Here is a 288358-nt window from a genome sequence, read left to right as displayed (position 1 = left end):
CACTCTTCACACCCCAAGACTTCGTGCAGAGCCAAAAATGGTGATACAGGGGGTAAGGGAGGGGCCAAACAGGTCTAATGTCGACCACGGGGCTTCGCTACCTACCCCCGTAGATATCATGGCAATGATCCCCTGGCTAAATGAATACCCTGATCATGTCTCCGCCGGGGTGTTGCGGGACGGTTTCTCGTATGGTTTCCACATCCCGGTGGGGGATTTTCGGGGGGAAGCACTGTGTAAAAACCAACTGTCGGTTCAGCAGAATACGGCTGTGGTGGAAACTAAGATTGCAAAGGAGGTTGCCCGTGGCCGGGTGGCCGGCCCATATAGGCAACCGCCAGTTGCTAATTTTGTATGTTCACCGTTGGGAGTAGTCCCCAAGAAGGACCCGGGTGAGTTTAGGTTAACTCACAACTTGTCGGCTCCTAGGGGTCTTTCGGTGAACGATGCGATTGACCCAGGAGTTTGTTCGGTGCGGTACGCATCCTTTGATGAGGCCGTCGCCATGTTGAATCGCCTGGGGCCCGGAGCGCTGATGGCTAAATCAGATATCGAATCAGCGTTCCGGTTGCTCCCGGTACACCCTCAGGATCAGCGTCTGTTAGGTTTTATGTTCCAAGGACGCTACTATATGGATAGATGTATGCCAATGGGTTGCTCCATCTCTTGTGCATATTTTGAGAAATTCAGTTGTTTTCTGCAATGGGCGTTTACCAGAGCTACGGGCTATACACAGGTTATGCATTACCTAGATGATTTTTTGTTCTTGGGGCCAGCCGGTGACACGGAATGTGCACAGGCTTTGTTGGAATTTTGCAATCTCATGAAGCGGTTCGGCGTGCCATTGGCACCAGGGAAAACGGTGGGACCATCTACTTCACTCGAGTTTCTTGGAATTGAGCTCGATTCAGTGGAGGGATGCTTACGTTTGCCCAGGGACAAAGTAATGAAATTCAGGGCTTCTCTAGAATTGTGCATTAGCAAAGAAAAAGTAACTCTCCATCAGTTGCAACAAGCAGTGGGCCAGCTTAACTTTGCCCTTAGAGTAATACCAATGGCCCGTCCCTTTTCCTGCTCTATTGCCCAAGCCATGGTCGGTCTCAAAGAAGGACATCATCGCACGAGACTGTCTGCAGAGGTTCGCCAGGATATGCGCATATGGTTGGCATTTCTGGCGGATTTCAACGGTCGAGTGGTGTGGAGCAAGCCACCAGCATCCTCGGACGAGCTGGGTTTGTGGACCGATTCGGCAGGGAGCATTGGATTTGGCGCCATTTTTTGTAATCGATGGTCGGCTCAAACATGGCCGGCGTGGTGGCACACCAGTGGGCTCACAGGTAACCTTGGGTTTCTTGAGTTGTTCCCCATTTTTGTGGCTCTGAAGGCATGGCCGGATGAGTTTCGTGATCGCTCAGTGGTGTTTTGGTCCGACAACATGACCGTAGTTGAATGCATAAATAACCAGGCAGCACGCTGCAAGTGGATATTGAGATTATTGAAGGAAATTGTACTACTTTGCATGAGACTGAACGTGCAGTTTAGGGCGAGGCACGTGCCGGGTGTGCTGAACCATGCGGCTGATGCGCTCTCTCGTTCCCACATGCAGGCCTTCAGGGGTTATCTACCCTCCGCGGACCTAGTGGCAGCACCATTCCCCGAAGCTCTCTGGTTGCTCGGTGCCCCGGATTACAGGACCTCGTGGGAGCAAGCCTAGCCCCCAGGACAAGGAAAGCGTACGAAGGAGCGTTTCGTTCCTATTGTGCATTTTTGGGTCCAGCAGGAGGGGATAACTGGGGACAGGAGGAGTATGTCCTAAAGTTTTTAGTAGCACTCCACAAGGCAGGCCGATCAGCAGCAACGGGTCATACGCACCGGGCCGCCATTGCATTCATGGCGCAGGCGCATGGCATCAAGGATCCCACATCGTCCTTTTTAGTAAAGAAGGCACTGCGTGGGTGGCAATGCCTCGAGGGTCATAGAGTAGACAAAAGCCGCCCGATTGGGTTAAAAATGTTGTCCCTGTTGATGTCGGTACTCCCCGCGATATGTTCCTCCCAGTCTGAGGCAGTGCTATTTCGGGCCGCTTTCGCTTTAGCATTCCATGGGGCTATGCGGGTGAGCGAGCTGGTAGCAAAAAATAAGAAGGATATGGGGGGAGGTCTGTGTCGAGAACACATCCTGATCAAGGGTGATTCAATGGTGATCACGATAGCCAGGTCTAAAACCGATCAGGGTGCGATAGGGGACAGTATTGTTGTTCAGCGCATGCGAGGGTCCCCCATGTGCCCAGTACAATGCGTTGAGGAATATTTAGCGCAAAGGGCGGTAGCATGGGGGGGAAGCTTGCTGAGACACACTGACGCCACCCCACTGACAAGGTTTCAGTTTCAGCGGGTGTTAACAATGGCAATCGCGGCAGCGGGTTTGGACCCGGGCGATTTTGAGACCCATTCCTTTAGGATAGGGGCTGCTACAGAAGCTACAGCCAGGGGTCAGAGTGTGGAAATGGTGAAACAATTGGGACGATGGTCCTCGAACTGTTATAAAAGGTATGTGCGGTTGCACATGTTGTGAAGCCGATGTCATGCACTCACGCTTCTTGTTTTTGTTTGGTTTACAGTTTCGCGAGCATGCGATGCGGGGCGGACTGTGCAGCCGACCCGACACCTGGGGATCAGCGGTCAAAGACCAACGGCTGAGGAGAGAGTGGTGTGGGTCGTGGGCCACTCATACGTGAGGCGTGCCGGGGACGTATTCAAAGCAGGTGACATGATTCACGCAGCTGGGGAATACGGGTACAGGGTGACCTTCCACGGAAGGGGCGGGCTCTGTATTGACCAGTTTCAATGTTTTGTGGAGGGACTGTTAGGGCGGACAAGGTCACCGCCGTCTATAATCATAGTACACCTGGGAGGCAATGATTTGGTGACGCTCGGTCGGCGGGTACTCGAGCAGATTCTATCCACTGTTAGCTGGTTGGCGAGAAGGATCCCGGGGTGCACGATAGCATGGTCGCACATTATTCCCAGAATGGTGTGGCGGGGGGCCCTCTCTGTGTCAGCTTTGAATCATTCAGTAAAGAAAGTCAATAACAAGCTTGGTAGGTTGTTTCGTTCGGAACAGTTGCACAGTATTCCGCATGGATGTATTCGGGGGGATCACATGTATCTCGAAGATGGGGTCCATTTGTCCCGGGAGGGGAATGTCTTACTCATAGGAGACTTCATAGCATGGTTAAGGGGTTTGTAAAGCATGACCTTTAGTAGGAGTTTGTGGGGGGGCCGGATAGCCGGTCAACTATCCGGCCTGTGGCGGTAAGGTCATGATCGGTGAGCAGTAATTTCAAGGTCCCTAGAGGAGGGGCGCCACCCATTATGGATGGGAGCGCCCGGGGGGGAGGTGGCCATTGGCCCCTCACACGGGGAGGCGGCACCCACTAAGTATGGGGTCGCCAATGGGAAGGCGGTCATAGGCCCCTCCCAGGGGAGGAGGCGGCTCGATGCCCCTCCTAGGAATTTCCCAGGGCCAGGATATCCGCGACGGCGGATGTGATGAACAGTGTGGGGTGGGAGAGGGGTCCACGCTACCTTCTAGACACCTCACACGAGTCCTCGGACGACCACTAAGATGGCGTTGAGTTAAATAAAGGGCCCCCGCTAAGACAAGGGAAATTGGAAGTTGGCACAGAGGTACAGTCCTCTGTGCGCCCGCCCCTCACACCGTGAGGGGGGAGTTCTGGTAGTAGGGATCTGACACCGGTTAAGACCTTGCCGTTGGCCCGTAATGTTAGGAAGTACAATTTTTATTTAGAAAGTATGCATTTGCAGGATGTTTTGACTCTGTTAGGAGAACCTTTGTATTAGAGATTTGTTAAGGTTAGCCAATAAACGTGTCTGCATCGGAATGTTATAAATGAAAAATTGTACATGATATGAAACGTTTATTTTAATGTTTTAATTTTGTTTAATATTTTAATAAATACGGCCGGGAGGGTAACTCCCTCCCGCCTTCCAAAAGTTCAGAACTGCGTCCGTCTTCCTATCCTTGGGGATTGTGTTGGGAGGGGGTGACAGGCATCCCGGCCATATGTACCATGGCTCTTCCCAGATGGTCTTCAATTCAAGTAAAATTATAGAAAGGTGACTGAGATCAGTTATATAAGCACATATGATGATGGGCATGGACAACATGAACAGTCAAGCCACAGAAGAGGAAGTCATAGCAAACTGTATGCTAAGTGAAAATGCATGGTTCACTGACAGAATATCAATGAAAAAAAGATATAAGTAAAATATGTTGATAACAAAATATAGAATGCAAAAATATTGACTCCCTATACTTAAACAGGTTAGTACAAAAATATCTGAAAAAATATTGATGTTAAAAATATAGGGGGGTGATAACAATGGTGGTGAACCCGCCACCAGAAGGCTACCAGTGATGGGTTCACTGCCATTGTAAGGCCTTTTTCCACCTGACATATCAGGATGGCGGGCGGTGGGTCTGATGGACGAAAAGCCTGTCCGCCATGGATCCGACAGAGGCAATCATTACGATTACCTGTCGGACCCACCCTGCATCCACAAAATGGTGGCGTTGCCTAGCAGGCACCATCCGCCAGATTCGGATGCTGCAACTCTGCCAGCTTGTCAATGGTGGTTCAACCGACGTGTATTTAACAAGGACCCCCTGAAAGTGTGGATATGATGGTTCCTAGGTCAGGGAAAACAAAGCTTTCGACAAAAAACAACCTAGGCAACTAATGTTTTAAGACATACAACAATATAATATATAAGGACAATTGGCTACAGCTTATTACAAAAATACTTATTTTATTATTAGTTTTAGACATTTAGAAAAATCAATAACATAAATGCAATTAAAAATGACAAATGAACAAAATTAGAATCATATATCATACAATATCAATAGAAATCATACATTCAAAACATTTTATATGAACAAAGGTTTAAAAGATTAAAATTCTAAGTGGCAGAATGGGTCTCTACGCGCGTTTCGGCGAACCAGCGCCTCCTTCTGGAGTAGCCACATAAACTCTAAAAAATACATATAAAGAGAAATCAATAATTATACATTAATCAATTAAAAGTAACAACATAGTATCTTTAGTTCTAACTAAGTAGCCAATTTGTACCTTTTCTAATCAGAATATTCATACTTGACTTTTTTAGGATTATTTGTCTTTTTCATTTCCTTGCATTATCTGGGAAGTTATCATTAGGATAAGGGGTCAAAGGGGAACTGATAAACATGGATTCACTCTCTGTCAACGAGAATTTTATAAAAAACTAATGTGTAATGAATCAATGCATCAAAAGTTTCAAAAGTTTAAACAGTAACCTTCTGGGCATAATTGCCTGTAGTGTTTATATATTTGGATTAGAGAAACATTTTTGACTGATATTCACAACTCTAACTTTTATTGATTGTTAAAGTTCAATTTCTTATAAGCAGTTAATACTTACGAACAATAGAGACAATACAGCTAAGGTTGATAATGCTTCAATTTGTTGCCCGAATATTCCCTTTGTTGATTGAATGTTACAGGCGCTTTAGGGAAAAAAGATAGTACATCTCTTTTGTTTAATCTGTACAGTGCTTTTGCCTTTCTTTAATTATTGGTGTGTAGGACACTTTTCGATTTTACCTGATTAGATGAAGCCTATCGGTATAGTTCCCGCCAACCGGAGACTTGTAGCAAGCTGGTTCTATAGGCTTGGTCAATTGAGTCTTCTTTTTTATATTCGAAAATCCATATATCAGATTATCTATTTTAAGAGTAAAAGTCAAGACAGGGATATCTATTATTATTTGTTGTCTTTAAATTTAATGTGCTTGATTAAATAAAGGTACTCTCTTTGACTTGCTCTATAAGTACTCTTTTTAACTTGCTCGATAGGTAGGGATGTATTTTTTGGTATCAAAGATCTAATAAATAACTCGAAATTATTTTCATTCCCCTTATTAGTTTTATTATATTATTCAAATTTTCACTTATCGTCTTATTTAACTGGTTCTTAACTCCTAATTTCTATGGTAAAAAGCAGTGTAGGGCTTGTCTTTCTCTTAGGTTTGGATGCTGGAGATAAAAATCTGGTATGTTATCTCAGTTTACATGCAACAGGGGGAGGGCTAGCTATTCTGCCTGTTGGTATAGGGATAGGTAGTATATTTCAAAAGAGACTTATTATTTTAACTTAAGCATTTCTCTATCTGTAGTTCGCTTGGAATAGGCAAATCTAGACAACTAACATTCTTACCTTAGGTCATATATTGTTACTGCAGGATTAAGGAAGGTTCTCCAAGGATCATGGGTGGTAAATATAAGGCGATTGTTTTAAAAGATCTCCCTGCCTGTAGAGCATAACAAAAATAATTATAAGAATAATGGACAGGGAAGGGGAGAAGGAGTCTAGATCTAATCTATTTTTGGCGCGCAAAGTGCTTCTTACCCGAAAATATTCGGCAGAGCTCCGTATGTCGATTGTTTTAAAAGATCTCCCTGCCTGTAAAACATAACAATACTCGGTATAAGAATAATGAGTGAGGAAGGGAGGAAAGAATCTAAGTCTAATATATTTTTAGCGTGCAGGGTGCTTCTTACCAGAAGATATTCGGCAGAGCTCCATATGTCCGGCGGCGGGACGTCAGGGAAAGCGACTCAATCGTAGGCTTGATGAATTAAACTGTGTTGTTGCCGTCGCGTTTAAATATCGTAGCTAATTGGCCAAGAACGCCCTCACCTGTGTAAGTACGAGTCTTGGCGGTGTAGTCAAGATGGGACTGATTTTTCACCGCAGTAATTAACTAGAAAACGGACTTTAAGGCGAGCCGGCATAGATCCCTCAGTTCCCTTCGTATTGGATAAACAACAGCGAAGAGGGACCAATGTTGTTTATATTGGTCTAAGCTGTGTTTATAGATGTGTTTACAGAGCGGGGAAGGCTGTTGTTTTGTTTTCACAGTCGATAAGTGACCCATCTGACCCCCGGCTGTGTATAAGAAGGAAATGTTTATATTTCCTTAAATGTTAAATGTTAACTAACTAAAAAACGAACTCACTAGAAAACGGACTTTAAGGTGAGCCGGAATAGATCCTTCAGTTCCCTTCGTATCGGATAAACAAAAGCGAAGAGGGACCAGTTTTGTTTATGTTGGTCTAAGTTTTGTTTATAGATGTGTTTACGGAGCGGGGAAGGCTGTACTTTTGTTCTAGTAGTCGATAGGTGATCCGTCTGACCCCCGGCTGTGTATGAGAAGTAAATGTTTATATTATTTTAACTAGATTATTGATGCGCTTAAACGAGGTAACTAGGATAGAATTTTCCGTTTAGAACTGCGATTATGTTCTATATCAAATTGTTATATTCGGATAAATATAACTATTGTAGGGTATTTGATCGAGAATTAGAAATAAAGAGAGTATTTATTGCAGTCAATTTACTGATGCGCTAAAATAAGCTGCCTATGATCAATTTTTATGTTTAGGACAAAAACTTAATTTTGTGTCTACATGCTCTATGCAGATTAATATAACATTCATGAGGCTTTTACTTACAAGCCAAAGACAGTCAGATTCAGATTCAATATCTTTATTCGATTGTAGATTTTACAATCATAAAAGTTCATTTTTAAAATCACATAATTAAAACAATTACAATTCATTAACAAAGGCAATTAAAGACACAGTGAACAGTACAATATGACAGGCAATGAAGCAGGGAAGTATATAATTAAAAATATAAATAACTGTAAGTTTAAAAACCAACACGCATTTTCACATCATGATTAGCCGTCCATGCTTTTCCTAAAGCAGATGGCTTTTTTAAAAAAATTACAAAGGAACAGGGTACAGTCAATATTCAGTAGTTGTAGATAATAAAGTGCAGGTTTGATTTGTGTGAAGCTCAATTTTTTAAGGCATGGTTTAAGGTAAAGATTCCGTGGAGTATCATAGTATGGGCAGTTAAAAAGGAAGTGTGCCAGGTCTTGAGGAGACTTCCCGTCGCAGCCACAAGCTGGCAACACTTCGCCCCGCTGAGCACCACTTGGGAATGCCAGTAAGAGGTGATAAAGGTCAAAACGGAACCGTATTAAAAGGAACCGTTCATAACTGGACATAGGCCATGTCAGATAAGGTTCTATTTGCAAGCATGTTTTTAGCAATAGATGTTTCCTGACACTGACCTTCTGAGTCTCGACAGCTTCCCTATCAGTACATCTTAACAGGGTTATGGCATTCTTGACCAGGTTCACATCTTGTTTTCTGATTGTTATTGGGTCAAGAAACAAATCACACCGGCCTATAGCCGTTAAACTGTCCTTTATAAACTTTACCCACGGTACCTTGAATCTCCCGTCTAACTGTAAAATTTCTTTTAGTAGGGCATGTGTTAATGGAATTTCGCTGTTTAGCCAACATTTCAGCCAGCATAAAACTGGGCTTATTGCTATTCTGTCACCCAGAAAGGGGACCCCCAGCTCCTCATGTACTGAAAAATTCCCAATACCCCTGGGCAATCTTAAGATCTTTTTTAGGAAGTTGTTTTCTGCGACCTCTAGGTCATTAACCTTACGGTAGCCCCAGAGCTCGCTCCCATAACAGGCAATAGCAACGCTTTTTGCCTGGTACAGTTTAAGCAGCGCAGCCAGCGGGCAATTGCCAATCTTTTTGGAAAAACCTAGGATGGCCGCATTGACCCGGGTTATCTCACCCTTCTTTTTGGAGATTGCTGGCCCCCAAGATAACTTTTGATCTATCAGAACTCCGAGGTAAGAGAAGGAGTTGGTTGAAGGGATTTTTTCCCCATTTAAACTAAAGTGACCAGGCTTTAGGGTGCCCTTACCTGCTTTCATAACGAAAGACTTGGAGTTGTTAATACTTAAACCACGTAGCTCCATAAATTTGTGGAAAGAGTTTAAAAGTTTCTGGAGGCCGTTCGCTGTTCTCGAAATAAGAACAGCATCGTCGGCGTAAAGTAGGACAGGTACCCCTCTGCGCTCAACAAAGGGGTAATCTGCTTCTACCCCTAAGAGTGATTCCTCCAGTTCATTAATATATAAGTTAAATAAAAATGGGGCCAAGATACATCCCTGGCGGACACCCCGATTAATTTTAAATTCGTCCGTTACCTTAAGGTCTTGGGAGTAGCGGACATTCGCCCTAGTGTCTGTATGTAAATCAGCAAGGAAGTTAACAAGATCCCTCTCTACACCCATTCTCAGCAAGGTGGCCCATAGTAGGCTTCTGTCTACACAGTCAAACGCGGACGACAAGTCCATGAAGGCCATGTAGACAGTGCCTTGTCTTGCCAGTGTGTACTTGCTCAGAATAAGGTAAAGGTTCAGACACTGCGTGATGGTTGAGTGATCCGGTCTAAACCCATATTGAATGGGAGAAAGGATTTTATTTTCCTTGGCCCAAAAAGATAACCTATTGAGGATTACTCCCCCCACCACTTTGACTACTGAGTTCAATAAAGAAATTGGCCTGTAACACAACGGACTGCTGCGATCACCCTTCTTGAAAATGGGTACTATGGTCGAGAGACCCCAAGTTCTTGGGCAACCAGTTGTCACCGCTGCATTTATTACAGCCGTAAGAACTGGTGCCCAAAACGGGATACTGGACTTGAACAGATCCGGTGGTAAACCATCCGGTCCCGGGGCCTTGTTGGTGGTGAGGCCCTGTATACCCCTAACAATCTCTTCTACTGAGAAGCATAAAGGGGACGCAGTTGGAGTTAAAAAGTCAATAGCTTCCCATTGCTCATTGCTCCTAAAAATTGCACTAAAATGGGACACCCACTCCCCCTCGGGAATGTTTGTGCCAGTGGCTGTGTCATTTGGATTTTCAAACAAGGGTTTATTAATTAATTGCCAAAACTTGCTGCTATTCCCCACCACAGATGGATCCAGGAGGGATTCGATAACATTTGCTTTAATTTCCTTCTTTCTATTGGCTATTGTTTTCCTGTATACCATACGAAGATTTTTTATCAGTTCGTGATCTCTTGGTTTAGTTTTTAGTGCCGATTTCAAGTCCCTACTTGCCTTTGAGCAATTATGGTTAAACCATTTTGAGTTATTCTCCCTATGACCTTTTATTGGCGCTGTGAGCATGGAACCAATTTTGGACACCAACCCCTCGAACCTGAACAAAATGGTCGCAGGGATTGACTCAGATGATGTACACACAGACAGCTCCTCCTCACATGCGCTGGTTATGTTAGAATACAAGGTGTCTTGGTTTACCATTGTCCATTTGATGCGACGCCTGCCATTTACACACTTTAACCTACCATAATCGGGGCATGACTGGCGTTTGGCAAAAAGTGGGCCACTCAGGTTTACGACGAGAGGGTTATGATCACTGTACGTACTTGTGAGAATAGAGAAGTACAAAACCCATTGAGCAGCATCTGGGGATAATAGTATGTGGTCAATATAAGAGCCCTGCCCATGCCCTTTGAAGGTTGGGGTGTCAAAAATTTTTGTATCGGGGACAAGCGACATAGCTACAATCAAATTGTGCTCGTTCGTTAAATCATTTAAGTGCTTGCCACCCCTACTATGAGAAAAATGGAATCCTTCCTCGATGTGACACCCTAAAGACCCCATTGGCGTACTAGCTGGGTTACCACATGGTTGCACATTAAAGTCACCTGCTATCAACAGATGCCGTGATACATTATACACAGTATTGCTCAAGATGTCATTCAGAGAGGCAATATGGCACAGTTCATTATTACTATTGGCATTATAGAAATTAATCAGTGTCATCACAGACTTCCCGTTTTTTAAATCAATCTTCTGCAGGTTCAAATTTACACTGTGGAAATTTCTTACATTGCATTGCAATTCTTGGCTGATAAAGATTGCCAGACCACCCTTGGCTCTACCCCTGATCGAGGCAGCTGCTGGGGTGATAAAACTTAAGAAACCCTCTATATAGACATTATTTTCTTCTAACCAGGTCTCTTGGAGGCACACAATGCTGAATTTCTTAATAAACGATAGCCACGCTACATCTCGCAATTTATTTGCCAAACCGGCAATATTCCAGGAAATTAATTTTACACTGTCATCCAGTGCAGGACAAACAACAAGCTCTGTAGTTAGTTTTGATGTTATTAGAGAAGGCGACGATACAGTTGCCACCATCGGTCCCACATTACACACTGCAACCGGCTCCCCGTGTCCAGATACAACACTAGTGGCTACCTCTGTATCTGAGGGTGGAGCAGAGTGCACCACATTTTCCCCTACTAGCTCTGTGGGTGGTGTTATAGGGGGACTACTGTTTTTATCAGCGATGATTTGGGTGGTATATGTGTTTGTATTTGTAACATGACACCAATCCCCTGATTTCTCAGATGACCTTGAGTTACGTGAGGCACTTACCCCGCCCCCCATGGCTTCTGCATTCCTTAACCATCAATCACAGTCCTCTAGGCTATTAAAGACCGAGAACCTGTTGGTAATCTCTAACGGCGTGAAGGGTAACAGGCTTAACATGTTCCCATTAGAGCCAGTTGTGTGGTTAAAAGGTATAGAATTCCACCCAGGTATGGCTGATGGTGGTGCCAAGGGGTGCATATATGCAGGATTCAAAGCCGACTCGTTATTGGGAAGCTGAGAAAAAGAGAGGACATTACCATTGTAGTATTGTGGGGGAAAGACAGTGGTTCTGGGATAAAAATATGTTAGGGGGCGTGGTACTATACAATTCTTTTCATTTCCGTAGGGCCAATTTAAAATGTGTTGTACGGCTCTCCTATCTCTGAAATTTATTACCACAACATCACCACCAATGTCCTTTGCTCTGCCCCCCAGCCAGGACAAACGCCGAACGTGGACTATCTCACCATTCATCGCAATGGGTTTGGGTCTGTATAGAGAGAGCCAATGCGTTATTTTATTTTTTAACTGGGAATACCCCTCTCTTTTACCATTGGGCAGTTCAGGTACCCCAGTAAGTATAACCACATATGGTAATGCTTCTGGGGGGAGTTCTGTTGGTGGAATTCTAAACGGGCCCCCTCTTCCCCGATTATTCTCCTTTCCTTCGGGTCTGGGTTCTTTAGGTGGAATATTAGCAGGAATAGTTGGTAATATGATGGTTGGTTTACCCTGTGCATCAGAGGGAGTTGTTGTTGAAGGGTTTTTACTGATATTACCAACAATTGCTTTTGATACCGTGTTTAAGGAGTTGGGAGTGGCAGGAGTTACAGCAACAGCCTGGCTGTTACTTGTGCTAGGTTTAGGCAGAGTAGGACACGCAGTATTTTTTATGGGGGGTTGGGTTGTTTTAATACCTTGTTGGTGCTGTGCTTTAGATTTGCCTTGCAGGCGTACAAGGTTCCCTAACTCAGACAAGTCCCCCTCAATTTTTCCTAGACGAGCCTCCATCCCTTTAAATCTGTCTGACAAAGCAAGCATGTAACTACGTATAATCAGTTCAATATTGTCCAGAAGCGATTTAGGGGTGGCGGATTGCAAATCCTCCTCCATCTGGACAATAGTGGAGTCAGAGTCTGTAATTACTTGGGGTAGAGATGGCGGTAGGTTAAGGCTGACTGGTGTGGTTTGACTTGTATCAGATGATCCCATAGAAGATAAGGTAGCAATGTTCTTCTTTTTGCCGAAGTCAGTATGACTTGTTTTGGGCTTGTTAGCTGTTATAGTTTTCCTTCTTCTTTTGGGAGGAGGTGGGCCATGCATTTTAACAGGCACTGGCCTTGAACTTTTACCTCGTACGACTTTACCAGGCCTTATTGTGGGGGATATTAGAATCTTGGAAGTATTATTCTGATCAGTGACCACTATAGGGGCAATTTCTTGCGAGTGAGTAGGTGACAGAGCCGGGGCTAGGCATTCTTGAAGGAGCAAAGGAATGCTACAAGTCAATAGGGTGTTATCCGCTGGGGCGCTGCTTAAATCATCAAGTAGGGAAACAGACATTATTGGTTCAGAGAATGTTCTATTTTTTATACGCTCAATGGAGCGTCGGCGGTCTGCCCTCCTCTCGGCTAACGAAAGCTCCTTATTACCGTCGGTTGATGGCTTGAGGAAATAGTCATCTAATGTCCGACTGATGTTATTTTTGTCCGGCCCCACTAGTGCGGGGCTTATTGCCGCCGCGGCCATGCAATAATTGGAAATAATCACAAGCTGGGCACTCAGCAAAGCAGGTACTTACATATACCAAGATCTCTGGCCCAGCCCAGCCTCTTCTGGCCGATGAGGGCCCGCCCTTTGCCCGGGCTTCGCCTGGGCGCTCCCGCGCGCGACTCGCGGGGCGAGAGGCACTCCTCCCTCTTAAGGGTCGCTCCGGTGATGTCCCGTTGGTCGCGCCACAACCGCCGGGGCAGCTGGGGATTGTAGTCCCTGCGGCGGTAGTGGCTGGCTGCGACTTCGGTGGCCGTTCCCCTCACGGCGGCGTCGTTACCCCTGCTGCGGCACTCCCACAGGCAAAGCAAAAGCCGTTTCCCTCACGGCAGCGTTTGTGTCCAGCTCGGGTGGTTTGTTGCGCGTTCTCAGCGCTCGCTCGGCGCTCCTCCCTCTTAAGGGTCGCTCCGGTGATGTCCCGTTGGTCGCGCCACAACCGCCGGGGCAGCTGGGGATTGTAGTCCCTGCGGCGGTAGTGGCTGGCTGCGACTTCGGTGGCCGTTCCCCTCACGGCGGCGTCGTTACCCCTGCTGCGGCACTCCCACAGGCAAAGCAAAAGCCGTTTCCCTCACGGCAGCGTTTGTGTCCAGCTCGGGTGGTTTGTTGCGCGTTCTGACAGTCAGACAGTTGATATGTTGGCCATATATGTGACAGAAGAGATGAATAATATATGTCTATAGACATATATTTACCGGGGTGTTATTATCTTCTAAACAGGGGATATTCTGCATATTATCTATTGTTGTATTTCAGGCTTTTGCTATGACCAATGGTCATAGCATAAGGTTTTATTGGAATACAGAGAGAGGGCTAGTGTTGTATTTATTAGGTTCCTTTTAGACTATGGTATCTAGTTTATAGTCATAATTTATGTACATCTAAATGTCTATCTATTTGTTATTATTTGAAAAGGAGGAAGGATGGAGATGCACATACATATATCTGTGTATATTTTTTAACTTCGGAGGACATATTGAACATATATATCTTTCTTAATGTTGAATATATATATATTTATATTTTTCTGACTGTCAAGATTATCAACCAATAGCATGTTCCCAAGGAATTTCGCTATTCATGCCTTGGCGAAAGGTGTTGAAAACGAAAATCCAGAATACCTCCCTTTTCTTTCGTATGGCTGTTCCTCCTTTTGATTCAGGGGTATGAATTCTTTCCAGAATTCTCCATTTGAATTCTTCAGCATTATGTCCCTTCTCTAGGAAGTGCTTCACCATGGGGGAAGCTATCTTCTTGGTCCTTATAGCTGAGCGATGTTCGCTTAGACGTGTCTGGATCATGCGTGAGGTTTCTCCCACATATCCTAACAGACATGGGCATTGTATAAAGTAGATCACATTGGTTGATCTGCAGTTCCACATTTCTTTTGCCGTTGTTTTGTGGTCATTGTGAACAAATTCTTCACCTCTTATAATGTTATTGCATGAGATACATGAAGAGCAGGGAAATGTCCCTTTGACTGGGTTATTAGTTAGGATAGATCTCTGAATCAGGTTATCTTCATTTGCACTACTTTTGAATCTAGAGTGAACAATGTATTCTTTGATGTTTTTATTTCTTTTGTGTGCAAAGAGAGGCTTAATTAGTTTCTGTTCGGTAGAGCAGTTACTGTTTAAAATGTGCCAATTCGAGTTTATAACTTGTTTAACTTTTGCATTCATCGTTGAATGTTTCGTTATGCACACTAATTGGTCATTTGTTTTAGGAGATTTTGTTTTTAATAGACAATCTCGGTCATAGTAACGCGCTCGTTTGTAGGAGTTCCAAACTAGTCTATGGGGGTAGCCCCTTTCAATAAATTTCGATCTCATTATTAGGGCTTGTTTGTCGAAATCCGCTAAATCAGTACAGTTTCGTCTTACACGTAAGAACTGAGAGAAAGGAATACTGCCTTTTTGTGTTGTTGGATGGAAACTGCGGTAATGTAATAAAGTGTTTCTTGCCGTCGGTTTTATATGGAGATCAACTATCAAGATTCCAGAATTATTTATTATCTCAATATCAAGAAATTCTACTCTATCATTACTAATTTTGGAGGTGAAATGTAGATTGGGGTTAGCTGCAATTATCCATAGGATAAATTCGTCTAGAGTTTGTCTCCCATCGGTCCAGATAAAAAAGATGTCATCAATATATCTGGACCAATGGGAGACGGACTCAAAAAATGGAGCGATCTCATTGTGGATGAATTCGTTTTCAAAGGCTGCCATGAAAATATTGGCTATTGATGGAGCTACTGACGCGCCCATGCTTACGCCCTTGATTTGGCGATACAAGTTGTTACCAAATTCAAAAATATTTTCGGTTAAAACAATTTCTAAACATTTGAGTAGGAATGTTTTTGGGCAGGGGATATCATGTAAGTCAATGAACCACTCAGTGGTTCTCATGGCATCGATTAGGGGGATATTACTATATAAGGACTCTACGTCCATTGTGACTAGTAGATCTGTATTGGAGTTAAAGGCTAGTCCTTCTGTTTTCTGTATCATATCACCTGTGTCACGTATATATGAAACAATTTTTGGTACATACGGACGCAGGTAATTGTCAACAAACTTGGATAATGGTTCCGTAGCTGTGCCTATGGTGGAAACTATGGGACGGTATGGAGGGTTGTTAGGGTTTTTATGTATCTTAGGAAGACCGTATATGCAGGCAGTTTTCCCTTGGTTATGGTTCAAAAAGTCATGTTCTTTGATGCTGATAAAACCGTTTTCTAAAGCAGTTTTAGTAAGAGATGTAATTCTTTAGATAGATTTAATGTAGAGTAGGACTTGATGGGACTGTAGAACATCTGGTCATCTAACATGCTGAGCATGTTATTTTCATATTGTGATGTGTCGATAATTACTATGCCACCACCTTTGTCACATCCTTTGATTGTTAGATCTTTATTAGAGGGAAGAGACATTAGCGCTTGATGTTCTTCTCTTTCTAGATTATATATAGGTTTAGGGATGAATTTTAAGGCTTGGTCTAATTTCTTTAGAACTACTAGCTCAAAGGTGGCTAGTTCAGGCCCTAATTGTTCGAGAGATGGGCTGAAGGTAGAAGGTAGGCACAGGGGTTTTATCGAGGTATGTTCTTCATCTGGTATGGTATTTAATGCAAAAAACTTTTTTAACCGAATTTTGCGGAAAGAGGAAATTATATCACAATAGAGTTCAAATAGATTGGATGTAGAGTGTGGGACATATGATAGACCTTTGGAAAGCAGTTTAATACTATGTTCATCTAAATTATTTTTTGTGAGGTTAAAAATTGGAATCACATTCATGGTTTCAATACTGCCTGCTTCGCGTTTCGCGAATGAATTGTGGTTCTTCCTGGTGTTGATGGTGCTGGGGTTGATAGTTCCCTCTCGGTTGACCCTGAAAGTGGACCCGGGGGCGTCCCCGACTCCCCCCTCGGTTCCCTAAAAAATGCTGTCTTCGATTCCCTCTATTCTGTGCTTGATTATAGTTGGGGTCTGGTTCATAGTAACCATCAATATTTTCATTCTCAGAGTCAGATGTTTCTGAGAATGTATTCACACGTTGTTGTTGTGGTTGCTGATCTCTTGTCTCTGTGGTATAATGGTTTTGTTGATAGAAATCCGGTTTAAGGTAAGGATAAGTATTTTCGATCGTAGCAAACCGTTTATCTTTTAGTAACTTATCATTCTTTCTTTTTTCTAAGTAATTTGTAAATGATTCTAGTTCCTTGTTACATTCTTCAATCTTTTTTATAGCTTCTTCTACATTGCCCATTTTTTAAATTTTATTCTCTAGGTCTTCATCTTCAGATCTTACTTCTGCAGCTAATTCTTTGGCTGTTTCAACGATTAGCATCATTAAGTCTCTTGAACATCTGCTGGCAATTCTTCTCCATTTGTCTAAAAAGGCTTTGGAGTGGATAAAAAGGCCTGGGATATTTCTTACTCTGAGGCCCATTGGGATGATGCCCAATCTTAAGTAAGCCAGCATGAATTCCCCATGGGCTTCAATTCTTTTTAATTTCTTTTTCAGTTCTATTAATTTTTTTGTGTCGTCATTATGTCGATTGGAGTCCGCAGTGGCGGCACCAAAGGAAGTTGATGTTCCTACGAGTAATTCAAATTCCTCATCAGTAAATCCAAACGTTTTTTGAAGGGCCATGATGGTGATTAATAGGCAAGGTGGAAGTGAGTGAAATAGACCAAATGATAATTAAATAAGGCAAGGAAATGAAATATAGCAAGGTCTTAATGAACAGAATTTCTAAAAATACGAACAGCCCTGCACAGACAAGCTGTGGGAAAAATGACGTGTATTTAACAAGGACCCCCTGAAAGTGTGGATACGATGGTTCCTAGGTCAGGGAAAACAAAGCTTTCGACAAAAAACAACCTAGGCAACTAATGTTTTAAGACATACAACAATATAATATATAAGGACAATTGGCTACAGCTTATTACAAAAATACTTATTTTATTATTAGTTTTAGACATTTAGAAAAATCAATAACATAAATGCAATTAAAAATGACAAATGAACAACATTAGAATCATATATCATACAATATCAATAGAAATCATACATTCAAAACATTTTATATGAACAAAGGTTAAAAAGATTAAAATTCTAAGTGGCAGAATGGGTCTCTACGTGCATTTCGGCGAACCAGCGCCTTCTTCTGGAGTAGCCACATAAACTCTAAAAAATATAAACTCTAAAAAATACATATAAAGAGAAATCAATAATTATACATTAATCAATTAAAAGTAACAACATAGTATCTTTAGTTCTAACCAATTAGCCAATTTGTACCTTTTCTAATCAGAATATTCATACTTGACTTTGATAGGATTATTTGTCTTTTTCATTTCCTGGTTCAACCGCCATAGAAAAACTGGCAGGATGTACTTTGGGGGCCTGTTGCGGGTCCCCATTGTGCAGGGGCATGTGCATTTTGCACTTGGGGGGGCACAAGTTCTCTGCTCCAGGTGACAGGCACCTTGTGGTGCCTGTCATGTAGTGCAGGGAAATGCACTACTTGCATTATTAACATTGCAGCGGATGCTGCAGCCAGCAGCCAGCAGCACCCGTTACAATGTTATATGTTGTGTGGGACCGCTGCCATATAGGCGGGCAGTCCCATACCTCGGGATGATGGCGGACAGACTTAAGTCTGTCCGCCATTGTAATCACACCCATAGTTGCACAAAATATCGATTTTTTTATATACAAGATTAAATAATAAAAATTAAATAATAAAATAAAGCAGAAGTAATATGCAGGTTACAAAAAAGCAGTACACAGCCGCTGAACAAGATTAAGCTCTTCAATCCCTGTTGCTTTATAAAGTGAGTTTTCAGTGCATCAATTTCCAGCACTCACCATCGTTGAGTGCCACTGTCAGATTCTGTGGAATGGAAGGTACACCAAGAAATCATTCAAGAGAACAAACTGAGCCCATCAGTCTTCTTTTTTCAAAACATATTTTAGAACTGGCACACAGCCAACGTGATTCATTCCTTTGTGCAGAAGGAACTTCATCAGGGCTTACAATGCAATGTAGAGTATTCACTATGGGAACCAATAATGCATATCAGTGTAATCCGGATGTTCAAGTCACATGGAGGGGAAGTAGGATCAGATCCTGGCTTGGATTCCTAGTAAAATGAGGAGTGTTCATACATGCAGCTGCCGGTTACCATGCCATTACCCTAATCTTCTATTGCTCCCAAATTCTAAAGCTGGGATCGGATTATTCTTCCCCAAACTAGGGGCTTCATTAGGATGGCGGGCGGTGGCACCACCGCGGTGGTGGTGGGGCGGAAAAACAGCTTTTTCCACCCGCGAGCTGCGGAATTCACGTCCGCAACATTAGGATAGGTAAACACAGGTCATTTCCTGTCCGCCGCGGCGCGCCGTGCACCGCCATCAAACAGCGCCTGCCAGCGGGGCGGCGGGAGCCAATCGAAAGCCTCCGGCGTGCCCGATGACGTCCGGCAGAGACTATGCAGAGGTCATACATTAACAGGAACGGCAGAGTCCATGGCAGGGGAGACAGCAAGTACATAAGAGGCTGCAAAGGGGAGAGTACAGCACATCAGAGCAACAGGCCCAGAGTCCTTGGCAGGGGAGAGCACAGCACATCAGAGCAACAGGCCCAGAGTCCTTGGCAGGGGAGAGCACAGCACATCAGAGCAACAGGCCCAAAGTCCTTGGCAAGGGAGAATACAGCACATCAGAGCAACAGGCCCAGAGTCCTTGGCAGGGGAGACAGCAAGTACATGAGAGGCTGCACAGGGGAGAGTACAGCACATCAGAGCAACAGGCCCAGAGTCCTTGGCAGGGGAGAGCACAGCACATCAGTGCAACAGGCCCAGAGTTCTTGGCAGGGGTGACAGCAAGTACATGAGAGGCTGGACAGGGGAGAGTACAGCACATCAGAGCAACAGGCCCAGAGTCCTTGGCAGGTGGCAGGGGAGAGCACAGCACATCAGAGCAACAGGCCCTGAGTCCTTGGCAGGGGAGAGCACAGCACATCAGAGCAACAGGCCCAGAGTCCTTGGCAGGGGAGAGCACAGCACATCAGAGCAACAGGCCCAGAGTCCTTGGCAGGGGAGAGCACAGCACATCAGAGCAACAGGCCCAGAGTCCTGGGCAGGGGAGAGCACAGCACATCAGAGCAACAGGCCCAGAGTCCTTGGCAGGGGAGAGCACAGCACATCAGAGCAACAGGCCCTGAGTCCTTGGCAGGGGAGAGTACAGCACATCAGAGCAACAGGCCCTGAGTCCTTGGCAGGGGAGAGTACAGCACATCAGAGCAAGAGGCCCAGAGTCCTTGGCAGGGGAGAGTACAGCACATCAGAGCAACAGGCCCAGAGTCCTTGGCAGGAGAGAGCACAGCACATCAGAGCAACAGGGTTAGCAACACAGCCAGGTTGCAAACAATGGTCCTGACTAGCACACCTGTGTGTGGCACAAGCGTATGAGGGTGTTGTCAACTCACTCCAGGCTGTCATGCGGACTGTGACCTGGCTGCGTGTCATGGACAGCAGGACTACTTGACTGGTGTGACAGAGGGCCATGTGATGTGGCAATAACAGAGGGCCTGCAAGGTGGAGGGCTGTGTGGACCAGGTGCCACTGTGGCACATGCAGGTGGAGTCATGCACACCCTTGACACAGTGTGGTTGGGAGAGGTTGGAGGGGTGCCCTTCTACTTTTTTGGTACATGAAATGGCTTGCCTGTCTTGGGCTTGATGGGAAGTGGAGATGGCAGAATAGGCACACACACCAACTGTCCCACATCCGGGGCAGACACTGGCACTCCCTCAGTTGATGTGCTTGATCCTGCATCACGCTTTGGCTGGCTACGGCTCCGGACCACCCTACCCTCTCCAGAAGGTGTACCCCTCACAGTTACCACCTTACCACTACCCCCAGGGGTGGTTTCCACAGTGCCCTCCTGTCCCTCCTTGCCAGGGCTGGTCACAACACTGAGCTTCCCTGCCTTAACCATTGGGCTGGTCACAACAGGGCTCTCCTCTGCCCCAATGATTGGGCTGGTCCCAACAGGTCCCTCCTCCACCTGACTGGTGTCGATGTGTTGGGTGGTTGTGTCCCTGTGCTCTCCCCAGGTGTAGCCATGACATGCCACACATCCTCTGTGGTCATCGCTGAGTCATAATCTGGTGATCCCTCTGCAGCATGTGAGCCTGATGTTTTGGACAATGATCTTGTGCCTTACTTTTCTGTGACTTCACCTTGTCCGTGCATATTGGGGGGGCCCTGCTCTTCTTCGGGATGGAGACTGTGGGCGGGATTGTTTGCTTTGTGTCTGACCTGTGCTCCTAGTGTTGTACCGTTTAGTAGACATAGGTCCCAAGTGGACAATGTCATCTGATGTGTCCCCTGAATGTGTGTACGTCACTGGCACCTGAGCTGCAATGGGACCATGTGCCTGTTGGAGGCCTGTTGTGACTGTGGCTGACAATGACTGGACTGTGTGGTGTAGCCCACCCACGTCAGCGTGTATGCCCTCCATGAAAGCTAGAACCTGGCCTAATTTGTTATCGTGGGCACTGAAGGCATTGAGCGGACTGGCCCAGGCAAATTTGCTCTACGCACTCTGCACTGAGGGCATCAGGGGGGACAGGTGCAGGGGCAGCGGTGCCATGTGTGAATGTCACACGTCCCCTCTTAGTAACACGGATACGGGCAGCACCAGAGGAAGTGGATGGGAGGCTGGGTACTGGCCGCTGGGTGTCAGATGCCGTGGCACACTCCACATCCCCTGTGCCTGCAAACAGGGATGCATCCCCGCCGGCATCAGATGAAGTGGTACTTTGTGTCTCAGCTACAGATTCCTCATGCATACTCCTGTCACCCTCAGGAGCGCTGGTGTTCTCAGTGTCACTTGGCTCAGTCTCACTTGCCTCCGCTGCCGCTGTCGTGCTGGTCTCGCCAACGCTTGCCTCAGGATCATGTACCGCTGTGTTGTCTTGCGAATCTGCATTAGTGAGACAAACAGGTTTGTGTAAGTGTCATCATCTGTACACACCATAGCAGATCAATTCTGCACAGTAGAGGCCTACAGCTACACGAGAACCAACACACCCTGCAAACACTGTGCATCTTCACACGATATAGGCCACAACAGTGCCTGTCATGCAGACAAACTTCCTGGAGTGAGGCATGTCGATGCTACACAGCACCACACCCTGCCCATGGATGGTCTTCCCCCAGCCCACATTGACCATCCCCATGGACATGATGTAGCCACAACACACATCACCACTTACACCCCTACAGGGAATCAGAGGGGACCACACACACCTGTATTGACTACACATGCCACAATGCCAACTAGGCCATAGCAAACACCATGTGGCAATCAGGCTACACATTATCGTCGGATGAGTGGGCCTCAAACATCATGGATGCATGCAAAGTACACAGACATGGTGTGACACTCATCAAATGGACACTGCAGTTCGGCACAATATGGACTCCCCACACCATCACAGAGCAGAGAGACCATGTGGACACATAAAATCTGTCAAGGACTGAGAACTGCATGCATGGGCAGAACAGTAAGGCCATGGTGGCGCAATGCCTCATACAGGCACACATCACAGTCGCCACTCACATCACAATGCACAGCATGGCAACACACGAACATCACATGTGTCACCGATGGCACTGGCTAAGCATGGGCAAATTTTGCGAATCTCGCGTTCGCGAATTTTGCGGATTTGCGAATTCGCAAAATCCGCGAATTCTCGCGAATTTGCGGATCTTTTTTTTTTTGTGTTCGCAAGTGTTTCTGCCAGTTCGCGAGGATTTGGTACTAGTTCGCAATTGCGAACTTACTTGTCGGCTCGCAACGGTCGCGACTATGTTGTTTCTACGTCTGGTTCATCATCACAGCCTCCCAGCACCCTCTGTTTCACCACTGGCACCCTCTCTTTGACCCATGCCACCCTCTGTTACATCAATGCCACCCTCTGGTTCATCATCACTGTAGAAGATGGGGGGGAAAAGCAAGCCCACCTGCCCTGCTTGAACTGACATGAATTAATTTGGGGTTAGTTTATTAACAACACCTGCCCTGCCCCAACTGACAATAATGAAGTAGGGGCTAATTAATGTGTCACTGAAAGAATTTCAAGTTCCAGCCTGGCACCTGCTTGTCTGCTCCTTTAGCTGTAAATCAGGACCTTTGTGGCATACAGTTAAGGTCAGAGCAGGGTCACACAATAGTTGCAAGCAGGCAACCGAATTCTGGAGGGCCCCCTCAGGAAGCACTACAGAGAATTGTTACAAATCATGAGGTTGACCTTTTGCACCTGCTCATTGCTTTTGCTTTTGCTAAAATCGTTTTTCGGTTTTTTCGCGCTATTCGCGGGGCGCGGCGTCGTGCGAAACCGACCGCGGAAGCCGCCAATTCGTGCGAATGAGCATTTCATTTTTTTGCGGCTTGTTGTTTCGCGAGTTTTTTTGCAGTATTCGCGAGCCGCTTGCAGCGCAACACGCGAATGTACCCCAAGGTCGAGTACGGGCGCGGCCATTTTGTTTGCGTGACGCATTTCCGTTTCCGCCCGCTATGTATAATCTCGCGCAGTAAGCGCATTGTGAGTAGAGGTTCGCACGAGATGGCGCGGGAAATCTAGAGGTTCGCACGAGATCGCGAGGAAAATCTCGCGCGAACTTACTTTCGCGCTCGTGAACGGGCGCCGGCCATCTTGTTTTTCATTCATTTCCTGTATCTGGGCATGGTGTTTAATCCTCTTGGTATCTTTGCCATCCTTTGCTTGTTTTCAGTTTTTTTTTACGATTTTGCTTCTTATCTATCCCTCTCTTTTCCTAGCTGTATATTTTTGTCTTTTCTGCTATTTTTCTTTACTTTTAAACTACTTTTTTAAACTCTTTTCTTTTCTTCTTCCCTATCCTATTCTTTCTTAATTTTCTACTTCTTCCTACCTTACCTGCCCAGACCATGGTCAAGCCAGGCGCCGTGAAGCTGCCCAGGCACTTGAGGGCCGCAGCGGCGGCGGGGAGTAGTGCTGGACCCAGTGCCAGGACAGCATGCGGGAGATTGAGGGGGGAGCAGGGGACGCGACGGGAGATATTCAGCCCGGAGGAAGTGGGCGCGCTGGTCTACTTCGTCCAGCGCCGCCTGCCCAGGACCATCGCGGGAGGCGGCAGGATCGCGGCCGGCGGCTACAACATGCGGGAGCGCCGGAAGCGGTGGGAGAAGGGGTGCTGGGCCATATCCCACCTCTACGGGGTCCAGCGCACCTACAGCCAGGTCACCCATCGCTGGACGGACCTCCTGGACCGCGAGCGTGACCTGCTGGACCAGCTCGGCTTGGAGATCCCCGGGCTTGGTGAGTAGTAGTAGCCATTTAATCACTCACTACTATGATGTTTTCTCCTGCTCTGTGTTGTTGTATTGCAAATATTTGTTTTTTACATGGAGCAAGCCAATAATGCCGCTGATGACGATTACATTGTAGTTAAATTATATTTCAAAATCTTCTGTGCATTTCAGGTGCACTGCTCTCCTTCTCAGTGGCGTTGCTACTATGCTTATTTGTTTTCTATTTCGTGGTCTCATTGGCCTGAGTAACTATTATGTATGAGTGTACTTTACAGAACTGCGTAATGCTAGACACTAGGGGGCAGATTACATTTACAAGCCCCTTGCGCCACGTTTACGTTGCCTTGCGTGACGCAACAGCGGCGTAAACGTGCCGCATCCCTGCGAGTCATTTACAGCATGACGCATCTAGGGAGATGCGTCACGTTATAAAGCCATGGGCCTGCACCACAATGGGTGCGTTCCTAGTACGCAGGGTGGGCGGTCCGGCGGCTGTGCGCCTTGCAAAATTGCCTGCGTGAAATCTACAAGATTTAACGCAGGCACTTCTGCGACGCTGCTACGTCAATTCAATTCCTTATGTCTGCTCGAAGCAGGCGAAAGGACTGACACAGCATGTTAAGTATTGGGTGGCCCTGAGCATTACTGGAGTTGCATTGCGTTGGCGACGTGACTCCAGCAATGCGCCGCTCTTACGTGACGAGATGCGTCACGCAAGTGCCTACCCTTGCGCCAGGGCGCGCCACATTGTAAATGAGGCGCATCTGCCGTGTCGCAAGGGTAGTTTTGGGTGACGCATTTGATCTGGCGCATCTCTGGAGCTGCGCCAGAACGCGTAAGTAAGTATGCCCCTAAGGGGCAGAATTGCAATTACCGTCGCATCCATGCAAAGTAGCAGGGATGCGCCATTAATTGTGCGGCCCGCTACCACCACCAAACATGGTGCGCCGTATTTGCAATGCGGCGCACCATGGGCCCAAAACGTCACCGAAGCTTTACTGCTGGAGTTGCGTCGCAACGATGGCGCAGCTCCAGCAATGCTCTGGGGTACCGTATCTCCCCAATGCTGGGTCAAGCCGTACGTCTGCTTCAAGCAGGTGCAGGGTTTGTGTGACCCATCATTGTCATAAAGGTGACTGATTGAAATTTTGTAGATTTCCCTCAGCCACTTTTAGGATGTGTTCCAGCGCAGGAATGCCCTCCCTTGCGCCGGAACGCCCCCTGATGGCGCAGGGCTTTATAACGGGATGCATCTCCCAAACGCGTCACGTTGTTATAATATTATACGCCGCACCATGGCGCCCTTTTTTGTTTAGCTGCTGCGTCACAAAAGTCACGCAAGAACGGCGCAAAAGAGCCGCAAGGGGCTTAAATCTGCCCCTTCCTTTGTACCCCTGACAATAAGAAAAATAGTGGCGGTGGATTGATAGTTTGACTATTTAAATGACTGGTAATGTAGCAGGCAACTGTTAGTGTTGTCACTGATCTGACTGAAATCACAATGGAGTTTGTCTGTCACTTTGCGTCTTGCCTGCGGACTGCTGCCTGCCAGTCCTAGGTGAACGTTTCAGTACTTTATTTAGTGAGTTACGTGACTTTCGAAGTCACAGGTCCGCAAATAAATGAAAACTAACCCTAATCAATATAATTTCGCGGAAATATTTTGTTATTGTTCTTTTGAAATGTTTGATTTGGTTGACATTGACAAGCAACAATCATCCATGTTTTCTGTTCTTTCTTTCATGTTGTACGTCAGCTCCCCCCAGGGGCGAGAGGAGGACACAGGAGCAGCAGGCGGCGGATGCTGTTCAACAGGGCCAGGATCGGGCAGGCGAGGGCTCCTCTGCTGGCCCCAGTAAGTTTTCATTTTAGACTAGTACCTATTTTTCCTAGCGTTCCTCATTTGACTTTTTTCAAAATTGTCTTTGATCTTCTTGTAGACTGTATCTAAATTCTTATCCTGCCTCTACTATGACTCCCTGTGGTATTACTAGATTATTCTTATTAGTCTGTCTGTGTAGCTAACTAAGATTGCACGGTTGGCGAAACTCCCATGATTCTTGTCAGCAATAGCTCTATCAACTTAGTGCAGTCCTCTGGGATTGTCCATAATGTCTTTTGAAGTGTTCTATCTGGACTCATGCTTGCAAAAATTGCAAAACCTTTCGCTCAGTCACTCTAGTTTGGACCAAAAAACACAGATTGTATTTAAGTTTAAAAGCTTTATTAAAAGTAAACACATTTATTAAAATGAAGTCATAATAAAACTAAACGTTTAACTGATAATGGAAAAGTGGTTAGTGCTGACGATTAATTGAAGACATTTCTTGTGGTCGAGCCGAGCTCTCACCTGGTTTCAACTTGATCTTGTTGTTAGAAGTCCATCTTCTGTCTGTGTGGAGAAAAATGGTGCGTGTTAAAAAAACAACCTTCATCAGTTGTGCCAAAAAGTGCAGCAAGACAACCTTCCCTGGAAAAAGGGACATTTTTTTTAACTTTAACGTAGGCAGTCACAAATTACATTGTTTTCACATGTCTTCATTCCTAGACCAAAGTCTAGTGAGTGCTTTATTCTAACATTCTTAAATGTACTTTGTAGGTGGAACATCTGGTGGCGGGGCCAGTGTGGAGGTGGTGGTGCTCGACACGGAGGCGGAGGGCGATTCTTCAGGGGAGGAGGCGGCGGCTGTGAGAGTTGAGACGGTGGTGGTGGCGGCCAGAGGTAAGCTCTTATATATTCCTTACTTATTGAGATTGAAGACTAGCTGGGAAGGCAAGAATATGAGATGCATGGCTGGGTGAATGATGAAGCAATGATGGGTGGAAGGACAACAGCCTGGGTGGGTGACACAGAAACTGTATGTGTCCATATACCTGGATCATGCTACTATCTGACTCTTAGATAGCATATGTGTATCTAGAGCAGGGGTACTCATAGTACGGCCCGCGGGCCGGTGGTGGCCCGGCAAGCCTTCCTTGGCGGTGCGCAGACCTTGCAGACAATCACTGCTCCCCCGGCCCCCACAGAGCAGAGGCTTTTTTGTATTTCACCTGTTAGCGCCCCTGCATCTCCACTCTGACAATCACTGCTCCCCCGGCCCCCACAGAGCAGAGTGGAGATGCAAGGCCACAAAGAGGTGAAATAGAACAAAGCCTCTGCTCTGTGGGGCCGGGCAAGCAGTGATTGTCAGGGTGGAGAAGCAGGGGCGCTACAACAAACAAAGCCTCAATAATATGTTAATGGTCTTTTAAAGACCTGTTAAGTACTTTGGTGTTGTTGTCTGTGTGTGCGCGTTGAGGAAGCGGTCTCAACCCGGGCTGAAGGCTGACACAGATAGATACACACACAGTGAGATGACAGAGGGGGAGGGAGAGGGAGGGCAGGAGGGAGAGAGAGATGGAGAGGGAGGGCAGGAGGGAGAGCACGAGGGAGAGAGATGTATGTAAATGCTGGGTCTGGTGGCTCAGTGGATGAGGGCATCTGCTGCAGGGACCTGTGTGCAACCTCATAGTCACAAGTTATCGTTTTGCTTTAGCCCCGCCCCCTCTGACTCCGCCCCCACCAGTGCGGCCCTCGGCCCCAAACTACACTGTAAATGTAGCCCCTGAGAGAAAGTTTGTGAGTACCCATGATCTAGAGAGAGTAGACGGTCAGTGGATGAACTAAGTGTAACTTTGAAGAGCATGTAACACTGCACCCGCACGTCCGTTCCAGTGTAGGAAAGGCAAGGAAAAGAAGTTTTAATTTTATCCAAATACTACCATCAATAGTAGCAGTAGTTTGTATTGCAAGCACTGCATAGATCCGGTTATTACGGTGGCCACTCCCTACCTCTCTTAATAAGTTTAGTAGTACTCAGTCATTCATGTGTGGATGTATCACTGGTCACTCAATAAAAAGCAAAGCACCTAAAGTCATCCCATATATAAGCAAAAACATCCCATGTGAAGTGATAGATAATCAGATTATTTATCTTCAATTTTCCATTTCTAGTACTCATTTCCACTGTAGGGTGAAAGTTAAATTAATTAAGCAGTAGCCCTTGAGTTGTAACAGAGTATTCTCAGTGCCACCCGTAATAGAAAAGTAAGAGCTTCACCACCTGCATGTACTGGACGGGTACAGTAACGCAACGCAAGTCTAGGTCACTCCTCATGGCGTGCGTCTCTTTTTCTCGGGTGCAAGTTTACTGCGCTGGCATTATGCCGGCTTGCAGAAGATAACGTACCAATTTTCCTAAACAAGAGACAAGAAGAAGAATAAGACTGGTGTACTTTCATAGTCGACTCCAATGGAAGTCCATAGTGCTCGTAGAATTTGTTCCTTAAACTCCCACTAATGTTAGAGCAAGGATGAAGAAGTGTGAGGTTAGATAGATACTGGCCTCAATAGTTATGTAATGCGTTTGCAAGTTGCTAGTTGTAGTGCAACACAAATTTCTGCTGAATGATTGAGTTAATCGTAAAGAGCATTGGTTACAGACTATGTCTTTCTTTCTTCATATAGGTTCTCCTTCCAAACGAACAAGGAGGAAGGAGCTGGCTAGAGCGGCCCGGCAACGGAGGATCGATGCCACTGTGACCGAATATCGGCGGCTGGTGGCCCTGGAGGATGAAGAAAGTGTGGAGTCGACCACAACAACTACGTCGTCTGCATCGGCCTCCGTTCCCCCACGGGCTGCCAGTGCCACCCAGCACAGTGGTCCACCCAGACTGAGCCGGGCTGCCAAAGCCAAACGCCACCGCCGAGTAGCAAGGACAACAGCTTCCTCCTCTCACAGCCGTTGCACCTACAAGGCATTGAAGGCACGCCTGCGCCGCAGTACCCTGATGGTGTCCCGCCTCCAGCAGGAGCTCCACCACTTTTCAAAGGAGTTGGAGGGGCTCCGCATAGAGCACGCCTTGCTCCGCCAGGAGCATGATGCCCTGGCCCAAAAAGTTGACAGCATCCAACCATAGTGTCCCTTGCCCCTTTTTTAGAGACTTTTGGGGGGTGGGAATTGGGAGTTGGGTTTTTGGGGACTTTTGAAGGACAATCGTTGGGGTTAGGGAGGGTCTTGCAGGAGATTATTTTGTTAGGGATATAAATATACTTTTTCAAACTTTATCTGAGCATACCCGTTTCTTACTGCTTGCCTGGTGGGTGGGGGTTTAACAGTGACTTTGTTTTCCTGAAAGTTTAGTTCCATTTTCTTCCTTTAAGTGTAAATGCCCAAATGTTTTCAACACTAAGTGCCTCTCACAGACTAAGTGAAGTGAATCCAAGAGTCCTAGGACTTTAGTAGTACTACCTTCAGTCTCTCGTCTCTCCTACTAATACTCCATTATACCCCCAAACCACCAAACGCTTATCTTACCTGTAATTTGTGTTTGAAAGTAGGGCTAGACCCAGGGCTGGCTCCACGGGAAACAGCGAATAAGGTTGGCAATCTTGGTCGGATAAAATTTCCTCATAGCGGTGGTACTAGTGGTGTGACACAGTGGCAGTTGCATGCCTATGAAAAAAAAGAAAATTAAATCTGGTTTGTCCTCCTGAGCAATTCAACGGTACAACTGAGAATATAGCAGGTGACAGAAGTACAGTAGAACAGTGCCACATTGTAGCCTAACAAATGGTAAAGTATAACTACTAATTCGGTTGAAGTTCTTTCACATTAGCAATGGTTCTTTGTCAAGCAGAGTAAGAATATATCCTCGGATTCCTTCACCAGCCTGTTGCTATCACCTTATCCTCCCCAGCAAGTGTGTGGATTTATTGCTGTGATTTAGTCACACATCAATCAAAACCACACAGCCCGGGGGAAGAGGGTTAGGGTTTGAAAAATGGATAGGTACGGGGGTTTTTGGGAAAGGTTTTGGGAGACAAGAAAAAATAGCACAGCATAGACAAACAATTGTGAACATAAACAAATCTTTGGGTACAAACCTATCCATCAATCTTTGAAAGTGCATGCACTACTGCATGCATGTCAGTGAAAAGTAAGTAGTACATTCGACAACTGTGGAAGAAAGAATGCGACAGTACAGGGCCTGTGTGGAATTATTGATAACGATATTCAACATAAGGTCTCTGTAGCCAGATACCCGAGAGCCTTGCTGGTCACTATAAATCCATTCACAACAACACTCAATGGGGTTGGTCTGGAAGGTATAGTAGATAGAAAAGGAGAAATTGGTTTTTTTCTAGGTGTCCCCTCACTCACCAGGGTTGCCCCTTGGTGACATGCTTCATCATTGGGGCCATCCCAGTCCTCTACGGCCTGGGGTGTGCTGCGACTTGCGAATTACGTAGGAGCACTTACAAATGACTATGTGTGGTGCAGATGTGATAGTGGAGTGGACTAAGTGATGTGTTATGGGATCAATTTAGAAGCAGAGAGAGATCCAAGAAATGCAGTCACAGTCAGAGAAAAAGGCAAGGGATACTGTATCTATGTGGTTGTAGTGGTCCTGTTGGAAGTGGTAAGTAAGTTGCCTGCAGAAAAAAATCCTCCTATTAGCGGCACTCCTCCATTGCAGCCGACGCTTCGTCCATCGATGTTGGTCACCAGAAGACACCCTGTAAAAAAAAGCACAGCATAGACAAACAATTGAACATAAACAATTCTTTGGGTACAAACCTATCCATCAATCTTTGAAAGTGCATGCACTACTGCATGCATGTCAGTGAAAAGTAAGTAGTACATTCGACAACTGTGGAAGAAAGAATGCGACAGTACAGGGCCTGTGTGGAATTATTGATAACGATATTCAACATAAGGTCTCTGTAGCCAGATACCCGAGAGCCTTGCTGGTCACTATAAATCCATTCACAACAACACTCAATGGGGTTGGTCTGGAAGGTATAGTAGATAGAAAAGGAGAAATTGGTTTTTTTCTAGGTGTCCCCTCACTCACCAGGGTTGCCCCTTGGTGACATGCTTCATCATTGGGGCCATCCCAGTCCTCTGCGGCCTGGGGCGTGCTGCGACTTGCGAATTACGTAGGAGCACTTACAAATGACTATGTGTGGTGCAGATGTGATAGTGGAGTGGACTAAGTGATGTGTTATGGGATCAATTTAGAAGCAGAGAGAGATCCAAGAAATGCAGTCACAGTCAGAGAAAAAGGCAAGGGATACTGTATCTATGTGGTTGTAGTGGTCCTGTTGGAAGTGGTAAGTAAGTTGCCTGCAGAAAAAAAATCCTCCTATTAGCGGCACTCCTCCATTGCAGCCGACGCTTCGTCCATCGATGTTGGTCACCAGAAGACACCCTGTAAAAAAAAGCACAGCATAAACAAACAATTGAACATAAACAATTCTTTGGGTACAAACCTATCCATCAATCTTTGAAAGTGCATGCACTACTGCATGCATGTCAGTGAAAAGTAAGTAGTACATTCGACAACTGTGGAAGAAAGAATGCAACAGTACAGGGCCTGTGTGGAATTATTGATAACGATATTCAACATAAGGTCTCTGTAGCCAGATACCCGAGAGCCTTGCTGGTCACTATAAATCCATTCACAACAACACTCAGTGGGGTTGGTCTGGAAGGTATAGTAGATAGAAAAGGAGAAATTGTTTTTTTTCTAGGTGTCCCCGCACTCACCAGGGTTGCCCCTTGGTGACATGCTTCATCATTGGGGCCATCCCAGTCCTCTACGGCCTGGGGCGTGCTGCGACTTGCGAATTACGTAGGAGCACTTACAAATGACTATGTGTGGTGCAGATGTGATAGTGGAGTGGACTAAGTGATGTGTTAAGGGATCAATTTAGAAGCAGAGAGAGATCCAAGAAATGCAGTCACAGTCAGAGAAAAAGGCAAGGGATACTGTATCTATGTGGTTGTAGTGGTCCTGTTGGAAGTGGTAAGTAAGTTGCCTGCAGAAAAAAAATCCTCTTATTAGCGGCACTCCTCCATTGCAGCCGACGCTTCGTCCATCGATGTTGGTCACCAGAAGACACCCTGTCCACTGCCTGCCTGATGCTGAATTGTGGCTCGCTACTGTGAAGCCTGACTCCATCCTTTTTTCCCCATTGCAGAGACTGAAACCCGGCCTGTAATTATTCAACGAAAAACAGGAAGTGATATAATATTACAACACCACTGACAAATAAATATAAGGTATGTAGGCTGTGGAGTGCAAAAAGTCACAATTTGATTTTCCTAGTAGACAGTACAATATTTTTGAAAGTGCGTACTCTGTCTGAGTCACCTTTTGAAGGATAAATAAGTATGGGCAAATTAATGTAGCGGATCTTTCCCCTCAAGCTAGGTGTACTGTAAACTGTGTTTTAGAACAAAATTAGATCTTCCTAGCAGTGCTCCCACCCAGACCCTTACTAAAGCCAGTCGCAAAAATGTAGAAGACCCCCAATCAAATCTCAAAAAACAAGGCCTAGCAGAAAACTGGTGACAAAACTTACTTTGAAAGTAAAAGTAGGCCGAAGTACCCCCTTCCTAATTACCCCTTACCCACCGTGGATTGCATTCAAACCACTTGCAAGCAACCAAGCAAAAGTAGCCATAGCCAGCATCGCTCCAAGACTCGAAATCCCCCCCACTCAAACACATGCAATAGAAATACTGCTAACCCTAACGAACCCTAAGTTAAGAATAGTGGCAAAGGCTTTCTTTAACTATGCCAAATCCCCCCTTTCCCACCATGGATTTTCTTCAAATGACTTGCAACCAAAATTACACATTCTCACGAGTGCTCTAAGACCCCAGAACTCAGTTGCAAAAATCTAGAACACATGCAATCCTGCTGCTAGGGCTAAACCTAACGAACCCTAAGTTACAAAAAGTGCCAAAAGGTTTTTCCGCGAGGATTTTGTCCCAACCACTTCTACCCGGCGGTATTAGACCTTCCCAGGAATGCCCCAAGACCCGCCAACCCACCCGCCAAGAAGCATAACACCCCCAAACAGGCCAAAAGCAAAATCTCATACTTGCAATATTTCTCTGCCTTCGGTCCAAACGCGCTGCGTAGCTAGGCCATAAGTCGGGGTTGCCACGACGGATTTCCTGAAAAGCAAATGCAATCAAGATTAGAGTGTCCCAGCAGTGCTCCCAGACCACGAAACTCACCCACAAACACCAGGAAGCCCCCCAAACAGGCCCCCGAAAACGCTACATTGAGCAAAATGTCAGAAATAGCCAAAAAAAAATCGGCCTGGATTTTGTCCCAACCACTTCTACCCGGTATTAGACCTTCCCAGGAATGCCCCAAGACCCGCCAACCCACCCGCCAAGAAGCATAACACCCCCAAACAGGCCAAAAGCAAAATCACATACTTGCAATATTTCTCGGCCTTCGGTCCAAACGCGCTGCGTAGCTAGGCCATAAGTCGGGGTTGCCACGACGGATTTCCTGAAAAGCAAATGCAATCAAGATTAGAGTGTCCCAGCAGTGCTCCCAGACCACGAAACTCACCCACAATCAGACGGAACCCCCCCTAAGAGCACCTCAAAGGCAAGCAAGTCATCAAAAACACAAAAAAATTTCCGCCTGGGATTTGGTCCAAAACACTTTTATCCGGTATTAGAGCTTCCCAGCAATGGCCCCAGAGCTGTCAACCCAGGAGAAAACGAGTAGAAGACCCCCAAACAGCCAAAGAGCAAAAGTACAAAAATGGGGACGTAGTCAATTTTTCACAAATTTCCCAAATCACTCCGCGCGCGCTCTGCAGCTAGGCCCTAACTCCCCTCTGCCACCATGGATTTGCTTCAAACCTCTTGCAAAGTAAAGTATATGTAGCCAGCAGTGCGCCCAGACCCCGAACCCCACCCACAAACACCAGGAAGCCCCCCAAACAGGCCCCCGAAAATGCTACATTGAGCAAAATGTCAGAAATAGCCAAAACAAAATCGGCCTGGATTTTGTCCCAACCACTTCTACCCGGTATTAGACCTTCCCAGGAATGCCCCAAGACCCGCCAACCCACCTGCCAAGAAGCATAACACCGCCAAACAGGCCAAAAGCAAAATCTCATACTTGCAATATTTCTCGGCCTTCGGTCCAAACGCGCTGCGTAGCTAGGCCATAAGTCGGGGTTGCCACGACGGATTTCCTGAAAAGCAAATGCAATCAAGATTAGAGTGTCCCAGCAGTGCTCCCAGACCACGAAACTCACCCACAATCAGACGGAACCCCCCCTAAGAGCACCTCAAAGGCAAGCAAGTCATCAAAAACACAAAAAATTTTCCGCCTGGGATTTGGTCCAAAACACTTTTATCCGGTATTAGAGCTTCCCAGCAATGGCCCCAGAGCCGTCAACCCAGGAGAAAACGAGTAGAAGACCCCCAAACAGCCAAAGAGCAAAAGTACAAAAATGGGGACTTAGTCAATTTTTCACAAATTTCCCAAATCACTCCGCGCGCGCTCTGCAGCTAGGCCCTAACTCCCCTCTGCCACCATGGATTTGCTTCAAACCTCTTGCAAAGTAAAGTATATGTAGCCAGCAGTGCGCCCAGACCCCGAAACACACCCACAAACACCAGGAAGCCCCCCAAACAGGCCCCCGAAAACGCTACATTGAGCAAAATGTCAGAAATAGCCAAAAAAAAATCGGCCTGGATTTTGTCCCAACATCATCATCTCTTACGCGGATGACACTCAACTAATCCTTTCTCTCACCAATGACCCCAGCACCGCCAAAACTAACCTACACGAAGGAATGAAAGAGGTTGCCGAATGGATGAAACAAAGCCGTCTGAAACTGAACTCAGACAAAACAGAAGTCCTCATCTTAGGTACATCCCCCTCTGCATGGGACGACTCTTGGTGGCCGGAAGCCCTTGGTAAAGCACCCATCCCGACAGACCACGCACGGAACCTAGGCGTGATCCTGGATTCCTCACTTTCAATGAACAGACAAGTCAGCGCCGTATCCTCATCCTGCTTCAACATTCTCCGCATGCTCAGGAAAACATTTCGCTGGATCCCCACCGAAACAAGGAAAACAGTCACCCATGCTCTAGTCACGAGCCGACTGGACTACGGAAACACCCTCTACGCAGGTACTACCGCTAAACTCCAGAAGAAACTCCAACGAATCCAAAACGCCTCAGCCAGGATCATATTAGACATCCCGCGCAACGAACACATCTCTGGTCACCTGAAAGACCTCCACTGGCTACCCGTCAATAAGAGAATCACTTTCCGACTGCTAACCCACGCACACAAATCACTCTACGACATCGGACCAGAATGCCTCAACTCACGACTGTCCTTCTACACCCCCTCCCGCCAACTACGTTCTTCCAGCCACGCCCTCGCCACTGTACCTCGCATCAACTAGACCACCATGGGAGGCAGATCCTTCTCATACCTGGCTGCTAAAACATGGAACTCACTCCCCGCTTACCTTCGCCTCACCCAGAACCACCTAGCATTCAGAAAGCTACTTAAAACGTGGATATTTGACAAGTAATCCTCCTCCCCTTTCTAAGCGCCTTGAGACCCTCTGGGTAGGTAGTGCGCTATATAAATTCTCTGACTTGACTTGACTTGACTCTGCAGCTAGGCCCTAACTCCCCTCTGCCACCATGGATTTGCTTCAAACCTCTTGCAAAGTAAAGTATATGTAGCCAGCAGTGCGCCCAGACCCCGAAACCCACCCACAAACACCAGGAAGCCCCCCAAACAGGCCCCCGAAAACGCTACATTGAGCAAAATGTCAGAAATATCCAAAAAAAAATCGGCCTGGATTTTGTCCCAACCACTTCTACCCGGTATTAGACCTTCCCAGGAATGCCCCAAGACCCGCCAACCCACCCGCCAAGAAGCATAACACCCCCAAACAGGCCAAAAGCAAAATCTCATACTTGCAATATTTCTCGGCCTTCGGTCCAAACGCGCTGCATAGCTAGGCCATAAGTCGGGGTTGCCACGACGGATTTCCTGAAAAGCAAATGCAATCAAGATTAGTGTCCCAGCAGTGCTCCCAGACCACGAAACTCACCCAAAATCAGACGGAACCCCCCCTAAGAGCACCTCAAAGGCAAGCAAGTCATCAAAAACACAAAAAATGTTCCGCCTGGGATTTGGTCCAAAACACTTTTATCCGGTATTAGAGCTTCCCAGCAATGGCCCCAGAGCCGTCAACCCAGGAGAAAACGAGTAGAAGACCCCCAAACAGCCAAAGAGCAAAAGTACAAAAATGGGGACTTAGTCAATTTTTCACAAATTTCCCAAATCACTCCGCGCGCGCTCTGCAGCTAGGCCCTAACTCCCCTCTGCCACCATGGATTTGCTTCAAACCTCTTGCAAAGTAAAGTATATGTAGCCAGCAGTGCGCCCAGACCCCGAAACCCACCCACAAACACCAGGAAGCCCCCCAAACAGGCCCCCGAAAGCGCTACATTGAGCAAAATGTCAGAAATAGGCACAAAAAAATCGGCCTGGATTTTGTCCCAACCACTTCTACCCGGTATTAGACCTTCCCAGGAATGCCCCAAGACACGCCAACCCACCCGCCAAGAAGCATAACACCCCCAAACAGGCCAAAAGCAAAATCTCATACTTGCAATATTTCTCGGCCTTCGGTCCAAACGCCCTGCGTAGCTAGGCCATAAGTCGGGGTTGCCACAACGGATTTCCTGAAAAGCAAATGCAATCACGATTAGAGTGTCCCAGCAGTGCTCCCAGACCACGAAACTCACCCACAATCAGACGGAACCCCCCCTAAGAGCACCTCAAAGGCAAGCAAGTCATCAAAAACACAAAAAATTTTCCGCCTGGGATTTGGTCCAAAACACTTTTATCCGGTATTAGAGCTTCCCAGCAATGGCCCCAGAGCCGTCAACCCAGGAGAAAACGAGTAGAAGACCCCCAAACAGCCAAAGAGCAAAAGTACAAAAATGGGGACTTAGTCAATTTTTCACAGATTTCCCAAATCACTCCGCGCGCGCTCTGCAGCTAGGCCCTAACTCCCCTCTGCCACCATGGATTTGCTTCAAACCTCTTGCAAAGTAAAGTATATGTAGCCAGCAGTGCGCCCAGACCCCGAAACACACCCACAAACACCAGGAAGCCCCCCAAACAGGCCCCCGAAAACGCTACATTGAGCAAAATGTCAGAAATAGCCAAAAAAAAATCGGCCTGGATTTTGTCCCAACATCATCATCTCTTACGCGGATGACACTCAACTAATCCTTTCTCTCACCAATGACCCCAGCACCGCCAAAACTAACCTACACGAAGGAATGAAAGAGGTTGCCGAATGGATGAAACAAAGCCGTCTGAAACTGAACTCAGACAAAACAGAAGTCCTCATCTTAGGTACATCCCCCTCTGCATGGGATGACTCTTGGTGGCCGGAAGCCCTTGGTAAAGCACCCATCCCGACAGACCACGCACGGAACCTAGGCGTGATCCTGGATTCCTCACTTTCAATGAACAGACAAGTCAGCGCCGTATCCTCATCCTGCTTCAACATTCTCCGCATGCTCAGGAAAACATTTCGCTGGATCCCCACCGAAACAAGGAAAACAGTCACCCATGCTCTAGTCACGAGCCGACTGGACTACGGAAACACCCTCTACGCAGGTACTACCGCTAAACTCCAGAAGAAACTCCAACGAATCCAAAACACCTCAGCCAGGATCATATTAGACATCCCGCGCAACGAACACATCTCTGGTCACCTGAAAGACCTCCACTGGCTACCCGTCAATAAGAGAATCACTTTCCGACTGCTAACCCACGCACACAAATCACTCTACGACATCGGACCAGAATGCCTCAACTCACGACTGTCCTTCTACACCCCCTCCCGCCAACTACGTTCTTCCAGCCACGCCCTCGCCACTGTACCTCGCATCAACAAGACCACCATGGGAGGCAGATCCTTCTCATACCTGGCTGCTAAAACATGGAACTCACTCCCCGCTTACCTTCGCCTCACCCAGAACCACCTAGCATTCAGAAAGCTACTTAAAACGTGGATATTTGACAAGTAATCCTCCTCCCCTTTCTAAGCGCCTTGAGACCCTCTGGGTAGGTAGTGCGCTATATAAATTCTCTGACTTGACTTGACTTGACTCTGCAGCTAGGCCCTAACTCCCCTCTGCCACCATGGATTTGCTTCAAACCTCTTGCAAAGTAAAGTATATGTAGCCAGCAGTGCGCCCAGACCCCGAAACCCACCCACAAACACCAGGAAGCCCCCCAAACAGGCCCCCGAAAACGCTACATTGAGCAAAATGTCAGAAATAGCCAAAAAAAAATCGGCCTGGATTTTGTCCCAACCACTTCTACTCGGTATTAGACCTTCCCAGGAATGCCCCAAGACCCACCAACCCACCCGCCAAGAAGCATAACACCCCCAAACAGGCCAAAAGCAAAATCTCATACTTGCAATATTTCTCGGCCTTCGGTCCAAACGCGCTGCATAGCTAGGCCATAAGTCGGGGTTGCCACGACGGATTTCCTGAAAAGCAAATGCAATCAAGATTAGTGTCCCAGCAGTGCTCCCAGACCACGAAACTCACCCAAAATCAGACGGAACCCCCCCTAAGAGCACCTCAAAGGCAAGCAAGTCATCAAAAACACAAAAAATGTTCCGCCTGGGATTTGGTCCAAAACACTTGTATCCGGTATTAGAGCTTCCCAGCAATGGCCCCAGAGCCGTCAACCCAGGAGAAAACGAGTAGAAGACCCCCAAACAGCCAAAGAGCAAAAGTACAAAAATGGGGACTTAGTCAATTTTTCACAAATTTCCCAAATCACTCCGCGCGCGCTCTGCAGCTAGGCCCTAACTCCCCTCTGCCACCATGGATTTGCTTCAAACCTCTTGCAAAGTAAAGTATATGTAGCCAGCAGTGCGCCCAGACCCCGAAACCCACCCACAAACACCAGGAAGCCCCCCAAACAGGCCCCCGAAAGCGCTACATTGAGCAAAATGTCAGAAATAGGCACAAAAAAATCGGCCTGGATTTTGTCCCAACCACTTCTACCCGGTATTAGACCTTCCCAGGAATGCCCCAAGACACGCCAACCCACCCGCCAAGAAGCATAACACCCCCAAACAGGCCAAAAGCAAAATCTCATACTTGCAATATTTCTCTGCCTTCGGTCCAAACGCCCTGCGTAGCTAGGCCATAAGTCGGGGTTGCCACAACGGATTTCCTGAAAAGCTAATGCAATCACGATTAGAGTGTCCCAGCAGTGCTCCCAGACCACGAAACTCACCCACAATCAGACGGAACCCCCCCTAAGAGCACCTCAAAGGCAAGCAAGTCATCAAAAACACAAAAAATGTTCCGCCTGGGATTTGGTCCAAAACACTTTTATCCGGTATTAGAGCTTCCCAGCAATGGCCCCAGAGCCGTCAACCCAGGAGAAAACGAGTAGAAGACCTCCAAACAGCCAAAGAGCAAAAGTACAAAAATGGGGACTTGGTCAATTTTTCACAAATTTCCCAAATCACTCCGCGCGCGCTCTGCAGCTAGGCCCTAACTCCCCTCTGCCACCATGGATTTGCTTCAAACCTCTTGCAAAGTAAAGTATATGTAGCCAGCAGTGCGCCCAGACCCCGAAACCCACCCACAAACACCAGGAAGCCCCCCAAACAGGCCCCCGAAAACGCTACATTGAGCAAAATGTCAGAAATAGCCAAAAAAAAATCGGCCTGGATTTTGTCCCAACCACTTCTACCCGGTATTAGACCTTCCCAGGAATGCCCCAAGACCCGCCAACCCACCCGCCAAGAAGCATAACACCCCTAAACAGGCCAAAAGCAAAATCTCATACTTGCAATATTTCTCGGCCTTCAGTCCAAAAGCGCTGCGTGGCTAGGCCATAAGTCGGGGTTGCCACGACGGATTTCCTGAAAAGCAAATGCAATCAAGATTAGAGTGTCCCAGCAGTGCTCCCAGACCACGAAACTCACCCACAAACAGACGGAACCCCCTCCTAAGAGCACCTCAAAGGCAAGCAAGTCATCAAAAACACAAAAAAAATTCCGCCTGGGATTTGGTCCAAACCACTTTCATCCGGTATTAGAGCTTCCCAACAATGGTCCCAGAGCCGTCAACTCACCTGCAAAGAGGTACAACAACACCCCCACAAGTGCTGAGTCTTTCTTCATTGGGCGTAAACCAGCCCTCTGGTTTGATGGAAATAGGAGTCTGGAGGAGGAGGATAGAGGAGCATGTTCTTCTGAACTTGTGAACCTGAGGAATGCAGACTGCGGCAACTTCAAATCAATTAGCAAACCAGTGAAGACAGTTCTGCTGATGGGCTTGTTTTTGTGATTATCTGATTAAAGTTTGAAATATATTAACTGTGCACAACAAAGAAAGACAGACACACAGGAATAAAAGTGAATAAGGACGAAAAAGAAAGTTATTGATTCGTTGTCTCATTTTCAGGGCTCAGTATCACGTTCCAGGAATGAGAATAAGGCTTTGTCATCATACTCTGCGAATTCAGGCAAGGAGAGCTCAGTGTCACCTGACAGAGTAGAAATTCCCTCATCTATGTTGCTGGCCACCTCCTCTTCATCCGGCACGCTCTCTCGTACTCTGAAATCTGGTGGTATGAGGTGCTGATTCATCTTGATCATTGTTAACCTCTCCACATTTTTGGGCGAGAGGCGGCTCCGTTTGGGAGTTACAATGCCACCAGCCGCACTGAAAACCCGTTCAGAAGACACGCTTGCGAGTGGGCAAGACAAGTAGTTTAAAGCCAGGTTGGTGAGCTGTGGCCACAATTCTTTTTTCCCATGCCAATACGCCAATGGGTCAGAATTAACATAGACCTCTGTTGAGTCATTCAGATAGTCCTTCACCATCGACTCAAGGTCCTCATCCAAGGTTCCTCCACTTTGCTTAGCTCTTGCTGTGCCTCTGACCTTTTGAGAACCAAACCCACGCAGAGCTAGCCAATCCTCTTCAACCTCCAATGTTTCTGTTGTGTTTCGTGCAGATGATCCGGTTGCCGGTGTCTTTAACGGCTGAGAGGTCACTTGTGCCACAGCCACAGGTGCAGAAGTGGATTGTTTTGACTGGGGATGGCCTGCTGATGTACTGCCATTTCCTTCAATTTCCAGCCGTTCTGTTTCAAACCTCTTGGCTGACAAGGCTAGCCAACGTTTGTACTTTGGAACATGTTCATCATCAAAAGGAAAGAATGCTTGGCCTGCCAGCGCCTTTTTGTAGCATGGATCCAGAATAGTAGCACAAATGTAATGCTGTTCTGAGTGGATCTTTTTAAGACGTTCATCACCTTGTAGGAGCTCTAATAATTGCTCAGCCAGAAGCAAAGAGTCTTGGTTTTTGTCATCTTTTTCAAACACAGAACACACCTCCTTCAGTTGGTCCTCCAGCATGTACAACAATGGGATAGCTTTTCCCAAATTAGAGTCCTCCTTCCTGACTGCACGCGTGAAGAACTCAAAAGGACGAAGCATGCGTGTCAGGCTTTGAACTATGTTCCATTGCGGCCCACCTATCCTCAGCTCCTCTGTACCCTCTGTAAGGAAATATTGATCGAGTTCCGTATACTGCTCATACAGACGCTAAAGCATGTAGAAGGTTGTTCCAACGTGTTACCACTTCCTGGATGAGTGCTTTCACTGGCATTTTACGTTGATATAGCAGGCTCCTCAGCTGCTTCCGGGCCTTAAAAGAATGGCTGAAATGCTAGCACATTTTTCGGCAGGTGTCCAATACACTGTACGCTGCACTGGCTTTATTAGCCAAGAATTTTTGGACAACCAGGTTTATACAGTGCGCCAAACACGGCACTCTGAAATAGTAACCGTCCCTCATGGCCTTAACTATATTGGCGCCATTGTCCGTGGAAACATAACCAACCCAGCGTTTTAGTGGGGACAGCCAGTTAAGGACCTTTGTGTTAAAGACATCCAAAATGTTTTCTGCTGTGTGACGTTTCTCCAAACCAAACATGGCTAGTGTTGCATATTTCCGAGCAGCTTTAAAAACAATGTCCGTGTCAACACCTGTGTTTAGCTTTGCTTTAGCCCCTGAAAAAGAGACCCAGTGTGCAGTGATGCACATGTAATCAGCGCCTGCGCCACTGGTCCACATGTCTGTTGTCAGATGTATAGTGTGAACAGCACTCTTCTGCAAAACTGCCCCAATCACCTTCAGAACATCTTCATGTAGTGCTGGAACCGCAACTCGGGCAAAATAGAACCGGCTAGGAACCTTCCATTCAGGGCAGAGCGCTGCCACTAATTCTAGAAAACCAACCCCTTCTACAAAAGAAAAAGGGAGAATGTCCAGAGCTAGCATTTTAGCCAGCTTAGTGTTATACAGACGCGTCATTGGGTGGTTGCGTTCATATTGCGCTTCTGTAAACAACATCTTTTTAATGTTGCCCTGGACCAAGGATTTACGGGATGATGATGATATCTTCGACCCAGTTACGCTCGCTGATGAACTTTTCCGCATTGATGTCTCACTCTCTCCCACACTCTTAGTGTGGCTCACATGGGGTGTGCTGCTGACAGGGGTACTGGGTGTAAGTGAAGTGTTTGAATCGTCTTCTTCCTCCTCGTCATCATCAGATGAAACAGCATTACGTGCAATTCCGGCTTCCTCGATCGCCTGTAGGTGCGCAAACCATTTGACAGCGTGCTTTCTTTCAAGATGACCTCTCTGGCCTCCGGTACCATAGTTGGAACCCAACTTACCACGACTAACTCGAAGCTTACACATGCTACAAATGGCTACGGTTTCATTTTTTGGGCAAACACTAAAGAAGTCCCAAACTGCAGACTTGAAATGTCTTTGGGGGCCGGAGGAGGCGGCGATACTGGTGGTGGTGGTCCTGCTGCTAATGCCAGATGAAGTGGAGGATGTGGATTGCCGAACTTCAGTACGTTTTGCACTTTCACCACCACGAATTGAGGTCGAGGTGGATGTAGGTCCCTTCTTGCGAGTTAGAAATATGGAAGCGGTAGGTGTTGGAGTACTACTTAACTCCAAATCTAATGATTGTTCTGTTTCCATTTCCATTGCCTCCTCGTCGACATCATCATCACGCTCAGCAGCTTCTCGGGATAGGGTCAAAATGTCTCTTTGCTGCATGCCCGGTGGGGCTGCAGTGACCTTTGTGATGACTGGCTCGTCGTCATCGTGAGAGGCTTCATCACCAGCAGTATCTGTCACTTCTTGTTGAGCCTCATCACACTCCATAGGTATGAGTTTTTGGACGACCTTCCTTTTACGCTTAGGTACCTTTGTCAGATCATGGCGTGCCTCACTCTCAGACCGCAGTGGTGGTTTCCAAGCTGGATCCGTATCATCAGAAGGAGGTGGGCTTGAAGAAGATGTAGACACCCCCCTTGATCTTTTCCTTGCTAGGGATGTGGAAGACAATGAATGATCATCAGGAGGAGTGGCTTCCAATGATACCTCGGCTTCATTATCGATTTCCTGATGTGCCCCTACTTCGGGAGGAACAACTATTGTGGGCACTTGTGACCCTCCACGCACCTCTGCTTGCGCATCTCCTTTTGCTGCCTCTCCTTCCACATGTACTTGGGCGTGTACTTGCACATGGTGTTGTTGTTGCGGCTGTGGTTGTTCAACACTTGTCAGATGAGTTACAACAACCTGTGTTGATTCAGGGACATTGCTGCTACTTTCTTGCGATGAGCCAACATCACTGGTCGATGGTGATTGGAGAAGTACACTGACTGCCTCTGAAGCACTCAAGGGCTTTGACTTAAGTTGGCGTGGTGGTGGAGGCACTGAACCCAATGGAGCAGGGGTGCTGCTCCCAGCTTGGTCCCCAGCAGATCCTGCTGCTGCAGGCGTACTTTTTTTTTTGCTCCCAAAAAACGTGGCGGGTGGCACACCAGCCTCCTTGGTAACTTGCTTCTTCTGCTCCTTACTAGCAACTTTCTTGCTAGAGGAGCTACGGAGAAATTTTTTGGGGGCCATCTTCTTCAGAGCAGGTCAGACAGCAGGCCGCAGTTGCACGAATTGTAGAGTTGTCTGAGGCCAGACGTGACGTCGCGTGACGTTATGCTGCACACACACACCGCTGCAGGACTTCTTCCTGGCACTGGTGGTTCTCTTGAGTCTTGTGCACCTAAAAACAATGGAAGACAGAGGAACATCAGTTCAGTTATACACCACAAAAAAAATCGAAAAACACTGCAAAATCAGCACAATCCCATTCCATCCATGCCCTCCATGATGTTTAAATTCAAGACAACCCACAGAAAGACTAGGCCCATGCAAGACTCACTACCCCTGGGCATTAATAAAGGTTGAAAAGTAGGCAAAATGGTTGCAGCCTTGCAGGCCTAACAACAAAGCCTGCATTCAAAATGGCCACTTGCCTGCCAGCACATGGCCAGTGCCTGTAGCTGCACTCAAAATGGCCACCAGCCACATGGCCTGTCCCTCCCCATGAACACCCCCAAAAATCGAAAAACACTGCAAAATCAGCACAATCCCAATCCATCCATGCCCTCCATGATGTTTAAATTCAAGACAACCCACAGAAAGACTAGGCCTATGCAAGACTCACTACCCCTGGGCATAAATAAAGGTTGAAAAGTAGGCAAAATGGTTGCAGGCCTAACAACAAAGCCTGCATTCAAAATGGCCACTTGCCTGCCAGCACATGGCCAGTGCCTGTAGCTGCACTCAAAATGGCCACCAGCCACATGGCCTGTCCCTCCCCATGAACACCCCCAAAAATCGAAAAACACTGCAAAATCAGCACAATCCCATTCCATCCATGGCCTCCATGATGTTTAAGTTCAAGACAGCCCACAGAAAGACTAGGCCCATGCTAGACTCAAATACCCCTGGTGAAAAGGCCACAAGTACAGGCCCAAAAAACGAAAATCACTGAAAAATCAGCACAATCCCATTCCATCCATGGCCTCCATGATGTTTAAATTCAAGACAACCCACAGAAAGACTAGGCCCATGCAAGACTCACTACCCCTGGGCATAAATAAAGGTTGAAAAGTAGGCAAAATGGTTGCAGGCCTAACAACAAAGCCTGCATTCAAAATGGCCACTTGCCTGCCAGCACATGGCCAGTTCCTGTAGCTGCACTCAAAATGGCCACCAGCCACATGGCCTGTCCCTCCCCATGAACACCCCCAAAAATCGAAAAACACTGCAAAATCAGCACAATCCCATTCCATCCATGGCCTCCATGATGTTTAAGTTCAAGACAGCCCACAGAAAGACTAGGCCCATGCTAGACTCAAATACCCCTGGTGAAAAGGCCACAAGTACAGGCCCAAAAACGAAAATCACTGAAAAATCTGCACAATCCCATTCCATCCATGGCCTCCATGATGTTTAAATTCAAGACAACCCACAGAAAGACTAGGCCCATGCAAGACTCACTACCCCTGGGCATAAATAAAGGTTGAAAAGTAGGCAAAATGGTTGCAGGCCTAACAACAAAGCCTGCATTCAAAATGGCCACTTTCCTGCCAGCACATGGCCAGTGCCTGTAGCTGCACTCAAAATGGCCACCAGCCACATGGCCTGTCCCTCCCCATGAACACCCCCAAAAATCGAAAAACACTGCAAAATCAGCACAATCCCATTCCATCCATGGCCTCCATGATGTTTAAGTTCAAGACAGCCCACAGAAAGACTAGGCCCATGCTAGACTCAAATACCCCTGGTGAAAAGGCCACAAGTACAGGCCCAAAAAACGAAAATCACTGAAAAATCAGCACAATCCCATTCCATCCATGGCCTCCATGATGTTTAAATTCAAGACAACCCACAGAAAGACTAGGCCCATGCAAGACTCACTACCCCTGGGCATAAATAAAGGTTGAAAAGTAGGCAAAATGGTTGCAGGCCTAACAACAAAGCCTGCATTCAAAATGGCCACTTGCCTGCCAGCACATGGCCAGTGCCTGTAGCTGCACTCAAAATGGCCACCAGCCACATGGCCTGTCCCTCCCCATGAACACCCCCAAAAATCGAAAAACACTGCAAAATCAGCACAATCCCATTCCATCCATGGCCTCCATGATGTTTAAGTTCAAGACAGCCCACAGAAAGACTAGGCCCATGCTAGACTCAAATACCCCTGGTGAAAAGGCCACAAGTACAGGCCCAAAAAACAAAAATCACTTAAAAATCAGCACAATCCCATTCCATCCATGGCCTCCATGATGTTTAAATTCAAGACAACCCGCAGAAAGACTAGGCCCATGCAAGACTCACTACCCCTGGGCATAAATAAAGGTTGAAAAGTAGGCAAAATGGTTGCAGGCCTAACAACAAAGCCTGCATTCAAAATGGCCACTTGCCTGCCAGCACATGGCCAGTGCCTGTAGCTGCACTCAAAATGGCCACCAGCCACATGGCCTGTCCCTCCCCATGAACACCCCCAAAAATCGAAAAACACTGCAAAATCAGCACAATCCCATTCCATCCATGGCCTCCATGATGTTTAAGTTCAAGACAGCCCACAGAAAGACTAGGCCCATGCTAGACTCAAATACCCCTGGTGAAAAGGCCACAAGTACAGGCCCAAAAAACGAAAATCACTGAAAAATCAGCACAATCCCATTCCATCCAGGGCCTCCATGATGTTTAAATTCAAGACAACCCACAGAAAGACTAGGCCCATGCAAGACTCACTACCCCTGGGCATAAATAAAGGTTGAAAAGTAGGCAAAATGGTTGCAGGCCTAACAACAAAGCCTGCATTCAAAATGGCCACTTGCCTGCCAGCACATGGCCAGTGCCTGTAGCTGCACTCAAAATGGCCACCAGCCACATGGCCTGTCCCTCCCCATGAACACCCCCAAAAATCGAAAAACACTGCAAAATCAGCACAATCCCATTCCATTCATGCCATCCATGATGTTTAAGTTCAAACTAGCCCACAGAAAGACTAGGCCCATGCTAGACTCAAATACCCCTGGTGAAAAGGCCACAAGTACAGCCCCAAAAAACGAAAATGACTGAAAAATCAGCACAATCCCAATCCATCCATGCCCTCCATGATGTTTAAATTCAAGACAACCTACAGAAAGACTAGGCCCATGCTAGACTCAAATACCCCTGGTGAAAAGGCCACAAGTACAGCCCCAAAAAACGAAAATCACTGAAAAATCAGCACAATCCCAATCTATCCATGGCCTCCATGATGTTTAAGTTCAAGACAACCCACAGAAAGACTCAGTCCACCCACCACTGAGTACCCCTGGGCAAAAGGCCCCAAAACAGCCCAAAAATCGAAAATGCCAAAATTTTAGTTGCAGCAACTGTAATGCCCCAAACAAACTTACTTGTAAAATTTCTAATCCAACAGTGATCCAAAGAAAGTCAAAAAGGCCTCAAATCCAAATATCCAGCAGCATCCACAAAAAGTAATCTTTCCAGCTCCAGATCCAAATGAAAAGTGACCAGGAGATGGACAAAGCACTGGGAGGAGCCTGCTGAACAGGAACAGGAAGTTGAAGACTGTGGGGCACTTCCTTCCTCCCACCCCCCTCCCCCCTCCCCAAAATGGACTCCTCGCTAAAAAGGTGCAGGCAAATGTCAACCTAAGGAGTTATTCAGATAAAAATCATAATTTCTAGAAGGTTTATGCTGCTTGCTGGTGGATTTCTTGTGCAGAATTGCAAATTTTATATTTTCGCTCGCCGCATCTCAAATCTCGCAATTGCGAAGTACCGTGAGACGTGATCTCGCCGTACTCGCGTTGACAAACTCTCGCTGGCAATCCGCGATGACGTTGCGCGCTCGCCAATTCCCGCGGGATCACACAGCAAGATCCAAAATGGCGCAGCACTCGCAAACTATTGAGAAAAACAACCCGGCAAACGATGATAAACGCCGCGCGCCGCAAAAATTGTATCACCAACGCCGCGCGCCGCAAAAAAAATCCGCTGCGTGCGAATTTGCGGATTTTGCGGGAAATTCGCAAATCTCGCGGATTGCGAATTTCCCAAAAATCCGCAAAATCCGCGAGCGAAACGGATTTTCCGCCCATGCTTAGCACTGGCCCTGTACACATGCATCCACTCCCAGACAAACTCTCCCTCCCCAGATACTCACCTTCTCTGTCTTGCTGCTGATGCCCCTTCAGATGTGCATCCAGGTCTGGATTGGTCACTGCCAGTATGCGTGCCATCAGCGGAGTCATGGTGCGACGTTCCAAACGTCCTGAGCGTGGTACCATACCCAAGGTCATCTCTGCCACTTGCTTAGCCAGTCGGCTGATGTCGTCCCACCTCTTGTGACAGTGTATGTGTCGTCTGTTTGATACCCCCAGGGCTCGCACCTTTGCTGCAATGGCCCTCCACACGGCCTTACGTTGGTGTACCTTGAGCTGCAGGCATGAGAGTGAAGAAGGGCAAAACAACATTTACACAATGTAAGATGTCAGCATCTATCATTACAGCAGCCAGACACACACATGTTGGGTGGGGATGGACATTAAAATGGTGTTTGGGTATTGCAAGGAGGTAATTGTCATTGTGGTGTAGGACATGTGTCTGTACTTACCAGCCTCCGCTCCCCCGGCTACTCCTGTGAGACTCTCAGGTAGAAGGATGGTAAGCACCTTATCCTCCCATGGTGTGAATGTCTTTTGTGGGACGGGAGGGCCACTGCCAGTCACGTTTGCCAGCGTCCAGTTCTTGCTCCTCTTCTCCTTGACAACCCTCTTGAGATCATTCCACCGCTTCTGGATCTCCTTCTTGGATCTTGGGGCGGCCCCTACTGCATTCACCCTTTGGACTATCCTTTCCCACATTTTTGTCCTGGTGGCTAATGGTGTCTGTTGGACCAGGCTACCAAATAGTTGTGGCTCTACTCTTACAATCTCGTTGACCATGACTGTCAACTCACTCTCTGTGAATTTGGGTTGAGGTGTTTGTGGGTGCAGGGGTGTGTGGGTGCAGGGGTGTGGTGATGTGTGTGGGGTGTTGTGAGGTGGGGGTTTGTTTGTGATGGTGTGATGGTGGTGGTGGTGGTGGTTGGTGGATGGGTGTGCTGTGGTCTTTTGCCTCTCCTGTCAGATGTGGTGTACGGCCTTGTCTTCTGGAGTGATGCAAAGGATTGTGGTCATTGCAGGGGGTGGCTTTATACTCAGCTGTGTGGGTATGTCCAATAGGATTTAGGTGGTCAGGTGTGTTGTGGGAGTGGTTCTGTGTATTTTTTTGTTATTTATGTTTCTTTGTATGTGTGTTGTATGTTTTGGGTGCAGGGCTACTTTGTTTTTGCAGTGTTAGGCATCACTGCGGTCTTTTCACATCGTCCGCCATGTTTATCATGTTCGTCCGTAGCGGTGGCTTTGCTGCTGCTTGTCTGCCATTTCTCCGATTCACTCCTGGGTGCGTCCGCTGCGGTCGGTGTGGGCGGTTCCTCCCGCAACACCCTCGAAGTTATCATAATTTCCCGTGCGGTGTCTCCGATGGACCTGTGGACATTTTTGTGTTATCCGCTGCTTTTCCGGCCGCCGCGGTCGGAGTTTTGTCATCACAGTACGTGTCGGGCGGTTTTATTTAGGCAGCTACCGCCGCGGTCGGTTTTTCGTGGCGGGTGATCCTAATTCGCATGCCGGTTTTGCCGCGGTCATGGCGGGCGGTTGATTTCCGCCTCCATGGCGGTCGGGGTGGTTTTCCGCAAGCTATCCTAATGGGCCCCTAGGAGTGTAACTCCGGAACTATATTTTCTCTACCCAGCACATGGATCGTGTATGAACACTCCTCATTTTATTAAGAATCCAAGTCAGGATCTGATCCTACTTCCCCTCCATGTGACTTGAACACCTGCTGGATTTCATTGGGGGTAACATTTAATATTCTCACTCTAGTCAGTTCAAAAGTAAAAACAACCAAAATGTTAACAAGCAAAAAACAAAATAAATAAAAACATATTAATATATTAAACATTAAAATACAAATATAATTATTATTACAAATTAAAAAAATATTATAATGTTAAACGCAGATGACAAATAACTATAAATATTATATTAAATAAAATACAAAACAATTTTCAAACAAATAAATATTTTTAATTTGAAAATCTTTTGAACCAAAACATTAATTATTACATAAATGTACTTTTTTCTACCCTATAACACCACGCAATTCACAACCCTTATCTACATTTTATTAAAAAATGTACTTACATAATTAACAAGATTAAAGAAATATTATTAATTTAAAAAAGAAATTAAAACTCATGAAAATTAATACACTTCCCAGACTTTACCCCTATAGGCCCCACAAACCACTGGCAATATTAAACTGTAACAAAAATAATTACACAATTAAAATTATTTTCAATTAAAAAACTAATAATATATAAAAACTCATTATAAAGTAAGTAAAATTAACTTACTCCCAACCTTTTACCCCTAAAAAAGTAAAACCCACACGAAAAATATAAACAACTAGCCAAATTAAATATCAACTAAATATTTAATTAATATTAACGCTCAACCAATTATTAATAATAAAACATAAATTACTTCCCACACTTTACCGCTATAAACCCCATAACCCACAACTAAAATTGATTATGCAAATTCCATATTTCATTTTCAATTAATTAATCAATATTAATTAAAAATGTACTATTATTAATTTGTTAAACCCACACCTTGAACAATTTACACAATTACCATAATTAATTATCATTTACCACGTTAATTAAATTAACAACTAATTATGAATTAATTAAACATAAATTACTTTCCACCCTTTACCCTTATAAACCCCACAACCTGCACCTAACATTAATTACACAATTTCCATAATTAATTTTCAATCAATTAGAACTATGTATTAATTACTTAAAAAAATACTTTCAACTCTTTACCCCATAAACCCCACAACCCACAACAAAAAAATTTCACACAATTATCATAATTAATTATCAATCAATTAATTAATATAAATTAGCAACTAATAATTAATTAATCAAAAATAGATTACATCCCACCCTTTACCCCATAAACCCCACAACCCACACCTATTTTTTTACACAATTACCATTATTATCAGTTAATTAATTAATAATAATTATCAACCCATTATTAATTAATTACAAATAAATTACTTCACACAATTAACATTATAAAATCTAAATTAAATAAATAAAAAATAATCATTCATTTATTATAATTAAATTACTTCCCACCCTAATCCTAGAAGATGTAGCCCTACGGCTAAAGCAGTCAATCTTGAAGCTGGGGAACCAGGTTCAAGTCTCGGCAACAACACTCAACATCCTCTGATTCTGGGCAAATCACTTCATCTCCCTGTACCTGAAGAAAATGAATGTGTCAATCTGTAACAAAACTGGTGCTCATGTAAAATGCTCTGATGCATGATTTCTTGAGTGTAGTTTCCACTATATAAAACTAAAAAACATAAACATTACTGAACTAAAAAACACAATTTAATTAAAATAAAATGTATAGCTACTAAATATTTAACACATATATTAAAAAACATAAACAATACTGATACAAGAAAACATACATCACATACATTTAATAAATAAACTAAAATACATGAAACTAATTTAAAAATCGACATTTTAAATAACTATACTTTTACAAACAATATTAAAGACTTGTATATTTTTTAAAACAATATTTCTTACCTTAAATTCGATATTTTTGACCACAATATTCTTGCTGTCAATATTTCTGAATCACGATCTTTCCAACTCGATATTTGTTTAAGTCGACATTTAAACTAGATTTTCTGTCTCAACATCAAAAAGCATATGAAAGGTTGCACCTACATGTAGCTTCCTGTATCTTTTGAATGTGAGACACATGGTGGGATGTTCATTGCAGAGGTATCTGTTCCCGATAACATCCCTTCAACTCGTTGAGGTAGAGGAGGGATTACATTACGACATGTATCAGACTGTTTGGCCATCATTTAAGTTAAACTAGGATACTTTTCTGATGTTGTGTGAATAAAATTACCATTTGAGACCTATTTATCCACCTCACCTGTGGGGTTATATGTATTTCACTTCCAACTCTGGATTTATACGGATACCTTTTAATTTTGCCCACCTCCTTTCTGTGAATGAAGTACTCCATCGTGTAAACGCTTATCGACTCTGGTGTTCTACACCCCCTTACTAAGAGACTTTTGTTGTTTTAAATCTTGATGATGTAAGGCGCAGAAGCCTAAGAAGCACTCAGGATATAATTCATTCCTTGGATGGTTTTTCATCTTTTAGGTGTCTAGCCGATACAAACATTACTGAATGCTATTGACGAAGCCTCAACAATATTTCTTCAAAGAAATAAATGTACCAGGCTTTTTGAACATTGAATAGACCATCAGTGCCCTGATGAAGGATGGTGCATGGAATTCCGAAACACGCGTCAGCGCATTTGTGTTGTACAAAGTGTCCATGATGTTTATAATTGTTATGTATTGTCTTTGTGAAATTGTTTGTGTTTGATGATAATTTTTTCTGTGTGGTTGTTGCTTATGTATATATGTATATATATATGTAATTTTATTTTCTGTTGTTGAGGCATGTACCTTGATTAAGTAGACTGCTTCGTCTATGCCTGAGACTCCTCTGTATTTAATGAATGTTGGGGTCACATTGAATTACATGTTTGTGTATTTATTGAAATATTATCTAATATCAACTGAATGAAACAGATGAATATTTTTGGGGAAAGAAATGTTTTAGATATTTCTATAGTAGGGTGTTATTTTTTCTGTGGGACAGCTCTGATATCAATATGTTACAAGGGGTTTAGTGCTGTATATTTGGTTGCACCTACATGAGGTTCTGCATAGAAAGATCCTACACTAGAGGTAACACTTAACGTCAATCTGCTTAACAATCTGGATGCATTCACCAAGTAAGCTACAGAGGGTATGGCATTAAATAGGGTCCAGGAGGCAGATCTAATACAGTTGGAACAGTTAAAAAAGATGGATTGTCAAAGGGCAGGATGCATATTTAGTGTTAAAATGCATTCCCTTGGCACTATGCTGCAAGGAGAGAGGTTGTTGAGAGGAGAAGGTAGTTGCTGGCCATTTAGATATGTACCTAGTTGACCTAGTCGAGGCTTGCCACCGGGCTTGGTCAGAGAATGTCAAACCAATAATATTCCCTTTATGAGAAAGTCACCAAAAGAGAATTCCCACAATACTGATTTTTGTAACTTGATATTCTCTGTCTATATAGACATATGGCCAGGATTCCAGTGAATGGGAATATATTTTAGAAGTATTTAGTTGGTTAAGGAAAGTCGCCAGGCTGTCTGATGTCTCCATTGCAGTTTGTCTTATAAAAATAGCCATTTACAGCAACAGTCAGAGAGTCCCGAAGATTACAGGAACTCGCTTTGGCTTGGCGGGACAACAAATTATCCTCTTGGAAGATGATGTATTGTTGATTTTGGTCAACCCAGAAACATCACAAGGAAGCCAATCCTACAGTTAGATATCTTTGAGAAATGCATGGGATGTATAATTAAAAAGGATAAGCCTAAGATTAGGCCAGGGTGAAAATTACAGCATTTTGCTCGGTTGTTGTTGCTTCAAACTGCATTCCTCCTATGAATTCAGCTTTTCTAATCCTGTGAGCTGGGGTTACAACATACAAAGAAAAGACTCATGAGGAAATAAATGTCACACCTTTCTGTGACAGAAACACCCTAATCTATTTCCATGAATCAGCTTTCTTGCGCCCAGAGAAGGATAATTCAAGTCAATGTTTGTCTGAGCCTATCGGATAGCCCCAGTCTACCTGGTCAAATTCCTTTTCATCATCTAAGACAAACATCACTAGAGGTGTCTTCTGTTTTTGGTTGATGTCAAATATGTGTGTGACTCATCTTAAGGTATTTAATGGATCAGTCCAATAAGATATGTACAGCTTCAAGTTGTTGACCAAGGTTTTTGTACCTTGTTAAGTATGAATGTATTAGCAGTTTCTTCCGTAGTTGGTGTAACAGGATCCACTACCAGAAGATAATTATACATTTTAGCCAGCTGTGGGACGACTAAAGTTCTTTATTTCTTTCACTCTTATAGTACACTCCAGAAATTCTGTATTTTTGTTCTAAATCTAGTCAGGCAAAGACTTTCTAAAAAAAAAGCTTTGTGTTCAATATCATTAGTGGCTCCTCCAGAGTACAATTTCTGGAAGAAGTGTCCAAGGACCTGCTTCTTTTTTCCTTCTGAGGTTGTTAGCCCTCCATATTGTTCAAATGACATCAGGATTCACACTATCACCTTGTTGGACGTTTACCTGGCTGCTAACATCTTAACTGATTTTGTTCGCTCCTTCATGAAAGGTTTGTCACATTCCAGTAGAGGTCTTTCTGATAATAATATATTCAGTTAACCTCTAAGATTAGTCATAGCACATGACTCCAGCAGTGAGCCCCTCTATTTAAGTCCTGCCAGATGGATGTTGTTCTCTAATTTTATCTTCAGAAAATTCCAATTCCTTTTCTAGTCTATTATGCTCTGGCAAAATGATTCCTGACAATTGATTTATTTTAAAGGCATTCCCTAGTGTTCTTGTAGGGACAGGTGCATTATCATTCAGTTCAAACTATTCCTTTGTCTGTTGCCTGATATTGTCTTCATATACTTTTTTGTTTGGTAGAGGTATGTTTAATCACCATGTATCCCTGCATATGTCAGGTGTCCCCTGATCAAAATCAGAAGTCAATAATATGAGATGCAATGTCATTCAACAAAGAAAGTGGGCCTCTTTCTACTTTTTTTCAGTAACCCCCAAATATGTGCCAAGTCAATCCTAAAATATGTCCTGTGGAGATGAAAGAAGAAGGAATACCCCTTGTCATTTGAATGTAGCACTCAACACATGTCTCTGACTCCCAAATTTAAAATGACATCTTCAAAGACTTTGACATTCTCCCATTGACAAATGCATTCTGAGGATTTATATCAGCAAGTAGGTCCATAACTAGATTAACATGCCCTACTCAGATGATGTTCCCCTCTGTATTGTCTTGTATTATATGGAAAACTTGTAAACCCTTTCTCTCCAGTATTTAGAGCTTAGGAGAAAACCAATGTAACAACAGATGAACATCCTTACTCAATAAGTGTGTTTCTAGGAGACAGATTATGTCAGGCCTATGATTAAGTGAAGCTATCCAAACTTTATGGTGTTTCGTCTATAAGTTTAGACGGTTGTTTCTACCATATCATGGTTTCATCAGGAGGTCTCCTAATGTTAATTCCTCTTTTGTTTTTGCTCCAGTAGCGGAATACTTCCAGCCAGTGACTGGTCTTTCCACATTCAGTTGTACTCCCCTCTAACCTGTCAATTGCTCTCCCTTCCCTTCCAACAACTTACATGTTAAGTGAATAAAATAAATGTATACCTCAAAGGTGGAGCAAAGAAATACCACATGTGTGATGGTGAGTACCATACCTGTTTACAGCTTCTCCTTTTACCCACAATGCATGTCACATTTGTACAGTTTCATATTTTCATGCATCAGAACATTATTAGTGTTGCTACAAAGTACATCTCTGAAATGGGTGCAATCAATATTTGGCTGATCTCCTGTTCTCACTGTAGGAGGACTCTAATTCTTCCCAACAAACAGTTTGCCTCATCCTACATGGCCTCAAGTCTTTTATATTGTCTTCAGCACTAACATCTGAGAGTCCCAATATCTTCTTGCAATCCTCTAGAGATTTTATTATGTGAGACTTTGACCTTAGTTTAATTGTAGAACCAAAGGATACTTCCAGCAGTATTCTACTTGGTGTTCCTGGAGTTCAAGTTCAATTCTTCGTATTGCTCGCCTGTCTTGCTATATTTCATCCAGCAAGTTCTTCATTATTGAACTGTATTTTTCATTGGTGATGTCTCAGTTTCCAATTAAGTCAATATATTTAGTCGCATCTACTATTGATATCATTGGTGATGTCATTTGAGATGTCATCAGTGATGTCACTGACCATGTCATGAATAATGTAATATGTGATGTCATCAGCAGTGTATTGCGGGGGCGCGAGTTATAATTCCCTGAACTAACTATAACAACTGTATTTCTCTAGTTTTGTATGAGTAAAATGTCCAACTAACTACAACGTCCCTTAAACCAGTGAGTTTTTTCAGTGAATTTCTTCATTTTTTTAAATGCTAATTTATATAACGTCCCTGAAAACTGTGTTTTTTTCAATGAATTTCAAACGTTTTTTAAATGTTAATTTCTAACTATAACGTCTCTGAAACTTGTGTTTTTTTCAGTGAAGTTCAAATGTTTTTTACATGCTACTTTCTAACTATGCCTACAGAGGTAGGACGTGTGCAGAAAGACTAAGAAAGATGCAGAAAGAGGCAAGAGATGTGCAAAAAACAAAACAACAGAGGAGCAGAAAGAGGTCTTGTTGCAAAGTCTTCCTGTGCCCCCAACTTTTTGCTGGCGGGTACTGGTGGTAACTGACTCTGACTAACCAGGTCTAGAGCCAGTGCTATGCTAAGAGACACTTAGAATACAGAGAAAACACCTACATACATTAGGGAACACTATGCGTTGGGGTACCTCTGTGATTGGCATGACCTCCTCTGTAAGGCCCTAGTACATAATAGGCCAGGAGGATAAAAAACTACCTCTAAGTCAGAGGGGCAGAAAGATGCTTCTTTAAGTAGTAGTCATGTTTGCAGAGGGGTCAAGAAAGGGTGCTGGGGCTCCGACCAGCGCTCAGGAATTCTGTTGCATAGAACTTAGAGGAGGTACCAGGAGGGCTTCTTGGCCCCCAAAGTCCCTCAGAGTAAATTGGATATCATCCCCCATCCTGTAGTCTGCCAGGAGGCGCATTTGCAGAGTAGTGGAGAAAGGGGGGCATGTCCTCCAAAGACGTCTTCGCAATCCCACTGTATGTGACTTAATGGAGGTAATTAAGGATTCGACTACTTCCGCCAGATGAGTGAGATAGATATTAAAGAAAAGGGGGCTCAATGCTGAGCACTGTGGAACTCCAGAGAGAAGAGGTTTTTCTTCAGAGACAAAAGGCCGGAGAAAGACCTGCTGTGATCTGCCCGTCAGAAAAGATCTGCACCAAGCCAGAGGAGAACCCCGTATACCAAGATTGAACAATCTATCTAATAGAATATCATGAGAGACGGTATTGAAAGCCGCAGACGGGTCGAGGAGGACCAACATGTTATGTTATGTTATGTTTGAAACTCTTTTATAGCGCACGGCTACCCCAGGGGGCGTCCCGGCGCTTTGGCAAAGAGAGATGCAGAAAAGAAACACAACACAGCAGTTCACGTAGGTCCCGTCAGAGAAAAATCATGCTGCAAAGAGCCAAGTTTTCAGCTCCTTTCTGAAGGCAAGGAGACTGTTTAACTTTCTTAAGGAAAGAGGTAGCTCATTCCAGCAACGCGGAACCAAGTATCGGAAGGAACGCCCTCCGATACTGGCAAGTTTAATAGGGGGGACAACGGCTTTGGCCAACAAGGCCGACCGAAGCGACCTCCTCGGGACATAGAAAGCCAGATGCTTCTCCATATACTTTGGGCCAATTGAATGGAGGGCTTTAAATGCTAGGGTCAACACCTTAAAGATGATTCTTTTGGCAATGGGCAGCCAATGCAGTCTCCTTAGAAGTTCCGAGGCTTTCGCCCTGTGTGGGAGTCCAAAAATGGCTCTTGCGGCCGAGTTCTGCACAATCTGCAATCGGGCCAACAGGTATTTAGGCAGCCCAATATATAGGGCATTTGCGTAGTCTAAACGCGAGCCGATCAGAGACTGCACAATGATTTTTTTGTGCTGCAGAGATAGCAAAGGAAGAAACGTACGCAGCATTTTCAAAATGCCAAAGCATTTCCCAGATAGACCGATGATTTTGGGTCCGAAAGAAAGGCTGTCGTCACATTGTACCCCGAGGTTTTTAGCCTTCACAGAGGCCACATCGGGCGGAAACATGTCCTGGGGCCACCAGGTCTTCCAGTTGGGATCCGGCGGACAGCCAAAAAAAGCAGCTCCGACTTGTCGGAGTTGCATTTCAGACTGTGCCGCCTAAACCAGTCGAAGACCGCACCCAGGCATTTCTTGATCAGACCACCATCAAAAGCCTCTCCCTTTTTAGATGTAAACAGGAGCTGGGTGTCATCAGCGTAGGATATCACCTGGGCACCGAAGGACTCGGCTACCACCGCCAGAGGGGCCATATAGATATTGAAAAGGGTGGGGCTCAGGATAGACCCCCTGAGGAACCCCCACCTCGAGCGGCGGCATTTCTGCAGAGAACGGCGGTGCCCAGACCACTTGCCGACGGCCGGTCAGAAAGGATTTAAACCAGTTCCACACGTCTCACGAAAGCCGATCTCCCAGAGTCTAGAAAGGAGACCGGCGTGGGGGACGGTGTCAAATGCCGCCGACAAGTCCAGCATAACCAGAATTGCCTTCCCCCCCAGATCAAGCGCCTCCCTAATGGCATTGGTGATCTCAAGCAAGGCTGTCTCCGTGCTATAATTAGCACGGAAGCCCGATTGGGAGTCATGTAGGATGTTATTGCTCTCTATATAGTTGGAAACAGAGAGCTGTACATGTTTCTCGATCACCTTTGCCAGAGCAGGGAGAAGGGAGATTGGCCTGTACTTAGCATGGACAAGAGGATCCAGAGTGGGCTTTTTGAGTAGTGGCAAGATCAGCGCGTGCTTCCAGACCGGGCGGAACTTCGCCCGTAGTCAAGGAAAGGTTGAGCAGCGGATTAATCAAGCTGTTGAGTGCAGGCGCTCATTTTCCAAGACATTTCGCTGGGCAAAGATCCAGCGGCGATCCAGATTGAAGCCGCAAGAGAAGGTCAAGGGAAGAAGTTACAGATAGGGAAGGAAAGTCTGAAAGGACAGTACTCCTATCATCAGGTGACAAACAGACAGTGGCCCGATAAGTTGTGGAAGCGCCGAGGCTAGCGTCTGGGAAGGAGTCCTGAATGGACTTGATTTTGTTAATGAAAAAGTCCCCCAGCTGACTGATCCAGGCCTCAGAGTGAGAGTGGGAGGGTGAGCTCGCAAGAGGGGAAATGAACTCCTTTACAATCCTAAAGAGTTCTAAAGAGTTCTTTGCTCCTGTTTTCCGCCTCGTTGATTCTGCGCTCCAGGAAAACCTTTTTGCCCTCGAGAATATGCTTACGATAGCTCCTAACTACCTCCCGATATTTAGATTTGTCCTCCGGGTTGTACTTATGCCACCACATTCTCTCTGCTTTCTTACAGTCCTGGCGCATTTTTCCCATAGAAGGAGTAAACCACGGGGCCGAGAGAAATCTGGCCACTGATTTAGCAGGTTTGCTCGGGCCAGCTCATCAAATCTAGCTGCCAGCTACTTCTGGATGGCGTCTAAATCTTCCTCCTAGTTACCCGAGAGACAACATGGATGACAGCACAAAGCATTGGACAACATTTCCGCAGTGACTAGATGGAAAGGCCGCCCCGACCGTTTCCCCTCTTTCTGCGCTCTAGAGCCAGTAGAGGCGAAAGAGAGAATGCAAAAATCAATTAAGAAATGGTCTGTCCAAAGCACAGGACGCGGCACAAACACCTCCATCATCCTGGTCGAAAAAATCTGGTCAATGGTGTGGCCCTTGACATGCGTGGGGATGGTAATATAAGGAAACAGCCCCAAAGGAGCACTAATATCCTGCAGTTTGATGGAATCAGGATCAGCTACATTGTCCATATGGACATTCAGATCCCCCAGCAGGATATAGTGCTCGGATCTTAGGCAAGGCACCGACAGTGATACCTGGAGGTCATCCAGAAAAGAGCCCAGGGGCCCGGGGGCTCTGTAGACAAGGATCCCAGTACACGTTTGACTGGGAGAGAGCCTAAGGGTAAAACCTAAGGCTTCGCACCCGGTGATATTCTCAACGGAATAGATAGAGCAGGGGATACTCTTGTCCACAATCAGAGCCACACCCCCGCCTCTGCCTCCCACTCTATCCTTCCTATAGATATTATAATTTGAAGGAATGGCAGTCTCCAGGTCAGGCCCTGAGCACTCTCCTAGCCAGGTCTCCGTGAGGAACAGGCAAGTTGTTTCAGAGCCGACAACAAATTCCGTATGTCAACAGCATGTCTGCTGAGTGATCTGGTATTCAGGAGAGAGCAATGATGACGCATAGGAGGGGACAACGTGACAGAGACATTCAGAGTTGAGGCCCGCCAGCCACATGCTGTGCAGCCCTTTTGAAAAGAGCGACCACACGGCAGAACATAGTGGCAATAGGATGATTGTCTGCGCAGAGCAAAAAGCTCCGAGGATGAATACGTTAGCATGAATGAAGAAACCATACACCCAAACTAAGACACAACAGTCAGCAGATCCTACCTCGTCGGCCTCCGAGACGCTGACGAGCGCAGATGGGCAGGACTCTGGCACGACTCAGGCGCAGGGAAGGCGCTTCCGCTTCGCGCCACCGATGCGCGCTAAGAGGCGAGCTTTAAATAGCCAGCTCTCAGCGTGGCCGGACGCAGGGACGCTCCAAGATGGCGACCGCTACTCCCTGCCCAGCTCAAGATGTCACTCCCCACCACAAACCTCCCCAGAACCGGACCCGCAAAACTGCGGTGGGCATGCAACAGTTTTATAGTGCAAGTAAGGGGCCGGAGAGCATTTCTAAAAACAAGGTGAAGAAGAAAGAAATTAAAATTAAATGCAGAAAACGGGATGATTTAAAATAACGCGGAGCAGCGCTCTAGGCGCACAAAAACATGGCCTCCTCGCCTGCATCCACGCATTCCCGAATGGTCTCAGACACCTCAAGTAGTGCGGTCTCTGTGCTAAAACCCGGTGTAAATCCGGACTGAGTGTCATGGATTAGTTGTCTAGACTCAAGGTAATTGGCTAGTTGCTCTTGTACAACTTTTTCTAGGATTTTCGCTGGCTTAGGGAGGAGCGAAATGGGCCGATAGTTGCTGAACAATGAGGAGTCAGCGTCAACCTTCTTCAAGATTGGAATTAGCATGGCCTGCTTCCATGAGGTAGGGAACAGACCTGAGAGTAGGGATGTGTTCCAAATTGAAAGAAGCAGTCTTATAACAAGGGGAGCAAGCGTGCTTAACACCAGTGCAGGAGCAAGGTCAAGTGGAGAACCTGATTTACACCACTGCAGCAATATCAGAGCGGATTCCATAGATTGGCTTTTGAATTAGACAAACGCCTCATCTAGGGAGGCCTTGGCATCAAGTGAAGGGAGAGCACAATCCTGATTAAAAGTGGAAGAAATATTAGTGATTGTATCATGAAAAAAATTTGAAAGACCGTCACAGAGATTTTGACTAGGGGAGATCGGGCAGGCCAAGGCTGGAGGGTTAGGGAATTCCTTAATGATATTAAACAAAGTTTTTGATGAGTTTTCAGCAGCATTGATCTTATCGACAAAATTATCCCTCATAGTGGCACCCCAGGGATGAGCTCCCTGTCCCCCTCTCCATAAAAATAATATTCAGCCCAGCAGACCCCTCCCTATTATTAATAAGAATGGTTCGAGGGGTGGGCTCCCCCGGGCCTCTAAAAGTTTGAGGAGAAAGGCTTTGTGTCCCCCCTCCCCATAAAAATTGTTTTGCTTCTTGCCCCAGGGGTGGAGTCCCTGGTTGGCTCAAGAGGCTTGGTGGGGGGCATCTTGCCCCCTCTCCTTTAGAAGCACAGCCAAGGCTTATAATGTGGCCCGGCCAACATTTGAGGTTTTTTATTCGATCCTGTGAGACCATTGCCATCTTTTTTCTTATTTGGCACTGAGGGGTCCGTCAAGGTCTGGGGATCCCTTCCCTGCCCCCATATATATTTTTTTCTTTTATAACTTCTGAACAGAGGACTAAGGGCCACATGTATCAAAAAGACATTTTGCATTCCTTAAATAGCAATTTTTTGGTAATCACTATTTAACCCATTAGCTGCTGCCGTTGCCGTCGGCCCAGAAAAGGGGGTGGTGATGAACAGAGTGTCTGAATTAAGCAGACCACTCTTACCCAGTCCAAAGATCAGGGCTTGATCCATCACCGTTATTTATCTCACTGCACCATCCCAGCTCAGAACCTGGCTATATGCAAATCAGTCTGTCCCTGGCCCAGTGCATCATGGGAACAGGGCAGACTAAACTACCAAGCCAATTCTTCACCAGAAAGGAGACAAGCTACCGGGGACCGGTTTCTGGCATTTCAGCCTTCTTCAGCCCGGCTTGCTTGAATCCTGATGGTGCAGTGAGAAAGGGACTCATGTCTGAGTATACCCTGCCACACCTATAGTGGCCAAAAACGATTCAGAAAAGGGGGTGGTGATGAACAGAGTGTCTGAATTAAGCAGACCACTCTTAACCAGTCCAAAGATCAGGGCTTGATCCATCACCGTTATTTATCTCACTGCACCATCCCAGCTCAGAACCTGGCTATATGCAAATCAGTCTGTCCCTGGCCCAGTGCATCATGGGAACAGGGCAGACTAAACTACCAAGCCAATTCTTCACCAGAAAGGAGACAAGCTACCGGGGACCGGTTTCTGGCATTTCAGCCTTCTTCAGCCCGGCTTGCTTGAATCCTGATGGTGCAGTGAGAAAGGGACTCATGTCTGAGTATACCCTGCCACACCTATAGTGGCCAAAAACGATTCTGAAAAGGGGGTGGTGATGAACAGAGTGTCTGAATTAAGCAGACCACTCTTACCCAGTCCAAAGATCAGGGCTTGATCCATCACCGTTATTTATCTCACTGCACCATCCCAGCTCAGAACCTGGCTATATGCAAATCAGTCTGTCCCTGGCCCAGTGCGTCATGGGAACAGGGCAGACTAAACTACCAAGCCAATTCTTCACCAGAAAGGAGACAAGCTACCGGGGACCGGTTTCTGGCATTTCAGCCTTCTTCAGCCCGGCTTGCTTGAATCCTGATGGTGCAGTGAGAAAGGGACTCATGTCTGAGTATACCCTGCCACACCTATAGTGGCCAAAAACGATTCAGAAAAGGGGGTGGTGATGAACAGAGTGTCTGAATTAAGCAGACACTCCGTTGGCTGTCACGGCCCCACCCACGCAATAGAACACCCGCAGCATGGCAGATTTTGCGCCCCGCTAAACGGGTTAAGAAATGCAAAATGGTATGTATGAAGCTTGCAATTACCTAATCGAGACTCCTAAAGATTTGCAATTGCAATTAAAAAATCACTATTAGGTATTACTACTCATTCATTCATATTGGCCTGAATGCCAATAGGTGCGAATGATTTACATGAGCTAATTTGCAATTACCTAACAGGTAATCACACATTAGATAATACAAAACCAAGGGTGCCCATGGGCCCAGTGCCTTCCTGAAGCACCCCCTCAAAAAAGAGGAAATGTAAAGCACACACAATGCCCTAGGGGCATGTGAGCGATACATGGCACTTTGGGAAAATTACATTTATCTAAAATTGCACATGGGTACCATTGACTCAGAGTCAATGTTAATAACATTTCCTAAATGCACAGTTTGCATTTAGAAAACGCTTGGTACATGTGCTTACAGAATCACAAATTGAAATTCCCTATTTGATTTCGCAATTTTAAGAAATCGCAAAAAATTGTGATTACCTAAAATTATGACTACAAAGCCTTTAATACATCTTGAAATGATATTTTGCATTAGCAAATGGCTTAAATTACCGATTCGCACTGTTTGTGAATGAAAAATTGTGTGATACATGTGGCCCTAAGTTCCCAAGTCTAGTAATGCCTGTCAGCAGTATTTTCTCAAGTTGCTGGTAGTCAATCAGAGTGCTCGCTTGAGCAGGAGTCTGGCTCCTGCAGGAGGGAGGTGGTCCAAGGGAGATTAAACTCTCTGTACCAATCAGAATGCCCTATTTTCAAATTTTTGCTCCCTCAAGACTCTGGGAGACTCTCACAAGCCCAACAGTCCAAATATCTATATTTCTTTGACCCTTATTATCTCAAAAACTGCTGACAGATTTACACCAATTTCCTACTAAAAGTACAATCTAAGGACCAAGATCTGGCTTCCTGTTGAATTTAGTGTAATTCCATTAAGCAGTTTTTTCTGCAGCCCGTCATAAAGAAGTTTATGGAAAATGCATGGGGATTTTGTTCTTTAGGTCCCACTTTTTTCTCAGCCCCTGCTGGATGAATTATCATTATTATTATTTTTGTGTGGGATATTAGTGCACACATGAGTATCACATATATACATCAGATGAAATTTCAAGTTGATATTTTCTTCTCGTAATGTCTGCTATGATGCTGCTATTTTAAGAGACACAGTTGAAAGTAACTATATGAATTATATCAATATCGTCCCAGAATAGGTGTATGATTGCACCTATATAAGGGTCCATGTATTGCAGCATGAAATTACCAAGGTATTTATTTATTTATTTTTACATGTTTAGTTATTTATTTTGCCATATATTAATGTAAACAACATTATGTGTGAGGTATTTATGATAGCATACATATCATGTTGCTTTTTTAGTGTGCTTCAAGATAGCTGAAACACTTATTAGCCTCACTATTAACCCCTTCAATGCTCTCGTCTACCAACGGCTGACGAGAGCACTACCTTGTGGGTGCTGCGCACGACCGTTGGCCGATTCAGCCCCACCTGCTCAATAGTACGCCCGCATTAAACAACTAATACACTTACATAATTACAATTCAATAAAAAAATAATTACCAATTAATACATTTGTGTTAATCAATTATTAATTATTCAACTGTCCACCCTGTACCCCACTAACCTAGCAGCCTGCACCTAAAATATAACTATAAGACTAACTATTCCATAAATTACATATTTAAAAAAATTAAATAACTAATTAAAAATCAACAGTTCATTTTTAATTCATTATTGTAGTAGTAGTAGTAAAAGTATGTTTATTAGACCGTTGGTCTCCAAACAAAATACATATTACAATAAATACTTTAAACATGTATAAAAAATTCCACAGATACTTTAAAAAGAGACATATTTTCATACAGCACTACACCCAATATTGAAATCAGCAATACAGTCAAGCTTTAATTTAGGAATAGCGTTCCACCCTAGACACAATTTTCCAGAGCGTGACCTACTGTTACTTCGTGCCAATTTCTATCGAACCATATTTGATTCCAACAGAGTCCTTTTTACCGCCTTCATATATTTTGCCATAGCTATTGCTATATCAAGATTTGGCATGTCGGTAAGTAGGTTAATTGCTAAGAGGTGTCAGTTATACCATATTTTAAAAACAAGGGTCGCAAAAACAGTTTCCGCTGTGACACCCATTTTTGACAGTCTAGTAAGATGTAGATGTAGATTATCACACTTGGTACCTAATCCACAGCGGCATTTACAATCCGGCTGTACCAATTCTGCTTTTCTGTTTCTCTGAGATACCCAACAGTTAATCCCTATTCCCCATCGGAGCACCTCAGCTCTTAATCCAGCATTAGGTAGTGTATCCAAATAGGGATACCATGTATCATTCTCCCAACTATTTATCATATAATGGACTGACACTTTCTTTTTCTAATATATCATATCATTTTGCCTGGATATTTCTCTTCCTGTTGTTCTAAGCTCCGCATTTGAGGCTTCAACCGACAGTGTCGCCTGGTCAAATTTCACATTTAAATTTTTACACAGTGCGCACAATTTCATTCTGATCCTGCTGGGCCAATTTAAGTCGCAGTGCAAGATCTCCTCTTTACACCATTGTGACACTTTTGTGACTTCTCGGATCCCAATCTTTTCCAAAATCTTAAAAGGGCCACTTGTACCTGTATGTTCCATGAGGTCACGCCTAATTCCAAGCAGATTGCCTGAATCATGGAGGAGCCGGGCAGTGACATCAACGGTTTTACACATTTCCCCTCCTCAATGTCCCAAATATTCTTCCCGCTCAAATATAAAACTTCGGCTGCATACTGCACGTGTGGGGGTATCATTGCCTTATAGGCTTTCAGTAATGGTCTATTTGACATATCCCCGTAATTCATTATTACTTAATTGACTTACTACTCTAAACCCTATAAGGCTAGTATTTCCCAACTAAAATATAAGCAAAATAGTTTCATAGTCTACAGAATTATAAATGAATTAAATTATTAAATACAATTAATAATACATTGTTAATACATTTTTACCTAATGAACTTCCCACCCTACAACCCTACAAACCCAGCAGCCCACAACTAAAATATAAGTGAAATAAATAAGTATCCTATAAATTACATAATTAAAATGTTATTAAATAATTAGTTTGCAACTAATAGTAAATTGTCAATTTATTGCTGCTTAATAAGCTTCTCCACCTACACCCCTACAAACCTAACAGCCCACAAATAACATATAATGGAAATAAACCAGTATTACATAAATGACATATTAAATACCAATCTTGTGATTGTATAAAATACATAAATAATTCTTAAATATTTATTACCTAATTAACTTCCCACCCAATCCATATACAAATCCAACAAACTACCATCACAAGATACTTTTACTATTACAAAATAATAATACATTCTAAATCACTTAGAATTACAAGCTCAGCTATATTTTAAAAACTATTCATAACACTTTTATAAATTGTTCGATTGATCGATCAATCTAAAGGAAGCATTGATAAACTAACAAGATCAAAACTTTTAACACCCAGAGCCAAACCAGAACAAACACGGACAGTAGTGGTTTCGAAATTTTCAACAGCAAGCAGGAATAATAAAAACATCATCTTGAAACATTGGTCACTGCTAAACATTGAACCTGACTTCAAACAAACTTTCAACCTTCCCCCAATATTTGCATTCACACGAGCAAACAACCTGGGAGAAATCCTCCAGAACAAACCCCCAAAGACCACAGAATTCTCTGGAACCAAACCATGTCTGAACTGTGGCAACTGCAACAGTATAATCAAGGGAAACGTAATCAATCACCCAATGAAGGGCCATCCTATCAAACTTAGAGTTAATGCATCATGCGATACAAGCAATTTGATATATGCAATAAGATGTCCATGCGGAAAAATGTACGTGGGCAAGACGGAACGGCGCATCAAAGTTCGACTAACAGAACACAAATCTAACATCCGATTGAAAAACACCAAATCAGCTTTATCAGCACATTTCGTGGAAGAACAACACAACATTTCACAAATCAAGTTTGTCATTCTTGAAACAATACAGAAAATTGAGGGAAGAGACAATACAAAACATCTCTTAAGAAGAGAGAACTTTTGGATACAAAAACTTTCCACGCAAAAGCCAGCTGGCTTGAACGACAGGATTGAATTGTCATGTTATCTGTAATAATTGCTCCACTGACCATACCTTGTTAATTACTGTGACTGTTCGCATAGATACATCACAACCATCACAAGGCTGTGTACATCACACTACTCACAAAAACACCGCCACATAGACATATTTGAACACAGATAAACCCTTGAGCACTTGTATAGCTCAATACCATAGTACCATATCCAATGGCGCTCGAACCAGGGGTTCGTGCCTGCTATTGGGTACTCTAGTCCCCTCTCAGAGTTTTCCATTTTTTACTCCGTTTTTTACTCTACAACACCTTATTTTTCACAACATTACCTTCCCTGGCCCGACCCGTTTTTATCTCTATTTTTTCACCTTAGCATTTTCAATCCATAATAAGCCCGAATTATTCAGTAACTCCACACACAAGCGCGAAGCTTTTTTCTGGCAAGACATTTGATAGTCTTTCGTCTATCCACATGGTCACATGACCGGAACTTTTCTGTTTGAACACATTAAACGCGGCCAGATTGTTTCTGTACCGTCGTTCAGAAGGACACTAACTGCCCGAAGCACGACAACCAGATACCTACAGGTTAGTTTCTAAATCCGTCACAGACGGGTGAATTCTCACCCTTCAGCCCACCGTACACACAGCACCGCTGATCGCTCCTTTCACGTTTTTTTTCGCAGATTCGCTTCCATACCCCTGAGGAAAGGCTTGTAAGTGATACACCTATTTTTCTACCATCACTGACACACGTTAACATGGTAATCTCATGGGACTAGGAGTCAATCAGATTTTCATAATATCACGCATATATCACTGGCAAAGTGCATGTACCTTTTCATAATTGTTTTGTGTTATCTGCAATTAATGTTTTTTTTTTTGTCTAATCATAATCATCATTTGTAGAGTTTTGCATTATTACGTCTGTTTTGATTTTTGTAACTGTAATTTCATCTAAGTTAGTCTTTTTGATGTTTGTGCTGCAAGTTAAAATATTTTTTTGTTTTTTCATTTTAGGTAATTTTCTTATGAACGGGTCAGTCTTATTTCTAGGAGTGGTTTGCTTTCTTTATCAATCAATCAGTCAAAATCACTTTATTTGATTCAAAGAACCAATAAAGTTCAATAAAACGTATTGCTAAAATAAGTTTTCATATCATGATTACAGGGCGTACATAAAAACAGACAATAAAAATGTAAATAATAAAGCATACCCCAAACGTCCATCTCTAATGTCACCCATACGATTTCATCCATGTAATTGGTTTTTTATAAAAGGGTAACCCAGATATTATTAAGTTACTCTAGCTCATAGCGTTTTCTTATAGACATAGAAACTCTAATAAAATTCAAGGCAGCAATGCAGGTACTTGGGGTAGACAAAGACTGTAAGAAATTAAAACCACCAATATAAGTCCATGGCCGCATTTCCCTCAAAATTGGGGCTGAAAATTTCCCCCTCTACTCTTTATAAAGGGGACAGAATAAAATAAAGTGCAACGTGCTCCAAGCATCCAGATTATCACATGGACAAGGTGGTAAACTATGGACCTACCCTGATTGTTTATGGAATGCCACTAAAAAGTGCAATGTGCTTAAACAAAACTTAGTCAAGTAAAATCGTGTTTGATCATCAGTAGTAAAAGATAAGTACATTTTCTGTTCACCTAGGAATAAACATGAGGGGCCTGATGCTACGATTTGTGCATAGCGCAGATGTGCCCTACCATAAAATGCTTATTTTATAACATCTTTTGCATTTATATTAATACTTGTAGGTATGTCATAATAGTGCCCCAATCTTAACTTGTATAATTTTCCTTCACAAAATGGAGCCAAGGGATGGACAATGCACTATCTAAGTTAGTACAGTCTTTGATAACTTCTCTTGAAAACGTTAAATCCTCAGGTAACCAGATCCTAGCCCGTAAGAGAATTGGAGTGATATCAATTAAAAGATAGGCTAACCCAAGTTCCTGGTGATAAAAGAGTGTAGGGGCACTATTTAGGACCAGCAACAATATCTTATTAAATGTTTCCCAGAACCTGTATTTGCTGGGTTTTATGATAGCCCCAGACACCCGCTACATAGGATGCCACAGGGAGACATTTGGCTTTATAGAGGCTAACCAGTTCTGTCGCTGGTTTATGGCCTAGCTATCACCGACTCATGTGCTGTACCTTAGCTGTAATAAGCTGGTCCCAATTTAAAGTTTCATTAAAAATATTCCCTTGGTATGTAACATTTTTCAGCTTGTCAATGGTCTTGCCCCTAACTTCAAATGTCCTTGTTTTCATTACACAGCATGACGCAAGGTTTAATAACATTTACTTTTAGGTCTAATGCTGCCCTAAAATCAGTAAAAGCATTCAATGGCTTTGGAGGCTGTTGGTTGTCAGAACCATTAAACAGCATCATCCGCGCAAGATAACAACGGAATCGAGTTCCCTCCAATTTTTGGGAAATTAAGTTCCTTCTCTATTAAAAAAGCATTTAAACGATTTGTACATAATAAAAAGAGGAATGGAGCTAAATTGCAGCCCCGCCGACACCTTCTGTGGAGACAATGGGCCTGTCTTCTCACCACAAGAACCATATCGTTTGGCAACCATAGCAGAAGTCTACGTAGGAGGGATATAAGAGCTTCTTTAAAACACATTTGCTCCATTTTTCATCCCAGACTGCCCACCAGTCTGGGGTGGCATGGATTTATGGAAATGTCTGAGTTTGGTGAGTTTCTCTCTGTGCTGGTAGTCCATTGACCCAACAAGCGCTGTTAACTACATCCCTAGACAGATTGAAATTCAATGGAAAATTCTTGATGTTCCCGCATTGCATTTTCACCTACAATGTCCTAGACAAACAAATGCATGCAACTTGCTTGTTATGCTTACTTGGAGAAGTGTGCAAAAGCAGGGTAGTGATATGTTTTGTGATCCCCACAGAGTGCATAATTTTCTCTCATAGAAAGATGAAGAAAGCATGTTTTTAGTCAAGGTTTGACATTTGCACACATTGTGTAAATAATTGTGACATGATCCATTCAGCTACATGACCCTGGACTCCCCCCAAGGGACTATTTTTCTGAAACTCCTTGGGTTGTTAGATTTTCTTGAGGGTTGACCCAAGTAAAGTCTCAAATATAGTAGATACCCACAACCAAATAATTGATAGAATTTCGAATAACACAGCATTTTGGGTCCTTTCTAGTCATGAGTGAAAGCCCCACCCACATATCTGGGTTGGGGAAGAAGTGTGAGAATCTAGAAGAGGAGAACATTTGTTTTACACCATTTTTGGCTTCATCTTCAAACATAAGTAATACATTTCGTGGGGGGGCGGAGCTAGCCGGCAACCGAGATGGCCGCCTGAGTCCGGAGCTCATCCGTCCCATTAAATGATCCTTCAGATATCCTGCTGAGTTGCACTGATATCTCCTTGAACTGCGACAGCGGAGCGAGTGCTGTGGCTGGGGGCACGATTTCCTGATTTTTGGCTCAAGTTTGCTGCCCGACGAGACGAGATCGGAGGGTGTCGGCCGGAGCGAGAAGTGGGCCTGTGAAGCCGTGGCCTCAAGTTTGGCGATCCCCGTGGCGCAGGACGAGACCTCTGCCGCTGCATCCCCGCATGACACTGTGGGCGCTGAAATCGGAGCTGCGGAGTCTTGGAGGGATGGTGAGCTGGGACGGGTTGACCGAGGGGGGGAGAGAGCGGCTGCAATGGGGGCTCCGACCATCGGGTCTCTCGCCCCTTCCCCCCCACCAGGGCTGTGAACATTGCCACAAGGCCTGACCCACCACTACTGGTGCTACTGGGAGTGCTGACCGAGGAGGGGCCCGGCCATAGACTGGCGACCCGGGCTGGTAAGGGGCCCCCTCTGGTTTCCAGGTCTATTGTGTGGAGTCGCCTCCTGGCGTGGGCCGCACTGGGGATTGCGCCCGCCTGGACTGTTGTTACTCTCCCCCTCCACAGGCTGTTTGGACCGTTGATCCGCCCTACCTAGGGAATAATGACCGCCATCTTTATTCCCCACCGACATCATTTGGGGTGATCACTGGGCCTAGGCAAGGAGCAAACAGCGGCTAACTTTTGCCAGGTGTGTAGGGGACCACAATTGATCTGATCACAGTGGCTTCCCCTTTGATATTTGAGACGACGCCACATCTCTTGGAGCCGATTTAGGCGTAGATAAGCCCTGTCCATTGGCTGTTTGCTGCTAAAAGTTGGGCCCCTGCACTGGTTGCTTGGGATACCGGATACCCATACACTCTGCAGTATCTTTAAGACTTTGCTGGGCATATCGCTGACGCGTGGCCGCACGCTTTTCCTTGCTGTATGTTTGCGGTCTCAGGAGTTTCTTCATTCTGACTCCCCACACTTGGAATATTGCCCCCCTCGGGAACCGGTGCTGGGCCTGGTGGTGTGCCCTGTCGAGAGTATACTTGCAGTGGGGCTTGGGAGTGGTGGTCTACTTTGCAGTACTCAGTGCTAGAGGCCTTGCCCCTGTGCTAGGGGGAGCACTGACTGTTGATATGGGGCGCTCAGATAGAACGCAATCTAAGCTCTCCTTTGGCCCCAGAGGACCCAAGACGATGGAGGACGCAGGAGGCGGTGGAGCGGCGGACCGCGACATCAAAGACGAGACACAGCAGCAGGACCTGCGTGGGATACTCCTGGCCATGGAAAAGAACCTACAGGGAGGGATGACTACTCTGGGCACAAAAATTGATGCACTTACATATCGCATGGACCGTATGGCTGAATGGCTTGATAAACATTCGGAGCAGATAGATATGTTGGAGCGCCAACTTACTGAGGAAGAGGAAGCTCAGACTACGCTTGATTCAGAGACCAAGCAAATTGACAGAGCTGTGCAATCCCTTCTAGACAAAACCGAGGATTTGCAGGCCCGTTCACGTCGATGCAACCTGCGCGTCTCGGGCCTTCCGGAAACTACGCAGACTGGCAACATGGAGCTGTTCGCTGAGGGGCTACTGAAGAAACTGCTTGGCGACACTGCGTTTTCACCCATGTTTGTGGTGGAGAGAGCACACCGCTCGTTGGGCCCACGGCCTAAGCCAGGGGCTCCCCCCGCCCCATTATTGCCAAGCTGTTAAATTACCGAGACCGCGACGTGGCTTTGAAACTCACCAGAGACAAGCAACCGTTGGAGTATGAGGGCTCTGTGCTATCCTTATACCCAGATTTTACGGCTAGGGTGCAGGAGGCCAGAAAGCAGTTTGCTCCTATGAAGCGCCAACTACGAGAACTCGGAGCTGATTATGCCATGCTGTATCCAGCAAAGCTGCGCATCAACAGACAAGAGAGGTCCATGATCTTCACAGACCCCAAGGCATTGCAATAGGCTCTAAGAGACTGGCAGAAGGAGTAACGATCACCGAGGAACGACGACGACGCTTCGACGGGGGGGTCCTTGGAGGAGCAGGATTTAATTAATTGCCATATATAAGCTGTGTGACCCCTGATACATGCTGTTTCACCGTTTTTATGGAGAGGGGGGGATTGGGGGGAATGTTCATTACTCTTCTTTGCTTGTGTACTATTTGTTGGGGGACTCTGCTTGTGGCCTAGCAGCGATGGCTGGAGGTGACGACGATTTTTCTTCAGGTATCCTTTTCTAAATTATCACAAACTAATTGCTTTTTTGAACCCTGAAAGTGGGAGGTAAAATTCTGCTCACATGTTTTACTAGGTTCGTCTCTCTTTTCCTTATTGATGATTCTGCGTGAGAGACCTCGCTCATTATGAGGAACACGTTCTATTAGTACTGGGAGTGCTCTGTTTCTGAGTATTTTTGCAGTTTGAGACATTCTATTCTGATGATTAAGATTCTTTGCAACTCCTAATGGTGTAGTATTGACACCCTTTCTTCTTTGGTTACTGGGACGGGGGGGTGACGGTGGGCATTGTACATTGTATATTTTTTGAGTGGATTACGTATTGTATTTGCAGGCTACATCTGCCCCCGTGTGACAATCACTGCATTCCTATTTGCGTTCAGGGGGGAGGGGGAGGGGTTGTGCTGCTTGGGGTATTGGTTTTTGATTGTTCTCGTATCAGGGTATCGGTGGGGGGCTGGGAGGTGTCTTGTGGGGCGGAGGGATGTACGCGGCCTAGTTGGGGTCGGGCAGGCGTGGGTGGGGGTTTGGAAAGGGGATTTTAATGGAATTGTTTTATTCGATGTTTTGGACAGGCTATATTGCTTAAAGCAGAAAAGCGTGATATGCGAACTGGCAGGACTGTGGCGGCTGAGTTTATTATGTACAAAATTAACATATTTAGGGTGACCCTCACACGTTCACTATGGCAGATGCAATGACAGTTGGGGACTAATCTCCTGACACTTTACAGTTACTGACCTGGAATGTAAGGGTGCTGAATGACCACCGCAAAGTGCGGAAAATCCCGCAATATTTAGCCAGACATAGGATAGACATTGCGATCCTGCAAGAAACACACCTCCCTCTAGACAGTCCCATTCTTAGATATAGAGGGCTCGGGGCAACGTACATGCGGCAGGTTTCACCACACTTGCTAGGGGTGTCCTTACTTGGTTCAACCCGAAGTCCTCCCAAAGATGGACACCGTTAGTCACGGACAGTGCTGGGAGATATGCGATCACTGGCTGCTACGGCAAAGGTGTAGACATGCGCGTTGTAAACACATATGGCCCCAACTTTGACCTTCCTGACTTTTATATTGACCTAGCTGCAAAAATTACCACGCATTCTGACAGGCTGGTCTGCTGGGGTGGGGACTTCAATCTGACACGGCACCCTGGGTTAGACAGATCGGATGGCCCGACACATCTCCCTTCGGCCTCTGCGCGGACTCTCTCTACACAGCTCACCAATCTGGACTTAACCGATGTCTGGTGCCACAGACACCCGGCACTGGGTGGGTTCACTCACTACATATGAGGATAGACTATTCGTTTGTGTTGACTCATCTTCTCCCTAGTGTGCAATCCTGCGTAGTTCTGCCGCGCACCTATTCAGATCATTCGCAGATCTTGGTGACTTGCAACATGCCTGCACGACGGATCCCGCCATTTGCTTGGCGTTTTCCTCCATACTCCTTGCTGGATCCCCTCTTTAAGGAGGAATTGTTGACGGCGATGGAAGTCTTCTTTGAAACGAATGTAGGGTCGGTTAATTAATTTCAATCTGTCTGGGAGATGTTCAAACTATATGCTAGGGTAGTCACTATCTCTAAGCATGCAGGGGTGCTGAAATCAATTAGGGGCAGACTCAGAATATTGGAAAATAAACTCATGGATTTGGAGTCCCTGAGGATGCAGACTGGAGACGAGTCTATAAATCAGGCTATAGCGAGGGTCCTTCGAGAGTATAATGAGGAGGCTGACTCGGAGGTCAAGAATCTTGGGAAGTTTGCCACAGCCCGGAGCTATTGCGAGGGTGAACGCCCGGGCTCTGTTCTGGCTCACCTGGCTAAGCGCAGCAGGGATAGGGCCTCTATCCCGGTGCTGAGATCGGAGTCCACGGATGTACCACTCCTGAATGAGCTAGTTGCGGAACGCTTTCATGAATATTATGCGAAAGTCTACGCGTATCATTGATTATCTATCCCATATCGAGCTTCCATGGCTCTCTGACCTACATCGCAAATTCCTTGCTCACCCATTTGATAGGGAAGAGGTTGTTCTGGCTCTTACAGCAATGAAAGGTGAGAGTGCACCGGGCAGTGATGGCCTTACGGTGGCCTTCTATAAGACTTTTTCCGATCTCCTGATACCACACCTGCTTCCTTTGTTCGATGACATGGCCGATTTGGGTACAATGCCGCCTTCCATGAGAGAGGCTATTAGCGTTGCGATTCTTAAACCAGGCAAGGACCCTGGAGACTGCGCCTCGTACCGCCCACTCTCACTCATTAATGTTGACACAAATGTTTTTGCTAAGCTCCTTTCCAATCGCCTACAACCTTTGGTCACCTCTGTGGTGGCCCCAGAGCAGTTGGGTTTTGTTCCCTCTCGCAACCTCACGTGCAACATCAGCATGGTCCTCACCGCGTTTCAGCACACGCACCCGGAGGTATCGGCTGTGGCTGTCTTCTTAGATATGGAGAAGGCATTCAACTCGGTTGAATGGTCTTTCCTACATCAGGTCTTGAGTAGGATGGGCGTGGGGCAATTATTTTTACAACTCTTGGCAGTATTGTATGCTTTACCAATGGTGCGCATTTGTATTGGACCACTGGTTACGGAGCCCATCGTTATAGGTAGACGGACGAGACAGGGATGCCCCCTCTCCCCGAAACTCTAGGCTTTAGCAGCCAAGCCTCTTGCATGTGCCCTGCGAGAGTACCACAGTCACCGAGGCATCCGTTTCCCTACATACAACTTAATTGTATCTACCTACGCAGACGATACGCTACTCTATGTTAGGGACCCTGCGACCCACCTCCCTTCAGTCCTCCGTGAGGTGGTTCTGTTCGGCTTTCCCTCGGGCATACATGTTAACTGGACTAAATCTATCATGTTCCCCTTGACTCCCGCCACGGAGAAGTTTGAGCCGGAATTTCCACTGCAGTGGACTACGGACGCGGTTAGATATCTCGGGATATGCCTACATACGGACTCTGAGGTCGTTCTTAAGGAAAACTATGGCTGTGCTATATCTAAGCTGGAACATGACATAGAGAAATGGATTTCACTTCCGTTATTGTTACTAGGGCACCTTTCCCTAATGAAAATGGTCATCCTTCCTCGATTCCTCTTCTTATTCAGTAATGTACCCATGGTCTTATCTTCCCATTTCTTTCGGAGGATACAATCCTTAATGGTACACCTTGCAAGGGCGGGAAAGCAGCCTAGAGTCGCCTGGAACATTTTAACATGCTCGTACGTGGCGGAAGGCCTGAGCGCACTAGACATGGAGCTTTATTACCACACTGCGCAAAGTGCTTATGCCTATTCTTGGATACACGGTCCCAAGGATACTCCTTATTTTCGCATTGAAAGTAAAGTTGAGGACCTGACTCCTTTGCCAGTCTTTTTGTCGCAGCCTTGTGATCGCCGTACGGGGATTCTCGATTCTTTGAATTCAGTGACGCACGCTTGGCATTACATGATGGAGATTCAGGCATGCTCCTTACTGTTTGCTCCGAAGGCGGCGATTGAATGGTGTTATTGGCTAGCTCCGTGTAGGGAGAAGGGAGTGCTATTGGCATTACACCAGCTATGCATACACACTATGGGAGACTTATTTCAGCGAGACACAGCACGCACGTGGGACGGAATTATTAGCACGCTTTCAGTTTCATAGGGTGCGGCATGCCTTGAGGGAGCTCTTGGGGGATGACATGGAAGAACCAATGACGGTCACAGCATTTGACTATGTGGTGAATGGTAAGTCCCCGGTAAAAATAATAACTAATATCTATAGTATAGCCCTATCCGAAAGAACTGCGGAATACACGAAGCCGAGACTGGCTTGGCATAACGACTTGCGAATCGAACTAGGTGAGGAAATGTGGCAATACTGCTGCACTAGCACTAGGAAGATTTCATTAAATGGAAGCCACAGGCTCATACATTTTAAGTTCATGAATAGGACTTACTACACCCCAGAGAGACTTTACAGGTATCAGCTGCGCGAATCCTCAGAATGCGAAAGGTGTAGAGCCCCTCTAGCACACTTTTTACATGTAGCCTGGGATTGCCCTGTAGTTTTCTCCTTCTGGCGGGCGGTTTACAGGGAGATCAACAGAGTGATGCTTCTATCTTTGGTGCCAGACCCACTACTGGCCATTTTGAGCTGCTCGAATGACAGAGAGGCAACGGATGAGGGACCTCCACCAGACACGGCGCTTGCGCGATCACTTAAAGAAACCCTCTGTGAAGGCAATGACACAACTGTTGGGATGGTGTGTGTGTGATGCCGTGTGGCATCACGGAGGATATACTCTCTACCTTGAACATCTGTGATCTGGGGGACCGGGAGTTGCAGGCTGATTTGTCCAATTTTGACACACACTTCTGTTAGTTAGACTTATATATGCTGCTGACAGTCTTACAATGCCATCATTTTACTCTTTCTGCCGAATGTGACTACTACTGTGATTACGATGTATCATGCTTTGTGTTTGTCCTTTTTTGAAATCTCAATAAATAAATTGATTTAAAAAAAAAGTAATACATTTTGTGAAGCACTCTCAAAATCTTCAAATAATATGGGCAGGTCCACTGGAATTATGTGATTGTACAGCTGCAGCATTTTGTGCATAATTATGGTTTTGCCACATCTGCAAATTTTAACAAAAAAAATGGTTTCTAGCTCAAATAATTCAAAAGCTACTGAAAACGTAACAAGTGCTGCTGGGCAGTGGAAAGCCCTCTGCAAAGGCCGTTTTTTTATGTTTCTTATTGTTCTATTTGGGTGTTAAATTGGCACTAATGATGTGCAACCTATGCCCAGACAGTGTTAACAAGAGTTGAAATGATAATAAGTAATGTCAGTCAGTCAATCATCTTTATTCGGATACAATCGTAACCATAGAAGCACATGATATAGAACATTACAATGATTAAAAAGATAAAATTCCATGTAAATATATCCTAAATAGCCAGAGAAAAAGTAATATTTAGAAGATAAAATACCAATATACATATATCAAAAATGGCTAGTGTATGGGTGGTCGACATAACAGTAAATACGATTAATAAAATAGAACAGTTGTCAGATTTCATGGGGCTCAAAGACCCGACATTGACCTGCGCGCCCTTATAGCAGTTTAAAAAAAGTGCCTGTGCGAAAAATCTAATCGACATTGTCTAAATCTAACATATGACGATATGCTGGCTCCAGGCTAATTTGTCTCTGCTTATTAAAATATGGATAAATCAGCTGTTTGGAGTATATACGGTAATATTTGCAGAAAAATATAAAGTGCATGGTGGTTTGCAGACTCCTATCACCACACGAGCACAAAGTTTGATTGTCATTTTTGTTATAACCCAATGGGAAGCAGAGTGCAAATCTAATTGTGCCTGCTCTAAATTGTAACAGGATACTCCTTTCCCAGCGGCTCATTGGGAGGGTCAAATCCAAATGTAGTGGGTTTTCCTGGACTCCATCACTAGCCGCTCGTTGTTATATAGTTGATAAAGAGCGTCCCGAATTTCCTTTTTTGGGACTGATACAGCCAGAGTGGGATCCAGAAAAAGACTTTCTCTGTTTATGCTGCGCAAACTAGAAGTGACACCACTTAGCCATGGTATTTCGAGGCCTTTGTCGCACTGTAGACAATCCTTCATAATCTGTTGTGTCAAAAGTGCTGCCTCATTCTTCCACACTGATATCCACATAAGTGCGGGTCGAGCTTGAATAAAATCAATTATAAAATTAATGTTAAGCTCCTTGTGACATATATATTGGGGAGTAGAGATAGGGGTGCACAGTAATTTCCTGCAGAACCTACTCTCTTCTAACTGGATTGTTAAGCAATTGGCAGATCCCCAAATCTCTGCGCCGTATGTTGCCACCGGGGCACATTGTAATTTATATATTTTCTGAACTGCTGCGAGGGCACTCGTGGTCTTGGGATGGGGTAAACTTAAAATTGAGTTGGTGGCCTTTGAGAACTTGCTCCTGGCTATGGAGACTGGGCTACCTGGTTTAAAAATTGCGGTGCATGGGGGCAGGGGGTATAGATAACCGAAAAGTGCTCCACCCATGCCTCCCTGGCTATGTTACAACAAATAGGTGGTGAAGATTGACCAATAGAACGGACATCCCGGACCACTGCCCAAAAAATACTGCCCTTGTCCTGGGCAGCGGCCTCAGATAGTCCAACCCATTGATCGATAGGAAGCTCCTTCTTCCTATCGTTAATCACCTTTGTATAGTTTTTCCTGGCCAGTTTAACTTCTATTGGGCACCTTGGAGTGGCTGAGAGGGCACTAGGTAACTTCCTGTTAGCTGATGAACAGTCCTTGTTAAACCATCTAGGATTAGGTGCTGCTTCAAGTCGGGGTTTGGAAAGGAGAGTTTTAGTCATCTGACAGATTTTCCAAAGTCCCCGACTATCTGCCCCGGTGATTGATCAAGTGAGAGACAGGACTTGATCAATGGCATGTTGTTCCCTGCCATTTTACTAAAAGTTTCGGAATTATCGACCCCCCTCCAGCATAATCTTAAGTTGTCTGATGACACTGTTAAATTTGAGGCTCCACACTCAATTTGAAAATTTGGCATTTGGGCAGTGTATATCACTATCGTAATGGGGTTATGATCTCTGAAATCAGAAGGTACCACCTCAGCAGCTGCCAATTGATTTTCTATCAGTGGGCATACCAAGATGAAATCTATGGTGGTACTACAGCCCCTTCCCCTATAGGTCAGAAAGTTGTTCCTGTATGACCCCCTAACCAGGTCCATAACATTAGACAGATTGTATGATCTTAAGAACCTGAAAAATTCTCTGCCTCTACATAAAGATTGTCTATAATAGGCTGATTCGTTTTCAGAGTGTGTATCCGAAAGTTCGGCGTTTAAGTCCCCCCCATTATAATGCAAAGTGAATCCCCTTTATTAAAATGGTTATCCAGTTCCGATATAAAATCAAAGAGCTTTATGAAGCTCTTCTTTGGGACGGACTGAAAGTCTTTATTATAAAAATGTATCAAGTGGAATTGAATCCCTCTTTTTAACAAAACTACTTGGTAATCTAAACTATCCGATGGGATTACCTTAACTTCACCACCGGCGGCCACATTAATTCCCATGAAGAGACCTCCTAAGGGTCTCCCCATCCTGGGAACTCGGGACAGTACGCTGAAACAATGAAAACCCTCGATAAATAATTCTTCTGTGGCCCACATTTCTTGAAACATTACAATGTCATAGGACCTAATCATATTTACCCAATCTACGTTGTCTAGTTTTGAGCGTATGCCGGCCACGTTCCAGCTCAAGACACTCAGGCCAATATCTTTGTCACTTATTACTGGGTATGACCTCTTTTCGGGGCAATTGGCTCTGGTTGGGATATTTATGGGTGGCCTAACATTTACATCTGCATTGGGGACCATGTCTGGTAGTCAATCTTGTGTGTCCAGAGTGGACAGAGCGTAGTATCCATTAGAAAGGGGCGTGACTGTTTCATTTCTATTTCTATTTGGGGGTTTTGTAAAGCGCATGGTGACGCAACAACGGCGTGTCCCCGCGCTGAGGAGCTACTTTATTCCTGGACCATGCAAAACGGCACACCTACTAGGCGAATAGATCAGTTTTGAGCTTAGCTCTAAAAATTGACTCAGATGGCTCCAGTCGTAGCGCCATGGGCAGCTTGTTCCATCTGGCGGCTGCAAGGTATCTGAAAGATCTACCCCCCATCCGAGCTCTGGATACCTTAGGGACAGCCAGGAGTCCAGAGCCAGAAGATCTTAGAGAGCGAGGAGGCTCATAGGGTGTCAAGAGTCCTTGTAGAGGAAGAGGGGATTTCCCATGAATGATCCGATGGCACGTACAAAGTGCTTTAAATTCTACCCTGCTTCTGACCGGAAGCCAGTGCAAGGACCGGAGAGCCGCTACAGAAGCAGCTCTTCTGGGTAATCTAAGCACCAATCGTGCAGCAGCGTTCTGTAGGACCTGTAAGCGGCTGAGATTCTTCTCCAGGGTTCCTAAATAGAGAAGGTTGCCATAGTCCATCCTTGATGTGACTAGTGCATGTACCAAGGTCTGTCGGGCTCTCACAGGCAAGAACTTCAGCGTCTTCCTGAGGCTTTTGAGGGTCCCAAAGCATTGTCCTACCACCTGATTGATCTGAGGGCCAAAGGTGAGGGCGGCATCAAACCAAATGCCCAGATTCCTCGCTTTTTGGCAAGGAATGGGTGTAGGGCCCAGGGAAGATGGCCACCATGCCGACGTCCACGCAGACTGGCAGCCCCCCACGACCAGCACCTCGGTCTTGCCCCCATTAAGCTTGAGGCAATTGGCGGACATCCAGGCAGCCAGGTCTTGCATGCATATTCTGAAGATGTCCGCCGAAAGACCGGGTGCACGCGATAGGGAGATGACCAACTGCGTGTCGTCGGCATACGATACCAAGCTGAGGCCGTGACTCTCTACTAAGGTGGCAATCGGAGCGACATAAAGATTAAAAAGTGTTGGGCTCAGGGACGAGCCCTGCGGCACCCCCTGGTCCAACGGAATTCGCTCCGAGTAGTGTTCACCCTGCCTCACTTGGAAACCCCGGCCGGTGAGAAATGAGTAAATCCATTTCAACGCCGCCCCTTTCACCCCGACCTTGTCCAGACACTGTAGCAAGATGGAATGTGCCACAGTGTCGAACGCGGCGCTAAGGTCTAATAAAATTAGCGCCATTGTTTGTCCCTCGTCAGCACCCTGCCTGAAGGCTTCAGTAGCCCTCAGAAGGGCGGACTCCGTCGAATGACGGGGCCGAAACCCAAATTGGGTAGGATGAAGATGGTTGCCTTCCTCCACATATGTCATTAGCTGTTTATTTGCCACCTTCTCCGCTACCTTGGAGAGATAAGGCAGCAAGGAGATGGGGCGCAAATTGTCCAAATTCTCGAAGCTAATATTGGGCTTCTTGCGGAGGGGAAGCACCACAGCCTGTTTCCAATCCTCAGGTATTGAACTGGATCGGAAGGAGACATCTAGCACATGCCTGATGCAGGGTTCCAAGGTCTCCAAGCTGTCACTCAATCTTTTAGGGGGTGCGGGATCTCGAGGGGAGCCAGATTTAACAGACCTACAGATTTTAATTAGCTCTTCCGGTGAAGGGGTGATAAAGTTAAGTAACTGGTTACGATCGTCTTCCTCTGCTGCTAGGTCTATTGGCTCTTCCGCTGCATGAGGCATTTTGGGGAAAGCAGCATAGATTTTAGATACTTTATCTCCAAAATAAGTAGCGATGCGGTTGCATGCTGCTACTGAGAGATCTTTATATAGATTCGCAGTTTTAGGGGTGGCTAGAGACTTATATATACTAAACAGTTCCTTGGTGGAATTTTCTGCTCTCTGGATTCTGTCTGCGTAGTATGTAGCTTTCTCAATACGGATTCAGTGCTACTATTTGGAACTAAAAGTGGCTTATAAAAATAGTCCAGGAGAAATATGCTGATATTAGTAGGGGGTTTAAATGATTCATCTATGGTGGACAGTAGGCGACGGGCCAACTGAGGTCTTCTGAAATTTAAAATGATGCAGTCCCCTTCAATAGATTTATTTGAAGGTCCAACCCAACCTACTCGCCTGGCCATAAATATTTCGTCCATCCTGTGTGGGTCAAACTTTTTATGTTTATGAAGCCAGTCTACCGACTTATTTTGCAGATCGCACCAAGACTCTGTCTGTCCCTCCCTAAGTGCAGGGACACCCGTAAGAATGAGTACATATGGGGCAGAGGCTAGGAGGGGTATAGGACGTCTGGGTTAGGATTGGTGTGTGAGATGGGATGGAAGCCAGACTTTCTAGGGTCTCTGTTCCCAGTATTCATGGCATTGACTGGCCTTAGACCCTGCTTCAACTGCCTGCCCTGGCTGGTAACCCTATCACAAAATTACCTGCTTTTTGCCGCATTATTTTCCTTTTCATGCCATATATTTGCATTATGCCTTATGTGTGCATAAGTTGGCTCTCCAGAGCTGCATTATTCCAGTGGCCCTGAATATTTGGTGATAAAAAAAGGGAAATACAAATAGCCCTACTCCTAAACGTTCATTCTTGTATGTCCTTTCTTTATACCCATTTTGTGTTTGTTAAATAATACCTTAACAATTGATTCATGGTCAAACACAATGAAAAATAATTATAAACCAGAGATCAGTTGACGGCTCTGGGTACTGCATGTTTTTGGACAACTGGTAAATATTAACTATTTATCCAACCAGAAAAGAATCCTTTTTACTTTCACTGTTTTTTAAATGTATTTCAGTCATTGGTTGCTTTGGGACAATCAAGAGCAACCCAATTCCGAAATCAACAAACTACCCCTTGTTGAATTCAGAATTGTGTCTACTTTTCAGAAGCATATAGCTTTAAAGGGTCACTTAAGGGTTTCACGTCTTTTCAGCACAAACTACAGTTAGGTAGAAACAACAAAATAGGAAAATTGAACATTAATTACAAATGTACAAAAACTGTGCTGGAAAAAAATATTATTTCTCAACTCTTTCTGTCACTAAGCGCTTGAAGCAGGCCAATAATAGCACTACAAACCTTTTCAGTTTTGAAAAAAAAGCCACACAATCTTGTATAGCACTTTTTGGGGGTAAAAAGTTATGAAGGTTTAAGCTCAAATGCCCCAAATATTACAAAATAGGCTCAATACTTTTGGGAGGATCCATAGCACATGCAAGTTATGTAATCAAGTGCCAGAAAGAAGAAATATGCCACAGCAGTTCCATTATGTTTGAACAATCACCACCCAGAGGAAGAGAATTCTGCCGCTATTGATGATGTTCTTATGAATGAGCATTAAAATCTGAATGTGAATTTAAGATAAGTCAATTGGCAATAATGAGTCTGGTGCAATAAGCTAAATAAAAATAAGAACTAGGAAGTGTAAAAATATAAATAGCTAAACTATCTTACCCTCAGTGAAAGGCGAGACAAGGAGCATCCTATTATTTGGAGAGCTTTGTATATACTAACTCTAGACGTAAAAAGCTGTGAGATGTAATGAACATTTTCCATTGCTTAACGATTAGACAGGATGGCGCCTATCCTTTCTGTCAACTTCAGCCACAGCTGTAATTACCTCCTAGGGGCACAAACTCTTTTGATAGCTTTTAGCAAATTTAGCTTTCTGGGTTTTACCTTCATTTCCAGACTCTTTCCTTGTAGACTCTTTCCTTGTATCTAGCCTGTCCAAAAGTCATTCAACTCTATTCTGCTTCTTTCAAAATGTCCTGATTTAAAGCTGTTTTATGTTCCTTCCAGGGGATTTATCTTTTCACAATAGATATGTGTAGGATGTGTAGATGCAATTTACATACTCGAGAAGTCAGACACCTCCAGGCTCTCTGGTGTCACTTCAGATGTCACATATTTTGCCTGCATTTAACACCTAAACTGTAATTCCTATCTTTAAGCCTATACATGTCTTCCTTCATTTTTCTGAAAGTACCATAATTAGCCATCAGTTACGCTTCATAAAAGGAGATTCCTACTTCTAATACTGCCACTCAGGAGAAGTTTCTTTTGATAATTGAGGCAGGGATTTTTGTATCTCTCTGAAACCATACTTTGCTACAATGACATTTAAAATAAAAATTCTGCTCATTCGTATTGTGTTCACCTGTTTTAGATTTATATTGGTCAGGATCCTAGTTCTCATTAAACTGAAAGGACGTATTATTTTCTTTTATAAGGTCTTTCCAGTTTTATGTAATAAACAAATCATGACTAGGGGCCAGATGTAGGAGCCCTAATACCGGTCGGAAACGGCCGCTTTCGGCCGTTTCCGACCGGTATTAGGGTTTTCAGATGTAGGGGGCTGAAAAAAACAGAATCGGTATATTTACCGATTTGGTAAAATTACCGATTCGGTAAATATACCGATTCTGTAATTACAAATGAAGGTGGCACAGTTGACAGTGCTACAGGCCCTTAAGAGTCGGTATTTTACCACCCAATCCTATTGTGTGGTAAAATACCGAATTCAGGTGTGCATGCACATCTGTGCATGCACACCTGTGCAATGTTACACACAGACATGCCCTTAGGGCATGTATGTGTGCCACATTGCACACAAGCCTGTACTTGGGGTGCTAGAGGGTGTCAAAGTGACACCCCCTGCACCCTTGCAGGATTCCGTATTTACCGATTCTGTAAATACAGAATCAGTATTTCCCATTGATTCCTATGGGCTTCAAAACCCATAGGAATCAATGGGAAATACCGATTCTGTATTTACAGAATCGGTAAATACCGAATTTTACAGATTCGGTAATTCAGATTTTAAAATTACCTAAATCTGCCCCCTTCCCATTTACAGACTCTTAAATACTGAATCGGTAAAATTCGGTATTTAAGAGTCTGTAAATGGGAATTACCTACATCTAGCCCTAGATTACACATACATGTACACATACATAAAGAGCAATGTTTAAGTTGGTCCTTTTTATCCATTATTTTGTTCAACTCTCATCCACCTTTTGATTTCATCCACCACAGCACACAGCATCAGCCAACATTAGCTATTGGCTCTTTTACATTGCATCTTGAATGATCACAACAAGTGCATATTTGCCGAAGAATGAAGAATACTTCAGTGTCATAGCTAGTGGATGAAGAATTTGCTTTGTTAAAGCTTTTTTTATTCCGTTCTTTATACTTTTATTTTTTAGTCATCCTTGTGTTTTGTTTTTTTCAACTATGCCTTCAGATAACAGTAATTCAAGGCCAGTAGCTCTTTTTTTCTATACCATAAGAAACAAAGTTTCCTGTGAATTGAATTAACACTTGGGTTTTTGCACCTATTTTAAATGCATCTGCCTGCTAGAAAGCATCCCTATTGTTCTATAACAATATATATGCAATGGCTGCGGCTATACCAAGTGGCATATTTCCCTTTTTGCCTCTTGCTTTGTGACACGTGCCTACAACAAAAAAAATAACTATGGCACAAACTTGCCCAAAACAGGTAATTTGGCTTTGCCAGAGCCTGGGTTTTTCTTGGGCCTGGCAAAGCAATTTAAAGTTAGTGAGCTAGGTATTTCATCAAAATACTGTGCTATGATTTTGAGTGTAATGGCTCTCTTTTTCTCATTAAGGGCCTCAGGATAGGAGTTCAGGCCTTATTCTGACCTCTCTTTCTGTGGCATGCTGTGTTATAGGTTTTTGTAATCCTGCACCATGTTTCCTCAGCACACTGTGCCGCCTAAAGTTTGGTAGCCCACATGCTTGTACTGTATAATATTAATCAGTAACTAAGATCATCCATTGTTGTGCCCTTATTCTTTGTTTTAAAGCACCTCCTGCCTCTTGTGGTAACATCACACAAAGTAAGGTCTTAATGGAAAATAGGCCTAGAATTGTGACAATCATGCTGGGGTGCTCTTGTAAATACGTTTTATGTAGTTGGCTTGTCCAGGAGAAATGTTCATGATATCAAATGGCTCTGGGCTCATTTAGAGTTTGCCCAAACCGTAGCTCTGCCACAGGGAGTAAGATTTGGAGAAAATGCTGGGCTTCAGCTGGCTCTGCTGTTAAAAATCTATGACCGTTGGGCCATCAGTCAATGACATCAGGAGGACACCCCAATTTAAAGTGGGTCTGCTGACGTCCATTCCTCCTGTCCACCAAAGATCAGACCAAAATGTCCACAGTGCTTCAGTTTCCACAATGCTTCAGCTTGCCAGTGGAATTTCTTTTTTGTTTCTCAAAAGCAAACACCCAACTTGAATGTTTGTTTCCGAGAAATGTGTTCTCGTACAGTCAACTAATCACTTAACTTAAGCTTCAACCATTACCATTATTAAGACCAACAAAAAAAATGGTTTGGGATTTAGTTCACAACTGAAGAACAAAGCTGTTCTTGGCCTTCTACTGAAAAGTGAGCAGGATTGGCTTTAGAAAGACGTTGCTTCCACTCTTTCAGAAAATGTATTTACAGAGTGTGTGGTGCCTAGCTCTCATCTGAATATTATCCCATTCACTCTCCCAATGATGACTGGTAAAGTCAATGAGATCAATATGTGGATTTTACACAAATAAGAAAACTAAGACCATAGTCTTACCACATTACTAATTCAAACGTCATGGTGATGAATTTTAATGGTTCCCAGAATCCTAGAGTATGGATACTAACCTTAGTAATAATTGACAGATCGTTTGAATTTTCATACAGATTTGTAACAGCATAACACTATCTAGGTTCCTCAACTAATACATGAAATAAACCATGAGTAACAATGGAACAATAGTATGTCTGTCGAAATTAAGTGCATAGACCTTCAATCCAAGTGCATCTAATTTACTGATATTCTTAATTATTTATTACCTAATTAACTTCCCACCCAATCAATCTACTAACCCAACAACCTGCCATCACAGTATAAATGACTATAAAAAATGTATAATACATTCTAAATCACATAGAATTACAAGCTAAGCTATATTTTAAAAACTTTTCCTAACATTTTTATAAATAGTGACACATAAAATTAATATATCAACTAAAATAAATTGAAATATTTATAAAACAATATTTTTAACCACTCTATTAGTAAAAAGATATTAAAAGCATCAGTATTATTTGCAACTATATTACTTACCACAAAAAGCTATATTCTTGTCGAGGATGTTTGTGCATCATGATAGTTGTGTGTTATATTTATTTTCCGATATTTCGTCTCCAGATATTTTTGAAATTATATTTTGTCCAAACACGAAAAGAGGTATTCATAGAAAATAGGGAGTCTCTTAAAGTGGGTGACACCCTTCTCAGGGGCAAAGTGCTGCACCCTGGGCAGAATTATCATACAGAGAGGCATCATTAACAAGGAGAGAGTGACAACTTTCAATGGTACCCATTTTCAAAGGAGTTAGTCACACTGCAACAATAATCCTATCCTAATCCTCCAGGAAATGCTTTTATTAGGATGGCACCTCTGGCAAAGGGGTTACACCATTTCCTGGGAGGTTATTTAAGCTCAGCCACCGCCTTGACGAGCCCCACTGAGGCCACTCAACACCAGGTTTGTCCTTGTTTTTCCATATGGCTCCTTCTCATGGGCATAACACCACTCCCTGGGCAGTTAACCAATTGGGAGAAGCACAGTGGGAAAGGAGAAAGTCTACAATTTCCATCACTGCTGCTCCTGAATGTATTACTGCTCAGGGATTACAGCAGCACCCGCTCCACTTATTTGTTTTTAAACAAACAAATCCCAAATGAAGAATTGAAAGACAAAACAGTCAAGCACAATCACTTTTAATGACAATAAGGCAAAAACACATTAACTCTCTATGGCTCTAATTACTGTTGGCCCGTACAAATTAGGAGATTATTTAACACCCACAAAATAACAAAACCATGGGCTGGGAAAGTTAGCTGGTGTACCATTTGCAATTACGTTCCATGCATCCAAGAATAGGAAATTGCTGCAATTGTCACTTGATCCTACCTAATTATTGGCTGCAAAAAAATAAATTGTTGCATACTTTTATCCTATATTTATGGCAAGATTTTCAATCTCAAAATGGTGGGTACCAACATGTCTGTCGGGCAAATTTGTACCTCAATTGTAATCATGTTTTGAAGGCACACAGGAATTTTTGTCCAAAACAGGAATTGCCGTTCAATCATAATCATCATCTGTCGAGTTTGCATTGTTACTTCTGTTTTGATTTTTGTAACTGTAATTGCATCTAAGTTAGCCTTTTGGATGTCTGTGCTGCAAGTGAAAGTATTTTTTTCTTTTTTCATTTTAGGGTATTTCCTTATGAATGGGTCAGTCTTATTTCCAGGAGTGGTTTACTTTCTTTATCAATCAATCAATCAATCAAAATTACTGTCTTTGGTTCCAAGAACCATTAAAGTTCACAGAAACATATTGCTATAATAAGATTTCATATCATGATTACATATCAATTTGATCTTCAAGATAGGCCAACCCAAGCTCCTGGTGGCAAAAGGGTGTAGGGGCACTATTTAGGACCAGCAACAATCGCTTAATACATTTGTTTTCCATAACCTGTAGTTGCCGGGTTTTATGATAGCCCCAGACACCACCCCATAGGATGCCAAAGGGAGACATTTGGCTTTATAGAGGCTAACCAGTTATTTCACTGGTGTATGGCCTAGCTTGTGGGCAAAGCAAAATAACCCCGCACGACCAGACAAGTGTGCTGTACCCTAGCTGTAAAAGATGGTCCCAATTTAAAGTTTCATTGAAAATATTCCCTAGTTATGTAACATTTTTCAGACTGTCAATGGTCTTGCCCCTAAACTCAAATGTCCTTGTTTTTGTAACCATAGTTTCGCACACCATAACGTAAGATTTAATAAAATGTACTTTTAGGTCCAATGCTGTCTTAAAATCGGTAAAAGCATTCAATGACTTTTGGAGATTGTTGGCTGTCAGAGCCAATAAAACAGTATCATCCGCCTAAGTTAACATTGGATTCACGTTGCCTCCAATTTTTGGGTAATCAAGTACCTTCTTTATTAAAAAAGCCTCTAAAGCATTTATATACAGTAAAAAAGGAATGGAGCTAAAATGCAGCCCTGCCGGACACCATCTGTGGAGACAATGGGCCCGTCTTCTCCCCCTAGAACCATATCGTATGGCAACTGTAGTAGAGGTATGAAGTCTAGGTAGGAGGGATATAAAAGCATCTTTAAAACCCATGTGCTCCATTTATCCCCACAATTTGTCCCGATTACCCGCGTCAAAAGCAATGGAGAAGTCCATGAAGGCCAGGTGGATAGAACCCCTCCTGGCCTTCATGTACTTGCCCATAATGAGGGACAAATTGAGGCACTCTTCAGTGGTACCCATCTCCCTAGAAAATGATATTGCAGTCCAGACACGATCCCTGTTCTATTTGCCCAAGACTCAAGACGCACCAGAATAACCCTCCCCAATACCTTTACACTGGCGTAGATTAATGAGATTGGCCTATAACAGGCAGGGCCATTCCTGTTATCCTCTTCATCTATGTCCTTGGCTGTTACCACAGACTTTGTGGTTGTTTTGGTTTAGGCTTTTGCAGATCACTTTTTTACCTCACTCTCAGCTGCACTGCAGTGACGTTTGCAGGGCATTCTAGACTAAGAAAAAAATAGTAGGATCATTGCAAGGTAGACCACCCTGGATTTCAGAAATATCTGGGGATTGTAGGTTCTTGTGGGTGCTGGCCAACCCAGAGTACAAATAACACATTGACCCACATCTCCAGAATGATTGAAATTCAAAAGAATATTTTTGATATTTTGACATGCCATCTTATGGCTTTTCCTGTCCTGGGCAATAGACACATCCACACAAGTATAGTACCATTTTTATAGGGTGGAAATGCTGAATATTCTTATGCACTTATTCAGAAAGCTCCCCTCGCCACGGTGTACTTGTGCTCTGACCTGTTGAGCTGCTGAGGATTGCTGTCTTCATTCTACTTCTTGCGGAACCCGCTCCGCGGGTCCCGCTGCGTTGGGAGGCCTGCCTGCTGTCATCGGAAAGGGGACGCTGAGGGAAGTGTATTTGCCGGGGCTGCGAGCGAGTGCGCGCGCTCAACTGGGACTGCATATCCCAGGAGCGCCTGCTGCCTGCCTGATCTGTTCCACCTGGGCCGCTCTCCCCGACCCCTCCCCCCTACACGGAGCCTTTATCAATTGCAACTTTGGTCCTGGCGAGTGGGACGCCACGGTGTACTTGTGCTCTGACCTGTTGAGCTGCTGAGGATTGCTGTCATCATTCTACTTCTTGCGGAACCCGCTCCGCGGGTCCCGCTGCGTTGGGAGGCCTGCCTGCTGTCATCGGAAAGGGGACGCTGAGGGAAGTGTATTTGCCGGGGCTGCGAGCGAGTGCGCGCGCTCAACTGGGACTGCATATCCCAGGAGCGCCTGCTGCCTGCCTGATATGTTCCACCTGGGCCGCTCTCCCCGACCCCTCCCCCCTACACGGAGCCTTTATCAATTGCAACTTTGGTCCTGGCGAGTGGGACGCCACGGTGTACTTGTGCTCTGACCTGTTGAGCTGCTGAGGATTGCTGTCATCATTCTACTTCTTGCGGAACCCGCTCCGCGGGTCCCGCTGCGTTGGGAGGCCTGCCTGCTGTCATCGGAAAGGGGACGCTGAGGGAAGTGTATTTGCCGGGGCTGCGAGCGAGTGCGCGCGCTCAACTGGGACTGCATATCCCAGGAGCGCCTGCTGCCTGCCTGATCTGTTCCACCTGGGCCGCTCTCCCCGACCACTCCCCCCCCTTCACCAATTAGCGACCTCATTCTATATTAAGCCCCTTGTATCCACGCTGCGCGGGAGCGCGCGGGAGGGCGCTGGGAGAAGCCCGGGACAAGGGCGGGACCATCTGTGGCCGTCCGAGGCCGGGCCGGGCCCCCCCTCTTGATCTCCACCAGCGCCACAATCAAGGATATGCTTACGCCCCCACAACGGGAAACTCCCTCCAGGGATGGTGCCTCCTGTACAGGGACACTGGACAACTATTTTAAATCTAACAAAGGGGAAGCGGACTCGGAAGGTTCACTTGAGAAGCGCAGGGCGGAGCGTAGGCGCTCTATTGAATCTATGAAAACCAGGCCTCTGCTAGATATCATCCCCCACCCCACTACCCAAGAGATAGGTGCGCTATCCACTAGCCCAGACACCTCAATAATAGAGGATTTTCCTGCTTTATTAAGGGAAGTTTCTTCGACCCAAGGGACATTACCTAATAAAATCACAGAGCCAGCCCCCCTAGAGATCTCCCATACCCCTGTTGACTTGGTAACTCAAACTCAATTAGTACCCATGGCCAATAAGAACAAGCCTAAATTAAATGTCATGGCAGAGATACACAGGCCCCCACCCAGTAAACGGGCACGGAAATCAGCGGGGGGGCGGGGGAAATCCAAAACATCGCACTTGGATTTTGGTAAGAGGAATAATAACACTACCATATCGAAGAAGAACACGGAGACAGCCCCACCATCTAAGCTCTTAAACTCTAGCATAATTGCGACTACCAAAGAGCCAGAGGCTGATACATCAAATCTCACCCATCCATTCTTTGTTAAGGGGAGCATCGAATTTTTACTCCGCTCCCTTCTGCAGCCCATCACTGACAGTCTTAAAAAAGTTGAGATTAGGCTTACCTTACTAGAGACTTCTCTTACCACTCTTAATTCTCTAGTAAGTAAGCAGACAAAGCTAGTGGAAACCCACTCGTTGGGTGGGGAACCCTCTAAAACAGAAACTGTAGCTAACGCTAGCAAAGCCCCCCCAAAAAGCATGCCACCGGCTGCCCCTCTGCAACCTCTTATGTCTGTCCAACTCCAAGCACGGCATAATAATTCTAGTAACAGACCTATTGACTCTGTGGCTCTAGCCCCACATAGTTCACAATTAGAGCCCACTGGATCAAATCAAGACCGGGCTAATGATCCCCCACTCACGCCAGCTTGCCCAACTCCTAGACCACGGAGGCCAGATCTCCCACCCGAGACCAATAGATTAATGGTGGTCTTAGCTGGTGCCCCCCATTTAAGATCAGGAGAATATGAGGATTATCAATCCCTTAAGGAAAAGGTAATCAAATGGTTAAACTGGAACCGACCCCTGCCACCTCACTTTAATAATGAAATCATTATGGTGAGGAGGGTTCCATGGCTAGGGAAGACCAGGAAAACCATAGTGGGGGATTGCATCATGGTAACCTTTAAAGACCCGGGCACGGTCCGACACATATGTGAAGGAATGAACCGATCCCTTGACTCCACGATACAAACCCTCCCAGTATCCTTTTTCTTTCCTCCAATCCCTAGGCACCAGGCTCAAACATATGATAAATGGACAAGGGTGGACTATAGACGCAACCATGGGAGGAGGGGGCACCAGTGGAAGGGGGATTCACATTTCAATGGTGAAGGGTGGGGCCCACAGCTCAATTACCCTTTATTTCCCTGTTATAACCGATTTGGTGGGTTGGAAGAAGTGGACTGACCATCACCCCAGTGCATTGAAGATGGTGGGGGTGGTGGGGCTCTTTCCACTGTAGTTAGTGAGCCTATTGTTCCTATTATGGAAGAAGTACTGGAGCAGTGTAGCATTATTCCAGAGCCCTTGTTGGGGGAGGTTGACACTCAGGCCGCTTTGGATATACCTATGTTGTCCCCTTCCCTCGTTAAAATCTTGTCCTGGAATATAGCCGGCCTAAAGAAAAACCTGCCTGACCCGGAATGGAACAATTTTGTAGATGATTTCCATATTTGCATGTTCCAAGAAACCTGGTGTGTAGATCCACAACACAAACAGGGCTACTCTACGTTTTTTGTCCCTGCAACACAGCTTGGGAGAGGGCGCCCCTTGGGAGGATTACTTATTTGGGTCAAGATAGATTTGAATTGTAAAATCACTGTGAACCATGTCCCATGTAATGATATTCTACATATAACTGTTAAAAGGCAGTCTGTTAGGAAGGCTTTTGAACTTTTTTGTATTTATGCCAGGGGGCTCCCAGGGGGCCAATTGTCTCCAACACTGGAGTTGCTAGACAACACGCTTTCTGCCCTCCCTTCAAAATCTTCAGTATTAGTGGGAGGCGATTTTAATTGTACATTCGAGCCTCTTGATGAGGATGAATTTTTGGGCGGCTATAACAAGTCAGGAAACCAGTTAATTCCATCCTTATCTTTGGCCCCAATCCAGAAATGGTCGGCGCGATCCATACAGTTGAATGCTCTGGTGTCTGCACATGATCTTTGTGCCTTAAATGGCCGCACCACATCCGATCGTATGGGCGCTATGACCTTCAATCGATTAGGTTCCCCGTCACGGATTGACTACATCCTTTTGGATGAAGGGTCATGGGTTAACCTGGTTGATATGGTGGTCAGTCAGAGGATTGATAGCGACCATAATCCCCTCTGCATGGGTATGTTCTGGGGAGACAACAGTGGTGAGGAAGTTCATAATGAGCTGATTACCAAAGAACTAGTCCCCTCTAACTGTAACCGCAGGATTAAATGGAATGTGGTTAGGTGCAATGAGGACACTCTTGAGAACATTAGGGTTCTAGTTTTGGCTGCCTCATCTGCTTTGGCCCCAGTTAACCAAGTTGCACTTCAGCTTCAGGGGCCGGTGCTGGCATCTAGGTACAAAGACTTAATAGGGGAGATCAGTATGTTCTTCTCAAAAAAAACAAAGGGCTGCCATATGTCTAAATGTACGCAGAAAAAGGGGCACCCTTGGTACACTGCCTCCTGTAGAGAGAAAAGGAAGGCAATTTCACTAGCTATTAAAAATAAGGATGCCCCAGCTGCTAGATTAGCTAGAAATGAGTACCGCATTAGCATTATGAAAGCCAAAAAAGATTGGGAAGAGGAACATTGGCAGGCTCTAAAGGAAGCGGCTCATGGGAAAAATGCCACTGCATTTTGGAAATTGATTAACGTCATGGATAGACGAGGCGCTGAGCCCATACCAAACCATATTACTGAGTCCCAATGGTTTTCCCACTTCTCAAACCTATATGGCGTGGGCTCCTTAGAAGCTGCGCCAGTATCCTCTACACTAGATACTTTTTGTATGGCCCTTGGGAATGATGACTCTACCGATGTACTGTTTTCGCCCCGTGAGGTACAAGAGGCAATCCTTAAAATAAAACCGGGTAAGGCACCTGGTCCGGATGGAATACCGGGTGATTTATTGATGTCTAACCCATTGGTTTGGGCTGATTTTATTGTAAATGTTTTGAACCTTATTCATTTAGGCCAGCAGGTACCGGACTCATGGAAGGGTGCTGAAGTTGTTACCGTATTTAAAAAGGGTGAGAGAGAGGACCCTGCCAACTACAGACCAATTAGTCTAATTGACGTTATCCAAAAAGTAGTTGGCAGGGTAATCGTAAATAGGATTGAGGGTTGGCTTATGGAAGGAAACATTCTGTCCCACTTTCAGGCCGGATTTAGAAACAATGTTGGGGCCATTGACCAAGTTTTCAGATTCTGTGCAGTTTTCTGGAAAACAGTGTCGATAGCCAGAGGGAGCCTCTACCTGGCTTTTATTGACCTTAAAACAGCTTTCGATGTGATTCCCCGCGTTAAACTCTGGAATGTCCTACTGGATATGGGTTTCCCATCTTACCTACTAAACCTTATCATCAAACTCCATGAGGGTACATATGCAAAGATACGCTGGGGGGTGCAGGGGCAACTCACGAAGAGTATACCGGTCAACAGAGGGGTGCGGCAGGGGTGTGTGATGGCCCCTACTTTATTTTCCCTCTTTATAAATGGGGTCGTGAAGCATCTGCAAGACACACCGGCCGATGCCCCCATAATGGCGGGGGAGAAAATACCATCCCTCCTCTTCGCCGACGACACCCTCCTCTTATCAAAAACCCCCACAGGTCTCCAAACTCTTCTTGATCAGTTTAGTGTTTTTTGTCAGGAACGGGGACTCACAATAAACACGACCAAAACTAAGCTAATGGTCATGACCACTAAGAGGAAATATAGGAATATCCACGTTACCTTGAATGGATCTCCTTTAGAGGTGGTCGATGAGTTTGATTATCTTGGTGTTAGGATTAATAACCATTTGAGATGGGAACCCCATATATGTAAAATGCTTTTAAATTTTAAAAGGGTCTCCGGCACTATTTTAAAAAACCAACGCCTCTCTGTAAGTAGGCCAGTTGCCCCTGCCTTATCAGTTTACGAGGGGAAAGCAATTGCCTCAGCTGTTTATGGATCGGAACTGTGGGGAAATGAGAACACCAACGACCTTGTCCAATCAGAGAACAAGGTTATGAGGGACTTGGTGTCGCTTCCATCCTCTACCCCACTGAAACCTCTATTCTTAGACCTGGGAAGAAAGTCTATTCGGGATATCCTCCAACTCCGTCCCCTTTTATATTGGGTTCGTTTGAGGAGGACCCCCGAATTAGCTAATTATGCCCTTGCCCTAGACGAAATACTAAAATTAAATAACTCAGGCAAAATCAGATGGCTAAATGCACTAAAAAAGCTTGTAGCAAGTGTGGGTTTAAGCGACGCTTGGGTATCCCAATCACCTCCACCAAAACAAGTGGTGAAAAAATTATATTGGGATTGGATAGAGACCAAGGCGCTACAGAACCCAAACTGGGGTCATCTGACTGAGACCTTTTTGACCCATAAATGCACCCTAAAACTGGAATTGTTTCTGGACTTCATTCAGGTTCCTCGGGAAAGGACTCTATACCTTAAACTTAGACATGGAACATTGCCCCTCAGAACTTTTACATCTAGATGGAACAATAGGAGGGAAGACGATAGAATGTGTCCAGGGTGTACTAACCCCGAGGAATCATTGGGCCACTTTTTCTTTGCCTGTAAGGCATATATTTTACCTAGGAAGAAATGGTTAAAACCAGTGCTAAAAATTCTTGGGGTTAGAGATTACAAATCAGCTTTGCGTATTCTTATTTCCGATACCTCTTCTATGGTTATTATTTGTGGGGTTGCAAAGTTCTTATCATGTGCCTGGATCATTAGGACCAAGATTTTAAAAACGCTTATCAAGTCAATTTCTCCACATAACTCTTAGATGTCTTTTTTAAAATAATGAATTGTTTTGTAATTATGTATGCAATGAATTGTTTTTATATTATGTATGTATTTCATGTTTGTACTTTTTATGATACATGTGTCGAATAAAAGTATAATGACTTGAGAAAGCTCCCCTCAAAGAAAGGTGAGAAGAATGTGTGATTTTAGCCAAAGAGTGATGTTTGGAGTGTATTTTGGCAAAGAAAAAGTCCTGGGATTCATGCAGCCTAACCATCCCAGACTGCCCACCAGTCTGGGGTGGTATGGATTTATGGAAATGTCTAAGTTTGGTGAGTTTCCCTATGTGCTGGTAGTCCATTGACCCAACAAGCACTGTTAACGACATCCCTAGATAGATTGAAATTCAATGGAAAAATCTTGATGTTCCTATATTACATTTTGACCTCCAATGTCCTAGATAATACCAACCCATGCAACTTGCTTGTCATGATTACTTGGAGACGTGTGCTAAAGCAGGGTAGTGATATGTTTTGTGATCTCCATAGATTGCATACTTTTCTCTCATAGAAAGATGAAGAAAACATGTTTTAGTCAAAGTTTGACATTTGCACTCATTGTGTGAGAAATTGTAGTATGATCCATTCAGCTACACCAACATGGACTCCCACGAGAGATTACTTTTCTGAACCTCCTTGGGTTGTTAGATTTTTTTGAGGGTTGACCCAAGTAAAGGCTCAAGTATAGTAGATACCCACAACCCAAGAATTGATCGAAATTCTAATAAGAAATCATAATGTTCCACACTGCATTTTGGGGCCTTTCTAGTCATGAGTGAAAGCCCCACCCACATAGATGGGTTTGTGAAGAAGTGTGGGAATACAGAAGAGTAGAACATTTTTTTACCACATTTTTGGCTTCATCTTCAAAACATAAGTAATACATTTTGTGAAGCACTCTCAAAATCTTCAGATACTATGGGCAGGTACACTGGAATTATGTGATTGCGCGGCTGCAACATTTTTTGCATATTTATGGTTTTACCACATCTGCAGATTTCAACCAAAAAAATTGTTTCTAGCTCAAATAATTCAAAAGTTACTGAAAGCGCAACACCAAGTGTTGCTGGGCAATAAAAGGCTCAGTGCAAAGGTTGCTTATTTATGTTTCTTATTGTTTTATTTGGATGTTAAATTGTCACTAATGATGTGCAACCTAGGCCCAAACAGTGTTAACAAGTGTTGAAATGATAAAGTAATGCTATCACAAAATGAGCCGCTTTTTGCCGCATAATTTGCCTTTTCATGCCACATATTTAGTTAACCTTATATCATTTGGCTCTCCAGAGCCGCATTTTTCCAGTGGCCCTGAATATTTGGTAATCTAAAAAAAGGGGACATACAAATAACCCTACTCTTAAATTTTGATTCTTGTATGCCTTTTCTTCATACCCATTTTTGTATTCATTAGATAATACCTTAACAATTGATTCATGGTCAAACAAAATAAAAAATAATTGTAAACCAGAGATCAGTTGATGGCTCTAGGTACTGCATATTTTTGGACAAATGATAAATATGAACTATTCCTCCAACCAGAAAAGTATCCTTTTTACTTTCAAAGTTTTTTTAAATTTATTTCAGTGATTGGTTGCTTCGGGAAAATCAAGAGCAACCAAATCCAGAAATCAACAAACTACCCCTTGTTGAATTCAGAATTGTTTTACTTTTCAGAAGCATTTAGCTTTTAAGGGTCACTTAAGGGTTTCACATCTCTTTTCAGCACAAACTACAGTTAGGTAGAAACAACAAAAATAGGAAAAATTGATCATTAGTTTCGAAATTACAAAAACTGTGCTGGAAAAAATATTCTTTCACAACTCTTTCTGTTCCAAAGCGCTTGAAGCAAGGCAATCTTAGCACGACAAACCTTTTTAGCTTTTGTTTAAAAAAAAATCTTTTTATTGCATGTCATAGCATAGCATAGTACAGTACAGACATATATAAGCTCTTCGGATCTTAATAGACAATATTTCTTGCCATTAAACATCCCATGTATAACACCCCCTGCCCCCACCCAACTCAGGAGCACCATTCAGTGATTATGGATGCTCACTCTCCCGTGCTGACGGGGGAGGTGCAAATATTGCCTCTGTGTGTTCCATTTCCCCCAAACTTTATCCGATTTTTTGGGGCATCCTATGTTAATGTATACTGCCCGCTCCACTAACATGCACCTATCAACATTATGTTCCCATTCCAGTATCGTTGGCGATTCAGGGGCTCCCCATCTCCTAGCAATATTTTGCTTCGCAAGCATGTAGCCCATGGCTGCCCATAACTGGTCCATTCGACTCAAGTCTGTAGCGTCCCAAATATTGAGCAAACAAGTCTTGGGGGACAAAGTCTGGGTAATCCCACATGCCTCTTCCATCACCCTATGCACTGCAACCCCAAATATCTGGATGATTGGGCAGTCCCAAATTGTGTGGTAAAATGTACCTGCCCCCCCACACCTCCGTGTGCAATCTACCTCAATGATTCGACCGATCTTAAATAGAGTGGTACTTGTAATATACGTGCGGTGCAAGATTTTTAGCTGGACCAGTCGCAGTCGCAACGGTATTGCCACCTCTCGCGTGGAGGATAGCGCCTCACGCCAGTACTCTTCCTGTAGTTCCCCAGGTCTGTTTGCCAGTGTGTATACAGGTTTTCCAGTGGATCTGGTGAGTTGTTAATTATTTTTCTGTATGTGAGTGAAATTACTTTATTAATCATAGGGTCTGCAAGCAATCTATCCTCAAGCAGTGAGGATTTGGGGATCTCCTCTCTATCCGTGGTTGCATCCTGCAGGGCATGTCAAATTTGTAGGTATCTAAACGTTTCGCGCGTGGACATTTGATATTCCTTTTGCAAATCTGCAAATGTCAGTATTTTTCCCCTTTTTACCTAGTCACTCACTTGCGATATGCCTATGGTATCCCATTTGTAAAATTCTTTACTTATACTTAGGTTGCCCAGCCAGCCAGGCTGCATGCCATAGGGGCGTCATTTGTGTCAGTCTATTACTCCAGCCTAGCTTTCTGGTGGTGGAGTGCCATTCTCTGATTGTGAGGGCAGTGGGGCCAGGGAGTTGTTGTCTATTCAGTTTTGTATATAATGCCTCTCTATAGCCCCTACTCCCCTTTGCCACTGGTCCACACCGCACACTGGGTCTTGTGCACACCGTGTACCAATTTATTTATGATAGCGAGGTGTGCTGCTCTGTAGTAGCTTTGAATATCTGGTAGGGCGATCTCCCCATCATACCACCGCCGAACCAATTTGGGCCCTGCGATTCATGGAAATTTTCCATCCCAAAGTAAGGTTCTGACTTCCACCTCAATTGTCTTGAAATACGTCTCGGGCACCGTGTATGGGGTGTTCTGTAGCGCATAGAGGAGCCGAGGCAGAGCCATAATTTTTTATACTGCTGCAAGACCTAGTAACGATAGGGGCAGCGTCCCCCAATAGCGTACATGGCTTTGTAGCTGAGTCCGAGGCCCCAGTAGATTGTGGTCATAGAACAGTGAGGGGTCGGCCGTGGCATAGATGCTGAGGTTATGAAATCAGTCAGTGACGACAAGAGCTTCACATTCAGTCGGTAAGGCCGGCGCTGGCCCATGGAGTAAGTACACCACCGACTTAGACCAATTAATAGTGTATCCGGGCTATCTGCCATGATTAGAGCATTTTTGAAGTATACTGCTAATGGAGGAGTGGGGTGAAGCAACGTATAAGAAGATGTCATCCGCATAAAGTGAGATTCTGACCTCCCACTCATTGGCCCACTTCCATCCCTGTATCAATGGGTCATCTCATATCCAGCATGCAAGAGGTTCCAGGGTATAGGCGAAGATAGGGGGAGACAGTGGGCACCCTGCCTCGTGCCATGATGCAGGATAAAGGCCTCGGATACATGTCCATTTACTACCACTTGTTTGAGCTGCTCCGCGTACAGGAGTTTGACCCACTCGAGGTACGTCGCCCACAGGCCCATTCGCTCAAGTACCGCAAACATAAACATCCACTCGTCTGTGTCAAAAGCCATGGGAAGCCACTACCTAAAGGGAACCACAAATGTGGAAACTGCCACGCATGCGACCAAATCATTATAGGTGACAAATGGACATATGGCCAAAAAAAAGGACATCTAAAAGAAATGACGAACTGCAGAACTGCAAACATCATATATCTCATCACATGCCCGTGTGAGATAGGGTACGTAGGAGAGACATCCAGAGAATTCCGTACAAGATTCTCCGAGCACAAATCTGCCATAAGAACTCAAAAAACAAATGCACCCATGGTACCTCATTTCCTCCAATATGGCCACACAGAGAAAGACATGAGATGGCAAATTCTGGAACGTGTCTTTGTACCGCCAGGCAAAGAATCCACACAGGTTCGCAAAAAGCGCAAAACTTTCTGGATACATCATCTGGATACAGTCCGTCATGGCCATAACGAAGAAATCTCCTGGATAGTTACATTATAATATCCATCGTCATCTCAAACATAAAGCCAACCTATTATGTCCACACATATATTTAGCCATTGAGGAGTGCCCGAAAAATCCCTTTATAGCTAGGAAACTATGACTCTCCACAAAGCCTAATGAGCCATCCCATTTTTGCTGCTATAAAAAAAATTTTCCTTTTATGTCAGACTAAATTTTCTAACTTGCACTGTCCAACTTTTTTGCTCCTTTTCAGCAATAGACTAGTTATTGAAACCCACTCCAACAAAGTCCCCCTAACTGGTCACCATTAAGTCTCCAATTAATGCTTATCAATAAGCATCATGTTCTTTTTCAATTTTTGGGTGTTTTTAAAAAAATTTAATTTACTGTCATCGTTAACCCTCATTGCCTCTAATATTGCTCCAAGCTTAGCAAAACACTGACTATAGGAACCTTTTCCAATATGGCTCCCGTGATTCTCCATTAATAAGTCCCCTTTCTCTGTTTCCCCTTTGAGCCCACTCACTAGTCCATCGCTTCTGTCAACTAGCACCCAGCTGCAAGCAATAGCCTTCACACTCGGGAAACATTTAAATTGAGCACCACAATCGTTACTCTCTCTAGAAAGACAGACTTCAGAACCCCCAGATACGGCACCAGCCCATACTAACACAGGTAAGATCTCAGCTGCGTTATGAAAAAATATCTAGCGCTTTACATTATGCGTTTCGTTTCCCCTCGCTTTACTTGTAAGCCTAATGCGTGCAGTTTAACCGCCCGCCCGCATTGAACAAAAAGGCAAGACTTTAGCTGCATAACGTAATAACCTTCAACACACCAGTGTTTGCGATCTTCCCGCCTCGTTTGATCTGGTAGCACAATGTGTCCAGTCTAATCGCGCTGCCTGTGTGTCCCCGGAGTCCCCCCCGGGTGACCTCTCGGAGCATTTGTCTGAGCCTCGGCACGCACTCGTAAAGTGTGTTTTATGCCGGCGGCCGCGTAGAGAACTGTTCGACTACGGTTGTACACGATGCGGTCCATGCCAATTCCTGCAACACTCAGTAATTAGTCGACCGCCATCAATCCTAGCACCCCATTGTATTTAAGCGCAATGGCAAACCAGCAGAATTCTGAGCATTTCTATTCTGTATAGCGCAATTGTTAAAGTCCTAAACAAACCCTCGGCAAACAACATATTAAGTAAATAATGTGCAACACGTGGGTACACATGCAAGGAAACGGTAATATTTCCCTTTTCAAAACAGAAGCCGATTAGACCTTCGCACCCATGCTCTAGGTGTGCCTCTTTTGCTAATAATTACCTTCGCAACTGTCAATACCATGTCCCCATCACAGCGCTAAACCGCCCCTAATAAACACATGCTCATTTACTTTATATTTTTTGCCTTCATAACTACTACAGATTTAAATACAAGTTCTCTAATGAAAGCATATTATTCTATCACAGATGTAATGGCTGATTGGTGCTAGACTTTCAACTTATGGAAAGAAAATATCCAGGTACTTTCAAACAAAATGTCTTTTTGTGCCCAATAAGTGCATGCACATTCTTTATGATATGCCCTAATAACAATAAATATACCATCCCTTTCTTTATACATTAGGACCAATAGCGCCTGCACTCATTTCTGATCGCCCTTGATTCTAATCTCTGCCAAATAGCCGTGGATCTCTTTTTGTCTGACGCGCCTTGCGCCGCAAAGGTAACACGTCGCAAAAACATCTAACACCTAGAGAATTGGCCCCTCAACTTACCTCTACTCATCAAATCTCAATGTTTCTTATAGATTATGTCTTATCCAGACTCAACAGCTACAAGCATTTGACCAAACAGAGCCCCACTCTATAGGTAACAACACTATATCCTTTCGCCAACCTGGGAAATTATACACTGCTCACCAGTAGAACAATATTAGAACACTGGGTGTCAATCTGAAATTACCACTGGCTTTTTTATACTGTTCAAATCGCCTTTGTTTCCTTTATACTAAAATTCCCTTCTGCTGCATTTTCTAAATTTCACCTTTCTCAGATTCTATTTATAATAAGGTTCTCTGTGCCTTCTTTGAGCAGATGGTGCCTATAACTGAGTAAATAATAATTTAATGCTAAAGATGCACTAAATAGGATGTCAAAGAATGTAAAATTTTACATAAATAGTATTTGTAAATTTACACATGTTTTCTTTATTTTCAGAACAGAAATTTACTGTGCAATGCCCCTGTTGTTTTAACCTGTGTGGAGAATATATGTTATCTAGTTATATGTTTTCCTTGGCCCTGAGGAAGGTGACATAGTCACCGAAACGTACGTCGGCCCAGCATCCACAAATCTGGATATAGTTTTGGTCAAATCTACACAGACCAATTTCTAAACTGGTAGAACCACTTCATCTAGGTTCTTGTTGAAATCTACCAAGTACACCTTTTGGGTCTCTCTGTCTCATTGTGTCTAGTTTGTTTTCTAATGTTTGTTAGGAATGTTTTTTAATAACTATGATGGTATGTATGGTATGAAAGTGTATATGTGAGAATGTCAGGATTGAATATATTGTTAGGGGCTTTTTCTCTTAAGTCAAATTGTTTCACTTCTGTAGTTTCTCTGCTCACACCAAATGTCTTTTATACTGTGGTGAATTTCTGTATAATATGTTAACTGACAAATTGAAATATGCAGATGCATACAAATTTTTCTATAAACGATATAAAGTATATATAAAAAATAAATAAAAAATATGTTTTGATAATACCTTCAAGTGTTAGCTTTTCTCTCTGACATCCTTCTCTGTATAAAGATTGTTTAAGATTTACTCTTAGTCAAAAAGCAATATAGGTCACTATCAGAGGTATTTCGCATATGTTTGCTTTTGTCTCCCCCCTCTGGACCTAAAAGTACTTGAGAGAACTCTCTTTCTTTGCCTGTCTCAACAGTTTTTACTGTAGGGTTAATCTTGTTTCGGCACCAAACTGCTCATAGCACTTTTTCCTTTTGAATCTAATTTCAGTCAATGCAGCAGTCATTTTTAATCACTTTACTTTGCCAACTTTTTTCACTGTAATCCACCTGCCAGCCCCTCTCTTTTCTCTCTCTCTTCTTCCCTCTGAAGAAATTCCTTATTAACACCATGGACAATTTAAAAACCTTTGGCTTCTCCGACGAAGATTTCCTTAATATGATGGACCAAATCACAGGTGGGAATAAGACCAACACCAACAGCACACCTAATACCAACACTGACTGGCTAAAACTTGTGAACTTAAAAAAGAAAGCTAAACGCATGGAATCCCATGCTTTCTTTATGGGAGAATATTTAAAAGCAGGAGCAATCCCCATAGGCTTAAGAGTTAGGAACATGCCAGCCTTATTTGTGGAGGTGCGTAGTTTCTTGGAGCGATGGTCCCTAATAGCAAATCGCTGCTCGCGTGATTGGATGCTCCTCATCATTAACACAGTAAGAGAAATGCTAGCTGTACTACAAAAAGAAATTCTTGAGTTGGAAGAAAAACTCAAGGCAAGTCCAGCGTTAGAAGACGCAAAGAAAACACTCCAAGAAATAAATGAAGAGATAGAAGAATTTGATACGTACCTCACCAAGAAAAAAATGGACAAACTGAAAAAAGATGTTCGATGGTTCTCACAGGAGAAAATATATCCATATCTGAAACCAGACTTCTATACCCAACAACAAGAAGACCCAAATGGAGGCAACAGAACATATGACCAGACCCACTATAACCCAAGATACAACAAAAGAGTGAGAATTCAAAACTTCTCAGAAACAAACTCCTCAGATTCAGATCAAGAAGGACAAATGATGGAGGAAGATTATGATTATGGCTACTCCAACCATAACCAAAGAGGCCATTTCTCTGGAAGATCAAACAGAGGCCCGCGCCAACCTTTTTTATCGAGGGGCAGGGGGCGAGGGAAACCGCGATATCCAACAGCGAATCCGAATCAATACCAACAGCCGAACCCTCCACATCCTCAACCTTACGTACAAATGAGAAAACAACTGTATTGGAAACAATAAAAAACCACAACAATACCTCAATACCGATCTTCAATCTATCCTCACATAACTTATCCTCAGAGGAAGTTCAAGTTTTAAGTAAAGGTCTTTCATATGTTCCCAGTATAGGAGCAAACAGATTTCAAATTCACCAAGATATATTCTCCTTCTTCAGAAAGATCAGATTAAAGAAATACTTTGAAAATGCTGACTCTAGAGAAGCAGAAGAAAACCAGTCTGGTTGCAAACCACCATCCACCTTCACCCCAACTTTAGACATGCTGGGACCAGAGGTAGCGATCTTCGAAAAAAGTGTACTTAAAGAACTGGAGAGAGTGTTGAAATACATCCCACTACCACACACTAACTTAGAGATAAAGGAACGACAAGCTCTAAAAGCACTAGAAGAAAATCGGGACATCACTATTAAACCTTGTGATAAGGCAGGGGGTATTGTGATTATGAACACAAACCACTATACGGAGAAAATCAACCAGATGTTGGGAATAGAAGAACACTACAAAAAAGCAAGCAGAAGATCTCTAACTGTTTTACAAGAAGAAATAAAAGAAACGGTATCCAAAGCTTTCACAGAAGGATACATCTGCCAAAAAGAAATGGACTACCTTATCAATACCAACCCAGTAGTTCCGGCAATTTATGGTGTTCCAAAAACACACAAAAACATCTCTGACCCTCCGTTAAGACCCATAGTTGCCTCCATCAATTCTAGCACGGAACCTCTATCGAAATATTTAGACTCCTTCCTGTGCCCACTTACCACCACCTATGCCTCTTACATTAAAGACACCGGACACATGATCAGAGTTTTAGAGCATTCTCCTTTTAACAGCGCTACAGAGTTGCTTGTCACGTGTGACATCGAATCTCTATATACAAACATTCCACAGACTAAAGCATTGGAAGCCGTAGCCGCACTCCTCACCAGAACACCAGGATCCAGACCTAACACCTTCATACTGGAATGTCTCAGACTAGTCTTACAAAACAATTTCTTTGAATTTAAAGATGACTTATACCATCAAGTTAAAGGTGTCAGCATGGGGGCCTCTTGTGCCCCCAGCATAGCCAATATATACATGGGAGAATTCGAGCTCAAAAACATCTTCAATGAAATGGCACCATTCTTCGAGAACATCTCCAGATGGCATAGATTTATTGACGATGTCTTTTTCATCTGGTCAGGAACAGAAGATATGCTAAATGAGTTTATGGAATGGCTCAACATGGCAGACACAAATTTAAAATTTACCCATAACTATTCATCTGACAAAGTGGAATTCCTGGACAGATGGATACGACATACAGACGGAGAACTGACAGTCGATCTATATCGCAAACCAACAGCAAAAAATACCATCTTAGAACATGGAAGCTTTCACCCCAACTGTCAGAAAGATTCCATCCCGTTTGGGGAATTTTTACGAATAAAAAGGAATTGCACAAGCACTAAGGACTTTATGTCACATGCAACCAAACTTACAGAACGTCTACTAGCAAGAGGGTATCCCAAGCGCCTGATACGCAACTCCATGAAGAGAGCGAAGTATTACAACAGAGATGTGTTGCTCCACCCAACACCGAAAACAAAAGAAGAAAAGCTTGTGTGTGTACTAAATCACTCGACAGCTAACAACAAAATAAGAAAGGTGATAAACAGCAACTGGAAGATCTTAAACACCAATGACCAGGTAGAAAAACTATGCAAGCCAACTATAGCCTTCAGACGGAACCAAAACCTACGTGACAAACTGGTACACAGCAGATGGAAAAACAGAGACACAAACAAACAGAGCACAATAGATGGGAAGCCACTACCTAAAGGGAACCACAAATGTGGAAACTGCCACGCATGCGACCAAATCATTATAGGTGACAAATGGACATATGGCCAAAAAAAAGGACATCTAAAAGAAATGACGAACTGCAGAACTGCAAACATCATATATCTCATCACATGCCCGTGTGAGATAGGGTACGTAGGAGAGACATCCAGAGAATTCCGTACAAGATTCTCCGAGCACAAATCTGCCATAAGAACTCAAAAAACAAATGCACCCATGGTACCTCATTTCCTCCAATATGGCCACACAGAGAAAGACATGAGATGGCAAATTCTGGAACGTGTCTTTGTACCGCCAGGCAAAGAATCCACACAGGTTCGCAAAAAGCGCAAAACTTTCTGGATACATCATCTGGATACAGTCCATCATGGCCATAACGAAGAAATCTCCTGGATAGTTACATTATAATATCCATCGTCATCTCAAACATAAAGCCAACCTATTATGTCCACACATATATTTAGCCATTGAGGAGTGCCCGAAAAATCACTTTATAGCTAGGAAACTATGACTCTCCACAAAGCCTAATGAGCCATGCCATTTTTGCTGCTATAAAAAAAATTTTCCTTTTATGTCAGACTAAATTTTCTAACTTGCACTGTCCAACTTTTTTGCTCCTTTTCAGCAATAGACTAGTTATTGAAACCCACTCCAACAAAGTCCCCCTAACTGGTCACCATTAAGTCTCCAATTAATGCTTATCAATAAGCATCATGTTCTTTTTCAATTTTTGGGTGTTTTAAAAAAAATTTAATTTACTGTCATCGTTAACCCTCATTGCCTCTAATATTGCTCCAAGCTTAGCAAAACACTGACTATAGGAACCTTTTCCAATATGGCTCCCGTGATTCTCCATTAATAAGTCCCCTTTCTCTGTTTCCCCTTTGAGCCCACTCACTAGTCCATCGCTTCTGTCAACTAGCACCCAGCTGCAAGCAATAGCCTTCACACTCGGGAAACATTTAAATTGAGCACCACAATCGTTACTCTCTCTAGAAAGACAGACTTCAGAACCCCCAGATACGGCACCAGCCCATACTAACACAGGTAAGATCTCAGCTGCGTTATGAAAAAATATCTAGCGCTTTACATTATGCGTTTCGTTTCCCCTCGCTTTACTTGTAAGCCTAATGCGTGCAGTTTAACCGCCCGCCCGCATTGAACAAAAAGGCAAGACTTTAGCTGCATAACGTAATAACCTTCAACACACCAGTGTTTGCGATCTTCCCGCCTCGTTTGATCTGGTAGCACAATGCGTCCAGTCTATTCGCGCTGCCTGTGTGTCCCCGGAGTCCCCCCCGGGTGACCTCTCGGAGCATTTGTCTGAGCCTCGGCACGCACTCGTAAAGTGTGTTTTATGCCGGCGGCCGCGTAGAGAACTGTTCGACTACGGTTGTACACGATGCGGTCCATGCCAATTCCTGCAACACTCAGTAATTAGTCGACCGCCATCAATCCTAGCACCCCATTGTATTTAAGCGCAATGGCAAACCAGCAGAATTCTGAGCATTTCTATTCTGTATAGCGCAATTGTTAAAGTCCTAAACAAACCCTCGGCAAACAACATATTAAGTAAATAATGTGCAACACGTGGGTACACATGCAAGGAAACGGTAATATTTCCCTTTTCAAAACAGAAGCCGATTAGACCTTCGCACCCATGCTCTAGGTGTGCCTCTTTTGCTAATAATTACCTTCGCAACTGTCAATACCATGTCCCCATCACAGCGCTAAACCGCCCCTAATAAACACATGCTCATTTACTTTATATTTTTTGCCTTCATAACTACTACAGATTTAAATACAAGTTCTCTAATGAAAGCATATTATTCTATCACAGATGTAATGGCTGATTGGTGCTAGACTTTCAACTTATGGAAAGAAAATATCCAGGTACTTTCAAACAAAATGTCTTTTTGTGCCCAATAAGTGCATGCACATTCTTTATGATATGCCCTAATAACAATAAATATACCATCCCTTTCTTTATACATTAGGACCAATAGCGCCTGCACTCATTTCTGATCGCCCTTGATTCTAATCTCTGCCAAATAGCCGTGGATCTCTTTTTGTCTGACGCGCCTTGCGCCGCAAAGGTAACACGTCGCAAAAACATCTAACACCTAGAGAATTGGCCCCTCAACTTACCTCTACTCATCAAATCTCAATGTTTCTTATAGATTATGTCTTATCCAGACTCAACAGCTACAAGCATTTGACCAAACAGAGCCCCACTCTATAGGTAACAACACTATATCCTTTCGCCAACCTGGGAAATTATACACTGCTCACCAGTAGAACAATATTAGAACACTGGGTGTCAATCTGAAATTACCACTGGCTTTTTTATACTGTTCAAATCGCCTTTGTTTCCTTTATACTAAAATTCCCTTCTGCTGCATTTTCTAAATTTCACCTTTCTCAGATTCTATTTATAATAAGGTTCTCTGTGCCTTCTTTGAGCAGATGGTGCCTATAACTGAGTAAATAATAATTTAATGCTAAAGATGCACTAAATAGGATGTCAAAGAATGTAACATTTTACATAAATAGTATTTGTAAATTTACACATGTTTTCTTTATTTTCAGAACAGAAATTTACTGTGCAATGCCCCTGTTGTTTTAACCTGTGTGGAGAATATATGTTATCTAGTTATATGTTTTCCTTGGCCCTGAGGAAGGTGACATAGTCACCGAAACGTACGTCGGCCCAGCATCCACAAATCTGGATATAGTTTTGGTCAAATCTACACAGACCAATTTCTAAACTGGTAGAACCACTTCATCTAGGTTCTTGTTGCAATCTACCAAGTACACCTTTTGGGTCTCTCTGTCTCATTGTGTCTAGTTTGTTTTCTAATGTTTGTTAGGAATGTTTTTTAATAACTATGATGGTATGTATGGTATGAAAGTGTATATGTGAGAATGTCAGGATTGAATATATTGTTAGGGGCTTTTTCTCTTAAGTCAAATTGTTTCACTTCTGTAGTTTCTCTGCTCACACCAAATGTCTTTTATACTGTGGTGAATTTCTGTATAATATGTTAACTGACAAATTGAAATATGCAGATGCATAAAAATGTTTCTATAAACGATATAAAGTATATATAAAAAATAAATAAAAAATATGTTTTGATAATACCTTCAAGTGTTAGCTTTTCTCTCTGACATCCTTCTCTGTATAAAGATTGTTTAAGATTTACTCTTAGTCAAAAAGCAATATAGGTCACTATCAGAGGTATTTCGCATATGTTTGCTTTTGTCTCCCCCCTCTGGACCTAAAAGTACTTGGGAGAACTCTCTTTCTTTGCCATTCGCTCAAGTACCGCAAACATAAACATCCACTCGTCTGTGTCAAAAGCCATGTCAGCGTCTAGGGAAAGTATGGCTGCATCTTCACTTATGGTATTTTGTCACTCCATTTAGCCAGCGTAAATTAAGTGAAGTGTTACGACCGGGCATGAACCCAGATTTGGTCTGGGTGAATCAACTGTGTGACCAGGGTGAGCAGTTGTGTGGCTAAGACTTTACCCAGTATTTTGGCCTCCACATTTAGCAGGGATATTGGCTGGTACAAGGTAAATTCCTCCTCCAGCTTGCCTGCCTTACAGATTACTACTATGGAGGCTATCCTCTGATCTTCAGGCAGTGCACTGACGGATTTGCTTTCCAGGTACATGTCTAGGAGATGAGGTGCGACTTTGGAGGCCGTTACCTTGAGGAGCTGAATTGGGAGGCCGTTTGGCCCTCCTGCTTTCCCGGAGTGAATAGCAAGTATGGCTGCTATGATCTCCTCAGCAGTGATATCTGCATCTAATGTCTGCTGGTCCTCTGCGGTCAGTGCTGGAATTGGTATGTCAGTGATCATTTCTCGAACCTCGTCTATGGTGTTCGTTGTGCCTGGGGAATAGAGTTGTGTATACTAGTCTGCGAACCCTTCAGCTATTTGTTTAGAGTTCCGCAGGCACGTCCCATTCTGTCCTCTTATTGCTTTAACCCATTGCTCTGTGTTTCCCTTTTCTCCAGCCACACCAAGAGCTTGCTAGCTCTGTTGCCGTCTTCATAGATTCTATATATTTTGGCCCGTTGTTTCCCTCTGGCAGCTTCTGTTGACAGGTCTTTGTACTCCTACCGTTTGAGCTCAAAGCGGTGACGTTCAGCCTCTTCACAATTACCTACCAAGGCTTGTTCCCTCACCAGAATGTCTTGTTCATGTTCTACTAGTTGTTTATCTTTTTCTTTCCTGTGGCCCACTACGAGGGAGAGGGCCCAACCCTTAATTACTGCCTTATAGGTTTCCCACAACACCTGCACTGTTTGGACCAACCCCACATTCTCCGTAAAATAAAGTGTCTTTGATTAGGGCAGTCTTTATATGAGGAATTTTAAGGCCCGATGGACTGATGGCAATTTCCCTATGAGAGGGTTCAGTGCGAACTGTGCATCATGCAGTAACGGGGGCACGATCCGAGATGCCTCTCGCCAAGTGCTTGACCTCGCTCAGACAATGCACCGAATCTGACAACGTGAGTATATAGTCAATTTGGAAGTTGCTTTTATGGGCCGCTGAATAATAAGTTTAATGTCTAGCCCGAGGATGAGTCACCCGCCATACATCTATCAAACCCATGGCCACTAGGAAATCAGCCATTGTGTTTTTTCGATCGTCAGACCTCTCTAGGAGGGTATCTGTCCATTTGGCTGCATAGCGTCATGTTGAGGTCCCCCCTATCACCAATTCACCCTCAGGTAGGTCAAGAATTACCTTGCTCAAATCAGGCAGGGCTTTATTGTGTAGGGCTGAGGGTATGTATATCGAAAGAATAGTTATGTTCCGTCCTTCCCAGGTCCTCGACATCTGCACAAAGTGCCCATATTCGTCAGCGCGCATTTGAGTTACTATGAATGGGAGGTTTTTCCTCATGAGTATCCCTACACCCCTGGAACCAGTGGTGAATCCTGCATGAGCCACAAGTTTTTATCCCCATCGGTTCAGTGCCTTACAAGAGTGCCCCACGATGTGGGTCTCCTGCAGCAAGATTATGTCTGCTGCCTGTCGCTTGATATACTGGAGTACCTCCCCCCTTATTATCTTATCTTCCAGCCCGTTGACATTCCAGGAGAGCAAACGCAATGTTGCCTTGATTCTTGTATCACACAGAATATCAGTATCAGCCATGGTTTTGGTGTACGACCCAACGTATGATCATTATGTCAGGTATTGGTAGGGAGTTGAGGTGTCTAGCTAACGTGCCCAGCAGATGTCTAGACAGTATATGTTTGATGAGATGTGCGGGGAATAGTAACTGACACATACCGTACCCAGAAGATGACCTTTGCCATGCAATTAACCAATAATAAACCCCCTATAACTTGCCCAATCGTCCCCCTCCCTGCCTCCCTGCAAGACGGACTTCAAACTACCCGCCACCCCAACTTTGCAGAGCGCCCGTCGCCCTCCTGTCCCTTTTTCGGGGGAGACGTGAACCATCGCATCCCGATCCCCTGATCTCTAAGAACATATATGCATATATGACAAACAGTCTACTATTAGCACGGTATACATTGTATACTCAGCCGGTTTGGCTCGAGTGCCCAAACCTTTTCAGTTTTGAAAAAAAAGCCACACAATCTGGCATAGCACTTTTTTGGAGTAAAAAGTTATGAACGCTTAAGCTCAAATGCCCCAAATATTACAAAAAAGGCTCAATACTTTTGGCAGGATCCATAGCACTTGCATGCTATGCAATCAAGTGCCAGAAAGAACAAATATGCCACAGCAGTTCCATCAAGTATGAACAATCACACCCAGATGAAGAGACTTCTGTCACTATTAATGATATTCCTATGCATGAGCATTAAAATCTGAATGTGATTTTAAGATAAGTCAATTGGCAATAATGAATCCGCTCTGGTGCAATAGGCAAAATAAAAATATATATAGATATACTATCTTACCCTCAGTGAAAGGGGTAGACCAGAAGCATCCTATTATATGGAGAGCTTTGTATATACTAACTCGAGAAGTAAAAAGCTGTCAGATGTAATGAACATTTTCCATTGCTTAACGATTAGACAGGATGGCGCCTAGTCTTTCTGTCAACTTCAGCCACAGTTGTAATTACCTCCTAGGGGAGCAAACTCTTTTGATAGCTTTTAGCAGATTTAGCTTTATAGGTTTTACCTTAATTTCCAAACTCTTTCCTTGTATCTAGCCTGTCCAAAAGTCGTTCTACTCTATTCTGCTTCTTTCAAAGTGTCCTGATTTAAGGCGGTTTTATGTTCCTTCCAGGGGATTTATCTTTTCACAATAGATATGTGTAGGATGTTATCCCTCACAAGAAAGTGAGTGAACCTAAAAAGACCTCTTTAATTCTTTCTCTACTGCAGGCTTGGCAGGCAGTTCATCCCTGAATATTCCAGTTAATGTTTTTCTCTGAAAGATGCAATTTGCATACTCGAGAAGTCAGACACCTCCAGGCTCTCTGGTGTCATTCAGATGTCATATATTTTGCCTGCATTGAACATCTAAACTGTAATTCCTATCTTTAAGCCTATACATGTCTTCCTTCATTTTTCTGTAAGAACCATAATTAGCCATCAGTTACGCTTCACAAAAGGCGATTCCTACTTCTAATACTGCCACTCAGGAGAAGTTTTTTTTGATAATTGAGGCAGGGATTTTTGTATCTCCTCTGAAACCATGCTTTGCTGCAATGACATTTAAAATTAAAAAAAATCTGCTCATTCGTATTGTGTTCACCTGTTTTAGATGTATATTGGTCAGGATCCTGGTTCTCATTAAACTGAAAGGACGTATTATTTTCTTGTATAAGGTCTTTCCAGTTTCAAGTAATAAAGCAATGTTTAGGTTGGTCCTTTTCATCCATTATTTTGTTCAACTTTCATCCACCTCTTGATTTCATCCATCACAGCACACAGCATCAGCCAACATTAGCTATTGACTCTTTTACGTGGCATCTTAAATGATCACGACAAGTGCATATTTGACTAAGAATGAAGTATACTTCGGTGTCATAGCTAGTGGGAGAAGAATTTGCTTTGTTAAAGCTTTTTTTATTCTGTTCTTTATACTTTTATTTTTTAGTCATCCTTGTGTTTTTTTTTTTCAACTATGCCTTCAGATAACAGTGATTCAAAGCAAGTAGTACTTTTTCTCTACACCATAAGAACCAAAGTTTCCTGTGAACTGAATTAACACTTGGGTTTCTGCACCTATTTTAAAAGTATCTGCCTGCTAGAAAGCATCCGCATTGTTCTATAAAAATATATATTAAATGGCTGCTGCTTTACAAAGTGGCATAAACTTGCCTAAAACAGGTAATGTGGCTTTGCGAGTGCCTGGGTTTTTATTGGGCCTGGCAAAGCAATTTAAATTAGGGAGCTCGCTATTTCATCAAAATACTGATTCTTTAGGTTAAATTACATTTCACGTTACTAATAACGAGATCAGTGAGACAACTGCAAATGTAGTATTTACTGCTGTATGTGCTGTTTAACAAGTATTACGTAGTCGTGGTCCCGAGCATTGCCTTTGGTGTGTGATTTATTTACTTTATCTGTGTAATTTAATTATAATTTCAGGTTTTTGAAATATACATTAAGGTCCTAACCATTTCAACTGTAGCTTTTTTTCCCATGAACATGGATAACATGTATTAGTCATTTTTATCACAATATTATTGTGCTCGAGACCATGCCTAGTCTCCCTTTGTCCTTCCCCTCCAGTGCATACATTTCCTAAATTGATAAGGGAAAAATATAAACATAAAAAGGTTGTAGTGTGAGCCTTCTCTAAACTCGAGTTTGGGGTCCCACTGAAATTAAAATGTTTAAAACAAGGATTTGGATTGCAGTATTTATGAACCCTGAAAACAAAAAAGTGAAACATGTACGTTAAAAAAACAAATGATTAGAGTACTACCCCCCAGTGTTTCAGATGTGTATTGGGCCTTGCCATTGGCCACACATTTGCAATCAACCCACACTATGCATGGCCAAAGTCTGAGCACAGTCAAAGTTCCCTGCCTGCAGGTGAGTGGGTGTACCAGGCCCTACCATCAATCCCTCTGTTTATAGCCAAAGGCCATGTCCACAGGGATTTAGTGTAGTTTGCATCTTCCCTCTGGTTTGGGAACAATGAAGAGTTGGTGGCTTACTCCCTGTGAGGATTTGGGTGTATTATATGGTATAGCTATGCAGCCTTAACATGGAATACACTCGCAAAACCTGCCTTGGGTCGAGTCGGGCTCAGTTGCACAACTTTAAGCTGTGGATTGGATTTTGATAGTTACCTAGCCAGGAGAGCGGTTTCTAGTCCAATTCCAAACTTTTCCACACAACTGCCATAGTCATCAATGGATTGATCCTGATGCTGAGTTTACAGGAGATGAGGCTCCAGGGGCTGTGCAGTTAGTCCTCAATCCACGGGTCAGGTGGGGTGACTTTGGCCTCAGAGATCGAGGGCCCCTTGAAGTCCTCTTTGAAACCATGGCAGGCCAGCTGTGGCTTAGCTGCCGGTCTCTGTGTACAGTGGTCTCAGCAAAATCATTGTTGGGCGAATAATATAGACTCAGATGGCACTCCCGGGTTTGTCTGACTCAGGTGCAACTTTTGGCTGTCAAAGATTGATCTCTTTGGACACCCAGTGGCAGCTAGCAGTAAATCCTCTTCAGTGGCTACCAATTTGGCCGTGGGCTACTTCAGCTGTGCTAAACCTGGAGTGCTGGTTCCAGGGGTGTTAGTCCACTTTTAACTTTGAGTCACGCCTTTAGTCTGGGGCAGAACTTTTCCCTGAGCCTGGAACCGCAGGCAGTCATCTCTTCATTAGCCCGAGAGAAGCAGGTTCAGTCCGCAGATGGTGCAGCTTGTTTGTGCAGTCCAGGGGGCAGCAGGGCAGTATTTCGGTCATAGTTCCGACTTTATCTGAGGTTGAGGGTCTAGGGAGCACCATAACTATTCCCGGAAAGTGCCCTGGTGGGTGATGTGATTACTTGGCAATGGACTACCAGATCGCCTCCCTCTCAGTGACGATAATTCGGGTATATGTGGCATCTCGCAATCCCAGATTGCTGTATTCTGTCCCCTCTCAAGATGTCTAAACCCTTCCTCTGATGTCAGGAGCTTGTTAGCCCACCCTAGAGGTGTGACTACCTGGGTCACAGAGTGGCACTTTCTAAAATGTGCATTTATTTAATAGTGACATTAAGTTCGACCTGGGCATCAGGTTAGATGTAATGCCACTATCAATTGGATACCTTACAGCTAGGTTGTCCCATTCATATGTTAGCTGGGCTGAGGGGATCAGCCAGTAATTCTGTTTTAGCCAGTGTGACTACTAGCCTTTGTACAGCAAAACGACAATTTGGAAGTGCTGCTGTTAAGACATATATAAACTACATGTCCTACTTCATGGACAGCTCCCTGCCTTTGGCTCTATAGGCCTTACTTAGGGGAGACTTGCATATATTAAGGGAAATGGGGGCTTTGCTATTAATTTGAATGGCAGTGTTGAACTAGCAGTGTTAACACTGCTCTTCCAGTCTGCAGTGACAGGCTGGAAAACATTTTATACTTTGTCACTCACAGGGTGGCACAATCAGTGCTGCAGCCTTGGGTGGACACTCTGCCTTGAATGCCCTTAGTGCCATATATTTTGGACTTCCCATGCCTATTGGGGATAGCCAATTCGACATACACTTTTTAAAGGGTTAGAACACTAGCACTAGAGACTGGTTAGCAGGCCTTTGTGCACTCTGAGACAAAAAACAGCAGCAAGTAGTCCAAATGGGGGCAAAATGTATATGGTGGGTGGGGACATGCAAAAAGCCTGTATTCTCATGCTCCCCATCCATAACCTCCCTCCCTAGTAATATCAGAGGGTCAAAATGTCCCAATAGACACCTCATACGTTTTGCTTGCCAGAATATGAAGTGGGGTTTGATCTTCCTGCTCTGCCCACTCGCCCAAACCTACAGACATTTTCTGGTCCCTTCTGTGGCGTTTGGAGAAAGGCATAATAAGCTTTTTATGGAAAACTGTGGTAACTTGGGCCCTCGTTCTAGACACTGACAGTTAAGAGGAAGGCGGCGGCAGCACTTAGCAAATTGGACCACATGACCTGATCATTAAGTATGTTTGTGGACTGGGATTGTTGAAGGTAGATCAAAAAGGGAAGTATGAGTCTGTGCCAAAGGCTTTGTTAGTGTACTTGCATGAGTTTCTTAGTCACCACTCTTGGCGTCATTCAACCGTCTTAGTCCCAGTTAGTCTGTCCTAGTACAGGATGGGCCCTCTTTATTCTTAGTTTAGGGATGCCTTTCTAAAGGCATTGTGGTACACATGGAGAATATTTTTCTCCCATCTCTTTAAATGGGCATCCTGATATTAGGTGGGCATCCCTAATGTGGTGTCTACACCAAGCTCTTTATGATGAACTACTCTGCTTTTTGTTTAAGATATGCATGTTTGTGAAATGGGGGTAATTAACTTTATGCCAAAATATAGAACTTGTATTTGTGAATGAAAGGCACACTCCAGTCTCCGAACCAATCAGCATACTCTCACCAGCTAAATACGAGAATTGTAAATGAGTAGTCCTTTCTAATTTCCTTTAATCTTCCTACCATTTCCAGTTATTGCCCATTGGTCCTTAATTTCTGTGTTGCCAACTCCTTGTTTACATTCCTAGCCAAGTCTGTTTACTCACTGCGCTTTATCTATTTATGGTTGTTGAGCTTTCCATTTTTCCTTCCATCATGTTCCTAGCCTGTCTACCTTTTCCTTTTCAGTGCTTCCTAGGGTTATTCTTCATCAGTTTGTATAGATTCCCATCTCCATAATAAGTATGTAATAGATCCATTTAATGTCTCTTTCAGCCATGTCAGATTTACTGTTTCCACTTGTCTTTAATCCATGCGTCACTTTAGAGTAAATTGCTCATTACCTCTCTCATTGGGACCACCTCTGATACTTGAAATTTAATTTGGTTTAGAGTGTGATAGTGTCAAACTACAGACAATGTATGCCTTTTGTTTTTATGTACCTTTTTTATTGCTTCCATTGTATGTTTTAAAGACTCCCTGCCTCCCCATCACACACTTGGCCCTCAAATGAAGGGGCCCACATGTGTTTTACTTTCCATAAACACGATTTTTGTTTCCACTTGTTGCATAGATTTGAACTTGACAGCTTTTCATGCATGTTATTTATTTTTCACATTTTATTGTGGGTGGTAGTGTACAAAATGTAGGGACGAGTATCTGCTGTTTTTGTGTCTGTTATTTTATGTCCACTCATTTTCGGATTCAAGATCAGTGTACTCATGCTTTGTGGAAGGGTAAATAGTTGTCCTCCTGGGCTGTCTCACTTAGTACTTTTCTATTCTGTAACGTTTACCAGAGTTTTACTTAGTAATTTGTACTTATTGTGTAATATTTAGATTTTTATGCTAGCTGCCTGTTGAATTCTTCATTCTTTTTGTAATTCATTTTCACATTGTTCCCGATTTGTATTCTGCATTGCTTTTTTAAGATCTGATGATGGATCATTTATTGCCTTAAATATATTCTGCTGAGACACTTTTTCCATCCTCATGTGAATGCGATAAATGTTCTTCAACAGTTGTGATATATAACTGCGATAATGCAACAGGGTGTTCCTGTAGCTTGGATTGTGCATCATTTAGTGTATTTGCCCCTTGGACCTTTCTCCTTTTGAACTTCTGGTATACGGGAATTCATGCTATGTGTGTTTGTGGACGTAATTGTTACATTTTTGGTCATTTGGGTGTTATCCGCAAATTGTTTCACTGCTGCTGCCTATGGCTAACAATGTTTTTTTTAATTGACACGTTAATCACAGTTTTCATCAACCCCAGTGCCTTAGTTGTAAATGTTTGTCCTTCCATTGGACAAGGTTATACTAGAACATAATGTAAATCAGTTGAACAATAAAAATCACCCTTTCAGAATCGAACATATGAAACTTTATAACCCCTTTTCGTTTGGTATTGATGTGTCTGACAATCTCGCTTGTAACTTATAAATACACCCATATGTAAATGTTTCTGTCACTAAGGGTTGCAAAAATATGTCCAGGTATTTACCAATGGGTGTAGAATCGAATGAGTTCCGAAACCTTTGGTTGTCATGGTGGGTCCCTAAGAAACTTAAACGAATTTTAGTACCCTTTATATATTACCATGTAAGCGAGTTGTTTCCTTCATTATTTGGCACTTTCTTTACTGTCTCCTTTAAAACATGTCAACATATGTTGATACTCATTGTGAAGACTTGTTCTAATGTGATATTTATATTAAAGTCATGCATAGTTATGTGCTTACCTATCACTGCTATCCCTTCTCACTTGCCTCCACTCTATATTACTAGCCTCATTGTTATTTTGCGCCTTGTTCATTTTTGGTCACATCCTACTAGACAGCACAGCTGTCTCGTTTGCTAAAGACATCTTTGGGAATTTCAGAAAATTAACCTGGGAATGTATTTGGCCCGTTGCTTGCCATTGGCTTTGAGGTTTGAAACTCAGGTTTGCTTGCTTTCTATTTTCTGGCTTTATTTGCTTTTGGCTCTTCAGGTTCAGTTCGTCCCTCCTATTGCCCAAACCTTTTTTGCCAGTATTCTGCCGAGGGGTTTATTTTTCGAAACAGCCCTGTAAATCTTGTTATGTCGTAACATCTGCTGTGCATTCAAAGACGGAGGTCAAATATCAGACTTTCAAGGGTGCTTGTTAAGTTTTCTTTCTCCAACTTCAAAGTGAGATTTGTGGCAATCTTGTTGTATACTAGTTTATACAGATCTTGATGCAGCAGTTTTGCCCTTTCATATCAGTGTTCTGAAAGTATGTACTTGTGTTGTCACAATTAAATATTAAACATAATTTAACGCTGTTCTGCTTATTGACCACATAAGGGTTAAAGGCTCCATTTGGCCCCGGTGTCAGGGATGACTCTTGTCTACACATTGCATATATTTCTGATTAGCTTTTGCTAATCCTGTTTGAAGAAAGAAGGGCTTTGTTAATTTATAAAATAGAAAATCTACTTTGTGACGCATACCCGGCTTGCATTTTTTTTTGTTGCATAAACATTTTGTCAGGTACCTGTATTAACATGAAATGCAGTTTCCCTCAACTTGACTAAATAAATGACACCTACATGGGACTTGGCCGTTGTTTTGTTGAAATGCTTTCGTTTAAAAATTTGCAGTATTTTCGAATTTGTGTAGCACATGATCTGTGTGACGTGGAACCTAAAGCATGTTTACATAGTTCATACACAGCACTTCAGAGTAGCTATGCTGTAATAACGCAACAACACCATGTTGAAGCAAATGCATGGCAAATCAGTTGGTTTTGTTTATGCCCAGTGAATCATCTTTTTATATAGTTAAAACGTGTACTTAAACACCAAGCCAAATAGTTTCTTAAATTGGGAGTAATATCCTCCATACTAATGAGCACTGCTCTATAGAATGAACAAGCTTTGCATATGGGTGTATTTACAAGTTACAAGCAAGATTGTCATACACACCAATAAACTTTTTCTGAATATCAAAAGCTCTATTATTAACAACTTAACCACTGTACGACAAGACTCAACACTAACTACCTCAAGGTCACCCCAAACCAATGCCTTCATTTCCTCCTCTGACTCACCGTCCTCCTCTCCCACTACCCCTCCCTTGCCCCTGCCAGTTGCTGAACCGACCAAAATACATACTTCGTGGCCAGTAACCTTACCATTACTTCCAACCTCCTTGCAATGGTTGTCTGATACACCCCTAATACTCAGTGACAAATCCGCCATTTGGGAATCTCTCATCTCTACCCCCGACCAACCTAATACACAGCAACCTACCCCCTCTCCCCCTCTGGGATCTCCAATTGCCACTTATGTCCCCTTAATGACAATTCAACACTCTACCCCCTCCCCTGTTTTCCACACTCAATCTTCCTCCTGGACAATGCATCCTGGTACACCGACTATATACAGGGACATCTCCTCTCACATTGATTCACCCATTACCGCCTCGAACACACTCAGACACCCACCCCCTCCACAGATCGCCACACTCAACTTCCTCAACTTCCCCCCTTTCCCAATACCCAGACTTGCTGGCATGCCTGGACGATATCTCCCTCCAGATACACCTTCTCTTCCTCGAACTCCATGATTTGAAATCCCTCTCACTTGAATATCGCTCGTTGTTAAGCCCCCTCCTCTCTATTCATAACCGTCCCAGAGCCCCCGCCAGCACTATTGACACAGTTCCATGCGACCATCCCTCTGCCCCTTCTATCTCCAATTCCATTCCCCTACCCAACGCAGCCGCTGGTCCAAGAAGATCATCCAGCCTTACGCCCAAGTAAACTGACAGCCTGCGCAAGTCTTATCCGTCTAACACAGATAGCAACTTGAGCCCAAAGGGTGTAATTCAAACCATTTATTCCAACCCTATCAGAGAACCCCACCACAACCTCAGAGTCATAAATAACGGCAACCTCAAGAGAGTAAACATCATTCAGACTCCTCCCACCCTCACACCGGCTCCACTCAAGTGCATACTACTCAATTGTAGGTCTGCCAACAAACACGCCTCCGAGATCTTTGACCTCATACAAAATACTGAGATAGATATCATTATCCTCATTGAAACCTGGCTCAACCCTTAATCCACCCCAATCTTAGACCTCTTGGTGCCCCCCTCACATGACATAATTTGCCTAAATAGAGTTAGTAAACAGAGAGGTGGTCTTGCTTGTATACATCAGAACACACTTGCGGTCTCCCTCGCAGAGCCCTCCTCGCCAACTAATTATGAATACCTTTGCCTCAACATTTCTAGTAATAATCAATTGGCCTGCAAATTACACACTTTCTATCACCCCCCAGGCGACAATCTCCCCTTCATTGAGCAATTAATGGAAATCATCCCTGGCAATGTGGATTCAGTCCAGCCCCACATTTACCTTGGGGACTTTAACCTACACTGGTCAAATACTAATGACCAAGCAGAATCATGACTTAAGTCCTTCTTGAATGATAACAAATTGATCCAACATTGTGACCAACCCATACACACTAAAGGGGAAACTCTAGACCTCATCATCTCCAAAGGTCATAACATCACCTTGGTCTCCATCATACCATGTGACTGGTCTGATCATCACATCATTATATTCCATCTCAACTTGGAGATCCTCCGTTATAAGACACAAATAACTAAACCAAAGATATGGAAAAGGGACCTCAGAGATATCAACACAGTTGACCTAGCAACCCGCTGTAAGTGAGCCCTTTCTCCCAAAGGGGAAATACTCGAAGTCAATGCCCTCACAAATTACTACAACTCCTCTATTGCCAGTATAATGGATTCTATATTGCCACTCCAACAAAAGAATACACCTACTAAAAGATCTAAACCTTGGTTCAATGGCAACCTAAACTTGCAACGTCGCAATCTAAGGGCCATAGAACATTCCTGGAGATCCACACCATCTGCGGACCATCTCTCAACCCTACGATCATCAAGAAGCGCTTATAACAAATAAATCAAGACAGCTAAAGCGGAATATTTCAGATCCCAACTTATCCAAGCGTCTAATCGAGCCAAGAAATTTTTTAACTGGTTAAACAACAATCAGTGGAAGCCCCTAACCATCCAGCTGCGGAAGTCATCCCTCCCTCTTGTGATGATCTGGCTGCCTTCTTCACTGAGAAATCTAGACTTATTAACGTTGATCTGGAAGCCAGGAAGGCTCTATTGTTACACAATGAACCTGCACCCCCCCCGGCCTTGTCAGACAAGGCAGAACCAGTCAGATGGGGTATCAAGAACAATACTTCCTGGGATACATTTATTCCCCTAACTGAAACAGAGATCAAAAAGGTTCTTCGGAATATTAACCCATTAATCACTTCAATGACCCGTTACCTCCCTCCATCTTCAAAGAAATTAAGGATTAAATCTCCCCCTTCTGGACAAAGATTGTCAATGCATCTGTCACAAGGCACGATCCCTGACTGCCTAAAAGAGGCGCAGGTAACACCTATTTTAGAAATCCAACAGCCAACAGTACATTCTTAACAACATCCGACCTATCTCCAGTATCCTTACACTAGCCAAACTCCTTGAAAAATGCGTCCAGTCTCAACTTTGTATGCATATCGAAAATTTCAATCTTCTCGACCAACACCAATTTGGTTTTAGGAGTGGGCACAGCACAGAATCATCTCTCACTCATGTGATGGATGGCATATTAATGATGCTTGATCGAAATGAAACCTGCCTCCTTATCCTACTTGACCTCTCCTCCGCCTTTGACACTGTCAATCATGACAACCTTTTATTCATTCTTGAACAGAGGATGGGCCTCTCCGGTCAGGTGCTCCTGTGGTTCTCATCCTTCCTGCAGCGCAGGTCACAAAGAGTTAAAGCTAACCACTCCCTCTCCCTGCCATCCCCAGTCAACATGGGGGTTCCCCAAGGGTCTTCCCTATCTCCCATTCTTTTCAATTTGTTCCTTGAACCCTTAACTAATGTTCTAATATCCTTGGCCATTCACTTCCACATGTATGCAGACGACACCAAACTCTATTTGAAAATCTCCCCCTGTATTATTGATTCAGCTAAATCTCTAGGAATCACCATGGACAAGCATCTGAATATGAAGACCCATATTAGCAACGTGTGCAAGAGTGCTAATCATGTGTTGAGAACACTCAGGAATCTCAAACCCTTTCTACCTCAACCTGACTTCATGCAAGTGGCCAAAGCGCACGTTCTGCCGAAGCTGGACTATGGCAGTGCGACGTTATGTGGCCTCCCCAAATACACTCTGGCCCCCAAAGGCTTCACTGAACGCGGCGGCCATTTTGATAACGAACACCAAGCGAAATGCCCACATCTCCCCGGTCTTAAAATCTGTAAACTGGCTACCCTTTGAAGTTGGAATTCAACTGAAGATTGCCTGCCTATCCCCCAAAGCCCTTCACTTCAAAACCCCCAACTACCTCGCGCAAAAACTAATCCTATCAGGAGTGGGTAGACCGTCTAGGAGTGCTAACTCCCTCCTCTTGCAACCTCAGTTCTTCCGTAAAAAGAGAACATGCCAACAAGCCTTCTCTGGCGTTGCACAAAAAATTTGGAACTCTCTTCCACCGGAAATTCGTAGAATCTCCTCCAAGGTTGCTTTCAAAGTGGAAGCAAAAAGATTCCTCATGAATAAGTTCTTACCTTAACACGATGGACCCTAATTGCTCTGTAATTACTACAGCATTGGTTAATAATTCAGTTTGTTACAACTGTATTCGCCCCCCTTACATCATTATGTATCATCACTTCCTTGATTGTCATCTTATCATTGACTAGCCCACTCTGCGTTAGCCCTGAATTAGATAGGACCTGTTATGTTTGCACCATATGATTCTGTGCATATTGTTTCACCATTTTTGTCTTGTTGTGATCCTTCCTTCCTCTCCCTCTAACTGTAAAGCGCTCTGATATCCTTTCGGGATCAAGTTTTCTCTATATAAAACTTTATAAATAAAAATAAAATAAATAAAAAGATCATCCATTGTTGTGCCCTTATTTTTTGGTACAAAGCACCGCCTGCCTCTTGAGGTAACATCACGCAAAGTAAGGTCTTAATGGGGAATATGCATAGAATTGTGACAATCATACTGGGGTGCTTTTGTAAATACCTTTTATGTAGTTGGCTTGTCCAGGAGAAATGTTCATAATATCAAATGGCTCTGGGCTCATTTAGAGTTTGCCCAAACCATAGCTCTGCCACAGGTAGTCAGATTTGGAGAAAATGCTAGGCTTCAGCTGGCTCTGCTGTTGAAAATCTATGACCGTTGGGCCATCAGTCAATGACTTCAGGAGGCAACCCCAATTTAGAGTTGGTCTTCTGACGTCCATTTCTCCTGCCCACCAAAAAGCAGACCGAAATCTCCTCAATGCTTCAGTTTCCACAATGCTTCAGCTTGCCAGTGGCATTTCTTTTTTGTTTTTCAAAAGCAAACTCCCAACTTCAATGTTTGTTTCTGAGAAAGGTGTTCTGATACAGTCAACTCATCACTTAACTTAAGCTTCAACCATTACCATTATTAAGGCATAAACAAAAAAGCTGGGTTGGGATTTAGCTTCACAACTGGAGAGCAAAGCTGTGCTTGGTCTTCAACTGAAAAGTGAGCAGGATTGGCTTTACACAGACATTGCTTCCACTCTTTCAGAAAATGTATTTACAGAGAGTGTGTGTTGCCTAGCTCTTATCTTAACATTATCCCATTCACTCTCACATTTATGACTGGTGAAGATAATGAGATCAATATGTGGTTTTTACACAAATAAAAAACTAAGCCCATAGTCTTACCGCATTACTAGTTCAAAGGTCATGGTTATGAATTTTAACGTTTCCCAAAATCATAGAGTATGGATACTAACCATTGTAAGGATAGACATATCATTTAAATTTTCATACAGATTTGTAACAGCATAAAACTATCTAGTTTCCTCAACTAATACATGAAGTAAATCATGAGTAACAATGGAACAATAGTATGTCTGTTGAAATTAAGTACACAGACCTTCAATCCAAGTGCATCTAAATTTACTGATATGGTTATTTTTGTATGAAGAATTACCTATGAATTCCACGTTTTCCCTATGAATTTCAAGTTTTCCCTATGAGCTCTGCAAGTGGCAAAACCGCATGGGAAATTACCACAATAGCCAGAATCTAAATTCAGGTAGGATCTTCTGTTTCCACCCAAATGGCAGTATGTATTCTACAAATGTTGTGGTCGAGCAAGGCGAAATGTTCTCTAACTCTGAATTGTCAACAAGAAACCTGCAGAATATTTACTATGTCTCCTTCCGTTGACTGTCTTTTTTCAGCCACATCGTCATTTTCACTGGGTAGAAAAAGATACCTTTGCTTAAGTATATTGCAACACTATTTTCACAGTTCTCTTCACCTAAAACCTGAAATGAAATGAAGTATGAGCATGGGAGTTATCCATTCAGCAAAGTGTTTGCATTTGCATGAAAGCTGCAGGAAGCATTCACCAACAAAGGAATTATTAATAGAAAAAGGCTTGGGCAATTTGTAAGAAAGCAAGTAATTGCCCTCTTTCAGCAAGTAATTGGTTGCCCCATGAAATTCAGGGACTGTGTTTCCTATTGCCAGAAGAAACATGCACTGCCTGCAGGGCATATATTGGATAAGCAAGTCACTGTAGGCATGTACGCATAGCATGGAAATGCAGAGCACACTGAATCACCACATGTAACTTCTGTTAATGTTTCCAACTGACTGCTCTTGTGTTGTCATAGCTTTACTGCTGCTTCAGTGCTTCTTGTGCTGTACACTCCTCTGGACCATGCACCACTCCCCCTTGCATATTACGATGCCCCCTTGCACCCTGAGGTGATACCCCTTTCACCCTTGTGCTCCGCATTGATCTCTTCTGCACCCTGTGCTACACCTGTCTTGCACCCTGTACTGCTCTTTCTTTGCTCCCTGTGTTGCTACCCCTTTGTATCCTGTGCTGCTTCCCCATGCAGCCCTTGCTGCACCCCATTATCCTTGTACTTGTCTCCCCCATACCAGGTGCTGCTGTCTTCCTGTACTGCACCCTAGTTACTTTGTGCTGCACACTTCTGTGGAGCTTACACTGGTCCTGTGCACATCTTGCTGCTCCCACAGGCGCCCTGCACTGCCATCTTGCACCCATCACTCCTCCCACATCATCCTGCACTGCATCCCTACCCTCTGACACTTTTAACCCCTTACACTCCAAGAATCGTGTTCTTCCTCCCTGTGCTGCTCGCACCAATGACCCCGCTTTGTCCTCTACATACATTCTGTGCTGCTGTCCTTGCAGCCCTACCCAGTTCTATCGCTTTTTGGCTTTTGTATGGTGGAAATCTATACATGAGAGTGCTGTCTGCTCTTGTTTGGTGTTCCAGGTGTACACAGTGGGCGCACCCAGAAGGGCCACAGCCAAATCTGGTTTTGGTTAACCAAGTAAGGGGCTTATTTACAAACCCCTTGCAACACTTTTACGCCGCCGTTGCGTCACATTTGTGATGCAGCGGCGGCATAAACAATGCGCCACGTTGCGACTTATTTACAACGTGACGCATCTAGGCAGATGTGTCACGTTGGAAAGCCCTGCGCCACATGAAACCTGCGTCAGGTTTCATGTGGGCGTTCTGTCGCAGGGTGGGCGTTCCCTCGCAGGAATGCCACATAAAACTGACGCAGTGAAATCTACAAGATTTCACGGAGTCAGTTTTACAACGCTGCTGCGTCAAATCCTTACGCTTGCTTGAAGCAGGCGTAAGGAGTGATGATCCACGTTGAGTATGGGTGGCCCCTCTGCCTTGCAGAGTTGCGTCGCGCTTTCGACGCAACACCAGCAATGCGCCGCCCGTACGCCACAAGATGCGTCATGCATCTGCCCTTCCTTGCACCATTGTGGTGGCGCAAGGAGGGGATTGCGTGACGCATCTGTTCTGGAGCATCCCTGCTGATTTGCAGAGATGCGCCAGAACTTGTAAATATGCCCCTCAGTATTTTCTTCCAGAGGGGCTTAAGCAGGGGCATTCACACCAGATGTGCTGCATATCCCCTAGTACTGCCTTCTCTCCAACATAACGAGTTTACTGGGAGTAAGAAATTATGCAATTTGATTGGGTATGGGTACAAATCGCGTATAACTTTATTGTAAGCCTCTATCCCTAGTAGGGTACGTGCATTTTTCAGTAGGTCTACTAAAAGGGCCCCCAACTGAGATTCTGTGATTATACAAAATATTAATGTTGGACATACCTTTTTGTGCTGCTTCGCTACCTCTGGGGGTGATATGAGCAGTACAGTATATGGTGTTGTCATTATGCCTTTAGAGCCGAATGCCTGTTTCACAAATGGTTCAGTGGGATTAGGGTCATGAATAGCTACACATTGGAGCTGAGGATGTAAAACCCAGTCTTTTCTGAGAATAATGTAATCTCTCGTATTCCTCTGTGTTACAGCCTTCTTACGTTGCTCAAAGATTTTACTCTCTTTTTGGCATACATATCCGCCATCAAGAGACAATGGGGCAGATGTATCAAGAAACCATTTTGCACTTCTCTAATAGCGATTGTTAAGGAATCGCTATTTGAGAAGTGCAAAATGGTATGTATGTAGAATTTCACTATTTTTTAGCGATTCCTTAAAATTCCTAAATTGCGGTTAGCAAATTGCTAATCGCAATTAAGGAATAATTTTCTCATTCATTTCTATGGGCCAGGAGGCCCATAGGAATGATTGTGCAGTAATTCTCAAATTGCGAATTCGCAATTTGCTAATCGCAATTTGAGAATTATTTCAAGGGTGCAGGGGTGTCTCATGGACACCCTGCTGCACCCCTGAAACTTACATGTGTGTGCATATGGCACATATACATGCCCTATGGGCATGTATGTGTGTCACATGCCACCTTCAAAATAGACATATTTTGTTTTTTAAAAGGATTTCGCAAATTAACACGAACCTCAAATTGGTGTTGATTTGCGATTCCTTAACCCAAATTCGCAATTTAAAAAAGTTTCATACATGTCATTTAAGGAATCGCAAAATTGCGATTCCTTAAATGCATAAGCAAAATAAGGAATCGCAATTTTTTGCGATTGCTTATTTTGCTAATGTGTGATACATCCCAAAAGATGCTAAATGTCCGTTTGCGATTCCTTAAGGCCGAAATTCGCAGAATTTCGGCCTTAAGGAATCGCAAAAGGCTTGATACATCTAGGCCAATGTCCTTTCTGCCATGCATCAAAAGATCATGGGTTTAGTGGTGAAGTGAAACTTGGGTTAAAATGTATAGGCGTCTATGGTGAGGATAATGCCATTCATTGGAGGCTCGAGTTTAATTGGTCCTAGATTTTTAGTTTAGTCCTTGTGGGCATGTTCAGGTAGGCAAACAGAGGTCTGTCATGCCTGGGTCTGCCTAGGAGGTCGCATATGTACCTTTCCACTATCAGCCTCTTCATACGTGTCCGTATCTTAACTGCTACTGAACCTCTCCTTTTAGAGAGTGCACGTAATTGTACTGCTTAGTGATAAGTCTTAAAATCTGGAAGTACAGGGTGGTCAGAAGAGGTGCCAAGTTAAACCTACTTAAGTGAGTTAAAGTACGAGGGATGTTCACAGAGATTTGAAATATCGTGCCACCCAGCAGAATAAAGTTTGCACTTTAATTTTATTTACAATGACTTGTACGATGTTTAGATTTCAGATTACGGATTTAGATTACCTAATCTTAAAGCCTGACACTTGTCCAAATTCGACTGGAAGCATTTGAAGTCTGGGGATAGGTTCTGATGGGGATGTTAACATTAGCAGCATGAAATACGCAAATATTATTTTATGCATATTTGATCTGAATCTCAACTGAGCTTTCTTCTAGAGTTCTTTCTCTTTCATTGGAAATAGTTCTATACTGATTGGGAGTAATAGGGCCGAGATGGGGCACCGCTGTCTTGCACCTCACCCCAGAGTAAGGGTGTGGAAAGTCTCTCCATTACTTTCTGGACAGGGACTTTGTATTCCACCGTTGTCATTGTTCTAAAATTTTGGCCCAAACCCATTTTTCTCAATCACTGTAGCAAACAAACTCTAGCCAGACCGGCCAAAGGCTTACTCAGCATCTAATGTAACTAGAACGGCAGGTATAGATTTCCTTTTAGCTATTTTTGGCCAGGTGCAGTGGCTGCCAGCATGGTTCGCAGGTGGCGGGGCAGATGCGGGCACACAGGAGGGTCACGAGGGGGTATGGGGAGTATTGTAAACAAATAAAAGAAGCACTTACCTTGCCGCACTAGTCCCGCATCTCTGCTCCTGCTCTCCAAGGCACAGGAAGCACAGAAAGGCTCCCCTGACCAATCACAATGCTGCAATGCAGTGTTGTGATTGGTTAGCACCCAGGTTCCCCTGATCAATCAAAACGCTGCAATGCAATGTTGTGATTGGTTGTGGGCATCCTGGTTCCACGCTCAACCAGGGAATGGAGGCCTGGGCATGTTCTCCAAGCAGGCTGTCATACAGCCTGCATGGAGAACGGGGTAAGTGCGCTTGACTGGTTTGGGCAGCCCGAGAGGGCTGATTAAACAGTCACTGCGCACTTAGGAGTGGGAAAACTACTCCTCCCCTGCCCTGCTCTGAGAGCAGAGCCGGCCCGTCCAACCGCCCGCCCGCAAAGCAACAGGCAACATAAAATGATAATAACTCAAAGTTATTATCATTTTATGTTTCCTTTGCAGTGCGCTGCTTAAAAGCAGTGGGGCGACGCTCCTCTGCAATAGCAGAGGAACCTCCCCTGGCCAGGTGGACCACGTATTTAATGTTGTAACACACCTACCTATGCTTCTTGAAGCCAGAGTGGTCTGAATAAATAAGAGCCAGTAAAACAACCTCCAGTTTTGCAGTCAGAATCTTTGTGTATATTTGTTGTCAATATTTAAGAGGCTGTTTGGTCTATCTGAACAGCACATTTTATTGACTTTGTTTCAGGATTAATGACTGGACTCTGCTGTTGTCGGGGTCGCTCTTGTGTTTGTGAAAATGTCTTAAACAGCATTTCTGCTATGTCTGAGAGCTAACCATTTTGCTACTGGGCATGAGGTAATGAATGTGCCTGACCTAATTCAAGACCATTTATGAGACACTTCTAGCATTACATTTCAGGGACACAGAAGGAGTAGAACATCAAGAACAGAGCGATTGACAGTGTTTGTGCAATAGAATATGTGAATGTATGTCTGGAATGTTGTAAAACACTATTAGCGCCACTACATTCTCAAACTTATGTGTTTATCCTCCATGCTGTCAGTATGTACCTGGCCTGGCAGTTTGGGCTGGACTGTCCCTATGGGGAGCAGAGTCTAGACTGATTTGCATATGGCTGGGTCTAAACTGGAATAACATGGTTAGCAAATAAACGATGGATTTAGGCCCAAATCTCTGACTGGGGGTGAGTGTTTGACATTGTTCCACATTCTGTCCATCAATTGTTCTTTTTGCATGCGTCACCCCCAAGTGGGACTAGTATGCCCAGACGTGGGTCCAGTACTTGCCATTCCACTGTATTCAAGCTATCCTGGCTGATCACGGGTGATACCACGAAATTAGTCCTAGGATGATTTTTCCAGTTCAGTGAGGACATGACCTGGCAGTTTAGGCTGGGCGTTTCCCATGGGAAGCAAGGGTCAAGACTGATTCATACATGGCTGGGTGCAAACTGGAATGGCATGGTGAGCAATAAAACAATGGATTTAGGCCCAGATCTCTGACTGGGGGTGTTTGACATTGTTCAACATTCCGTCCATCAATTGCTCTTCTTTGAAGTATGAACCTCATCAACTAATCACAGGTTGAAAATAGAAATTTTAAGAGAGAGTTTTGGTCAAACTGCCCATAATGGCAGTAGGGGGAACCGTTAGAAACCCCAACAACATGGAAAGGGAGGAAAGACATACAACAGCTCTCATGACCAAAAGAATAAAAGAAAATCCATCCCTTTGGCCGCCCAGCTCCCATCCCTGGAGCAAAATGTGTGCAACAGATCATTATGTCTGGAGGCAATCAGATCCAACCATGGCAGATCCAGAAGGTTCCCAGTCACCTACAGAACCTCCAGAAAAAGAGGAAAGTCATGAGGGAAACACCCACATAAAATGTTTTTAAAAAAAAATAATTATTGAAGCCGGAGTTGTTGTTTTTTAAAAACACAAACAAATTCATATTGCACCATTATTTCATACACAGTAGAGAAGTCTAGAATGAGACGATATAAACATCACACAGATTAAGTATAAATTTAGCACACTATAAAGTGGATCATTATACACAATTTACACAATAATCAGCAACCCTCATTGGTTACATCTAGCGCCGCACCCCATCCCACCACATCATTGAACAGAATAAAAAAATCTCTCCCCTCCCAGTTTTAGTCAAAGTTGGTACCCCATATTTTATTCCAATTCTTGATGCCACTGATTCGTAGTGCAAATATGTATTCACTTCTCCTAACCATTCTCATCTTCTGACCCCACTCCAGGGCTGATGGGATTAGATCTGATCGCCATTTTTGCAATATCAGCGATCTTGCAATTGCCATAGCAATATACAGAAATTTAGTTGTTACATCAGTAAAGGGAAGATCAGGATCAAAACAAAATAAAATTAGCCTATCATTAACCTCCAGCTGGATATTGCATTCCTGTTCCAGATAGGCAAATAAATCTACCTAGTAATTATTAATTCTTGGGCAGCTCATCATAACATGTGACCAATTGGCAGCTGGATGATTTGTGCACCGAAAACATTGAGACGACTGGTTGGCATACATCTTTGACATGGAGCAGGGAATTCGATACAATAGCCATTTGCTGAAAAACAGCATCCAACGCCAATTTGCCCCTCTCGAGGAGCTAAAATTTAGTCTGTTAATCGTGGCCCAAATAAGGGGCGATATTTGGCAATTCTCATGATCTGCCCATTTTTTAATGGCTTTAATTCTCGAGATCTCCCCCCTTTATCGAAGCTAAATATTTCTTCTAGGCACCTGGTTGTCTATCTGAAACTGTAACTAATAGATCTTCAAATAATTGGGTCTGATCCAATAAAGAGGCAGCATCTATTTGTACAGGATATTCATATAGAGTACTATAAGAGATGGTTAAGATAAAATCATTAGAAATCGAATGGGACATTTCTGCCACTGTCCTCCAGCTACCGTTCTTCAAGAAATCCAACACTTTGGCATACCCAGCTATTGCCCATTTTGACGCCAGATAAATAGGCTGTCTGACCCCTGTGAGGGGCAGGATTCCTTCTAATAAAGTTGTTGAATTGATTGCTGGGATAGGAAATTTTCTGAAGAAAGCCTGCCATCTTTTAAAAAACCAGTGCAAACACTTATAGCGAACCAGATTCGGGGATCTCAAAATCAGCAAGGGAGAATTAATTTGGCTGTCCTTACACATCAAATTCATGAGATTATTACAGAAAAGTTGTGTTTGTGGTGAGGGCTTAAATCTAGACAGATATTGAGCAAAATATGCATCCTAATAGGTCCAGAGGTTTGGGAGTGCTAACCCTCCCTCATCCAAATTCTCATATAAAGTGCTAAGTGCTATACGTGTTTGTTTGTTTTTCCCAGATAAAAGCTGTAAACATGGATTCCACCTGAGAATAAAAAGAACCTGATAAAGTGCATGGAATGGAAGAAACGAGAAAATTAAATAAGGGCAACACAGACATTTTAATTAAGGCAACGCTTCCCAAGATGGACAGAGGGACCGCGCTCCTTCGGGCAAATAGTCCTTGGACTTTTCTTAATCAGCGGGACGAAATTCAGTTTGTAAAGGTCATCGACTGACTCAGAGTAAAAGATCCCCAAATATCTCTTTGGATTAGAATTAACAGAGTTATAGATATCGGGGTGCAGGTCTAACCCAGCCCTCCCACACTGTATTACTTCGGTCTTTCCTTTATTGATCCTATAACCACCTAATGCTTCAAAGTTCTCAAACATCTCGAAGACTTTAGCTTGCACCTTAACTGTTGGTTTAATTAAAAGCATGATGTCATCTACATATATTTTTAATTTAGGCATTGATGGAATTGGGGGACAGATATCTGCACAGTTCCTAATGGCTATTGCCAGGGGTTTGATAAAAAAAAGCAAACAGGACTGGCGTAAAGGGCACCCTAGCCTTGTGCCTCATTTTATTTTAGCAACCCTGCCACAGCCGTATTAATAATAACATTAGCAACAGCATTCTCGTACAAATTCTGGATTAAAGATATAATTTGCAGCGGAATATTGAAGGACTGTAAGATCGAAAACAATGTCTCGCAGACCACAAGGTCAAAGGCCTTCTCGGCGTCAAAAAATAAAACTAAGGCCAGAATCCTCTGAATCTCGAAGTAATCCAAAGCCTCTGAGAGAAAGTGGGTGTTAGTAACTAAATGTCTGCCCCCTAAGAACCCATTCCAGTCCCCATGGATCAGCTTCGCCACCAACCTGTTAAACCTCAGAGATAAAAGTTTGGTAACAATTTTATAATCTGAGTTCAGTAGCGTAGTCAGGCGATAAGAATTCGGATCCATATTATTCTTACCCTTCTTAACAAAGCTAACAATATTCCCATTCCTAAATGATTCTGGGACGACTCCTCCTTCCAACAGAGAATTAATCAAGAAAAGGAAAAATTCTGATAATACCTCAAAACATTTTTTAAAAATTCAGGTGGAAGTCCATCTAGGCCACAAGCCTTTGCCATTAGGTAGGCTTTTTCCTACTTTCTCCAGCTCTTTAAGTGTGAAGGGAATAACCATAAAGCTTTTCTCCAATTCGGAAAGTTGCGGGTGGATTTTCATGAAGAAATTTACCAAGTAGATGGTCATCTACGATCTGGAGTTTGCCATAGATGGCCTCATAATGAGAAAGCATAATGCTTCCAATTTTGTCAGGATCCTCAGTGCATACTGCCGTCAAAGGACAATTTAATGATTTTATAAGGTTAGCTGCTGCCTGCTCTTTGGTCTGCCACGCCAAAAAGCTGCTGGTAAAATTACTCTCTTCATATACCTTCTGCTGAAACTGTTGATAGAAGGTTTTGCTTTGAGCATAGAACACGGAACAAAGCTCACGCTTGGCCGGCTCAAGCTGAGTTTTATTAGACACAGAATGGCCATGTAAATATGCTTCATGAAGGGCTTGGATCTTATCCTTAAGTTTTGTCTTCTCGAGCCTGGCTTTTTTTGCAATTGCAGCATCTTTACTCACTATTAACCCCCGAACAAAGTCCTTCAGACAGTCTCATACAACATTTGGTGCGGCCGATTGGATATTCTGAGTTAAGAATGCTCTAATCTCTGAACTCATAAACTCCACCCACCCCTCATCTTTAAGATATTGCTTATTAAACACCCATCGTCTCGGGAGCCGCGTGCCTGTCCGTAGATGGGCTTCTAATGTCTGCATTGCATGATCAGAAAAGCCATTTCAAAAAAATTCTGTTGAAAAAAATCCAGGCCCTGTGAAGTAAAAACAAAATCAATCCGAGAGGAGGAGCAGAACCGGCCGGAGCCGCACGTATATTTCCTTTCCAAAGGAAAAGCAGTTCGCCATGGATCGCTCAAATTTAAAATAGCTCCATAATTTTTCAACACCTTCAGAGACTTCGGTTTTGTCTGTTTTTTCCCTTGTACTGAGGAATCTATGGGTGGGTTCATCAAGATGTTGAAGTCCCCACCCTCGATTAAATCCCCCGGAACATTAATTAATGATTGATATAACTCCTCATATGCTTTGGCATTATCCTCCACAGGTGCATAGAAACTCACAAATGTAAGGGGACTGGGCTTTGATCTGAAGAAGCACGTAACCCACCACCTCCCTTGTTTATCTTTACCCGAATTTATAAAGTCAGCTTGTAGGTTTTTGTTTAGAAATATTGCAGTCCCTCTATGGGAAGCAGAGGCCAATGAGAATCCCATATAAGATGCCCAAGTTTTAAACATAGAAAAGTCTGGGAGTTTTAAAGTCGAAATATGCGTTTCTTGCAAAAGAATTGCCCCGGGGGTTTTCAGATTTCAACCAAGCTTCAATAGTACACATTTTCTTCCGATTATTCAAACCATTTACATTAAATGAAGCAACTTTCAATATAGACATGTTAGCCTAGGGGAAAATAAGTTTTCCACAATCCCCAACCACTTAAGCCTGCTCCTCTTCTGACAAGAATCACTCGAAAATAGATGCAATGAATCAACAAAACCATGAAAAACAGCCGACTTCATTTTTCCCCTTTTCAAACAGCACCCCCCGAAAAGTGAACATACCTCCCTCCACCACACCCTCCACTTCTCCCTCCCCCAATTCAACTCAGGTGCCATGTTATTGCACCCTGGTGATCCCACCCACCAACCCCCGATAAAGCGGCTGCTTCCCCTTGCATAGTACCTTAGAAAGAGATCCTAATACACATATTAAGTAATATGCCTCCACATCTGAACACCCTGAGCTGGATTTTACAAGGAATCTACATCACCTTTTCCTCCCATATAGAGAACTGAAAAAAAAGGATTAAAAAAAGAGGAAGGAGAGAGAAAAAAAAATAGTAGGGAGAAAGAAAGAAAAAGGCATAGGCCTAGCCACCGAGGTATACCCAAGCTAAATCCTGCTGATCATACATAGGCTACAGTTTACCCTCCTAGCCCTTTGAGCCCTGGGAGATCTCTTTAAGAAAATCTTGTGCCTCATCCACATCAGTGAACATAAAGAATTTCCCTTTTACCAACACTCTTAATTTAGGTTGCTGAGCAATTGAGGCCTGAGCCCCATTTATAATGAATAAGTGATGGATTTTAACAAATTCTTTCCTGCGACGAGCTGCGGCAGCTGTCATATCTGAAAAGATTCTACACTTAGAAGTCTCGTTCACCACAAATTGCCGCTGTTGGATGGCCTTAGATAGAATCGGTGCACAGTCAAAATATCGAGTCAATGATGTTGACATTCAGTAATACCGATACTGAAATTTCGCACGTAAGAAATATCGATTTATTTAATATCAATGTATAAAGTATAGTTTTTTGATTAGTGTATGTAATATCGATGTAGGTAATGTCGATCTAGAAAATATTGAAAAGTAAAAATATTGTTGTATTATGTTTTGCTAATTGTAATAATTTATTTTTTATTAAATTTTTTTAAAAATAAATATTTAAGTAATTTTAAATTTCATAAATGTTTTAAAAGCAGGATGTTGGGTTTATAGGGGATAAGGTTGGGGAGTGTTTTAAAAATATATATTATATTAAAAAAATGATTTGAAATAGGAAATTTTAATTTAGAATTTAGAAATTATTTTAAAAATTTACGAGCGAGATGTTGGGTTTATAGGGGATAAGGATGGGGAGTGATTGAAAAATATATAATAAAAAAAACATTGAAATAGCAAATGTAAATTCAGAATTTAGAAATGAATTTTTAAAATTTTAGTAGCAGGATGTTGGCTTTATAGGGGATAAGGGTGGGGAGTATTTTAAAAATATATATTTTTTTTTTAATTATTTGAAATAGGAAATTAAAATTTCGAATTTAGAAATTTTTTTTTTCAATTTAGGAGTGGGATGTTGGGTTTACAGGGAATAAGGATGGGAGAGTTTGAAAAATATATAATAAAATACAAAATTATTTGAAAAAGGAAATTAAAATTTAGAATTTAGAACTTATTTTTAAAAATTTAGGAGTGGGATGTTGGGTTTATAGGGGATAAAGGTGGGGAGAGTTTAAAAAATATATTATTACATTTTTTTTATTTGAAATAGGAAATTAAAATGTGGAATTTAGAAATTATTTTTAAAATTTTAGGAGTGGGATGTTGGGTTTATAGGGGATAAGGGTGGGGAGTGTTTTACAAATATATATTTGTTTTATAAATGTAATTGAAATATAAATGTAACATTTAGGAATTATAAATTATTTATACATTTTAGAAGTGGGAGTTGGTTTATAGGGGATGAAGGTGGGGATTATTTTAAAAATAGCAAGTTATTTTTTAGTGTAATTTAAAAGAAATATGAAAATTGAAAATATATTTATATAAATATTAGAATATTTTTATAGTGGGTTGTTGAGTTTATAGTGGGTAAGTGTTTGTTTTTTAAGAAAAAAGCAATGTAAATAATGTATTTTTTTTGGAATAGCAAATTAGATTTTTTTAATTTAAGAATGTATTATTATATTTTACATTAGAGTGTGAATATCAAGTTTATGTATATTGGAGTGGGTATAGTACATTAATTAGGTTTACAATCCAGCACTTACCCCTATTAAATGTAGATTGGAGTGGAAATAGTAAATTAATTAGGTCCAGTGTCCAGCTCCTACCTCAATTAAATGTAGACTGGAGTGGGAATAGTAAATTAATTAGGTTTACAATCCAGCACTCACCCCTATTAAGTGTTAGTTGAAGTGTGAATAGTAAATTATTAGGTTTACAATCCAGCACTTACCCCTATTAAATGTAGATTGGGGTTGGAATAGTAAATTAATTAGGTTTACAATCCAGCACTTACACCAATTAAATGTAGACTGGAGTGAAATAGTAAATTAATTAGGTTCAGTGTCCAGCACCTACCTCAATTAAATGTAGACTGGAGTGGGAATAGTAAATGAATTAGGTTTACAATCCAGCACCTACCCCTATTAAATGTAGATTGGAGTTAGAATAGTAAATTAATTAGGTTTACAATCCAGCACTTACACCAATTAAATGTAGACTGGAGTGGGAATAATCAATTAATTAGGTTGATAATCCAACACTTACCCCTATTAAATGTAGATTGGAGTGGGAATAGTAAATTAATTAGGTTCAGTGTCCACCACCTACCTCAAATAAATGTAGACTGGAGTGGGGATAGTAAATTAATTAGGTTTACAATCCAGCACTTACCCCTATTAAATGTAGATTGGAGTGGGAATAGCAAATTAATTAGGTTTACAATCCAGCACTTATCTCTGTTATATGTAGATTTGAGTGGGAATAGTAAATAATTAGGTTTACAATCCAGCACTTACACCAATTAAATGTAGACTGGAGTAAGAATAGTACATTAATTAGATTTACAATCCAGCACCTACCCTATTAAATGTAGATTGGAGTGGGAATAGTAAATTAATTGGTTCATTGTCAACCACCTACGTCAATTAAATGTAGATTGGAGTGGGAATAGTAAATTAATTAGGTTTATAATCCAGAACTTACCCCCATTAAATTTAGATCGGAGTGGGAATAGTAAATTAATTAGGTTTACAATCCGGCACTTACACCAATTAAATGTAGACTGGAGTGGGAATAGTAAATTAATTAGGTTCAGTGTCCATCACATACCTCGAATAAATGTAGATTGGAGTGGGAATAGTAAGTTAATTAGATTTACAATCCAGCACTTACCCCTATTAAATGTAGATTGGAGTGGTAATAGTACATTTATTAGGTTTACAATCCAGCACTTACCCCTATTAAATGTAGATTGGAGTGGGAATAGTACATTTATTAGGTTCAGTGTCCACCACCTACCTCAATAAAATGTAGATGGGAGTGGGAATAGTAAATTAATTAGGTTTACAATCCAGCACTTACCCCTATTAAATGTAGATTGGAGTGGGAATAGTACATTAATTAGGTTTACAATCCAGCACTTACCCCTATTAAATGTTGTTTGGAGTGGGAATAGTAAATTAATTAGGTTCATTGTCAACCACCTACGTCAATTAAATGTAGATTGGAGTGGGAATAGTAAATTAATTAGGTTTACAATCCAGAACTTACCCCCATTAAATTTAGATTGGAGTGGGAATAGTAAATTAATTAGGTTTACAATCCAACACTTACACCAATTAAATGTAGACTGGAGTGGGAATAGTAAATAATTAGGTTCAGTGTCCATCACCTACCTCAAATAAATGTAGATTGGGGTGGGAATTGTAAGTTAATTAGGTTTACAATCCAGCACTTACCCCTATTAAATGTAGATTGGAGTGGTAATAGTAAATTTATTAGGTTTACAATCCAGCACTTACCCCTATTAAATGTAGATTGGAGTGGGAATAGTACATTTATTAGGTTCCGCGTCCACCACCTACCTCAATTAAATGTAGATTGGATTGGGAATAGTAAATTAATTAGGTTTACAATCCAGCATTTATCCCTATTAAATGTAGATTGGAGTGGGAATAGTACATTAATTAGGTTTACAATCCAGCACTTACCCCTATTAAATGTAGATTGGAGTGGGAATAGTAAATTAATTAGGTCCAGTGTCCAGCTCCTACCTCAATTAAATGTAGACTGGAGTGGGATTAGGAAATTAATTAGGTTTACAATCCAGCACGTACCCCTATTAAATGTAGATTGGAGTGGGAATAGTAAATTAATTAGGTTCATTGTCAACCACCTACGTCAATTAAATGTAGATTGGAGTGGGAATAGTAAGTTAATTAGGTTTACAATCCAGCACTTACCCCTAATAAATGTAGATTGGAGTTGTAATAGTAAATTTATTAGGTTTGCAATCCAGCACTTACCCCTATTAAATGTAGATTGGAGTGGGAATAGTACATTTATTAGGTTCAGTGTCCACCACCTACCTCAATTAAATGTAGATTGGAGTGGGAATAGTAAATTATTTTGGTTTACAATCCAGCACTTACCCCTATTAAATGTAGATTTGAGTGGGAATAGTACATTAATTAGGTTTACAATCCAGCACTTACCCCTATTAAATGTAGATTGGAGTGGGAATAGTAAATTAATTAGGTCCAGTGTCCAGCTCCTACCTCAATTAAATGTAGACTGGAGTGGGATTAGGAAATTAATTAGGTTTACAATCCAGCACTTACCCCTATTAAATGTAGACTGGAGTGGGAACAGTAAATTAATTAGGTTTACAATCCAGCACTTACCCCTATTAAATGTAGATTGGAGTGGGAATAGTAAATTAATTAGGTTCAGTGTCCACCACCTACCTCAATAAAATGTAGATTGGAGTGGGAATAGTAAATTAATTAGGTTTACAATCCAGCACTTACCCCTATTAAATGTAGATTGGAGTGGGAATAGTACATTAATTAGGTTTACAATCCAGCACTTACCCCTATTAAATGTTGTTTGGAGTGGGAATAGTAAATTAATTAGGTTCATTGTCAACCACCTACGTCAATTAAATGTAGATTGGAGTGGGAATAGTAAATTAATTAGGTTTACAATCCAGAACTTACCCCCATTAAATTTAGATTGGAGTGGGAATAGTAAATTAATTAGGTTTACAATCCAACACTTACACCAATTAAATGTAGACTGGAGTGGGAATAGTAAATTAATTAGGTTCAGTGTCCATCACCTACCTCAAATAAATGTAGATTGGGGTGGGAATTGTAAGTTAATTAGGTTTACAATCCAGCACTTACCCTTATTAAATGTAGATTGGAGTGGTAATAGTAAATTTATTAGGTTTACAATCCAGCACTTACCCCTATTAAATGTAGATTGGAGTGGGAATAGTACATTTATTAGGTTCAGTGTCCACCACCTACCTCAATAAAATGTAGATTGGAGTGGGAATAGTAAATTAATTAGGTTTACAATCCAGCACTTACCCCTATTAAATGTAGATTGGAGTGGGAATAGTACATTAATTAGGTTTACAATCCAGCACTTACCCCTATTAAATGTTGTTTGGAGTGGGAATAGTAAATTAATTAGGTTCATTGTCAACCACCTACGTCAATTAAATGTAGATTGGAGTGGGAATAGTAAATTAATTAGGTTTACAATCCAGAACTTACCCCCATTAAATTTAGATTGGAGTGGGAATAGTAAATTAATTAGGTTTACAATCCAACACTTACACCAATTAAATGTAGACTGGAGTGGGAATAGTAAATTAATTAGGTTCAGTGTCCATCACCTACCTCAAATAAATGTAGATTGGGGTGGGAATTGTAAGTTAATTAGGTTTACAATCCAGCACTTACCCCTATTAAATGTAGATTGGAGTGGTAATAGTAAATTTATTAGGTTTACAATCCAGCACTTACCCCTATTAAATGTAGATTGGAGTGGGAATAGTACATTTATTAGATTCAGCGTCCACCACCTACCTCAATTAAATGTAGATTGGATTGGGAATAGTAAATTAATTAGGTTTACAATCCAGCACTTACCCCTATTAAATGTAGATTGGAGTGGGAATAGTACATTAATTAGGTTTACAATCCAGCACTTACCCCTATTAAATGTAGATTGGAGTGGGAATAGTAAATTAATTAGGTCCAGTGTCCAGCTCCTACCTCAATTAAATGTAGACTGGAGTGGGATTAGGAAATTAATTAGGTTTACAATCCAGCACTTACCCCTATTAAATGTAGATTGGAGTGGGAATAGTAAATTAATTAGGTTCATTGTCAACCACCTACGTCAATTAAATGTAGATTGGAGTGGGAATAGTAAGTTAATTAGGTTTACAATCCAGCACTTACCCCTATTAAATGTAGATTGGAGTGGTAATAGTAAATTTATTAGGTTTGCAATCCAGCACTTACCCCTATTAAATGTAGATTGGAGTGGGAACAGTACATTTATTAGGTTCAGTGTCCACCACCTACCTCAATTAAATGTAGATTGGAGTGGGAATAGTAAATTATTTTGGTTTACAATCCAGCACTTACCCCTATTAAATGTAGATTTGAGTGGGAATAGTACATTAATTAGGTTTACAATCCAGCACTTACCCCTATTAAATGTAGATTGGAGTGGGAATAGTAAATTAATTAGGTCCAGTGTCCAGCTCCTACCTCAATTAAATGTAGACTGGAGTTGGATTAGGAAATTAATTAGGTTTACAATCCAGCACTTACCCCTATTAAATGTAGACTGGAGTGGGAACAGTAAATTAATTAGGTTTACAATCCAGCACTTACCCCTATTAAATGTAGATTGGAGTGGGAATAGTAAATTAATTAGGTTTACAATCCAGCACTTGCACCTATTAAATGTAGACTGGAGTGGGAATTGTAAATTATTTAGGTTCAGTGTCCAGCACCTACCTCAATTAAATGTAGACTGGAGTGGGAATAGTAAATTAATTAGGTTTACAATCCAGCAGTTACCCCTATTATATGTAGATTGGAGTGGGAATAGTAAATTAATTAGGTTTACAATCCAGCACTTACACCTATTAAATGTAGACTGGAGTGGGAATTGTAAATTATTTAGGTTCAGTGTCCAGCACCTACCTCAATTAAATGTAGACTGGAGTGGGAATAGTAAATTAATTAGGTTTACAATCCAGCACTTACCCCTATTAAATGTAGATTGGAGTTGGAATAGTAAATTAATTAGGTTTACAAACCAGCACTTACACCAATTAAATGTAGACTAGAGTGAAATCGTAAATTAATTAGTTTCAGTGTCCAGCACCTACCTAAATTAAATGTAGACTGGAGTGGGAATAGTAAATTAATTAGGTTTACAATCCAGCACTTGCCCCTATTAAATGTGGATTGGAGTGGGAATAGTACATTTATTAGGTTTACAATCCAGCACTTACCCCTATTGAATGTAGATTGGAGTGGGAATAGTAAATGTATTAGGTTCAGTGTCCACCACCTACCTCAATTAAATGTAGATTGGAGTGGGAATAGTAAATTAATTAGGTTTACAATCCAGCACTTACCCCTATTAAATGTAGATTGGAGTGGGAATAGTAAATTAATTAGGTTCAGTCTCCAGCACCTACCTCAATTAAATGTAGACTGGAGTGGGAATAGTAAAATATTTAGGTTTACAATCCAGCACTTACCCCTATTAAATGTAGATTGGAGTGGGAATAGTAAATTAATTAGGTTTTCAATCCAGCACTTACCCCTATTAAATGTAGATTGGAGTGGGAATAGTAAATTAATTAGGTTTACAGTCCAGCACTTACACTAATTAAATCTAGACTGAAGTGGGAATAGTAAATAATTAGGTTTACAATCCAGCACCTACCCCTATTAAATGTAGATTGGAGTGGGAATAGTAAATGAATTAGGTTCAGTGTCCACCACCTACGTCAATTAAATGTAGATTGGAGTGGGAATAGTAAATTAATTAGGTTTACAATCCAGCACTTACCATATTTAATGTAGATTGGAGTGGGAATAGTAAATTAATTAGGTTTACAATCCAGCACTTACACCAATTAAATGTAGACTGGAGTGGAAATAATCAATTAATTAGGTGTACAATCCAGCACTTACCCCTATTAAATGTAGATTGGAGTGGGAATAGTAAATTAATTAGGTTCAGTGTCCAGCACCAACCTCAATTAAACGTAGACTGGAGTGGGAATAGTAAATTAATTCGGTTTACAATCCAGCACTTGCCCCTATTAAATGTAGATTGGAGTGGGAATAGTACATTTATTAGGTTTACAATCCAGCACTTACCCCTATTGAATGTAGATTGGAGTGGGAATAGTAAATGTATTAGGTTCAGTGTCCACCACCTACCTCAATTAAATGTAGATTGGAGTGGGAATAGTAAATTAATTAGGTTTACAATCCAGCACTTACCCCTATTAAATGTAGATTGGAGTGGGAATAGTAAATTAATTAGGTTCAGTCTCCAGCACCTACCTCAATTAAATGTAGACTGGAGTGGGAATAGTAAATTAATTAGGTTTACAATCCAGCACTTACCCTTATTAAATGTAGATTGGAGTGGGAATAGTAAATTAATTAGGTTTTCAATCCAGCACTTACCCCTATTAATTGTAGATTGGAGTGGGAATAGTAAATTAATTAGGTTTACAATCCAGCACTTACACCAATTAAATGTAGACTGAAGTGGGAATAGTAAATTAATTAGGTTTACAATCCAGCACCTACCCCTATTAAATGTAGATTGGAGTGGGAATAGTAAATTAATTAGGTTCAGTGTCCACCACCTACGTCAATTAAATGTAGATTGTAGTGGGAATAGTAAAGTAATTAGGTTTACAATCCAGCACTCACCCCTATTAAATGTAGATTGGAGTGGAAATAGTAAATTAGGTAGGTTTACAATCCAGCAGTTACCCCTATTAAATGTAGACTGGAGTGGGAATTGTAAATTATTTAGGTTCAGTGTCCAGCACCTACCTCAATTAAATGTAGACTGGAGTGGGAATAGTAAATTAATTAGGTTTACAATCCAGCACTTACCCCTATTAAATGTAGATTGGAGTTGGAATAGTAAATTAATTAGGTTTACAAACCAGCACTTACACCAATTAAATGTAGACTAGAGTGAAATCGTAAATTAATTAGTTTCAGTGTCCAGCACCTACCTAAATTAAATGTAGACTGGAGTGGGAATAGTAAATTAATTAGGTTTACAATCCAGCACTTGCCCCTATTAAATGTGGATTGGAGTGGGAATAGTACATTTATTAGGTTTACAATCCAGCACTTACCCCTATTGAATGTAGATTGGAGTGGGAATAGTAAATGTATTAGGTTCAGTGTCCACCACCTACCTCAATTAAATGTAGATTGGAGTGGGAATAGTAAATTAATTAGGTTTACAATCCAGCACTTGCCCCTATTAAATGTGGATTGGAGTGGGAATAGTACATTTATTAGGTTTACAATCCAGCACTTACCCCTATTGAATGTAGATTGGAGTGGGAATAGTAAATGTATTAGGTTCAGTGTCCACCACCTACCTCAATTAAATGTAGATTGGAGTGGGAATAGTAAATTAATTAGGTTCAGTCTCCAGCACCTACCTCAATTAAATGTAGACTGGAGTGGGAATAGTAAAATATTTAGGTTTACAATCCAGCACTTACCCCTATTAAATGTAGATTGGAGTGGGAATAGTAAATTAATTAGGTTTTCAATCCAGCACTTACCCCTATTAAATGTAGATTGGAGTGGGAATAGTAAATTAATTAGGTTTACAGTCCAGCACTTACACTAATTAAATCTAGACTGAAGTGGGAATAGTAAATAATTAGGTTTACAATCCAGCACCTACCCCTATTAAATGTAGATTGGAGTGGGAATAGTAAATGAATTAGGTTCAGTGTCCACCACCTACGTCAATTAAATGTAGATTGGAGTGGGAATAGTAAATTAATTAGGTTTACAATCCAGCACTTACCATATTTAATGTAGATTGGAGTGGGAATAGTAAATTAATTAGGTTTACAATCCAGCACTTACACCAATTAAATGTAGACTGGAGTGGAAATAATCAATTAATTAGGTGTACAATCCAGCACTTACCCCTATTAAATGTAGATTGGAGTGGGAATAGTAAATTAATTAGGTTCAGTGTCCAGCACCAACCTCAATTAAACGTAGACTGGAGTGGGAATAGTAAATTAATTCGGTTTACAATCCAGCACTTGCCCCTATTAAATGTAGATTGGAGTGGGAATAGTACATTTATTAGGTTTACAATCCAGCACTTACCCCTATTGAATGTAGATTGGAGTGGGAATAGTAAATGTATTAGGTTCAGTGTCCACCACCTACCTCAATTAAATGTAGATTGGAGTGGGAATAGTAAATTAATTAGGTTTACAATCCAGCACTTACCCCTATTAAATGTAGATTGGAGTGGGAATAGTAAATTAATTAGGTTCAGTCTCCAGCACCTACCTCAATTAAATGTAGACTGGAGTGGGAATAGTAAATTAATTAGGTTTACAATCCAGCACTTACCCTTATTAAATGTAGATTGGAGTGGGAATAGTAAATTAATTAGGTTTTCAATCTAGCACTTACCCCTATTAATTGTAGATTGGAGTGGGAATAGTAAATTAATTAGGTTTACAATCCAGCACTTACACCAATTAAATGTAGACTGAAGTGGGAATAGTAAATTAATTAGGTTTACAATCCAGCACCTACCCCTATTAAATGTAGATTGGAGTGGGAATAGTAAATTAATTAGGTTCAGTGTCCACCACCTACGTCAATTAAATGTAGATTGTAGTGGGAATAGTAAAGTAATTAGGTTTACAATCCAGCACTCACCCCTATTAAATGTAGATTGGAGTGGAAATAGTAAATTAGGTAGGTTTACAATCCAGCAGTTACCCCTATTAAATGTAGACTGGAGTGGGAATTGTAAATTAATTAGGTTTACAATCCAGCACTTACCCCAATTAAATGTAGACTGGAGTGCGAATAGTCAAATAATTAGGTTCAGTGTCCACCACCTATCCCAATTACATGTAGCCTTGAGTACACATATTTTAAAATTAAAAAAATACACACATTTTTGTACAATGCTAGTGTTAGTTATTTTTTGGAATTAAAATAAATTACACATTTTTTACAATTTTGTTATTACATTAATGAAAGAGTACATAAATTAAAGCAAACATTTATTATAAATAATAGTATGCATTTTTAACAAATATATCAGTATTTGTATTTTTTAATTTAATACAATTTAATTTTCATTTGTATCGTTTTTGAGACAAGTACATTGTAGGCATATAGAAACAGTATAGTCAATGTAAATACATTATAAAATGGAATATATTTTGTACATATAGTTGGAGGCATGTTTTTTTTCTATTACAAAATTTGTATTACTATATACATTTTAATACATTTTGCATAATATTTTTCCAAAACAATTATGATATAGAAGTCAATATAAATGTAAAGTAAATGGATGAAATCATATATTGTCAATTTTATAGTATACAGTTTTTATATATTAACATTTCTGCATTTTTGTATGATTTACATTTTTAAATTATATTAATATTAATAATGTTTTTATTAATATTGATAATTTTCAAATGTTAGGTAAATTATTATTTTAAAAAAATGTATATGTAATGTTTCAATTTTTTTTACATGCATATTTTGTAATTATAACATTAAATATTATATTGTGATAATATTTAATTTTATAATTTTACAATATATGAAAATAATAAAACATTTTATAATACATTATATACAATTTTAGGAAATTGGAACAATGTTTCTATAATTTTTCTAATGTTTTTTCTTGGTGAAATAAATTATTTAGTCATTTTTTCAACTATTATTGCATTGATATTATTATTTGGGTGTTTTATTTTGTAACCGCTCTTTGTCTTTTTGAGTCATTTGGGATGATTCAAGCTCGCGGTTGGAAGCTGCTTCGCGTTTGAGAAGGTAAGAGATATATATATTTTTTTAATATTTTAAGTGTGTTTGGAAGGTAGTAGTTTTATAGTTAGGGTGTTTGGAGTTATGTTTTTGAAGTTGTCATGTTTGTAGTCGTTTATTTAGGTGTTAAATTTTAGTGGCGCTTTTTGGATTTCCGGCGTACTTAGTATTATTGTGTTTGTATGTATTTAGTTAGTTCTTGTGTATATGATGCATGTTATGGTGTTTTAAAATGTGAAATGTTACGTTTTATGTGGGTGGGAATGTTTGTTTTTGTATTTTAGGTTTTTGGAGAAAGAGTTTTCGTTTCAGGAAGATTTGTGTTTTTTTTTAAAAGGAAGTGTATTGTGGTGGTTTCAACTATTTTTTTTTAACACTTCCTTTATTATTCGGGTTTCCTGGAGCGGTTTATCTTCTTTTTTTACGTTTTCGGGATTTTCATGGATTGTGGATTATCAATTTTTTCTGGATATTCGATGGATTTGGCACAGTTGTATTTTTCCATTTTGTTGAGTTTTATTTTTATTTTTGATGGATTTATAACTATCTGGAATATTTTGGAGAAGTTGGATTGTCGATTTACATCTCTGGTAAAGGTAAGTTATTTTAAATATATTTCATTGTGGGTGGGAAAAAGTGTTATTTTTCATTGTTGGTGTTGTGTTATATAATTATTTTGTCTATATATTTAATAAAAATTATATATATTTTAGACAAAATAATTATGTATTATTTTTTATGAAAAGGGTTTGTTTATATTTTAGAGATATTTTTGTTTGTTTTTACTTTATTTAGTTTTACATATTAGATTAGGGTTTTGGCAATCATTCTTAAGTATTCTAGGCCCAGATGTAGGTAAATTGATTTAACAACTCTGGTATACCGAATTTTACCGATTCGGTATTCTAGATTCGGTAAAGCAGATGTATGTAAAAATCTTGTAATTTTTTACTGAATCTGTATGATTCAGAAATTACCGAATCGGTATTTACTGATTCGGTAATTGCCATTGATTCCTATGGGCCTGTAGGCCCATAGGAATCAATGTCAATTACCGAATCGGTAAATACCGATTCGGTAAAATTACCGATTTTGCAAGGGTGATAGGGTGTCACTTTGACACCCTGTTGCACCAATGATTTTGACTTGTGTGCCATGTGACACACATACATGCCCCTAGGGCATGTCTGTGTGCCACATGGCACAGGTGTACATGCACAGATGTGCATGTACACAGGTATTCGTTATTTACCATGCAATAGAATTACATGGTAAATAATGAATCAGTAAGGGCCACCTACATATTGATTTACCGATTTGGTAAATTTACAGAGGCGGTATTTTATCGAATCGGTAACTTTACCGATTTGGTAAATATACAGATTCTGTACATTTTAAGGCCCCTACATCTCCATTTCTAAATACAGGTCGGTACCCGCCGAAATCGGCCGTTACCGACCGGTATTTGCCGACGTACATCTGGCCCCTAGTCCTTTAGTTGTTGGATAAAGTTGGACTTGTTGTTGTAAATATTGGTACATTTGAGCAGTTTGTCGTGATAGTTTGGGTTTTAATTGTAAGACAGATTGCTCCATTCTTAGTTCGGCCTGTTGAAGATAGGAAGGCATTATGCCAACCCTCAACTGCGTTGTTTGTTTTTGCTTCTTGGTTTAGGGTTGATAGATATACATTCCACCAAGGTATTTGAAACTTTGGCTGTCGTCTATGGCCTGATCTATGTAGTCTCCCCACCCAGGTGTCCTCGAAATAGTCTAAAAGGGGAGCTAGTTTTTGTTCATTTTTGGTGTAGAATGGACTTTCTATTAGCATGTTGTAGTGCTCAGCTACATCTGTGACTGGCACGTATGCTAGGGCTATTAGGTGTTTTATTTGGTATGCGAATGTCATGTTGGTTGCATATTCAACACTTAGGGGCTCATTAGGATAGCGGGCAGGCTTTTGCCCGCCCACACCCTATTGGGAAACGGGACCGCCGGCCTTAAGGGCGGGGGTCCTGAAATGTGCATTCGGATGTGCCCACCACAGTGGCGGGCGCAATCCTCATTTTAACAGTAGATTTTTTAGTTCTAGTTATAGTTCTTTTTATAGAAGCTATAGTTGGTAGTTGACCTCTAGCTTCTCTAGGTACTTTAGGAAGAAGTTCTTTAAGTATTACACCTGTTGGTAGTTCTGAGGTGCTACTTAATTCTTTAATATTTTCCATAGTAGATCTAACTTCTATTTCTGATAGATTAGGTGGATGGTTGTGTTCAGTTGTATTTATCACACTTGTTTCCCTAGTTGTTGCACGACCATAACATTTATTAGAGTAATACTTTGTACATTTCCAATTTACTTTAAGGTCTTTTTGTTTCTCTTGAGTATAAATATACACCATATGCATAACAGAAATGTGCCTTTTTGAGATGTGATACATTTTGCATCTTCAGTCGGTGTGGATTTGTTATTTCTAGAATAAATGTTGAAAAAGATTATAAGCAAACGTTTTTATATTTTAGGTATTAGTAATAATATATGCATTTTTAATATAAACTTACCGCTTATATTTTTGTAGATTTTGAATGTAGTTTTGGTTTTCTTTGGTTGATGCTGTTTTGTATGTTAGTGATCTGTGGAAATAAAATGAATTACATTTTAGTTCATGTTTAAATGTTTTTTTTTGTCTTAGCATTTTGTAGGATTCTATGTTTTATGACTAGCATATTAATTTTATTTTATAAGCATTTATTAAAAGTATTCAAAAACATGGAAAAGTTGTTTCATTAAGTTAACTTTAGAAATATTTAAACATTAAGCATTATTAGTAGTACAAGTGTTTTTAATTATATACTTATCAATTGTTGTTTCTTTGCACTTCAATTTTGATGATCTTGTAATATTTTTCTGCTTTATTTCCTCAGTTTGCTGTGCAAAGAAAGTAATTTGTATTTTATTTGTGGAATTTTATTTTTACAAACTGTTAGCATTTTTTAAAGACTGGATTTATTTAATTTGTGTTTAAAAAATGTGTTAACATTTTTAGAAACTATTAAAAGTTAGAACGGCATTTGTTTTAAAGTTGGAACATTTTAGCTGTTTACTTGTCTTTTATTTAGTGTTTAAGGAATTAGAATAGTATACTTACTTTTTACGTTTCTTGTTTTTGTAGGTAGAAAATGTTCATCTGTTTTTTGCAGTTGGGTTTTGATGATGAAAGGCAGGTTACAAGTAAATTGTTAGTTTATTTATAAAGTTTTATTTACTTACTTTTTGATATTTGTAGTTGTCTCATTTTCACATTAGTCCTTAAAGTTGTAGTAGATGTTGTAGAGTTTCTCCTTGTTTCTTTCCTTGAAGCTGTGAGAGTTATCAGTTTGGTTCTTTATATAGTGAGTATTTAATTAGTTGTTGATTTTTATTGGTTAGTTATATTTAAATGTGTTTCTATTGGTTAGTATGAATTTTTTTAAGTTTGTTAATTATGTTAATTGTATGTGAATTTGTAACTTCGAATTTTGCTGTGTTTTTGTCTTTTTATGAAAGGTTTATTTAAGGTATGTAGTTATATACAATTATAGTGTGTAAACGACGGATTTATTTGCATTTTATAGCTGTCGATATTTATGTATTGTCAATAATATTGATATCTATATTTTTGTTACCAATATTTTTGATATGTGATATATTCATTTAAGACTGTCGATATAATTGATTTCGAAATGTGTGCTTATGATTTTTTTGTGAACGATATTAGTGTTTAACGATATTGTTAACTCGATATTTATGTTGTTTGTTAGTTAAATATAGGAGGTCGATTTATTTGTCATCGATATTTAGGACTCGATTATTTAGTAGGTCGATTTTTTTGGTTTCGGGATTTTGTCATAGATCCGATAGAATCATCTCTTTTATCCGGAAGTCTGCAAAATTAATCAGAATAGTACGTGGAAGTGATGAATTAGGAAAAGGGTGAGGAGGAACACGATGGGCCCTTGTGATTTGAAATCCCCTTGAAAGTCAGGCATAACTCTCTGTTTAATAAAGGTGTTCACCCAGTTCAGGGGTTGAGACCCCTCCACTCCCTCTGGTACGGCAACTAAACGCAGGTTAGATATTCGTGAATGGCTCTCCAATTGTTCCATTTTGTTCTCCAGTGCGATTTTATTTTTAGTGGCTGCGTCGACCTCTTTCCTGACAGAAGACAACTGATCTTCTAAGGCCGAAATCCTTTCCTCAGCCTCCTGTAGTCTAGCTGGAAAGCTTCCCATTGTGTTTTCCATCTTCTCTAAACGGAGATTAAGAGAGGCCAACTCCGCTTTCTGTGTTTTTTTCATACCTCGCACCTCTTCTAAGATCAAGTTCAGCATATCCTTGATATTCATTCGGAAACTCCAAGTAGGGTCAGCCGACAAGTTGGAGATAAAGTCAAGACCCAGGCTCAGATTAGGGCTGTCCAGGGCTCTAGTTGAAGAGATAGCTTTTCGCCCCTCGCCTTCCCCCTGCTGCGGAGCGATAGTCTGAGCTACATTGATCAATGCTATATCTGGACCGTTTAAAGAATTTACCTCCAGTTTTCCGACTTGCACACTTCCAAGAATTGTTTGAGAAAAGGGAGATACCTCGTTTGGAGACACTGGAGTTTGATTAATCTCTCCATCAAGAGGCAAAGGCAATATGGAATCTAACAGGCCAGGCACTTCAATATTAGTAGCGGAATCAGTTTCATCCAGCCTAGATATGGACTCAGTGGTTTTGGCAGCTCCGGTGAGGTCCTTGCTGGTCTGTGCAGTGAGACCAGTCTGCACAGTTTGCGCTGATGAGCTTGGGCTGAAAGAAGAAGCCGGAGGCATGGGTTTTTTAAGAAAGAGTGAGAATTGCTTAAGACTTTTCATGTTGCTCAATTTCTTTTGTATGACTAGTCCTTCTTCTTGAGAGCAGGAAGGGAGGCTAGCAATAACTTCGTTCCTCCCATGGACTATACCCGGGGAAGCAAGCTGTTGTGTAGCTACATTTCCCTCCTCACCCTCTGAACTCTCAAACGTGGAATCAAGGTTACGGGCATTAGGGGTATTTTCCAGCCCGGCCGCGCAAGCTGCCTCTTTAGCTTCTCGAGCATACTTGGCTAGTAGCCGGTGAGTCTTTGTTTTAGGAGGGCGGGCATTTAATATCTTCCCCATTTGGATTGATTTAAGTCAGAGACCTTATGCCCCAGGGGGAGTTTTACACGAAAATGACAGCGTTTAAAATAGCTATAATGCTATTGTTCAGCAGATAGTCGACCACCTTCACATTAAATCCTCGCAATGTCCGATGGCAGAATGCCAAAATGCTAACAGGTCTTCTCGGGCTCCTGAGCGCTCTTGAGCACTGGCTTCCTTATACTCCAACTGCCACTGGAAAAAAAGAGCCACCCTGGAGAGAACCACAGTGACTGGTCAGAAACAAGGAGAAAATGCCTGTTAAGTCGAGCGTGGCAGGAGATCTCTCACCTCTCCTCTACCTCGCCCTCACCTCGCCTCACCTCGGGTGGTGAATCGTGTTCTTGACAGCTGCGATCTCACCCAGGTCTCGGTCGACTTTGTTCTGCTTTCACCTCAGCTGTTGGCCGACCGAAGCAGTCCAGAGCAGAACGCCTTTGTTAGCGAAGCAGGGTTAGCATATGCGGACCCGCTGAAAACTGCAGCTGAAAACCTTCCTGCTCCGCTCTCCACATGGGGAAAAGAGACATCCACGGCGAAAACCACACGTGCAGACGAAACGCCGTGAGGATACAGGGCACGTGCTCAAACAGCTTCTGTCCGCCCCGCCATTACCGGGGGTGGAGCAGTCACCCACATAAGAATGTTGATCTGTACGTTCTCTCTCTCAGATGAAATAAAGTAAAAACTAAATGCATATTCCATTCCATCCTGGACAGGAAACACCAAAAAGGCTAATGAGTGAGATGTGGTGCCTCCCTGGCTGTTAGTCTATGTCTTGGCAGTCTGATTGTTTGTTTAGCTCTTCCACTGAGATGCATCGAAAAGAAGTAAACCACCATCCAAATTGTGTGCAGTTCTGTACGTTATCTGACATACAAGCACCTGGCCAACTGCAGACCCAGCCGGGCACAACTCTTGATGATAGCATTCTCAATCGAAAGCAAAGGCTACAGAATCCAAAACTCAAGACATATATTGAGTTTCTATACCCTGTATCGATAATGCAGAGAGCCCACAAGTTGTTTTGTCAGAGGTTACTTTAGATGTAAGTTGTAACTGCTTCTCCATGAGTTTCTGAAGGGTATCACAATCTTCTCTTCTTGCTAGGCAATGAGCAGAGCCTGAAAACCATGATGAAGAGAGTAAGAGGTTTAGGCTGCATTGGTTTCTTAGCATTCATACAAAATAGCCATTGAATGTACTATCATAATGATCACTCACATATGTTTATACACAGAATGCATCAGCAAGGCTTACTAGGATGCCGCATTACTGCAACTAGCAAAGCTATGAAGTAAACATTTTCAAAATCGCAAGAAAATAGTTAGTCAAGGAAGGCACACATATTAAGACTGAGCACCATTGAGTAAGTCCTACCACTCATGCCCACCCCAATGTAGTCAGCATGTATACACTGACCCAGAAAGCCTGGTTAAAAAGGAAGATGTGGCATTGGGAGATCCCTGCAGTGGAAACGACCACAATGGAGAATGTGGTCATTGTGGATGGTGGAAGTCCACACAAGGGGCTCTGAAAAACATTGACAGAATGCATGGACCTGGAAGCCACCGGCAAGTAACTTTTTAATTTATCATGAAAACCACTCTACTGGGCTGCCACCTACTCTTTCTTATACCCAACCAGTGCACCTAACAGAAATCACTAATCACGGAAATGCATGTAAAATGGCACAGCCACATAAAGACAGTGTCTCGGCAACTTCCTCAATATGAATATGGTTTCATAAGCCTGCTCCTGATGACAAGTCTGCACCTGGTTTGTTGCCTTGACTACTTAAATATTTAGGCTTTGCACTTACCATATTCCAGTTATTACCTTACTCTCCTTCGTCATAGGGAGAGTTCCCTTGATACTTGTTCCTCTCTACTTTAGATTTCTCTCCTGACCCCTAATACTTTTTTATGGCTTGGGTAGTTCACTTGAGAGGTCGGTAAGGGAGGCATGGGATGAAATGTTTTAAATTTAGGCCTGTATAGTTCTATGAGAACATCATACCGATTTATGCTCTTTTCTGGTGTCATTTTGTTTGGTATCATGCTATCTACTCACCTACCCATGGGGAGTGGGGACCCTTGCAGTTCAGACTGATATACTAGTGAGCAGTAGTCCTTCAGCGAACAGTGAGGTGCTTCTTTGGATCCACTCCTAAGGGTACATCTCTCTACAGTTGACCAGAACTGAACAGAACTGTTTCTTTTAAGTCCCTGTAGTGTGGGAAAGAGCTGTCAGGCTTTACTAGAGGAACATGCGGTAAGCATTTCAGAGTACCAACATTGACGATAAGTAATTGACACAACACAAGAGAAATCCTAAACCAATTAAAAAAAATACAGTGTATTTTTACCTTAATTTAAACACAAAAATATATGGAATAGCATACATAGAAACAGAGTTCTAGATTTGTGAAGCAATATAAAATCAGTGCAACACAATACAGTGAACCTTTATCATTGTGCTCAAAGGGTAAAATACTAGTGACAATCGGTCACTTGCAGTTTGAGTTATGAGGTATCCTTGCAGGCCAAGCCATGACAATCAGTTCCATTTTTCCTGGCCTGTGCGTCAGTGAATAGTTGTCCTGTTTGTACCTGGTGGTGGACGGGAGCTGCGGGAGAGCTGCCACTTAAACAGTGCTGCAGTGGAATAAGATGCAAAAACACAACAAAAGAAGGGTTGCTGATGTCGGTCAAAGGTTGTATGGAGTTCCCGCTAGATGCAGCGTTGAGTAAAAGGGTCAGTTGCCAGACTGGCAACCAAAAAACCTTGGCATTGGTAAGTAGAGTAGAAAGTAACTTTAACGTCTGGTGGCCCTGGGGAACACGATAGCTGCTTGTAACTTTGTGGAAGGCAGGATTGCATATCCCACAATACACTAGGCTACCTTGATTTTTTGTGATCCCTCGGAGGGCCCGTGGCCAGCGATTCTTTGGGTCCAAAGTGTTGGTCTACCTGCAGTTTGCAGGGGACTAGTGCCACTAGTCTAGGGGAGTCTGAGGGTACTTCCCTCTGTATGGGGGAACTGAGAAATAGAATAGGGCGAAGACAAAGACGCAGGTCTCTTCTTTTGTCGTCTTTGATGCAGGCTGTTCGGGACTGAGGTTCTGGTGTCAGGGTTGTCCCTAAAATGTAGGGAATTTAGGGATGTGAAAGCAAGTAGCCAGTGGGAAGCTAGTCCCTGCAGCTAATCAGCCCCTAAGGTGACCACATCCGGCGTTTTGGTTCACCTTCTCTACCCAGAACTCTCTATTGCTACTCCTAAAGATGACAGAAATGTTATTTTAGTGTGCAGACAAGGCTGCACACCCTGGAGGTGTGGCTAGCCTTCTGGGGGTGTACACATACGTGACTAACGAATTTCCCACCTGTCCTGGTTCAAATGTACCTGGGTCAGGGAGAGAGCTGTTTCCTCCTCTGGGAGTCAGCCCTGATGTATATCAGAGATGGTGCAAAGTTTGTAGTTCATCGCTTTGAGGTGTAACTTCACTAGCCTGTTTGGGAGGAGGGAAGTGTGGTCTCCTTTCTGCCCAAGTCTTTGTTGCTGACTCCTGGGAATGTTCACACTGCCTGGCAGGAGGTCAGAATCCTGTATTGTTGGCAGCAAATGCAGGAAATGTGGGCTTACCAGCCAGAGCACAGAGGAGCTGGTGCAACCAGGTAGGCAACCTCAAAGGGAGCCAGTCAGTCAGTCAAATAATCTTTATTTTGATCGAAAGATCATAAAAGATACATAGTAACCATCAAAAAAACTATTCAAGAGCACTAATAATAAATACAAATATAAACATTTAAAAAACTGGACAACATTAAAAACACTTAGATACTGTACATAAATCATTTCCCTCTACAGATAAGATCTTCTCCTTCGCCACATGGCGTCAATAAAGCTTGAAACTGAGAATACAACTGGGGTAGAAGTATTACTCTTGAGTATTCTGAGGGCCTCTTTATAATGTCTGAATCCCAAGTTTTTACAGAGTTGGATAAGCCAACGTTGTCGTATGGGTTTGTAAATCGGGCAAAAAAAGAAAATATGGGACTCAGATTCCTCATGTGCCCCACACACTGGACATTCTATCATTTTGGTGGCCGACCATTTATTGGCGAAGGTCCTTACTGGAACTGTTCCATATCTAAATTGAAGATAATACTTCCTCGCTGTAGGAGGGAACATTTCATCTAAGAATAGTTCCACTATATAAGCATCTTTAAGATTAAGAAACTGAACTGTAAGTGGGCCCATAGAAGAATTACCAAGGATGGCTTCTAGTCTTTTTCTGCGATCCAGCTTGATCCATTCAAGACGGGACAACTGGGGGCAGACAACAGGAGGATTATACCAGAGGTCAGGCAAGTCTAATCTCATACATTCCTTTTTTATTAAAACAAGCCAAGGTATTCTCTCTGACCCAGGGAGGATGAATAACTCTTCCAGATCTGTTCTAAAATGAATTAGTTCAGGAGTCACCCACAACCTGCGCCAGTAAATAATGGGGCAGAGGGCAACTTCCTCTTCTAAAGGTCTCATACCCAGGTCCATTCTCAATGGGGTGAGGGGGGTACTAGATGGGAGGGCCAGCAAAAATCTTAAAAATTGGTTTTCGGTCTTTCTAATACCACCCACCTGGCAATGGCCCCACAGTTCTGCTCCATATAGGATTGCTCCCCTGGCTTGGGCTTTATGGATTTCAATAATCGATGCTACTGCCTTAGATGAGGACTCTCGATGTAATTTTAAAATACCACCCGTAATCTGGGCTAGTCTCAGTTTAGCCTTTGCCATTTGGGGGGCCCAGTCCGTTTTGTCCGTTAGAGTGATACTAAGGTAATCAAAAACAGTGACCCTGTCCAAAGCTATGCCATTCAAAGAGGGATTGGGACATCTGGTCTTAGTTGGATCGCAGACCATAAATTTGTTTTTTTGAGTATTAATCTCTAACCTCCTTATATGACAAAAAATGGCAAAGCTGTCCAGGGCAAGTTGAAGTCCCATCGGAGATTTTGACAATAGAAGAGTATCGTCTGCAAACATTAGTGCCACCACCTGTTCGCCTCTCAATTTTGGGGCGTCAATGTCTTTTACACCTTTAAGGTGGGCAATCAAAGCATTAATGAAGAGAGAAAATAAAGCAGGTGCCAGTACGCACCCTTGTCTGACTCCTCTATTGACTGGGATTTTAGATGTAAGGCTACCCCATTTACCGCTCCTGACTTGGGCGAAGTTATCTAAATTGAGTCTCGTAATGATGTTAAGGAGATCAGTAGGTATCCCCACGTCCTCCAAAACATCCCACAAAATTTTTCGGGGCATCAGATCAAAGGCACTTTTGAGGTCGACGAAAATTAAGTAGAGGCTGCCACCCTCTACTCTAACGGTCTTCCAGTAAAGTAGTTGGAACCTTAGTAGCTGGTCGACCGTGGACGTCATTTCCCTAAAACCCGCCTGAAAGGGGCTGAGAATCTGCCGTTCTTCCATCCAATTATGGAGTCGATCAAGAATGATACGTGAGAATAGTTTTTGGCTCACATCGATCAGACTGATCGGGCAATAATTGAGCGGGAGCCGAGGGGAACCTTTTTTGAAGACTATTATAATCTCGGCTCCAACCCATGTGGCAGGTAATTTGGCTCCCTGTAAAATAGCATTAAAAAGCAGATAGAGGTAAGGGACCCATATCCCAGTTTGATCTTTATAAAGGTCTCCGGGGATTTTGTCGAGGCCAGGCGCTTTACCTACTGGGAGTCTATTTGTAGCTACCTCTATCTCCTTCAGACTTATTTTGGGCTCTAGAGATTTATTGAAGGTAGCCACCTGGGTGCATGCCACATCACCCTCAACACGAGATTCATGTCAGGCATGAGAAGGCACATTGTTTGATACCAAACAGAACATATTTAGGCAGTACCATAATGCAGCTGCCAATCTCAGGTTTTCCCAGGTGCGAGCCTATGTTATCCTATGGACGGTCTATCTCTTATAGTGTACTTTAATGGTAAAGGGCACTATAGGGTCATATAAGCTTGCACTTACATGTCCACATCTTTGCTATAATGCACTCTGCCTCCTGGGCTTTAGGAGGCCTTCCATAGGGGTGACTGGCATATATCAGAGATAGTGCATTGACTTTGCCACACATGGTGAGGGTAAAGTCGAGTACGAGCAGTTTGCACTGCTCCTGCAGTCTACAATGGAAGGACGGCTGTCAGTAGTTTCTTTGGGTCACTCAGGGTGGCACAAACAGTGCTGCAAGACCTTAGGACCCCTTCACCACCCATGACCTGGGCACCACTGGTACCATGTATTAGGGACTTATAAGGAGAGTAATTGTTTGGTCAATTGGGATTTCCAAATCACACATAACCGTTTTAGACAAGAGAGCACTGGCACTAGGGCCTAGGCAGCAGACTCCGGTGCACTGTCAGAGTCATAACCATCAGCATTGGAGCAAAAAATGTGTGTGGGGGGGTGACCAAACATTAACTGTGGATACCTACACATCAAGACATATGTTTGTGGCGAGCATGTCAGAGCATTGCAACCAGTCAATTATCCATATACTCTGGTATGAAATCCCAACCTTTTACAGTTTGAGTGATCTCCTGCTTAAGGAGCATAGCTCTTGTCTCCTCTTGTCATATATGCTATTACACTGAGGCTTGATCATGACTTTGGAAAAGTTGCTTCCATCCTCCTTTGTGTCCCAGAGCTGTGTCTCTTATGTTTATCTTACATCTTGTGGGTATATGTCCCGCTATGCAGTAATCTTGCTTGTGTAGATTGTTTCAAGGGAGGAGATTGTCGTTGCCATTTGTGAGACTATCCAGCATGGAATCCCAATGAGTAACCACCACTGCCTTGTGCAGTTGCCTCCACCGTGTGCTGAGGACCTGGGCCTTGGCCTCTGCCCACTTTATCATTTCTCATCTCCATTCTTCGATGGTAGATGAGACTATGCCTTCCCATTTTGGGCTATCCGCCTTTTACCGAAGATGACGTTCCTGTTTCTGCTTTTTGGGGTGAGAAATCAGTCCCAGCAGGCATGGTTTAAACTGTTTTTTCTACTTTGATACCAATGATTGTTGCAATAATTTCTTTAACCCTTTCCCATAAAGTAATGATCCTCTCATAGGACCAGAGCATACAAATGAGTTAAGCGAGTGTAGGTGAACACCTTGGGTGGAGATGGCCCACCCAGCCTTAGGAATGGCTGTATGACAGAATACTGAGGGAACAAATATTGTGTGCACAGAATATTGTGTCAAAAATATCAAGGATCAAAATATCAAGTAGGTAAGTGCAAAAGTGAAAATATAGATATACTATTCTAAAATCCACATCTACATATCTTGAAGATATATATATATATATATATATTCACTGAAAAAACCATAGGTTATAGACCATATATAGTTAGGAATTTGCATTTACAAAACCTTGAAAATTCACTGAAAAAACCATAGGTTAGAGACCATATATAGTTAGCTGGACATTTTATTGACATAAAACCAATGAAATTCCATATATAGTTAGTTGCACTAACTATATATCGCGCACCCGCAATCCACTGCTGATGATGTCACATATTACATCATTCATGACATGGTCAGTGACATCACTGATGACATCACTGATGACATCTCAAATGACATCACTGATGACATCACTGATGACATCTCAAATGACATCACTGATGACATCATCTAGTGTGTGTGTTTTTGTAAAGTTTAAATATGTTTTACATATTGAAGAATGAGTGGATGTATGGAAGACTGAGTGTGTGTGTGGCTGGCTGGGAGGTGTGTGACTCTGTGCATATCAATGTGTACTTGTATCAGTGATTGTATAAGAGAGTAAGTATGTGTTAGTATATGTGTGAAAAGTATGGTGTTCTGTGTTTAACTGTATAGATGAGGAAATCGAAGTGTGATTGATTCTTCACAGGACTGACTAGGTGTATGAGTGCATATGATAGTTTTGTAATAATGAGTGACTGTATGTATGAGTGATTGTATGGGTGAATGAGTGAATGTGTGTGTAGACGTAGGAATCAGTGAGTGCGTATGTAGTAACTGGTATTGGTGTGTCATGATGTCATCAGTGATGTCATTTGAGATGTCATCAGTGATGTCATTTGAGATGTCATCAGTGATGTCATCAGTGATGTCACTGAAGTATGGTGTTCTGTGTTTAACTGTATAGATGAGGAAATGGAAGTGTGATTGATTCTTTACAGGACTGACTAGGTGTGTGAGTAACTCCATGGATGAGTGGCAGTGTGTGAGTGTCTGCATAGGTGTATGAGTGCATATGATAGTGTTGTAATAATGAGTGACTGTATGTATGAGTGATTGTATGGGTGAATGAGTGAATGTGTGTGTAGACGTAGGAATCAGTGAGTGCGTATGTAGTAACTGGTATTGGTGTGTCATGATGTCATCACCGATGTCATTTGAGATGTCATCAGTGATGTCATCAGTGATGTCATTTGAGATGTCATCAGTGATGTCATCAGTGATGTCACTGACCATGTCATGAATGATGTAATATGTGACATCATCAGCAGTGGATTGCGGGTGCGCGATATATAGTTAGTGCAACTAACTATATATGGAATTTCATTGGTTTTATGTCAATAAAATGTCCAGCTAACTATATATGGTCTCTAACCTATGGTTTTTTCAGTGAATTTTCAAGGTTTTGTAAATGCAAATTCCTAACTATATATGGTCTCTAACCTATGGTTTTTTCAGTGAATTTTCAAGGTTTTGTAAATGCAAATTCCTAACTATATATGGTCTATAACCTATGGTTTTTTCAGTGAATTTCATTGGTTTTTTAAAAGCTAATATCTATAGCTGTAAAATATATTCTTTATTACGTGACGTATCACGTAGCCACGTGAGACGCCTCATGACGCGTCGCATAACCGTGAGGTATCGGTTCTGCAGCGCAAACAAAACCCGTAACGTAAGCGTGCTGGAGCACGCTTACAGATATATATTTTTTTTTTAACCTTAATTAGACAAAATCCACACGTGCACATATCTTGAGGCCTTGCAAAGGCACATCAAACAAACAGTCCCTACAATTTTGCCAAGTTTGCTGGAAATCTATTCCCTTAATTTTTTTTTTACTGTTTCTCTTGGTTTTCCCCTTGTTACGCTTACCGGGACGCTACCCGGTACGCGAACCGGACGCTCCAAAAACACAAGATGGCGGACTCCCGTTGCGCTGCCGGTTAGCTGCCCGGTTCGCGTACCGGGAAGCGCCTCTACCGCGAAAAATCGCGGGGGACTTTAATATCCCCCTCATCAATCCTAGGGGGTCAGGAGGGGTTTACCTTGCCCCCTTTCCTTCATTTCCCCCTTCTTTTTTCACCACATCTTGTCTCTCGAACCTACCGTGAGACAAGATGGCGGCCGCTCCGGACTGTTTACAATGTTGACAGCTACGCTGCCGGTTAGCTGCCCGGTTAACTGCCCGGTGAGCTGCCCGGTTCGCGTACCGGGACGCGCCTCTACGGCGTAAAATCGCAAAATTTTTTGCCCCGCGGGGCACTTTAATATCCCCCTCATCAATCCTAGGGGGTCAGGAGTGGTCTACCTTGCCCCCTTTCCTTCATTTCCCCCTTCGTTTTTCACCAAATCTTGTCTCTCGATCGTACCGAGAGACAAGATGGCGGCCGCTCCGGTTTGTTTAGAATGTTGACAGACACCGGAGAGCCAATCAGATTCGCTTCGCGAAGTTCCGTTACGCGTCAGGTACGCGAACCGGGGCGCTAACCAGAGCGCTGTCACAGATATATATTTTTTTTTAAACGTTAATTTCTCAAAATCCACTGGAGCACATATATTGAGACATAGCAAAGGCACGTCGGGCAAACCATATCTACAATTTTGCCAAGTTTCATGTAAATCTATTCAGCCGTTCGAGCTAAAAGTGAGTCCAAACGCCCTATGGAAAAATGAATGGGAAAAACGCGTTTTGGGACCCCCCTTTGTTCTCGGCCCCCCTTGACGAAACCCCACCAAATTTTTAGGGGCTGCTCAGAAAACAAATGTGCCATTTTCCTGAAAATTTTAGCCAATTCCGTCCACAAACGCCAAAGTTATTAGACATAGAATTTTCAGAAATCCCATAGAGAAAAAATCCTAACTATATATACCCACTGGCTATCGCCAGTAGGTAATATACATATATAAACATATGTAATCTGCATATCTATATAAATATAAATGCATGCATACATATACATATATGCATACATATGCATGTTATTTACATGAAAGTTTTAAAAACACTAATAAAAGCAAAGCTAAAAAGCCACCTCATTACAAACAGAATGGCTTTAACTTAAACGAGGGCGAGATCTATTGCATTTTCAATGCTTGTTTACTTTGGTTCTATCAAGAAGGCATTCAGATGTGTCACACATTTGCCATAAATTCTGAATGTTAGCACTCTAGTTGCTCATTAGATCACTGTAGTAAAGCTAGTGCTCACCAGGGAAGTCTGCTGCTAATCATGGTTTGCAGCCATTTTCCCGCATTTTTTATCCCGCAGACTTTCAGTCCGCATACCATTATCCCGCAAGGTCATTGAGCTCGCATACCATTATCCCGCATTTTTTCAAAACGCATGTGCATTTATCGCGCATGCCTTTACAAAGAATTACGTTTTAAAGGCATGTATGGTAAATGCATTTGCGTTGTGAAAACCACGATGACGAGAGAGGTAAGTGGGTTTGTGTTAATTTTTTCGTGGGTTAGTGATTGTGTAGTGTAGTGTAGTGTTGTGTAGGGTGGTGTTGTGTTAGTGTAGTGTAGAGTTGTGGTGGTTGTTTAGTGTAGGGTCATGCTGGGGGTAGTGTTTTAGGGTTTAGGGTTGTGTTGTAGTGTTTGCGTAGTGTAGGGTCATGCTGGGGGTAGTGTTTTAGGGTTCAGGGTAGTGTTGTAGTGTTTGCGTAGTGTAGGGTCATGCTGGGGGTAGTGTTTTAGGGTTTAGGGTTGTGTTGTAGTGTTTGCGTAGTGTAGGGTCATGCTGGGGCTAGTGTTTTAGGGTTTAGGGTAGTGTTGTAGTGTTTGCGTAGTGTAGGGTCATGCTGGGCGTAGTGTTTTAGGGTTTAGGATAGTGTTGTAGTGTTTGCGTAGTGTAGGGTCATGCTGGGGGTAGTGTTTTAGGGTTTTGGGTAGTGTTGTAGTGTTTGTGTAGTGTAGGGTCATGCTGGGGTGTAGTGTTTTAGGGTTTAGGGTAGTGTTGTAGTGTTTGCGTAGTGTAGGGTCATGCTGGGGGTAGTGTTTTAGGGTTTTGGGTAGTGTTGTAGTGTTTGCGTAGTGTAGGGTCATGCTGGGGGTAGTGTTTTAGGGTTTTGGGTAGTGTTGTAGTGTTTGCGTAGTGTAGGGTCATGCTGGGGTGTAGTGTTTTAGGTAGTGTTGTAGTGTTTGCGTAGTGTAGGGTCATGCTGGGGGTAGTGTTTTAGGGTTTTGGGTAGTGTTGTAGTGTTTGCGTAGTGTAGGGTCATGCTGGGGGTAGTGTTTTAGGGTTTTGGGTAGTGTTGTAGTGTTTGCGTAGTGTAGGGTCATGCTGGGGGTAGTGTTTTAGGGTTTTGGGTAGTGTTGTAGTGTTTGCGTAGTGTAGGGTCATGCTGGGGGTAGTGTTTTAGGGTTTAGGGTAGTGTTGTAGTGTTTGCGTAGTGTAGGGTCATGCTGGGGGTAGTGTTTTAGGGTTTAGGGTAGTGTTGTAGTGTTTGCGTAGTGTAGGGTCATGCTGGGGGTAGTGTTTTAGGGTTTAGGGTAGTGTTGTAGTGTTTGCGTAGTGTAGGGTCATGCTGGGGTGTAGTGTTTTAGGGTTTTGGGTAGTGTTGTAGTGTTTGCGTAGTGTAGGGTCATGCTGGGGGTAGTGTTTTAGGGTTTTGGGTAGTGTTGTAGTGTTTGCGTAGTGTAGGGTCATGCTGGGGGTAGTGTTTTAGGATTTAGGGTAGTGTTGTAGTGTTTGCGTAGTGTAGGGTCATGCTGGGGGTAGTGTTTTAGGGTTTTGGGTAGTGTTGTAGTGTTTGCGTAGTGTAGGGTCATGCTGGGGGTAGTGTTTTAGGGTTTAGGGTAGTGTTGTAGTGTTTGCGTAGTGTAGGGTCATGCTGGGGGTAGTGTTTTAGGGTTTAGGGTAGTGTTGTAGTGTTTGCGTAGTGTAGGGTCATGCTGGGGGTAGTGTTTTAGGGTTTAGGGTAGTGTTGTAGTGTTTGCGTAGTGTAGGGTCATGCTGGGGTGTAGTGTTTTAGGGTTTTGGGTAGTGTTGTAGTGTTTGCGTAGTGTAGGGTCATGCTGGGGGTAGTGTTTTAGGGTTTAGGGTAGTGTTGTAGTGTTTGCGTAGTGTAGGGTCATGCTGGGGTGTAGTGTTTTAGGGTTTTGGGTAGTGTTGTAGTGTTTGCGTAGTGTAGGGTCATGCTGGGGGTAGTGTTTTAGGATTTAGGTTAGTGTTGTAGTGTTTGCATAGTGTAGGGTCATGCTGGGGGTAGTGTTTTAGGATTTAGGTTAGTGTTGTAGTGTTTGCATAGTGTAGGGTCATGCTGGGGGTAGTGTTTTAGGGTTTAGGGTTGTGTTGTAGTGTTTGCGTAGTGTAGGGTCATGCTGGGGGTAGTGTTTTAGGGTTTAGGGTTGTGTTGTAGTGTTTGTGTAGTGTAGGGTCATGCTGGGGGTAGTGTTTTAGGGTTTAGGGTAGTGTTGTAGTGTTTGCGTAGTGTAGGGTCATGCTGGGGTGTAGTGTTTTAGGGTTTTGGGTAGTGTTGTAGTGTTTGCGTAGTGTAGGGTCATGCTGGGGGTAGTGTTTTAGGGTTTAGGGTAGTGTTGTAGTGTTTGCGTAGTGTAGGGTCATGCTGGGGGTAGTGTTTTAGGGTTTAGGGTAGTGTTGTAGTGTTTGTGTAGTGTAGGGTCATGCTGGGGGTAGTGTTTTAGGGTTTAGGGTAGTGTTGTAGTGTTTGTGTAGTGTAGGGTCATGCTGGGGGTAGTGTTTTAGGGTTTAGGGTAGTGTTGTACTGTTTGTGTAGTGTAGGGTCATGCTGGGGGTAGTGTTTTAGGGTTTAGGGTAGTTTAGTTGTTTAGTGTATGCTAAAGGCATATTCGTTCTAAAAGTTTTCGTTATTTTAATTTGCGGCCTAATAGTACATGCAGGATTTTTTTTGCGGACTGATGGTATGCGGGATTTCGTCATATATTCTCTAATCATACTTTCTATGGCAAAATGAACCCCCTCATTTTGTTCCTTTTTAAATTAAATGTTTTAAGAGTTACCACTTTATTCCAATCAAGATGGCTTCAGGTGTGCCATACCTTTGTAATAAGTAGGACTGTTAGCACTCTAGTTGTTCTTTAGAACACTCTGGGACAATCTGTCATTGGGCTATAGTTGGGCTACATCTGGCTGATATTTGGGCTACATTTGTTTTTTTTTGTCTCTGGTGGCCATCTTTGGGCTACATTGGGCTACATTGGGCTACATTGGGCTACATTTGGGCTCCAACATATATATAGCCCAATGTAGCCCAATATATATTTTTCAAAGTTAATTTTCGTAAAAACCACTGGAGCCTATATCTTGAGACATAGCAAAGGCACATCGGGCTACTAGTCCCTACAATTTTGCCAAGTTTGGTGTAAATCCATTCAGCCGTTCAGGCTAAAAGTGAGGCCAACCGCCCTATGGAAAATTGCATGGGAAAAACATGTTTTGGGACCCCCCTTTTTTCTCGGCCCCCCCTTGACGAAACCCCCCCAAATTTTCAGGGGCTGCTCAGAAACAAAATGTTCCATTTTCCTGAAAATTTCAGCCAATTCTGTCCTCATAAGCAAAAGTTATTCGACATAGAATTTTCAAAAATCCCATAGGAAAAAAATCCTAACTATATATACCTACTGGCTATCGCCAGTAGGTAATATATATATATATATATATATATATATATATATATATATATATATATATTCACTGAAAAAACCATAGGTTAGAGACCATATATAGTTAGCTGGACATTTTATTGACATAAAACCAATGAAATTCCATATATAGTTAGTTGCACTAACTATATATCGCGCACCCGCAATCCACTGCTGATGATGTCACATATTACATCATTCATGACATGGTCAGTGACATCACTGATGACATCACTGATGACATCTCAAATGACATCACTGATGACATCACTGATGACATCTCAAATGACATCACTGATGACATCATCTAGTGTGTGTGTTTTTGTAAAGTTTAAATATGTTTTACATATTGAAGAATGAGTGGATGTATGGAAGACTGAGTGTGTGTGTGGCTGGCTGGGAGGTGTGTGACTCTGTGCATATCAATGTGTACTTGTATCAGTGATTGTATAAGAGAGTAAGTATGTGTTAGTATATGTGTGAAAAGTATGGTGTTCTGTGTTTAACTGTATAGATGAGGAAATCGAAGTGTGATTGATTCTTCACAGGACTGACTAGGTGTATGAGTGCATATGATAGTTTTGTAATAATGAATGACTGTATGTATGAGTGATTGTATGGGTGAATGAGTGAATGTGTGTGTAGACGTAGGAATCAGTGAGTGCGTATGTAGTAACTGGTATTGGTGTGTCATGATGTCATCAGTGATGTCATTTGAGATGTCATCAGTGATGTCATTTGAGATGTCATCAGTGATGTCATCAGTGATGTCACTGAAGTATGGTGTTCTGTGTTTAACTGTATAGATGAGGAAATGGAAGTGTGATTGATTCTTTACAGGACTGACTAGGTGTGTGAGTAACTCCATGGATGAGTGGCAGTGTGTGAGTGTCTGCATAGGTGTATGAGTGCATATGATAGTGTTGTAATAATGAGTGACTGTATGTATGAGTGATTGTATGGGTGAATGAGTGAATGTGTGTGTAGACGTAGGAATCAGTGAGTGCGTATGTAGTAACTGGTATTGGTGTGTCATGATGTCATCACCGATGTCATTTGAGATGTCATCAGTGATGTCATCAGTGATGTCATTTGAGATGTCATCAGTGATGTCATCAGTGATGTCACTGACCATGTAATGAATGATGTAATATGTGACATCATCAGCAGTGGATTGCGGGTGCGCGATATATAGTTAGTGCAACTAACTATATATGGAATTTCATTGGTTTTATGTCAATAAAATGTCCAGCTAACTATATATGGTCTCTAACCTATGGTTTTTTCAGTGAATTTTCAAGGTTTTGTAAATGCAAATTCCTAACTATATATGGTCTATAACCTATGGTTTTTTCAGTGAATTTCATTGGTTTTTTAAAAGCTAATATCTATAGCTGTAAAATATATTCTTTATTACGTGACGTATCACGTAGCCACGTGAGACGCCTCATGACGCGTCGCATAACCGTGACGTATCGGTTCTGCAGCGCAAACAAAACCCGTAACGTAAGCGTGCTGGAGCACGCTTACAGATATATATTTTTTTTTTAACCTTAATTAGACAAAATCCACACGTGCACATATCTTGAGGCCTTGCAAAGGCACATCAAACAAACAGTCCCTACAATTTTGCCAAGTTTGCTGGAAATCTATTCCCTTAATTTTTTTTTTACTGTTTCTCTTGGTTTTCCCCTTGTTACGCTTACCGGGACGCTACCCGGTACGCGAACCGGACGCTCCAAAAACACAAGATGGCGGACTCCCGTTGCGCTGCCGGTTAGCTGCCCGGTTCGCGTACCGGGAAGCGCCTCTACCGCGAAAAATCGCGGGGGACTTTAATATCCCCCTCATCAATCCTAGGGGGTCAGGAGGGGTTTACCTTGCCCCCTTTCCTTCATTTCCCCCTTCTTTTTTCACCACATCTTGTCTCTCGAACCTACCGTGAGACAAGATGGCGGCCGCTCCGGACTGTTTACAATGTTGACAGCTACGCTGCCGGTTAGCTGCCCGGTTAACTGCCCGGTGAGCTGCCCGGTTCGCGTACCGGGACGCGCCTCTACGGCGTAAAATCGCAAAATTTTTTGCCCCGCGGGGCACTTTAATATCCCCCTCATCAATCCTAGGGGGTCAGGAGTGGTCTACCTTGCCCCCTTTCCTTCATTTCCCCCTTCGTTTTTCACCAAATCTTGTCTCTCGATCGTACCGAGAGACAAGATGGCAGCCGCTCCGGTTTGTTTAGAATGTTGACAGACACCGGAGAGCCAATCAGATTCGCTTCGCGAAGTTCCGTTACGCGTCAGGTACGCGAACCGGGGCGCTAACCAGAGCGCTGTCACAGATATATATATTTTTTTAAACGTTAATTTCTCAAAATCCACTGGAGCACATATATTGAGACATAGCAAAGGCACGTCGGGCAAACCATATCTACAATTTTGCCAAGTTTCATGTAAATCTATTCAGCCGTTCGAGCTAAAAGTGAGTCCAACCGCCCTATGGAAAAATGAATGGGAAAAACGCGTTTTGGGACCCCCCTTTGTTCTCGGCCCCCCCTTGACGAAACCCCACCAAATTTTCAGGGGCTGCTCAGAAAACGAATGTGCCATTTTACTGACAGTTTCAGCCAATTCCGTCCACAAACGCCAAAGTTATTAGACATAGAATTTTCAGAAATCCCATAGAGAAAAAATCCTAACTATATATACCCACTGGCTATCGCCAGTAGGTAATATACATATATAAACATATGTAATCTGCATATCTATATAAATATAAATGCATGCATACATATACATATATGCATACATATGCATGTTATTTACATGAAAGTTTTAAAAACACTAATAAAAGCAAAGCTAAAAAGCCACCTCATTACAAACAGAATGGCTTTAACTTAAACGAGGGCGAGATCTATTGCATTTTCAATGCTTGTTTACTTTGGTTCTATCAAGAAGGCATTCAGATGTGTCACACATTTGCCATAAATTCTGAATGTTAGCACTCTAGTTGCTCATTAGATCACTGTAGTAAAGCTAGTGCTCACCAGGGAAGTCTGCTGCTAATCATGGTTTGCAGCCATTTTCCCGCATTTTTTATCCCGCAGACTTTCAGTCCGCATACCATTATCCCGCAAGGTCATTGAGCTCGCATACCATTATCCCGCATTTTTTCAAAACGCATGTGCATTTATCGCGCATGCCTTTACAAAGAATTACGTTTTAAAGGCATGTATGGTAAATGCATTTGCGTTGTGAAAACCACGATGACGAGAGAGGTAAGTGGGTTTGTGTTAATTTTTTCGTGGGTTAGTGATTGTGTAGTGTAGTGTAGTGTTGTGTAGTGTAGTGTTGTGTTAGTGTAGTGTAGAGTTGTGGTGGTTGTTTAGTGTAGGGTCATGCTGGGGGTAGTGTTTTAGGGTTTAGGGTTGTGTTGTAGTGTTTGCGTAGTGTAGGGTCATGCTGGGGGTAGTGTTTTAGGGTTCAGGGTAGTGTTGTAGTGTTTGCGTAGTGTAGGGTCATGCTGGGGCTAGTGTTTTAGGGTTCAGGGTAGTGTTGTAGTGTTTGCGTAGTGTAGGGTCATGCTGGGCGTAGTGTTTTAGGGTTTAGGATAGTGTTGTAGTGTTTGCGTAGTGTAGGGTCATGCTGGGGGTAGTGTTTTAGGGTTTTGGGTAGTGTTGTAGTGTTTGCGTAGTGTAGGGTCATGCTGGGGGTAGTGTTTTAGGGTTTTGGGTAGTGTTGTAGTGTTTGCGTAGTGTAGGGTCATGCTGGGGGTAGTGTTTTAGGGTTTTGGGTAGTGTTGTAGTGTTTGCGTAGTGTAGGGTCATGCTGGGGTGTAGTGTTTTAGGGTTTTGGGTAGTGTTGTAGTGTTTGCGTAGTGTAGGGTCATGCTGGGGGTAGTGTTTTAGGGTTTTGGGTAGTGTTGTAGTGTTTGCGTAGTGTAGGGTCATGCTGGGGGTAGTGTTTTAGGGTTTAGGGTAGTGTTGTAGTGTTTGCGTAGTGTAGGGTCATGCTGGGGGTAGTGTTTTAGGGTTTAGGGTAGTGTTGTAGTGTTTGCGTAGTGTAGGGTCATGCTGGGGGTAGTGTTTTAGGGTTTAGGGTAGTGTTGTAGTGTTTGCGTAGTGTAGGGTCATGCTGGGGTGTAGTGTTTTAGGGTTTTGGGTAGTGTTGTAGTGTTTGCGTAGTGTAGGGTCATGCTGGGGGTAGTGTTTTAGGGTTTAGGGTAGTGTTGTAGTGTTTGCGTAGTGTAGGGTCATGCTGGGGTGTAGTGTTTTAGGGTTTTGGGTAGTGTTGTAGTGTTTGCGTAGTGTAGGGTCATGCTGGGGGTAGTGTTTTAGGATTTAGGGTAGTGTTGTAGTGTTTGCGTAGTGTAGGGTCATGCTGGGGGTAGTGTTTTAGGGTTTTGGGTAGTGTTGTAGTGTTTGCGTAGTGTAGGGTCATGCTGGGGGTAGTGTTTTAGGGTTTAGGGTAGTGTTGTAGTGTTTGCGTAGTGTAGGGTCATGCTGGGGGTAGTGTTTTAGGGTTTAGGGTAGTGTTGTAGTGTTTGCGTAGTGTAGGGTCATGCTGGGGGTAGTGTTTTAGGGTTTTGGGTAGTGTTGTAGTGTTTGCGTAGTGTAGGGTCATGCTGGGGGTAGTGTTTTAGGGTTTAGGGTAGTGTTGTAGTGTTTGCGTAGTGTAGGGTCATGCTGGGGTGTAGTGTTTTAGGGTTTTGGGTAGTGTTGTAGTGTTTGCGTAGTGTAGGGTCATGCTGGGGGTAGTGTTTTAGGATTTAGGTTAGTGTTGTAGTGTTTGCATAGTGTAGGGTCATGCTGGGGGTAGTGTTTTAGGGTTTAGGGTTGTGTTGTAGTGTTTGCGTAGTGTAGGGTCATGCTGGGGGTAGTGTTTTAGGGTTTAGGGTTGTGTTGTAGTGTTTGCGTAGTGTAGGGTCATGCTGGGGGTAGTGTTTTAGGGTTTAGGGTAGTGTTGTAGTGTTTGCGTAGTGTAGGGTCATGCTGGGGTGTAGTGTTTTAGGGTTTTGGGTAGTGTTGTAGTGTTTGCGTAGTGTAGGGTCATGCTGGGGGTAGTGTTTTAGGGTTTAGGGTAGTGTTGTAGTGTTTGTGTAGTGTAGGGTCATGCTGGGGGTAGTGTTTTAGGGTTTAGGGTAGTGTTGTAGTGTTTGTGTAGTGTAGGGTCATGCTGGGGGTAGTGTTTTAGGGTTTAAGGTAGTGTTGTAGTGTTTGTGTAGTGTAGGGTCATGCTGGGGGTAGTGTTTTAGGGTTTAGGGTAGTGTTGTACTGTTTGTGTAGTGTAGGGTCATGCTGGGGGTAGTGTTTTAGGGTTTAGGGTAGTTTAGTTGTTTAGTGTATGCTAAAGGCATATTCGTTCTAAAAGTTTTCGTTATTTTAATTTGCGGCCTAATAGTACATGCGGGATTTTTTTTGCGGACTGATGGTATGCGGGATTTCGTCATATATTCTCTAATCATACTTTCTATGGCAAAATGAACCCCCTCATTTTGTTCCTTTTTAAATTAAATGTTTTAAGAGTTACCACTTTATTCCAATCAAGATGGCTTCAGGTGTGCCATACCTTTGTAATAAGTAGGACTGTTAGCACTCTAGTTGTTCTTTAGAACACTCTGGGACAATCTGTCATTGGGCTATAGTTGGGCTACATCTGGCTGATATTTGGGCTACATTTGGTTTTTTTTGTCTCTGGTGGCCATCTTTGGGCTACATTGGGCTACATTGGGCTACATTGGGCTACATTTGGGCTCCAACATATATATAGCCCAATGTAGCCCAATATATATTTTTCAAAGTTAATTTTCGTAAAAACCACTGGAGCCTATATCTTGAGACATAGCAAAGGCACATCGGGCTACTAGTCCCTACAATTTTGCCAAGTTTGGTGTAAATCCATTCAGCCGTTCAGGCTAAAAGTGAGGCCAACCGCCCTATGGAAAATTGCATGGGAAAAACATGTTTTGGGACCCCCCTTTTTTCTCGGCCCCCCCTTGACGAAACCCCCCCAAATTTTCAGGGGCTGCTCAGAAACAAAATGTTCCATTTTCCTGAAAATTTCAGCCAATTCTGTCCTCATAAGCAAAAGTTATTCGACATAGAATTTTCAAAAATCCCATAGGAAAAAAATCCTAACTATATATACCTACTGGCTATCGCCAGTAGGTAATATATATATATATATATATATATATATATATATATATATATATATATATATATATATATATATATATATATATATATATATATATATATATATATATATATATGCACGAAAACTACATATATCTGGAGTTAAGAATAGTTAAAGCATGATTATCCATAAAAACTTACCTTCCCAATATTTTTGCCCTCTGTATTTTTGACACAATATTTTGTTGACACAATAATTTTTCTCTGATATTTTGTGCCAACACATCAAGGAATATCTCACCGAGTCTTTTAGCTTTTGAATGTATACGATGTAGTAGATTGCATTAAAACAACTTAAACCTGGCATTTATGGAAACCTGACTAGAGTGTGCTGGTATTAGATTCCATTCTGAGTCAGTGACCTCAGTTGCAAATTGTAGTAAATAAGGTGCAGAGGCAGCAGGTAGTTCCTGTAGGTTTCTTTATTCAGATGAAGCGACAGAGTAAGAGCAGACCACCCACAGCAGCAACAACCGGTCAACTGCCACAGGGTAGAACATACAAGGCAGAGTGGAACATGGAATATGGAATAGAGAAGGTAGGCATTAAGCATTCTGAGAAAGACTAGAATAACAACTCACATGTACTACACATCTTCTCCCTTTCTGTTGTTTGAAAACAAAAAAAACCAAAAGAAGAAATGAAACTTAACAAACAAAATCCTGGAGATAAGTAGGAGGCCGCCGAGGCCTAAGAGGACGTGCAGAGGGAGAAGAACCTTGGGCAGGGACAGGACCCTGCAACAGAGCAGGAGCATCGCCCCCACCAGAGACAATAACTCCATCTTGTGCATGAGAACCAAGGGACGCACCATCAGAAGGTAGCAAATCATCAGTGTCATTGGCAAGCAAAAAAACACTGGTAACAGAATCATCAGAACAGGAAGCGGAAGGAGCAGAGCTCTCAAACTGCAAAGAAGACAAAGGGGAGGGGCCCCTTTCCCTCTTGTAGAGAGCCACTCTCCTGAAGTTCCAGCACTCGCCATTATTTAGGATGACACAATAGTTGAGCACCTTCTTGACCTTAAATGGGCCCTTGAACTTGGACAAACCTTTCTGTAACCTTCCCAGTTTGATTTTAACCAGATCTCCCATGAGAAAAGGAGGAGGAGAAGAAGAGACATTAGGGGTGGGTTCAACCAGATCAATTTGAAGACCATCAGGGAAATTACTCTGAGCCCGCAGAGTAACGACATCCCTCATCCAGGACGGAAATAACTTTAAACCAGGATCACGTCCTCTCATCAACTGAAACGGAGACAGATGTGCATTGGCCAAAGGGGTGGTACGGTATGCCCACAGCATTTCATTCACCATCTTCCTGACAATGTGACCACCACTAGATGCCATCTGTATAATACCCTTAACAACTTTATTGGCTCTTTCGCAAACTGCATTCCCCTGAGGATTGTATAAGGATGTATGGTGATGGGAGACGCCACACTCCTTCAAGAAAATCTCCATGTCCTTGGAGGTGAGTTGTGGACCATTATCTGTGATTAAGACAGACGGCAGGCCCTCATCCTTAAAGAGGTTACCCAAAAATCTGATGGAGTTGGAAGAAGTGATATCATTGGTAAAATGAACAACCAACCACTTGGTGAAAACATCAATAACAACAATAGCAAATCTATCACTCTCCCCTAACTCACCCATAGGGCCAATAAAATCAAGGGCAATGGTATGCCAGGGCAAGTTTGGTGAAAGAACATGTGCACTATCAACAAGCTTAGGACCAGTCTTCAACCGTTTCTCCCCTTCCCTGCAGAGAGAACAATTCTCAACCCAATGTACAACTTGGGAGTCAACGCCAGGCCACCAGAAGTGATCTTTTAAACGCCTTTGGGTAAGAGTCTGGCCCATGTGCCCCTCATGTGCCAAAGCCAGTAGCTTAGTTCTTAACCCAAAGGGAGGTACAAATTTCTCACCTTTAAAAAGAATGTCCCCAACAAAAGAAAGATCATCTAGGACCTTAATGTAAGGCCGAACAGCGACAGAGACAGCACTCTCTCGTCTAGGCCCCAACCTTATAAGTTTGACAACCTCCTGAAGTGTGGCATCAGCAGACATTTCTCTAGACCAGTCACCGGAAGAGAAAACACCCTCACCTACAAAAACAGCATCCTCCACTGAGGCCACAGCTATATCATCCAAGTCAAGTGAAACGACTGAATTGTGAGGAGAACGCCAATCCAAAGATAGTCTCGAGAGACAATCGGCTTGGACATTCCTCCAACCTGGGATGTATTCCACCGAATACTGAAACTCTTGTAGTCTAGCTGCCAGCTTCATGAGACGGGCAGAACCCTTACCTGCCCCACCAGGTGAAAGAACTTTGATCAGGGGCTTGTGGTCAGATCGCAGAGTGAACTTCATGCCCCACAAGTAAGTACGAAAATATTCAACAGCCCAAGAGGCCGCCAACGCCTCCCTCTCGATAACGGAGTAGTTCTTCTCCGTGTCAGTGAGGGTCCTGGAGGCAAAGGCAATGGTGACTTCAGATCCCCCACACAATTGGGACAACATAGCGCCCAGACCATGTGCACTAGCATCAACAGTGACGATAGATCTGTTGCGTACATCAAAGGGAGATAGCATTTTAGCATCACAAATTTCATTTTTGATGTTCACAAAACATTTCTCTTGCTCAGGCCCCCAAGTAAAACTTACACCCCGTTTAAGCAAGGATCTAATGGACACAGTCTTATCAGAAAAATTCTTTACAAACTTAGAGTAATACTCTATCAATCCCATGAAGGACCGAAGCTGGTCTTTGTCAGAAGGTGAGGGTGCAGAGCGAATAGCCTCACATAGGTTTTTTTTCGGTTTAATACCAGAGGAAGTGATAGTGTAGCCCAGATAGTCTACTTCACACACACCAAACAAACATTTGTCCTTCCGTAAAGTCAGACCAGCATCAGATAACTTCTCAAGAACAACATTCAGAGTGAAATTGTGCTGGGATTCAGTTAGACCATAAATCAGGATATCGTCCTGGAAGTAGACTACCTTAGGCACACCTTCGAAGATACCTGACACCATGCGCTGAAAAACGCTAGCTGCTGACTTGAGACCAAATGGCAGACGAGTAAACTGGAAGGTACCCCAGGGAGTGATGAAGGCTGTCAGGGATTTGGAGTCTTTGTGAAGGTCAATTTGATGGTATGCACTCCTGAGGTCCAATTTTGAGAAGAATTTAGCGCCATTAAGAGTAGTAACTAATTCGGATATATTAGGTAGTGGGAAGGTGTCGGCAACAACACAGTGGTTGAGAGACCTGAGGTCGACACAGAAACGGAGCTTGCCGTCAGACTTCTTGGTGACGACAATGGGCGAAACCCAAGGGGAGGCTTCAACAGGCTCAATGACACCAGACCTCAACATGTCATCAAGGAGACCCTTGACCTCATCCCTAATGATGATAGGAATGCGTCTTACCTTGTGTTGTACGGGGACAGAGTTGGGTTTGATTATTATTTTATGTGAATAGCCCTTGAGCCGACCCAAACTCTCACCAAAGACATTTTTAAATTTAGAGAGTAAAGAAAATAGATCAGAGTCTTCCACAACCATGACCTGAGGATCAGCTCGGGGATTCACGACAATGCAAAGGTCATATTGGTGTATCCACCCAAGTATAGCGGGACCAGACTCTGAGACATATACCTTACCAAAAATTTGTCTGGTTGAGAACACAATGTTAGCCTCAAAATACCCAAGAATGTTCAGTGGTTCCCCCTGATACCCACCAGGAGAAATATCCGTAGGAAAAAGAGGACTCATACCCCACAAATCAACAAAAAGGGAATTGGGAATGATTGTGTAACGCGAACCAGTGTCCACCATGAGATAAATATTCTTTTCATTGATAATGAAAAGAGCCTTAGGCCTATTCCTACGTTTGTGGTCTTCACGTTGAAGATCACTGTCATTACCAACCACCAAAATTTTGTCATTGTCATCTTCTGTGACATCACTAACATAAGAAACAGAAGGACGAGCTTTGCTTCTGCAAACACGAGCATAATGCCCCAATTTACCACATTTCATGCATTCCTGTTTGGCTGCGAAGCAAAACTTAGAATCAGAAGCATGTGCAAAACTACCACATCTAAGACATTGCCTAGAAGAAGAAGGTTTAACAGTGTTATTAGACTTGACATTAGCAGACTTTTTGTTGAAGAACTTCCTCTGCTTGAGAAGAGCAACTTCGTCTTGGTCATCATCTTCCTGACTAGAAAACATGTGTGAATGACAAGACACCTCACCAACGTCACTTGAAGTAGCTCTTTTTTCCAACTCTTTCATACACCCTTGGGACTGTTCAACAACCTTCGCTAAATCAATTGCTGTTTCTAGATTGGGATTCTTGGCTGCCCAAAGACGTTCCTGAATTTTCTTGTTGTTGCATTGTACGATAAGCTGATCCCTGATCAGCTCATCAGTCATGTTGCCAAAGTTGCATTTGACCGACATTTCACGCAGTCTAGAAACAAAATCATCTATGCTCTCCCCAGTTTTTTGACTATTGGTGTAGAACTTATATCTGTTCATGACCAGGTTCTCTTCTTTGGCATACCTAACCTCAAGACGAGTCACAGCCTCTTTATATTCATCCAACGGGGCTTGTGCACCAGCCAAAAGAACTTGCGGCAAGAACCTGAACACACGTTGTCCTTCCTTACCAAGGGAACCCAGCAGAAGTGCTTTTTTGCGTTTGGCAGAGCACTCCTGAGCATCCAGTGCATCGAGGTAATTCTCAAACATGGGAAACCAGTCTTCCCATGATATGCTGGGCTGGCCAGGTAAAGAAAGAAAACTGGGTGGTAAAACTACAGAGCCAGATGGAAACGATGTTTGCTCAGACATGTTAAAATCGTGGTGAAAAGCACAGCGTGAAGTTAAGATTATAAATTGTCATGCACCACAGAGACTGAAAACGGAAATGTCAGAAAAAGTAAACAAATAGTTAATTGAGGCAACCTATGTCAAGGAGAAACGCTAGAAACAAGAATAAAAACGAAGCTTTACTTGTTAAGAAGCTTTGCTTTACGAATGCGCAAAAGACGAGCGCATCGTCGTTGCTGGAGTTGAATCCGTTGCCATGACAATCCAAAATGGCCGCTCGGCGTGATGACGTGGACGTACAAACGCGCTGGCTGTCCGGGAGAGACAGCGCGTTGAACGAGTCACGCAAAGTGAGAGAGACGCATGCAAGCGTCACAGAGGAGATCGCTGACTCCCACGGAGAGTTCTAAGACGTCATCAGAGTGAAGGAAGACGCCGCAGGAGCAGGAGACCACCAGGAGAGAGACGACGGGAGGACAAATGACGGAAAACAGAGGCGGAAGAAGGTAAAAACTTGCCAGTTCCGTAGAAAGTCCGAAGTCAGGTCCCCTCCAGCAGTATGTAAGGGCGTGAGCGGGATTCAGCTCAACACGGTCTGCTCTTTGATAACTGTCAAGGATCCGGAGTCCAGAAGGTGGCGGAAGAGCGCAGGGTTCAAAGCATCGTCGCCAAAAAACTGTAGTAAATAAGGTGCAGAGGCAGCTGGTATTTCCTTTAGGTTTCTTTATTCAGATGAAGCGACAGAGTAAGAGCAGACCACCCACAGCAGCAACAACCGGTCAACTGCCACAGGGTAGAACATACAAGGCAGAGTGGAACATGGAATATGGAATAGAGAAGGTAGGCATTAAGCATTCTGAGAAAGACTAGAATAACAACTCACATGTACTACACAAATGTTGTTTCCCTCACTGTCTTCACTACTGTTCATGCATACGGGAATCTACACTACTGCAACAAGAAAAGGGAATTTCACTCCTCAAGACAAGTGACACCAAAACCCTTCCAACATGGATCAGTCACACCCTTCAAATAAGACACAGCAATCATCTAATCTAAAGCTCATGCCTTCTGCCTCACTTTCCTTTTCACCCCACTACTTTTATTAAGTGCAGCACTTTACTCAAAGGTCATCTCGCATGACACCATAAACTACACAAACCACACTAGAATTCAGCATTCCTACAACCAAGCACACCCTGTGATATAGTATATGACTCGTACATAGAGCGATATTGCCATCTCATTGGGGACATGAAGCAGTGCACATCTGCAACTAAAATACAGCACAACTGGAGTAGTGGAAAATGTTTTCAATGTGTAGTGTATTGAGTGAATGTATGTTGCTGCCTCTGTTGTGTCTGGTCTGAAGCAATGCCTGGAGGCAGCCTCTGTGTGCCTATTACAAGTCTATACATCAAACATTAGTTGCACCAGTTACACGCTACGTGCAATTTGAAATAAATTGTTCTGGTATGTGGCTGACTAATCATACTGGTAGGTAACGTTTTATGACTGTGAACCTGCATTCTGTGCAAAAGCAACATAGACATTCCGGGAATAAATGCGAAGTCTTTGTTTCTAGATCCCTCCTTGTTTTTTGCCAAAAGGGGCTTACACTGTGTTGTTTTAATTCCACGCTTAAAACATGATCAAAGAAATAGTACTTGCTTATTTTGGCAAAGTAGGATAAAAATGACCTCAAATGTTCAGGTAACTCAATATATTATTATTCAAAGAAATGTGCTGAGCACAGTCTTTTTGAAAAATACAGCGAAACAGCAGACCTGCAACAAATTACTTTGCCTTTTTTTATGTGCAATGATGCTAGTATTTTTCTTAACATGGGTGATGTAAAATATGGATGTGCTTGAAGATCAAGAGCATAAATCCCGGAAATGCACATTTAGGCAACAGAGTTAACATGTACAGCCATGGGTCAGACTAACAAGAAACAGCTTCACTGAATATTCTTAAAAAAATAAATCTATTCTAGTAACAGAAGAAGAAGCAATTACATTCTCACCAGCTCCCTGGTACGTGGTGGTATAGAGAGAGGTCCTGATTTCGATTGTGCATTGTAAAAAGTAAATGAAAAACTAAGCAACGCTGCAGTTTAGGGGATTTAGGGGGTTGTTCTACCAAAGTTTAGACCTGTACGTATACCGACTCATCAGTAGCGGGCTAGCGCCGGTGTCAAACTAAAGTAGTGGGGGTCGGGAACAGATAGGATGAGGACATAACACACAACAAAACACAAAAACAAATAACTTACCTTCTGCATCGCCGCTCTTCTGCTCCTCTCAGGCTTCAGTCCACTGAAGCCACAGGCTCCTAGACTCCGGGCGGCCAATCCAGAAGCAGCATGAGAGCAGCATCAGGATTGGTGAGAGTGCCCTCAATGTGCGCTCCCACAAAAACTGGGAGCCTGTGCCTGCTGCCTCAAACCCGACAACTCAGCTCGGGTAGGAGACAGCCCAGTGCGCATGTCGGTTTGGCCGTCCTAAGACGGCAGGCCAAACCAACAAGCGCACTGATAGCAGTGCCCACCACTCCCCCTCTGTGACAGCCATCATGAGGGCCCCATCCCCAAGACTCGGCCCTCAGATGAAAAATAGAACGATAATAAACATGTTTTATTACTGTTTTACTTATCATGTTTTGAGGCTACTGGAAGGGGTGGTGACGCTCCTCCGCCATATCGGAGGAGCCACTGCTGCCACTCACAATAACAACTGCCAGCATATTATCAAGATAGAATAGTAAATCTACACTGTCCAGTGTAGTCAATATTGTGCAGGTCGATATTAAAGTCCTCTATATTCGGCACAAAACTGATGGTGGGCATAACTCTGGACCATGGCTTCAAAGCACTGATTAATGGAAGGATGTCTATCTTTTAGACTTCCACAACAGTCTCAATTGACTGATTTTACCTTCAAGATGTTGACAATCCATGTCCTCCAGGTACCAGTAACCAAGCTATGTCCGTGATAATCAAACTAAGAGGCATATTTACTAAGCTCTTGTGTTGCCCTTTCACGCTTCCACCTCTGCCCTCTATATATTCAGTTTCCCATACTCTTAGTCATTTTTTCTGTATGTCAACATTCTTTTTTGTATAAGTCCATGTCCCCCTTCTCTCACTTACTCTGTATCATACCACTTTCCAAATTTCACTCTCCCCAAACTCCCATCTGTACCTACCCTCTGCCCACTTTCCCTCAATCTGTTCTCCACTGGGGTTCCTATTCTACTCTGTAGGTAGCCATATATTGCTGTATTTTATCTTTCGTCTTCTCTCCATTTTCACCTCTACTGCTCTATTCTTTTCCCCGCTTACTATTCCATTCTATTCTACATCTTTCTATCATCTCTAATCATACCCAGCTTTTTATCCAACATTTCTCCAATCTAGCCACACTCCCTCTCCCTTTTACACCTCTTGCCCACATCCCTCCATTCTTGTTTCTATCTCTTAAATGAATGAATGAATGTATGAATGAATGAATGAATATTGCATTTCTAAAGAGCACTAGCATGTATGATAGAGCATCCTGGCACTATGCTACGGAACATTGTGAAACCCTAGGGTAGACAGAATTAATTAAATGAGTGTGTGGCAGAGCCAAGTTTTTAAGACTTTTTTAAATGAGTCTTCTGTTTCTATAAAACAGATGTGTGCAGGAGGTTGGTTTCATGCTTCGGTGCCCAACACTGTAAAGAACTTTCCACCTCAAATTTTTAGTCTAAAGGAAAGAGGCTTCACAAGATGGGAGAGAATAGGTTTGATGCCCAACAAGTAGAATCTCTGTTTTCTCTGAATTGCATTTAAGATGATTGCTATGCATCCATGAAATTCAATTAGGGTGGCAATTTTGGAAGATGAGTTCGGACCGAGTTGATCCCTGGTCAAGAGAGAGGATCAATTCTGTGTCATTCATGTAGGAAGCAGTACTGAAGGTAAGTAATCAGTGAAATAAGTGTGTGATATAGATTTGAAAAGGGCAGGGCTGAGGGATGAGGGATGACTCCTGTGGGAAAACCCCTTGTGATTGCTTTGTCCTCAGAAGATAATTCTCCTAGGATGAATGCTTGTGTCCTATCAGTGAAAAAACGTCTGATCCATGATAAGGCTTGGTGTGAGACCCCAATATCTTGAATTTGCTGGAGGAGTATGTCATGTGAGAGGGTATTGAAAGCTGTGGAGTGGTCCAACAGTATCAATACCGCAATATTTCCAGCATCCACAATCATTTTAATGGTTTCTGAGACCTCAAGTTAGGCTGACTCAGTGGAGAGTTTAGTCCTAACACCAGATTGTTGTGCGTGAAGATAATTGGAGCTTTCAAGGAAAGCGATGAGATGCCAATTCACAATTTTTTCCAGAACTTTAGATATTAATAACAGTAGGGAGATGGGTCTGAGACTGGACAAAGTGGAGGGGTCCATTAAACGCTTTTTTTGTAAAGGCTTGATGACTGCCAGTTTCCAGGCAGAGGTGACTACTGCAGTGGCTAAGGAAGTATATAGGGTCTGGTTAATGAGTGGATTGACAATATCTATTGCCGCATGGAGAATGCCTGGTGGAAAGGGGTCGTGGGACGAGCCTAATTTATAGGAGAAAATGGTTTAATATGATAGTGTCTGAGAAATGTCTTCAAATGCAGTCAAACTTGCATTAATACCATTCTGGAGGGTGTTAGGAGCAGGGTGGGTTGTGGGATCAATCATAAGTGTTGAATTGAATCCCTGTTGCATGGCCTTCTCCTTCTCCTCAGAAAAGGTGGATATCTGGTCGCGGAGTGCTTGGGAGGGAGGAATTTCTCTTGCAGGTCAAGTGCCTTTTACATTCGAGCTGATTGCCACAGTGTTTTTGCTCTAGTAAAGCAAGAAAGAACCAGGGCTGAGATTGCTTTGGCCGGTGATATCTGTGGCTGGGTGGGAAATACTAGTTCCCTAGTTGTATTTGTAAACCATGAATTGAAGGAATTAGTTTCATCATCTAAGTTACCTATGAGAGTCGGGGCAGAGATAGACAGATGGGTGATTAGGTCCAGATTTGCTTTCATAGCTCCCCATTTGCAGAGAGTAAGGAAATTGTCTCTGGTGTTTGAGAAGGGGGGTTTTGTGTTGGAATTGATATATTAGTTGGGACTAGGCAGTGATCGGACCAGGATTGAGTGATGAGTGCTCCCGGTCTTAGTCTAGGATGGTTAGTGCAAGAGAGTGGGTAGGTACTCTTATCAGTTGGGGAGGCCTATTATTTTGAGGATGTCACAAAGAGAGTGAGCCTTGGAGTTATCTAAATCATCAAAGTGAAGAATTACTTCTCCCAATATGGTGAAATTGGCATAGCGGACCATCGCGTAAGTTCCTCCCCAACTGTGGTTGGAAACTGGATCCGTTTAGTCCCTCAGCATCAAAGGGACTACACAGTAAGTTATTGCAAAAGACAATGTCTTCTCCCCACCGGTAAACATCCTTTACAACGACTGTGTTACAACGCTGTCCATTACCCGCATTTTTTTACTCCGCAAAATCTTTTACAATGCAGGGCTTTACACCGCCAACCATTACAACGCATTCCCCATTACAATGCCTCGATGGAGTTAGAATAGTAAATTGTGTTCTAACGGGTAATGTGTTGTAATGGAGTGCGTTGTAAAGCCCTGCACTGCAAAAGATTTTGCGGAGTAAAAAATGTGGGGTAATGGTAGTAAACGTGTGCAGAGTAAAGTGACATATTCCTCCCCACTCCGGCCTTCTATCTTGTCTTAGGAAACAATTGTATATCCAGGGTGTACTGCTGTGGCTATATCGGGGTTGCACAATAGTTTCAACCAGGTTTCAGTGATTAACAGGAGATCCAGTTTATCTCTAGGATTAGGTCGCTAATTTCCGGTACATGTCTGCTCAAAGAGAGCAAGTTGATGAGCCCCCCAGTGAGGGAAGTTTGAGCAGGTAGTGGTGTGTGTGAGGCTGACTGGGATGGCTCTAAGAAAAGACCAAACTCGTTCCTGCAACCAAGACATGATACCATGCCCATTAAGCACGGTGGATCCCATATGTTACAATTGGGTGAGGGTGGCTTTCTCAGGCTCCTAAGGAACTCAGGGGAAAGAGGTTTATCTGAATTCGTCTGGCCATAGTGGCTGGTGCTGGCCATGTAATTAACGCAGACGGGCCCAGATGGGCTTGCCTTTGGTCAGGTCGCCCCTCCTATGATTTTCCTGAGTGTGATTGGCTAGTGCAGCAACCTTGAGTTTGGAGGGGAAGGCATAGGATGCTGAAAAGTGACAACAGCCTCATGACGCATGACTCATCCAGACCAGGTTTTTGCTTTGCTTTTTGGGACCTGAAGTTTTCTTTATCCAGTTAAAAAAACAGAAGTGTACGCCCCACAACACAAAGTAAAATACCTAGACTGAGCTAGTCATTCATGAACCTGTAGAACTTGAGATCTGCAATTTCATGTTTCAACCAATATCCAGACCTTGCTGTTAAGAAATCTCCTGAATCTAGGCTCTCTTTACAGTGCTACAATCAATAAGCTTTAACCTTTCATAAGCGAACAAGTTTGTGCTTCCTGACAGGGAGCTCACAGCACACCGCAAACACAAGGAGATGATGGACGGAGCGCTGAAACCTTACACCCACCCGTCGCCTGTCACAGAAATGGGTTGAACCCATCATCGTTCTTTACCTCACTTTGCCACCCCAGATCAGACTCAGCCATACATAAATCAGTCTTGACCCTGTTCCTCATGCGAACAATCCAGCACAAACTGCCAAGCCAGGTCTACCCTGGACTGGAAACAAGCATCCTGGGACCGGTTTCAGGGTAATACCAACTGTTAAGGCATCAGCAGCAAATGTCCAATCAGTTCTTTTCAAAGTGATGTCAGCCCCCGAGTCTTCCTTCTCATATTAACTCTACCCCAAGCTTGCCACCTACTCACAGTGATGCTAGGCCAGTGCTTCTCTTCTCTTAGGTTAAAGGCTCCTTCATAACAGTGATGCCAGTACTGAGCTGCTCGTCACCATGCAGACATTCCAACTCCAATATGCCTCTCCACTTACATTGACACCATAGCCAAGCTTCATACCCACAACGGGGACACCAGCCGGAAGCTTCTCTCTTCGTTCATTAACACCAGCGCCAAGCTTCCTTTCCCCGGCAGTAGAGTCAGTGCCTAGCTGTCCATCTCCCCGAAAGTGAACCACCTTCGAGAGTCCTGTGGACTCCCAGTTACACCAAACTTGACCTTCCTGGACCCATCCTATCACATTGTGTCATTGTGAGAACAGCTACACCGCACAGCCATATGGTAAGGCTAAAGGTCGACACAGCCGTCCCCATAAATGCTGGGTTAGATCATGCTCAGCCGTGCAGATGCCGGGCTACATTGTAAGATTGAATGCATTTAGATGGGATTTGATGCACTTAGATGGAAAGAAACTGATGGGGAGGCGGCTTGAGAAGCGGGCAGAGTAAGAAAGAAAGAGAGAAAGAGGTCAGAGATATAAAGGTGGAGATAGAGAAAAGGACAGAGGCCTAGAGGGACAGGAAGAGAAAAGGACAGAGACAAGAACAAAGAAAAGTAGAGGGGCAGGGGCAGAAGTGGAAGGGGGAAAGGGACAGTGATGATGATAGGGAGGATGAAAGAGAATCAGAGGTCAGCGAGGGTCAGATATATTTTATCATATTATGTATAGACAGACAGACAGACAGACAGACAGACAGACAGACAGATAGATAGACAGACAGACAGACAGACAGACAGACAGACAGACAGACAGACAGACAGACAGACAGACAGACAGATAGATAGATAGATAGATAGATAGATAGATAGATAGATAGATAGATAGATAGATAGATAGATAGATAGATAGATAGATAGATAGATAGATAGATAGATACTGAAAAGCTTCACTGTCCACAGTGTCACTGTGCCAGTTTCGTAGCTATCAATTGTGGGTGGCGCCTACGTTCTGGCTGCTCCCAAGGCTGCCTGGGCCCTGCCTTGCTCTCTGTGACTTTTGCCCCTCCAGTCTCCCTACCCTCCACCTCTTCTCAGCCATGCCAGAAGCAAACACCGAGCGAGCTCCAGGACCCCATCAGGCACTCTCACGACTATTTGACTTTGGTTTTATTAAACTTCAGCATCTGTATGATTTATTCCTGAACAGCAAATATATGTGATTGCTTCTGAACAAATACCCACCTATGTGCCAGCTTGTCTACTGCACAGGTCGGACGGGTTAAACTGCTTATGAAATGTAATTTCAGCATCTATTGGGATTGCCTAGAATTTAAGCAGCTTGACCCGTGTAGTCTGACTTCGTTTTGCAGGACTTTCGTAAAGATGATTCCCAAAGTGATTTTATTTTGCATTAAAATGCTTACAAAATGTGAATGTTTGGCCTGTTCATAAGTTCCCCATAATTACTACTATGAGATGATAAGTGTCTGTTGCAGAGCTATAAAACTCATATTCATATTCTCAGTTACTGGCAGGAGCTCTCAGCCTTTCACTCTTCTCAACATTACAAAACGAGTACTGTTGGGATGGCATGAAAATAACATCTGTCAGTGGCGGCTGGTGACTTTTGAAAGTGGTAGGGTGTAAAAGATGGGGATGAGTGTTACATCACAAGCAAGCCAAGCGAGCAAACCCGACCGACACATTGGGGAATCGGGGGAGGTCTACACAGTGAAAACTTTGAAAAAAGAGAGGCATTTTATACAAAACTATTTTACGTGCAATTAGACCTTGGGTCGAGAATTTAAAAAAGTTCTTGCAACTCCTTCCTTAAACTGCCCTAATTTTTTCACAATGGTACCTTTTATAATTTGGCCTGGCACACATTTAAATCTGAGAGAAGCATCACAAAAGAGGCATTCAATGTCATTAAGCATAGTTAGGGGTAACGTGATAAGGGAGAATGTGAAGCATCGATTAGTTCCTCTCTACAACACAGTGATATTGGCCTTTTATTAAATTAAATAACATTGGCAATAGAACCGCTTCGTACACCCCCAGGGTAAGGGAAACTGAAGGTGCTGTTACCATGTGTTTATCAGACGCTTGCAAATGATGCACTTCCGGGGCATCTGAAATGGTTATGGACACGGAGTGGAAGCTGCACACATGATGCACTCCAGCGCGTCTGAACATGTTGCAGACATGAGGCTACTGTGGCAAATGGTCTAATCCAAGTTCATCCGAACCTGTCATGTACAAGGGTGCAGGGAGGGGGCACATCGGATTCAGCCAACTGCCTCATGGGCCACTTTCCACCAATCACCGCTCTTGATTGGTGGCACGGTCGCACAGCTCAATGTGCCAGCTCGAGTCACAACGCTATCAGCGCCAGTGAGCCCAACCTAAACGAGCTTATCACTAATCTGGGGAGCGTGCTCTTTAAGAGATTTAGGCAAGAAATAAGGAGTTCATATTTTAAAGAATTTCATTCTAATTAATGGCATTTTAGCACAAATGTAGTATCTTACTCTCCGCTGCACATGACTCAAACATGTGTATTTAAAAACGTTGGAAGTCACGCTGGCCTGAAACACACACGTCACTCATGGCTTATTCCACCGTCACAATTCTTTTGCCCTGCAGTATTATGTAGCGAACGTGTTGGAGCTCTTTACACATGAAAACCAGTTCATTGGGGCTTGTGAGTGTGCCTGTGTGTCTCTGATGGCGTGCCTGTGCGTATGTGCATCTGTGTGTTTCTGAGTGTGTGTATGGCTTTGTGCGTGTGTATGTGTAAGTGTGGCTGTGTGTGCATGAATCCTTCTTTTAATTAAATTAAAATAAAACGTATCTTTTTGGCAGCGTTGTGATTGGTGTGGTCCAGGCACATAGCACCCCAGCTGGGCGCCTAATGGGAGGCCCTTGTCTCTATGTAGGCTCCATGCAGCCTACATAGAGAAAAGGTAGCTGAACGGCGATAAAACTGAGGTGCTGATCTTTGGAAAGGACCAGGATGTGTGGTCAAGTGATTGGTGGCCGCAATCCCTGGGAAACTGCCCGGTCCCCTCCCATTCAGCTAGGAACCTTGGGGTTATGTTCGACACCTCGCTGGCAATGACCCTTCAGGTTAATAGAACAGTGGCTACGTGCTGGGGAATTCTTAAAATTCTCCGCCGAATAGTACATTATCTCTCCCCGCAAGCCAGGAAACAGACAGTGGTTGCACTTGTAGGTTCAAGATTGGACTACTGCAACTCACTGTATGCAGGGATTAACAAGGGACTAATACAGCGATTGCAAACTGTTCAAAATGCGGCTGCAAGATTCGTCCTGGACACTCCCCGATCCTCCTCGGCAACACTAGCCAGAAAGAATTTACACTGGCTTCCTATAGAGCATCGTATTTCTTTCAAAATCATTTGTCTGGTACACAGCGCTCTTAAAACTGAAACATCAGTTGGGCTGGGTGCACTTTTATCCAGCTATGTCCCCAGCAGATGTCTGCGCTCACGGCAACAAAATCTTCTGGCTATCCCTAGGACCAAGAAGACCAGATGGGGAGGTAGAGCCTTTTCTACAGTCGCCCCCCGTCTCTGGAATGCACTCCCTCTGGAACTTAAGTCTCTATCTTCACTTTCCCTCTTCAAAAAGGCCCTGAAAACATGGTGTTTTAAGAAAGCCTACCAGTATTCAGCTCCTGGGACAGATATTCTATCAATATTGAGCTAGGCGCCTTGATGCCCTTTGGGGCTTAGTTTGCGCGATATAAATTTTCTTTCATTTCATTTCATTTCATAGAGTGCGCATGACCGCTTTGGTCGGCCCCAGGCCGACCAAAGCAGTCAGGGCCCACAATAGTGGGCAAGCCGGACCCCCGCCCACAACCAGGCACTCCAGCTTTCTCGCAGTGCGAGAGGCAGAATCATAAAATGGTAGTTTTACCATTTTATGTTTCTGCTTCTTGCACTGCGAGAAAGCAGTGGGATGACTCCCCCATACCCCTATGGAGGAGCCGCCACTGCCTGTCATTTGAAATGATTCAGAGCTGCTATCTGGTAACCCTAAGTATTATGTGTATAACCTGGGCTTGACCTACAAGGTGCAAATGAGGAAAGTAAGCAGACCCTGCATCCAACCCCATGCTGCATGTGGCAAAAAAACGCCGGACGATCAACCCCCTGCATCTCTTTCCCTCTGCCTGTGAGTAGCAGGGGGTGGCCACAGAGCCTTGCTTTTGATCAGGCCCTACACCCAACCTCCTGCTGGCAGCCACCTCCCACTTTGCAGAGCGAAAACATGGACAACAGAAACCTCGTGCTAACAAAATATTCTGGCTGAAATATCAAGGACCAAAATATCAAGAAGGTAAGTGCATATAGACAATTATACATTTACTATTCTTTACACCACATCTCCAGATTTACTGTTCCTAACTGCAAGAAATAACATCAAGGTATGTTTACATTAATATCTATTGTCGAGGTAGATGCATATGGAATTAGGTAAAGTAAACATTTATTACCTACATAAACTAGTCTTCAAAATGTTGCTGGTCCCCGACCCTGTGTCCATGATATTCGAGTAGCATAATAATCTGGAGGTGGCATACCTTTCAAATCATGTGGTATAAGTGTCACATTAACTATAAGAATTGTATTACACATAAGAGGTAAAAATAATATTAGCTTTTCATCAAGTAGCAAACTGGGATTTCTTGAAAGTAAACTTTTAAACAGAGTTTTGTCATGAATTTGAAAGCATAACTTTGTTGTACAAAAATGATATGTTGCTCTAGGCTACAACGGAAACTTTATTCCCTGGACTGGCTCTTCTTTCAACAAAACATAATCATAAATATTGACAGTACCAATTTTTCTAATGGTTCTGTAAGTATTTCTTTCCTTTTCGTTTGCTTGATGCTATTTTATTTGTTGTGTTCTAGTCTTTTTTTCTACAAAATACATTTGGTTTTAAGGTGTATGGTTTTGGTATGGCAAACCTTTGCAGGGCCGTTTCTGCCATTAGGCAAGACTAGGCGGCCGCCTAAGGCGGCAAATTGTGGAGGGCGGCAAAAAACATGCGGGCAGCAGTACTTGTAAGTGGAGTGAAAGTGCACCTGTTTTATGCTTGTACATTGCTGCGCAGCGCTGAGCCCACCCTAGCTTAGTGGTTGATAGTGGTGTGTGGGGAGCGGAGCGGGCCAGGGCCATCAATCTTGTAGCGCGGGATAGCGCTACCAATAACGGCCCTGGCATAATAATTTCGGCCAATCCCAGAGCGGTGCTTCAGCAGCCACTGACGGTGACAGCGTGACATGCACCCCCCTCTCGCTCTCAGTGCGCAGGGGACGGCCGGACTCTGTGTGTGGCGCTGCTTGGATAATGGTGAATTGACTGCCAGGCCCAGGCCCGTCCCGTTGACTGCTGACAGTGCTCCACAACAACACTGACAGGCTGCCCCGGGACACCAAAGGTGGCTACCTGCGAGGGCGGCCATCCTTAGTGCCATAGGATGGCACGGACCCTGAGCGGTCTAGTGGTTGGCTGACTAGGTGGTCAGCCAGTGGACAACCTGGGATTCCCCCACGCATTAGATCATTTCCTGTCCTGAGGGAGAGGGGGGGAGGGCTATATAGCCCGGGGGGCGAGGGTCTGGCGTCCTCTTTTGTTCCTGTGCAGCGGCGAGTAGACCCTCGCCCCCCACCTCTGGAGAATTCCCGCAGCGCGAACCCTGACTGCCCGGCGTTCTTCCGCTTACCCTGCTCTTGGGCAGATCGGGGTTGGGGGGGGGGCTAATACTAATGAATTGTTTTGTGTTGCAGGCGGAGTTACAGGGCGATCCAATACAGGAAGGTACAGAAGGGTACCCTCTACAGGAGCACCGGAAGGGTGCGTGAGCGATATATCCCCCAGAGAGATCCACAGTAAAAGGATCCTGGGGGACTGACGGCGCCCCGTTAGTCCTTCGGGCGGTTGTGTACCTGAGCAACCGGGGGTTGCCAACGCTCTGCTCCCCGAGGGGGGGGGTTTGAGTAAATGGGCGAACGAGAGGTTCGCTGGGGGTAGGGGTTAGACCTTCCCCCACAAACTGATAACGCCCCTAAGGTTTAATACCGCGGGGGGTTATAGCTCGGTCAGGTGGGCGGGTCGCGAGGGGCGGCCTGTTCTGGATCACCCGTAAGTTAACCCACTATGTTGGCATATGTATATGCTAATAAACTGCAACAACTTTCTCCATCAAATTGTGTGCGATGGGGGGGGTTGTGTGCAAGGGGGTACGGGCCGATATTGGCACTAAGACCTGTCCCGGCCGGCAGCAGTCTACTCCGAGTCCTCGGCTCCCGCTTGAGGCCCCAGAGAGAGTCTCACAGTAGAAGTGCCGGGGCGGAGCATCTGACCGAGGGCAGCAGTGCACGAGCCTCGGAGCCTGCAAACTGCACATCCGATTCTGAGGTCTGTTCCGCTAGAGCGGAGCGCGTGGATGTGACTTTGTTTCACTCGAGCACAGGTGAGTAAGTTACCTCGTATTCTCAGCGAAGCTATTATGAACATCATCATGTAGGCCTGCTGCAAACGTGCAAAATATTTGTAATGTACTTACAGTTGAGTTACATGTATTTGTAAAAGAAGCCTGTGTGTCTGAGTCTCTGTGAACTCGTCTCGTCCTCACTTCCCCAGAGACGGGCGCACACCTGTGACGGAAATGGATGTTGGCGTGGGTTTCGTTTGTTTGCTGCAGCAGCAGGCCCTGATTCAAAGATCATAAGATGGCGGCATTGAAAGATGCACCTTTATGGTTACCTTTGTTCCTGCTGACATATTTCCTCTAGGAATTCAGTTACCAATTCTCGGCTCTAGAAAACGATGACTTTTGTGTTCTCCATGGTTTTGTACTGTGGTATTTAGTAAACAATTTTGATTTCATCCCTCACAACCTTTTATACCAACTTGACAGGTGACACTAAGTTTTAGCAGGAGTGTCTCGTTTTTCTGTAAATATATGACATTACAGTGCTTCTCAAATGTGAATTTACCTGTATATTTAAAAACAGGGTAAAGAGTTTTCCGAATGCATATTATTGTTAACCAAATTGTGTTTTTCAGACATAATTGTTATGCCTCACTATTCTCCCAGCTGTGAAACCACGATCAGCATGCTGGAGAAATAGCACAGCGAGTTGAGCGTTCACTCCTTAACAGCACTCCATCCTCCCGAAGATCGCAAATTGTGTACTTTAAATTGATAGTATTGCCTTGTTTTTAAAGCACAAGCCCCCACATGCATCAAACTCCCGTTTTGCGTTTCCAAATTTGCGATTTTTACCGAATCGCAAATATGGATTCGCAAAACGGGATGCATCATAGAAAGTGCTAAATATTTCCGATTCGGTAAAAATCGCAATTTTTACCGAATCGCAAATATTATGCGAATTCAAAATTGCGAATTCGCTATTCCCATTGATTCCTATGGGCTAAAAGGCCCATAGGAATCAATGGAAATTGCGAATTCGCAATTTTGAATTCGCAAATGTTGATGCATTCCATGGGTGCAGGGGGGGTCCAAAGGACCCCCCCCTGCACCCCTGAAATGTATTTTCAAATGGATGTTTCACACACACATGTCCTAAGGACATGTGTGTCTGTAACATGACATTGTTTAAAATGTAAATTAGAACATTTTAAACATTTTTCGCAATTTACCACGAGGTTCAACCTCGTGGTAATTTGCACTTCCAAACTTTGTATTCGCAATTTAATTTCAGAATGATGCATTGCATTTAAGGAATCGCAAATTTGCGATTCCTTAAATGCAATCGCATTCTGGAAAGTCGCAAAATTATCGATTTTCATCACAAAATAATGATGCATCTGAAAAAGCATTTTTGGAATCGCAAACGGCCGATTTTAAGGAATCGCACCGTTTGCGACTCCAAAAATGCTTGATGTATGTGGGGGATTAAGCGTTATGGAGCCCAGGATAGCAGGATAGGTGAATGGTTGGGTGTCACCCAACAAAGGCTGGAGAATTATGAATTAGCAGTTTTGTAATTGTATTAATATCTCTTGCATTTTCCGATTTTCTTTGTAATCTATCAACTTGTTTTTCAATTGGTGTCTTCCAATGGTTTCTCAAGCACTATCTTTGATTTTCATTTTTTTTACCTCACCATTAATGATGTTTGTTTCTGTTGCCAATTCGTGAGAGTTTTTCAGCAGTTATTCGATGATTAACATTATTAGAACAAAATAACATTTATTTAGAATGATATAACATGATTCCATAAAGTCTTCAGGTTCAATATGTAGTGAAGGTTTCAATTTTATTCGTACACCCAGAGGTTTTTGTTTTGCTTGTTAATATTGTGTAAGGTTGGAGGCATGGCATTTTTGTCCGGTTTCCTTTTTCACTGTATAATTTTATTTTCTTAAATTCTGTTGAAAGATCAGTTTGGTTGCTAATTGAGCTTTCCCCACATCAAGTTCTGAATGCAATTGTTCAATTACATCTCCTTTAAAAGATAATACTGTTGTTTTTCAGTTATTGTGTTGATTTCCTCAAATGTCTCCCATCACATCTTGTTCCACAGACTCCACCACATCAGAGTCCAGGGAGACACCCTCAAATGGATCATCTTATACATCACGTGGAGAACCCAGCGAATCAGTCTCCCATTGTTCACCTTGGAACCCAAGGAGATCATCTGCGGCGTTGCCCAAGGATTATCCCTCAGCCTCACCCTCTTCCACACATACATGACACTGCAAGATCGCACAGACTCAACATCATCTCCTATGCCAACAACACCCAACTCATCCTCTTGCTGTCAGGACAAGACAGACGTCCTCATCTTCAGAAACAACGCATGGTGGCCTGCTGAACTCGGCCTACACCTGCCTCAACAGACCACGCCCGCAACCTCTGCATCATCTATGACAGCAAGCTATCTATGAGGAAGCAAGTAAACACAGTCTCCTCCACCTGCTCCCACACCCTACGCATGTTCCACAAGAACTTCAGGTGGCACCCAGTCGACACCTGAAGGACCATCATGCAGGCCCTTGTCACCAGCAGGCTGGACTATTGGAGCACACTCTATGTAGGAGTCACCGCACGCCTCCTGTAGAGACTACAGACAATACAAAACTCAGCGGCCAGACTCATCCTCAACCTCCCCAGATGAACACACATCACACCCCACCTCAAGACGCTACACTAGCTCCCAATCCAGAAGAGATGTCAGTTCAAGATGTTGACCCACGTATAGAAAACCCTGCACAACCAAGAACCAGCTTACATTAACAAACGCATGACCTTCCACCAACTGACCAGACACCTACAATCTGCCTCCCTCTTCCTCACAGATACCCGCTGGATCTGTAGAGGCAACAGCACAGGCCGCTCCTTCTCAAACCTGGTGGACAAATCTTGGAACAACCTCCCTCTGCACCTCAGGAGCACCTCATCCCTCGAGAACTTCAGGATATGACTCAAGACCTGGCTGTTCAAATGAACAGATCACCACGAAGCAGTCAGCAACTCCAGAGCCCTGAGACTCTTACAGGTGATTTCTCACGCTTTATTAATCCTTGATTGATTGAAATGTGGCCATTATTTCAGTGACCAGTGTAGCATACTTCTTTTACATTTGTTATTATTTCTAATGGTGTAATATTACATTTATGAAACTAATGTCACATGTTTCTGTACCTTCTTCTCCAAATATATTTTAAAATATTTTATAGCTTTTCTCACTGTCCCAGTCTTTGATCAGATCATGGCAACAGAACAGGGACTACTCTGGAAATGAAAAATATTTGTTTGTAGTACTGCAACACATTATACACCCAGAAGGCTTTTTGTTTAGAAAAAGAAAATGGAAAAGGGAAATTGGGTTTATTCTCAGAAATGGCCAAGACTGATTTGCAAGTGCTTGCTCTTTTTCTCCAGTGGTACATACAAAATAAAAATTGTCGACTAGAATACTCCTACAACAACTACAAGTTCAGGTTAGCTCTAAAGCATTTATATACTTCACCATTTTGCTCTTTTAAGTGAATTTCCCTAAGTGGGTGGAGTGTACCAAATTTGCTGTACCACATGATTCAAGCTGCCCCTCAGTGATGTGACCCAACAAGCAAATATAGATCTTGGGTTGCTTGTGTTCCTGATAAAAGGGGACTTGGCCTACCACCTTAAGCTAGACAGTTTCTGGGGGGAAGGAGCCAAAACTAATTTGAATATAATTGACCTTTGCTTCTCATGGTACAGAAGTGTGCACAACAATGGGATGAAATGTGACCAGAGTACTTACCAATAGGTAAGATCAGTTAAAACATTTATATCCATTACTGATTGCTGTCTACCTAGGTATTTCTAAGTTGGGTTGGTATACCCAGACATGGGCCCTGATCTTGCTGAGCCAAAGGACTTATGCTGCCGGCCATTAATGTGGACCAACAATCCCAAAACTGGTAATTGGTTGCTTGAATTCATTTTGAGAGTGGAGATTACCTGGGAGTTTGGGTTGAATTGCCTATTTTGAAGAGGGGTCAGTTCTAAACACTCAGAAAATGATGGCATCCCCCTCACACATTATTAGTTGAAAAATGTATGTATCCATTTCCATTCATAACTTATTTGCTTTACAGAACTTTTTTTGATCAGGATCTTATATTATCATACCTAATGTCTCCAAGGAGGTCCAACTCGTGCTCTAAATAAGTGACCCTGCTTAACCAAGCAGCATTCTAAGGATCTCTTTGAATTATTGTACCACTATGTCCATCAATTCCTCTAGAAATGTTTATTTATGTCTACATCTCACCAACTCCTCTACAATCTTCCTTCACGCTCTTCACCACATTAGAAACAGTGAAATTCTGAACTCAATCAATCAATTAAACAGTAGATTTGTAGAGCGTTTCTTCTCACCCATGAGGCTATCTAGGCACTGGCAGGGTCTAGTTAATTAGCAGAATAGCCAGGTTTTAAGGGACTTTCAAAACTCTAAAAGGGATGGGGAGGTCAGTAGATGAATGAGTAGGTTGTTACATGTCTTAGTTGCTAGGTAGGAGATGCAGGGGGTTTAGAGAAAGGGATGCTGAGCGGAGGTATCAGGTGGACTGATAGAAGTTCAGGTGGGGATTCAAATAAAGGGGGTCTGCAGTTGTGTGTGGCCTTGTGTGCATGGGCAGGAGCTTGATCTGGCATCTTTTCTGCACAGGGAGCCAGTGGAGTTGCCTGAGGTAGGGGGTGATGTGGGTTTGTCCAGGTAGATCCAGGACGAGTCTGGCTATGGTGTTCTGCTCCGTTAGTCGGATGTCTGATGTGGTAGCATGGTCGTGTTGCTTGAAGAAGTTGTGGTTCGAAGATTCTGTAGATGTTGCCGATCTTGTTGTGGAAGAGGTTTGCAAGGTTGTCGCAGAGTTCCTGTGAGGAGGTAATGTTGAGATGAGATGTTGGAGAATTCTTCGACGATGTTGAAGAGTTCTTTGCTGTTATTGAAGCTTGATTTGATGCATAAGACTAAGGCATTTTTCTTCGATTCTTTCAACTTTCCGTGGTAGAGGTTGAGGGCTGCTCGAAGGGGTCTTGTCGGTCATTTCCTTGCTAGTGCGCCATCTCTTTTCCAGTTACTTACAGTGTCATTTAGTGGTTCTGAGGTCTTTAGTATACCCGCTAGCTTGGTTGGTGGACCTTCTATGGGTGTTGTTGCCGATGGGAGCAACGCTCTCTGTGCAGCTGGTGAACCAATTGTTGAAATTTATGACATTCTGGTCTAGGTTGGTGGAGGAGATGGGATGGGTGGTGTTGAAGGTGCTGATCCATATGTCCTTTGAGACTGCTCCAGCTGCGGTGGGGGGCATTGGGCAGACTTGGGGCAGAGGTCCATGAGCTGGTGATGTTGAAGTAGATGATGTAATGGTCGGTCCAAGTGAGTTTTGTGCTCCACTGCCTGAAACTGGCAGAAAAAAACTAACATTGTCAACTCTCATATGGATCCATGCTCCACTGTTTGCTTCAAACATTTCTTCCCCTTAGTCACTGATTACACAACTAATCTGATCACCTTTGCTTTTCTCTCTGGCACCTTTTATGGTCCTTTAAACACACCATCAGCACCACTTTTAGAAAAAAGTATCTGCTGACCCAAGCATCCTGACTGACAGCAAACTTGTCTTTAATTCTCCCCTTCCTCAGTAATACAGTAGAGATTAAGGTAAGGAGACATATTCAATGCTTCATGGAGTTAAACCACTTCCTCTGTGACCAGGAGTCATGCCTGTGCCCCTCACAGAAACTACCACACTGGATAATATAAGAAGAAATGTTCCTCTTAAGCATACAAAAGGTTATGAGAGGAACGCTTGAAATTGTATAACTACTGGTGATCACTCGGGTAGCATCCCAAACCATTTTACTTGTGCTTACCATGCCATTTCAGTTTGCGCCAGCCATTTGCAAATTACTCTTTACCCTGCTCCGATAGGAAGAGTCCAGTCTGAACTGCCAGGTCATGTCCTCCCTGAACTGGATCACAAGCATCCCAAGACTAGTTTTGCCCAGATTAGGGCATATAGGTGGGTATAGCTTGGTTCCAGTAGCACAGTGAGCATGGGGCCTATGGCTGGGCATGTAAACAACACTACTTTGTACCCAGACCATGGGCTTCACCGGATCAAGGAGAGGTTTCTTGTGCATGAATTGTTCAAGATCAAAATCCTGGCAAACTATACTTGATTCACAATTATTTCATAAGCAAAGAAGACTTTGATTCCCAACAATCACACTCCCACATCACCAAAACTAAAGAACCCAGGTATTCTTTTCAAGATGACCTCTCTGTGGAAAATGGTGTAAAAATGCAGCTCTCTGCCTTCAACTTCAGACCGCCGGTGAGTGGGGTCGGAGATCAGCCACCGTGTCGGTTGGTGGGCGGCGCGGAGCAATCAGCGCTCCCGGCCCTCCCTTCCTCCCCGGCTGTTATCACCCCCCCTTACATCAGGCTTCTCCTCTGGGAGTGCCTCCCTGCGTCTGCTGGCCTGTGGGGCGAATTGGATCTGCCAGACCTTTCCTACCTGCGCTGACTCATTCCTGTGATAGAGTCCTCCACGCACCTTGGCTCCCCCTCAATCCCTCATCTGCCCCGAACTATATTCCTGGATGTGGGGCTGACTCGGGGATCGGCCATCGTGTCAGGTGGCGTGAGGAGAGGTAACATTGGTACTCCTGCCCCCCTTACTCATTCGCTGTCTTCACCCCTCCTCCAGACGCCACACTTCTCCTCAGGCCCTGGGGATGGGTGGGATCAGCTGGGCCTCACCTGCTCCGGCTGGCTCGGGTCGGCGCCGGAGTCCATCCTACATCCCGGCTCCTCCTTGCCCTCTTCTGGTCCAGGCTGCTCTCTCAGGGGTGGGACTGATATCGCCGGGTGGAGGAAATGTGCTGTTGACCCATCACTGATACTTCCAATCCCGCCTGGCCGCTCCCCACTAGAGTGCTCTCATCGGGCCCCACCAACGACCCCGGGGCACTGGATCTGGACTGGTTCTTCACGGTGTACCTGAGGGGGGGGACCTGAGCACCCGGGCTTTTGTATCGATGCTCAGGGTGTCCCCAGGGTCCCCCATCCTCCCTGGGATTGTTGAGTGCCCCCCCTTTGCCCGTGCGGTGGCGAGACCTCACCATTGGTGGCGATGGGTAGGAATCGCACCCTGCAAAACCCCAACCCGCCAACCCAAACCGAAATGGATCAATACACCACGTCAGACCGGGATCCTGGTTGAGAGCCTCTGGCACTCCTGTCTCCGCCGGGGGTGACCTCTCCACCATCCTTCAGGCGATAGGTGCATCACAGGCCTCAGTCAAGCACAAGATTGGCGAGGTGAGGATGGATGTGGTCCTTATTCGCCAAGACCTGCGCAATGCCAACGCGCAAATTACGGAGGCAGAATCCCATATCTCCATGACCAAAGACGACATTGGCCAACTCAAGACCGAGGTGGCTCGCCTCCAGACCTAGACCTCGGAACTCCACTGACGGGCTGAAGACGCCGAAAATAGGTCAAGGAGAAACAATCTACGCCTCATAAGATTTCCCAGAGCAGTTGAACAGGGCCTTGCGGACACATTTGTGAAGACGTGGGTGCGATCCTGGATGCCCAAAGAGTCCCTCTCACCATCAAGCATGTCCATCGCTCCCTTGCCCCCCGGCCTCCACCCAGGGCTCCAGCCTGGCCCAATACCCCGTGCAACCCAGCCGCCGCTGAGCCGCCCGCTTGCCTGCACAGATTTCCCGCCGCTGCCTCCCTGCGGCCCCGCCCACCACCAGCCCATTTGCCGCCCCGCTCCCGCCACCCAGCTGACCCGCCCTCCCGGCTCCTTACTTATGACGCCCCCAGAGCGACTGCGCAGGGGACGCGCGCAGCGGGAGCACCGATTGAGCGCCGAAGGTGCACCAAAGGTAAGCCCGTCTGCATCCGTCCGCGCCTGGACCGCGCCCAGGCCCAGACCCCCTGGCCCCCGAAGACACCAGCCTACCCGCCGGACCTACGACGCCACCGAACTCAACGCCCTCAACGCCGGCCGGATCCCTGGATGCTACCGTGGCACCCCAAGACGCACCCACGGACCCTTCAGCTGCCACTCCTGCAAGTTCACCTGCATCCGGACCTGCACGGCACCAGCACCCACCAAACCGAGCACCAGCAGCAACCACCTGGAGTGCATCCTGCTCAACACTCGCTCCGTCCACAGACACTCCGTCCAACTCTGGAACCTGATCGACACTACATCTCCAGACGTCGCCTTCCTCACGGAAACCTGGATGAACGCCTCCTCAGCGCCCGACATCGCCATCGCCATCCCGGACGAATACAAGATCACCCGGAGGGACCAAATCAACCAGACCGGAGGAGGCATCGCCATCGTCCACAAGAACACCATCCGCATCACGACCAACACCGACGACACCCTCACAACTGCCGAACACCTGCACTTCCAGATCCACACCGACCCCAAGACCACCCTCAGAGGCACCCTCATCTACAGACCCCCGGGACCACGCACACAATTCAGCGAAGACATCGCCGACTTCATCAGCCCGCACGCCCTCCCCTCCGCTGACTACATCCTCCTCGGGGACCTCAACTTTCACCTGGAGAACAACAACGACCGCAACACCACCACCCTGCTGGACAACCTCGACAACCTCGGTCTCAAGCAGCTGGTGACCTCCCCCACCCACTACGCCGGACACACACTCGACCCCATCTTCTCATCCAGCAAGCACATCGCCATCAGCCACGCCACAGGACTCCACTGGACGGACCACAGCTGCGTCCACTTCAGCTTCAGAAAGAACACGATCCACCACCACCAGCAGCAGGTCGCACGCAGAAACTGGAACAAGATCACAGCCGACCAGCTCGCCGCAGCCCTGAGCCAAGATCCCCCCGCCAGCTCTGCGAACCCCAGCCAGGCCGCCAACAACCTCACAAAGTGGATCAGCAACTGGGCAGATGACCTCGCCCCACTGAGAACCCCGCCCAGCAGACCCGGCAGTAAGAAAGCACCCTGGTTCACCGACGAACTCAAGAGCTCCAATAAGAACTGCCGTGCCCTCGAGCGAGCCTGGAGCAGAGACCCTACACCAGACAACATGACCACCCTCAAGCTCGCAACTCAAAAACACCATCAACTGATCCATACCACCAAGAGAACCGCATTCAAGGAACGACTGGACAACAACGCACACAACAGCAAGGAACTCTTCAACATCGTCAAAGAGCTCTCCAATCCCAACGCCGGAAACAACAACATCACCCCATCACAAGAACTCTGCAACTCCCTCGCCTCCTACTTCCACAACAAGATCGCAGACATACACAACAGCTTCAGCACACAACCGACTTACCCTATGACCGCACCAACGACCCCCACCACCACCCTCCACGCTTGGACCCCGATCACCACCGAAGACACCATCCGCACGATGAACTCCATCCACTCCGGATCCCCAACCGACCCCTGCCCTCACCACTTCTTCAACAAAGCCGACGCTCTCATCGCACCTCACCTGCGGGACATCATCAACACCTCCTTCGACACCGCTACCTTCCCAGAGAGCTGGAAGCACGCCGAACTCAGCGCTCTACTGAAGAAACCATCAGCAGACCCCACCGAACTCAAAAACTACTGCCCCATCTCGCCACTCCCGTTTCCGGCCAAAGTCATCGAGAAGACCGTCAACAAGCAGCTGGCCGCCTTCCTCGAGACGAATGGATCCCTCGACCTCTCGCAGTCCGGTTTCCGGGCCAACCACAGCACCGAGACCGCCCTCATCGCAGCCACCGATGACATCCGAGCCCTGCTCGACAATGGGGAAAATGCGGCCCTCATCCTTCTGGACCTCTCCGCGGCATTCCACACTGTCTGCCACTGCACCCTAGTGCAGCGCCTCAGCAACGTCGGAATCCAAGAGAAGGCACTAGAATGGATCATCTCCTTCCTCGCCGGAAGGACACAGAGAGTCCGCCTCCCCCCGTTCAGATCAGAAGCCACTGAAGTCATCTGCGGCGTCCCTCAAGGCTCCTCGCTCAGCCCCACCCTCTTCAACATCTACATGAGCCTCCTCGCGGCCGTCGCACACCAACACAACCTCAACATCATCTCTTATGCCGACGACACCCAGCTGATCCTCTCCCTCACCAACGACCCCGCCACCGCCGGAGCCAACCTACATGGGATGACAGACGTAGCTGAGTGGATGATGAACAGCCGCCTGAAACTGAACTCAGACAAGACGGAAGTCCTCATCCTGGGCTCCTCACCCTCTGCCTGGGACGACTCCTTGTGGCCCACCGCCCTGGGCAGCGCACCCAAACCCGCAGACCACGCACGCAACCTGGGCTTCATCCTGGACTCCTCCCTCTCCATGACCAGACAAGTCAACGCCGTCTCCTCGTCGTGCTTCAACATCCTGCGCATGCTACGTAAGATCTTACGGTGGATTCCCACCGAGACCAGGAAGACGGTCACCCAGGCCCTCGTCACCAGCCGCCTGGACTACGGCAACTCCCTCTACGCCAGAACCACCGCCAAACTCCAGAGGAGACTCCAGCGGATCCAGAACGCCTCAGCAAGACTCATCCTCGACATCCCCCGACACAGCCACATTTCCGGACACCTGAGAGACCTGCACTGGCTCCCGGTCAACAAGAGAATCACCTTCCGTCTCCTCACCCACGCACACAAAGCCCTACACAACCATGGCCCAAGATACCTCAACAGCCGCCTCAACTTCTACACCCCCAAACGCCAGCTTCGATCGACCAACCACGCCCTCGCCGCCGTCCCCCGCATCCGAAGAGCCACCACTGGAGAAAGGTCCTTCTCCTACCTGGCCGCCAAGACCTGGAACTCCCTCCCGACCCACCTCCGCCTGGCCCAAGACCACCTCGCCTTCAGGAAGCAGCTCAAGACCTGGCTGTTCGAGCAGTAGCGACCCCCCCCCCCCCAAGCGCCTTGAGACCCTCTCGGTGAGTAGTGCGCTATATAAATGCTTTGATTGATTGATTGATTGATTATCCTGAGGCTCCTCAACTTCCGGGACAGAGATGCCATCCTCAGGGCAGCCAGGGTGCAGGGTCCACTGCTGTTCCAAAACAACAGGATCATGGTATTTCTGGATTACACCAGGTAGGTGCAGGCCCAGCATCAAACTTATGATGATGTCAAACAGAAGCTCCCTAACCTGGATCACCGCTACGGTCTCCTCTTTCCGGCTCGGCTCAGAGTTGTTTTTCAAGACAAGACATTCTTCTTCGACGGTCCCCAAGTGGCGTGGACCTGGCTCGCGGAAGAATGACCCCTCCTGAACTAGCCGGTCTCCTACCCTACCCGGCAAGGCCCCACTCAGCCTCACCCAAACCCTGCCTAAACCCCAGAGACACTGGATAAGGTCCTGCAAGAAAGGCGACCGCTGCGGTGAAGCATCCTGCTTACCGGGTGCAACGTCCCAGTGACCTCCCTCCCATGCTTCAACTCAGAGGTCCGCCACTCCCAGCCCAACTAACTCCCTGATTGACTTGAGCTGTATCCCGGATCCCCCCGAGGCCATACGCCCTGCTATTTCCGACTCTGACCTGTCAAGGAGCCCGCGCTTCGTGGAACCGGAGAAGATGAGGGAACTTGAATTCAGGCCTAGGGCAGGGGTCCCTTAATCTGTTTCCCAAATTGCTGCTGTAGCCAAGATCATTACCATATCCATACAGCGGAAGCTTTCCCTCTTCATTGCAACCAAGTTCTGCAACCTGTTTCTTACCTCAGCTCCTAGACTCATTTGTACTTCTCTACTATTTATTTGTTCTAAATGTAATTGCAGCTGTTAACAAATGTCATATCCGACTCCATGGAGGGGGGTCCATCTCTGCCACATTCATGTTCTGCTAACCGTTTTAGCTTAGCACACAGATTCATTGAAGTGTTGTTGTTTTAAGTTGTTTCTTTCAGAGTGACAGATGCTTCATCTTCGGAAGTATAGGGTGTGGGGTGTTGGGGTGTGTGGGAGGGTTGGAAGACTGTTGTCTCCCAATTCTTTATTGTTTTTAGCCACCTACGGGCCGCTGTTCTTTGTTTCTCTTGGTAGCTATCTATGCACATATGCCATCAACAACGATACAAGACTTACCAGACCACACAACTTCCAACTGAAGGCCCTGGCCACGGGATGCTGCCACCCCTGGGATCCGGGTCCGCTTGCGCTTGCGCTCGCGCTTTTTCATCTACACACTTCCACCTAGATGATGTCCACCTTAAATAGACCCCTCCACATCAAGTCGTGGAACGTCAACGGCCTACTAGATTGCACAAAACTTACTGCTGTTCTTCGCAGCGCTCAGTGACATGCACCTGATATTCTGTTTTTACAGGAAACACACCTTCTCGGTACACAGTGCAACTTCCTCGCCTGGTATGGGTTCGAAAGGGTCTGGCACTATGGTTTTGCACGGGGCTCCTGGGGGGTTGCCATACTGCTTCAGAGGGGGTTCCCTATACCCTAGCGCAGGCCGATATGGACACACAAGGCCACTATGTGGCCCTGATGGGTAAGATCGAAGGACACCCCTTTAACCTCCTGAGTGTATACATTCCCCCCGCTACCACACCCTCTGCCCTTTACCATCTCTCACTCGTAATCTCCTCTTTTCCACAGGGTCTGACGGCCATGGGTGGCAACTTGAACGCCAATATGTAACCCTCCTGCGACACGACAGATACTCCCCCGGCGTCTCGCCTTGCCTCCGCTAACCGCCTATCTGATTGGTCCTCTGTCCTGGGTCTCTGCGATGCATGGAGGGTGTGGAATCCCCGTCGGGAACAATATACTCATACTTCGGCTGCCCGCCATACCCACTCTCATATCGACCTGCTCCTGCTGCCAGCCCCAGACTGCCAGTTGATATCCGGGGCTACTATCCTGTACCGAGGCATCTCAGACCACTCACCTGTTTCCCTCCGTCTCGGGAACTCTCCTGACGGCATTCGTACGGCTTGGTGGATGAACACCTAGTTCCTGCAGGATGCAGAATTTGTTGAATCCCTTAGAGGCCATTAAACACACCTAGGACCAGGTGCAGTGGGTCATGAGGAACCGTCCACCCCAGGGTCTGAATGAGTTCTAAGTCCAGTTCCAACCCCTCCCAAAAGGCCCCCCAAGGACAGGGCATTGCCAAATCATGTGGTAGAAGTCCGCAGGGGCGTGATTATATCATGTGCAGGTCGGGGAGGGCCGCAGAAGGGCGCTGTATAGGCGCGCAGGAGTGAAGTAACACGTATGGAGGTAGTAGAGTTGGACTAGACGTAACTTGGAGGAGTTCGACAAGGTCTTGGGGGCCATAAGAGCGTCTCTTCAGTCCACGTCCTCCAGGGGACCCAACCAACCCTCCCAGCAGGCACGTGACAAGTTTAGGGATGCAGGGCCATTGTTCACTAGGGAGCAGTTAATCCGGGACACCGCCCTCTACCCAGGTTCCCCATCATCACTTGGGCCTCAAGGGGGCTAAATTCCGGGAAGGAAGTGGGAGACCGAATATGTACTCATGCCTAAGCTGTAGATATTTATAAAATTGGGAGGAATGGAGGTAATAGTGCTGCTGCAAGTCTGCAAAGGATCTGATGTGGCCCTCTACCCAGATGTCCCCTTATAACGAGATCCTGATGTGGTCCCATTGCCGGAAGTGCCGGAGAGACGAGGTCTCTTTCAGCCAAACCCCACTCCACAAGGGTGTCGCACATGGGCAAATACCAGTCGGTAATGCTGAAATTCACCGAATTTCGGCATTACCGACTGGTATTTAGCCACCTACATCTGGCCCTCAGTCTTTTCTGATTGCAAGTAACCGGAGAGTGGCAAATTAAAGTTTCCACCTTTAAAATACTCCCATTTCCAGCATCTTTTCAGAGTTCATTTTAACCATTTATCTTGTGCTGCTGCAGACACTAAGGACATTTCTGTTCTTTCACTTTGTGCTGGATTTCTGCCACACACTAAAAGCAGCAGCCAAGCACAACACAAAAAGTGGCACATGGTCACCATTCGGATGAACGTCCCTGCATCAGCCACGGCCTTATCATAGAGCCAAAAAAACATTATCAAAGTGCTCTCTGATCCTCCGTCGACAGAGAGAAAACTCAAACAAATTTCAGCAGCGCTGCAGCAAGAGCGACAGATAAAAGGAGATAAAAAATCCCAAAGAACAGACTTTATCAACACTGAAAATACATTCTTGTTAATACACTGAATGAGATGAAACAAGGCACATCAGAAAAGAAAACAAATAGAAGACAGGGTTTATTTATTTATTAAGGCATTTATAAAGCACTACATTTCTCTTCTCTGTTCCATGAGAGCGCTTGGCAAAGGTGTGGAGCAGTACAACATTTACAGTTGGGAGGAAGAGTTCAGCTGAAAAAGTTTGTAAACCTTGTTCACGCTTTTCGATCGTGACCCCTGCTCTTTGTTGAGTTTAGTTAAATGCAAATCTGATTTTTTTAATGTTTTCTGAACCATATGTCGCTGACTTTGTATCTCAAGTTTAGGCTAGTTGTATTCAAGAGTCTAGGTGTGCCCAAAGATCTTCCAACGTGCTTCCTCCTCATGAATGATGATTCGATGAATTGATGGCGATGCCATTGATTGAAGAGCTCTGTTTAGGCTGTAGTGAGATACCAGTTTTTGTAAGCATGTCGGTCATTTAACCGAAAATGCAGTGTGGATCATGGTGTCAACAGGGGAAGCTTTAATTATGGATTTGATGCGCCCTGCCCCCTTATAAAAGTTAAGGCAAATTCTGGCTGGCGCATGAAATGAATGAAATTAAATGGAAAGAGTATTTGTAAAGTGCGGTAGCTACCCTGAGGCGTCCTAGCGCTGCGAAACAAACGTTTGTGAGAGGGCAAGGGGATCCTCTTCTAGTCCTTAAACAGCTGGGTTTTGAGTCCTTTTCTGAAGGACATCAAGTTGGATTCCCTACGTAGATGGAGAGGTAGGGAGTTCCAGAGTTTGGTCGTGTTGTAGGAGAAGGAACGTCCACCACATCTAACCTTCTTGACTCGGGGTACTGTGAGCAGGTATGAGAGGGTAGATCTAAGCTGTCTGTTTGGTTGGTATGGGGTGACCAGTGTGTGATTGATAGTGGCCCCTGATTTCCAAAAGGCTCGGTGTGCGATGCATAGGGCGTTGAATGCGATTCTGTTCCGGACGGGGAGCCAATGTAGCTTCCTGAGTTCTCTTTTAACTGAGGTGTGACGCGGAATCTGGAGAAGGGTGCGTGCCGCACAGTTCTGGATAACCTGCAGCTTGTTTAGAGTGGACTGTGGGGCTCCTAGGTAGAGGGCATTTCCAAAGTCCAAACGCGACAGGATTAAGCCTTGGATCATGATTCTTCTGGCATTGAAGTGTAGGAGGGGGGTAATTTTTCGGATGAGTCTAAGTAGGCCAAAGCAGGTGGCTGATAATTTTGCTGCTTGGAGATTGAAGTTTAGGGACTTGTCCAGCCAGACGCCAAGGCTTTTGATCGTGTCCTTGGGCACCGGAGGGGGTCCAAGGCATGAAGGCCAAAGGTGTTCGATGTTGGGGTTGGGGCGGTAATTAGTAGCATTAGCTCGGTTTTGACTCCATTTAGTTTGAGACAGGAAGATGTCATCCAGGAGGTCACTGCCTCAAGGCAGTCCCTAAGATGACTGGTGGTGGTGTGGGACTGACACCAGGGCTACCACTAGCTGAGTGTCGTCCGCATAGGTGATTATTTTTAGCCCGAAAGGGGCGGGCGATCTCAGCTAGGAGGCTCATGTACACATTGAAAAGCATAGGGCTTAGGGAAGAGCCCTGCGGCACACCACAGTCTAGGGTTTTTTTGGCGGAGGCAGTGTCACCTTCAAAGACTTTGAAGGATTGCTCCTTTAGAAAGGATGCGAACCAAGAGACTGCCAGAGATGAGATTCCTAGGTTGGTGAGTTGTTGCAGTAGTATGCTGTGGTTTACAGTGTCGAAGGCGGCACTTAGGTCTAGTAGGATGATGGCTGTTGTGCCTCCCTGATCCGTGATCTTCCGTGCCTCTTCTATTACATTGATAAGGGCAGTCTCATTTCCATGCATGGGTCGAAAACCCGTTTGGGTGGGGTCAAGTAGCTGATGGGTATCTAAAAATTCTGTCAAGATCTTGTTGACGTGTTTCTCCAAGATCTTGCTGAGCCAGGGTAGCAGGGATATAGGTCGATAGTTCCCTGGGATATTGGGGTCTAGGTTGGGTTTCTTTAGGAGTGCTCTAACCATGGCCAGTTTCCAAGGAAGTGGGACAATTCCGGTGGCTAGTGAGGAATTGAGTAGTTCTAGGATAGTGGGGAGGATGTGCGTTGTAACTGCCAGTAGAGAGCGTGGTGGTGCTGGGTCGTTGGGGGATCTAGATTTTACAAGGTGCATTATGGATTGTAGTGAGGGTAGGTCAAGTAGGGGAAGTTTGACGAGTGTAGCTGGAATTGGAATGGGTGGCTGTGGTTCGGAGGGAGGGATTAATGGAGTTGATGGAATTGGGGCTTGTGTGTGGATGAAGGAGGTGTAAATGCTTTGTATTTTGTTATGGAAGAATTCTGCCAGGTCGTTAGAGCAGGTTTGAGGATTGAGGGGGAGTTTGAGGTTTTTCTGGTGGCTTGAGGAGGGATTTTGCGATTTTATAGATTTCCTTTGGTTTGGATGCAGCTGCATTGATCTTGCTCTCGTAAAAGGCGGCTTGCGCTGTTCTAATTTCATTTTTGTAAGTTTTTATCGCGGCTCTGTATGCCATTTTTCTGGGGAGGGAGTAGTCTAGGCGCCAGTATCTCTCTAGTTTTTTGCATTGGCGTTTCTTTCCTCGTAGGTCCTGGGAGTACCAGGGGGCAGTCTTAGTGGTGCGCTTTGGTTTTGTAGCAGTAATGGGGAGAACGGAGTTAGGGTGTTTGAGATCCAATTGTTGAAGTTGTCATTGGCTATGGAGGGATCCGCATTGTGGGGTGGTTTGAGGGAGTCTAAAGATAATGTCCATTCTGCTAGGGGAAGTTTGGACCAGTTGCGTTCCTTCCGAGTAGCTGTATTGGTTGCTTGATAGGGGGCTGGATAGCTCCAGGAGGCAGGGATTAGAAAGTGGTCAGTCCAGGGTAGGGGCAGAGGATTTCCTGCCGAAAGACCTGGACAGTTGGTGAAGATGGGGTCTAGGACATGACCTTTGGAATGAGTAGGTTTTAGCACTAATTGTTGGAGCTGTAGTGCAGCAAGACTGGAAATTATTTCTGAGGTATTGTTGTCTGAAGCTTTATCAAGGTAGATGTTAAAATCACTCGGGAGGGTAAAATTAGCGGAGCTACATACTAGGTTGGCTATGGAGGATGATAGGGAGTCAAGGAACTGCCCCTGAGTTCCAGGGGGACCATATATAAGTATTCCAAGCAGAGTACTTGTGGGGAAGAAGTCTAACGTAAAAAAAAGGCTTTCACAGTTGGGGATAGGGTGAGGGGAGCTGCTATAGCAATCTGACTTTGGTTACTTGAGTATTTCTCACCTACATCCATTATAGATTTACAAATAACTGCAAAGTGAAGGATGATCTAACCTTCTTTTAATGCTACATATTTATCTGACCTTTCTTTGCCTTACTACCAATGACCTAGAGTCCTTTTTTGTTTAAGACTTTTATTGAATTTTAAGGATAAACAAAAACAAGAAGAAGAAAGATAACAGCATTGTCAAAGCAATACACATAATTCAAATAATACATAAGTATTCAATATGTAACTGTGGATGATAAAACAATAGCAGAGAAAGAGAGAGAAAGTAAAAAAAAGGAGAGGGATGTAAAACATAAAAGAAAAGAAAAGAATAAAAGAGAGATGAAAATGCATAGAATAAAATATGGAATTAAGAATACGTAGTTTAAGATACAGGTGCATGTGAAGCAAGATAAGATGTAAAAGGTAACCACAGAAGATTTGATTTAATTTTCTGAGATAAAATAGAAGAGGAGACAAAAGCAATTCTGTGTTCATCACAAATAAAATTCCACCAAGTCAATGAGGATAACTTGGAATTATCTTTCCAACATGACAAAATAACTTTGAAAGCTAATGCAATAAAAAGGTCGAACAATAAAGATATAGAAGTAAAAGCATCGTAGTCAGGAGAGGAAGAACCTAGAAAAACATTTTGCAATGATAACGTAATATCAATTTAAAGATTTTCATGCATGTAGATCAAATAGAATGCCAAAAAGGTCAATACATTGGAGCATTCATAAATGTGATGTCTTAAAGTACCAGTAAATTCAGAACAAGACCAACAACAAAGGTGAAGAGGAAGGGGTAAACTTGGATATACAAACAGGAGTAATAACTGCTATATTGTAAATAAAATAGAGAGATTGAGTTATACGAGCAGCAGCAGAAATTTTGAATTACTTAGACCATAATTTATCCCAAATAGAGACAGATATTGAGAAGGATAAGTCAGTTTCCCAAGCTAATTTTGGTCTTTCAGTAAAATGTAATGACAATAACTTATAAATATATGCGGCTTTAGATTTGTGCTCTTGAGAAACAGTATACAGCGGTTTAGGTGGAGTAAGTGAGGTGGAAACATTGGAGAGATCAAAAGAAGCTAAGTGGGACTGCAATGTTGTTGAAATGACAGTGTAATCACGGAGGAAGGTGACGGGCAAATGATATTGCAATTGTAATTCAGGGTAGGGAAGAACAGAATTTTGGTGAATTAATTGATGAACGAAAATAATTCCCTTCTCCTTCCAATGTTTGTAGTAGAATGATTTACTTTTGTATTTGATGTATTTATTATACCAGATAGTAGAGGATAAAAAACATTGTAATGGGTCTAGACCATCAACGAATATGTTATATAGTAGGTTTTGGGACTATTTTAAAATAGGATTATTTGAAAGTACAGTTAGATATATTAAATTACATTACGAAAAGAAAAGTCCTTCAATAAGGAGCATTCAAAAACAATCCATCTGGGTATAGGGATATCAGCAAATTCATAGGAAAGGGCAAAACATTGTTTAATCAAAAAGGCAGAATGTTAGGTTTTAAAATCAGGAAAACGCACGCCTCCTTCATATTTGGGACATTTAAGTTTTGTAAGAGAAATGCGTGGATGTTTTTTATTCCATCAAAATTTAGTAAAGATGGAATTAATTTGTGAAAAATATGAAACAGGGAAGCATAGATATGTATATATGGTGTCCAACCTACCCCAGCAGGGCAAATGAAGAGGGGACCAAGAAAGCAGGAGAGATTGAATTTTGGTAATTAGTGCATTAAACATGAGTCTAATTGTGGTAGACAAAGTAGCAGAAAACCAGATACCAATGTATTTTGTTTTTTGTAGGACACCAAGCAAAATTAGGAACCAATGTATTTTGTTTTTTGTAGGACACCAAGCAAAATTAGGATCATCAAACAAGTATTGGTAACATAGGAAATTCAACGGCAATACTTCTGTTTTTGAGAAGTTCAACTTATAACCAGAAATACTGGAATATAACTGAACCTCTTCAAAAAAGGGAGGAAGGGAAGTGTGAGGGTTAGACATATATATTAATATATCATCAGCATATGCTGACATTTTGGTTTCCATAGAATTATAAGTGAAACCTGAAATATGTGTGTTAGCACGGATACTCTCAAGGAATGGCTCGAGACATACAAATAACAAAGGAGAAAGAGGACAACCCTGACGTGTACCCCTAGATAAAGAAAACAAATTTGAGAAGCGATTATTTACAAAGATACCGCCACGGGTGAGAAGATAACAACTTAAAATAGGCAATAACGTAGTCCCAAATCCAAACCATTGAAGTGTTTTGAACATGAATTGCCAATTCATTCAATCAAAACCCTTTTCAGCATCCGAGGACAACGCAGCAAGTGGGGATTTACATTTTTTACCAAAGGAAATTATACGAACATTAACCGCAGTCAATCTGCCCTTGATAAAACCAGCTTAATCAGTTTTAACCAGCAATGGGATAATAGACTCAAGGCGAGTGGCAAGAATTTAAGCGAATATCTTACAATCATATTTAATTAATGATATGGGACGATAATTTTTACAAAGGGAGTGATCCTTATCGGTTTTGGGAATAAGAACGAGCAAGGCTTCCATAAAGGAACCCAAGACTATGCAATCAGTAATACATGAATTAAAGAGAGCCAGCAGCTTGGGAACAGAAATAGAGGAAAAATCAGAATAAAATTCAACAGAAAGGCCATCTGGTCCTGGTGCCTTTGATTTTTTTAAAGACTTAATAGCATCAGTTATCTCTTGAAGAGTAACATCTCTCTCCAATAAGCCAAACTCGTCAGGTAAGGAAGGGGGAGTGGGAAGGCCAGAAAAGAAGGTGTTTCAATTTTGGGTTGAGGGATTCATATCATCAGAATAAAGTGACTGGTAATATTCATGAAATATATTTGCAATGTCCTCATCCGAGGATGCTAGGCTGTTAGTAGATTCATTTAAAATGGGTCCAATATTCTTACGCTCAGATTTATTTTTCAATTAATTGGCCAACATCCGACCAGCTTTATTTTGGCCCCCATGATATTTGGATTTAATTTCAAGAAGGACATTACAACATCAACTGTAGCCAGTTTATTAAGTTCAGATTTGGCCCTAATCAGTTCGTGAAGGGCAGAGGGAAAATTAGAAGTAAAATAAGTATGTTCCAAGAATTTGAGTTGTTGTAGTAACACTGTATACTTATTTCGTGCAATCTTCTTTTTCTTTGCTACAACTGAAATAGTAAAGGCACAAAAAGAGGCCTTGAAGGCATCCCAATTATTAGAAATGGAGATTTCAGAGGGGTTATTAAGTGTAATAAAAATTCATTAATAAAAGTAGTGGCTTCAGCGATTAAAAGGGTATCTGATAATAGAAAGTTATTTAACTTCCAACGACTACATTTTGGGGAACTTAAGAATAGGTCCACAACAGAAAGGATAGGAGCATGATCAGAAATAAAAATTGATCCAATCTCCGAGGACTGAAGAGATGGGAGAAGGGATTTACCAACCAAAATATAATCAATTCTAGAACGAGTTTGATGAAAATTTGAGAAAAAAGTAAATTCAAGATAGTCTGGGTTACAAGTTTTCAAAACATTGTATAATGAACGAGAGGTAATCGCAGATTGAAAGGCTTTGTGGGATTTATCGGGATAAAATTTACACTTAGATTGTCTGTCAGAAAAAGGATCTAGCCACTGGTTAAAGTCACCAGCAACTACAATATTCGGACAGTCAATAGAGGAAAGTAAAATCTTAAAAGAATTCCAAAATTCTGGATCTGGTCTGACTGGGCCGTAAATGTTCAAAATAACTAGCTCTTTATTGTGGATGACAACCTTAGCCATTACCCATCGTCCATCTGTATCATTATGTGTAGATAACATTTGTACATGTAATGCGTTATGAAACAATATCAAAACACCCCATTTATTACTAGGTGAAGGACAAAACACAACTTGACCAACCCATTGTCTTTATGACTTGAGCAATTCTATTTCATTACAATGCGTTTCTTGAATAAAGGCAACCTGAGCATTTAATTTTGATAAATGAGAAAATACCATTTGTCTTTTGACGGGGTGCCCAAGACCAAGAACATTCCATGGGACAAAATTACACATAATGGAGGGGTAGTACATGTAAAGAGATGACACACTTCAGGGAAACAGCTGAAAGGAGAGAAACACCATATATGAGATGGGAGATAAAAATATGTTATATAACAATAAACAGCACTAATGGACACATGCAACAAGTGGAACATCATAAAACTAGGAAATAAAATTGAGGAAGCTCCCATGGAGGAGCGGGGGACATTCTTTACCTACTTCGGGCTGAGGAGGGGAGCAGGCACACGCACTTTTCTCCACCTGCTGCTGGGGCCCTGACGCTGCTCGTTCCCCCTGCCGCCGTAGTCACCAGCCCCACGGCCGCAGTTGGGGGGAACTACAGCTCCCAGCAAGCCTTGGGTGAACTTCCGGTCCCGCCCACACAGCCACAGGAACTGCGCGCCCGGAGGCGCTCAAATTGAGGAAGCTCCCACGGAGGAGCGGGGGACATTCTTTACCTACTTCGGGCTGAGGAGGGGAGCAGGCACACGCACTTTTCTCCACCTGCTGCTGGGGCCCTGACGCTGCTCGTTCCCCCTGCCGCCGTAGTCACCAGCCGCACGGCCGCAGTTGGGGGGAACTACAGCTCCCAGCAAGCCTTGGGTGAACTTCCGGTCCCGCCCACACAGCCACAGGAACTGCGCGCCCGGAGGCGCTCAAATTGAGGAAGCTCCCTCCGCGTCGCGGACGCGCGCGGACGCCGGGCGAAACCCGGGCAAAGGGCGGGCCCTCTGTGGCCCTCAGAGGCACGAGGAGGACGGGACGGGCCACCTCCCTTGGCTTCACCGCTAAAGAAGGTATAGTACTGCATACCATCCACAAGATTATTGATGGACTTCTAGGCTTCCCCTTCACTGCCACAAGCTTTGAATATACTGTATTAACTGTCATACATAGCGGGCCATACTAACTTTCTATACTACAGCTAGGGAATGGAAAAGCTTATTCTGAGCTATGCATCACCTACCACTATCTGTGACATTGATATTGATGATCATCGTCAAATGCTATCCCCGTCACATACACCAGTTAGCCTGCCAAACTTGCCCTACTGGGAGGAACTAAATGCACTGTGCGGGTCTAACTTTATTCCAGTAACATCCCCCTCCCCCGTAAAAGGCCTTAGCACTAACACTCCCACTGACAGACCTTGTGAACTTTCCCTACTTCCCAATGAGGATAACATCGAGGCAACTGCTCTATCGCCGGGCCAAAGTGTGAAAAGGAAACATGAAGGGGCAATTGATTATGAACTCCAACCTCTAATACAAAAACGCCGTATTGATCACCCATCGCCTGTTATGAACTCCATTACACCCAGGGGGGCCAGTGAATATTTGGATGTTAAAGTACCATCGCTGCAATTGCAACTACTGCCCCAGCTCGAACTATTGTTAAATTCTGTATTAGCACCCCTGCTAGAACAAATTTCTGCTTTAGGGGATAGGCTGACAAGTATAGAGTCTGCCATTAAAGCCAACTCTTTACCTGTTATAAATACGACAACACCCAACTGCTCCATTCCACGAACTGTACCTGAAGTGCCCTTGTTAATTGACACAACAAAAAAAATTTCAGTTCCAGCCATGTTACCTCCAACTGCTACTAAAACCGCGCACAAACCTTTGGTTAATACAAAAAATGTCCGGATCGATAGACAGCCTCCTAAGACTCAACCCCCACCGGTCACTAAAGTTGCCCCCAATCCTTTGTTAACTAATTACTCTGCTATTAAAGCAGAGCCTAACAGAACTGCACATATAGACCTACCTCCGGAAGCCGCCCCCTTTGTGCTTGTTCTTTCGGGAGTTCCAGCTCCCGCTCACAGGAAACCCGAGAGATATCAGGACCTATTATACAAGGTCATTTTTTGGTTAGCTAAAAATAGACCCTTGCTACCCAATATGGATGGTGGTATCCTGAGTGTTAGAAGGGTGGGCTGGTTAGGGTCACTACCGAAGGACATTCCTGGGGACCTAATCCTTGTTAAATTTAGGAATAGGAACATCGTCCCCTACTTACGTTCCTCACAGCCCCACAAAGGTGACGGTCCCATCTCCATTTGGGATTTGTATGATTTTTATCCGTGTACCCCACACATCCCCTTATTAAGATCTACAGCAGCATACAATTATTTGCTAGAAAGGGGTGGTATCAGCTCACCAGCTCCCCATAGATATGACTTACCCTATCAATACTGCAATGGTTGAATAGCTGTAATTAAGGGTTTAGTTTGCATTTTTAACCCAGTCAGTAATGTGGTCTCATGTAGTATGTTCTTAGACTAGGTACAGGCTCCTATAGATTGGGCATATGTCTCTTTTTAACTTGTATTATATATAATTATGAAGTGCCAATAGCTTAGTGCCAAATTTGTTAACTTAATTTTTCTGGGAAGCATTCCTGAACTGACTATTTATATTTGTATTAACATTGACACAAACGTCTTTCTATGCGATTTAATTGTTTTGTTTTTAAAACAGGATTCTTGAAGGAATATTTTAATTGTTTGTATAAATCTGTACATATTAGTTGTGTGGTTTGTATATGTATTTTATATGCTTGTCTTTTATGAAGAAGAACTTCGAAATAAAGACGTTAAAACTGAAACTGAAAACTAGGAAAGCAAACATAAAGAAAAAGAGAAAAAAAAGGAAGAGGAGGAAAGAATAGAAGAAAAAGAAGTAGAAAGTAAACAGATCAAGGAGAAATGTGGGAAAAGACAAACGGATAGGAAAGTAAAAGAGTAAGAAAGATGAAGCAAGAGATACAAATGAAAATGAAGAAAGTAAGCAGATCAAGGAAAAGAATCCAGATCTGAAGAGGAACAAGCAACAGGAAAACTGGGACATGATGACTACAGAAGCAGAGACAGCGAAAACAATAAAATGAATAGAAAGAAAAAAATAATAAGCCTAGGAGATAAAAGAGTAGATACAAGTAATGGTGATGAAAAATAGGAGTAGAAAAAAGAGAAGAGCATTTTAGCGAATGGACCAGAAAGGATTTAGAAAAATACAGATATAATTAAAGGGGCAGCATCAGCAAATTAACTTTTAGAACAAAGTGAATATATAACATTAACTTTCCATACTACGAGGAGATATATTGTTGAGAAAGAGTCTCAGTTTATCAGGATCATCAAAAGAATGCGATCTTCATTCATGAGTACGTTTGCAAAAACATGGGTGAGGAATACCATATTGGATGTTCAAGTGTCTCATCTGGGGACGAAGAGCCAAAAATTCCTTGCATCTTGCATTTGTTGCATTTGAAACATCTTGTGAAATGAAAATATTGTGACCTGACCATATGAGAAGTCATTTGGATTTAACCGCTTTCAAGACATGCATCAATTCGGTAAACTCTAAGAAGAGCATGATGATACCACGTGGTTTGGTAGAGTTTGATTGAAGCCGCCCCAAACCATGCGCTCGTTGTATGTTGAGATGTGAAGAGGATTGAAGGTCTAAGAGATCAGGCAGGTTTTTTTTTTTTTAAAGTCAACATATCAGGACCTTCAATATTTTCTGGCAGGCCATAAAAGCGTAGATTGTTCCTTTGATTACGATTTTCCAAATCTTCTGTATGGAGCTTGAGTTTGTGGATTTCTTGTTCTAACATAGGATTTTTAGTACAAATATCACGGAGATTCCCAACACGTTGTTCAAGTTCCAAAACCTTGCCTTCCATGATTATCAAACGGTCTTCAATTTGTTTTAATTTTTCATTGGTGGTAACCATGAAAGGTTGAAGACCAGGCACTTCCTCTAAAATGGAGTCCAGTACAGGGTTTTGTGAGGAATTAATAGGGGAAGGTGGGTCATTCTTATGCCTTTTAGGTTTAGCACCTGAAGTGGAAGTTCTGGAGGAAGTATGAAGGTCATTCACCATTCTGGAATGTGCAGAAGAACAATAAGTAGTAAGTAAGAGTGAGCAGGCGCAACCCGCACACCACAGGAGAGAAAAGCAGAAATATCACTATCCACAGGTGAGTACAGGTGTTGGATTTGAAACAAAAGTCCAAAAATATAGTATTAAAGTCAAATAAAGCAAGCAAAGATCCTAAATAGCCTCAATAAGAAGAAACTCAGTGACAATCCAAAAGTTTGTTAAAGATGTAGAAATGCTGCATGAAAACATGAATAATGAACCCCTTAGGTATATAAAAAATGGAAAGTACATATTCAATAGGTGACATTAACAGCAAAAGGTTCTTCCTCATTCATGTTTAGGAATTCCTCCAACTGTGGTAGATGAAAACTGATATTGATATTTGAAATTTGCCATTTGTAGTAGATATCAAAAGAAAAAGATGAAAAAGCATTCTCTATTGTGACTTTATACATCCTTTTAGCAACAATGATGCAGAGCGCGAGAAAAAGCAGTCTTTATTTTATGAGGAAAAACTCTCTGATAATATCATTGGGGAAAGAGAAAGCAGAAAAATATTTGCAGTTTTCATTTTTAAAACCGCACTGAGGCAGAAAAATCAGCTGCTGCAGACAGAATCCGTATGTTGAGGCAGGCACAATTAGAAATGGCACATGGAAGAAGGGGGGATTAAAAAGTTTAAAATGGCGGGCGCCCGCGATTCTGAGGAGAAAAGTACCTTCGCATGCAGCAAGCTCCACGCTGCAGTTTGTGAAGCGGAGAAGCGGTTATGAGATGGGCCAAATGTTCATGACATCGGAGCCACCATTCTCGTCCGAAATGTCACGGTCTTGAGGCGAACAATCGAAACAAAGCTCTGTGTCCTAGCGGAGCTCACACTGCGTCCGCCATCAGGCCTCAGCGTCCAAGCCATGCCCCTCAATGACCTAGAGTCCTGACATGGTGGAACCTCCACCCCAGACCACTGTTTACCATAAATGAGGGTTAACGTCTACAAAGAGTTACAACCCTGCCAGTTCGGACAGACTGCTTCATAACCAATTTTTCTATCAGTGAAGTAATTTTCTGAAGAGGGTAAGTGGTATTTATTATTTTATTATTATGGGGATTCTGTAATCCCTGTATAAATGGTAGTCCCTCATTTCTTTATAATCGGCGACTTGTGATGCACCAAGAAGCTGCATATAAAGAAAAGAGTTAGAACATGACTATTAAAAGATTATTATAGTTGAGTTCTGACATCACAATGCCTGCTGCCAGAAACAGCAGTTAAAGTGAAAGGCAGGTCAGGTCACAAGGAGCATAATTAACCTCTAAAGTGCCCTGGACGTAAAAGTTATGTCCTCGTCTGTGGAGGTCATTTGCCGAGGACGTAACCATTATGTCCAGACACCTACCCACTGGGGAAGGGCTGGCGCTCCCCCCGTGGGGCACCCACCCACATGCCCCCACTGGGCTTGGCAGCGGAAGCACTTCCGCTGACACCCCTACCCCCTTCAGTAATCTGATGACATCAGCGTGCTCATGGCATGCCAACATCATCAAGTGCATCCGAAGACGCACTGGAAGCCATTTGCCTCCAGCGCATCCAAGGAGAGGAATTGTTTTTGGTGAGTCCTTCTCTGTGTTTTTTTTTTTTCAGGAATACAGATGCAGAGGGGCCACAATCGTGGAGCAGGAATCCACACCACTAAAATACCAGGGTTGTTTTTTAATGTTACTTGGCGGCATATCCTCTTAGGCAAGGGTCACTCCCTGCGGGAATATTTGATCCATGATTCAGCCATTTTTTTCAGACGATCTGTCCCCGGGGTGGGTGAAAACCCACTAGACCCCAGGGAGGCAAGGGTTACTGCCCTGGGGACAATATGCTTTTCTGTTTTTCAGCCCCCCCCCAGGGCTAGGTCGGCCATTGAAACCAACTTGAAGCCAGGGAGTTTATGTTTAGTATGATTACTGGGAGCGGCCCCTTGTGCAAGGGCTTCTTCTCTTTTGGGGCTTGATAATTTGCCCTTTTCCTCATCCTTGGGCGCAGATCGGCCTTATAGTTTTTAGGCCCATCTGCCCCCAAGGGGGGGGGCAGAAGCCACTATAGCCAGGGACTTTATTATATACAGCACATAATGCTTTGGGGAGTGGCCCCTTGGCTAAGGGTCTCTCCCCTTTTTAGGGTGAATATTTTGGGCTTTTCTGCAGCTCTGCCTTGTATTTCTAGGCTGGACAGAAGTCCCTAGACCACCAGGAAATTTATTATATTTGGCGTATAATGTTTTGGGGAGCAGGCCCTTAGCTAAGAGTTGCTCCAATTTTCGTGGCAAATGTTTTGGCTGTTTTCTGCCCCCCTGGGGTAGATCAGACATATGGAGCAGAAGCCACTAGACCACTAGGAAATGTTTGTGTGTGATATGTAGTTTGTGAGATGGCCTGAGTGTGTTGGCATTTGGCTGGCTGTGAGAGGACTGGCGCTTGGCTCACGGTGTGTGTGGCTGGCATTTGGATGGTGATGGGTAGGCTTCATAGTGTTTGATAATGTTAACTATTATATTTTTCCATAATTTATGACTGTAATGTTTTATTTCCACTCTTTATACTAGTGCAAAGCTTTTTGTTTTCCTCCTACTTGCGATTTTGGCACAGTTAGATCTGCGTTTTGTGTAATTGCATGTGTTTGGTAAGAAAAGATTTTTTATACTGTTTACTCTAAACGAGTATTAATGACCTGTATGAATGGGTTTTTGGGAAATGCTGTAATAATAGCAGCCTACCTAGCTTCTTTTGAATGTTTGTCAAATTCTCCTTGTATTTGTGCTGAATGTGTATTGTATTTCCTTGTGTGTAATTGTCTTTTCTTTTTCTTTTCTAGTGGAATATCGTTGGTGCTTTCTGTGTCTGTGTAGAGTAGGTGATGGTTGGTCTAGCTGTCTATAGAAAGTGAGTAGCATTGTTTTACAGTATTTAGGTCCTTCTGTGCTTTGTATTGATTGGCTTTAGCTTGCAACTGCTATATGCTAGCAGTTTTACTTTGTGTTTTATAAAATCCACACTTTGTTTACTTTTACACAGTATTAGGTAATGTTGACTGGTTTGTCAAGTTACTTTTCTTGGTAAGGAATATAGCTAGCGGCTGGACGACCGCTCAGGAGGTTGATGATATGCTTTTCGAATCTTTGTCTGAGGCAGAGGAGGAAGGCCAGGATTCTGGCAGTTTATTTTCTGTCAGATAAGAATCATCTGACGATGAAGCCACTCTCAGTGCGGATCGAGCTACTCTCAGTGTGGATGAAGTGCCTGTTTTAGAGGAGGACACTGATGTGCTGATAGTGCAGCAAGAGGCATCTGGATTGCAGCCCGGGGCTGCAAGGCTTCCCATTGGAAGTGCTGGACTCTGGGGTTGACCCAAACATGGTGCCTATAGTGGTGTTACAGGGTGTAGAGTGAATTGTGAAAATGTTTTGCCTATAAATGTTTTTCATATGTTTATGGATAATGTAATTTTAGATGAGATTGTTGAGAAGACTAATTTGTATGCTGAATAGTATTTGAGGGACAACAGTGCCAGACCTAAACCCCAGTCTAGAGCTACCCAATGGACTCCCACAAATCTGAATGAGTTAAAGAAGTTCTTGGGTTTAACATGTTCAATGGGCCTTATAAGGAAACTGTTGCTTTCTTCATATTGGATTACAAATCCCTTGATGGCAATCGCTATATTTCCTGCTACCATGAATCATAAACGGTATTTGCTTCTTCTTTGATGTTGCATTTTGTTGATAATGCTTTACTGTTGAAACAAGATTACCCTGATTGTGCCTGTTTTTTTAAGGTTTGGCCTGTCCCTGATCACTTTGTAGATCAATTCTCAGAAATCTATGTGCCAGGGAAAGAAATAGCTGTGGATGAGTCTTTGATCCTGTTCAAGGGCTGATTGATTTTTAGGCAGTGCATTCCGAGCAAGAAGGCATGTAATGAAATTCAGATGTGTAGGCTGTCTGTGAGTAGTACTGGATATGTCTATAATGGTGAGCAGACAAAATATCGAAATTTAAATATCTACCTACAATATTATCGATGTAAAAATATCAAAGGGAAGATATATAGAAGGTAAGTAATATGGATTTATTTAATATCGAAGTGACAGAATTTCAAAGGTAAGTAATATTGTTTTTTTAAATATCCATGTAAGTAATATCGATGTTACTCATAGCTATGCTAGTAATATCAATGTTACTAATATCGATTTTTATATGAGTTTTATGTATATTATTATGTATTTAATATGTATGTGTTATTTTTTAAAATTTTATTTTAAGTTAATGTAATTTAGTACTGTAGTGGGTTGTGGGTTTATAGGGGAATAGGGTGGGAAGTAATTTAAATGTAATTAAGTCAGAATTTATTTTTATTAATAGGTTATGTTAATTATATTATTTCTAATTAATTATTAATTGCTAATTCATTTTTATTAATTGCTAATTCATTTTTATTAATTGATTTATTGATAATTATGTTCTGTAGCGGGTGGTGGGTTTATAGGGAAATAGGGTGGGAAGTAATTTAAATGTATTTAAGTAATAATTTATTTTTATTAATTGGTATTGTTATTGTTAATTATATTATTGTGAATTCATTATTAATTGGTAATTCATTTTTATTAATTGGTCATTTATTTTAATTAATTGATTAATTGATAATTAGGTTAAGTGTATTATTTTATTATTGGAGTTTGTTGAGCGAGAATAGTGTGTAAAGTAATTGATATGTAATTAAGTAATTATTAAATTTATAGTTGGGTATTGATAATTATTATTGGGGATATTAATTATTAATTGGTAATTATTTAAAAGTGTAATTTGTTGATCATGAAAATGTATGTATTGTTGTTTAATCATTAGTTGGTAATTAAATATTACTAAATAATATTTATTGATATGTGTAATTAATATATTAATAAGTAATTCACAATTGACAATTGATGTTTTGCTCATTAATATTTTTGGTTTAACAAATTATGTAATTGTTCAATATTAGTTAATTGGTAATTATTTTTTGATAATTAATATGCTTTTGTTATAGTAAATATTTTATTGTTCAATGTTTATTAATTGGTAATTATTATTAATGAATTATTATTAAGTGGCATTTATTATTAACTTATTGTTTCTTTATTATTAATTGGTAATTATGTTTTTTATAACTATGTATTGATATTTGTAAATAGTTTAGATTTATTTAATAATGAATTTTAAAAATATTACTTTATTCATAAGTATGTTATTTTTAACGTATACGCTATCCATCCCTTTAACTATTGTTGCACTCTGGAGTAGGAATAGTAATTTTTACCCCTAGGCTATCAAACACTTTCCCTACTGTTGCACTCTCTGGAGTAGGAATAGTAATTTTTACCCCTACGCTTTCCAACACTTTCCCTACTGTTGCACTCTCTGGAGTTGGAATAGTAATTTTTACCCCTACGCTATCCAACACTCTCCCTACTGTTGCACTCTCTGGAGTTGGAATAGTAATTTTTACCCCTACGCTATCCAACACTTTCCCTACTGTTGCACTCTCTGGAGTTGGAATAGCAATTTGTACCCCTACACTATCAAACACTTTCCCTACTGTTGCACTCTCTGGAGTTGGAATAGTAATTTTTACCACCACGCTATCCAACACTTTCCCTACTGTTGCACTCTTTGGAGAGGAAATAGTAATTATTAAGCTTACGCTATCCAACACTTTCCTTACTGTTGTTTCTTTGGAGTTGGAATAGTATTTTATTCCCTCTGTATTGTTTTAGTTAATGTAGTATATAATTAATTTTTAAAATATTGAAAGTAAATTAGATTTTTTTAATTTGTTTTGCATAATTATTTAAGTTGTATGTATGTTATTAGTCTATGTGTATAGATGAATTGTAATTTATAATATTTTTAATTATTTATAAGTCATTAAAATAATTATTAAACTGATTATTAAGTAAGTATATATATTATATATCATCTGCAATACCTTGCAGCGCTCCACCACTCAGGCGAAAAAACAAGGCATGGACCACTTCTTTGTAGCATACAATTTATTCGCCCCAACAGCTAGTCATGACGCGTTTCGTCCGTCCCTGCAGCCTTGGTCACATGACAATGCCATATACTCAGCCCCTTTTAAAGTGCAAGTGCTCACATGTACAAATGGAAATAGAAAAAATACTTTCTGTTTGAATACATTGATAAGTATGCTGTCTCGTTTGTAACCGTATGAATACGTATACATAGAAAGGACAGTTTAGTCAACTGCTTAAGTTGTGAATTTCTTATGCTTTGGACAAAAACAATATTCCACCAAACATCTAATTTAAACTAATAGCATGAATGCTCATTCCATATTCCAAAACATAATTCACAAAGACGATAACCATTTGCAATGCCTATTGATTGTAACACGTGCTCACCCTAACGTGCACAAACTATAAATCATAATAAAGAAATCTTTAAGAGAATCATAAAGTTACTCAAAATTAAACCCTATGTGATAAGGAAAAAACTGCACAGGAAATACTTTTGTAAGTGTCATTTGAGTCACTGAACAATATGAACGAGTCATTCTCAGTGGTATGCATAACTACTTATTATTTCTAACACATAATTGTTTAACTTACATTCTCAGTGGTATGCATAGCTATTTATTATGTCTAACCCATAATTGTTTAACTTGCCTAGGAGGGTCCCCTACTATGATATTGCTAAAGTGAACTCATGCAAAAGTGCAGATCAGCTAAAGTGACTCATGCTTACAAAATTAATAAAACCACATATAACTTATCAATTGTTAGTTCATAATGGTTTAAATTCAATTCATTATTAGGCGTAACATCGGATACATATGGGGGAAATTCATAAATTTGATATTCTTTTCAAGGTCATGTTCAAATTCATTTATACAGTATTTCATGTGATTGGCAGTATATTAAGTTTACTGCTTAGAAATATAACACCCTAATTTGTAGAAATATAGTTAAGTTAAAACACATTAATACACATAAAACAATTTTAAAAAGGATATCAGTGACACAATTAAAACCAACTACCTAAAAGACACCCGGATAAAACCTACCGTGATATCTAAAAAACAGCCAGAATTAATAAAGGGCCACTACTAATCAATATTCAACACATGTACTATATCTAAAAAACTATAATAGTTTAAAAGAATTAAATATTTTTAGTACAAAAATTGTGCAAATCTAGCAAGTAAGTATCCCAATTATCCTAGTTAATGTATACTGTATATTGGGTGTTGTGTTACTTTACTTCCCATTACATATTCCTATCAGAGACCTCACATATAACTTCACTAGATGGTCGTTTATAAGTATGGTCGGAGGTCCTCTGTGGTGTTCAATCCCCCAGGCCAGTTAGAATCGAATTCCAGAATGTAGTTGGTTTCAGTTTTTCGCATGTAGGCCTCCCTATCCCCTCCTCGTTTTGTTACCGGGATAGATTCAATTGCGTAATAGTTTAGACATTGAGGTTTACTGTTGTGACAAGCCTCAAAATGCCTCGCAACTGGATAACTTTGGTCTTTATTATTTATGGCACGTAGGTGCTGCAGGATTCTTTTATGAACCGGCAGCTTAGAGCTGCCTACATATTTCAACCCACACTCGCATTCCAGGATGTAAATGCAATATTCTGTTTTACACGTCAGGTGTTGTTTAATCTCCCTAGTTGTTTTTGGGATGACCGTAGTATATTTTTTGGTGTTCACACCATACTGACATGCCTTGCATGTAAAACATTTATAGAACCCTTTTCTGATGGGACGCCAGGGTTCTTTACAAAGGCATTCCTGGCTCTTCTTGGTTAGAATTGTGCCCAGACTCATTCCTTTACGGTAGGTTATTGATGGATTGGCGGGCATCAATTCTCCAATGATTGGATCATCCTGTACAAAATGCCAGTTACGTCTGATTATACTCCTTAGCTCTTTTTCTTGTTTAGAGTATGTCAGTACTAGCCGAACTGGGTTAGTAGCTACACTCTGGGTTTGGCTCACTTTTGGACTGTATTTTAGGAGATCACTTCTAGCTCTCAGTCGTGACTTTCTGATGGTGGTTTCTACTATTCTGGTACCAAATCCTCTATCCCCAAATCTAGGAAATTTTCCTGTTGTTTCACCTCCATATCCTCATCATTACTACATATACGGCGGATGCGAAGCATCTCACCGTATGGGATTGATTTAATCAGGTGTTTTGGATGGGCACTTGTTGCGTGTAAAAGAGTGTTACCCGCCGTTGGTTTTCTAAAAAGGGTAGTACTAAGAACATTGTTAGCTAAAAAAACCTTCACATCTAAAAATGTCACTGATTCCTTACTGATGTTAGAAGTAAAATTCAAATTAAGATCATTCACATTGATTTCCTGTATAAATTTTAAAACACTTTCTATGTCCATGCCATACAATAAAAAGGTCATCAATAAAACGAAGCCATGATATTTTATTGGATATACAGTAGTGCATGTATTTGCGCCTGAGGACCAGTTCCTCCCATCACCCCATAAAGAGGCAAGCATAGCTTGGGGAGAAACTGGCCCCCATGGCTACACCCTGTATCTGTTGGAACAATTGGCCATTGAACATAAAATAATTATTCTCTAGGCAAAAAGATAGCATTTCAAGAAGCATTTTAGTATGGTGGGTTAGTTCCATTGGCCTGCTGCTTAGGTAATATTCGCATGCCCATAGGCCGTCCATATGTTTGATGCCGGTATACAAGGAACTCACATCCAATGTTACTAGGAGGAAGTCTGATTCCCACTCAATCTCTTCAATTTTCCGCAGGAAATCACTAGTGTCTTGTACATATGAGCTCAAAGATTTCATGTGTGCCTGTAAAAATAGTCTATGGTATCTCGATAGGTTTTCTAGGGGCCCACCACATGCCGCAATTATTGGTCTTCCTGGCGGTTTGGTAAGATTTGTATGTATCTTTGGTATGAAGTATATATATGGTGTTAGTGGGTGATCCTTTTTGATATATTTGAACTCGTCCCCACTCAACATACCTAACCCCTTCCAGGCCACCAAGTTTTTACACAGATTTTCCTGCATCAGCCTGTATTTTTGTGGGTTGCTCCTTCTGTAACATCCAATTGGCTATATGCTTCCAAAAGATAATCTTTAATTGGCCATAAGACGATGTCCCGCCCTTATCTGAGTTGCGGATCACCAGTTCTGCCTCATGTAACTTGTTCACCAATTGATTCACTTTCCTTTCTTGGCTTGTATATTTTTTCTCCTTTTTGTTGTTCACTTGGGCCAATCTTTTTATTTGCCCCACCACTGCTTCACTAAAGACATCTAATCCATCACGAGCTTCCAGGGGGATATATTTCGACTTGGGTTTGAATGGGGTGGTGGGTTTCATTTGCCCACTTAGTGCAACTCTTTCTTGTGTCCCCAAACCAGCCTCACTTCCTAATTGGCACAAGTCATGAAAAAGTCTGATGTCCCGCACTGTTAGCTCTTCATTGCCCAATCTCGTTTTTGATGGCTCAGCAATTGCATTTGATGATTGATGCAGAAACTGTTTTTTCAATTTTAATTTCCGTATATACTGGTATACATCTGCCCTTGTTCTTGTGTAACAAAAGTTGGATTCCGGGCAAAAGCTCAAGCCCAAACTAAGGAGTTGTTCCTCCACTTTGGTTAGTACTGTGGAACTCAGGTTAATTATAGATTTTGATTTGGTTATGTTTGTTACATCCACTACCTGAGTATTTTCCACAGTTACTGGTTCTTCAGAGGGGTTTATTGCCGTGGTTTCCGGGTTATTCCCCGACCCCGACCACGCTTGCTTTACTCTCCTTTGTTGTGCGGCAATGCGCCTGCCCCTCCTGCGTTGGGATTTTGTTGCGCAGTTTTGCCCTTGAATCGTGATCTTAGGGTGTCCTTTCTGCTGTCTTTTAAAATTTCCAATTTTTCCCCCAAGGTCAGTGTAACATTGCTTTTATCTCTTGGCCCCTCATTGTCCGAACAACTTTCCACAGCGGAGCTGTATACCACTGAGTCATCCTCTGTTGGTTGGCTGCCTTGGCATTTTTTGTGCCACGGTTTTTTGCTGTGGCCGCTCTTAAATTAATATAGCGGCACGCAAATGTAAATATTTGCCCGTTGGCATAATCGTCTCTGTCCCTCTTGAATTTATGAATTTTTCTGGCCTTGATTTTTTCCTCCTCCTTCGCCAATCTTGTTACCATATCCTCCCTTAGTTTCGTTGTCTCTGGGGTCTCTTTTCCTCCTCTTTGTGTCTTAATCAAATCTTTAAGTGCATCTATTTTCCTCTGTAACTCTTCCCCGTCTATCTCTGCATACTGAACCAGAATTTGCATTAGTCAGCGTGAAGAGTCAAGATTGCACTCACCCCATGCTACCATCATAAGGGGGTTTGGTGACTCATAATTGGGGGCCCGCATTATGCGTAGCCCTCTAGACACTCTCCCAACATCCAGATATCTTTTTAGCAAACGTGCCTCCCACCATTTGGATTGTTCATTACGTTTGAGCTTTTCCAGCTCCTTAAAGGCTGTTCTGATGTTGCTCGGTTCAGCTACGCTTGGCTCCCCTCCAGTTACTTTGTTAGCACTCGTCTCATTCTCTATCTCATCAGAGAACATTTCCTGTGCGGCGAGCTCACGGGCTCTTCGTGCATCGCCTGACATCACAGTTTAATGGGGCTCTACTACTTTGTGCTTACTAACATACAGAAGCCAACTGATTGCTCCGGTCTTCGGCGGCTAGCAGTCCACTCAATCGACCGCTCTTCACTTTGTATGTTCACCTCCCCTCTCCAATCAACCACACACGGACGCCTGTGATATTATATATCATATGTATATGTTTAATTATTTTTTATTCAATTATGTATATTACTTATTAATTTTAAATATTAAAAAATATTTTTATCTACTTTTGTTATATTAATAAGAATTGTTTCACTTACTTTACATATTTTTTTATAAAAAAACGATATTTCTTTAAAAAAGATATTTTTTTCGATATTTTTTTGTTGATATTTTTGTACTTACCTTGTAGATAGGATGTCGATATTGTTGACATCGATATTATTGCTCCGATATTTTTGTATCTCGATTTTTTGTCTTTCGATATTTTGTTAGACATTCATCTATAATGTCAGAGTCTACCCCATAAGGGATTCCAGTATTGACCCCCCTGGTTGTCCATCCACTTTTGGAGTTACAGAGAAAATTGTGGAAAGTGGGAACTTGGTAGAAGATTTTTTTAACAAAGGCCGATATTTATACGTAGATAACTTTTACACTGGTGTGCCATTGTTGAGGGAATTGTTCAAAGTGGATACTGTTGATTGTCGCACAATCTGCTCTAACCGTAAAAGATTACCCAAAAGAGCTAGTTGGCAATAAACTTGAGAAGGCAGAGTTCAGTGCCTTGCATGGTGATGAACTTCGACCTCTAAATGTTCTGACAAAAAGATGTCGATATATGCTGCCTACCATCTATGATGAAAGTACTTCACCTGTGACTATTTGGGGTCAGGTTGCTGAAGTGCGCAAACCTGTGTACATTTTAGACTACAATAAGCACATGGGTGGTATTGATAGAGTAGATCAGAGGTTGTAACCGTGCACTGCTCTTCGTAAGGTGTACGTTTGGTATAAGAAGTTGGCTATCCATTTATTCCATTTAGCAACTTTGAATGCTAGTATTGTATTTAAGGCTTATTCTCCAGAGTCAAAGGTGACATTTGTTCAGTTTTTGCAGCCTCTGATGGGCAGCCTTGTAGTGGAACATGCAAGACTTCCTAGAGAAGCACTGGTGGAGAATGTGACTAGATTGAAAGATCAACAAAAAACACAAGATGATGGACAGAATGTTTCACAATGGCAAAACATTCACCCCCAGTCACAGATCTGGGTTTAATCCATTGTTATCTTGCTCACCAAGCCACCCCAGTTCAGACATGGCCATATGCAAATCAGTCTTGACCCTGTGCCTCGTGGGAACAGTCCAGCCTGAACTGCCAAGCCATGTCTTCCCTGGACCAGAATCAAGCATCCTAGGACCGGTTCCTGGCTATCAGCCTTCTCAAGCCAGGATAGCTTGACTCCAGTGGCATAGTGAGCACGGGACCCACGTCTGGGCATACCCTTCCCACATAGGGTGAACAGCAAAACACACAAGATGATGGACGGAATGTTGCACAATGGCAAAACATTCATCCCCAGTCACAGATCTGGGTTTAATCCATCGTTATTTTGCTCACCAAGCCACCCCAGTTCAGAAAGATCGCCACTTTCCCGATAACATTCCTCCCACGGTCAAAAAAACTTTCCCTCTAAGAGAAGTAGAGTCTGTTACCGAAGAGGTATCGGGAAGGAGAGTCATATGCACTGCCCCTTTTGTCCTTATAAGCCTGGGCTGTGTGTGTCCACATGTTTTAAACTGTACCACACGGAACAGAGTTATTGGTTGCAACCATGAGCATAAAAGTAAACTGACTGGTCTGTATCATTTTATGTTTTTTGTTCAGGCTTCCTGGCTGGTATAAATGTGAATTATTTAGTTAGAGCTCTGGTGTTTGTAGTTATAGTTTTGTGTCTATTTCCAATTGGTTTTTGCTTTCTTTAGTGTATGAAAAAATTTGATGGCAGTGGGGGTGACTGGTGCTTGGCTGGCAGTGGGCATGGACAAACGTCTGGCTGGCAATGTGCGTGGACTAGCACTTGGCTGGTGGTGAGTGTGGACTAGTGCTTGGCTGGCAATGTGTGTGGACTAGCACTTGTCTGACAGTGTGTGTGGACTGGCACTTAACTGGTGGTGTGTATGGGCCTGCCCTTGGCTGGGGGTGTGCATGGACTGACATTTGGCTGTCAGTGTGTGAATAGTGACTTGCTGCTGGTCATCACATACCCCACTAGCTAAGCACCAGTACACACACTCCATCAACTGCCAGATGGTGTGATCGCTATGTCAGTCTTGTGGATGTATGAAAGTGATGGATCCTTGAATGTCGTTGTCTGTTGATTTGGGTGTTGTAATGTGCAGGGCCTTCGGCTGGCAGTGTACATGTTCTTGTATGTGTCACTTTGGAAAGGTGTGTGAATGGCCTGTAAAGAGGTTTGTGCCTTGTCGTGGCTCACGAGCGGTGAGTTTTTGGTTCAGGTTTTCAACCTTCAATTATTAACAGTGTATTTCATTTTTTGTGAAATCTCTTGTTACTAACATTTTATGCTCTGAACCTCCACTCACCATCGTGCCAAATCTAAGCAGCATGTGTGTGTACTTGAAGAATAGATGAGTGTGAACTAATATTTGTCTTTTCTGTCTTTCTCTGCCAGGACGTACATAGCTACTAAAATGTCTGTTGATGTGAATGTTGTAATGGCTGGGCTTGCGGCTGGTGGTGTGAATTATCTTGTGTGTTTCATGTATAAAAGGTGTGTGAATGGACTGTAAAGAGGTTGGTGCCTTGCCACAGCTTTACAGCTCACAAGATATGAGCCATTGATTCAAATGTGGGTACTTTCAGCTATTGAAGATGTATTTCACTTTTGTGAAATCTCTTGTAAACAAAATATAAATTTTGAACCTTTCACTCATCCTCTTGCCAAATTTAACCAGTATGTGTGCGTACTTGAGATCTAGATGAATGGGAAATAATATTTGTCTTTTTTGACTTTCTCTGCCAAGGTGTACAATATCTCTATAGAAAATCTACCAATTATAGTACTTTTCATAAACTAAAAACCCAGGGGAGAACAGGGTGGTTTGCTTCTCGTGAATCACAACAAGTTTTCTTACCCACAATGCCCTGCAAAACCTCAAAATATGACTAAAGTCACACATTTGTCTTGCATTACTGTGCCATATTCCTCCAGATTCAGAAAGAAACCACAAATGTCCTACCTTCCAGTGTTCTCCCAGGTCTCCTGATAAAAATGCTACCTCAATTGTGCGGGTAGGCCAACTGCCCACAACAGGGAAGGGCCAAAAAAGTTTGTGGAGGCAACAAAAATTATCGATCACAAAATGACCTGGTTGACTAAGGGGGTCACCTGCATTTATGGTCCTGGGCTCGACAGTCATTTAAGGAAACCTTCCAAACCCAGACATTTCTGAAAACTAGACACCCGGAGGAGTCCAGGGAGGGTGGCGTCTGTGGATCCACCAACCTTTTGTTACCCAGAATCCCCTGAAAACCTCGAACTTTGCTAAACAAAATCTCATTTTCCTCACCTTTCTGTGTGGAAAAGTTGTGAGATCACAGGGCCGACACAAATTTCCTACCACCCAGCATTCCCCCAGGTCTCTCTATAAAAATGGTATGTCACTTGTGTGGAAGGGCCAAGTGCCTGCTACAGGGAAGGGCCCTAAACGTATTTTGAAGACATCAAAATTATCTTTCACAAATGACCTGGTTTTGCAAGGGGGACACCTGCATTTTTGGTACAGGGCTGAGCGGCCATCTAGGGAAACCCAGCAAAACCAGACATTTCTGAAAACTAGACACCTGGAGGAGTCCAAGGATGTGTGGCTTGAATGGATCCCCGAAGTTTCAAATTTAGCTAAGAAATCACATTTTCTCACTTTTCTGTGTGAAATCTACATGCCAGCACATATTTACTACCACCCAGCCTTCCCCTTGGTCTCCTCAGTAAAATGATACCTCACTTGTGTGGGTAGGTCAAAGGGCTGTGACTGGGAAAGGTAAAAAACAAAGAGTTTGAGGGGATAACACAGCGAGATCTAAGCAATATGTTTTTTATATACATTTTTAGGCTGACTCTGCATTGGACACCCAGAACAGTGAGGATTAATTTTTATCCGAAGGGGAACACTGAGAGCTGAGTGTTACGAAATCTGTGCTGGCGCGGTGATCCAAGACAGAATTGTAAGAAAAGTTAGATGTTTACAGGGGATTCTAGGTAGGAAAACATTGGGGGATCAATGCAAGCCACCATCCTTAGACTTAGAGTGTCTAGTTTAAAACTAAATTCCGGGTTTGTTAGCTTTTACTGGATGGCCACCGAGGCCGGGACCAAAAACGCAGGAACCCCCTAGCAAAGCTGGGTCGTTTTGTGATAGATAATTTTGATGTCACCAAAATATGTTTTGGGCCCTTCCCTGTAGCTTGCACTTGGTCCACCCACACAAGTAAGGTACCAGTTCTTATCAAGGGACCTGCTAGATTGCTGAGTTGTATGACATTTGTGTGGGCCCATTGATTCCACAGCTTTCCCACACAGAAATGTGAGAAAAATGTGATTTGTTTAGCAAAATTTGAGGTTTGCAGGGGATTCTGGCTAAAAACATATTGGGGTATCCACGCAAGTCAGACCTTCCTTAACTTTCCCGGGTGTTTAGTTTTCAGAAATGTCTGGGGATAGTCAGTTTCTCTACATGGCCGCTGAGCATGGGACCAAAAACGCAGGTGACTCCCTTTTTGTGATCAATAATGCTCAAGTCTCCAGAAGTAGGGTTTGGGCCATTTCCTGTCACAGGTGCTAGGCCTACCCACAGAAGTGAGGTAGCATTTTTATCGGGAGACTTGGGGGAATGCTGGGTGATGGACGTTTATGTCTTCTCACAGATTCCAGAACTTTCCATCACAGAAATGTGAGGAAAATGTGTTTTTTACACATTCTGAGATTTGCAAGGGGTTCTGGATAACAGAACTTAGTGAGAGCCACACAAATCACCCCATCCTGGAATTCCCTGGGTGTCTAATTTTAAAAAATGTACAGGGGTGCTAGGTTTCCCTAGGTGCCAGCTGAGATAGGGCTCAAAATCCACAGCTAGACACATTGCAAAAAAAGCGCAAGTTTTCAGTGGAAAAATGTCGTGCCACGTTGCGTTTTGGCCCCTTTCCTGTCGTGGCACTAGACCTACCTACACAAGTGAGGTACCATTTGTATTGGAAGCCTTGAGAGAATGCTTGGTGGTTGGAAGTGTCTGGATCCCAGCAGATTCCAAAGCTTTCCATCACAGAAACGTGAGGAAAATTAGCTTTTTTTCACACATTTTGAGGTTTGCAAGGCATTCTGGATAACAATATATGATGGTAGCACACAAATCATCCCATTCTAGATTCCCCTGGGTGTTTAGTTTAAAAAAATGTACAGGGTTGCTAGGTTTCCCTGGGTGCCGGCTGAGCACGGCCCAAAATCCACAGCTAGGCTCATTGCAATAAAAAGGTCAGTCTTCTGTGGAAAAATGTGATGCTTCCACGTTGCGTTTTGGGCCGTTTTGAAGTCAATATCAACAGCAAAAAGAAATGGAGGCCTTGACCAGAGGTAGGTGTTATTAGCATATCCAAACCCCCTTTCTCCTGGGGAAGTCCCCTGGATCCCTTCCCAACCCAACAGGGGCATAAGGATAATACTATGAGGATAGCAATGTTATAACAGGGTGGCAATGAAACAGGATAACGGGTGAGGTAGGAAAGTCAGTCAAGGGTCGCACCATCAGGCTCAAGAAAAGCCAGATCACCCCCACACATAGACACATGCAGAGTACAGGTACTACATAAAGCGTGAGTTGTAACAGTACCTCTCCCTAAAGGCCAACAAACTGGACGTGGTTTAGTTGGATCACAAACATGAAATAGTCGTACAAGACAGGGGAAGTGCACATGACTGGAGGGCTCCCCAGAGCGTTCTTCAGGGGGATAGCCTTATCAATCCACCAGATAAAACAATCTCCCCTGATGTCTCTGGGAGTCTGGCATATGATTTAACTAGTATTCCTCATGATCCATTACAACAAGTGAGAGTGGAGGTGGAAGAAGATTGGTTATGGCAACAAAGGATTTGAGGAGAGAGGTATGAAACACTGGGTGAGGGGTGTATTCTGCAGGTAATGCTAGCTTCATGGCCACTGGGTTTATTATTTTCAAAATCTTTTATGTCCCAATATAACAGGGCTGGAGTTTTCTAGACTCCTCCAACCACAGGTGTTTTGTAGCCAGCCAGACAAGAGCACCAAGGTCAAAGGAAGGGACACCTGTGTCTATCTACCTGTTAGTTAATATATTCTTTAGCAGTCTGCAATTGTGCTTGTGCTGTTCACTCGATGTCTTGAAATAAGGTACAAAGAGTGTCAACTGCTGGTACCTTGTGGGTAGGTTTTATGGGCAATGTGTTGGGATGAAAACCCATAGTATAGAAAAATTTAGACATACTGAAAGCTGAATGTAAGCTGTTGTTATAGGAAAACTCTGCCATGGGTGACAATTTAACGCAGCTGCTTATTATAGTAGGCAACAGGCAGCGTAGGTACTGTTCCATGAACAGATTGGCTCACTCCGTATGTCATTCGCTCCGTGGATGATAAGCCGATGACAAACAGAAGTCCATTTGCAAGGCAGTGCAGAACTCCCATCAAAAACCGGGATATGAATTGCAGCCCAATCTGAAACTATAACAAAGGGTACTCCATGGGGTCTTATCACATGTTGAATGGTTGTCTAAACAAGTTCTTTAGCTGTGGGTATTTTGGGAAGAGGAATAAAATGTGCCATCTTAGAAAACAAATCCACCACCACAAATATGGTGGCATGTCTCAAATCTTTGGGAAGATCAGTCACGAAATCCATGCTGGTACTGTGCCATGGATGGGGGAGATAGAGAGTGGTTGTAAAACACCTGCATGTGGAGTGTGAGATGCTTTATTGGCAGCATACATTGAACAGGATTTCCCAAAGGCCAGTACATCTCTTGTTTGTGTCTCCCCAAGGATGTCTAGCTAAGGACAAGGAATGACCCCATTGCAAGTCCTGATCCCTATACTCATAATATAGAAGCCCCCCTTGAAAATAATGTAAAGAATCAGACAACCATTTATTGTAATCCACATTGTAATCCACAGTTTTCAATGTTTTCTTTATATGATCAAGTAAATCCTCAGTGGAACAGCTCCCAATTACCCTAGCAACTGGTATTATAGGGAACTGCCTCTTGTAAGTTCTGCTTGAGTAGGATAGGGGGTACAGATAAGGGAAAGGGTGTCTGCTTTTACCTGTTGTACTGCTGGCCAATTTATGATAACAAAATCTAGTTTGTTAAAAAGTAACTCCCACCACAACTGACAGGGTGTTAAGGCTCTTAGGGCCAGATGTACGACAGCCAAAATAGCGCCTCACAAATTGTGAGTCTTTTGCGAAAATTTGCAAGGCGCTAATTTGAATGTACAACATTGTGTAACCCACTGTTAGCGATTCCCAGTGGGGTCGTAAATAGAGAGACTCATGAATAATAATGAGCCTCTCGCAATTTGCTACCCCATTGGGAATGGCAGGCCCTGCCAGGTATGGTGGCCTGCTGGGCTCAGCAGAATACCATGTATGGGACTGCTTTTAAATAAAGCAGTTTATGTTTTGTAAATGCAGCCGTTTTATTTAAACAAACTAGTTTTTATGTTTACAAAAAATGCTGATAGGGTGCTCGGCCCTCCATAAGTAGTATCTCCATTCCTGGAATGCTAGTTTTCTTGCCAGGAACTCTCTTTCAGTGTTCGTGTTATTCTATTCTGCTAGCAACAACCTTTTAGAGAAATAAGCCAAGAGATGCATGTGGCCTGTGTCGTTATCTCATTGAGACAAAAAAACGCCTACAGCTTATTGAGAAGCATTGGCTTCCAAAATATATGGTAACACCGGATCAGGGTGAATCAAGACAGAAGCTGATGTGAATTTTATTTTTAAGAGGTTGAACGCTGGTTGAGCTTCAGTAGACCAACGAAAGGTTACCCCGTTTTTGAGTAATCTCGTAATAGGGGTAATATCAGAGAAATGTGTGATAAACGGCCTATAGGAAGTTGAGAAATCCTAGTAGAGCCTGAACTTCTTTTACATTGGTAGGAGTTAGCCACACTAGCATTGCTTCTAGTTTCTTATCCATCTGGATCCCAGTGGAGGATATCATAAAGCCAGAAAATCAACTTGAGGGACCTAAAACATACACTTGTCTAGTTTAAGGAACAAGAGATGTTCCCATAACTTTTGCAATACCTTTTCACATAATTTTCATGTTCTTGTGAATCATTAAAAATATCATGAAATTGTCAATATAGACAATTACAAAAACATAGAGGAATTCTCTAAGAAACTTGTTAATGAAGAACTGGAATGTCGCTGGAGCATTACACAAACCAAACGGCAGGACACAGGATTCATACAAGCTGTATATGGTATGAAATGCAATTTTTTCCATTTGTCACCTTCAAAGATCACAATGAGATGGTATGCCCCGAGAAGGTCAAGTTTAGTAAAGATGGTTGCTTGATCCAGTACTACCGGTTAGTATAGGCAAAGGTTACCTATTCTGTACGGTTACTTTATTGAGTGCCTTCTAATCAATGCATGAGAGGAGATGCTCCCTTTTTTTGGCACAAAAAAAGACGTGACATAACTGGAGAGGAGAAATGCCTAATAAATCCATAGAGTGAATTTAGCATGTCTTTATACACATATTTACGTTAATGATAAACAAAGATATATTCCTACGATAAAAAAGGCATGCACAGAGAAAGATCAAAGTATGTGCTCAAGTGAATGATCAAAGAGATCAGAGAAATAAAGTGCAGATTATTTATATACAAGAATTGAGCCTGCCCTAAAGAATGCTTGCAAAAAAAACCAAAAAAAGTACTTCTTTTTCACTAGCTTGTAATTATACAAAATTCCGTTGTCCTTAATTTGCACAATTGGCAAAGGGATTTGGAAATGGGGAGAGGGGGCAGGGATTAATAGGTGCAGGCTCCCACAGGGAATTGTCGACGTTTCGACCCAACCATAAAAGCGGGTAGTTCAAATCCTCAACACAGGGTCTTCATCAGGACGGGATATGGGGAGGGGGCGCAAAAAGTCTTTCAGAGTGCACGCAGGTTAAAAACCATTGTCATTGGGCACCCTTCTGTAGTGTATCAACATCGGTGCGACGTTTTGTCCGCACTCAAAAATTTGTTGTTCACAGATTGACACCACCGCTTAGTTCGGGGATGCTTTCCAATGAAAAAATATGTTGAATTGCTAAATTAGCTGTCCAAAGTACGGAGGAATTAATCTTCTCCCAAACGAGCTGTACGACTTGCCTGCTCCTCTTCGCGTTATGGAATGCAGAAGCTTCCGCATTCCATAACGCGAAGTGGAGCAGGCAAGTCGTACAGCTCTTTTGGGAGAAGATTAATTCCTCCGTACTTTGGACAGCTAATTTTTTCATTGGAAAGCATCCCCGAACTAAGCGGTGGTGTCAATCTGTGAACAACAAATTTTTGAGTGCGGACAAAACGTCGCACCGATGTTGATACACTACAGAAGGGTGCCCAATGACAATGGTTTTTAACCTGCGTGCACTCTGAAAGACTTTTTGCGCCCCCTCCCCATATCCCGTCCTGATGAAGACCCTGTGTTGAGGATTTGAACTACCCGCTTTTATGGTTGGGACGAAACGTCGACAATTCCCTGTGGGAGCCTGCACCTATTAATCTCTGCCCCCTCGCCCCATTTCCAAATCCCTTTGCCAATCGTGCAAATTAAGGACAACGGAATTTTGTATAATTACAAGCTAGTGAAAAAGAAGTACTTTTTTTTTTTTTTTGCAAGCATTCTTTAGGGCAGGCTCAATTCTTGTATATAAATAATCTGCACTTTATTTCTCTGATCTCCTTGATCATTCACTTGAGCACATACTTTGATCTTTCTCCGTGCACGCCTTTTTTATCATAGGAATATATCTTTGTTTATCATTAATGTAAATATGTGTATAGAGACATGCTAAATTCTTTCTTTTTTGAATTGTATATTAAACAAGTTAATCTGATTGGATTCTTTTCAAATCCCAAGGTTTTTGGTGCTTTCTGTATAATGTTTTGACAATGTGGGCTAGTATACCTATTTAACCGACAGTACAGATTTTCTCTTGTTTTGACAAAAAATTGACTTAACCAAATACAATAATTGTTTTATATGGTGAATCTTCATCGAGGACCAACTGTTTTCTATATCATCAAATACCCAGGTCCTTTGACTAAATTGGGTCAACCCCTGTTCTATAACAATAATAAATCCATAGGACAAGATCTCATCCAGATAGCATCTCTAGTGTTGAGTCTCTGGCTCTGAGAGGGCATAAAGCGTCCTACAAGGTAGTGTAGCCCTGGGCACCAAATCAGTTCTGCAGTCAAAACTGTGATATGGTGGCAATTTTGTAGCTCTCATTTTATCAAATACATCAGCAAATTGCTCATAAGAATCAGGTAGTTTGGGGACCTCGGAGATGATACAAGATACACATGTAAGAGGGAACGTCCAATCAATGGATTTTTGGTAGCAATACAGAAGGCAGTGCTTATTTATTTATTTTAAAAGTTTTAGAATCCAGGGGGACTGCTCGAGCTACCCAATTGATTCTAGGACTGTGTAGTTGTAAGCAGGGTACCCCTAAAATGGCATCAAATGTAGGGGCATCCATCAGATCAAAACTATTGTCCTCTGAGTGACCGTTGTCACATATCATGGTAACAGGTTCTGTATAGTATTTAATCAATCCTGCTGATAATTCGGACCCATCTAATTCCTGACCTGGTTCCGGTTCTTTCTTACAAAGACAAGGAATACTCAGACTTTTTGCTAGCATGATATCCAGAAAACTCCCAGTTGCCCGGAACCTAATTGGATTTGGAGGACTTTCAGTACAGTGTTTGTGATCAACATGGTAACTGTGATGTTGAAATATCCTGGAACTTGGGTGACGGTGTTTGCTGGAATATAGGTGCAGTCGTCCTCTAGGACACGAAATGCGTTGAACTCAGTTCTCCTTGGGTGTTCTATTGTTTCTGACATGGAACCTCCACAGTTCACTATAGCTACAGATTTCTTAGGACTTGAGTTTTTAGGTTTAGCAGGAAACTCACAAACATAATGCCACTTACCACAATAAAGACCGAGATTCAGGATCCGTCTCTTGTCTTTTTCTTCCTTCAAGAGATACCCTCTTATACCTCCTATTTACATGAGTTCTGACACATTACTGGGTCTAATGTCTTCTTTTTTGTCCCCTCTAAACATCTACACCGGGGGACATCGGTCTTACAACTTTCCCCTCAGCATTTGCTCAATCGGTGATCTAGTTTGACCACCAGGTCTATGAAATCAGAACAATCATCTGGTGAATCAACCACCTGAGACAAAATGTCCTTGAAGTCATCAAATAACCCACAATAAAAGGGAAGTCCTCTTCTAAGGGGGCCAATGTGTCTCGGAAACCAACCAGTTACAATCAGTTATATATGTAAGTAGATCTTTCTTCCCTTGTCTGTGGACGAAGAGTTCAGTATCACTAGCCTAAATGAGTGTGCGTTTTCCAAATAAACATCTCATTTGCTCTCTCAAAGTTGAAAAAATGTAAAGGATAGGGTCATCATTCTCCACAAGCACAATGGACCAATTAGCTGCAGTACCAAACAAATAGGAAATTACATAAGCCATCTTTGCAGGATCATCCGGAAATGCTGTAGGCCTATATAAGAACTCAAAATGGCATTGGTACATTAAAATACCAAATTAGCTGTAATCTCCACTGAACCATACGGGGCGGCCAATGGCACAGGTACCAGAATTCCTATGGTTAAGCTAACGGGTGGATTTCCACTGGCAGAAGGCTGAATAATGGCTGGTTGCAATACAGGGTTGTGGATTTTGGGGTTCACTCCAGACCCTCACCCCCAGGGATACCCCTTGATATATACCAGGATAGTTTGCACTTAAAGGACTGCTTCTCTTGCCTCAAGACCTGTACATCTACCTGAATTGCTGATAAGGTGTGCACGAGTTTGTAGATTATAGAACCTGCTGCTGCACCCCCTGAATAGGGGTGAGTCCCAGAAAGCCCTATCTGATCCATCTCTTTTTGGGCATACATATAATTATAGCCTTGGCTTTCTGTCAGTCCGCTGGAACGGTTATAGTCCAACCTTTTCCCTCTAGGTTAGCCGTCAACACCTAATATTCAACAGGTGTGGATCACCAACCCTTCAGAAAAAAAGGGGAAGGAAATAGGGAGAAAGGACAACCATGGAGATATAACAGCTCTCAGAGCAAACCGCACAACCCCTCAGGTCTCTGGATATTTGTCCACTATGGTCATGCTCCATTCAAGAGTAAACACAAGAAAAGGGTGTCAAATATATAGAGTTACCCAGAGGTGCCACCCTGAGTCCCTACCCTCCTGACACCCTAAGCTCACTGTCCAAGGTGATGCAAAAAAGGAAGCTAAATAATTCAGTGTTCCTATCACTTCATAGGAATTAATCCAGGAGTTCCTATTAACTGTATATGAACAGGGTGCTAGAAAACCAGGGAATTGATACAGAAACAACATCCACTGATAATATCCCTTCCAAATAAAGTCTCAAAATAGTCCTGGCTCCAAAGAAGGAAGTAACAATAGTAACTGCTGCACCACTTTGCCAAACTATAGGTAAGGGTTCACAAAAAATGTGAGATAATATATGTGCCCCTTTATACAACATGGGAGAGATTTGGACTTAGTGCACTTACTACAACAGGAGGGGAAATGCTGAGGAATTCAGCTTAGCTGCCTTCAATCATCCTGAGTTCCAGAGCAGGAAAGGAGTTGGAAACTGTCCACCACTGCCGAGGAACTCCGTTGGGCAGTCTGGAAATCAGGAATCACAGAGGGACAGAAAAGTAAGGAGCGAGCAAAAAAGAAAAGCTTCTCCATGATTTGTACGCTAAGTCAAGCGTCTGGCAAATGCTGGATGCAATTTTTATATAGACCACGTCTCTTCATGATGACTATGTAATGTGCAAACCCCAACATCTAGTGAGATTTCATGTTCAACAGCATCAGCAAAAAGAAATGGAGGCCTTGACAAGAGGTAGGTGTTCTTAGCATATCTAAACCCCAGTTTACCCGGGGAAGCCAACCGGATCCTTTCCCAACACAACAAAGTCATAAGGATCATACTATGAGGATAGCAATGCACTAAATGGTGGCAATGAATCATAGGATAATGGGTGAGGTATGAAAGGCCCGAAGGGGGTCACATCATCAGACACAAGAAAGGCCAGATTTCCTCACACATAGACACAGGTTGAGTACAGGTAGTTCATAAAGTGTGAGTCGTAACACTCAATGCCTACTTCAATTAAGCTGCTTTCCCGGACACCTGGACACCTGGACACATGGCACAATTTATTTTCCTTCTCAAGAGACCATCCACTGATTCAGCCACTCTCGCCAACTACAAACCTCCCTCCTAGCATACTTCGCCAAAGTCTTAGAAGAACTCATCAACTGGAGCCTCCACAACCACCACAGCAACCATCAGCTCCTCAATGCCATGAAGTCCACCTTCAGAGCTAACCATACAACAGAAACAGCACTCAAGATGACATCTGCATGATCCTAAACAGAGAAATATGGCAGCCCTCATCCTCCTGTGCTCCTCAGATGCATTTGACACAGTCTCATAACCCGTCCTCATAAGGCGTCCACACAATATTGGCATTTCAAGACCCAGTCAGTCAGTCAGTCAGTCAAAACACTTTATTCTATTACTTAAAATCATAAAAGCATATACAAACAGTACACAGCTCCAAATCCATGCAGTCATAAATTCAAATTATCATATAATATACACAATTAAGAAAATGTCATGCTAAAAAGTTGTATACTATCTTACAAAAGTATAGCATCAAACAGGGGAATTACCGACAGCTGTTCTTTTAGCATTGTTTCGTACAGCAGCCACCAAGAAATTAGCAACGCCAAATATCACACAGGTACTATTTAACAATTGCAAACAGCTGAGTGCAGGTCTGACTTGTAAAAACCCTGCCTCTCTTAGTAAAGGTACTAAAAACATTTTCCTAGTGTGGGCGTAATGCTCACAGAACATAATAAAGTGCATTGTGTCTTGGTTCGAAAAATTATCACAACTACAAGGGATTGAAGTTTCAGGTTTGCCCCAAACTGGAAAATAACCCAGAGACATATGAATTATATTAAACCTAAATCTGATTAAAAGGTGACGATGAAAAGGGATTGTAACAATTTTTAAATATGGCTCAAGTGACAATGAGGTTGATAGGACATAATTTGCTCTGACACATGATTTCATCAGCTCCCGTTCCTCACGATCCAGAGATAGCATACTCCAAAAAAAAAATATTTGTCCAAGTTAAATCCTCCTTTTTAATAAGATCTGGTGACAAGTAAATTTCTGGGCGGCCGAGTTTCAAAAACATTTCTTTAATATAAACTAACCAGGGCACCCTATCAACCTTCTCCAAGGAGGTACAATCTCTTAAAATAAGGTGATTCAATGTCATCTCTTGGTTCAACCAGGTCTTTATCCAGCATATCAATGGGGCAATTTTCAGTTGATCTATAACGTAACCCAACCCCAATTCGGAGTGCAAAGAAAATGTGGGGGTGGATTGGGGAACCGCCAAGAGGGTTCTTAAAAATGTATTTTCTGCAACCTGTATCTTTTCTTGGGGTAAAAAGCCCCATATTGAGGCACAATACGAGGCTATGGCCAAATATTTAGATTTGTAAACATTTAGAATTGCCTCCATGGGTCTTGCCCCCAACCGCTTCGCAAAGCCCATTAGCGCTGCCGTTGACCTAGCTACGGCGTTACATTTTATCTTCTGTTGTGGTCCCCCAGTACCTTTCTCATCAAATAGGACCCCAAGGTATGTAAAAACAGGTACCCTTGAAACTTCTGCGCCGTTGCATGTGAAGCGTTTTAATTTTAGGCCCCTAGGTCGTCTAACCGCCACCATGACATGAGACTTTTTGTTATTGATCTGCAGATCTAAAGATCCCATGAAGTCCCCAAATTAATCCAGCAACCTCTGGAGACCCATGCCAGTTCAGGCCAATAACACTGCGTCATCCGCATAAAGGAGAACCGGAATTACGGAATCTCCTACAAGTGGAACATCCATTGAGGCCCCCTCTAACGACATGTCAAGTGCGTTGATGTATAATGTAAAAAAAAGGGGCGCCAGGATGCAACCCTGCCTAACACCCCTCTTGGAGCTAAAGTGACTTGTGCAATCCCCCTCCCTTGTAACCTTGACTGATGCTAAAATCCCCTGATGAAGAGCAGCTAAAAAATTAACTAGAGATTGGTCTATCCCTATACTCAGTAAAATCGACCAGAGCTTTGCCCGGTTAACCAGGTCAAAGGCCGAGGAAAGGTCCATAAATCCCATAAAAAGCAGCCCTTTCTTGGCCTGAGTATATTTACTTATTAAAAGATGCAAATTTAGGCATTGATCTAGGGTTCTTCTCTGCTCCCTGAACCCATATTGAATATTAGAGAGGACCCCTCTCTCCTCCAGCCAATCCCTAAGGTTATGCAAGATGACTCTGCCCAAGATTTTAACAGCAGAGTCAATTAACGAGATTGGTCAGTAGCAGGAGGGGGTAATCCCTTAGACCCTTTTTAAAAACTGAGATTATTATAGAAGTAGCCCAAGAAGCTGGAAACCCATTTCTGCTGGACGCATTAAAAACATTAGTTAAAATCTTTGCCTTGAATTTCGGTAAGGTACCATATAGGTCCACTGGGACACCATCCGGTCCTGGGGCTTTATGTTTAGAAATCTCCAGTATCTCTCTGTGAACATCGTCCTCACTAAATATAAGAGGTGGAGCTGGGTACATAGGTATGTGATCAATCTCTTGGCAGGCACTACCCTCATTGCCATAGATCTCACTAAAATGTAAAAGCCATTTTTCATCTGAGATTACACAGTCTAAAATTGTAGTCTCTTGACCTGAAAAGAAGGGATGGTTAATGGTTGCCCAAAACTTGCTACTATCTCTTAGAACATCTGCTGATATAAGATTGTTCCAGGCCTCAGTTTTACTATCCTTTTTACGGTTAGCAATTGCCAATTTATATGTCTTCCTTAAATCAGCAACTTGCCCTCTGTCTCTGGGTTTTTGTTTTAATGCTTGCAGAAGAGCACCGTGAGCTTTGGAGCAACTATCATCAAACCATCTATACAATTTATGTGGCGGCCGTCTCCTCTCCCACATCACGTGCTACCTCAAAGAAGTTCATTTAGCTAGGAGGTCCTCCAGGGCCTCTCCCTGCCTGGTATGTTCGAAATGCGGGACCACAGAGCCTGGAGGCCCTTGATGGCTATCTAAAACACAATCTCAACTACAGGGATGGATATTAAAATCACCCATAAAAATGATTTTTAATAAAGTGTCATGTGCTAATTTATAATCCGTCAAAACTTCAGCCAGGGAACCTAGATGTTGGTTCTTCAGATCCTTCTCACTGGCATTATAAAAATGTATTAATAAAATAGTAGGTAGATCTGGGTAAGCCCACTCAAGAATTAATATATTGTTAGACCCTGAGTCCAGTATTTTTAAAGATCCACTTAGTTTTAGCGACATGAGCAGAATGAAACCTCCTTTTGGTCTGCCCCCTAATCCAGGCATTGCTCCGACAAAAACTGGAATACCCATCTAGGCTAAAACTTTTAGACATATCCCATGTTTCTTGCAGGGCAATAATATAGAACTGTTTAAAAAAGTCAACCCAGATGTCGTCATTTCGTTTTTGTCTAATTCCAGCCACATTCCAGCTAAGAATTTTACAGGTAGGCGCGCTGCCTAACACCCTGGCAGATACCGCTAGTTGTAAGTCTGTGTCCTGTAGTCAATCATTATCCTCCATATTAGCTAAAGGGGAAAAATGATTTGCCAGAGCTATGTCTGTGACCCAATCAGTTAGTAGATTGCCGGGAAGACAAGGGGGGGCTCTATACTAATCTCTCCGCTCTCTGAATGGGCCCTCTTCCTACATTACTTTGGGAAGCATGGAACAACTGATTATACCTAGGGGCTAAATTATTCTGTGCAGACAATAACGGTTGTGTGTCGGGTACCGGTGGATAAAAGTAACCTAGTGGGAGTGGCCTAATGCCAGACACTCCATTATCCGCGGCATCCCAGAACAATCTATTTGCAACATTGGGTCTATTAAAATTGACCACCACACAATCCCCAGAAATGCACTTATTACACCGCCCAACCCACCCAACCCGTCTCGCCATAATAATATGAGGCGAAATGTCTGCGCCCCCACTGCTAAGCTGGGTACACCAAATTTTAGACATCCTCAAAACATTTTGAGTAGACTCTGCCATATTGCTGTTTAAGGAGGGCACCCCTGTTAAAACAGACACCAAGGGAGCAGCGTCTGGTAGGAGAACCAAAATGAATCCCCTAGATGGAATAGGCCTATTACTGCTAGGGCGTGTCCTTGACTGATTAGCTGCCCCGGTATCCCTAGATATAGTTTCAACCATGTTATTGTTTGGGAGCAAGCTACCCTTTGTTTTATTGGTACCCCCCGTGCTCACAGGATTGGCTCTGCTGACGGGAACCACCTCAGGTAGTGTGATTTCCATGGAGGCCTGATGCCTTCTTTTAACCCCATTGCAGGTAGGCCCCTCACCTGCTTGTATGACCCTAGGAGATTGGTCCCTATAATCGTTTATAAATGTATCAATAAATTCACATTTCTTCAGTAGACTAGCAACACAAGTGTTGAGTGTGTCCACAATGTTCTTGGCTATGCCTGTAAGAACAGGCTCCAGCCGTGATTCAAACATTTCTTCCACGAGTGCCGCCAGTTGGTCAGGGAGAATAGGGTCAATGGGTTGTGTTGCAGCTCCTGCTTTTGGCCTTTTAGTCATCTTCTTAGGCCTCCTTCGTTTCCCCTCAATGCACGCCAGACCTTTGCCTACTCGGCCCAGGGATTTCCCCCTTTATCACCGATCGACTCTACCGATGCATCTATACCACTATTAGACACATGTGGTGGGTTCTTAATCAACAGTACAGGATCCAAAGGGATGTTAGAAGTCGGAACCGGTACAGTCACACTTAATGGGTCCTCAGGTATGTTAGCAGGGATAGCAGGAATAATCAGTCCAAGTTCCTATTCTGCATTGGCTATTTCAACACTTAAAACCCCCACCGCCGACGTCAAATACGAAATATTAGACTCTTATTTTCTCGGAACCTTGGCCTTCTTCCCGCCCCCTTCCCCATTGCTGTCCTGTTTTCGCTTACCCATCACTGAAGCCAAGGGGGGTAGCCCGGCCCGTCCTCTTCTGGCCCCTGATGGCCACAGATGGCCCGCCCTTTGCCAGGGCTTAGCCCAGTGCCGTCCGCGCGCGTCCCGCGGGACGGGTGGTGTTCTGCTGTTAAGTAGCGCCTCCGGGTGCAGGCTGTGGCGTCACCGGTGCGCCGGTGGTCCCCGGGGCACCTGGGGGATGTAGTCTTCTGCTGTTGCCCTCATGGTGCTGGGAAATCGCGGAGCTACCCCGCCCCGGTCTCCCTCCCGGTCGGAGCTTCAGTGATTTAAATTTCGGCTTCCTTGGCCCCCCAGAACGCTTGGCGCTCCGCTGTTAAGTAGCGCCCCTGGTGCAGGCTGTGGCGTCACCGGTGCGCCAGTGGTCCCTGAGGGACCTGGAGATGTAGTCTTCTGCCGTTGCCCTCACAGCGCTGGAAAATCGCGGAGCTGCCCCGCCGCCGTTTCCCTCACGGCAGGAGCTTCAGTGATTTAGATTTCGGCTTCCTTGGCCCCACCTTCGGCTTCCTTGGCCACCAAGACCCACTCTTCTCTGTTTCTGCTCCATCATAACAGAAGGAAAACAAGCTTGACACCTTACTCCTCGAAAGCCCAAAAACTCATCTGTGTATTACCTCAAGGTTCTTTGCTTAGCCCCCCTTCAACATATACATGATCCCTCTGGCCAATGTCATCTACACACACAACATCAACATCCTCTCTTACACTGGTGATGCACAACTTAAACTCTCCCTCCCAGTCCCCAACACTTTTCACTACCTGCATAACTGAAATCACCAACTGGATGAAAGCTAACTTTCCTAACCTCAAAACCTGCAAGACAGAAGTTGGGGATCTACAGAAAACTACGGAACACCAATTCGTGACCAGCCAAACTTGGACCAGCGCCCATCACCAACTCCAGGAACCTCAAGGTCATCATCAACAGCAAGCAGGACATGACCACACAAATCAGCGCTGTCACTGCATCCTGCTTCCCCACCTTAAAGATGCAGTGTAAGATATTCAAATGGCTCCCAAGTCACACCAGAAATTTTTTAACTCAAGTCCTTATCACCAGCAAGTTATACTATGGTCATACCTTCTACAACAATATCACCAAGCAACTCGCCAGAAGACTACAGACATCCAGAACTCAGCAGCCAGACTCATCCTGAACCTTCTGTGCAGACCTCACCTCAGACCACATCTCAGAAAGCTTCACTGTCGTCCCATACACAAGTGAGTTCAATTTGCACTCCTCACTCGCACGTTTAAGGTAATCCACAACTCATTTAGCACCTACCTGAACAAACCCCATCTCCTTCCATCAACCACCTAGACAGCTCTGCTGTACAAGAATCCTACTCACACATATTTCACCCATGCTCAGAACTAGATCTGGAGGGTGAGCATTCTCCTACATTGTTCTTAAAGCATGGAACAAAGTCCCAGTTCACATCAGAGTCTTCTTCCTTCTTGAATTCTGCTGGGCTACCAGCCTTCTTTGCGCCTGGATACCCTTGTGGGTAATAGTGCTCTTTATAAATACACATAACATACTATAATATATTACAACATAACATAAGTCAGTGATGTTGGACCTAGATCTGCAGATTGATATGAGAGTGCCTTTAGTTGAGATCCCAGACATAAACAACAAGCTGCTAAACTTTATCCAACATTTCAAGCTCAACAGGCCACAAGTCCTAAAAAAAGAAGTGGGGGGGTCTAACCAAGTTAGGTAGTATGCATGTGACATCATGGTGCATGACATCACAGCGCATGACATCACGGCATGTGACATCGCACGTGGCATCACAGGAAGTGGCTTCACAACCCATGACGTCACAGGAAGTTATATCACATCTTTAGAACCCACATATGTTTATCAGGTCTATCATTAATAAATTTGAGCGGATTTCAATATCTAGCAAATTAGATTTTGTGCAGCGTCTGTGCCAAAAAAGTTACGCATCCCGATGGAAAATCTGTGCCTCAACTTATACATTGCGTTTTTTAAACGCTGTCAGAAAGAAATTGACAACAAGGAGGAACATGGCAGTAAAGCTGTTCTGCTTCATTGTTTGCAAAGACTGTTTTTTTTAACTATCTTATGGGGCAAAGGCACCTGCTGCAGAGATCTTTGTGTGCAAGCTAAATCTCAGGATATAATAATAGTAGTAAGATAACTCTGGAGGATAACATATTTGCTGAAGAGATCTGTGTGTTGTGGAGTCCCAGTTTTGAATCAAAGTAGCACAGAGAGTTAATGTGTCTCCTACAAATCACATTATGTGATGACACATTTTTATTTTATGTAAATGGGTAGGTGGTTACTGCTTTTAACAAAGAGATCCTTTTCTTAGTTGCAATTCATAAATTGTAATCCTTGCAATATAGCACAGTAAGCTTTGAAGGACATGTGTCTCCTACACCATGTAACCCTCACTGTCTTATGTAACACATCCTGTACATTGATTTACATGGATATGATTTATTGTCACTGTATAATGTGTACGTGCCATGTAACGTGCTCTGACACCCTGCTCTGACACCCTGCATTGGGATAAGTAGTGCTAAAGCGCTATAAAAGAAATAAAACAACATAGTGGTATTTAAATTGTTATGTGTGTAAATACTGAGACATACCGACACATTTGACATTCTTACAGTCTTCCTACATTCATGGCATTCTTACAGTTACATCATCCTTGACATAAAGAAGCAGGTAAGCACTGTCTCCTCCACTTGCTTCCTCTTAATGCTCAGGAAGTTTTTCCGTAGCCTCCCTACCAACACCTGACAAACTGTCACACAAGCACTTGTCACCAACATACTCAAATACAGCAACTCCCTCTATGTAGGAATCACCGCCAAACTCATGAGGAAACTCCAGATCATCTACAATACAGCAGACAGACTCATCCTTGACTTCCACAGACAGACGCACATCATCCCTCACCTCCATTGGCTAACGGTCGCAAAGAGATGAGAGTTCAAGCTGCTCACACACGCTTACAAGACACTACAGAATGAAGGGATGGTGAACCTCAACAAACAAGTGAATTTTAACCAACCTACCAGGGAACTCTGTTCCAGATCCCTCTCCCTTGCAGCCACCCAACGCAGGCAAATATCAGATGCTGTTCCTTCTCCCAACTGGTGGCTATGACCTGAAACACTCTCCTGATAGGTGGGTCTGGATTTGATCTCAATACTGGGTAAGTAGGGGGCACTGCAACAGCATGTGTTGGTGAGAGCCAATCCCCTTCTTACAATTCCAGCAAGTATCATTGTCTCGTAAGTTTATTTTATTTAATATAGCTGGGGTCCAATGTCGAAGGTTCATAGAGAAGAATTGGATGAGAGAGGGAGTTATTTTATTGCTCAAGGATAGTTTGCTAATATTCTGCAGTTTTCTTCTGAGATGTGTTGAAACACTTCTAAGTCAAAACGGTGAGTCCACTTTATACAAAGGAATAACTGTTGAGGTCAAAGAGGATTTGACAGTGCTTTGTAAATTTTGGAGGCAATGTAGTCTACATGCAGCCAAGATATCAAACGTGCAGAAATAATCAGGTATTCAACCTGTCTTAAGCTTAGACATTTTTACTTTAATTTTCAGGAAGCTATAAAAGTCTTAGTTAGGGAGATCGTGTAAATGAGCCAACTGTGAGAAAGGTATAGGACTGCTGTTGTCATCAAATAAGTCTTTAATCTGTGAAATGCCCTTGGAAGCCCATGTAACTGGAATGTGACTGGCAATGTCAGCCCTTGTTTTAGGATTTTACCATAATGAGACTGGTATAGAATTGCGCAAGGGAACCAGCATGTGTTTATTGAGGAGGTTTAGAGAATTTATAGCATTTAAGAGTATCACCTGAGAGTGTGGGACTTTAAAGTTTGACATTGTGGTGAAAGCAGATAGATTAAAAGAGTGCAGAGGGCACTTTTTATCTCCACCCACTTGAGAGAATTCAGGGAGATGGGGTCGAACCATAATGCACCCAGCGATGCTAGAAAGGCTGATTCATACAGGTTTCAGTTGGGGAAAATGCAACCCCCAAATCGTAGTTATTTCCCAGGACTTTGTATGAGATCCTCACTCTTTTATCTCTCCATTAAAATTTAGAGGTTAGTTTTACTATATCCTGAAAGAATGCAGTGGATAGTTTCAAAGGAAGCATAGCTGATACAAAATTCACAATAGGTGTTATCATCATTTCGAGTGTTTAAAGCCTACCACACCAACTATTACATTTAGGTGACCAAGAAGAAACTAGGTCCTCAACTTTAGAAATGGTCTAGGATTCATTGTACTTTAGCATGTTAGATAAGTCTTTACAGAACCAAATCCCTAGATATTTGAGCCATTTGGGATGGCACTTAAGACCAAAGTCATCCAAATGTGAGGATAAGCATAAAGGGTTTAGAAGGAGTACTTCAGGCTTATCTTTATTTAAGGTATAACCAGATACCTGAGAAAACCTCTGAATAATATTAGTGATGCTAGGAATCACATTCTCAATATGTGCACTACAAATGAGGTCATTGTCTGAGTAGGCTGCAGTTTTATACAATTTGGAGCCAAATTGGAGACCCTTTATGGCCGTAGATGAATTGAGTCATGTAAGTAACAGATCAATGGTGAGTAAAAATAACAAAGGGGAAAGAGGGTAGCCCTGTCTTGTGCCTTGGTGGAGGTTAAAAAAGGAGGAAGTGGTGCTGTTAATTCCAGTATTAGCTTTGGGATTAGCATACTAGGCCATAACCATATTCGTGAATGAATGGCCATGGTTATGAGATTCAAGCACTGCATGCAGTAAAGACCAGAAACGTAGTTGAAAGACTTTTCAGAGTCAAGAGCAATTGTGGCTGTTGGCCTCAAAGAGAGATAGGGGTTTTCAATTGTATGACAAAATGTGCATGTATTATCTCTAGCAAGTCTTTCTTTAACAAATCCCATTTGAGAGTTATGAATTAGTGTAGGGATGGCGGGCTCCAGTCTTTCAGTGAGAAATTTAGCTAAGATTTTGGCTTCCATATTTAATAATGATATCGGTCGGAGGTTCTTCCGATCACAGTGGTACTTATTCTCTTTGGGAATGACAACAATTGTGGCCTCAAAGGCCAGTCTTGATACCACCCCACTAAGTGCAAATTGATCCAAGGTATTTTTGAGGTGATTGATGATCACGTGTGTGAAAGTCTTATGAAAACTAATGCTGTACCTATCAGGTCCTAGAGCCTTTCTAGAACAAATTAATTTTATTGCATTTATAATCTCATCTGATGTAATCGGTTTATTTAGGCGTTCTCTGTCTGTGTCTAAAATGTACACCATTAGGAGGGATTTTAAAAACTCCAGACACCCAACTTTATCCAGTGTGTTCTAAAGACTATATGGAGTTGTATTGAAATCCCTAAGCAACTGCAAAATATCTTTGGTTCTAATTTTTTGTGATCTATATGGAGCTTTGACGCAGGTGATTTGGTTGCTTATGTTTTTGAATTTAAGTGTATTGGAAAGCACTGTACCTGATCTATTATGGAAAAAGAGCTACTTAGATTTTTGAGCTTGAACAAACAGATAGGCTCTTTTGCTAAGAATAGTGATAAATGTGTATTTTAGTTGCTTAATGTCCTCTAGAACGTGCTTATTATTATAATGACGAAAAGCTTCCTCTTTCCTTTTTATTTTCGTACCCAGAGACTGTAAGGGTTCCTTGATTTTTTTATGTACACTGAGGATATTCTGGTGAAAATTGAGGGAATTAAAGGGCCTCAATCCCATCTTTGTGGTCAGCGCAAGGTCAGCTACATCTGGGTATCAGTATTTCATCACCGGAGGTCACTGGGCCGACATGCACGCCGGAGGCACTGCGGGGCTCAGAGCAGAGACACCATCTTTGCTGTGCACCTAGCCACGCTCCCTAGGCAATCATATTAAATATGCTAGGCCTAAAACACTGAGATGCTGCCATATTAAAGTTAATAGAGCTGAACAACTATAAATTCAGCATTTAATTTCATCTTGACCTTTTCAACAAATGTTTTTCCAATGAACAGTTGATGTGCAAAAATGATTTCTTTACGTTAATACAGATATTTCAACTTCCAAAAAAGACCATTGTTAAATAATGAATACAACTCTATATTTGGAAGGTAAAGAAGAAAGTTTCACATGTGGGAATGTAGATGGTATATGATAAAAAACTAAGTTGCAGTATTTGAAAATGCTGTCTCAAGATGATTGTGTTCCTGTGAGAAGATGGGGAGTGAACGCATTCCATTGGCCACCTCGGAAGATGATTGTTCAACAGAAGAAAGAAGTTACATACAGATTGAAACAGAATATTTTCTTGTCTAAAATAGTGCCTGTTCCTAGACTACCCCAAGATTTTCTCACTTTCCAAATCTATCCATTCCATGTTGCTCTGAGAGTCTATTTAGTTTCTTGAACCTCTCATTATGAGAAGTTCTGTTTTTACTCATTATTGCTTTACTGAGCTGAGTTTTATGGTGACGCTTTATGCTTTATGATTTCCCTCAATGTCAGGAATCTTTATGGGTCACCTAGACTGATTAACAAGAAAGAAAGGCTTAATGGGGTCTCTGCAGAAGACTGATCTCTATAAGTAGAAAAGAAGAATGCATGAGAGTTAGAAAAGAGTGTGCGAAACAGTGGAAATGAATCCCATCAGCCCACCCATATGGCGGAGCCTCGTCATCTGGGATTAGTTTTGGGGCCCCGGTTCAGATGAGGAGACACACCTGATGAATTGTGTGTTTATTCTCCAATCATCCAGGACCACCCAGGTGGATCCGACCTCCAATGTACAGTGGGTAAGATGGTGTGAGGGCTCAAGGAAAAGATAATTTGCAGTGTACAAGATATGAGGAAAATAGTGAAGTAAAATTGACTACCATGTTCTGGGGAAACTTTATTGGGAAATGAACCATGGGGTCAAGATTAAAACTGAAGTGTAAGGCAGTGCAACATAATAACTGCCCTAAGAAGGTGATAAAGTGGTCGACATGTTTCTGCTGTAATCAGGGGCAACTCCCCTGCTTAGCTTTCATCAGGACCAGATCTTAGTTTTACACTACTGCAAAAATGAAAAAGTGATTTCTTGAAGTGATTCAAAAATGAAACATAATCTATTAAGTACTAAATGTTACCCAGTATTTAATCTGGCAAGAGTTCTGCAGGCATAAAGTACTCACAGTCCAGTTGTACCAGATATTTTCAAGGGATTCTTTCCCCAGTAATCTAGGGAGTAAGCCTCACCTCTCCTGGCACCGGCTCAGGGATAGGAGGCCCCGCTCTGTCCGTCGGTACCTCTGGCCTCGTCCTGAGGCTTGGTGTAAAACTAAGATCTGGTCCTGATGAAAGCTAAGCAGGGGAGTTGCCCCTGATTACAGCAGAAACATGTCGACCACTTTATCACCTTCTTAGGGCAGTTATTATATTGCACTGCCTTACACTTCAGTTTTAATCTTGACCCCATGGTTCATTTCCCAATAAAGTTTCCCCAGAACATGGTAGTCAATTTTACTTCACTATTTTCCTCATATCTTGTACACTGCAAATTATCTTTTCCTTGAGCCCTCACACCATCTTACCCACTGTACATTGGAGGTCGGATCCGCCTGGGTGGTCCTGGATGATTGGAGAATAAACACACAATTCATCAGGTGTGTCTCCTCATCTGAACCGGGACCCCAAAACTAATCCCAGATGACGAGACTCCGCCACATGGGTGGGCTGATGGGATTCATTTCCACTGTTTTGCACACTCTTTTCTAACTCTCATGCATTCTTCTTTTCTACTTATAGAGATCAGTCTTCTGCAGAGACCCCATTAAGCCTTTCTTTCTTGTTAAACTGTCTAAACTGGGGGTTTAGGCTATGAGCGGGCTTTAAATATTCTCACCCCTTGGACCCTCCCCCAACCTTTTTGTGTTATATATCACCTAGACTGATACCTTTCCCCTTCTTATTCATAGGATAGGGATATTTCCTTTCTGGAGCTCACAATGCAATTTATTTAGATTATTTGATTAACTAATATTGATTTTTATTTTACTAAATATTTGAATAATAAAACGCTCTAACTCATAACAAACTCTCTTTATTGACTGAACTAGTTAGAACCGTCATAATTTAATGTGATATACAGCTCTTGATCTTCTTTAAAACAACAGCAAAGATCCTTGGGGATATTAGCCATGATGGTCGTAAACCGAGTTTTTAATTAAAACAAATTCCGGTTGCAGCAAACCTGATAGCAGAGGAAACGTTTATGTTATCAGAGGAGGAGCTGTAAATAATTTCCCCAATAATCACCAGCGTCCCATAGCCCAAAGCCAAGATTTTGAAGATTGGTGAGGTATGGTTTCAAAGGCAGTTGCTCTATTGAAGGTCTGAGTATCAATAGGGTTATGCATCAATGTTGTTGTTGGTGTTTTTTTCACATGTCAGATAGATTGGTCATACTTGTTTTGTTCAATGTAAAGAAGTTGTAGAGGTTAACAGGCTAGAAGTAACCTAAGATCCCTAGATTGAGAAAAGTAGATTTTGTGTTTTTTCTTGTCTGTTAAAGACTTTGGTGCTGATCGTAAAGGGCCATGGATTGCACAATTGTGATAGGAATTCTAATAAATTGTTGTGAATCTATTAATGTTGATTGATGTTAGTGAAATCTCTTGTGCAAAAGGTTAAGCTACATTGATTAAGGTGATTTCCTGCTGACTGAGAATTAATTTGTGTGTGTGAAACTGTTTGTGTAAGAAAAGGTCGGAAGCTGCCAAAACCTTAATGTTCCAATTGTTGAATTGTGTTGCTTTTCTTTAGGGAAGCGGCAAAGTATTTGTTGCAATTTTTGTTGTTTAATTTGAGTTGTGAAATTGTTGTGTACGAGAAAAATGTAAGGACGCGTGAACCACTGCAAAAGCAGAAAATACGTCATAGTGTGCTGCTCTGAGATTGGTGTGTTGGTTTACTGGCACGCTGCTATTGGTTGATGAATAGACAGAGCACCGCACTGGCATAGGTCAACTGTTGGATAGATTTCGCATTGGATTGGTTAACAAATCTTAAGTATAAAAGCTATAACAGCATTGGAGAAAGAAAATTAGATGTATACGGAAATTGAAAAATCTGAAACATTGAATTTAATTGAATCGCTGAACACTTATTGTTGAATTGTTACAAAAATGAAATGCTCTAAAAGTTTTAAGAGTCTTGTGAGAGGACATGTTAAGATTCCAATACCAGAGGGTGAACAGGCATCACCTGAGTGTATACCAGACCAGTACATGTCAACAAACATAGGGTAACACACATGTCTATGGCTTTGTTAATGGTGCAAGTCCACTAATCACTTAGATTTCCACAACATGGTACTTTTGAGTTAAGGATTATTGACGGCTTGAGGGAGAAGCTATATGAGATGAAACCCCTTTCTAGACCCACACAGTATGAAGCAATAAACCTTTGGGAGGAGACAGCACATGTTTAAGAGAGAGAGAGACAAACATCAGAATAGAACTAAAAGAGCTGTGTGGAATTATGCAGATGCTCAATGGGACAAAGGACAACAAAGGTAAAGAAAATGTATAACTGACAGAGCTAGACTTTACCCAGCTGTGACCACTGAGGAGAATAAAAGAGAATAAGATGATGAGGGTGCTGCAAAGAATTCCGATACTGATAGTGATTCAGGGAGATGATATTTTGTTGAGCCGAGACCAATGCAGGTGACACAGCCTATTGTAAAACTTGATGTATCTAATATTGTGCATGCAGGCATTGAGACTCTCCCCACAGTAATACTTCCAGGTGTTACTACTTCAATTGTGATAATACCAGCCACAGTTACTAGAGTGATAGCTGCACAAGCTTTAGAGATTTGAACAATTGCACCAATAACTATTGTTCCGAACCTTGAGGTTCAAGGAGTTATTGAAGGAGTACCTGTGGCAAGGTGTACCTTATATCATAGAATTCACAGATTGTTGCCTGGACACCTTCACAAACAGTTCAATCACTGAGAGAAGGAAGAAGGATTATCTTTACGACACCAATAGAAGAGGGATAGACACATTTATTTGAAGATGGAATTTTTCCACCATGGCTTGAAGAACTAACAGAGAATAAAAAGACAGCGAGTGTAGAATGTCAAGCTACCCCAGAACCTGAAAGAGAGAGACCATTGAGGGCTTGAAGAAGAAGATGATGCACCACTAAGCCTCCTTTTTCTTGCTGGAGATCTGGAAGACAATGGATCTTCTGGAGCAGATTACTTTACTTCCTCAGCATGAAGCTCAATCTCTTGAACTGCTCCTACTTCTGGAGGAACTACTATTGGTGGTTGTGGCTGTTGTAGTTGTGCACTTCTCTGAGTTTCCTGCAACAGCTGAAGACCACTTTGCGATAGAGATAAGTCAATTTCAACATCACTGCTCGTCTGCATTGACATGATTAGACTGGCTGCTTCTGCGACAGACAGGGGCATGGGCCTGGATTGAGGTGAGTTGACTGATTTGTGGATGCTGCTCCCAGCTTGCTCCCAAGAGGCCGGTGCAGCAGGCACAGTTTTTTGTTTTCCAAAAAAGATCTGGGGCGACAAACCAGTGGTGGTGGTAAACTTCTTCTTCTTCTCACTGGCCACTTTCTTGGTAGAAGTTTTAGCACCTTTCTTTGGGGCCATCTTGAAGCTGTCAATTAGCAGTATCACTTAGCTTCAGACGTGGAGGGGATATCTGGGTTGTGTGGGTCACTCATGTTTCACATTGTGCACAGGCCTTCTTTCTGGCAGTACTGTAGGTGATCTTGTTTCTTGTGCACCTAAAAGAAAAGAAGCAAGAAGAACATCAGTGAAACAAGGCATTGTTGTTGTTTAATTAGTAGTACAAACAAACACAATATCATTTAGTGCGGTCACTGGTTACTCCCTATTATCAGCAATGAACAATACGGTGTATCCATATGGAAAACCACACCAACATAATCTTTCATTGTGACTGACTGTACACTCAGGAAGGATAAGACAGAGCTAAAGCAACAACAGCAAACTGTTTGCTTTATGTGTGTCATGTGACGCCACTCATGTGTGATGTGGCGCTCAGAGAGGTGCAGCTGACAAATGACTATGGAAGGATTAATCTCTAGACAATGAATGTTATTGTGCACTTATAGCAGACATGGGGTTGACGTGATTGATGCCAGATGTAGTGGAAAGTGGTAACTATGAACCCAAAAATTACATTTAAAATATTATCCCTTTTTTAAAAAAATTACACCTAAAAGATATAAGTTCTCAATTCATTAAAAAAATGGAAAAGTTAAAATTAAAAAAGTCAAACATAGGTGAAGTTATCTTCAAAGATATAATAATAAGTTATTAGACTGCTATCGCATTGCTCAATCATCCATGCAGCCTATGGCAAAGGCCCGAATTTGGTTGGAAGCACAAAATGGCTGCTGGTTAGTGCTACATTGTCATCAACAACAACACTGAGCAGGAAGGCATTGGGAACAAAGAGAAGACATGAAAGCCTATTGGGAAAGTATACTGCCTGCCTAGCCTATACAAAAAATGCCAGGCACGGACCACATAATCACAACAAGAGAACACATTTAGGCCTATGGGGAAAGCACACTGGCTGGCTAGTGGTAATACAACATGGCCACCAGCCACATGGTCACAACAAGAAGCATGAGGCCTAGAATACAAATAACGCATGCAGGCCTATGGCAAAAGCACACTGCCTGCCTACACGAAATGACCACCAGCCACATCGTCACGATAAGAAGCAGGAGGCCTGGAACAAAGAACGTATACAGGCCTGTGGCAAAAGCACCCTAGCTACCTACACAAAATGGCTGCCAACCACATGGTTACAACACAAAGCAGGAGGTCTAGAACAAAGAACGCATGCAGGCCTGTGGCAAAAGCACACTGGCTGCCTACACAAAATGGCTGCCAGCCACATGGTCATAAGAAGCAGGAGGCTAAAACAATGAGCGCATGCAGGCCAATGGCAAAAGCCCACTGGCTGCCTACACAAAATGGCCACCAGCCACATGGTCACAAAAAGAAGCAGGAGGCCTAATCTAGAATAAAGAATGCATGTAAGCCTATGGCAAAAGCACACTAACTGTCTACACAATATGGCTGCCAGCCACATGGTCACAACAAGAAGCTAGAGGCCTAGAACAAAGAACGCATACAGGCCGGTGGCAAAAGCACACTGGATGCCTACACAAAATGGCCACCAGCCACATGGTCAAACAAGAATGAGGAGGCCTAGAACAAAGGATGCATGCAGGCCTATGGCAAAAGCACGCTGGCTGCCTACATAAAGTGGCCACCAGCCACATGGTCACAATAAGAAGCAGGAGGGCTAAGCTAGAACAAAGAACGCATGCAGGCCTACTGCAAAAGGACACTAGCTGCCTACACAAAATAGCTGCCAGCCACATGGTCACAACAAGAAGCAGGAGGCCTCGTACAAAGAATTAATGCAGGCCTATGGCAAAAGCACACTGACTACCTACACAAAATGGCCACCAGCCACATAGTCACAAGAAGCAGGAGGGCTTAAGCAAAAAATGCATGCAGGCCCATGGCAAAAGCACACTTGCTGACTACTGAAAATGGCCATCAGCCACATGGTCACCGACAACAAGAGGTAGGAAGCCTGTAAAACAAAGAGCACATGCAGGCATAAGGACAGTCCACTGACTATACAAAATGGACAAAGACAAATGGTGGCCTATGGCAAAAACACACACACACACACTGCCAGACAAAGGAGGAACGGTAAAACAGAGAACAAGTATTAATTCAGCAACGCCAAAAATGAAAGTTAACAAGGCTAAAAAAAATGTTTACAACATGCAAAGGTATTACTCCACCTAGTCCTATACACTGTTTTCAGGAGAAACAAAAATGTGAAATGCTGTGAAAAACATATTATGTATTCAGTCCAAATCCATTGAGGGCCAAAATGCTGTTTCAAATTCAACAGGCACCACAGAAACAGTTTTTTCATGCACCCATGACTAGCACTGGACCTACTGGCTGGAAGGCCAAATGGCAGACTAGGCCACATAGTGAATGAAATCAATATTGCAAATGTATTAAAAAAAAACATGGAGAAAATGTGGTAAACTGTGACACATTTTTCCTTTACAAAAGAAGAAAAAGGAAATGTGAAGAAATCACTAGGCCCGTACTGAAACAACAGGTCACCCACAACAATGCATTTAAAAAATCCATTAAAAGTACAAATAAATCCAGGTGCATGGCCCCAATCAAACAAACAACACACATTTTTCAACTTACTTGTGAAATCTCAAATACAAAATGTCCTTAAATCCAATGGGATATTCAACAGACACAGTGTGATCCTTCTAGCTCCAAATCCAAATGAAAAGTGATCAGGAGATGGACAAAGCTCTAGGAGGAGCCTGCTGGACAGGAACAGGAAATTGGAGACTCTGGGGCACATCCTTCCAGTTTGAAAAAAAGTTTTTACAAAAAGAGGTTTTTACCTCCAAATCACCAATTCATTAAGATTTGATGCTTCTCGAGGAGAGCATCTTTTCCAGATTTCAGCCACTGTCGATCTTGCACATTCTGGACCATGTACGGAAGAAAACATCTGCCGGAAGTTGCTGGCCTACCCGAATGACGTGTTGGCGAATTCAAAATCTTGCGGGAGAATGTGATTGGCTAGGAAATCTTGTGGCATCCAGGAGTAGCCCTGAAAATCCCATTGCCGATTGTGAGCACTGGGCAAGTGGCTCCTGTGCGAGTGAAATGACATTTCGAATTCACGGACCAAAAAAAAACCCTAGGCTACGTTGCATAGTTTAACAGTAACTACGCGTTCTCCACAGAACGGGGAGTTGCCGGATTCAGCAAACTCTGCTAACGGAGCGGAGGTTTAGGCCCAGGCTTAAAACATATGTGTATACAGAAGAAGAAACCAATTAAGAAAAAGACTTGTGGGGATTAGAAGTTGTGAACATACATTTGAAATTATGGGACCTCTATTGCAGATTTTACAAGAAACAGTCATTCCAGGAGTTCATTTCTTTTGTGGACCAGATGCTTATTTTCAATTGCCAGCTGATTGGGAGGGTATTTGCTATTTAGGTTTGCTGTTTTCCTAAGATGTATCATGCAAATAATATAAAAGCTTTAACAATGACATCATCACACAGCCATACACAAAGTATTTGTGACGGAACACAATTAATTGGAGACATTTTTGGAGCAATCATCCCACCAGTTGACGTTGTCTTAAATAATGGGAAGATCAGAAAGCTTTCAACGGTTGTGGACAAGGTGGCAACCAGTACTTCTGGAGCTTTACTAGTTGTAAATATAAAGTTAGTATCTGTTAGATCAATGTTTTTCAAAATCGCTGAGCATTAGACATTTTACTCACAGAAAAATGCTGAGTTTGCAAGATGCTAAAAACTCAGCATTGCTATATAGTTAGGACCTAGTTTCCATAGGAAAAGCTCTTTATCTTTTCCTAATAACTTTGGCGCTGCTTGACGAATCTTAGCGAAATTTTCAAACCTAGTGGGGCGCTCCGGTCAGCTCCTGTCTTGAAAGTTTCAAGGTGATTCGCCAAGCAGGGGGCAAGAAAAAAGGGGGTCCCAAAACATGTTTTCTCTATGTTAGTTTCCATAGGAAACTTTAGACACGGCTACAGCCCGAACTGCGGAACGGAATTACACCAAATTTTGCAAAAAGGTAGCCCTTGGTTCAGAAAGAGCCCTTTTTGTTAAATAGTGTAAACCCATTCAGTAGTTCCTGAGAAAGTAAAAAAAAAAAAAGAGGTTGGAAAATCAATTTCCCATGGGAAACTTTAGACACGGCTACAGCTCGAACTGCTGAAAGGAATTACACTAAATTTGACAAAAAGGTAGTGCTTGGTTCAGAAAGCGTCCTTTTTAGGTCTCGCCTAGCAAAATCAGCGCATGCGCTGCTCTCACCATGGAGAGGAATTTTTGGAATCAATTCTCCCCGTGGGTTTACGTGCACATGTCTGCATGGACAAAGATAGCTTCTCTCACCATCTGTCCAAAGCAGACACCATGCGCGTGTCCGTGGGACAGTGGACAGTCTGCCGCTATCTTGTTAAACAAGCCAGCTTCCTTCAACTCTGGCTCCGTCAAGAGATGTGCACGCGCAAGCGCATGGACATTAAACACAGCGTGCTTTCACTTTAAACAGTGCACGAGCGACGAACCCAGAGTTAAAGCAAGCCGGCGCGAAACTCACAGGAGCCCCAGCCCTGCCAGCCTCTCTCAAGCAGATGTAGCCGCCCCGATGCCGTGTCACACAGGAACCCCAGCCCGGCCGGGCTCACTTGTTTTTGTTGTTGTTATCATGTTAACACCCTTTCCACCAGTTCTCTGTTGCTCTTGTGAACACAAAACAATTCCCTCCGACTGCCTATTTGACCATTATACCCACTTCAACATCTTGTTAGTTTTTTTGTTGATACTGTTTTGCTTCAGAAAACAAGCATTTTTTTTTTGACATCGTGGAATTCATTGTAAATAAAAAGATAAACAAAATGCTTTCAGCATCATTCCATTTGCATGTTTTTTAACACTGGGTTGCGGTAGGATAGTGGTGCATACGTAGGCATGAGTGAGGATGCTTGTGTGTAACGAAGTTGGTGGGGAGGTTTTGTTGCTGATGTTTCACAGCACTGGTAAAAAAAACATTTATTGTGTGTCAATACTGAATAGCATCAGCATAATCTCAAGACCTACCGACTATGTCAATGCTTGTTTTTGTAGGCACTGGGAGTTTAATTGATTTGCCCAGAAGCATAGGCTGTTAGGCCGACACCATGCTCGAGCATGGTTTCAAAGTCGGCGGCTTTGCCCGTTATGCCACATCCTCTAATTGCTTTCCTGTTGCCCTGCCCTCCTGGATAGCACCGTGTGATTGGCATAATTAATTTGATGGCATCCGGTCCTGGAGGAGTGGGGTAGGCTCCTGAAGCTCCAGCAGTGCCGAGAAGCCCAGCCCTCTACAGGCACCCCGAGGGGCTGGAATATCAGTGCCACCTGTTCTTAGTTAAAGGACATTGTTGTGTGTTACACAATTGGTCATAGGAACACATTTCAGTCAGCCACAAGTGCCCTTTCTGTAACACGCTTCCCATACGCTGACTGCGATGAAAGAAGGGTTTTAGTCCTGTGCATATAATATATTACCTCGGAGACGTTGTCTGGTGCCATGTCTTGGATCTTCCGTGGTGGCAGGGAGCTCCGTTCTCCTTTGTTGCTTGGCATTGAAAGAAAATCCACAGGACGGTTGCGTGCGCGTTCTAAGCACTCTTCAGTACTACGCGTGACAGTGGGATCGGCGATGTTTTCAATTCAATTCAAATCCACTTTATTCGATTATTTTAAAATCATAAAAGTAGGCTATACAAACACATAATAATATAAGAATTAATTAATATAAAAAGAACAAATATAAATTGCACAAAATGTACAATGTATATATACAAAATACAGTGGTGTCAAATTATTAACTGTTCATAGAAGCTTACAAATTTCACATGGTAGTCGGCAAGTCAATACAGATTTAAAAACAGCAGAATTTACTTCATGTGCGTTCTCAATTAATTGGTGGTGTCAATTATGATTTGAGATAATACATAATCCGAGGATGTTTGCCCCAATAATCTGTTCTTCTTGTTGCGGATGGATGCAACCAGGAAGTTTGCTACCCCAAACATGACGACAGGGGATTCCATTAATTGGAGGTAGAGTAATACAGGTTTTACCTGCAAGAAACCCCTATCTTTTAATAGTGGGATGATAAACTTTTTCCTCCCTCCCATATAAAATGGGCAAAAAAACACAAAGTGCATCGAGTCCTGATATGAATGGTCATCACACTTGCAGGGAGCAGCATCCTCTGGTTTGCACCACCCGCTAAAAATTCCCAATAACAAATGCGTCTGATTAAAAAGAAAATTTGTTAACAGCCATCGATGGAAAGGTTTAGTGACAATTGTCAAGTACGGTTGAATAGATATAGACAATATCAACATATAATGGGCCCTCACAGTTGGTTTACTTATTTCTGTGACTTCACGATCCAGTTCTCTGGACCTTAAAAAGTTTGTTTTTACCCAGTTGATGTCAGCGTTGGTTAGACCTTCTGGGTTGGTGTAAATCTCTGGACGTCCCAGATAATTAGATGTAGGTTTAATGAAGGACAGCCATTGTATTTCCATCGCTTTATCAAGTAACATACAGTCCCTGAAGATTTTATGGTTCAGTGTGAGGTTGGGGTTCATCCAGGTTCCGTATTATAATAGGATGGGGGCCATGTTTAATATATCAGAGATGTATCCCATCCCAAGCTCCAGGTGTACTGCATATGTAGCAGTAGATTGGGGGAGACCTACTACGGCTTGCATATATTATATTACCTCGAAGACGTTGTCTGGTGCCATGTCTTGGATCTTCTGTGGTGGCAGGGAGCTCCGTTCTCCTTTGTTGCTTGGCATTGAAAGAAAATCCACAGGACGGTTGCGTGCGCGTCCCAAGCGCTCTTCAGTACTACGCGTGACAGTGGGATCGGCGATGTGTGTTGCACCCGTTGTGAATTCCACAGCTAGCTCGAGCTCTAGATTAACACAAGCTAAACACATAAGGTCCCAAAGGCGAGACCTATTGGTTATGCCAATGCTTGTTTTTAAATGGTATAAATCTGTTTATATATATATATATATATATACCTGATGAGAGAAAGAAAATTCTAGAATTAACAAAGAACATTTATGACTTGAAACCTGAATTAGAAGCATTACAGACATTTCATGTAAGAACGATCAATTCAGCGATTTTCTAATCATACATTTTTTCGATTCACAAGCAGGAAATCCCTAAATGGCATGCATGGTTGCTGCCCACCCAGAATTAGCAACTCAGAAATGATTTGCAATGCAAAATAGGAAATTGTGTTTACCTATTCGGTTATAAATTGCGAATTCAGTCGCAAATAGCGACGGCATTCAGAAATTGCAATTTTGCTTCCTGGTTCAGAGAGATGGTCCTTGGAACAGAAAGTTCAGGATCTCAGCAGCAGCACAGGCAGTGATTTGAGGACCCCCAAACACCAGTTGCCCAACACCAAGAATGGCCAACCAAGAGCGGGGGAATGAGGCATGGGGGAGGAAGAGAAAGCTGAATTTTCAGCAAATTTATTGTGAATGCTTTCGCAAATTACAAATGTGGTCACAAATAGAAACCACATAAAAAAATTGTGATTCTGGGACATGACCCCTGAAACAGGTGGTTCAGGATCTCAGCAGCCAGGAATGGATGCAGAGATAGGTTGGAGAGTGGTAGAGCGCAGGCAGAGATTTGGCAGAGATTTGAGGACCCCAGACATCAGTCACCCAACAAAAGGAATAGCCAGCCAGGAGCAGGGGAAGGAGGTAGGGGGAGGAAGAGAAAACTGAAGTTTTTAGAGCAGAAATGGAGATTCTCACAGAGGAGTGCTACAAGAACCATGACCTCCTGTTTGGCCGGGCATTGTGAAAGTTATGGATGTGGATGCAGAAGATTGATGCTGTGGGTGTGGCATGGTGCTCCATCAAAGGGATTCGCAAGAGGTTGTATGGCATCCATTCCTGCACAAAGGAAAAGGTTGCAACACACCTCATTGAGTCATTTGCCACAGGAGGCGAACCCTCCACTGCACCTCCACCCACAACACTGGAGACAATGGTGGAGACCACTCTGGAGTCAGAGGCTGTCGTAGGATGTTCCAATATGGACACATCTGCACCTGTACCCTTGCAAAGTAAGTGCTAAAATTTAATTAGGGCAATATTTCTGGGCTTTAACCTGGTGTCCACATGCCTTTAAAACAAACTTACTTTCTAAACAGACAAGGGGGACCCGAAAAATTGGACCACGGGTTACAATTCTATTTCAGAGAACAAAGGTCCCAAGCAAGTAATGGATGAGCACACAATGATTTGAATATAGCCCACGTTGGGTTACTATAACAATCCAATGTCCAGCCTAACATGGAGTTTTATTCATACAATTGAGGAAATAAAGTCAAAATAGTGGGGCACAAGCCTGTACCGTAAAAGGACTGGGAAGTGTTGGGGAATGGGGTAACAATACTGACAATAGAATCAAAACAAAAATACAGGCAAGGACTTTGAGCTGTGGCCTCCTGCATTCAGATTTAAATATCAGTAAGCTTGACCAAAAATAGGAACCACAATAGTTAGACACAGTGGACATTTGTGTCCCTATTTAGAAATTTCGACGTTTCGATCCCTTGCTCATTAGTTAAAACTAGATCATCATCAGGACTACAACATAACATTTGCCTGGTTTAGTACATTTAGTGCCTGTCAGGATAAAAAGGGGAGATAAAAGAAATAGGCCTATGAAACACAATGACAGATATTTTGAAAAGTTACAGTAAGGCAGCGAGTGGATGGCATGATTACACCTAGTGCCCATTCAGGCATTTGTGGAGAAACTGGAATCAGAAGTGTATTCGGGTCGGAAATTGAACATGCGGTGATAATTGTGGCTGGTGGAAGTGTAGAATCGGCCATACGATAGTAGTGCGGATGCAGGCGTCTAGTGTGTGAGCGTTAGATCCAATGGCTTAAGTCGCGAAGGGTTCTGCAGTTGTAAAAGGAGTATCTGACTCAGTGCAAGTGGTGATAAACATCCAAAACGGTTAGGCTCAGCGAAGAGTGGTTAGAATACCAGGCAACCAATCATACTTAACCGCAAAATATCAAGAATGTTGCCCGATAGTGATTGTCTACGTGTCTAGTGGAAGGTATAACTAACGCGACGATGTGACAGCCTGGTCGGGTGTGGGAGGGAGCCGCAATGATTGTGGAGAAATTAGTGAATCGTGCTTAGGTGGATTAACGGCGGCAGGACACACTTACCATTTGGCAAAAGTTTTCAAGGAATCAAGGGGGAGGAGACTGCGGTGTAAAACCAGATAGGAACTGCTGGAAGGGGAAATTACAGAGTGGCTAGGGTCGTGACTGTGAAAGGGAGTGGGACATTGTGATTCTATGCATAAGAGTGCATACCTCTAGTTATTGAATTCGCAACAATGATGATAGCATCTGCCCGCGGTGTGGCGAGGCAGGACGTGGTGAGGCAGGAAGGAGAGGGCGGCCACCGCTCTCCTTAGGTGGCTCGTAGGGCCACAGTTAGAGGCTGGTGGAGTACCGTACCATGCTAGGTAGAGGGCACTCTGCGGGAAAAATAAAAGAGCGAGTGAGCATTTTAAATAAAATAGAGGGGAGGCAGTGTTGGGTGGTGCGTGGGCTTGGAAGGCTTGCCTCGTATTGCGCGATGGCGGGATCTTTAGGCAGCAACGATGTGCTGTTCAGTACCATGCGTGATAGCAGGTACTGGAGAATGTCGGAGCAGCACTTCTGTAAGTGGAGCGAGTGTGGGCGCCATTTTGGGAGTGTCACATGATTGATCGAAAGAGAGGGAGGACTGCCGTGCATTCGATGTGCACTGGGGCAGCCATCTTGGGATGGTGTTAAAAGGTGAAGAAACGTGGTGAGGGGGTGAGAAGGTGAAGTGCCTGGCACGTGACTTAAGTGATTTGGTCCCTCATCCAATTAAACCGAACTAGTAGATTTAAAACCAAGTGTTGGTCATTATAGTAGCCGACATGGTGACAATTTCGGTTACAAAAACAGGTTGCATATGCAAGTGAATTGTGTGGCAGATAGGTTAGAAGTCGGTAAAACGATTATGCATTTGGAATTTAAAAATAGAGATTAGTCGCAAAAGTAGGTCATGTTGAAATTACAAAAACAACGTGCATATATTTTGAAAATTAAATAAAATTGGGGGGTTTTCGTCCGAGTGAAAATCATCTGCTTGGGCGATTTTCCATTAAGGTGTTTGGAGTTCATTAGTCAAAGTCTTAATGTTCATAGCAACGTGGCCCAATCTTCGTTTCTGTTCAGGCCATTTCTCATTGAGTCAAAGAGGAGTATGGCTTTTAGTTCTTCACGTTTTGCACCTGACTCGGCTTCTGTGATGCCCAATGCTGGTTTTGACCTTCTGCATAGTTTGGCCAATATACAGTTTCATACAGGGACAATTAATTAAGTAAATCACATTGCAGGTGTTACAATTTGTGAATGCACGGCAATTGACAGTGATATCATTGAAAGTGAAACATTTTCCTTCAATAGTGAATTGGCAAATATTACAACCGCCGCATTTTGCATGCCCCATGATAGGAGCCAAACCCCAGACAGAGTTGAGTGTGGTATTGGGTTCAGTGTTGGGATGGGCTGCTCTAACCAGATGGTCTTTCAGATTCTTCCTCTTACGGAATGCGAACAAGGGTTTCTCAATATTCAGGCTACCTGCATTGATGATAGGCCAGTGCTTTATTATCATTTTGCGTACTTGGTTTGATACTGGCGAGAAGGTGGTGATGCAAGCTATCCTTTCAAGATCAGTTTTGGGTTTAGGGGTCAACAGGACATCACGTGGGCAGTACCACGCCCGTTTGGCTGATACAGGACTACCTGCTGGATAATGTCTTACACACGCGACACTCCTCCATACATTGACGCGTGCCTGGGGGGCCCTGACAGAAGAACCTCCGATGCATCTGCTCATTCAGTACCTGCATGTGATGGAAAACGGCTCCCACATTGTACATTGGCTCGCCCAAGCGTTACACATACACACACAATTCTCATCACAGCGACTGCGAGACAAATGGACAGTCGATAGAGGGCAGGACTGGACTGATAGAGAATGGGCGGTGGTGCTAGCTTCGGCGCAGAATGTTCCGCGTAATGCTCGTTTCAAGATCATACAATATTATATTGTGCACCATGCGTATTTATCTCCGGATAAACTCAATCATTATTTTGGGCTTGACTCATCGCGCGCCCCAGATGCGGACTTGTAGACGCACAGCTCCTACACGTACTCTGGGCATGCCCTTCCTTACACACTTACTGGACTTCAGTGTCAGCTACTTTGGCAGCGGCGACAGGAGGTAGCCTGTCACACATGGGAGGTTTACCTACTAGGCTTGTTTAAGAGGACGAAACAGACGAAGGTCCAGGCGAGGTTTTGGGACCTGGGGCTGATAACTGCGAAACGCCTCATTACCAAGCGCTGGAAGAATGCTGCACCCCCCAGGCGATACACTGGCGTAACTCGTTTGACAATTGGGCGAGGGCGGAAAGTGTAGCATTGCATCGAGAGGAGACGGCGGGGCTCCACATGTATCCCATAGCGCAAGACTGGGATGGTGCCTTTGCCAATTACCACCAGCTGTGCCTGCAAAGAGGCATTCTTTAGACACTCATGCCATGTTCCGCATACTACCGGCTGCGTTTCCACCCCTCCCCTCCCCCCCCCGGGCCCCCCCTCATTCCCTCCTATCCCCCCCCCTCTCCCGCTGCATATCTGGCTGGTCGCACTGACTGGCCCCCACTACTGACATAGCACTATACATACCTGCCCCCTACCTGCCCCATGAGCACCACATATACACACACATTCATTGTTTATCACCACCCAGTCTCTCGTTCCTGAACTTGCAGGTTGTTTTTTGCATTACTTAGTTTGTATTAAAGATCTGGATATACATAGCATTACTGATGTACTCAATTTCCTTTGATATGTTACCATAGTATAACCTGTGCGACGCACTGAACAATTCGCTGGTGTGTTGCGAGGAAACAGTTGTTGTTTTTTCTTTTATTCTGCGGACTGCCACTGTTGCTCTATATTCTCTCATTGACATAATTGTTACTGATGGTAGTGACATGCTGTTGTAAATACTTTGCTTTTATTTCGCTCCTTATAATCGAGTTCACTCATGTGTATGTAACATTGAAGTGACATGTAACGAACTTTCTGTACTACGGCATGGTTACATATCCACATGTGCACTGCTGCAAAATGACAAAAAATGCAATAAACATATTCAAACAAAAAACAGACACATCAGGATGTCCAAAACCTCCCATGTGGTGTATTATGGGATTTGTAGTTATGGAGAGAAACAGTTAGTCATTGTCAGAAATGCATAGAATCAATGTGTGCAACCCATGAGAATGTGTTTCACAGGTAACAATGTTATGGTATCTCCATTATCCAATTAGGTGCACCTGGGTAAGACATTGAAGTTCCAGCAGATGAGGTTGAAGAACAGGCACAGATGAAAGAAGAAACAGTAGTGCTTGAGCGTCTTCCCCCTACATCTCATGGCCACTCCAACAGTTTGTCCTTCTCTCCAGAACCAGCATCAGTAGAGGGTGAGAATGCCATACAGCCACCCACTCCAACCCGGCAGCCAGCCATCAGGTCCAGACGGCAGCTTTCCATTCTGCATGCCTATAGGTGCCACCAGACAGAGTCCCAAGCTAGTCAGAGACAAGACAGAGGAGGCTGCTACTTCACTCTGTAGCTTACAAGCCTTTTATACTCTTTCATCCCAGTCTGTTGGCTGTTAGTTCATTGTTTAATCGGGGCAGTGTTTGCAATTGATAACCAGATCCAGACGACGTTTGTAGATGGTGACCTGGTCAAGGCTTGGTACACAAATCATTGTTCACTCGGCTTTGATCAAGCCTTAGTCTTTTCCGGTCATTGTTCAAATGCCTTGATCAAAGCCCGGTCTTTCTAGTCATTGTTTAATCAACCTGATCAGGGCCCAACAGTCAGACCATTTTCCAGATAACCTGATCACGGTGTCAAGGATGTTTACCAGGCTGGGAGCAAGAGATGAAAAACAAGCTTGTTTACACAGGGCGTGGGTGTCTCATGGCTTTCTGTTGAACTGCAAAGAACAGGGGGGTTGGGCGTGTGACAATTCCTGGGCAGAAATGCAGGCTGCAAGATGGTTTTTGTCGTGTCAGTTAGAATTTTCCTCAGGCATCAGCAAAAACGACCAGATGGGTCGTGTGGAAGTGTTTGACACGAGATGGCAATGAAAAAGCAACGGAGTCCCAGTACAAATGATGCCGATCAGAAGAACACTTTTCCTCAGACCCTCCTTTTGCCATTGAGAGGCAAATACTTTAAGAAATGTCAATGTTCATAAGGCCATCAGTTTCTTGTTGGAGCATTTTCATCATATTGGTGTTGTGAATGTTAGAGGGTGGAGGGTTGATGGTCTGGAGACACATTGTACAGAGCACTGGCAGACACTGGTTGGGGGATGCCACCAGCTCCGGAGGAGATGTAGAGTTTAAAGTTTTTGTATCACACGTACTGGTATCAACTTTCTTAGTCCTTAGGCCATGAATGCAGAGACGGCCTTGCACATTTATGACATTCACAGTGTCTCGATCAGGCAGCATCCTTCTTGTGCGTAATCTGTAAAATGTTTGTCGATTAGTTGAGTTTGAATACTACCATCTCACCGAGTTCATCTGGTGGTAGTAGTGTTGTGTATGAGCTGGTCGGCCAAAAAGGAGCATTAGCATGGCCGGATCTGTTCAGCCAGAAGTCATCCCGAAATGTTCCAAGGGCTGAATTGGCAGCACCATTGACAGTGTAGGCCTCCTGCATCAACATCCACCATGCAAGACAAGACCCAGAGATGGAAAAGGGCTAGGGAAAGAATGGGACAGGGTGTATCATGGAATGCGGCATCAGTCCACACACCCAGCAGTTGGAAGTGTTCATGATCAGCTGGTGATGATGCAACATTTGGATGAAGGTGTTCTTGAAGAATTCTGCACGGCAGGGTAATTCGTGGACTGGTAACGTGTAATACTGGTGTTCTGCAGGAGTCGGGGTAGGAGTTGGTGAGGTAACAGGATGGTAGATTAGTAACAGCCAACCAAGGATAGACAGGATGAGGGAGACAAACAGCGTCACCACGGTGACCATGAAGCATTTACTATGTCGAAGGCTGACATCTTGTTTCTAGATTCGGGTGTCGTGGACGGCTCCCATTCTGCTAAGCCAGGGACCTCTAGTGACTGTCTGTGATTGGTGGTTGCTTCACTGGGCGCAGGTGCCAAGGGCCCTTATGGCTTTCTTCAGTCTGACACACCAGCACTACTCTCAGCCGGGGAAGATCACAGACTTACAGCCTGTAGGTACTTGGCGAAGTCAAGGGCAAGCCTTCCCTCGGTGGCGCAAAACAATTGTTATTTGTGCTGAGCAGAGGTAAGGGAGGGTTCCACTCATCCTTTCATTATGCTGTCACTCTTTGCTTTCGTAGATGTAGAATGCAGTCTGGCATCGCTGAATGGGACATATGTCGGGACTGTTTCTGTAAAGAGTACGAAAGGTATTAGTTAGACTGTACAAACAATCAGTTTTTATACCCAATGCTGTACAGACATATAAGTAGTGTGGGACTGAATATCAATCACACTCTGTACAGTGTTTTCAACCATGCCCTCGTCTGCCACCCACGTAGCGGGACCTCCTACATACATTCCTTCCCTTTTTCTAAGAGCTGTTTGTATGGCCGTCCGGTCAGTCAGGGCATTGCCTTTTCCAACATGATCTGTCACTTTATTATGGGCCTTACATTTTATGATGGCCAGCTTTCTGGGGAGAGTCAGGGAGTCGAACAGTCAGTGAATTAGGGGGCCATGTTGAATTTTGGTCTCATGGAAAGTAAGGAAATTACTTTCTTTCCACAACCTCCCGAAGTTGTGGGCCACCCCAAAGGCATACTGACTGTCAGTATAGATATTTACTGTTATTCCCTTGCTTATCTCACAGGCTCTAGTGAGGCCACTAATTCTGCTGCCTGAGCAGAGCACTGCGGAATCTGAGCTGTTTCTACTACTTGCCCCAATGTCGTGAGGGCGTAGGCGGCTGAGGTGTTACCATCTGGCCCTCTGGGACATGATCTGTCCACATACAGTGTACCTTCTGGTTCTGCAATCGGGGTATCCTGTAAGTCAACCCGTCCCTTCGTCTCTTCCTCTGTCCTCAATATACAGTCATGTGGGTCTAAGCAGGCATCCTGGGTATCCAGTGGGAGTAATGTGGTGGGGTTTAGTGCAGTGCATCTTTTGATGTTAATGTGGCTGGCAAAGAGTGTCAGTTTATATCCTGTAAGTTGTGCGCTAGTGAGGTACTGTGTCTTGGTGTTATTAAGGAGGGTATCTACAGAATGGGGGGCCATCAGAGTCAGGGAGGAGTTCATGACGATTCCCGCACTCTGACGGACAATGAGGGCGGCCGCAGCTGTTGCCCGTAGGCATCCTGGGAGAGCCCTTGCAACAGGATCTAAGGTGGCTGAAAAATAGGCACATGGCCGTTGGTGACCTCCAAACATCTGGGTCAGGACAGCGCATGTACAGCCGCCTGTCTCATGTACAAAAAGAAAAAATTGTTTGCTATAGTCAGGAGTACCGAGGACTGGAGCAGTACACAGGGCCCTCTTCGAATCTTGGAAGGCCTGCGCATGCTCTGTAATCCATGGAAAGGAACTGTCTGATATGTCTTTAGTGGTGAGGGCAAGAAGAGGTTTGACCATGGCCGAAAAATTGGAAATCCACTGTCTACAGTATGAGGTTAAGCCTATGAAGGCTCGCACCTGATTTTGTGTTCGTGGGGCCGTCATGCATTGATAATGGCTACACGATCAGCGGTGAGCTCCCTTCCCTCCTTCGAGAGGAGATGACCTAAGTAGGTCACCTTCTCTTGACAAAACTGAAACTTTTTCAAAGAGACTTTGTGGTTATGGAGGGCAAGGTGGTGTAATAGACAGAGACTAGCTTCTTTACATGTTGGGGCAGAATTTGCAGCAATGAGGAGGTCATCTACATATTGTAATAGTGTGGAATTATCAGGGAGTTCCAAGGAATCTAGTTGACTTTTTAGGGCTTGACTATAGGTACTGGGGCTCTCAGTGAAACCTTGAGAGGCGCAGCAGAATCTAAAGCTCCGCCCACCAAGGGAGAAACCAAAGATTTGTCTGCAGTCAGGATGTATAGGAATGCTGAAAAAAGCATTCTTCAGGTCTATGACAGAAAAGTGTGTGGCGTCAGAAGGGACCATTGTTAAGAGGGCTGTAATGTCGGGGACAACAGGGTATTGGGAGATTGTTATTTTGTTAAGGGCTCTCAGGTCAATCACAAATCGGTATATTTTAGGGCAGAGAGCATCTCCATTGGTCTTTTTAAGAACAGGAATAATTTGACTGTTACATATATTGCCACTTGTCTCCTCCACTACGCCCTTGTCCATCAATTCAGATATTATTGTCAAAAGGGCCATTTCTCCTTCCGCGGGTAGTGGATACTGCCAGAGGCGGGGGAGAAGTGCACCTGGCTGGATGTGTACCACATGAGGGGGTATGTTGAGACACCCTACATCAGTGTCTGATGATGCCCAGAGAGAGGAAGGTAAAGAATGCAACTCTGGTGGGAAGGGACCAGACAGGTTCATATAGGAAGCTGTGGTGGGAAAAATTGTTAGGGATACACCTTGGGGACTACATGATATGGTAGCATACAGAGCTTTCAGTAAATCCATGCCTAACAAGTTTTCACTGCAACCTGTAGTAAGAGCCAAGGGAGCGTCAACGTGTGCAGGACCAATATCGAGAGGGAGGGGTTCAGAGACAGGACTGGTCACGTGTGTCCCTGCAAAACCCACAAAGACATTCATATTGCCAGAAAGGGGTGCCTCCGGGACTGACAGATGTGCAATAGAAGACCTGGTGGCCCCAGTATCCAAAAGAAAATTCTTATTGTTCCCCACAACTGACATTTGAACATACGGGCCCCTTTGACCCACTGGAATTTGCACTCTGGTAATACCCCTTTCCTGGCTGTCCTATGCTTGGTAGGATCCTGTCTCATCAACTTCGTCATAATCATCATTGTAATAAGTGCGTGTTGCTTCGTACCCATCAAACCTATTGGCTGGGCGCGGCCGGACCGGAGTGTCATCTCTGGGCCTAGGTTCTTTATGCATTTGGATGGGGCGGCCATGGTCCCTAGTCGGCCTCGCTTCCCTAGGAGCACGAGGCCGAGTCTTCCCTGTTCTTATGTTTTCAGCTAACATGGGACACTCATCTATGCAATGGCTGTACCCCTTACAATAAGCACACTGATCTGTTTGGAGGGTTCCCATACGCTGAGGGCTGGAGGGGGTAGACTTGCGAGCCCTCGGAAGGGGTTGGAGTTGAGGTCTAAAATTCCCGCGGGCATCGGGACCTCGGGGAGGGTAAGCCTGCTGCATAAGTGCCCTAGACTTAGGATCCCTAACCTTCTTACTTTCCCTGTCTCTATCTTTATTCCCCCTATTCTTGTGATATTGTGCCATAGCGAAGATACCAGCCAAAGTTTTGGCAGAACACGTACTTTCAACTTTCTTAAGCCTGGCGGAGATCTAAGGAAGCAGGTTGCTGAAAAACTTATCGACAAACGCTGGGCCAGAACCTGGGGTCCGGGGATCCAAACCCCTATGTCCCTTGTATTCTGTCTCAAAACGGGTAAAGAAGTCATTCACATTCTCATCTTTTCGCTGCCTACAGGCGTTTATTTTATCCCAGTTAATGACAGTTTCCGGCAAAAGTGTTTTCATTAACGTCATTACTTTACCAGGCAAAGTCAGGATGGCAGCTTTTGGTTTAGTCCCTCCTACCCTTGCTTCTTCCATAGCCTCTCAGTCAGCCCATTTACTTCCCAATGCCACTTTGAAGGACTGGGTTTTTCTAAGACCCAGCGGTGCCAGGGATAACACCTAAAACCTTCGTGGGTAACCTGTTCCGGCGTACAAATGACAGAGACACAGGACACTTCCTTCGGCGTCAAAGATTTGAGGTTTATTACTGCAGGGAACACAGAAGTCACAGGAAGTACAACACGTGTAGGTTCGAGGAGTCTGATTCAATTTGCCTCTGTGGATCGCTCCTTTTATACAGTTTTCATGCATAAGATAACACAGTACACAAAGGTTTATAACTCGGTTCCCATCGTAAAGACCATAAGGAGTTGCTTTCATGTATTCAAGGCCCGGAACATAAGTACAGAAACGTTTGGTAGTTCCCAACTGTAAAAGCCCATCTTCCCACCATTAGTACATTCCAATCAGTAGTAAACAAATCGAGGAAGGGACAGAAACAGGTGCAGAGGAAGACAGAAACAGTGGGGAGATCAGAAAGGGTGTAAAAGGGGTGGTATCGGGAAACACGAGCTGCAGGCATCAAAGGGGACGTGCTTAATTAATGCACCACTAAGAGAATAGACCGGCACGGCAAGATGAGCCTCGAGCGGGGCCATCTGCCTTACAGTGCCATTCCCCTCATCCTAAAGACACTTTCAAAGGAAACGTGTCTTCCGCAAGATTTTGGGAATCCCAGGGTCGTGAAGCGGACAGCGACCGTTCGCTGGCTACTTGAGGGCAAGAGACAAAATGGATGCCGCATCTAAGATGGAACCCGTGGGCTCGGATGGAGAAACCCACGAAACAAATGAACGGTTTAGGCTAGCACAGCGAAAACGCGTACACCCACTAACCTCGTCATTTGCGGTTCATAGATACCAGACTCGACCATATTCGTGCGAGTCAAAAACACCACTTACGATCGTCACGGAACCTCAGACGCTCCTTTTGCCCTCATGTAGGCAAGCACTAGTCGGAATCATACTCGATATTCATCAGACCGTCTAGATGTTGCTGTAACATAATTCTATCCATCAGAGTTCCTTTGGTAACAGGCGGCTGTCTTATACACGTCGTAGCACAGATGCCACATAAGGCAGGACCACACTGCACACAAAGGCAACACCTGAACAGGAATGCTACAACAACCCCGATGATCATCAGAATTTTCCAACCCCAAGTCGACATTAGGCCCCAAAACCACCCAAGTAGCGTCCAATCCCCTACGTCCACGTGTATGGACTCAGAGATCTTATGCAACTTCGAGATAGCTTGATAGACAGTCGGAGCGTTGTCTGGAATGAAAATACAGCAGCTCGAATGGATCACCTTACATACTCCACCTCGATCCGCTAAGACAACGTCTAAAACCATACGGTTTTGTAACGTCATAAGCCTATCCGCCTGAAGCTCTGCTGTGATATTACCAAGGGCACTGGCAGTGATATTAGCCATCGATTCCACCACTCGGGTCAACTGTCTCAGGTTCCTACTATTGACCATAGGTCCCCAAAATGGAAAGAAACCCTTGAAAAAGTCTCCTGCCTCTTGACCGGCAGTGTCCTCTTCGCTAATCACGCCTCTCACAATTCGGGTCTTGTGGTAATCGGAGGCGACTGTAAAAGTCGGTGGCAACAAGTTTGCAATATAACATGTGCCCGCAAAGTCAAGGGGCAACCATGTATATGCACGATCATAACAGACAAAGTACGTACCCTTGGCAGTCAGAAACACAGGGGAAGAGAGCATTGATAAGACATACGTCTCGGAGCAAGCACTCTCTCCAAGATGAGCTCTCGGGCTTCGGCCACGACCCTTTAGACAGAAATTACCAAGGTGGGGTACGATCCATATTGAAGACGAGCTTTTAAGCTGTCTTTCACCCACGAGCGCACTATACTCAGCCCCACTCAGATCCCTATAGGCTCGCACCTCTTCCTCTGGGATGAGCGACGGCTCATAGATATCCCTATCTAAATCAGCAATCGCTATGGCCAAAGGCTTGTGGTACGGACCGGGACCAAAGTGCGGAGGACGTGGCTCTCGATTGGGGTAGGAATCTAGTGCACTTCGAAACATTGTTTGGAATGCTCGAGCTGAACCCTGGGAACTGTAAGGAAGGACCAAGTACGGAATTCCCTTATCGGTGGTATGTGGCATTAACCCACACACCCAACAATTGGTAGTGTTCACCACCAACTGATGCTGATGAAGGAGCTGAACGAAGGAATTGTTCATAAATTCCGCACGTCTGACCTGCTCGTGTTGAGGTAGGATGTGGAAGGAATGAGGAGAAACGGTGGATGTAGGTTTAGGTTCAGAAGTAGGGGTAGGTGAGGCAGAAGGCAAGAACAACTGTATCATGTAATACACCCCACCCACCAATAGCGAAAAAACAGTTAAGAACAGAAGGAACACCTGAAAATTGAAGCATTTTGTACGAGTAATTTGGTGCAACTTAAATCTTTGGGGTTGAGCTTTTTCCAAGTCCACCAGCTTAGAGAATACCATCCTCTAAAACCGTCCGCAACGTTTTTGACGCACTTCGTTCTGTGTAGCAGTAGTCAATCCCCAGGAGTTCCCAGGAACCGACGGCCTTCGATCTAGTGTCAAGACCTACTAACTAGAAGGAAGTACCCGCGCGGCCCTACGGTCCACCCGGATATAAGGTATTTTTTATTTACAAATATAAACAAAATCTTCTAGCTGTGGAAGCAAAACACATATATGGAAACAAACTCACAATATTACAAAAATCACAGTTATACGAGTGTGTTCAACTGGTCAGTGATAATGGGGTAACGTGGAGGTCCAGGGGAGAGAGCAAATATTCAATCTTCATTAGTCCTTTTAGGGTTGGAGCGGAGAAAATATCGGCTTCTCCCAGGACGTGTCTGCTCGTCAAACAATGGATCTGATGATGGGACAGAGTTCTGGTGATCAGTCAATTGTTCAGGTCTTGAGCTTTGCGATGACAAATGTTCAACAATGTCGTTCTGCTGCACTGAGGGCTCACCAACAGGCTGAGCGTCGCTAAAAGGGACAAAGGTCGGCAATGTTTCTATTTCAGACGAGGCAATGCCCTTCCTCACCCACGAGTCTGCCGGTAAAGGTATAGGTACCTTTTTAGTATGAGTGGCGTGCACCCAGTTTTTCCGTCCTTCCAAACGAACAGCAGTCCTCGTGGCAAGGAGCACTTGGTAGGGTCCAGTAAAGCGGGGCTCAAGGTTGTGTTTCCGTCCAAAGTTGCGTGTTACCACCCAGTCTCCAGGCTGGAGCTGGTGGCCTGGACCCTCCGTCTGCGTCGGCAGTGCTTCAAAGACCTGTTGGTGAATTAACCTCAGTTTAGCAGTCAGATCATGCAGATAATCGATCAACATTGGGTACTCAAGATCAGAATACACACTCGGTCTAGGGACCCCCCAAACATTTGCAGGACGGCCGAACACTATTTTGTAGGGACTGAGCCCTACTCGGGAGTGTACAGTCGCCCTAGTTGACAGAAGAGCTAGAGGCAAAGCGTCAGGCCACGAAAGACCAGTCGTAGCCTGAATCTTCGCTAACTTCAATTTAAGGGTGCATTATACCCTTCAACCAAACCTGCTGACTGGGGATGATTGGCGCTATGGAATTTTTGAGTAATTCCAAGGCCCTTACACACGCTCTTCATCACACTCCCCACAAACTCATTTCCGTTATCAGACTATACAATCCGTGGCATTCCATACCGAGGAAAGTATTCCTTCAGTAGGATTTTCGCAGTGGACAAAGCAGTGTTATCTTTGAGAGGGTAGGCTTCGATCCATCGGGAGAATGCGCAAACCACAACTAAAACGTATTTCAGGTTATTGCATCGCTCCATATGGATGAAGTCTAGCTGAATTACCTCAAAGGGACATGAAGGGGGAGCAAAATGGCCAGGAGGTGTAGGGGTTCCTTTACCAGGGTTGTACATCATACATATCATGCAATTCTTGACCAATCTCTCAGCACATTTAGTAATACCGTCATTCTTCCATACAGGGGACAACAACTTGCATATACCTTTCGCACTAATATGTGCTAAGCCGTGCGCCATTGTCACGACAGCTAGCACATACGCATCCGGCAACATCCACCTCTTATGTTCCGACAAATCGATCCAGCAGCCATTCGCATCCAACTTTCCCGTACTCTCTTTCCACTTCGTCTTTTCAATCTCAGTGGCCTCGTTCTGAATCGCTTTCACACTCTCGATAGTGTCCTCACACATACCAGTCTCTGTAGGCCACCTAACCGAACTCGTCACATACATTCGAGTGCTAAGGTTCCGGGCAGTCTCCTTAGCAGTCTCATCCGCAAACGCATTACCACGACCAACATCATCCGTCACCTTACGGTGTGCACTACATTTAACAATCGCCACCTGCTCAGGCAGTGTAAGTGCATCCAAAAGATCATTCACAAGCTGTCCATGCTGAATCTTCGTGCCATGCGACGTCATAAAACCTCTCTCTCTCCACAAACGCCCAAAACTATGTGCGACGCCAAAAGCATATTGGCTGTCGGTAAACACATTCACCCGTTTCCCTTTCGACAACACACACGCTCTAGTCAAAGCAATCAGCTCTGCCGCCTGAGCAGAATTCTGATTCAATCTCGCAGTTTCCACAATAGTACTCAATGTCACCACAGCATACGCAGTCGTTACGTCGCCATTCGGCAACTTAAAACACGACCCATCCACATACAAGGTCCCATCGGGATCTTCCAATGGTGTATTTTTCAGGTCCACACGACCTTTTGTTTCTTCCTCCGTTCGTAAGTAGCAGTCATGAGGTGCTACTTCGTCTGATTCCATACTAATTGGAAACAAAGTCGCCGGGTTCAGGACATTGCAACGTTTTATCTGAATGTGACTTGCCAAAAGCGTCAACTCGTATCCAGACAGCCTTGCACTCGTCAGGTGTTGAGTTTTCGTACGATTCAAAAGAGTGTCAACTGCATGCGGAACCATCACCGTAAGCATATTATCCATGACCAATCCTGCAGATTGTCGGATGGACACCGCAGCTGCTGCTGTTGCTCTCAAACAACTCGGCAATGCTCTAGCTACCGGGTCCAAGGTCGAGGAAAAATATGCACATGGACGCTGCTTACCGCCGAATTGTTGGGTCAAAACACTCAACGCACAACCTTCCCTCTCGTGAACGTATAGTGTAAACGGCTTACTGTAATCAGGAGTCCCTAACACAGGAGCCGAACACAACGCATCACGCAGTTCAGAAAAACTTTTCTGACATTCGTCCGTCCATGGTAAAGGAGTTGGAACATCCTTGCACGTAAGAGCCACCAATGGCTTCGCTAACAGTGAAAAATTTGGAATCCATTGCCTGCAATATGACGTGATACCTAAGAAGGCACGCACATCTCTCTGAGTTGTTGGCACAGTCATTCGAGCGATTGCTGCAATTCTCTCTGGGGTCAACCTTCTTCCCTCCTTTGACAATAAGTGACCTAGATAGGTTACTTCTTGACAACAATATTGCAGTTTAGAAGGTGACACCTTGTGATGTAAGTCACAGAGATGCTGCAACAACGACGCCGTTGCAAGTTTGCAAATGTCCTGAGTATCTGCAGCCACCAATAGGTCATCGACATATTGGATCAAGGCCGCACCGGCAGCAACACAAACGCATCAAGTTGGCCTTTCAAGGCTTGACTGTAAATGGATGGACTTTCACAGTAGCCCTGAGGAGCACGTTTAAACCTAAAACTGCGGCCACCAAGAGAGAAGCCGAAAAGGTCTCTACTCTCCTCAGCAATCGTAATGCTGAAGAACGCATTCTTCAGATCGATCACTGAGAGCCAAGATGCAGAAGCTGGAATCAGAGTCAGTAGAGCCGTAATATCAGGCACCACAGGGAACTGAGGAATCACAATTTTATTCACCTCCCGTAAATCAATAACAAAACGATAAACAGGAGACTTAGATGGATCAGTACGCTTCAGAATGGGCAGTACAGGGCTATTGCACACGTTTCCCCGTGTCTCCTCAATAACATCTTTCTCGATCAAATCGTAGATGATTGCTAACAGCGCTCGTTCACCATCAAGGGAGATACGATACTGGGGAATACGTGGCAATCGCACATTAGATTTCAAGTGAACAACATAAGGGGAGATATCAAGCAGGCCCACGTCATTGGGACCTGTCGCCCACAAAGATGCAGGAAGAGAACTCAATTCCGGTGGAAGCTTATCGAGAGACAAGTACATAGGAGAGATAACTTTCTCACCCAAAGTAAGCTTTACCCCCGCAGGAGAGCAATACAAAGTCGCATACAGACGTTTCAGCAAATCCAGGCCTAAAAGATTCTCACCACAACCAGTAGTCAAAATCAAGGGAGCTTTCAGCTCACGAGGCCCGATTGTAAGGGGCAAAGGACGCGACACCGGATTGCTAACAGGGGCGCCAGAGAATCCAACGGAAACATTTGTTAAGCCAGACAAAGGTGCGCCAGGGAGTTTCGAATGCATGATGGAACTTTTTGCTGCACCAGTGTCCAACAGAAAAGGCTCAACGACGCCCGAGGTGGCAACTGCGACGTAAGGCCCTCTCTGATCAACCGGAACTGATACTACTCCCTCTCCTTGTCTATGGCTATCCTAGTAATTACCGTCATCAGCGTTGTGATCGACGTAATAATCGTCTACATTGTACTGAGCAGATCTGCTTTGTGATGATCCACGCTGATCAAAACAATTGTTAGAATCGGAAGAATTATTGGAACGATCAGTTTGAACACCACGACCTCTACCACGTGATGCTTGTTGGGGGCCGCTACGACCTCCTCTAGATGAATTACCACTGTTTCGATCACGCAAGACTGGACAATCGAATTTCAGATGACCCTCGTTCCTAAAATAGGCACACTGATTGTACCCTAATGAGGATCTCTCAAAAGAGGAGTCATTTCGGGATTGTGACCTATTCGACTGCGACTGCGATCGATTCCGCTGTTGCGAATCATTCTGATTCGAACGTGGAGGATACGCTTGTTGCAACAACACTTTAGTTTTGAGCTCTTTTGTCTTTTTATCGGCACGATCATTTTCCTCTTTCTCTCTATTCTCATAATATTGGGCCGTAGCCAATATTTGAGCAGAAGTAGAAACAGCCCACGCACTCTCAGAGTTTCTTAATTTGTTGCTTAAGTCCGGTAACAAATTAGACACAAATTTGTCCACGAACAACCTCTGACCTCCCTCAGTACCCATATCCTGACCACTATGATCGATGAATGCCTCCTCAAATCTCGTAAAGAAATCGGAGACACTCTCTTCCTTCTTCTGTTTGCAAGCGGACAATTTGTCCCAATTCACTCTCATAGCTGGCATAAGCGTCTTCATAAGAGTGATTATTCTCTGAGGGAGATTAGCAATCAACTGTTCGGGTTTAGCCCCACCAACTTGCAAGGCATCCACCGCAAGAAGTGCAGCCCAGTCACCGCCTAATTCTGCCACATGATTTTCTTGACGAATTTTCGCCCAAACCGGTTGCGGAACTACGTTACCGAACAACATATCGATGTCAGCAAGGTTCATTATCGTAGCGTCCACTAGCTGCGACAATTCTTTATAGTACCCTGCAGGATTTTTGCGAGGGTCAGGCAAAGATTGCTTCACCTGTAAAACTTCTGACCGCTTCCACGGAAGATGTATCCATACTTTCTGAAAGTGCGGCAAGACCGCAGGATTACCACCAGGATTACCTGGCATCCACACTGGTGGAACTTCGCGCATGGGATACTGACCAGGCGCTGCTGGCGGTCCCTCAATGTCTTCTACAAACAATGCTCGAGGCATTATAGAAGGACAAAAAGACAGCAACTGCTCGACAGCACGTCGAACATTGCTACCCACTATCATTCCACTCGCAAACTGAAGCTGAAGATTAGATAATGCAGTCAATACATCATCAGATGCATCAGCCGATATTTGATCACGTAAAAGCTTGCACATTTCCTCAAACACGAACCTCTGTGTCGGTATGTTGAATTGAGAAAACGTGTCAAGTACTATACGTGGAGGATTCCTAAGAGGGTACATAATCCAACCCATCGCCATATTATATAGTGAGTCACGTTCCCTACTACCGGGAAGCTGACTTCGTCCTTGGGGACCTTCAGAACCAGCGGACTCAAGAACCGGTCCAAGAGAATCGACAAAGTTAGCAGCAACAGAAGGAACTCGACGTCGAGCAGATGGGGTAGTAGAGTAACACACCGGAGTAACAAGAGAGGTGTCGGGAACAGAAGGGACAGCAGGAGTAATCAGAACAGTAGAGGCAGCGGGAGCAGGAGTATGAGGAAGTGCAAGCGGAGGAGCGGTAGGGACGGGAGCAGGCAAGGGAGCAGGAACAGGTTGAGGAACGGGTACAGGTTGGGGAACAGGAACAGGAGCAGGAGCAGGTGGAGGAAGAGGGACAGGGGGAACCACAGGAACTGCGGTACCCTGTACATACGGAGGTGGTGACTTCATAAGATAGGACATTAAGGGGTCCTCTGTAACTTCCTCCTTCTTATCCGTACCCGTCGGTAAAACAGGGTAACACTTATCGACAGTCATGCGCTGCAATCTATCGAAAACTTCCTTTTCCTTTTCCTCCTTATCTCGCTGGAACTGCTCTGCGTTTCTTACCGTAGTAACAATCCCTTCTCTCTTATTACGTTTGATCTGTTTGATTTCTCTCTGCTTGGCTTCTTTACGCCACAACCGAAAGGAATCAAACATGGCCGGCCTTGCTTTTCTTTGAAATAATTTAGCTTCAAGGTTATCTAAAATCGGAGTATCGAAACTACCATGAGGTGGCCAACTAACGACAACGACACCGTCTTTCTTAGTGTATCGAACCCAACACTCATTGAATGTAATCGGACCTAATCCATACTTACCGGAGGTATCGGACACGAGTCCTCCAGTCGGGAATCCGCACCACAACTTCTAAAGCAGCTAAACAAAGTACTACGGCCAGGCATCGTGCTCACTAACCGAGTTTCACAAACGTTAAGGGTTATAGGATCACAATATCCCTACAAAGAGCAAAACCCTCGGTTTTTGGCGACTGCAGACGTCAAATATCACAACAAAGAACAAAGTACCAAGAACCACAAATGCAATGGAACCATGCAACAACTAAGCACCCACAACTAAGGACTATGGGAGCGACCCACAAATACTTAACTCAAAGATCGATGGCGTCACCAGGAAGGCCCGTCAATCGTCTCGCTATACCAAGGTCTACGCCAGGCGCCAAAACAGGTCTACAGTCAGGGCAGCAGTCCGTCGCAGCCGTCAGGAGGCGGGGATCTTCGCGGGAAAAGTCGTCGGGCCACTTGTTTCGACAACAGGATCGATGAAGCGGGGTGCACCTTCCCTCGGAGATTTCACACGAAGTTCCTCACGATCGTCGGGCTTTGGACCGGTACCACTGATGCAGCCCCACGTTGGGCGCCAACTGAAGGACTGGGTTTTTCTAAGACCCAGCGGTGCCAGGGATAACACCTAAAACCTTCGTGGGTAACCTGTTCCGGCGTACAAATGACAGAGACACGGGACACTTCCTTCGGCGTCAAAGATTCGAGGTTTATTACTGCAGGGAACACAGAAGTCACAGGAAGTACAACACATGTAGGTTCGAGGAGTCTGATTTGACTTGCCTCTGTGGATCGCTCCTTTTATACAGTTTTCATGCATAAGATAACACAGTACACAAAGGTTTATAACTCGGTTCCCATCGTAAAGACCATAAGGAGTTGCTTTCATGTATTCAAGGCCCGGAACATAAGTACAGAAACGTTTGGTAGTTCCCAACTGTAAAAGCCCATCTTCCCACCATTAGTACATTCCAATCAGTAGTAAACAAATCGAGGAAGGGACAGAAACAGGTGCAGAGGAAGACAGAAACAGTGGGGAGATCGGAAAGGGTGTAAAAGGGGTGGTATCGGGAAACACGAGCTGCAGGCATCAAAGGGGACGTGCTTAATGAATGCACCCCTAAGACAATAGACCGGCACGGCAAGATGAGCCTCGAGCGGGGCCATCTGCCTTACAGTGCCATTCCCCTCATCCTAAAGACACTTTCAAAGGAAACGTGTCTTCCGCGAGATTTTGGGAATCCCAGGGTTGTGAAGCGGACAGCGACCGTTCGCTGGCTACTTGAGGGCAAGAGACAAAATGGATGCCGCATCTAAGATGGAACCCGTGGGCTCGGATGGAGAAACCCACGAAACAAACAAACGGTTTAGGCTAGCACAGCGAAAACGCGTACACCCACTAACCTCGTCATTTGCGGTTCATAGATACCAGACTCGACCATATTCGTGCGAGTCAAAAACACCACTTACGATCGTCACGGAACCTCAACTTCGTGGTCAGTATGTTGAATCTTGTCCCAAATTTCAGTGGGAACAACCGTACCAAAAAGTAAATCTCTATCCTCAAGAACGAGAGTACCTGCAGATATAATCTGACCTAATTCTCTGTAAAAGGCAGCCGGATTCTTCAGAGGATCTGGTAATTGTCCTTTTAACTGCATTACTTCTGACCTTTTCCAAGGAACATGAACCCAAAGCCTGCGCCAGTGTGCTTTAACAGCCCCTCAGCCATTATTTTGGGCATCGGTAAGTGCGTTAACAAAGACAGGGACCGCCTCTCTCATTGGCAAAGCTGTTTCTAGAGGGGTGTTGGAAAAAGCGGTCATATTACGGTAAGCCATTAAAACAGACATAGCGCCAAACATCCCCTCTCCCTGAACTTCGCCTCTTTTTATTTGCGACCTAAGGTCCATTAATCCAGTGGGTATCTGCATAAGCGCATTCTCAAATTTTTGCATGACCAAAGTACACATGTATTCAGCCCAGGTGGTCTGCTCCATAATCGTCCACTGAGAAAAGGTGGACCATATTTCTTTAAAGGTATAAATATTCCCGTTATTTATCCAACATTCACACTGTTGCCTCTGTAGGTCATTTTCTCAAAGGGACGAAAAGCTGACTGCAGAGCGCAAGGAGACCAGTCGGGGGAAATTCAACAATTTATGTAAATCTTGCTTAACTGTAGACCAAGGGGAAGTTGGAAAAGGGCGGGTAGGGGTAAAGCCGCAGGGGTTGGGCGGATGGAGACTTGTTGTCATTCCTACAGTGAGGACAGGGTTAACGGGTGTGGTCGGTGTCATAGGCAAAGTCAGGAGTGTCGGTGTGACAGGGAGAACAGTAGGAGGGGCAGTGGGGGCAGGAGTGGGCGGTGGCGGGGGGACATGCGGGGTGGGAGGCCTCAGGGCAGGGTACATTGGGGCATCTGCATGAGGGCTTTCACGCATGGTATCAAGCAAGGAATCACCTTCTTCTCCACCTTCCATGTGGCCCTTTCTCCTCACGAGCTGGATAACATTTTTCTACCCGAGCCCCATGCTCCCTATCGGGTATTTCTACCGATTTTGTCATTTGATTTTGTAAATTTTCTCTAGCGTGGTCGGCCATTGACAGACGTTCCTGTTTCCTTTCTTGGGCCTTCTGCTTTCTAGCTCTCTGCTCTATCTCTTTCCTCCAAAATCAGACAGATTCAAACATAGACGGGTGCGTTTTTCTTTTCATTAATTGTTCCTGTAAGTTGGCGAGAACTTGGGAATTAAAGGAGCCATAAAGTGGCCACTGTAATTCCGCGTTACTTGGTTTGGTATACTTTACCCAAAATGAAGAAAACATTATGGCAGAAGGGCCATGTTTAACATAAGTCGTATGGCCAGGGGTCCCTTCTGGAGGAAGCAGACAGGCCACCTCCAGCTGGGAGTCCTGCGTACACATACAACAACATAATTTCTTGAACTTACTACTAACTGGCATGCCTAAAAATAGATAACGGACCCCAGCAGGTTTCTAAAACTCACCTCGCTTGCTTGGCTTTTGCAAAAGTCAATCACAGCAGAATCATACAGAACAGACACCAGCAGGTTTTTAAAACTTCACCTCTCTTCCTTGGCTTTGGAAAAAGTCATTAACAACTTGGCTTTTGCGAAGTTCAATAACAGAATCATATAGACTTGGTGGATGATCAGTCCACCCTTACCTTACAGGGGTAGTTCTCTTCTGCAGACGTAGGTCTGTGTCCTGTTCCAGAAATGATTTGCTAGGGGACTCCAGCGAGGACGCGGTCCTGTGGCCTAGACCGGGTGGGGAGGGACAGCGGGCGAGTTGTTCGGTCTACCGGAATACAAGGATCCCTCGGGTAGGGCGCCTCCATCGTAGTCACCTCCTCACATCCACCGGGCCTGACCTTCATGCTTGTGCAGTCCCTGTTCAGGCGCCATTTGAGGAACCGTGATAAACTCACTTACTGGGTCTCGGCGGCGGGGGAACCGCCCTAGTCTTCCATGCCTCCCATACTTAGTAAAAGGAGACACAGGAGCCTTCGTCTGCAGGAGGAACCCAGATTTATTTCAATAGCCCGGGCTATGGAACAGAGTCCCAAGCTAGTCAGAGACAAGACAGAGGAGGCTGCTACTTCACTCTGTAGCTTACAAGCCTTTTATACTTTTTAATCCCAGTCTGTTGGCTATTAGTTCATTGTTTAATCAGGGCAGTGTTTGCAGTTGATAACCAGATCCAGACGACGTTTGTAGATGGTGACCTGGTCAAGGCTTGGTACACAAATCATTGTTCATTCGGCTTTGATCAAGGCTTAGTCTTTTCAGGTCATTGTTCAATTGCCTTGATCAAAGCCCGGTCTTTCAAGTCATTGTTTAATCAACCATATCAGGGCCCAACAGTCAGACCATTGTCCAGATAACCTGATCACGGTGTCAAGGATGTTTACCAGGCTGGGAGCAGGAGATGAAAAACAAGCTTGTTTACACAGGGCGTGGGTGTCTCATGGCTTTCTGTTGAATTGCAAAGAACAGGGGGGTTGGGCGTGTGACAGTTCCTGGGCATAAATGCAGGCTGCAAGATGGTTTTTGTCGTGTCACTTAGAATTTTCCTCAGGCATCAGCAAAAACGACCAGGTGGGTCGTGTGGAAGTGTTTGACACGACATGGCATTGAAAAAGCAATGGAGTCCCAGTACAAATGATGCCGATCAGAAGTACACTTTTCCTCCATTGAATGGGTTTTAACCAGCTCAAATGTAACCCTGATAAGATGAGGTTCTCAGCTTCGGTCATAATTTTACTCTAAATGTATAAGTGCATTGGCCAGATGAGACTACTCCACCTAATGCCCAAGTTGAAGTTGTAAAGAACTTCAGTGTTAAAACTGTGAAACAACTGTTCCTTGAAACCCAAATAAACACGGTTGTTGGCACGTGTTTTTGTTGGAGGGGCATGCCAAAATAATTCATACAATTCCTTACCCAACCTGCTAGGACTACTGTTCTCCTCACCCTGGTAGTTTCCAGATTAGATGATGCCAATG

This window comes from Lissotriton vulgaris, chromosome 12, assembly GCF_964263255.1.
Source record: "Lissotriton vulgaris chromosome 12, aLisVul1.2, whole genome shotgun sequence".
Taxonomy (NCBI): Eukaryota; Metazoa; Chordata; class Amphibia; order Caudata; family Salamandridae; genus Lissotriton; species Lissotriton vulgaris.
This window is presented reverse-complemented; position numbering follows the sequence as displayed.